This window comes from Cinclus cinclus, chromosome 7, assembly GCF_963662255.1.
Source record: "Cinclus cinclus chromosome 7, bCinCin1.1, whole genome shotgun sequence".
NCBI classification, from domain to species: Eukaryota; Metazoa; Chordata; class Aves; order Passeriformes; family Cinclidae; genus Cinclus; species Cinclus cinclus.
In genome coordinates, this window is record NC_085052.1 from 16,672,772 (window position 1) to 16,948,181 (window position 275,410).

A 275,410-nucleotide genomic window follows, 5' to 3' on the forward strand; every position below is an offset into this window, starting at 1 on the left:
GCATCTCCCCACCATACTAGCACAAATAAATAATTATAATATGTGGAGCAAGGAAAAGATCAATATTGTCCACAGTACAGTGGAGTCTGATCATGTTCTTTCCCCAGCAGTAGGCAAGGGTTCCAGGTACTTAACTGGCAGTAATTCCCTGCATTATGGGATCTGATGGTTAGCGAGAGAGAAGACAACAAAATGAATGAACCACCAGAGAGTCAATTTTCAAAAGCCTTCAAGCAGTGATCTGTACAATGGGGTAGCAATAAAGAAAAGTTGGCACTTCTGAAAGGGCTGAAGTTAGCTCATGTTAGAGGTGTTTTTGAAGAAGGATCTTCTGCTATTTTTCGTGCTTTGCTTCGGTTTTATTTACATATGAACTTGTGTATCATTTAAATTACTGCCTAGTGAGTAATACAGCAGATATAAAGGACAGCGTTTGGTGCCTACACACAGGACTTGGGAGAGCATTCAAGGGTAGAAAGTGCTCCTCAGAGGCAGGCTGGCTGGCTTGTTTCATGTCCATCATGCTAAACTGGGAATTTATATTCTTTATTAGCTTCCAACTTAAGTGTTTGAAGCCACAAAATGCACGAGAGAACTTGTCTCACGTCTTACAACTACTGATATGCTAAAGAAGTTAAACTCCAGTTTAAATATAAAAGTAAAAATTTAAAAATCAGCACAAAGCCTATACATGTAAATAATGGCATCGATCCAGTCTGTGTTGCTTAAATTCATCTCCTGCCACAAGCCTGCTGCAGATATGCACAAACCAGGTTTCCAGAACAAGAGAAACAAATGGGCTTTGTTAACAGCCCTGATTTCCAGGCATAGGGAGAAACCCCTGCAGTAGCAGGTAAGTGCCCATTGCACATGGTCACTACCCTTGCAGGAGAGCACAGGGACAAAGTGCACCTAATTCAGTGAGATGAAGCAGGCAGGGAGAAACACACAAGGGGTTACACTGGTACTGTTGCAGCTGTATGAGAAATTCATTTGTTCCACAGACAAATAGGCATTGGTCAATTTTTGAGCAGACAATCCTCACTCACCATAATCCTCCACTGATCGCTGCCAGTGGCAAGCCTCCCAAAAACATGGGGTTTCTTTTTCCAAAGAGGACAGCAGGAATAGTGCTATCCCCAGGTACATGGAGGTCCCTTCAGTGATGCAGTCACACACTATTGACAGAGGTACAAGTTCAGTTTCTTCCTGCATTTGGCTGGATTTTGTCCTACATCTTGCTTATCCTAGAAATGCCCTGAATGCAGGAATGAAGTGGGGTGTCCTGGCAAAGCATCCTTTCACTATCCATACTTTGCCTTTATGCTTGCTTGCCTTCTCCAAACATACACAATATAGTTTTATGAGAAATGTTTCTCCTGTACACAAGCCAAGGTCTGAAGAGAAAAAAAACAAATAAGCAATAAAATTACTGGAGCAGAGAATAAAAGCTCTGTGTCCTAGCTGGAGAGCAGGCTGCAAAGCTATTCTTTTCAGGTTCCATCTGATTGCCTATTTAATTTTTTTTTTGTACAAGATGGGACAGGTATAACAGGAAGGTAGGGCATCCTCCCAAGCAGTGATTTCAAGTCTTGTCAGGTAGTCACCTTTAGTACCAGATTATTATAAAACAGAGCAGCCCATTCCTCCAGCATAAAAAACGCAGATCTTTTCTTGCAGATGCAATGACATAAATAGTCCCACATGTTATGAAACGTGTGTTTCACACCAGCTCTGGACACATATGCAGATTGATTAAAATCTACTTTGAGTGACTGCCTTTGATTCAATTTTCTTCATCCACAACAGACCTAGGTGTGGTGATAGTACTGGAAAAATCAATTAATTTATTCCCATGTACTCACTGACAGGACCTAAACAGATTTCCCAGTTGGGTCTGCTGAGGTCTCACAGGAGAGCTGTGAGCCAAGGGCTCCAAATGCAGTGAATACAATTGTATGTGAAAGAACAGGCACAAGCCTGTGAGCTTAAAAGTTCTGTCCACATAGAGGCTACACTACACAAAGGCTCAAAGAAACAGCTTTCCCTCTACCAGACAAATCGCATCACACTGCTCTGGTTCACTAATCCTTTTACAAACCACATGCTTTCAGATGCAAACACAGTGAATGTTTTAGAGGAACTTTGCTAGAAGGATCCATAAACCAAATACTTCTAAATATTATGCAGATTGCAAAATTACTTGAATTTTGATTGACTAATCAGCTTCCTTAAAAAGAGCTCTCTATATACTATGATTACTGTCTTGATTGGAATTCAGCTTTGCCAACCTCCTCTATTTTAGCAAATCCATGCATTTATTTTCATTTACAAAGATTCTGGAGCTTTTTCTTCTGTTGTGATTGCTGTGATTTTTTTTTTCCTCCTTTAAACTCATTAAAAAAAAAAAAAAGAAAAAGAAAAAGTGTTGTCCAAGATTGGTAAAGCTTTTATGCAATTGTGTTTAAAATGAAACATGGTCATATTGAGACTGACAACTGCAACACATTCACAGTTTGGAAAGCATATGAAAGATGTTATTTAAGAAGAGTGAATTTTCACTCCATGCTTGCTTCTGCTTACAGCCTGATTCTGAAGCTCAGCTGAGGCTCTTTGGCTCAGTTCTTTTCAGATAGACAAGTGTGTTAATCTAGAAGAAGTGTTTTCAAATTACATTCTCTCCTTGAAAAGCAAAACAAAGGAGAAATTTCAGGGCTCCCCCCTTCCTTTTCCATGGGAAATACCAACAAACATGGGCAAATATATAAAAAAACATGGATCATTATCAAAAATAAGTATCTACTCAGATCAAATATCACTGTGTCACCTGTATAAAGACACATTTTAGATGCTTCATTTTCTGTACCACAGCCACACCACACTGTTGAGGTAGAAAGACCGCAGTTAGAAAATTACATTCTAGGAGACAATTCAAAAGGGGAAAATATACACATCTAAGGAAAAAGCAATTAAGTGAAAACCAGAAAAAAATAGAAAAATGGTCTATTCTCAGCAATTTGAAATATTATACATAACACTGAACAAATTAGTCACAGAACGAAAATGACATTTTTTTGTTTCAAAAGAGCTTTTAAAAACCATCTCAACCATCTGTTGTCATAATGTAATCACTTAAGCTGTGGAAAACCCTTCCAGAATAGCTTTGCTACATGGAAATTAAATTCTAGGTGGTATTTTAATTTCACAGAATATCTGATTCTAACAGGAATAAAGTCGACACTGAACTCATTTGTGGTTGGGTTTTTGTTTGTTTCCTTTGCTTTTAGTTTCACTATTAACACTTAAGTCTTTTTCCCTTCAGAAACTGAGGAAAGTTTTCATAACATTTGCACAACAGGTCTGCAAAACATCACGGCAATTTAAGTACAAAAAACCTTTTTGGATGTCACCAATAATGACATGGAATAAAGCAGCCAAGAAGGCAAACAGAACACTGATTGTGGAAGCATAACTTGTGTGAACAAAATGACAGACTTTTATTTATTAACACTTGTCTACTCTTGGAATCTTATCAGAATATTATCCCAGAAAAACAGCTTTGATTGAAACCAAAATGACTGCTCCAGAATAAATACCAAGAAGGTTTCTTCAGCACTGGAACTAGTTTAGCATAATAAAGGAGATACACTATTTAAATTTATTTTCTTTTTAATTCAGTGAATGCATTAGCACATCTCCCAGTGCATGATCACCATCTTACCACTGCCTAATTCTATCCTAAAATGCACTATGGTATGGACCCCACTGAGCACAGGGTCAAAGCACTGCAGCCAAGGAGGTAAGAACCTTCTGTACCATAAAAATTTATGGTATCATCTCCAGACAAACAAGGGATGGACCAAGCAAGCAAAGGTTCCACAGTGAATGAATCTGACCCTTGAAAAGGCAGGTGAGGAGTCAAGAGTAGAAGAAATTTGGGCTTCATCTGTCTAATCTGGAAATCCTGACTTGTTATCACAGAGTCAAATAAGGCACACTGAAATGGCCCTTGGGGAACGTCACCTGCATGAGGGTTCATTAGCACTGTCACAGCTTGTCTGCAGCTCAGGTGTCCAGACATGGATCTGGGATTCCACAATTGCTGGCAGAAACAGTAAGAGGAAGAAGGGAAAATTTCTTGAACAAATCTCAGAACATCCATGCTTAATTTAGAATTTCAAAATTATTTAAGCAGAAATATAAGCCTACTTAATAGATTTACAGAGCCAGCAGAGTTTCTCTCATGTCCTCACTGAGGTCTTGACCTACTTTTAATAGAAATATTAATGTTCCAGTCTAGTGGTAATGGGCAGGCAGGTTATTTCAGGCTTCAAGGCCAGGCTGAATTTGTCTGGGGCATTGGTGAAAGCCAGTTGGCAATCTCCCTTGTCTATTGTTGTGCTTCCCTTTGACAGAGGGGGATTTAGGGGGGAAAAAAAAAAGGCATATTCATTGTCTAATCAAGCATTTTGCCTTTGCTTCCCTCCTAAGCAGTGAATTAGAAAAAAATTGAGATCAATGCCACGGGAATAGACCACCACTATCACTCAGCAGTGTCCTGAGTCACTGAGGGCACTGCTGCCAAAAACAGAAAGAACACAGACAAAGTGCACATAAATGCTTGAGCATCTCTCCGATTTTGTGTGCCCATTTGTTTTGCTCACAAATGAGGCTGGTCGTGCTCTTGGAAAATTTTCTCCAGGTGGAACCTACACATTTTAGAGATACAGCCATGAAGAAGTGTGAAACAGTGTGTAGTCGGGGTAGAAAAACAGAAACACATTTCCCAGCAACAAAAGTAGAAATAATCTACAGTTAATGTCAGGCCAAAATTCAAAATGGAAAAGCAACAAGAGATTTTTGTAGTCTCAATGGAAATAATTGAACACTACCATAGAAAATACATTCTCAGAATAACAACAAAAACATGGGATAACTAAAAAGCTCATAAGAAAACATTTATCTGATAAAGCATAGCTATGAAAAGTAGTTTAAAAATTTACAAGAGACAAGTGAAAGTATTTTGGAAGAGTCTGTTGTATACTGATTAGAGGTAAAGGGCACAATTGGGGTTGGCACAGTAAAGATACACATTTTATCCCATTTTCCCCCCTCTCACATCCACTTAACTACATTGTCTCTGGACATCTCTTTATAGGTAAACTTCTATTCAAGTCCAACTACATTTCTGCTGCTTTTTACTGTTACATTTCATTTCTGTGCCAAGATTAGTAAGGCATTAACCACAAAGAGAACTCTATCGTGCGAGGCATCACAGACAGAACAGCAGGTAATGTTTAAGTGCTCCCAGTACAAACATATGGGAGGAATAGGATGGAAGAAAAACTCAGAGCAACAAATACAACGAAAAAGGACACATGCAAGACTGGAGTTTGCTGGGGGCTAGATATGGCTGAGAGAGCTATGATAGTCATGGGAAATGACTAGAACTGGGTGGAAATGGGGAGACAGGGAAACACAAAGTGAAGCCAAGGTGAAACGTTCAGATCCTGGCAATCCTTCAGCTCATAAACATATGGGCTGTAAAAGTGCAAATAGTGACTATAAAGCTTGATTGCATACAGAAGTTAAATCTCAGCTGATGCAGAGTTCACATTAATCTCACCTCACTCCATGTCTGTGTGAGCCCACCTCTGCCAGAGTCTGCTGATGTGTCTATTCACAGCATCTATGATTGCTTGGTTAATTTGTTCCAGCTAGGAATCTTTGATAAACAATTTAAACATCAATATAACAATTATTTTTGCAAGAGTTTTCACAGTTTTTTTCCCTTATAAGACCATTTTCTTATCTGATCTGCCTGCCTCTCACTGTTACAGCTGCAGAACTGTAAACAGATTATAGCCTGCAGTACTAAACAGAGACAAGGAATCATTTGCACCTAAACTCTGAAACCCCAAACACTGTTTTACTGTCTGTGCTGAGAAAAATACAAAATAAAATAAAGAATGAAAATTTAAAAACCTACACACACACACGAGCTAGAGAACAGAAATCATGATTAAAGTATTTTCTGTGCCAATTTTAAAGCTTGAATGAGAATGGTAAAAAATTCTTCCTGCAATCAACCTGCTATTCTACAGCTCCCTGTGGAGGGACTGGAATAATCCAACTAGTTTAACATCTGTGAGCAAGACCTGCTTGCCTGCATTAGCCTTTCCTCAGAAGTAACAGTGAGCAGACAAGTCAGGAAAAAGTCATCTAAGGACATGAGTTTTGCTCTGCCTACTTGGTACTTAAATTATTCTTTGTGTTTGGTGCTTCCTATTTCAATGGAATGCCATCTTCATAAAGTTACTGTCCACCTTTTCAAAAGGGGGAAGTTCTATAACTTACCAGGATTAACTGCTTTTCAAACACGTGCACAAAAATGAGTAAGAGGAAAACACCAGATCACTCTCATGCAGAGCACACTGAAGCTGGAATATAAATCAAGGAAGCAAAACAGAAGGCCAAGTAGCAAGTTACTTTTTGAACCAAAGAAATTATTTGAGAGACACCTGATTTGCAACAGCTAACTCTGAAGCTTGTTGCTCTGTTAATAAACTAGACTTGCCCAGGGTTACCTTATTAAGGTGCACAAATTCACCTGAAGCCTTTAGAGTTACTATTTTGCTGTTGGGTTGTTTCGTTTGATTGGCTTGGGTTTTATTGCTGCTGTTATTTTTACACATGCATTATTTATGTATCATTAAAATACCAAATATATATATCCATGTTGAAATCCTCTAAGACTAAAAACAGTCAATTTCTTCACAATCAAAAGCATGAACAAATGGTGTTCCAAATGCCTCAGCTTAATCTGACTTAATCAAAAAAAAATCACTTGGCAATAGCCCTTTGTAATAGAGTTTGAGGTTATCAATTAATTTCACAGTGAGACTCAGTAGAATAAGTACACTTGAACTAGAACAGGAAGAATAATTTTCCAGAGTTGTGTGGAATATTGCATGTCCGGGCCAGATATCCAGACAGATACCCAGGCATGACCAAGTGATTTTTGCTATTATACTCCCATCTCCTTGGAGACAATCCCAATAGAGCAGAAAATAACTTATTCCAACTTAATCTTATTTAGGCAACACAGGTTGAAGTTAACTACTGATTAATCCCCCAAGAATCTACCTTCCTTCTTCTCCATGAATTGATAATCCATCATCATTTATGATTTTTCACTCAAACAAATGAAAATCTTATTAGAAACCAGGGTGAAATACTTCATGTCAGATTTTTCCAGGATTGTACTACTGAAAGTATTGATTATGAAGTTAAAACATATTCTTATTTTTCAGTTTTGTAATTTTTTTGACTTCTTTTCTGATCATTTTATAAAAGTTTCAAGTCAGCCATTTTAAAGTTTGTCATGCTCTTGCCTTGCCACAGACCAATTACTTAGAAAGTGTTTAAAAGTTGATAATATTCTAAAATTATAATACATAATTATGATCAATTAAAGTCAAATTAATTGTTTTGTTCATTTTTTAAACATATTACTACTGATTATACCTATTTTTATTTGCTCTGGTGTTCAACCCAAAGCTTAGCTTAAAATCATGTCATCGTGATGAACACCTGCTATTACTTTTTTATATATTCATTTTGCAAATTGCAAAGCCTTATACAAATGGGCAGCTTTTGTCCTCAAACAGGGAAAAAGCAAAGGCCACATTCAGTCCCACAAAGTCTTTTCATTTACATCAGGAGGCACAGTTGTGGAGTGCTGTATTATTAAAAAGCCAGAGTGAAGCAAAATAAAAAACAAAACCACCACACTAAAACACCATACATTGACCAGAACAACCAAAAAAGTCTCCCAAAACTGACTGGAAAATGTCCACCCAGGATAAATACATAATTAATCTTCAAATTCAAAGATGGAAAATGCACCCCTGAATGGAAGTAAGATTTCTGTTCATCAGTGAATTAGGTCCCAGAAAAAAAAAAAAAGTCTATAGACTATAATCCCCCTTATTTTTCTTTTCTTCTCTAATTCTTTATATAGATTTGACTCATTTTCCCAACATGTTTCCAAAACACTTTCTCCTGCATTGTTGGAAGGGATACAATTTTGAAATCATTTGCTCAGCTCAGCTGTGCAAATCTATTGTATTTCATTGGTTATTTTCAGCAACAGAAATAATCTGTGTTTCTCTTCATAACTCTAGCTAAGAGGTTGGGAAATGTTTGGCAAAGAACACTTGTCAAGATGATGACAAGCATAGCATGATCTTTTTTCACGTCCCAACTCTTGAGCATTAAGCTTTCATCTGATATCACAGATAATGAAAATCCTAAGTGTATTTCCCATTCACCTCCAAAGGGAACAACTTCATTTACTAAAACATTCTGAGCATCAAGTTTAACTCTGAGGGTACATCCTGACAATTTCCAGATGACTGCAGTAATCTGACACTAGGAAATCTGAGGTGGCAAATGCGACACTGTATTTCTTCACAAACTGTTTAGAAAATTCAGAGTCAAAGACAAAAGACACCTATGTCAAAACTGCTATTAAAAGTAGGATAACATTGCAGTAGCTTTGAATATTATTTCAAGAAGGCAATAGGTTACAACTTTCTGTATTCATTATGCTGCCAACTTTTCCCTTACAGCATGGAGAGCCTGCTCTCCAATAGCCACGGGCTCCACTGTGGAAGAGGTAAGAAAAAACTCAGAGGTGACTTTGCTGCTGCCATCCACAGCAGTGCACCTTTGCATTTAGTGGCCCAGCAGACCTCAGAAAGCTGACATCTAACCTGCAGGCTATAAACTATAAACACTACCCCACACTGACAGCAGGCCCAGTTTTCTGTACCATGGGATACAGATGGCATCACACTCTATTCCTGAGTGACTGATGGAAGACAAAGCCTACAATTAAAAAGCCAGACCTAAATTAATCACAAAAAACCTCATGCCGTTACAAGACGGGTAGAAAGATACATTTTTTTCTTCGTTCTTAAAAGAGAAGTTCCTTGTAGGCAACCTACAACAGCAGTCATGCTCCATGAAAAAATATAGAGAAGATTGTGACTTCAGACACCTTTGATGTGTTGTTATATTGATCACAGAGAGTGAAGGCAGGAAGATTTAAGGCAAGGCTTAAACTTTCAGGTTTTAACACTTGCTCTGAGTAGATTCTCTCAGAATTGTTCTGTGTTTGAGTTCTTAATACAGCCAACCAAAATCAGGAGACTAGAGCAGAAATAATTTCACTGCCTCCTGAAAAGGTATATTTCCAAGCCTACTTTAAATACAAATACTGAAAAAGTGAAACTAGTAAGTTTGTCACATTATTCTGTATTTTCAGCTATAGTTTCCAAGGAAACAAAACTAACTGTCCAGGTAAATAATGTCTCAGCTACCAAAATACAACAAGGGAGAGTTAACAATGGCAAAATTAAAGCAGTTTGTTTCATAGAATCACAGAATATTCTGGGTGGGAGACAAGCCTCACCAAGAGACAGGGGAAGCAGAACAGGAAGAGAGAGGTGGAAGAACAGATGACTGAACCCAAAAATGAGCAAAACAAGAGGCAAAACAAGAAGACTGATCTCAAACAGCAATTTTGTGACCATTTCCACCTCCCAAGAGCTCCACAAATCTGCTGAAGGCAGGCAGGAGAATATTGGCAAACCCTCTATTTTAAGATGGATTACTGAAACATCCAATACTGCCTGTTGCATATGGAGATCCATTGGTTGAATATTTTCTTTTTCATGTTTAATTTTTCCATTCAGAATGTGCTTGTTTTACAATAGTCTCTGTAATTAGAAAACTTAACAAAAGCTGAGGCCTTATATATGTGTTATATGCTTGGAAAAAAGGCCCATTTTCCACACAACAGAGACATTACTTCCCTCAACTCAAGCAGCACAAAGAGGTACACCATTCCCTTTAATTTCTATGTAGAATCAGAGTTAGACTTCACCACTACCCCAAGAAGACTTCCCCCCCCTTATTATTAGTTTTCTGGCTCATACCTATTTACATTACAATTTTACCAGACTGAGAGCCAGCTGGCTCTGGACTTGTCTAAAGCAGAAAAAAACTCTGTAGTAGCTTCCTATTACCTCAGAGTGATTACTCACACAAGTTTTGGCCCTAGTACTTTACTAATTTTTGATAGTATTCTTGCTCCTAATTATTTTGCACTAATTTACCAGTTTTCATGGATGTGGTCTGTTTGTCCTTGAAGTGATAGAGCAGTATCAAAGAGTTAACTCTCACTGCCAGGATTTAAGATTTAAAATAATGAGATGTGTAGGAGGGAGCTGAAAAGAAAGGGAGTCTGGAACATCAATATGACAAATGCTTTAAAACATCTTTGTGCAACCGATACTTTAAAATTATTAAAAATAGGTAACACAACAACTTTTTGCATTGCTACATTTTATAGGTATATACAAAAATGGAAGTTTGTGATACGATTTTATGACTTATTTATTGAGTCACAGAGCCCCTCTAATAAGTACTTTAGAACAAGCTAAAAGAACAAAGTAAATGAGTATTCACATATGGTAATTATGCAAGTTGGCTCTTTGTGCTATTATCTCCTACACAAAGATGAAGCAGAGGTGGTGAAAATTTCTGTTAAGGTTAAGAATGGAAGACATTGACAAAGTGGCAAAATGTTGAAATTTCTGCATGCTGAGTATCACATCTTGGTGCCAACAATGTCACATCCCCAAGTCTCTTGACAGCACATGGGCAGCATGGGAGCAGCACGCCCCATTCAAGTGGGGCAATGTGGTGGATCAAATTACTCTGAAGTAAAAGATTTCAAAAGGATATTTTTAGGGTTTGTTGTTTGGTTCCCCCCCTCCCTGATCCTTTCTTTCTCAGAGAAGTTGAAAACAGCTCAGCAAGAAGTGTACAAACCTACCAACCTGCTGAAAATGGACACAAAGCCACAGGCTGAGTCAGATCCTTGTTTGCAGTGTTACTTTTTGCTCGTGGGTCTTGAAGAGTAAACAGCAATAATTTTATTGGCATGAAAAAGGGACAGGTCATTACAGGGCTAAAGGGGAAAAAAAGACAAGACACTAGTGCTTCATCTTGCAAGAGGGACAAACTGTGTCATTTGCTATCTAAACAGCATAAAATTTATGTAGAGTAGCAATAATTCATCATTTACAGTCTCCTGACTAGGGCTAACATCCCCACCCCTTGCCATGGCATTGGAGCAATGGATTTAAAGGTGAGTTTCAGACTGAAACACAGGACTGTGAGTAATGTTCAATACAGGAAAGATGGTATAAATTAAAAAAAAAAAGAACAGAATAGAAATTCCAGGGCAAAAGAAAATTGAACCATCATGTTATAAATAGATATTACTTGGCTGACAGAGCTGCTCTTACTCAACAGGGCTAAAATCCAGAGCTGTGACAGAAAATTTCTTAATTGGAGGGTTGACATGAGTCAAGCTAATACGTTACACAATTATACAGAGCATCCTTCTCAGGAAGAGGAGATGAATATCACTGCAGAGTCCCTTGGTTTGACATGTCCAGAGCCCAAAGGATTATAAGAAAACACTTTCTACTGGCAGGCAAAGCAGCACTTCCTCACACATGCAGGGATCCTAAGCTTAAGAATGACTGCGAATAGCAAAGCAGAATATTTTTGTGAGACAAGCATCCAAGGAAATGAGTTCTGGGCACTGATGGGTATCATGAGATCATCATTTTACCTAACTCCACAGCCTTAGCCCTTCAGCTTCTTCCCTTCTTGCCACCTCATCACTTTTTCCTCATATGCACAGGATCTTGAGCAGAAGTCCCTAAGGGTAGGAGGTAAAGCTATTCCTGGCATGAAACAAAAAGGAAGTATCTTATGTCATCACTTTAATAAGACCAAAACTCCACTTCGTTTAATAAAAATTAATAAAAAACTTATCAAGTAAGACCCAGTTGAAATTCTGTGGCGATTGGCCTTAATGCTAGAATAGTCATTACATAAACTACTCTTGTGCAAAATTGCCAGTTATTTTATCCATGACCCAGATTTTATTGGGAGCTTTCATTTTTCACTTCAGCAGTTTTTGTGATACACCCCAAATTATTGTTTTTTCATAACTAGTTGAATTATTATACATTGAGTACAAGATGGTTTCATTTTCTTTTATATTACATTTTATTAATGTATATGAAGACCAGCTGCGTTGCTCATACCAGATCCCTTAGGGAACATAACATTACCCAAGAGGAACAGGACACAAAGAACAACTGAAGTTTTGGCCTCTAGACCAGAAATATAATAAGCTGATAAAACTCAGTTTTCAGAGTGACATTTTAGGGGAAGAACAAATGTCCAGTGACAAAGTTTTCAGGGGCATTACAGAGCTGTCACACCCCAAAAACTGGCAGCTCAAGTCTCTCGGTAGAAAGGTGCTGCTGCAGCAGGAGTGGGGGAAGAGTCTCATGGGTGGAACACTTACAAGTTCTTCCACAGACTAATCCACATGTGCTGTCATCTCTGATGTTGAGAGGACCAGGAGATTATGGTGAGACAAGCAGGAGAAACAAAGCAATCCCCTGTTCCCCTCTGCATTGTTTCTCCTCATTTGGAAAGTTTCAGACTGGCTCCATTTTAGATCTTTACTACCTGGCCACCACCAGCTGCTGGGCATTCTAGCTCCCTGTACCTCACACAGCTAACAAACTTCATAGCTTTTTCTCCAGCTTGATGCAAACAGTGCTAGTGACTAAAAATGAGTTCTCTTACACAGTACTGACTTGCAGACTGAGAGTCAAGAAAGGGGTTACTGATATGGATCTGAGCAACTCCATCCCAAGGGGAAATGCAATCAATATAATTCCATTTCCTAAACTTAATTAGATTAATTTTGTGTTTAGTAAGAATATTTTAAAAGTGCACCTGCTTAATTCTCACTAACAATCTGCAGCAAAACCATACATATATTGTGATATTCAGAAAGTTAGAGTTCTGTGTCTTCTTCCACCCCACACCTTTTTTTTAGCCCATCAGTCGTTTTAGCACTCCTGTCATGCACATTTAGATGCATATGGGTATCCAGGTGAAGAGGAAAGGACATAGGCAGAGAGTTCAGGCTAAGTGCAACGTTAAAAAATTCCAAAACCAAGAGAAAACAAACACTAACTCTAGGAGTCAACTAGGAGTATAAATGAAAAGTAGCAACAGTAAGATGAAGTATCCTTTAGAATCAGAGCTGTGAGCACTGCAGTTACCTCAGCAACATCTGCTTCTTCTATTTAGCATTTCATCCATGTATAGGGATAGGAAAAAATGAGTTTTCAGAAATTAATGAGGTCCCTTTAATGAAAACCATAATATAAGCTTGACTACATGTCTATGAGTCAAGTGCTGTGTGTTAAGAGGCAAATGGCAGATTTTATACATGAAAATATGATTTTAAAACCTAAAAAATTATTTCATGCATTAAGACCAACAAAAAGTTTAAGGCACCTGAAATTAATGTCTGGGCCGAAATAGGCATCACAATTATTTCAATACAGTGAATAAAATTTGAATTATTTCTGTCTTGTATACCTAAATCCAGTTCATGAATGAGTTTTATTCATGTCAGCATTTTAGATTTCCCTGAAAACAAAGAAAACTCAAAACAAGAAATTAAATACCCATATCACAAAGGCTGTTAAGAGCATTGAGGAGCTTGTCAAATTGATGGGGACTATTCAGCTTAAAAATCCAATGGAGCTTGCAATGAAATATTTCAGAGTTAATGGAAGAATTAAATCAATCACCTCTTCTAACTTGTGCAATGGAGTACTCCAGGCAGAGAAATAATATGATTAAATTTGGTTCCTTCAACACTAATATTTACTACTGTTAAAATCCTTCAGCCTAAAAAGAAAATCCTCAAAGGCAAATTTGTATCCAGGAAGATAAATTGCTGTATTAATTGAAATTCACTACTTTGCTCTTGAAGCAAAATGAAAACAGCAGTTATCAGATTGGAGCAAAGAACAAAATGACATTTCTGAGACATTAATCTTTACAAGAGGTTAAATTACTTGTAAAAAATCTCAAGAAAAACAAAGGAATTAGTCAGACTATCCTTTTCTCAAGAAATGAGAGTGACTGAGCTAATTGGATCACGTAACATACTGAGGACATAGTTCTTCAGGAAGTTTGGTGAATTACTCAGTGAGGATCAGTAAGGACAGCTGACTTGTCGTGGACAAGCAAAGAAAACGAAAATCAGAAGGTTTTTGTCACCTGTTAATTTTGCCTTTTTTACTTGCAATCTGGTCTTAAGCAACAACCTGTGACCCTGAAGAGAATGTGAATTGGACAATGTATAGGTTTTTGGAGCCAGGTGAGAGAAAGGTTTGACTACATAAACTTCTAGAAAAATCTCCCTAATAACATGGAAAACAGAAGCAGATAGCTCCACTGATACTAAAAAATGAATAAAAACTTTTCTCATACCTATACTGGTCATATCAACCTATTTGAATGAGCATTGCACTTCAACTAAATCCCAGATAATAATTAAGGTTTAGACAAGGAAATTGGTTTAGAACATGCAAATTAAAGCCTATTAAAATCTTCACCTAATCACTATGAGCTGGTTTTATTTTGCCATTATGAAGAGATGACACACCTATCTCTAACTCTTTGAGAAACTACCTAGTTTGTTACTACCCAAATGCACATTGTAGCTTCAAAACTGGCTTGTAACCAGTTTCCAGGAGTCCCATACCAGTTTGCTGGACATTGAATGATTTTTCTTTTTGCCTTTTTTTGAGTGCTTGGGTAGCCTTTTCTCACCACGTCTGTTTTTTCACTTGAGACCTTTTGTTAAGAATTCTCCTCACTAAATGCTGTCCACCCCTAGCCACAGCAGTTAGCCCTGTATGAGAACAAACTGGTGGCTTTAACAGTGGACTAGAGAGCAGAGGTCAAGAGGAACAATTTTCCAAAGAGACCAAAATCCTGTGTACAAGGAAACCTGAGCCAGGTGGTGAAGGTGTCACAGCTGACAGCACAACCAGCCCTCCCAAGCACAGCTGTGTCTTAAGACAGATGCTTGGTGCCTTTCCTAACCTTCCTTGTTACTCTGCTTTGTCCCCCAGCCTTCAAAAGTTTTGTCATGCCAGCCTCCATGGGGATTTCCACAGAAAACTCAGTGCCCCAACTTGGAAAACTTGTTAACATTTCAGAGACATACATTTCATCTATGTGGGCCAAACACCAGCTCTCAAACTGCAACTGCATCTAAAATGCTTTGTGCTTACACAGAAAATTCTTTGGCCCTTGAGAATAAAGCAGGCAGTCCTCAGGACCAGCCAGGCATAGTTCACATTACAGTGCATTTTAGCCATTAAATAAGACTGTAATTGTCACAGCAGGGGAGAGATGGAGTCAGTCTATTCAGTTAGAGATGAAAAAGTGCATGAAAAAGGTGGGATGTTTATGTATCACATAAAACCCATATTCTGACCTTTGCGTTTTAAACTCACACAGAGCAACGATTTACTGGATGTGTTTTCTTTCTAGAAGTGTTTGAGATCTTACACTTTTCAGGCGAAATAAACTACTTTAAAAAGGTATCTAAACAGCTTTATTAACTAAAAATTAAGGGTGCCAAGTAAATTTTAGAACTGTTCCAGGATGGCAAGTTAAACAATGTGTGAGTAGAAAAACCACATTTCCCTCTCTGGACTCTGCTTTCTCTAAGCAACAGCTGACATTTCTACTGCCCACCTTCCCCCTCCCACAGAAATAAGCCTCTGTACAATAAACCTCAAAGACCTGTTGGTTCCCACAATGCTATCAACCCACTTTATAGTAATTATCTGTCATTACATCTGAAGTCCCACTGATCTTCATTTCAACCACTGGAGAAGATCCACAGGAGGCTCACCTCCACATCTCTGTAGCGAGGAGCTGCAACAGATGCTTAAGCAAAACCAACTGGGTCTACTATGCAAAGCACAGTATCACAAAAGCAGTAAGCTGAGACCCTAAACCACCTCATTTTATCCAAGTCTCACAGCACTTCCATACCACCCCAACTAATCTATCAGCACAGTTACACCCAGTGCAAACAGAATTACTTGAATGCATTCTCTTTGGCTACCACCACCTTCAGAGTGTAAGTTAAGTTGTGCAAATCCCTGTATACATTTGCATTTCCAGATGTTTGGTTCTTGCTGAAACCAGTATTGCGAATAAATTCAAGCTTTTACTAAACCATTACTGCATTTAATGACAGAATTGAAACGGATTTAAGCAAACAACAAGGCTTTTTGCACTGACACATAGATAGAAGCAAATTGTAGGCAAAACCACCCTTCTGTCAGATTGTGTTCTGTCCCTCCACAGGGAGGCAGGGATTTCTGGGAACATGTTGCTGGTCATGGCTGTACTTCATCTCTTTGTACCACTTAACATTGCAGACAAGTTTTGCTTTAACCACCTGCTGCAAGTACGGTCCACAGGAACCCCAAATGAAGCACAGCTAAAGAAGATTAGAAGCCAACCAGGAACACCTGATTTTGTATTGGCAGGGCTCATACTGACATAAACCAGAGCTACAGAAAGCAATTGTGTCATGGACCACAGCTGACTTACAGCTACAGCTGTCCTTCCTTCCCCACCCACCAAAAAGCTTTCATTCCAGCTCTTCACTGCTTGTTCTCTTGCAATTAGGCTCTTGATGAAGAATTGTGAGAGGAATCGTACTCCTCATGAAAACCAAGTATGTTTTGGTTAACAGCTTACTGTTTCAGACTGTCACATTCCAAGAAAGCTTGTGGTTTCCCCCAGCCTGGACTTCTTGCAGTGAGAGTGAAAAGAATTACAAAAAACAAGCAGGTTTGACAGAACTCTTAACAGAAAATCACACTAAAAGTTAGATGTAGAACCTCGAATCATTTAAGTGTCATGCAGTTGTTTCTAGCCTGCTTGTCTAGGAGAGAATTTGCTTCAGGTATGTTCCTACAGTTTGTTTTTTTGAGCCAGCCTTTTTACGAGTAAAGACATGAAGTAATTTTTCTGCTCAAACTCACCACAAGGTGGGTCAGAAGAACTCAGGGTTTCCACTTACAATTAAATGAGAAAACAAACACTTCTGTTTAATATTTAGTTACATTGAAATGTTTTATGCCTTAACAGCACCATAACATTTACCTACACATTTATTTAAAAATCTGCTAGCTAAAACACAGATTAAAAACAACATATTGCACTTATGAAAACCCAAAAATTAACACAACCTTAATAAAATTCTTAGTCAAGTATTTACTTCCCCAGCACTGAACAAACAGCCCAACACACCAGAAAAAGCACAATCTCTTTAACTGCTGCAGAAATAACTGTTCTTTAAAACATTTACTTTTGTTCTTATTCAAGCACACCACTCTTTGAAGCGAAATAAAGTCTTACAAAACACAGGCTAAATCAAGATCAGAGAACCTGAAAAATCTTCAGTATTTTTATCTCTTTCTGCACCACAGAAGATAAAGTCTACATCAGAAGTCTTCTTCAACAACCTCTCTGACAACAGCAGAAACACTTTGCAGACAATGAAAAGTATTAACTTCTTTAGATTTGATAAAAGATGGAAAGAAAAACACAAGCATCCAGCTCTTACCTACGAGGGAACTGAAGCTACAGGATTTTCCTCCACATCTCAAGCAGACAGAGCTCCAAACCTGTGCTCAGTAGTGCAAACCAGCACCTGCTCCTGAAAATCTTCCTTTTCTAACCTCCACTGCCAGGTTCTTCCCCACCACACCTCTCTTCTCTCCAGCCCCAGAAAAAGCCCCTCTACCTGCTGCTTTCAGCTGTCCTTAATACATCTCAGATCAGGCATGATCACCAAAGCCTGAACACCTCCTCAGGCAGCAAATTACCCCTGCAGAGACCCCTGTGAGCTCTCACACCTTGAATCAATTTACCTCACTAAATAATTCTGCTGAGAGTCAACAAGCAGCAGACCCTAGCTCTTCTACTTCCCCCTTGAAATTTGTGAAGTGAAGGGGACTTTTTCAACTTTACATGATTTTCTGTAGTCAAACATACAAACAGAAATACTCTAATTCACACTTAAATCTTTAAATATGCTGTACTTTAAGTAGGCATCATGTCCAGTCCTGGTCACTCTGCAGCTAATTTAAGCTGCTCTCTTCTGGGTGTTGATGAGGCTCCTTTTCAAACCGAGCTGCAAATTTCTCTAGTCCTTACGATTCCCACTCAGGGATTGCTGAGTAGGATTGTTTCTAAACATTTTCACGTCTTCTGTGGGCTTTTACCTCATCTTGTGGAGCGCTGAAACATCGTTCTGTGCTTCCCTGTGGTGACATTGCAGGTAACAGGAACACAGCTACTGGCAGCCTTTGCCATTTCCCTGCTTCAGGTTTGAGGGGATCCGAGGCCAGCAGGGTTCATAAGGAGATTGGCTGGTCCCTTCACAGTCCTAGATTTCTTTCAAATTGTATAGAAGAGGTCGGAGTATTTAAGTGAACACACTAAGCTGTTTTGTTTGTGGTTTTTTTTTTTTTTTTTTTTTTTGTTAAAACATCCTTTTTAGAAACGCCTGAGCGCATCAAGCTGTGAGTTTATCTGTTCCTGGAGATGTGCTAGAAACACTCAAACTTTCTAAGTCTAAAAAGTGATTCCTGTTTTCCCATTTGAGTTGCCTTGATCTCTGCACTCCTAAAGACAGGTCCCAAACTTGTCATTAAAATCACATGGTGGTGTCTGATCTGCAACCCTGCAAAAGCATTCAGAAACACCATATTTCAGAAGCATTTCTCCCTTCTGTTAACATGAATATCTAGCATTTCTGCTAGATGCTGAACTTTGCATTAGATTGCATTTAACACATATCTCAGCCTAATGGGCTTGGCTTAGCTCTGTGATTTACCTCTCAGCATAACTCCACAACAAGAAAAACTATAAAATATTTCATATACCGTTGTCATATTTTTTTAAATAGAACCCAAAGTTGCTTCAGCACTGGTCTTTACAGCTTCATTGGAAATCTTCTGGTTTATGACTTTTGTGGATCTGCCAGTCCATACACCACTCCTTCTAGGTTTTGCAATGCTATATATTTCTGGTTGGTTGGTTGGGTTTGTTGTTTTGGTTTAGTTTCTGTGAAATAACACACTGAAGTCCCTGGTTTCTTAGAAATTGCTTTGAGAAACATTACTGAATAGCATCTCTAGCTGTGTTTACAGTCCATAAGAGAAAGCTTCTTTATCAGAATGTTCTCTCATATAAAGCACATGGGTGTATTAGGACGTTGTAAAATCCATAAATGAGAGGCATCAATAAACTCCCTCACTGAAATATTCAGCAGCTTACTGCTGCTACCTCTTCAAGTGCCACTTTGGGCTGAAATTATACTGCAAGTCCTATAAGCACTTTAACAAGGGACTTTTTACCCAGCGATGATTTTGGCTTCATGACAAAGGAAAACCAACCAATGCACAAGGATAGAGTTTAATTTCTGTGCCTAACACACTAATCAGAAGTTACCCACCCTAGTCAGCAAGGATCACACAAGCGTGGTGAGATCAGGCTGCCTTGAGAGAGGCCAGACCTTGGCACAGTCTGAGCATGGGAACCCAGTGCTGGAGCCCTGGCTACGGCAGAGACACCATGCTGCTCCATAAATAAGCCAGGGCAGCTTCTCCTGGCACAACTACGTGCTCTGGCACCAAATCCTGGTGAAACAGATTTCGGGAGACTGTCTCTCAGCTGTGAACAGTAACTACCAGGCTGATCAGAGACTGAACTCAGGATTGGTGTTTCCTCTGCTTGAAGAATCTGCTAGGCAATCGTGTACCAGATGATGTCTGATATAAGGTGCCAAATGCTTCTGTAAATTGCCATATTTCCACATAGGTTTTAGTGATAAGGGATGTAATGCTAATTGGTTTACATTAGGGATACTCCCACAAAAGAGTTGATAATTCCTTGGTGTTCATGTCAGAGCAAGAAAGTGACTGACCTCTGTGCCCTCAGCCCTGCTCAAGATGATGGAAAGAAGACACGTCTTCCCCTCCCTGCCTGGAAAGGCATAAGCAGCAAGCAGGACAACAGCCATTTTGAGAATTTCCTCACTGACAGGCAAGACTTTCTGTGCCCTTCAGAGAAAGGTACACTGCAATAGGCTAAAGCCCTCAAGGAATCACTGTGGAAAATACAGAACAAAACCAACAGAATATGTCTTCTGTAAACCCATCAGCATTCAAGGGACTGTTTGAAGAGGAAGCAGCAAAACCAATTTCATACTATGGAAAAAAATCATGCACTACTTGTATCTTCAAACAGCCATTCATTTTCATAAAACGTGTCTACTGTTCCTTGCATTTTTGTTTAGTTTGAATTGTACTTTGCCTGTTTAAATTAAACATGAGGGGAATTTCACTTAATTCTCTGATCCCCATTTCCAAATTACCAAGACCCTATCAGATGTAAAGACAACACTGACAAGAAAAATACAGTTGAAAATAGGGCACCTTGGAGTAGATGAAATTTTTTCCTTTCCCTGCACATTTACACATATGTATTACAATGACAAGATATTTAGCCAGCTTTGGTAATCATCTTTGTCCAAGCACTCCATGAGACAGTATCCATAGTTCTGATGTTAAGTAGAATTCCACACTAGGAATATCACATCAACATTTACCTTCTCACTCCCACAGGGGCCTCCCATCTGTGGCATGTTTAAATCTAATTGTTTTCTCAAACCCCCCTCCAAAACCCCTACATCTATACCTGGAATTATTGGTATAAGGCGAACTCAGTTTCAGGATTCTCAAATTCAGTGGAAAATAATTAAATATCATAAAATGGGAGTCTAGATGTTAACAAAACATAAAACTGTCAGAAAGAAACTTTTCAATCTCTCTGTGGAAATTTTAACACATAGTTACAGCCCTTTTCTGACCATTTACAGCTGATTTTGAGGTCAGGCTGCTTTTCCCTACCCTCCGTAACTTAGAGGGGAATTCTCTTGAAGATCCAATTATAGCATATAGTGTAGTAGCTATAATTAAATGAGAGGGAACTTGATCTGTGCTCAAAAATATTGGGTTGTTTAAAGGATTTGTGAGTAATTGCTTTAACTGAGAATAGCTGTAAAATTATGCTAACAAATCAGACAGAGCAAAGATTTGGCTAGCATAATCAAATTTGGAGTTTAAAAGTCTTTTTCTTTCTCCAATGCACATGCACATGAATTTTATTTTGTTTGTTGGGTTTATTTCATACTAAAATATCCTGAAAAGTAAAAAGGAATTCCATAAAATCTGATTTTAGAGAAAATTTCAATAAATCTTACCCAGAAACTGCCTTAGATTAACTCCTTTGGAGATATAGACATTTTCCAAATATCATTTGTTGCACTTATTAATGGAAATCAGGAAACTGAACTCTGTGAAGGAGAAAGTTTAGCTGAGATTTGGGATGCTCCTAGATTTTTCAAAGATGGCCTGATGTGGGTTTTCTTACTAGGAGTTTTTAATTAAATAAAATACAAATACTGCCAAAGACAACAAATGATGCTAAACTACACCACATTTCTTATCTATTTTTTTACTCAAAGACAGATTTTGCCCTATTTTTTTAATAATTTTTCTAAGAGAAAAATATTTACCAAGGTAAACACCTCAGCACATATCAGATTATAAGGGAATGCATAAACTGTGTGAAGACAGAGATAAAGTAAGCTGCCAATCCCTTACCAGAGTAGTGCTTTGCATCAAAATTTTGTGTATCACTTAAAACCAGCTGTCAAAGGGGAGGTCAAACAGCCTGAGATGGAGGTAGTGCATATGAGCTTTTGTGGAGCAGTTTTGTGTGCAGAGTTAAGAGAAGTGACCAAGGTCCACATTATCCACATTAGGGGCAGTTGTGACCTGCAGGAGCACTGCTCCACGGGCACTGAGATATTTGCTTTTCAAGTCCTCAGCCTGAGTAAAGCAGCAACCATCACTGTCTGGGGAGAGGGGACAGTCTTTGGCTTAACCTCTGAGCAAGGCTACAGCAAAGCACTTCAAAAATTGCCCTTCCCATACCCCCAGCTAGCAACTGGAGCAAGCAAGGAGAAGCAAAGCTGTAACCAGGATAAAAAAGGGGTATTTATCCCATCCCCAAACACTGCAAGAAAGCAGCTCCTCAGCCCAGAGTTACCAGGCAGTGTCAGCAAGTTTCCTTGCTCTGTAGATACTGCATCTAAAGCAAAAATTGCATTTGAAGGAAAGGCTTTTGATTGCAGAATTTAGTGCAGTTTCTCTGTTTTTGCATTGCTGTGGTGAAGAAAGCACAAGAGAAAGCTCTTGACTTATGGCCAGTGTAAATCCATGAAGGGACCAATGATGGGCTGCACAGAAACTAATTTCTCTGGGAGCCTCAGAAGAGTTTGCTAAACACTAAGAGATTAGCAGTTCTCCCTTAGCCTAGAGACAAGAGCTTGCCTTCAGCACTGATATATTCTCAGGGACTATCAGCTGCTGGCTGCTTGCTGTGTTTTCACAGAACTGTTGAGATTATCTCCATAGGAAGGCTGAGAGGGACAGAAGCTTAAGCTGTATGAATTCTGAGATTTCATCATGCTGCAGGGACTGAGCAAACCACAGGTCCAAAAATTGAGTGAGACTTGTCCCCAAAACAGAGTTATAGAAGGCAGTACAAACACTGTACTCCCACAATAAACTGCCTGAAGCTATTCAGAGGCATCCTTTACCACAATTCTACAGTTCTCATTGTTTCATAGTTACATTCCTATCTTTATAGTGTTTCTATAAAACCTATCAATATATCAGTGTTTACCTGAGGATTGTAAGTGTACATGCTGTTGTGTACCTCCACCACCTCCAAAAGAGTATTACAGTTCCAAGTGCATCAGAAGCATATTAGCTCTTCAGAAATATTAATTTATTAACCATTTCTGCACTGAGAACTACTTGAACATCCTGTTAGGATTCTTTTCCATAGTTCCAACTCTTCCCCTAACACCTGAGGCACCGAGGGCACAATTAGCCATCTACCAGCAAGATATTAACAGGAAAAAGTTTTATTGCCTTTTTCATGTGACACAGGTACTGAAATTCTAGTGTGAGTCAATTCAGATATCTAGATAGAGACATATAGACAGAAAAATAAACCCAGGAATTTAAATCAAGCTAAACAAAAGGTGAAAGGGCAGGCATAATGGGACATTATGGGACAGCCTTATAATAGCTTTTCAGGGCAATATTCTTCCCACTGTGTTTGGTACACCATGCTAAGAAAAGTCTGGTAATTAGAGAGGCATGTTAGTTTTCACTGAAAACATGACTGGTACAGGGACATCCCCACATTCCTCCTCACCACCTCACCTCACCTCACCTCACCTCACCTCACCTCACCTCACCTCACCTCACCTCACCTCACCTTTTTTATCCTCTTTGCATCTCACACCATTTGCTCCCCCAACAGACTAGTGTTCTCTGTGAATCCCCAGCCTTAGTTCAAAAAGCACAGCACACATACCAGATACTAGAAGACTTGACATTCCATCCATCCATCCATCCATCCATCCATCCATCCATCCATCCATCCATCCATCCATCCATCCATCCCTGCACCCACTGTTGTGCCCCTGTGCTCTCAATTCACCTGTGGGCCTTGCACCACCTGAGCTTACTCCCTAAATCAGCAGAATCCCCCTCCTGCAGCAGTGCCCACAGCAGCCCATGAGATGAAACCTCTTGAATCTCAGGGACAATCCAGGATTTCTCTGGAGGAGCACACTGCAGCTGCTGAGACCCCCACAGTTAGCTCATTCTGTGTTCTGTGTTTGAAAGCAGAAACAAGAAGCTTGTAATGCTGCTCCATCACTTGTCCTCAGTTGTTCATTGAGGTGGAATATTGTGGATAAAGACTGACATTAGTAAGACAAATGACTGGAACTATAATTAATAGAATAACCTTTCTCTGTCCTAGAGGAGTCTGATGAGCGTGTTTCCTGACAATTGATCTTTTTTTCTGATGAAAAAATTTAACTTAAGTTTTATGTGCCAACACGGGAAAATTACAGGTGGAGCACATCTTGCAACAATTCTATTTTATTCTCTCTACAGAGCAAAATTATGCTTCAGTTTACACAAAGTAAAAAAATCCATCCCTTGATAGATAGAATTTTTATGATAATTTATGTATTTTATTTATTGTTATTTATCCCTGGAGAGCCTGAAGTCTCATAGTTAAAAGCAGATGAAAATTACTCTGTTAGCTTTTTCTTTACAAGCACATAAATCTCATTACATATAGCAAATATTTGTCTCTAGAGAAAACAGATTTAAACTTCCCCTGAGATTGTAAAAGCTCCACTAAAGGAAGAAGATACTCAGAGCCAAAATGACATCTAAGCCTACCCCAGTCCCCTGTGAAGTGGCCAGTTCTTCTCATACCCTCCAGATTTGGCCAGTGCCCCTGTTGTACCATGGGGCAAGACATTGTCCCAGAGCCTAAGATCCTGACCCTACTCACCCTTTCCAGCCCAGTGTGTCAGACACAGGATTACAGTGCTCTGGGAAGAAACTGCTGGCAGCCACCTCCAAATCACCCTCCAGCCAGAGTCAGTCAGCAGCTGGTGAGGAAGGGGGAGCTGGGGCAGGATGGTGACCAGGAGAACCCTCCCACACCTTGGGGATAACAAAAGGAGAGCACAGGGATGAGCAGACATCTAGAAAATATACATGATCTTGCGAGAAAGCCTGACCATCATAGAACACAGAAGATGATCTTTAAATGCATTGAAGTAGTTACAGAAGGGTTATATCCTGTGAGGACAGAACAAGGAATAATGAACTAATATGGCAGCAAAGAAATCCAGAGGGCAGGGAAATCTGAGAATGAAGACTTCTTGGACTAGATTTCCAGAAGGTTCTGGACTCCAGTTCTGAAGGGCTTTGATACCAAATCGGACAGACCCGATCCTTGAGAAACCCATCTGATCCAACTTCATTCCAGTCTCTTATTCCTGTAGCTTTTTTTTTTCTTTCTCTCTCTTTTCTCTTTTCTTTTCTTCTTTTCTTTTCTTTTCTTTTCTTTTCTTTTCTTTTCTTTTCTTTTCTTTTCTTTTCTTTTCTTTTCTTTTCTTTTCTTTTCTTTGTTTGCTTTGCTTTTCTTTTTCCTTTATTCAAGACCTTTTGACTCTACTCAATAATCTTTTCCCTAACTTTTCATGGAGGTAACCCACCCTATTTTCCCCTTAATTTTCTCTTGTAAAGTTTACTGAAACAGTTAAAAAAAAGTACGTGAAAGGCATTTGAAGTCAGCAAGATCAAAACAAATGTGAAATGTTTACACCTGGATGTTTTCTGAAGTTTGTGTCGTTTAAAAGGGAAAAACAAATCTCACAAAAATTTGCAATGTAGGGCATTTTCTGAGGATTGTTTCCCACAGAAGTTGACTGCAGCTACTGCTGAAATTAAAAATTAGCTTTGTCCTTTCCAGAGATGTGCTATTCTTTCGTGATTTTGTGCACCCCTCTACCAGAAACAACACCTGAGAGCCTGCAGACACTGCAAATCTCTACTACAGGAACATTACATCACTGCCTCTAGGAAGCCTTTTTGCTGATGTGGAACTTAGACAAACACCATCTCAGATTTACAGCTTCACATTCTTAGCTTTCCTAGCTTCATGGATAAATTCACAGCTTTCAGGGAATGTTTTTGACAGAATATAGATCAAACTGGGGAGAAATGGGAATTCAGATTTCTGCCATGCTGGCTTTTGTTCTCACCGGTTACTCACGGGGCTCTGTGAGGTTTGTCTTGTCCTAAAGGTGCTGACACAATAACTGTATGCAAGAACAGGTTGATGCTAAATTGTGGAGACAAACTTGCAGAGCTGCATTTTGTCAAAGATTTGTGGTGTTCACTAAGGGCAGAAGGCTAGAAATGTGGCAGTTTTACTTAATTTGTTTGGTTTTCATTCCTTCATTTTTGGAGTTCTACAAAGAAGCACTGCAGAGACTAAGAACCCATCAATGGAGAACTATTTAAAATATATGAGGTAGTCTTATCCTTCTGCTGGGTTGAGGCTCTGCTCTTCATAGCAGCTGCCAACAGCTTCTCCAGCTCCCTGTTTAAATAAAATCACTTTGTCAGCATTTGCCTGTCAATGAATCTCTGAAAAGACCAGCAAGTAATTCAGTACTTCAGGAACCTTTTTTTTTTTTTTGATCAGTGTCCATGAAACTGTAACTTTTTGTTATTTTGCCATACTTCAAGCCACACATTTTTAACTTTTCATTCAGAACTCACAGGCTGTGTCTCCTGAAGTACTTTCTTCTTAGTCCAGTGCCTCATGAAACCACAGGGACAAATTCTGCTTGCAGACAAATGTCCACAGAAGCCAACCCAATCACATAAATTTTACTGAAGGACAGATTTTGGCACATTCTGAGAAGTCAGTCAGGACAGCTGGAACAATATAGCAGCTAAAACAGACATTTTATTTACCACACAGGCAAATTGTTCCAATTTGATTTACAAATTAAATCAATTTCCAGGCTGGAATATGATTTCCTAACAAAAAGGGATGTATGTTCCCAACACAATGCTGTAGTCTCTGCTTTAGTCCTTAGTGTATATATATGTTAATGGCAGCAGTGGAAAGCAAATTTGTGAGGTATGAAAGAGTGATTCCATTATCTAAAGTTTTACAATTGCTACATTCTCATATCAGTATTCTCTGCCAACCCAGGGTGCTTGGCTGATATCCAAGTACCTAGGGTATCCAAGTACCCAGAGCAAGAGGCAACAGGCAGAAACTGATGCACAGGCTGCTCCACCTGAATAAGAAAAATAACTTTTTTACTGTGCAGGTGACCATGCCCTGGACCAGATTGCCCAGACAGGGTGTGCAGTTCCCCTCAGTGGAGATGTTCAAGAACTATCTGGATACAATCTTGTGCTGGATACTCTGGAATGACCCTGCTGGAGCAGGGAGGTTAGACACAATGGACACAAAGGACACTGTGGTCCTTTCCAACCTGATCCTTTCTGTGGCTCTGTCATAACTGGTGGTCTGCAAAATCTCAAAGAATGAATGTAGTGTTAGTGGGTTTTCCAACACTGCATCTATCATGACCTGTTCCCAACCATTTGCAGTTAGTTTTAGTATTCCCTGAGCCTTTAGTTAATACAAAAATCCTGACAGCAACCAAGAGAAAAATATGTCAAAAGAAAGAAAAAGTAAAAGGTAGTTTTGAAGTTCTCTGCCTACTCTTTTAATTCAATTCAGTGCTGTGCATGTGGTAATAAATTAATCAGCTTTCAGTCATTTATGTGTTGACATTAAAAAAACTTCTTCAGGGCTCATGGGATCTGGAACCCAGTTTTTGAATTAAACAATAAGATAATTTTGTTAACTAACAAAATCTTCAAAATCTCAAGCTTTAGATGTTTAAAAAAAGGGGGGGGGGGGGGGGGGAGAGGTGTTATTATGCTTTCACAATAAGATCTCTCTCAGTAAAGTTAAAAACAAAACCAAGATTGATATTTTGATTCTGCACGTAGGCTGGGAGAAAAGGAGTGAAGAGAAATAATGTTAGATCAAAAGGGAACTGAGAATATTCAGCCTATTCCAACCATAATAAAATGGACCCTCTAGTGCTGTTTTACTGTAGATGATATTTTATTGAACTATAAAACCAAAATACTGATAAAGAACATAAATCTTTATAAGAGAACAGATAAACAGTGGAATAACACTGCTTCTATTTCAAATGCTGCAACATATTAGAAAACAAGCAAGAGAGGGAAAGAAGAAAGGGCAGAAAGATGTCCACTGAGACTTGTTTGCTCTCAAGATGGCACAACTTCAGCACTTTACAGGCATCTACAAGAGCAGAAGAACCTCAGCATGGAGCGAGTCAGACTCTGCAGCGATTTCAGGTGCCAGCCAGGAAACATCAGCCCAGGATGGGATGTGTGCTGCTGAGACACCTGCACCTGAAACACAGGAGAGCCCCACCAGACAGAGGGCAGGCTCAGCTCAGCCTCATGCCATTCTTCACATCAGTCAGGCTCTGGGGTCCAGGGTGCTGCTGCCACTCTGAGCAGACAGCAGGAACTGCTTAGGGGCACAAGCTCAGCAGTGCTGCCATAGCCTGGGTGAATGGGCACTGGCCCCTCTGGTGCTCCAAAATCAGCCCTGTGATCTCATGAACCAAAGGTTCAGCTGGCAAAACTTCAGGTGCTGACCATGCTGTAGCTGTTCTAATTTACACTTTCCCAAGTAGCTATAATGGTAAGCAATGAGGAGGTGAGAAAGGTCATTTTACTCAGATTTTTGAAACTTTCTTTGTGACTAAAAATGAAACTTCAACATCTTTAGGGATTAAATATTATAAATTTGTTTGAATCAAGCAGGACATTTAATTCCTGTAAATCACAAATGATAAGTAAATACAGCTTGCATGAAGTATGCCTTGCATAGCTTTTACTGGAACACAGATTTCTACCTCCCACAAGACTGAAATGTTTAAGTTATGAAGAACTTTGTATTTTGGCAATATCAGTATAATAGATATTTCTTTCATCAGTTATGTTTATTGCATTAGTAAACAAGAGTTACTCCTTAAGGGAAATTCAACTCCAGGATTTTTCTTTCAAAAGCTGTCATGAGAATCAAAGAGACTGACTGTACTTGCTATTTAATTTTTTATTACTTATTTACATCACTAGACTCTGACTTTGTTTATGAAATTTAATCTGCAAGGAAGAGAAAACTTACTTTGTGTAAGACTGTCCAAGTGTTTTCCTGCTGGGAAATCAGTGTTCCAGCTTTGCCTAAGCAGTGTCTGGGTGTTTTTTCATAAACAAGAAGATTAACAGTCAAAATTAATGATGAGAACATCCATCTGATCATCTTGACATTATCAATAGCTGCTAGTGGAAATAAATACCCTGTGGTATGTCACACATGGACATTACAAGCTTAAAACGATCAAAGAAATTAAGCTCAAAGTATTATCTCCAGATTATTTTTTTTCCCAAAACAGTTGAAATTGTTGTTTGGAAAACAAAGATCATTCAGATTTATTATTTGGATAATATGTTTTAGCTGCATAAACCACTTGGAAATAAGGACATTCAGAACATCTTGCTCACAGAGTTTCCATGAACCCTTCACTTCCCTAATTTCAAAATATGCTTTTAACCATCTAAAGCAAGCAGCCCCAGACTGTTTCTTGGTGGCTGCAGCAAGAGCAGTGCTCTGGAACTGAATGGTGAGTGATTCACACTTCAGAACAGGATAACTTAAAAAAGTGACTAAAAGATAGAGTCTTTCTCCTGACCTCTCATCACGATTAAGGAAAGTGAAACATTTCCTGGGACATTCAACAGAGACAGCTGTGTTCTTTTCCAAAGAGGAGCATATCTTATTCAAGTGCCCACACGAGCATCACATTTAATGCTATCAGATCAGGGTTAGTGACATTCTTCCCCACCAAAAGAGGAATAAGCAACTTTTTCAAATACCTGTGTGCCCAGAAGTATCTCTGTAACACCACTTTCCTCAGGAATTCAGTCACTGCCTCTATTTCAAAACCCAGAAATGCTCAAAGTATAAGATTCCTTCAAAGTCACTTTTCAAAGGCTCCCCTATTACAGAAGCAGCATGCCTCTTCTGTAGAGAGTAAAGGCATGGACCTTTTTATCTCTTCTCAGAATATCTCTTCCTCATGAAGATCTTAAATCCCAGACACAAAGATAGAGATAAAACATGTCCAAATCATCATGGTGATAACACCAGAGGTTCCTGGGGGAGGAAGGGAGAATGTCAGCTTGTGCAGCAGCATCTCAACAATCACTGAAACATGCTTTCCCACAGATGATCATAAAAAGTTTCTTCCAATAAGGCATGACTTGGACTGTGATTGTAATATTTCTTTCAGAGAAGGAAGTTGTGACCTCATATGTGTTGAGAAAAGCCTGAGACTTCCAAACACTTCTTGCATTTAGATGCAAAATCACAGTTTCAATGAAATCATGGTCTAAATAATTCATCAAAACCTGAAAATTAGCATCATGTTAATTTGATGTATCTGGGAGTAAATGCAGGTAATTTTATTCCACTTATCATAGGGCAATAGAGAGCTCACAGACTTTGTAGAAATGACAAGCCAGACAGTTTATTTGTTCCTTAGCCAGCTACTTTGCAGTGCTCACAGCCTGGCTCTGGCTGAGAACACTGCAGCAGCCCAGAGGGCTGGAGAGAAAGGAGCCAGTACTGTTGTTTGCTAGGAACTTCTGCTAACAAAAGAGCAGTGCTGAAATTAATTTGTGTAGCAATTATGTCTCTTGCCCTCATCACCTCACAAAGAGTCAGCCTTGATGGAACTCACTGACTACATGGTGTCTCAAAAAATTGCCAATAACTTTGTATGATACCTTACTGTCATAGCAGTTAAATGTCAGAGGGTGTTACACTGATAAAACTGCTGTTAAACATTCAATTACTCTTTTAAGTGAAGGAACTTATCTTCCCTGCTGGTGGTGCATCATGAAAATGCACACAAATAAATCTGATAATCACCAAACACTGACCTTTTTAAAAAGTCAATTTGGTAGCAGCAGAGCAAAAGTAAATACACTACTGGGGGAAGGGGAATGTTATACAGTGGAAACAATTAGGTTGCTCTCATGACAAAAGCGCCATTACAAAAAACCCAAAAAACCAAAAAAAACCAAAAAACTCTTCTGTGATATATTCACATATAAATATTAGATATAGGTGAAACCCAATTAGCATGTCTTGTTCTAGACTGTTCACTACTATGCCCCTGCCTCCAATGTCACAGTCAATGACTTTCAGATTTCTGGAATGGGAAAATCAGCTTAAGTAATTCACAGAGTGCAGTTAATCAGAGTCAGTTTCAATGGCCTTGTGATCATTTCAAGCTACAGTGTTTGATTTTGCAATCTGGTCTTGAGTTATACTGCTGTCTACTAGAAGCATTTGTCCAGGTTTCATTAACACTGGGAGGAAAAAACAGCTTTTATCTGATTAGAGTCTTCTTTTCTAGGTACTTTTGCCTCCCACGTTACTATTTTTCCCCCCTTTTCACCTATCCTAAAACCCAAGTCAAAATACCTAATACAAGATAAATGTATCACCCACTTTTCACAGTGGAATGAAACTGATGCACTCTTAGAGTATTCAAACTTTTGAAACCTGTTCCTCACAGAGTTCAAACAGTGCTATATTGTAACTGTTATATGTGGAACAGGTTTAAAAAACCCCTTACGGCTAATTTCCAATGCGTCTACTTTTATAAATTTCTTGGTTTAGTACTTATCTAGTAGCTGCCTGTCTCTCCTGGAAACATGATTTCATGATCTCTCTTGAGATCAGTCCTAACTTCCACATCGGATTTTGCACGTCGAAGTGTCTGCTTAACACCAAACAATTAAATTAAATGAGATATTTAAATATAAATATATAACTTTTTTTTTTTTTTTTACCAATCCTTTTTCCTTAGAACACAAACCTCAATATCAAAAGCTTACAGGCAAGGAAAAAATAGTTTGCACAGCAATTGTGATTCTCTTTTCTTCAGGAAACAAAACCCTATTCCAGTGCCAACTGCTTTTAAGGCTCCTGTCAAACACTCCCAAGTAACTCACTCACGTCAGCTTACTTCCATGCTTCTATTCTTTAAGAAATTGAATCTGTAGGAGACTGCACAGGGACATGTCGCCAGCCAAGAGCCTTTCAACTGGCTCATCTGACTACAGTGTTAAAAGGTGTTGAAGGTCGCTGAAGGGAGGATTAGTATTTGGTGTTTTGCACAGAGCCAGTGCAACCATTTCTGGCATTGCTTTGAGGCACAACACACGGCAGAGCAGAAGCAGTTTAAGGGATATTGGCCAAACCCCCCTGGTGCCAGGATTCGGAGCCGATTGCTGCGTGCCTGGGTAGGCAGGAGGGGGAAAAACATCTGGAGGGCGAGCACTGGGACAAGAGGCTATAGTCCTGCAAGGCGCCGCTGCCCTGCAGCTGCTCTTGCGAAGGCCGGCTCGGCGGGATCGCAGGGGTAAGGTTAGCACCAAAGCAAGCAAACCCCGCAGTCCCTCCCGGCCGCCTCCCCGTGCCGCGGTGTCCCGGCGCCACCTCCCGGGGGCTGCGCCCTGCACAGAGCCGGGCCGCCTTCGGGTAAAGCACCTGGAGCCTTCCTCTCACAGCATCAATCTGCTTTCAACCACGTTCAAATAAATACCTGCATTATCGACGGAAAGCCGTCCTGTTACTGAAACATCATCCCAAAAATATTGTACTTTCTTTTCCATTTTAAGCCAAGAAAGTCACTGCCTCTTCATCAGCTCTCTGATCAAATGGTGCCACTGTTCCTCCTTGATTTAAAGGTGTGACCTCTATGAAGTAGCGTCCTCATATTTTCCTTCCAGAAGCCTTGAATTTGTCTGCAACTGGAAGGCCATAAGGACGATGAAACAAAAAAAAAAAAAAAAAAAGCATTCACCAAAAACGAGCTGAGGTTGAGGCAAGCAAGTTTTCAAAAATCTTTGAAGAATTTAAGGATATACAAGTATCAATGTGTACTCATTTCTTTCCACCCAAAGGTAGATAGGCTGCCTGAAAAAAAGCAATTTAAACCATTCTACACAGGCATAGCTCTTATTGCACAATGAGTAAGTTGTGAACACTTTCAGAGTGCTCCTAGTAAATAGAAAAGTTTCACACGCAAGGTTTTTGAACTTCTCAGTTTTAATGGAGTCAGATCAATTCTATACAACTATATACAGATTTTGAAGCATGACTAAATATCTGTTGCTTTCTAAAACCAGCTGGAATAATACAATGGGAACAGGTCCAAGCTAAGAAATATAAACACACTTTTGCAAGGTTATTTTGCTATTCTTGATCGCAGCCGTCGCTTGATGATTAGATGATCACTTTCTTTCTCTTTTGGTTCTACAAGGATCTGAAAAAGATGGATTAAAATACGGTTATTCAGCATTTCTTCAGAGACAAATGACATTCACCTTCTAGACCTGTGTGCCCAACAGAATAGATTTTTCCCACAATCTGTTTGCAGAGTTTTACCTGAGTCACTCTGGTGAAATTTTCCCATTCAGAGAGGGTGGTCAGTTGGTGGACCAGGCTGGCCAGGGAAGTGGTGGAAACACCACCCCTGGAAGCGTTCAAAAAATGTGTGAATGTGGCCCCTGGGGATATGGTTTTGTGGAGTTAACTCAGTGGTGCTGGGTTAACAGCTGGGCTCAATGGTCTTGGAGATTTTTCCAACCTTAATGATTCTATGATTCTATTTATTTTTTTTTGCCATTCTCCAGGCTAGAGAAACAACCTTAGCGCATCATAATAAGCAACAGATCCCATTAACATACAAAAATCCATTTTTGCTGTAACAAATACCAAAGTCCAAGGAAAAAATATTATCTGAATGCAGCTCTCACAGTCTCTAATGTTCATTTTCTGATACAAGAAGTATTCAGAAAGCAATTTAAGCTTAAATTTCTCTAGCTTTCTCTGACTTCCCCAGTATTCAGTCTTTCACCTTTTCTTTCACTTCCAAGCTTCTTAGCTCATTTTGGTCAGCACTTCTGCCATTTTCTTCTTCCTCCTATGGACAGCATTTTGGGGTCCGCTGCATCCATTCATACAATTTACAGGAAATTCAATAGGCTACTTTAGTCTGGGCAAATGCTTACCACAGCATATGGAAGAAAGGACGGAACAGAATGAAGAGATGTACTTCCAACAGAGCAGAAGAATGCTCAGCACTACAGTTATTGTCTAAACCATAAAACTGGATTTCTGAAATAATACATGAAACCCTGGTCTGCAAGACTCAGACTGGTTTAGACAAAGCCACAAAATTAAAACACATGCAGAAGCCTAATAGACTGTGCTTTGAAAAGCATCGATGTATTCACATGCGATTATGCCCAAATATCACCTGGGCATAAATGGGATTGAAAAATACCTTTGGTGCTCACCTGTAAAGTTAATTGTATGTGCAGACCTTTATTGCGTTTCAATCATGTCATTCCAAATCTGTGGATTCCTTCCTGACCTTTATTTCTATTTTCCCTTTATGCTACACTTAAATGAACTGCAACTACTGGAAAAACAAATTAAGACCTGACAGCTGTAGCAGAGATAAAGTACTCCTGGCACACACCACAACTAAGATATCTGTGAATCCAGATGTGAAGGTATGTCTATGATTGCTGTATCACCTATACAGTCAGTCAGCAAAGAAAGGTGAGAAAACAGGAAAAAAAAGTAAAACAGCAGAAAGAAAAGACCAAAAGGAATGGTTAGGTAGAATAAATATAAGAAGTTGGTATTTTCAAACCTCTTCTACAACTCAATTAGACCTACAGATTTGTCTTTTTCCTGTAATAGTTAATTTTAATTTAAGATTACAGAAGAACATTACAATGGGCAAAAAAGGAATCTTAATCACTTACTGAAGAACCAGGGATATCCAGAGGGCAAGAAATGTCAGTTGAATACAGCTTTCTCTTCGCTCGTTTTGGCCTGAGCTCATTTTCTTTGACACTTTCTGGTTCTGCAGACTTGGGAGAGCTTATTGTCTCAATAAGCTTTTTTGCTAGAAGACAAATTTTATTATAAATACATGTCATGGTTTTGCAAGCCTCAAAATTAATGAATAAAGTAGGTTTTATTAAAACAGTTCAAAAATTAAGCCCGCGTAAACCGAAGTTCAAACAGAAAAATTCAGAAGTGGTATTTGACAAGCAGTTTTCTGTAGCTGGAAGCAGTTCTCTGTAGCTTCAGGTGCAAAAGCTTAAAGGACACATTTAAATAGCACATTAAAAATCAATTAGGATTCAGATCTCATTGAGATCTCACTTAAAGACTATTAAGTTGAACAACAGGCTTAACTTTTGTGCTGACAGAAGCACAGTGTACAGTCAATTTTTTCTATATGTTTTTATAGTTTTATGAAACTAGCATTAGCTCTACAAAGAGAAGAGAATGCACACTAGAAAAAAAAAATAAGAAAAGTAAGAAATAAGTAATACTGTTATACAAAGAGTGAGACCATACAGGACATGGTAATAAAGGTTACAAGACAGAACTCATTTGCTCAAATTAAGGATGAAATTTTAAGTAGTCTGACTTTGGCTTCCATTGATAATAATAAATACTGTGCTCCTGGAACCAATATGACAAACATAGAAATTTTAACAAATTTCACACAGTTATTATCTTGACTGTATTATGTCAGATAACTTAAAATGTACTCCATAGCAGGACAAGCCTTCAAGTTGGTACAGTTTATTTTAACTTTCTACATTACAAAATTACCAAATTTGTTTTAAACAAATATTAGTGTCTTTTAGAATCAAATATTAGTGATTCCTTGTGCCCTCTGCTAATTTTTTTTTTAAGAGCGTAGTAACCCAGAGAACATTCTTACTCTGGGAAAGAATAAAAACATATCCTTCAATGGAAAGTCCAAGCAATTAATCTTCCCAAGGCTATACCTAAACTTAACAAAATCCATTAATTGCTCTGTATTCACTTCAATGAAGTCTTCCAAATATTTTCATGAGTCACTGACTTTCAGATTTCAAAGAGTTAATGTACATAAAAAAATTAACAAAGCTTCCACAGCAACAAGTGATTGCTTATAGAACAAGATAAGATTTGGAGTTTGGATTCAATCCTTGATTTTTTTAGAGCAGCACGGCAAGTTTCTAAAATTGCCTTTACATGTAAATAAGTACAGAGTAACTCCAACATTTTGAGCTTAAAAGTTATCATTGCTTTTATAATAAATATGCACACATTTCACAGTATCTTTCATTTCACCTGGTTTATATTTCACAGTAAACTTAAGTTTTACAATAATGTGTTCCACAACCAAGATAATATTTTCTTCTCTGCCATTCTACAATGGCCAGAGAACAGGGAATAAGCCTTATTTATACTGTACAAACCTTTAGAGTGAATAATAGTAGGAGAACTTTGGAAAAAATCACCAATTTTCTGTAGTGTCCCATCTTTCTTCTTAGCTGACTTTTTATTTAGAGTAGAATCTTGCCTTCTTAAGGGGTATTCTTTTCTAAGAGATTGTGCAGTAGCCATCTGTACAGAAATACAGAATCATTGTTTAAGCTGAAAATTTACTTAATCCTCAAGTTTCATTTCATTTTACTTCCATGTTATTTTCAAGATGACACATGGAGCTGAGCTACTGACACCTTTGTTCAATTTAGCAATGATATCACTACAGCAAGTAATGTTGACAACCTCATTTTATGCCTAGAAGAAAGAAAATCACTGAAGTTTCATAAAATACATTTGAGAGCATGAGTCATACAGGAAACAGAGGTCAGGGGTTTTTTTAAAAGGCAGATTCAAAATTGTACTTTACTAGACAAACTGATTATAATTATATTAATTATAAATAAAATAATATGATGGGGAAAATAAATCTCTTGCTCACTCTCTGAACCTGCCCAAATGACTACTATGGCCTAAAATAATCTTTTCACAATTGCTATATTTATAGATAAAGTTTAGTTTTACTTCAAAGGCATTGCCTATAACATCACACTTTATGAACACGCTCAAACAAGTCTTTTTAACTACTCAATATGCAACATCCTTCCTCTCTGAATCACTGCACACTGCAGCTGGGACACTACACATTCCTGGCAAATACAAACCATTTAGCTTACAGAGTTTTCTAGAAAGACTCCATAAATGTTGAAGAATCTCACTGAAAAACATTGATAAGATACTTCTGGCATAAGAATATTTGCTCTTTTCACAAGTCTACCTTTGCAGAAAAGGTTAAACTGACTTAAAAAATGGAACAAAATCAAACCATTTTTTTGTTGCTTGTAGAAGGTGAATCAGCCGTAGCAGATTTTGCATTTCTCTTGTTCTCACTCTTCACAAAATCCTAAAGAAAATTCGAAGAAATTATAATTTATATCAATGACCACCTAAACCAAAAGACATGATTTCATAGACCTGATCTGTAATCCCATAGATCAGAGCTGGAGACAGCAAGAAATGGCACTGTATGAGAGAGAGAAATGTAAAAGGTAAAGAGAAAGTGCAAATGAGGCACAAGGAGACAGAGTCTGGATCAGCTGAAGTCTATGACCTTATTCATTTCAGGCCAGAGATCCACCATTTGGGAGAGATGGGGTTTAAATAATACCCTACATATACCCCCGGGATCTCAGCAGAAAATAAGAAGTTAAGAGTTTTAATAAGTGACCAGAGTAATAAACTGAAAAGCTGCACAACAGATTTTATCAGTTGGTCAAGTTCACACCTCAGTCATCTCTACACTCTTCCTTTTCCTTCTTGACTTGAGCATTTTAACTGTAACTGGTGAGGTGCTGCCTTGGTGCTTCACCTCCATCTTATGGGGTTGCAGAGGTGTGAACTGGATTTCCATCTCTGGTTTTGGGAACCGACTCGTTTTTCCATCCTCTGTGGACACTTCAGTAGAGTCAAGGACAATTTCAGAATGGTCCTGCAAGTATATGGAAATTTTAAGAAAACAAGGTAAGTAGGTGCTCTATTTTCCAGCTGTTAGCTTTCAGAACATTTACAACAGAAGTGAAGAAATCAAGTACAGCAGAGTTTAAGCTTTATTATCTGAATTATCTTTATTATCCTTTCTGTTAAATTTTGAACTTTTTTGTATCTATGATGACAGAATTTTCCTTACTGAACTCAGCCTGATACTTTGTTTCCAAGTAATTTTTCCTGAAGGGCAGAGAGGCTCTTAGCCACTGTCTCCATCTTAACTCTGCTGCTCCTTAGGAACTAGGCAGTAATAGCAGCTTTTGTGAGAAAAGTAGAATACTTCTGCAGCTTATCTTTATCTCTTCCCCTTCTAGAGAATTCCTGTTGTTCATCCTTATGTTGGTTCACCCTGAAGGGTGAACCTCCTTCCTCTTAAAAAGGAAAATGATAAAAACTCAAGGAAAGCTAAAAGGTAGCTCTCCAACAGGCTCTGCTGGGATTCTGAGAGGGAACCCCAGCAGAACTGCATTCTCAGGAATGAAGCAGACTAATAAAGTTGCCCAGGAATAGTCAGTGTCATTAGCTAACAAACCTACACACGGGTCTCCTACAGTGGAAAGGAGCAAACCCCAGTCTGCCCTGTTATGGGTCACACATTTAAAGGGGTTTATATCTTTTCACCCAGAAGACTTATGTAATAATCAGCCACTTCATATGCATCACAAAGGGGTAAGTTTTCAAGAGCACATGGCTGAAGTCAGATATAATTATTTATATGATTATACTATACAGCTTTTATTTCTACTTTTATGCACACTTCAAATACTGTTTTGGTTTTGCTTTAAGTAGGAAGAAAGATACTGTTTTGTTCTTATGAACGCCCATATGGGCTGGTTAATCACAATCATCTCACTATACAGTAGGTGACATCATGAAAGTGGTTTGAGTCGAAATCCCCTTAACACTGACAAAATAAAACTGAGATGACACTACAAACATGTCTCCAAGATCTATAGAACCTGGACTAGTTAACTAGTTTTTGACTCAGATGTAAAGGTTCTATAATGCATAGAGAGGTAACATTCATTTAATTAAAGTACTTATTTTCTGAGAGTGTGAAAGAATGAATAAGAACTCAGAACTGAAGATACAGGTAAAGTACAAATACGTTTTGGGAGATTTCCGGAACTATATACAGAAATACATATTGAAAAAAACAACAGAATTATTAATATATCCTTAATACATAAACAAACATACATCTTTGTTCACAGACTGATCAATTTTATCTTGTCCTTCTTCGGGTAAAGGCACCTCTGCTAAAGACTGAGGATTTTCATGGTTAATCTGCTGTTTCGTTTCCTTTATCAAGTCATCCTTCTCTGGCAGCTGGTTTTTTAGATCTTCTATGTCACTTTCCTTACCCTAATAAACATAGCAAAAATTGTCACAAGTTTCAGGACAGTCAAAAGAAAGTAATATATATTACAAGCATCATTATGATTACTTGGTCATATCAGTTTTATAACTGCAGGCTAAATCAGTCAGGTGTCCCATACAAAGCCAATAATTTAATGCCTCTATGCACAGTGAAGAAAAGTCTTGTAAGAGTCTGAGAAAACTAATGCAAAATTTTTTATGTGACTATACCTATTTAGAATTCTAAGTTCACCTCCCATTTAAAGTTCTTGTTGCTGTGAAAAAGACAACAAATGGGAGAGTTGTTTCAGATATCCAGTCCAAATTCACAAGAGTGTTTACTTGAACTACTAAATATTTTCAAACTCCAATTACTGCTACAAATTCAGTTGCAAACAAATGTAAAGCTCTTCTTTTTAAATGAGCTGCAAATGGTTTCAGTATGATAGTGTTTAAGAACAAAATATAGAGCCAGAATGCAAAGAGCAACTGTAGTATTTTGCAGAATTAATGGGTAACAAAAAGCCCTCAAAAAAAAATAACACAGAAGAGAAAATTGACCTTTTCTGAAGCTGTTAATGCAGCCTGTTTCAGTCTTTCTATTTCTTCATCTTTTTGTAAGGTGCTAGAAGCCAAAGTCTTGAGCTGTACTTCCAAAGCTGCTACTAATTCATCTCTTTCTTCACGCCACTTTTGAAGACTGCTGTCTTTCTCTACCAGCTGTGCAGCAAGTCTTTCCTAAACATTAAAAAAGGCAGGTTAGAACAGAACACCACTTCTACACGGTATCTGAACTGTTTTGCTAGCTTTGTTTTTGTTAGTACTATTTTATAGCTTTAGTAAACTTAATAGCCTATGCAGATCTTATAAAGCTCACGTAGAACTAGTTTCAGTACAAATATGCAAAAGTAAGCCATGTTTCAAATAGAAAATCTGTATTTATACTCTTTGTGAAGAGAATTTTCTTTTTGAGAACTTCAGCTCCTGTTTACTTGCTTGAAGATTTTATTAATCACAATTCTCAGGCAAGAAAAGTCACAGATAAAAGTAGTTGTAACCTCCTAACATCCTCCTGTACTGATTGCAGGTCCACAAAGGCATTGCTAACTACTTCCAGATGCAAATGCAGATTTAGATTGCAGAGGTTCATATAATAATTTCATCTGATTAAAAAAATCACAACCTTGATGCAGTCCATTGAACAAGTAAGGTGCCTTAGTTAATAACTATCAGTCTCCCCAATGTTAGCACATATTGCCACAGCATTCTAACCAAGTATTTTCCAAAGTACGCTTTCTTAGCTTTTAAGGAGCAATTCATTTAAGTGTAGATTATTTATTGGTGTTTCACACACAATATGAAATTTGAAGACTTCACAGTGAAGTGGTAGTGATGGAACAGGAAGGAACAGGCATGTTAACTTCCATTATGTGCTAAGATTTTTTTGTTTTATGATCTTCCTATTTCTTCTTTTTCATATTGAGAACATCTCATCTAGGCTTTGTCATGTGAGAAAGTAAAGGAATAGTAAAGGCCAGCAACCCTCAAGTGCTCCCACTGTTCAACACTTGACATGATTTACTCTGTACTAGAGACACTACAGGACACTGCTGAGACAAAGCCACTTACAATTTCTGCTTGTTGTTTTACATGATGTTCTCTGTCCTCCACAAACTTTCTCATTTCTCTGTTGCGATGGTTCTCAGCTTCTTTTACTTGATTTATGAGTCCCATTTTTTCCTCAAGCCACTTTTTTCTATCATTTTGATACTTGACCTCATTTTCCTAATTTGATAAAACCAGAAATAAAACAGTAAGTAGAAAGGAAAAAAAAAAAAAACCCCTTAAAATTCAGAATACCATTGAATGAATTAATTTCAAAAACATAACAAACAGCAGTACAGTTTTACTCTAGCATACTCCCAGGTACAAGTATTATACTCATTTCTTCTTCTGTACTGCAAAAAATTTTCAATTTTCAGCATTTCTTCTTCAGACTTTCATGGGATACAGTCTTTTTTCCTCAAAGCATTCTGGGTCAATCACAGAGACATACTCCAAAAGTAATGGTAAACAGACACTTCTACTTCACAAATCCCCAAGATTTTATGCTGCCTTAAAGGACACGTTAGAAAATTAATCTCCACTTCAAGACTGAAAGGGAAACAACGTGGTACAGTTTGAATGGTAGGCAGAGACAGCATGTATCTAAGAATGTCACTTCAATCCACAGCAACTTTCTCTCCTGTTCTATCACAATCAAATCTCTTGTCAGACATTCTATCGCATAAGACAGGAAGTACCTGTAAAGTTGTTTAGAAAATAAGTCTACTTTCTAATCCAAGGACAGTTAGAGTAAAGTCCCCAGCCTTACAGGAAGGGCTTACAGGCCATGCAGCAAGCACAAGAACTTGAGGCAGAGTTTGATGTAGGAACTGACAGGAGAGATCCCTGGAACTGGTACCAGGAGTTGGATTAAGACTAAGTCCGGTAAAGTAAGAGGAAAGCAGCTACAGAAGCCCTGTGCACAGCAGTAGCATAACGTAGGGTAGGGTGCACTCCATTAGGGGGCATCAGTGATGCCCTATGAAAAAGATGCTTCAAAGGAGGTTTCCTTTATCAGGGTAATAACTTGCCATATCATGTCCTCGGCTCCTGAAGACAGTGACACAAAAAACCTTTAGACTCCTAAATGGGCTTTATGGCCTTAGATTTAAGTATTAATTATATCATTATGTTTTACCTTCAGTTCTTCTTGCAGCTTTATTAAGTCCTCATTTTCATTTATGGTTTTCTCCTCATTTTTACTGCACTGGTTGTTCAGCTCTCTATATTTCTGCTTCCATGCCTCTAGTTCTAGGCAGAACACAAAATGAGTTTACATAATGTATATTTTTAAACATGTATTTGAACATGTTCCCATCTTTCTACTAAAGTTGCTTGAATTTACCAGCTATGATCACAGACAACAGAAGCCTTTTAGGAAATTGCTATTTGTTATGTGAAACTAATGCCTAAATAGCAATTGATGAGTAAAATCAGAAATGTAAACCAGCTACCACAATATACACTCAAAATAATTTTCCTTCCCTGCTCCCTTTCCACGGAGATATTACCCAAAACTAATCTGTTGGTCTCTTCTAATTTGACTTCAAGCACTTGATCTTGTTCAGCCTGAGTCTGTTCTTGTTCTTCTAATGTCATCCGCATATCTTCAATTATTTTTTCCTTTGCACACAGATCTGAAAATTTGAAAATTAATTTACAGACGAGCCTCCTTCTAGTTCCCACCATTCTCTCCCAAAGTGCCTTCGTTACAAGTCATTTCTCCATTCCCTGAGATCAAAAACTCTGTTACAAGGAAATCGAGCATCTATACTGAACTATCCACATCCCAAATTCTTAAGTGATTCTATTCTCACCAATTCAACTTAGATGTGTGTTTTGGTACCAAATATCAGACTATGGCTTGTATGGCTACGAGAAACTAACTGCTGTTCAATCACTAAATGTTTCTTGAATCTGCAGAAACTCTGAGCTAGCACACACAGTAGTGTGCTAGTTCATCTTTTCACTAAAATAGACAACTAAAAGAAAACCAAGTAAATCCCAATATTGACTAAATGAACACTAATACTTCATTTACATTTTGTAATCTGAGACTGTTTCTTTCCTTAAAAATTTTTCTACTAACAATTCAATAAGAACTACTTTCTGACATTGATATTTTAATGTCCAGGCTGGAGTGTCTCAGCACTCTAAAACAGAAATATATGAGACTCTCCAAATTTGTTATTGACATGATCACTCATTACATTGTCATTGCACATACACACAAAAAAACTGGAACAACAATAGTTTTTTCTGACCATTTTGTGCTTTCTCGTACTGTTTGGAGATTTCTTCCAGCTTTTCTTTATTCAACTGCTCCTAAATATCACATTGAAAGCAAATTAAAGAAGTTAGAACATGCTGAAAGAAACATACAAATGCTAGAAATTAATAGCTTTTCATTTTAAATTTAATAAATAATAAGTACAGCATTTAAGACAAATAGTACCAATGAATAAGTTTTTCATATAGTATAAAATAGCACTCCAGCTCTTTAAAAAATAAAAATACATTACTACTAACATATCTAAGTGTCACTAGTCAGAAACTCTGCAGGTATTAAGTATTTATTTACTAGACCTATTGTCAAATTGTTTGAAATTAAGTCTGCATGAGAATTTCTTTAAACATGTTTCATCAAAACTAATTTCAGCTGGCTACTCTTATGTTTACCCCAGCTTCTCCAGTTGTAAGCTTTCTCCAGTTACTTGGAAAACTTGCCTCATTAGTAGATTAGTTAAAAATAATTTAGAGCAATTAAAATTTTATAAAACAAAATACCTTTTTAAGTTGCAGGATTGTGCGCTGTTTCAACTCTAATTCTTCACTACACTGCTTTTTGATTTTCTCAAGTTCATCAACTTGTTTCCTCAGGGACTTCTCCTGAGTTTGCATTGTACACACCTGCAACAAGACAGCAAGCAAAACTTATATTTAGTTATAAGTCTTTTAGAATCTCTGTAAGTTATCTAGATAACCAACTGCTTAAATTAGAGTTAATTTTTTGCAAGCATCTTTGTTACATTTCAGGGACTGGTAGTGCATAAGCAAAGATACTCTAAATGTATCACTCAAAACAGCCTTGTTGTGAATCTCTTTTAACATCCATAGATTAAGATTTGTGAAAACAGGTTTTAATAACAGAAGCCCAAACTTTCAGAAGAAACATTTTGCCTATGGTTACCAACCTCTTTTTGCACTTGCTGAATTTGTTTCTTGGCATCAGAAAATTTCTCTTTCAAATCTGTGTATTCTTCCTCTTTCCTCTGTAAATCTTTTTTCAAATTTTGTACAAGGGCAGAGCTTTCAGAAAGATCTTTACGTAGCCTTGGGTTAGAAATTTGGAGACATAAATAACATTAGTCTTACATATTAGCTCAGGCTCTTTGCTGGTTTTATTTGCAAACAGATTCTCAGCTCTATCAGATCAATTGCAAGCTTTATAATGTTGCACTTGGATTTCAATGTCTTACTATATGAGCATGAAGTAACAAACTGCTCAGATTCACATCTGAAAACCCAATTTTAAAAAAATATTATCTTTTTAAGCATAGTAGAACAATTTTTATCATTAGGTGACCTTACAAATTAGAAAACCCAAGGTTAAAATCAAGTAAGTTTGAAGTTGATAACTACATCCCAGTTCTTGTAAGTATCAAGATGAATAAAATAAAAGTGGAAAAAAACAGTAACATTGCAATAAATCCTGCCATCACAAGTTCTGCAAAGTAAAGGATAAGTTTGATGGGTTTGTTTTTAAGTGATCACATTTGTTTCAAAGAATTTCCAGTAAGACATCTTGGACTTTTAAACTAACTAAAGGAAGGTTTTTCAGGTCCTATAAATGACAGTACATCACAAGGCCTCACCAAAAAAAATCCTTTCAAAGCTTCACCAGCATAGGGTTGGGGATCATCAGACCTTCATGCTAAACTGTACTTTGGAATATGTGCAGTACCCACAGATATGGCACTAAAGAAACCATAGTCAGGAGAAGGGCCACATAGAATCTTAAAGCTATTTTTACGTAATTGCAATTTCCTTACTATATAGCAAATATAATCTCTCAGATGCACGTAATCTCCTATTCCTTATAGATTTAAAAAGGTGAGGGTGCTGAGCAAAGTTCTACCCTCTATGCCCATTATTCTTCATGTCTTATAGACTGCTCACCTAGAATAGCTGTTACCAAAACCATCTGTTTACATCCTGGGCTTTTCCCCCCTACCCTTCTTCCTTTCCTTTTACTATTCAGTCCTTTCCAAAGAAAACATGTCCTACTTTTATACCAGTTACAGGATATAATACTGCACTAGGCAGTATTATAGGCATTTCCTTCAGAAAAGGTCTGCAACAAAACTGTTAGAAATTCCCAAATAATTAATTTCATTGTATTCTCCTGTACAATAGTTCCACATGATTTAGATGCATATTTTTGAAAGAATATACAAACAGATGAGGAAAACATAGCCAGTAGAATATGCAAATATAAAATTCGAGTAGTGTATAAAAACTTCTCAGAGAAGCAGTCTGGTTAATCAACTTTATACACGTGCAAATGTGGTATGTCAAAATAAATGCTGATAAAAGGGAGTTTTAACTTAATTTTATTCTTAAAGGGTTAGGAGTAATCTCATTATTTACTTACAGTTCTATAGACTGTATTTGCTCATACTCATTTTTCTCCTTTTCCTGAAGAACATGTTTCATGGTCTCCAAACTGTTCATCAACTGCACAACTTCATCCTTCAAATTTGCTTCTCGGTCACTGAGTTCTTTTAGTTTTTTGTCTACACTGGTATATTTCTCTTGCAGGGCTACTGTGTTACTTTCTAGATTTAAAATAGTAGATTCTTTTTCTTTTAGTTCTTCTTCTAACCTTTTCATCCTGTCATCTTTAGTCCTAAAAGTCTCCAATAGGCATTCAAGATCTCTTATTTCTCCCTCATATCTGGTAACTTTCTCCTGAAACTGTGCAATTACTCTCTGATTTTCTGCAGCCTGTTTTTCAAAATCCTGGGTTTTCTTCTGGATTTGCTCTTGTAACTGATTTATAAGATCTTTTTCCTTTACAGACTGTTGATCTTGATTTGTAATCTCACCTAATTTTATTTTTAATTGATTACTGTAATTCTCACTATCATGAAGCCTCTTCTTTAAGTCTTCAACTTGTTGAAGTAGTTGTTGAATCCGATGACTTTTTTGTGAAGAAGCCTTAATCATAATTTTGCATTCTTCCCAAATGCTTTCAATAGTGCAGTGAAAGGAGCTTTCCTGTCTCAGATCTGCTGTAGAAGCAGTTTGGAACTGCATGGATAGAGGACTCATTTGAGCTGTCTCCAGTTCATCTTTGTGAGGGTCTAAGGAATCCTTTGCTTTAACTAAATCGATATCCACAGCATAAGATTCTGAGTGGCATTTGTACAATTCATCTACCTGAGACTGCATTGTTTTAATTTGTGACACTTTGTCAATTATATTTTGTTTAGCATCTGCTACTTCATTATTTAGCTGAATAATCTTTTCTTCTTGTTCCTTATTTATAGTTTTCTGTTTGTCCAATTCAGAAACAGTCTCCTGGTATTCAACTTGACGTTGTTGAAGTTCTTCACTTAAGACAGAAGCCTTTTCTTCAGAAGCAGAGAGTTTGAGATGCAAGCTTGTAATCTGCTGATTTAAGTCTTCTTTTTCATTTTTTTCTCTTTGGCATTGTTCTTCAAGTGCAGCTATCTGACCTTCCAAGGTTTCAGCTCTTTCCTTTAGTGCTAGTATCTCCATGTAGGTCTCAGAATTATTAGTTCTCTTCAGGTCAAGAGAGTAGTTTTCCCAACTCTCTCTCTTATCTCCTAAAAACAAAATGGAAACAACATCAAGAACAAGTAAATTCCCATAGAGCTCAGGTTAATTAAAATTAAAATCAACAAGTCACTAGCAACACCAAATTTTAATTGGCGTGTGGAAAATTAGCACCACCTAAAAGCCACACTCTCATAGCATTTTAGAGTCTTGAAATTGTTAGAACCCTCTGAGACATTTTATTTGCATTAAAATGCCTCTTGGGCCTCTAGGCATAACTTGCAAAAAAGGTGTTTAGAAGACTTAAAAAATTTTGCTACAGTTTTATTCCAACCTTCTATTCTGCCCTACTAGCAGAAAAAATCTAGCTGCTTTCACAAGTATTTGCCACACCTATGAGCTAGGTAACAGTCACAGTGATAACTGGTTTCTACTTCCCCTGATTCAACAACCCCTTTAAATTGAGCCAGCAATTACCCATCCTCCATTTATGGGGCAGTGATGTCATACATCTTTCTGAGAAGTTCTATGCACTCTCTTTAATCACCTTACTTTAAAAAACAAGGCTAAAAATCCAGCACAAGTTTTTGCTTTTTTTTTCTTTGTGTCTGGAATCTTCCTTCCTTCTGTATTCAATAGGTTTCTAAACTAGATAAAAAGCTAACTATTAATGCCCACACCCAGTATGTTGCACATAAAGTTCTCCAAGAAATATTTACATGTCATTCAAACCCAAAATTTCCATGTTTTGTTAACTTAAGACTGTTTTCCCAAAGTAATGAGCCATTTAAACTAAAATCACATATATTTCATCACCCTCAAAACTGACTCCAACTGTATTTCACACAGGTGTTTTAGAATCCAGTCGTGTCCTTTTAGTAACATGCATGCTGTATTTTACTATTAAATCAAGCCTGACTATCTCTAAGGATTAGATTATCACAACTATGTACTACAGGGAGATAACATGGATTCTTTTGACTGCTGCACCTACAGTAAGGTAGAGTTAGGCAGTCATCTCACTTTGGGACCATAAAGCACAGGTGTGCTGCAGGGAAACATCCTCTGAACAGATCCAACAAGTTGTACAGCCAATCTGAGTCACTAATAAAAGGTCATTCTGAAGCATTAAGCAATAGTGCCTTGATTTTTGAAAGTTGACAGTACACTTTGCTCCTGGCTTGTGCTTCTGCTAGCTCAACCACAACAGCAGGCTTAGCATAAGGCATATAATGTCAAATTTTTAAATCCTACAAGATGAAAAATTTTGGATGTGAAAGTGCAGCTGTATAGTCCTAAGAAAACAGATCAGACAAAATACTACATATTCCTCTCCCTGGACTGGAGTTTTACAAGACTCACTTGAAGTGAGAGGTGCTGAGGTGTCTTAACACAGGGCTTGTCAAGTCCCTAGTCTTGGCTTCAAATGACACTTGCATTTGTACAAACACCAGAAATGCCCTACTGCACAACAGCCATTTTCTATGGACCTTTCTTGACATTGAAGAATTGAGACAACACAACCCTGCCTAAGTCTTTCAGTATCCATATATAGAGCTGCTAGCTGATCTAACTATGCCTACAATCTGAGAATTATCTGCCTCTTCCATCTTCAAGGGCAGCAAGCATTAGAAGATCAATACTCTCTGCATGAAGTGCTTTGTTAATGGAATCACACAAAAGCCTGAGTTTGAAGGGACCCTCAAGGATCATTAAAAGCAGGGTTGCTCTCAAGCCTCTCACTCCCCCATCTGTACCTAAAAGCCAGGGTTACCCTGGCCCAGATGCAGAATCAGGCACTTATATTTTAAACTTCATAGGGTTGGTGAGTGCCCAGCTCTCTAAATTGTCTAGATTTCTGTGCAGGGCTTCTCAGCCTTCAAGGGAGTCAACAGCTATCATTGGCAAACTTGGTTTTGGGTCCTGCATCCAAATTGTTTAAGAAGATATTGAAGAAAACTGGGCCTATTATAGAACTCTGGGGACCCCCGCTAGTGTCTGGGCAGCAGCCTGATGTTACCCCATTTACCACAATGCACCATAAACTTAAAAGTTGATCTACTACAGTGAGCGCTCTCTTGTTCTTTCACTGCACAATGTAATGAATTATAGTCCAACATACAGTTTGTTCACTGTATCCTTATTTTTCTGTGAACCTGTGAATTTGATAATTCTCCTTTTACAGAAAGGAAAGGCCTCTCACCTTCCTTTTGCATATGGTTTCCATAGCTCTACGAAAAACCAAAGCCAAGCTGGGTCCTGAAGTCAAGTTAGAGGCAGACAGAGCTTACAAATACCATTTTGCACAAGTCCCATATAGTTCAGTTTCACTTATTAATAGATTTTATTCACCTGATAAACTCACATATAAAGCAAGAAAAGCAAAAAGACTGAAAATGCAAACATGAGAGCTGTACAAAAGACACCATTTGTGGACTTAAGCTTTCCACTTGAATGGAGTAAAATTAATTTTTCTTCTGCCAGCACTGTCATCTTGACCAGAGCTGGTGTGTTCACAGCATGCACACAGAATGAAATGTCAAGGTTCACAGCACATACTGTATGACTGAATAAGCAGTAAGTCATTGACACCTTTGTTGCTTGCTTTTCAAAAACTTAAAACAGAAGATGCTACTTTCTCAGAAGTCCAGCAGCAAAAAATTTAGCACAGCTGTTAAGAAATTGCCTAGAAACTACAGCTGGGTATGCAGGTACATACACAGAGAAGAAAAAGCATCAGAAAGGAAAAAGTCTAAAAAGTCTAAAAGCTAACTTTTATTTAAATCATTTAGGAGTAAACAATATAGGGCCCTCTGCAAAAGAGATTACATTTAGAGAACAACATTTAGGTTACTTTCTTTTACAGTTTAACATAGCAGATTTCCTCTTCAGAGCATAATGTTTATGCTTCCCAGCTTTTCTCTTCTGTTCTGGAATAGTAATCAAGCTTTTTTGGAAGACCCCCTGTTGAGTGATGGTAGAAAATGTACCTTTCTTTGTCGGTGGCTCTTCTTCTGCAGTAGGCTTATTTTCCAAGCAACGTTTTCTTCCCACTTCCAAGACCATTTCCTCACAATCCTTGAACTGGCTGCTTTCAATCACTTCCTTAGAGTTCTTTTCTGCTAATTGTCTCTTAATAGTAGTCACAGTGTTCTCCTGTGTTAAAATAGGATCAATTACTTTGAAGTTGTACAAATAGAGCACTTAAAAAGCTTAGTAGATTTTTCTATACAAATATTTTTACAAAACCTTATGGGTAAGGTGCGGAGTGGCTGTCAGAGGAAAAGTCAGTGACAGATCAGTTAGTTAAATCAAGAGCTCCAGCAACTTCAGATACTAGGAAACACAATTCCATTGTACAGGAGTCAGAGCAAGAGACCAGAGAACTACAAAATACAAGACTTTCATTAAAAGGACTTAGTTTACCATCTGAAAACAATTTCCAGCATCAAGAGAACTGATGAAATTCCCAATTTGTTAAAAGGGCACACAGTCTGTTCTATAAATTCATCATTTTCTGATCATGATTGGTAGAGTGGGAGCTTTAACAGCCTTCAGCAAAGCCATAAATCTTTTTTTTTGCCATAACACATCTGATGTAATTTGAAAGCCTAGTCAGTTCTGCCATATGTGCTTTAGATAGCTGACTAAGCAAGAAGTTGTTTACTTGTAAGATGACACAAGTGGCAAGTCACATGGTTGTCAAGGACCAATTATTCATCTATAAGTACTTCATTAAAAAACACAACAGAGTATAGAGTTGAGGTTTGGGGTCATGTTTAACATTTCATGCCACACAGTCTCATGGAACCACTGGCCAGTTAAAGCCTTGCTCTTGGAAGGAGCAGTAATAGCAAGTGACCACACTCCACTCACTCTTGGAGCATTTATAATATGGACAAGTTAAGCAGCTGTGAGGCAGAGAACACAAGACAAAGTTTGGCCAAAGCTTTGAGTTTACAGTGGAAGAGTAATGGACCAGAGTGCTAAGTTTCACTTAAAATGTTCTCAAAACTAGTTCAGGTTAGTGAACATCAGGCTCAAGAAAATCCCAAACCTCCAACCACATGTTTTGTTTTTTTTTTTTTACCTGCATCATTTAGCCAAGCTAGCTTCCAGCATTCAGCAGATATCATTAGACTATACAATCCAAAGTTTTATTAATCACATCAAAAGCAGAGATACTCATGTCATAACTTCTTAATTCAAACTTTGCTCAATAGATTCACATTAACACTCTTCCCTTGAAAATGTGTAAGCATGTTGGTGGTGGGTAGAATAGAGATTTTTTTCCCCTTGATTTATACAATTATTGCCTTTTTTACATGCTTAAATTCTAACTTCAACTAAAATTGACCTTTGAGCACAACAAAACTTTGTTTTCTTCCTCTTTTATTCACACAGTGATGCACATGCTCTATTCCCACTGTTTTAAGTCCTTACAGTTTGAAGTCTTTTTGCTTTTTTTGATGGCTCATCTAGAGTCCTCCAATAATAACTTCAGATCAGTACTTCTGAAAATTTCATTATTCACACAAACCCCTGCTAATATTTTGCTGTGGCTTTACTTTCAACACCACCTGACCTGCTATCATTTGAAGTAAATAGCAATTATTTAAAAAAAATTCCAATTTTCCAAAGTAAAGTCCATTATAAGCACATATTAAATTTTTTTTTTTGTATAAAGACAATTAAGATGTCTAAGACTTACGTAGCCTCTTATGGTTTCTTCTGAACGGGTTATCTGACCTTGTAGTCTCATAATAGTTTCATCTTTTTGCTTCACAAGGTCAATCAGTTCTTGAATCCTTTCATTTTGTATATTCATTTTCTTGAAATAGAAAAAAAAGTTCAATTTAACACTGAACTCTTCCATGCTTTTGAGAAGCAAGACCAAACTATGCTTGATATAAAAAAAAAGCTAGAAGCATAGTCTAATAACATTTCAAGTTATTGGAATTTTGTATTAAAACAAATAATTTTGCACAAGATTTTTGGGGAGGAAGTTACCTCTGTTGCTTCTTTAAGTTGCTCAGCAGACTCATCCAGTTTAATCCTCTGTGTTTCAAAACCTGTAACAGGAAAAAAAAGCCTACATCACATAATCAGCCACCACAATTTACTCAGTAATCCATGTCTTTGTGTCTTCTGGTACTTCAGTAGCTTTTGAATACATTTATTTTCAAGTTGAGTTCTACTAGGACATTTCAAAAGCTGTTTACATTTTCTGAACTGGACAATGGGGCCTTGCAAACCATTAAAAAGACAGATCCCATCACAAACCCTCTGCTGAGATCATTATGAAGTGCTGCTAGTTTTATCTCCAAAGTTCCACATGATGCCTGAAAACACTGCATCAGCAAAACATAAAAGTACAAAAGGGATTAAAATACAACAAGGAAATCATTAACTTTGATGTTTTATCCTACAATTCTTAGGTCTGCAATTGACAATTTTCATCTTAAAAATGAAATAAGCAAGGCCTGTAGAATTGTTTAACCTGCACATACACAAAACAAAGGATTACCACCACTATACACATAATTTGGTTATATAATACCACTCAATGAGACTATTATTCCTATTTTACAGTACACAGTCATTTCTTTGTGTCTTTCACATCACACTTAGACCCAGCTTACCTTTGGTTTTCTTCTCCAGCTCTTGCTTGGCCTCATCTAGTTCAGCAGTTATTTTTGCCAGCTTTTTTTCAAGACAACCTATAGTTTCCTGTGGGTCCTCCAAGGACACAATGTACTGGTGTGCAGCTTCTGCCTGATTTCTGATATCAGTGATGTCATTTTGCAGAGAATCAATAACACCCCCAAAATCAATGTAGGCACCTGACTCTGTGCTGTTTTCTTCATTCTGAAAGAATTTATACTCATTCAGAAATGGCAAAAAAAAAAAAAAATCACACAAAAGTTGTAATTTCTACAGAAAATATGGAATATTGTTAGGAATTCAAATATATAAGGATAATTATAATTCTGATTTCAAAACCATCTTGTGGGTTCATATGCACTAAGTGCCAGTTTCTGTCTGCCTTCAGACACCAGTTTCCAGTATCAAGATAGTGCTACTTAATTTTTATAACATTTAATAACCCACCATTACATTCCCTCTTATCTCCACAAAACCATCTCCTCCAAGTTTACCGTAAGAATTAGAGTATTTTAAACCAATGAGAATACTGAATGAACAGAGCAAACAAACTGTTTTAGAAGGAATACATCTGAAATTTTCATATAACAGAAGAAGTTTGTGAGGTCAGGTAAGTCTAAGTGGTAACTTAGACTAAGTTATACCTAAAAGACTAACTTGACATCTTGCCTCTGTTTTTTCAAAAGATAAGAGGTCTCAAACTCTCAAGAGACAGACTCAAGAGTCTAGGTATGGCTTTAACGGATGAATAATTTTCATTGCTTCAGTTGTACCTACTATTGCCCTAAGAGGGAGGTCTCTGTGACTACCACAGTCCATATGTGGGTCCTAAGAAGTCAGACTCAAAGATTTTAAATAGGCACTAAATACAATGGATTTTATAGCATTAAAAACTGCATATTTTCCCCCAGTTACTTTGTCAGACTCATTGACACTCTGTGTTGGAGAAATGCAAAAAACACCATAAATTCCTGAATTCTAAGGCTCAGCAACCTCATCTATTAAATAAGATAAATGTATCTTGCTGAGGGCAATTATTACATTGTGTGCAATTTCTTGAAACCACCCTCGGTATTTCTTGAGAAATACTATGACCATAACAGGTAGTAAAAGGGACATTTGGGGCAGACAGATAAAAATACCAGAAGTCCAGCTTGATCACTGCACGGCTGATCTTGTAATTTACTTTTTTCATCTGCATTGTTAGTATAACTATTTACAAGATCCTTGAAGATTTCCAGGCGTTTTTCAGAATTTTCTTCAAGATGTGCTCGTTCATGAGAAAGGCACTCTCTAGAGTAGAAAAAAAATCAAGCCAGATAAAAGTAAGCCATAAGAGAGGCTAAAGAGTTATTAGCACAGTTGTCCATAAACAAAGATTCTTTCTTCTTTTTTTTTGGCACAACAATACACTAAACAACGCTGCTACCCTAAACCAGAAGTATATTTCACACATTCCAGAAGAATAAGAAGGATACAAGTACACAGACTTGGATAGTACTTATCAAAAAACTTTTTCTAAGCTGCTTGAGACAGAGTATGTTTGGAGTATCACTAAAAAACAAAACAAAACAAAAAAAAAAAAAAAAAAAAAAAACAAAACCACCCAAGAATTTGCAAATGTTACTCCTTCTACAACTTACCAAAGCAGCTCTTCCCTTCTAAAGGGTTCTACAGGAAAAAAACACTGACTGCAAATTACACACACTCCTAACCCATCCCACAGAAAAATCAAAGCCTTTTCTGAAGAGCATTTTTCCTGATCTCATAATCAAAACAGAAACCAACATATTAACTGATGCAGTAGATCAGATCTAGCAGAAGACTGTGGTCAATTTGTGGTAAATTCCAACCAACAGAGATTTAAGAAATAAGCAAATTTGCTTTCACTTTTTTAACAAGTAATTTTAAAACCACTTAAAGCCAGCTTACTTGAAATCCATTTCCCGCTGAGCAAAATACTGCGTAAATTCTTGTATCACTTCTTCACGAATTTTTATTTCCAGCAGTAACCTGTTTTTCTTTTCAGTAATAAGTTTGTTCCTCAGCTCTTCTACCAGATTCACCAGCATCTAGAATTACAACTAGTATTATGCTTTTCATATAGAAATACTTCCCCAGAAGTGAGATTCTTTCCATTCCCCAAACACTACAACACTTTACAACTGGAAAAAGTTTTTCCAGGTCTTTTACTAGCTTACTCATAAACAGAAGGATTTATGAGTAGATTGCACTGCCTGTTTGGTACTAACACATCAATTTAGGTTTGCACAGAGTGGGTATTTCCAAAGAACACCAAGTTTATAATAAAAATTCCTAATGTTATGTTTAAAGGTAGGCTTAAGATCAACAGAATGTGGCCTTTTTTCCATATGTCCCTTTTCTGTTTATTAACGAAACCTCCATGAAATGGTTGCTAGTCTGTTGTTCTCTTATTCCTTGTCTTCCCCAGAAACGACTAAAATTGCTGTTTCTTAAAGAACAGCGTCCAGAGTTTTCTTGTGCGTAAAATAACAAAGGAAAAAATTTTGTGTTGCTAAAAAACAGGTAATATCTTCTGTGTACTGACTACAGGATACTAAAAGAGGAGAAAGCCAAATCTGCAATTCTTACTGCTCAGTTTGCACTTTGACAGAAATCAGTTTTCCCACAATAAGCATCAAGGCATAAGTAGTCCCACCTGTACTTGTGCACACTGGATTTATGCAGAATAAGGTGATGGGGGGGAAGGAAAAAAATAAAAACGGGGTGAGATGGAAGAAACCAGAAGAACACAGTGCTTGAAGGCTCTATGCTATACTAATTCCTCAAGGAGCCCTGGCACATACCATGTATTTTTCTTTTGCAATAACAACTTCATTTCCAGCATTTTCCTGCACTGCTTCTTCTCCTGACATACTGGGCTTACTGGGCTGTTCCTCCATATCATCATCATCATCATCTTCAAACACATCTTCCAAGGTTCTGTCCCACAGGATAGTAGCTCTTTTCCTTGAGATTGGCATTCTAGTGACATTAAGCAGTGATGATTCTCCTGCTGATTTCTGGCCAAATGACTGATCTTGGGGAAGAACAGACGTGTCCATAACTAAAACCTACCCAGAAAAATCAAGAACAAAAAGTTATTGGTATTTTTAAAAGCTCCACTGGCACTTTGAAGACCTGCTGCACTCTCCTATAGGTCTCCTGAGCAGAGCACTCTCCCAGCTCATCCATCTACCCTCTGTTTAGAGTCACTACTTGGACCAGTTTCTAGGTAGAGCACAGGGCTGTCACGTTATAGCCTAACTCTTCTTTGCATCCCAGGAACACCAAGTTTCACTAACTGATAACCTAGAAGAGGCAGCAACAGATTGCCCATTTCCTGTACTTTGAATTTCCAATTGCATACACAAACATCATACTACAAAATCTATTTCTTTAACACCTCTTCAACCATTACAGTCTGCTCCTTCTGGTATTGTACTTAACCTGCCCAAATCCCAAGAGCATGGACTTAACTATCAACAAAACTTTTCCATTGCTTTCATTAAAGCTACAGCACCAATTCTCCACACTTACATCTCCCAACTTTGCCAAAGTTACATCACTACTGACTCTGCTTCCACCTTCCCACCGAAACCTCAGTCAAAGTAAAGGTGACCTTTCATTCTCTTTGGTGCTCAATCTAGTTTATCAGTACTTCAGATGAGCAATATCCCAAGTTAAGATAGCAATAGTATATGGGACACCTAGAAGTGAGAGCATGTTGTATCTGCAGAAGAAATTTACCCACATCTCAGGAAAATTCTTGCAAATATAGTAAACTTCTTATTATGCTGGATGTTTCATAGGAATTACAAATTTTCAGTAGATGCTTCTATCCCAACAATCCCAAGGAAAAAAAAAATCCCAATAAAGCATTTTTAAATCTCCAAGAGATAAAGCTCAGTCTGGTGTGATTAGAAATATGATTGCAGTATGAGACAAAAAATCCAGTAACTAAATTCATATTCCTAAAAGTGAGAGAACCTGCTCTTTTTAAAGCAAATCAAAGTTACTGATCAACAAGATCACCACACTTACTTTTTGTGCAATGGCTGAGAACTTCAGCACATTGAGTGTTTCCTCATATGCTGATGCACATTTGCTGATGTTTACTATCATGTACACCTTCCCCTTTCCACTGAAAAATCCTTGAAGGAAATGAGTTAGCTTACTTTCCCGAAAGGGTATGTGCTGCTGCAACCTTTAAAAGACAAAAGAACAGATGATCAGAAGTTTAGTAAATTCCAGTCAGTGCCAGAAGTATCCAGCCTGCATACCTGAAAGTCTCACTTACTATGGCACTAGTAACAAAGGGGTTTTAAATAAATTTTAAATTTAAATTTATTCCAAAGCTTGTTTGATAAGCCAAGCTCAGAACAAGTAAGTAAAATCACTAACCTGTACGATAGCATGTTTAAAGATGTTATAATTTAAGTGATTTAATTAAAAAGCAAAACAGGGCAAGTTTAAAGACAATTTTGGTACATCAACAAGATTACAGTACAGGTACCAGAAATCTAAACCGTTTTCTACCAAAAACTTAAGTGTTGCTAATTATATATTTTAAACAATAGCTTTTAATCATTGTAGGCAATACCTAAAAACCACAACCAGCTGGCAATTCATAAAAGGACTTACTTTGACTGCTGACAATTCTTGAGTGCATTAATACACTTGCCTAGAGTCAGGAGAGAAGTATTTATATTTCCACTCTCTTTCAATCTGTCACCCTCATTGCGGGTCTTGGTATATCTTTCAGAACCAGCAAGATCACACAGTGACAATCTGAAAGCAAATAAGGAAATATCACTGTATTTACCTTAAAGATGCACAAATTATCCACTTTTAAAAATTAACACTTTTTCTCATCCTTCTCAAGTTTGCTTCCCTAATCAAATTTCCCACTATTTTCTGCTAAATATTTGCTTAACATGCTTCCTATTCCACCCCACCCACCACCTCTTCATCCTAATTCCTACTGGGGACTCACACAAGTTCAAGAGTAAAGAAGTCTGTCAGAACCTTGTGCTGAGCAGAGGTGACAAGACAGAACAGCGTTGACACCTGATAGCTTGAGGGAGAGGGCCAAGTACTGTATGAGGGTGGAAGTGGGGAGCCACCATACATGCAGGAGGCTCTGCCAGTGAGCACTGGGTGCAGTACCAACAAATCAACATGAAAGGTAATTGACAACTGCATCACAAGAGACTCTTCTGAACTTACTCATTGACTCTAGTCACTCTTGGTGTTCCTGAATCTTCAATTTTTAGTACTTTAACGGTGAATATGCTGTGACTAAAAGGAGAAATTGAAATCAGCAGATAAGTGATAAAATAGGTCAATACTTCCAAAATATTTTTAGTCTCCACAACATCTGTTCAAGATGTTGTTTGATCTGTCAATATATCTACTAATATACAATCAGATATAAACTTTGAAAGACATCTTTATGTAGCATGTATTTTGCCTTTTCCTCCGATATTTAGACGGAATAAAGTTAAGTGTGTTTGTATAGCATTTAATAAAATACTGTGAGCTTTAGTACATGTTCACCCTACTGAAGGATTGAATCCCTTTGGTTTAAACCATTGTGTCACACACTGTTAAAGGACACCAAAAGTGAAACCTAGAAATCTAGACCTTGTTAAAGACTCTTCCCTTCCTAAAAACCATAAGCCATGTTTAGTTTCTCCTTCCTCCCACCCAACATCCTATGCCCAATGCTATTCAAAATGTTTCTTACCTTCTGCTGGAGCAATTATTTAGTTTCGTGCTTGCAATACTCTGGTGTTTCAACCCCAGTTTTAGAAGTTTAAAAGCTTCTTTAGAGTCAGAAATCTGAACCCACTGCAGATCTTCAGGAAGAACAGATATGATAATTTTTAAGATAACATGACCAAAATAAGTATGGGGATAATGTATGCACAGCAAGGACACTACATTTACTTGAGGCATAGAAACATTTTACTATGCCTGCTTCAGACAGAAGTTATGTGATGACAAATCAGATCAAAATGTCTCGTCTCATAGGAAAGGAAGGGCAAGTACATCACATTTCATCATTCTATTAGCATATTAAGTATGTTCCATTCAAATTAAGTGAGCAACCTTAGCCTGAGCACAGACAAGTCAAAAGAAGTGAGGTCTAGTATGAGTAGAAAGCCCTGTAGTCATATTCAGCAAGGCAGAACTCTACCTTCTAAATTCTAAAATTAAGAACAGCTTCTTCAATTTATACTACAGTCAAGAGGGACAAAAGGAGGAAGTCATATGGATATCTTCCAGAGCCATCAACTCAACAGAAAAAAATTCAGAATAATTTTATCAACATGATGATCATATGTCTGAAGTCTGCTTTTCTACAGAGAATAGTGAAAAAATCCCAGAAACAAAAATCTAAAAAAACTGTGGAACCAATTATAAGTACAGTTAATAACTACAGGCCTTTTTTTCCTAAGAAAATGGAAAACAGCAAAACACTAAAAAAAATGTCAATTGTTTCCAATATTTCTCCCATTTCAAAGAAATATCAAGGCAGTGGAGTGCAGAGGCTTTTACCAGTTCCAGTCAAGAATAAAGATAAAAGAGTATTAAAAGCAGAGAACTTCTATGTACGTAGATTGTAATAATTTTGTTACTGAGTCTTCTAATCTAAACATCATTACAGGTAGACCAGCTTTTCAAATTACATTTGGCAACTTGCAATGTATTCCATTCACCTTTTACAAAAGAACATCCCTTGATGTCTTGAGCAAGGCGCAGTGTTTTTCTTTTCTTGTCATTTGATATAGGAATCAATAGATCATAAAAGCATTCATTGTAAATCTCGAAAAACGAAACCCAAACTGAAAACTTGATGTAATTTCTTGCAGCTGTGATAGATTGTTCTGAGTCTTTTGAGATATCTTCCAAATCTGCCAAGTATAAAATGTTACAAACCAATATAAACATAGTAAAGTGAATTTCATTTAAAAATTAAGTAAAAATTGATATAACAAACCTTCTAAACACTACAAATCTAAAATCCATTCAAAAATCCACTGAAGGTCCACCTAATTTCTTAAATAACTGGAAGTCACATGCTTAACTTATACATTTGCAAGACACACCTACTCTACTGCTTTCTTTTCCCCTTTTAATTTCTATCAACCACATAAAGCTTGGTTAGAATTATTCAAATCTCTTAAACATCTTTAGAAGACAAAACTAAACTGAGAAGACACTTCAATTTGACTTTTAAAAGTAAACCTAACATTTAGGTAGTTTTTAAAATGCTAGAATTAAGTTTATATAAATACACAGAAGTACTCAAAGCCTGTCAGGATACCACTAGGACCCACAGGATAACTGGTACTACTTTTTCTTTGCTACAATTTCAGCTCATTTAATGCCTGTTCAGATATTCTTCTAACCATTTTATCCTTGCATTTTTCTGCCCAGATTATTTGCTCACTTTCCAATAAACAGTCATATAAAACTGAAAAGTAGTAATTTTATCAGCATAGGCCAGAAGTCAATTATTGACCTTAAGAAAGCTTATTTGCTTGCTTTAACTACAAACTTTTATATAAAACATACCCTTAGAATCCATAGGTGCTTTGCTGCTAGTGTTAATCTGGTGGTCTACCTGCAAAAGCAAACAAACTTTAAAATACATTGTTGACAGTACCAGTTATTACTAACAGCTCTATTGTATTACTAGATGGGAGGGAATACAGCATGGCTGTAATATGCTGCAGGAAAGATCCTGGTTACACACCAGGTCTAGTTCAGTGCACCTGTACACTGCTATTGACAGTGCTGTTCTTACCTCAAACTCACCCCTGCCACTTCCCTGACATCAGAATGTAGCATTTCAGCTTGCTGACTTGGAAACAGTCCAGCCACAGAAAACTGGAGGGGTAGGAACTCCTCCCATAAACAGGGTGATTAAAGAGGAGGATTTCAGGACTCCAGTTGCAGTTTAAACATTAGTCTTAACCTGGTAAATCCAGGGAACTCTGAATTATTTTATTCTTGGTATTTTGCTAATATAGGATTTCATGTTTTCCCACCTTGCTTGGCTAACCCTTGGAAACAGAGGTAAATGTAGAACACTCATTCACTTAAAAACTGAAATTAGCAATTTATTGCTTCATGATACATGTTTATTTCAATTGTATAATTTATTTCAAAGTTCAGGTTTTAGTAAGAGAAAGCCAATTTTATTTTGCTATTAAAAAAAAAAGTAAACTAAATAACTACAGCTAGATCTTAGGACTCATGCATACACTTCCTTCCCAAGTTGTAGCTTTGGTTAGGTTTTTTCAGACACAGAGCTGGAAGTGCAAGTGTCTAACGAAATGAAATCCATCTACTAAAAAAAGTATGCTTAAGAGAACTAACATTAAATAAAAAACAGGTATGGTTTGGTTCAGGTTTTATTAGTGTTCTGTCAAGTGTATATTTCATAATAAATTTTTCAAATAAAAATTTTGGGTAATAGGTTTTACACATATAAAACACCCACACAAACCTCTGTTGCAGTAGATGCAAACTTTGTCAGCAAATTTGTAGGTTTAAGTGTTGTTCTTATAAACAGTGTCAGAAACCAGAAGGTGCATGCAAACACACATGAAAAGTTCTTCTGAAGTCTCTTCTAAAGGCTGACAGAGCTAGATTTAACTTACTCCTGTGCTTCTGAAGTGAAGTCAGAGACTTTGCTGCCACCTACCTTCCACACTGGAGCCCAGTTATAACCAATGGATTAAAATCAAGGCAACCAATACATACATTCCTTTTGCCTTTCAACACTAGCTATTACAACCTTGCACACCCCAAGGGAAAAGCTTAATTCTTTTTATTTAAAAGAAGTAGCTTTCTAGCTCCAAATCCTTATTTATGCTCGCAGTTTTATTATACATTATTCCACTCATTTCAGAACTAGAAGACACCAAGAAAAAGGTATGGTTATACAAAATACAAATTCCCCATAACTGTAATTGGACTAAAGAGCTTCAGAATTTCAGTCAGCTCCTAAAACTGGAGTGTATTTCTGGACTGCTCAACAGTGAATTGTAAGAAAAGTCTAGCAGAAACCCATCTTTAATTCAAATCTTTAAGTCCACTACCTCTATAGCTTTGCTGGTTCAAACAGAGTTTTACTTCTTTTAAGGATATTTATCAAACTGAAAGGGCAATGACCTCAAAACTATTAATTTCTTTCAAGTATCCTGAGAGACAGTATGCTCTTTAAAAGATCAGACCTACTAGTATCCTTACAGATTAAGAAGGGACCATTTACATTCAGTTCTTATTAAGCACCAGTAATCCCAGAGGATAAATTATAAGGTGCCCAAGCTATAGGGGAAAAAAACAAAACAAAACAAAAAAAACCCCAAAAAGCCAAAACTGCTTAGAGTTTACATGCCCATGAAGTATTGAGCCACAAGACAATCCCCAGGTACAGGGTTCATCAGCTCTATTAATCACTTTACTGCTAATCTGAATGCTTGGCTGCCAGCAAATAGACACAGCCATGGTTAAATAGAGCCAGTCTCTTCCCACTGCAAAGAACATGGAGCTATCTAAAGATGCATGTACACATCAGTACACAAAGAAGTGCTCCTCTACCTCTTTTATTAGACGAAGTAATGAATTTTTAATAGCAGTTTCTTCTTTCACTTGGTTTTCAGTCAGCTTTATATAATCTCTACACCGATAGGGTTTGAGATCCATTGCTGTGTACAGCTTTCCTTGAATACTTTTAAACAACATATCCATAGTCCTTGGCAGAATACCAACATCATCTTCTGTCCCTGAAAGAACATACAAAAGAAAAATCCAGTTATTACAAGGTATATGGATAAATGAGGACAGAAAGATAATATAAATTCCAAGGCACACATGAAGAGTTTGAAGACTACTTCTTGAAGACAACTCGAAGGAGTTGAGTTTGCTTTGTATTCTCAAGGTAACAGAAGTATCATTAGACAGCTTTGAAAAGTATTTGGCTTACAGGAATAGCTCATGCTTTACATAAATAATGGATATAACAAAAAAAAAAACCAAAAAAAAAAACCAAACAAACAAAACCAAAACAAACCTGCTGGAATATTTTACGTTAGCTTAGCCTTAAGGGAAAACAAGTAAAAAGCCTATGGCCAACAGACATTTGATGAAGTTTTGCAATTTTTCAACTGTATTTCATAAACTGCCTTCACTCTCTCAAGGAAGTAATCTTGAAATAGAACTCATAAATGATCTCTTAGCTGCAGTCCTGTAGTAATTCCACAGAACCTCCAAAACAGTTTCTAGAAGCCTTGCAAAGAGTCACTCCTCTCCCTGTCCCAGACCCTTTTCTCTGAATATATTACTTTTGTACCTAAAAGACAGAGTCAAATAAAAGCCTCAGTGCACACTTGATCTTTCTGGATATGAATGCAAGTTGAAAAAGCGTTCACTTACATTTGATCTCTAAACCAGAGAAAAGGGACATGTGGAAGAGGAACTACTGTCCTGTCTCAGGCTGATAATTTCTCTTGCTTTTGAGACAGATGGACACTTAATAGTAACAGCACTAACTGCATCACTTAAGTCAGAATTTACAAAAAATTTGGTTGGCACTCAGACCCCTAGTTAGTAGCCAAACACCACATTAAACTCAAGCACTCCCACATTACATTTATTTCTTCTCATCTCCTCATAATTTTAGTTTATTCCAAGTCCAGTTGTAATTCAACCTAACAGGAACAAAGGAGCAGACACTGGTGAACAAGGAAAAGTCCTAAAAACCTGCTTCATCCTTCACTTAGATCCTTTGCCATTGACTGAATATAGGCTCTCATGTAATGCTGAAGTACAGTAACAGAAGAGTAAATCATGGCGCTCAGTAGGCAATATTCTGCCCTGCCAATTTTAATCAAAGTCCTAAAAATATAATACCATGAAAAAGCTTCTAGTCTAAAAAGCATCAATCAAAAATTCTAAAAGCCCCAAGCAATATACTCCAACCTAGTCTGATGCCTGGAAAGGCTGACCTGGAACAGAGACTAGGCAGAGCAAAAGGAATAAAATAGGTATTTATTGAAAGGATACACCTTGGGCAGTGCAAGAGTCTGGCTGGGGCTACACCCAAATCAAATCCAAGATGGATCCTGGTCACGAGTTTTTACACTTTTATAAGTTTTGGCTCATCTACATTTTGGGGTCAGTTGTCCAATCACAGCCCCAGGCTATCAAGTCTCAGCCCCCTGGCTTGCCCCTTTCCCTCACCACTGTTTATGCTTTTTGGTACCAGTTGTTCTTGATTCTCCAGCTGGGAAGGGATTGTTTTGTCAAACTACCTTGTGAAGAGAACTCCCTAACACCTAACATGAGGTTTCAGAGTTACACACCAAGCAGCAGAGAATCTGAAAAACATAAAAGCTAAAACCCAAGGTATCAGTCAAGCACAGGAGACTACACATGAAGAATTGTTGTGCTTTTGTCATTTACCTTTATTCATGATGAGAGAAAGGAAAATCCCATTCTTGCCCCAGACAAATAATAACTGAAAGTACCAGCAATAGTCTTTAATTATAATCCAACTAACAGAAGATTGCTTAGAAAATAATGTCACTTCAATAAAGATTAGTTTCAAGTGACACACATCTCCTTGTCCTACTCTTTCTTTGTATAAAATAATTGATATTTTATCCAGATCAGCCATTTCATTATAGAAGAAGCTGTTTCAATGTGAATCAAATAGCTTCATGTGTTAAAATGCTTTGAAAATTGATTGAACAATGACATCTTCTGACCAGAAAGGATATAGAGCTTTAACAGAACAGAAAGTGCACAAGGAGACAAGGCTTCCTAGGATATTATTAAGCTTAGGAGCACAAGCTAAGATAAAAACACACGTACATAATCAAATACAATTTGAAACACTTATTCTCTGCCTATAATAATTGAACCACTCAAATATTATCTCTTACTTATGCATATAATCTCCATAATAATAATGAAACTCCAGAAAATGCTTCTCTGGTGTAGAGTGACTAGACTTTTCAAAATCTGTTATATATATTATGCAATTTTTCCAACTCTCCCTCATCCCTGGGGTACAAGATACTTGGAGAAAAATAGAAAGATCACACATACCTGGTTGAAATTATAGAACCTCACAAAGTAATATGACTCTGTGTTTAGGTTAACTCAGGTAGTGACTGTGTGTTGGCAGTTAAATTTGTTATGGAAGGAGACTTTTGAAGACTATTAGAGAAGCAAATGGATAGACTTTACTTTAAATGAAGCAAAAAGTTACAATGTTTCTGCTAGAAGTAATCCTTACTTTAAAAAAAGAAAAAAGAAGAAGAAAGCGCTTGCAAGAACTCATTTCTACTTTTACCTTGGAAAGTGTAAGTTTTCCCAGCATTTGTTACACCATACGTAAAAACAAGACGATTATATCCATCTAGGAAATCTTGCACTGGTTGCTTCATGGTACCTTCAAAGAATTCTTCTTGGGTTGTCTCAGGTCCAAACACCTGAGTATTACCAAGAAAAATGTATACTTTGAGTAATTATTAGAGATGTTTAAAGAATCTTTTAAATTCTGCTAATTTAAAGACTATAAAGTTAAAAAATACAGTTTGCTTGGTATTCAATAATGTAAGTTAAAACCACCTATACCAGAAATAGTTTTAAAACATTTAAAGACAAATCATTTACTTGTGAAAAAGTGAACTTCTGTAACATTGGTCCTGAAGTTTTTTCACTTAGTCGACTCAAAAAGTGTTGAGGGGGCTTCAGTACAATATTTGTTGAGTCTTCAAGTGAGACACAGTCCTATTAAAAGGAAACAAGCAATACAGGCATGAAGAGACTATAAAGTGCTCAGCTTACAGTAAAAAACAAAACCCCCCCACAAAACAATTGCAAAGTATTTTTAAACTGAATAAACATCACACCTGTGATCCATTTTCTCTTTCCAATGATGTAAATGGCCTGATGCGCAGGCAAACTTGTATGTGTCCTTTCGCCTCCAAACTGCTCCTCTTAAAAAATAAATTAAAACAGTTAGAAATTTGGTTATTTTCTTGATAATTAGCACATGAATACAGTTTTACTTCATCAGGCTGTTTTGAACAGACTTATATGATAACATGGTAAGCAAATCTTCAATAGATCAGCTTTTCCCAGTGGTCAGACCTCTGCAGAAGCTTGCTGTGGTAAGTTAATCTTGCAGCACATTTATGTAAACACTGCATTCAGGCCAACAAAAACACTATGAACTGGCAATCAGCTTCACTCACAGAAAACTGAAGTGCCCAATAGAGCATCAATGCAGTACCACTCAACTCAGTCTAAATCCTATGCATCTTTTTCAAACTAAAGAATAACAAAGAAGCTTCATTTTCTCTGTAAAATTCTGGCTGTTCTTATATATGAAAGGATTAAGCTTATGTTTTAAAAAATAAATATCCAAACAATAAAGTTGTCTTACCTGGCTTGTGTCAGAGCCTGAAGAAACCAAAGAAAACTCAGAGGAGAGGTCTGTTTTAATATCTTCCACACTTACTGGTCCTGCTCTTGGAGATGGCTCAATGCTCACAATATAGGATGGTCTGTAAAACTTCTCATTATCCAAAGTTGGTTCCATTCTGCAAGATCAAATAAAGCTATTTTGTGCTCTCTGATCATGTGACAGAGAGCTTCTGAAGTCCCTTAGCAGATGAGTCAATTTGAAACTGGTAATTGTAATTTCTTTATGGAGAAAGTTTTCCTCATCCTATTCGCAATTTACTTAGCAAGTTTCTGATGGCTGGAGAGGGGGTCTGCATCATGAATCAAGAACAGTCACTCTTCTTTAAACAGAGAGCAAATGTATACCAGGGTAAACCCTCATATATATACCACAAACTTGTTAAAAAACAGTCTAACAAGAAAGATAAAACTTTAAAAAAAATCTAATTCCACATCACTTCATGATCCCATTAGAGCTTCCATTTAGAATGTCATGGTTATCTCTGCACAACTTGACAAATACTTGGTGTTATAAAAATAACAGTGTAGCTTAATACAAGACACAATTCAGAGACATTCCAAAGACTAATAATTTTAAGCTATTAAAGGGGCACTAGTATACTAGAAAAGTTCATACCAGAGTACAAGTTAAAGCATTGCTTTTCAGTAATTTTACAACTCAGCAATTCATTCATTAATACACAATTTCCTTATTTCTGTATATTTCAAAAATTGAGCAGTGAAAATTTGCTACAGAAAATAAAAATAAAATGATTTAGTGTTGACAGTAGACAGGAAAATATCAAAATAACCATTAAAAAGGGAATTTTATTTTAAAATATTAATATATTTTTTCTGCATTTTACCCTTCTATTTATTTTTCCTGTGATAGTATGGATGTGATGTGGCAGGGTTTTTTTTCAGAAAAATTTAAAATAACCCACTGGGCAATTACTAATAGAATATAGCAGCAAGGGATTGAGCAATCAGACACCTACCACAAGATTTTCTACATTTTAAAGATTTGGACAGAACAATTCAAGGGTCTTGTAGTGTTACATTGCCACATCTACACTACAGCAAAGCATATAAGTTGTTTTACTGAACACTGATAGAGAGAATCTAGTGTTCATTAAAGTAATGGGCAGACTAGAACTGGTTCAAAACTCTTTTGCTTAGGAAGAGTGTTGATTTCCTGCCTATAATGCAGTCCCATTTTAATTTCCCCAGGATAAAACCAGACATGTGTCTGCATTTCAGTGTCAAAACACTTAAGAGTTCAGTCTTCATATCTAGGCTGCAAAAGCCAGACACAGTTTTAAGCAGTTAGACAAATGCCACCAGGCTGCAAATGAGATAAAGCTAGACATAAACTAAGCACCAATGTTTACTTTCAAATCTCTTTTTCGGCCTAGCATCTGTTTGAAAAACAGGAAAAATTTGGCCTGAAATATCATCACAGCTTGAACAAAGACTGACCTGTGAATAAACTATGGTTGGAAAGAAACATACATGTGCTACCACGATCTGAAGTCTTATTTATCAGCTACACAAAGTCACGCTGCAAAACTCTTATCAGTCCTTTACAGGAAACATATTTGTTAGATGACTGACATTTTATTTACTTCAAATCTAAGCTTAAAGTGTGATTTGTCAAGATTATGAAGCAAAAGAAGCTTAAGAAGCAAAGGACAAGCATTACGCTGTGTACACAAAGCCAGAACTATAAGTAGTTGCAGAGTCCAGCGGTCAGAACAGTGAGGTTCAAGCCCAACCTCCACGTCGAGTCACACAGCCCTGCAAGTACTGCAGGTATCCTGGCGTGAACAACTATACTGCCCGGCTGCAGGCACTAAAAGGTACTCGTGTCCTGGGATGCATTATTACAAGCCTGCTAACCGTGGCAATACAACTTAGAGCTGTGGACACCTTAAAAGAAGGGGATCCCCAGAGGCCCACGCAGCAAAGCACGGCCACAGCATCCACAACGCGTGGTGCTGCCAGGCAGCACAACAAAAGGTAGAAAGAGCTCCAAACCACACAGTAAGGCTGGCAGCTCACATAAAAGCTAAAGCACCAGGTCGAACACCTACCATAAAACAAAAAAACCCTCCAAAACAAACAAAAAACCCCACAAAATAAACCAACAAAAACAACAAAAAAACAACCACCCCCCCCAAAACAAAACAAAAAACTTCCCCCTCTGCAGCTATCGACCAGCTATCTATAGCTATTCACCTCCAGGCCTTACACTGTCTGCCTGTTCTTACGGGACACAGCCGCGAGCGGGAGTCACCGAGGCCCTGCAGGCCCCACCTAAAACTGCTCGAACCCCACAGTCCCTCCCGCGTAACCGGGATGGCAGCGGGGTGAGCGGCGTCCGCCAGAGACCACCCACACGGCTCCACGGCCCCACAAGCCCCGCTACACAACCACCGCAACCCCTCCGCCGGGCCGGCGAAGGCCCGGTGCCGCACACGCCCCGGCCCCGCTCGCTCACCCGCCCGACCCCGGCCGCTGCGGGGCTCGCGCTCCGCTCCGGTCGCGGCTTCTTTTCGAATCCGACCAATGGCAGCCCACGGCGCCGCGCGGCCTTCTGGGAGGACGGCGCTGCGCCTGCGCAGTGCTCGACGGGAAATGTAGTCCCGGGGAGGCGCGGCCGCCGCCCGAGGGCAAATCGGGCCAGGCGGCCTCGCCCCGCTGGGTCGGAGCGCCCGGGGCGGCTTGGAGGAGACGGTGGCTGTGCGGGGCCGTGGGGTCACCGCCACACGGGGCCGCCGGCGCTCGGACGGACCCGCGGCGACAGCAGGACCTCGGCTGCCGCGGGAAGGCGCCCTAGCCCCGCCGGGCCTGCCTTCACCGGCCTGCAGCGCCGGGACTTCGCCTCTCTCGGGTGCGGCAGGAGGACGAGTGTAAGTTCGAGCTTGTCGGAGCTCTGGGTGATGACAGGCCTTTTGCTGTGTGTTTATAAATAGGATAATCACTGTTTGCAGGTGGTGAGAGGGAAGAGGCCAGTGACCTGCTCGATGCCTTGTACCAGAACAGAGATCAGCTGAATTGGGAATCTCCCCTTTTAAGATCAGGATGTGCTTGTGCCTTACCCTAGGTGCCAGTCCTGACGAATGACAGCTGTGGAAGATACTTAATATGGTACCTTTGTTTAAAACCTTCCCCAGGCAGAAATTCTTGCTGTGTGCCCGGTTTGCATGATGGTAATTCAATTTCTTAATCAGCAATGAGAGAAATTATTTGGCTTTATTTTCAAAACAATGTCATAATGCAAATTAGATCATCATTTTCTGGAATGTCAGGGTATGGAAATGTGCAGGATTTGGTAATGAAAGTCACCATGAGTTTCTCTTTAGAATCAGAATTTTTTTCAACTGTAATAAGAAATGTCTGCCAGTTTTGAATTGAAGTGAAAGGACAAGTAACTTGAAAGTAGTCCAGTATTTGCCTAAACCAAATGTTTGTTTTTCATTTGAAGAAAAGACTGCAAGCAAAAGCGAGCAATTCTTTAAAGGAATAATTCTCCACAGATTTTGTATCAGCTGCTTTCATGAGGTTGTCTTTAGCATTAAATTCTGTCGTTCTTTAAACAGAGGCTGTGCCATATCAGTAAAGGAGGTATACTAAAAGATTTCACTTCTGTTGTAGGCCACTTTGTAAGAGTTGGTCTGTTTTAACAGCAGAAAATGATCCAATGTTGAATTTGAAATGGTTTGCTAGCAAAACTGAAAAGTTCTTGAAATCATGCTGTAAGACTGGCTAACCTTTTAAAAGTTACTTTGGTTTCTATCCTAAATTGAATACAAACTACTGAACTTACCTAATGCCAAATCACCTTTTTCATATCAGGAGAAGACTAAGAATGACTTTCAAAATAAGGGAAATAATTAGCTCCTGGGAGAAAACATGAAAGTTGTTGTCTTCTACTTGTTGCAATGGAAAACTGAGGATCTCTGAATATTTTACAGGGTATATTCCTAAAAACGTTAGTGTCTATGTCCTGTAGAAAATTATTCTTGCTAAGTAGGGGCATCATAAAGCTCCTTGTACAGGCAATATTTTGATTTTTGAATTTTAGACTTCTGAAACTGTTTTAATGATGAGGCACGTGGTGCTAAATTACACTAGCATCTCGAAGGACTCCCATCAGGATACTGAAAGGGCAAACTAAACGACAATCTGATGTGTTCCCAGCTTCACACAAACCACCATAAAGAAAACATTAGGTCAGCATGACCAATCCAGCCTGTTTTGGAGTAGGAGATGGTGAAACTCCATCTATGTAAATAAGCTTTTTGGCTTTCTACCAGAATATTCTTCTTAAAATGGTTTGTGCAAGGACACCAGTTGAGACAAAAAATATCTGCTGCTAAAACAGCATTCAGTAACTCATTCACCCCTGAAATTTGATTATGTTTCTTCTTAAATTCTTTATAACTTGTGTAGCACGTTTGGTACTCACTAAAGGAAAATATTTTTATTAAGGATTTGTTAGAACTGTTACCATTACCCTTAGAAACTTATGTTCCTTGTATCTGAGGCAGGATTCAAAAGTTGTGGATAGCCTGCTCATGACAGTGATGAGATGATGCCCTATGAGACAGCACATCTCAGCTTGCTTTCACATTGGTGTCAGAAGTAATTAGAGACACAGACAACATTCCCCAACATCCTTCAGCACATCTGAGTAGCAGCCAAGCCAGAACTGGCTTCAGTTACTTTGTACTCAACTCGCCTTCCCCAGGGAATTAACCAAGTACTTGAGTCTTCTCTCATCACTCTTGGTTCTGCTGTCTTCCCCATGCCTGACAGCACTGCCTTTCATCCTGGGTGCAGGCCAAGTCCTTCTGCAGGGGTCATTTGGAGCTGACTGGCAGGACCACTCCTGTTCCTTGTCACAGAGATGTCTTGGAGGAAAGTGCTGCATTGTGTAATGCTCTTGGTAGTCTGCCATGCCAGCCCTTTTCAATTCCTATCTTTCAGGGCAGTGTGTATCATTTATCTTGTTGCTTGCACAGTCTGGTGGATGCATTTCATACTTCCTTTAATTTGATCCTGTGCCCTCATTGCCCCACTCTCATCAGTTGCCTTCAGGCTTCTAATACACATACAGCTGATTATATGCACTCATAACTTCACAGGCTGTTTCACATTTTTTTCTTGAGCAATGTAAGTATCCCTTTATCATCTATTTTAAGTAATGAGATACTTCTTCATCCTCATGAGTGCTCCCTGGCTTGGAAGGCTTTGTCCTGGGGGACAGGTGGCTTTGGGGCAGGGAGATCTCTGGTGCTGGATGAAGAAGAGCAGTTGGCTGAGGCATCAGGCCCCCCTCTCTAGTGGAGGCAGGAGCTTGCTGTCCTCAGTCTGCTAATACTGCTGCTGTTCTATAGCTAATTTTGTTAACTGAGTAATTGTGTGATTTCAGGTGGGGTAAGAGGAAACCATCTGGAAAGAGCTCACAAATGGTTGGGAGGCTATTCCTTTGAGGTGCTCTAGGATTATAAAATACTGTTTGGAAAATGAATCATAGGCTCACTGCCAAAAAGGGGCCTTCAGGAGTGTATTCAAACATGAGAGAGCCAGCCAGGAGCCTGGACAGGAAGGAAGGGATCACTGATGGGCAGCTGGAGGCACCTGTAACAGCTGGTGCTGGACTTAGGCCTTAATGCTTGTATTCTGGCCGCTGCCATACTTGTACTTCTCACAGATGCAGTGAGGCCACCTGGTCCCATGCTGGTGTTTTATGTAAGGAAAATGTGCTACATGTGCTCAGCATACCATTTTTAAATCTTCAAAGCTTCATGTGAAAAATCTGTACGTGGCAAACAGAGTATTACTCCTGTGTTGTGTTAGATAGGAGGAGATTTGATATATATTTTCTGAAATGTATTTCTTTCACTTTGCATAATTCAAGACTTCATCTTTGGAAAGAGTGTAGTTGAGACAAAAAAAGCTATTGCTGTGTCTTCCTGTTTCTCCCCCCACCCTCTGGAATTCTTTCTGTCCCTCTGAATTATTGCATAATTCTCTGATGAACTAAAGAGATCATTTCAGCTGTAACCAACCTTTAAGTCTTGTAATTAAATCAAAACCTTTCAATTATTCTCTGTAATGCTTTAATACAAATAATCACTGCTTTGAAGGTCAGATCTTGAATTTTGAAATCAGAACCTTCTACCTCTCATAAATGGTAAGAGCTGTTTTCACATTGTGACACAGGTATTTGTCCTGTAAATGTACCATCTGTTTTGTCTGACTAATAGTCATATGGTTTCTATCCTAAACAGAACACAAACTACTGAACTTACCTATAGTGTAGTTAGTTTTTAGGGGTTTAAGATATGTGCATTCAATAGTAAAATTATTGTTAATATAATAATATGTAATAGAATAATAATAATTAATAAAGTATACAGTCAACAATTTTATTCTGCAAAATTCTGTTTATTTTTTATGAGAAAAGTTGTCTACTCTTACACTGTGTGCTGTGTGATGCGTAAGTGTGCATAGATGGCTTTTCCATAGCTAAATATAGTTTGTGGGCCATTTGTGTTGTGCCTCAGTAAATTAGCACCAGCCCAGCTAGACCAGTTGTGGGTCACAAAAACGAGGCGTTTTTGAGTTACTGGTAATCACATAATTGGAAATCTTGACAGAGAATCCATGAGCAGGAAGACTGATGGCTGGTATTGAATAGGTGGTTAATGTTCTTTCCTCCTAGTCAGCATTATACTGACACCTCAGGACATACTCTTAGAAATGGCTCTACTGGTGGAATAATAAATTGAGTAGTGTACTTAGAGTAAATCAGGGTGAGTTTTGGCACTGTTTTGCCATAGTCTGGCTCTTGCATCTTAGTTTTCATGTGGATTTCAAGTTCTTATAACCTTTTATCATAAAAATAGAGTTGTATTCTTGATACAGAAGATACATTCCAGAAACACTGGCTTCTTAAGGAGATTTTTTTCTATGTATGTTGCTTATGTTTCATGAAGGGTATTTGAACTGTGCATCCAACTTCTGTTTGGTTTCTTGAAGTGCCTCCTGGTTTTTTTTTTTGTTTGTTTCTTTTTAAAAAAATTATTTCTAAAGCTGTGCCTAAGTTCTGCAAAGATTTGCATCGTGTCGTTTTACTTTCCAGGTCTGAGCCCAGGTATGTTGCCACTTTTTTTTGTATACATGATGTTAGCTATTTTATTTGCAGACAGTGTGCTAGCTCCAGGTTAAGGGCTGGAGATGCATTCCAAATCTTATTAGTAAAACTTTATTTCTCCCCATGTGTTACTGATTCTTTTTCAATCATCTGCTGAGCTGCATAAATACCAACCAGGGTAACTATAATTTGAAGGTAAAATCTCAGGGTTGGCTTTTCCTAAAATGAAACATATGTTTGAGTTTTATTTCAATTGAGGTTTCAGAAATTTTATTTCACTTCCAGGCTGCTTGTGGAAATTCTTCATGGTGTAAGAAATTCAAGGTTTAATCCTTAGTATTACTTCTTGAAGAATACTGCTAGGGTTTGTTTGGGGCTTTTCTTATTTTTTTTTTTTTTGTAGTGCTGTGTAAAATGCAATCTCTAAATTGCTGTCTAATGGTCCCAGAACCTTCAGAACAGCCCAAGAAAATTCTACCAAAGACATTTTGTTAAAAGTTACATTCTCAATTGTTACTCTATCATCTTACTAAAAGCTTAACAAGATAAATAAATTGGAACGTGAATTCAGTACATATCTAGAGTAATGCAATTCTGAAATAGGGAAACTGGCCAAGATACCTCTAAATATATATCAGATATATATCTTTTAGGTGAAGAAGCTGAAATAATTCCAGTAAAGGGGTGTGTGTGTACAAACATCTAAGTTCTCTGTAGAAGCCAGAGGACTGGGCAGTTCTGTGTCTCAGAAATATAAGGTGCCTCAAAAAGAAGTGAATCAAGAGCAAGAAGTTTACTGTTCAAATAACATGGGCTAAATCCCAGGAGCAGGCTATGTTACAGTGTAGTATTACTCATCTTGCTGGCTCTGACACCCAAGACAGTTTCTTTTATTCTTGCCAAATGTCAACCATCTGTCTTGATCTCAGGAATTAGTGCCATTCCCTGACATGATGTACCTTTCCTTGGAATGTCATCCTGACTTTAGGCACTCAGGACTTTTGCTCTAACTCACGTGAAGATGTGATTGGAGTGGGAAAGTCACACCACTGACCTTCAGATGTTTTAACTTGGGCTTCCTGTACAGCCTGTGCTGAGAAACACTCAGAATAGATTCAGGCCTATGTTAAATTCTTGTTCTGGAAGTGCACTTAAACTACACGGTACAGGTAAAATGTGTAGTTGTAACCCAGATTACCCTTTGGAGGAGCCTTGCTTTCTTTGCTAGCATCTTAGCTTAGATATCAAAATTAATGTCTAGTTTAGGGTAATGTTGTTATCCTACAGCATGATAAAAGGACGAGGAATGAACACTGAGAAAACCAATTTCTTGACCAGTGACATACATTTAAAGGGCTGGAAAATAATGATTCTTGACGTTAGCAAATGGCCAGGGCTTACATTTTACTGTATTACCAGCTGGGCATTGGCCATCCTGGAGGAAAAACAGACAGGAGGCAGAGAGCTTAATACATGTTAGACATCTGCCCTGCATAGAGCAAAATCATAGTCCTGAATAGAAGGGCCTGCATTTGTTCCATGCAGTTGGATTACAATGCTCCTCACAGTCCTTGAAGAGAAACACAGTCTTCTTCACTCAAAGTGGACCAGCAGATGAAAGGCTATGAAAACTCAAGAAGTCTCAGTTACTTCTCAAACTAACTAACTAGCTAAAAAGCAAACTTTTTTCCAGCACATTCTTATGCCATTATTTTTAGCCAAATTGGCCAGTAGGTCAGAGTGGCCAAACAGATGCTGGGGCAGCAGAAGAGCAGGCAGAAGTGCTGCTGGGGCATCAGGGCAAGGCTGCTTCTGTTGTGTTAGGCAGTTTTGGATTGGCTACTCTTTGTGAAGTTGCATTTTTGGCAATTCTTCTGCAAGGACTCGAATATGCAGGTGCCTGCCTGGATTGCAGCCTTTGAGCATATCCAGACTTGCAGAGTTAGAGAGTGTTTCCAAAGGTAGTTTAACATTTTGTTCTCAGATTGATGCTGCCCTGCCTGGTGTTGTCACAACCTGCTGCAGCCAAGAATAAGCAGTATTTTGAAACAGGTCAGGCTTCCTTACTGAAACTTTGCTCACAGCTGAAATCTGAAGAAACTGAAAGGTTGAGTGCTACTAAGTACTGGCTGATCTGACCCTCAGTAGTCAGAATAAACCCTGTTTTGCAAAAATTGAGAGGTCAATAGTGAAGTTCCATTGTTGCCAATTCACTTTTGTGCGTCTGAATTTTCCTGTCTTGTTTAAGCAAATTATAGGATCTGACTGCAGTTTCAGTCAGGTGCTTTGTGTAGTATTGCCAAGTACTGTCATACTGCCTCACTTCACTGTATATGTGGATGCACTGAAGAACACACACACATTTAAAAAATCCTGTGAGATCCTTCTGAGTGAAAGGCATTATAAAAAAGGAGATAATTATTTCAACATTTGATTCAGATATTCTATATAAAGCACATTTTGGCATTACAAAAAGAACCAAAACATTTAACAGTTTGGGGGGAAGAAAGGAGTCCTTTTTATTTTTAAGGATAATATTAGTATAAAATTGAAAATGAGTCACATTCTAACTAATTTCTAACTTGGTGACTCATGCTCTTGGCAAACTAATTATCCAAGGCAAGTGACTCAGATGCTATAGTTTTATGATATTATGGTTACAACTAAACATGAGGCATGATTTTGGGTATAACAAATGTATCTGTACCCAAAATTATGCCACAGTGCTGGTTGAGGGTGTATTATGCATGCAGATTTCTTTAATCTGATGTGTTTTTGTCTTTTTGAGGTAGGTTGGTGTGGCTGGCTTCTGGGTGTCTAAAGCAGTCATGGCAGTCATCAAGAATCTCAGGGTGTATTTGGACAAGTAAAGTCTAATCTGGTGTGTATTTATTTCTGTCCAGGAACAGTGATTTGTTAAAGCCTCATGACAAGAGCATTTCTCTGATTAAAGTTTTCACTTCAGATTCTTAATAAATTGTTTGATGAGTATTATCAGTAGTATGGATCTGGAGATGATGGGAAGATTCATGCCATATTTACTTGGGATGAATACAGGGCCAGGCTGTTAGCTGTAATCCTCTTTCTTTTTTGTTTATTTTTCTTTCCATGCTGCTCCTTGGCTGCAGTCTGTAAAGTATTATCACAATGCAGGTCTGATCTGATGAAACCACAACTAATGCCAATGCCTGCTTATGATGGGAAGAGAACCCAGACTGTAAACTTGGGATTTCTGGCCCCTTAATAGGCAAGTCTGTTCTTCATCTTCCCCTGCCCTATAGGCTCCCTTTGTTTCTGTTCTTCCTCTGTATTATTAACTCATATTGAAGTTCAGTGTCACTATTTCCTGGGAGCCCAGTTTCCTTTGGGTGTACATACAGTCTAAAGAAGTTACATCTTACCTCCATGGTGGGAGTTCATTATGCAATAAAAATAGAAAACCGTTTAGTTTTAATAGTTCTGAATGATTTTCAGCTGAAGCAATGAAAATGAGTAAGTCAGGCATATTTTGGTGAAATGTTCATATTTCTCAACTATGATTTTTAAATTGAGAATTTAAGTTTATAGTAACATGAGAAATTATTCATAATTATTGCAGATACCTATACAGCCTTATTCTCAGAAAGTAGGCTATTCATTAGTATAGCTGAAATGATTCCTGTAGTGAAATAGGAGACTGTCTTAAGCAAGCTGCATTGAATAGTAGTTTGTATTCACTTTCTTTGGTTGTAAGTATAGCAGACAGCAGGTGAAATAATTAGTGACGCAGAGAATAACACAAATCATGTCAAACAAGGCCTTCAAACACGGTGTTTTGAGGTCAATTACCTGTGTGCCTGGAACTTTGATCACACTGGTAATGGCCAGATGACATAACTTGGGTGGATGTACATGCAAAGATAAAGAGGCAGCTTTTCACTGAATTTTCAAGCAAAACAAAAAATGTCAGTGAAGTGAAAATGTGTGTTTCTAATATGCTCAAGGAACTTCAACAAAGGAAGCTAATACTGATTAATTAATTTGCTGAAACTGCAAGCAAGGGGGTTTGTTTGATATTCAAACTTTAATGGATCCTGTTTCCAATAAGCAGCATGAAGAAGGAGTATTTCCAGGGCACTGCCATTCCAAATGGAAGACAGCATGTTCTCTGCCTGATGAAATGTAAGTTTGACTGCTAATCAGCCTGCCTAAAGCACTGGTAGATTAATAGCCAGTTTTCCTGAGAAAAGAGTTTCTGAGGAACTGAAGCTGTTTTCCTGTTTTATTAAAAAATAAAATTAAGGTATTCTTATTTTTTTTCAAGTGGAAGTCTTTCAGGTTTCCCTTTCAGCACTGACCCTGCCTAGGCAAATGAGGTAAAAATCTGAGAATGACTCTGGAAGTCTGCTGCTAAATTTTTCACTGGAGGGGCATGGACATATAAATTTCTGGTTTGGGTGAAACTAATCCAAATATAGCTTTCATTTTGGAAGTGAAACCTGTCTGCGAATCCTTTCTCAGCTTTCTTGCTACTTTTTGTTTTAGCATTACTGCTTTTTTTTCTCTAAATGGAAGGTGGGAAGAGCAGTTATTTACAGTTTGTAAAGGGTTTGAAGATCTGTGTGCACAGAGCACTTTGTAGGTGAAAATTATTTAAATTCAGAACTATGTTTTGTCTCCTTCCTTTTTTTCTCATGTCAGTCTATGCTATGACTGAAGTCAATCTGCTTATAATCAAATCTAAACTTGGTTGGTGATTAGGGATTGTGAATTTTGGAATTTTTGTTTTAGTCACAGTCTTTCTAGTTCACTGAAATTAGGGGTCCAGCCTGATTTCTCTCTGCAGGAAAGATAAGGGTTATTTTCTTAATGTTTTCACTAATTGTTTGTCTTTGCTGTTCCTATGAAAATAGTCATGATGAGTCCATCACTGGTGCTCTTTGCATTTGCTTCAAAATATGGGAATGAATCTGCTCTAAAAATGACTCTGTCTATGTATGTCTGTATATGTTCTGGAGGATCTAAGGTCTGAAAACTGTTAATGATGAGGAGGTCATAAATCAGACAGCTTTTTTTTTTTGTTTAGGATTTTAGGTCACACATATTGATTTCAGCTTGTATCAGATTGCAGTTGTGCCTGTGAATGAAGACTAATGTCATATTTGTGGGCATTATGTTATGTGCAGTCCATGACCACTGATGCCTCAAAACCATTGGATCAGTGTTTCTCTTACACCTTTATCTGTTGTGATATGTGTACCTTCCTTTCTGATCTGTGTGCTTGTTCTGCTTGTTCTCAATCTTTTTATTTTCCTTTTTTTTTTTCCCCCTTTGTGTGTGTGTGTGTGTGTGTGTTTTCGGTTTTTGTTTGGTTGGTTTTTGTTTGGTTGGTTTTGGTTTTTGGTTTGGTTCCCTCTTTCCTTCTAAGAGGAAATGTAATGAAGGTAAGACACATGTCTCCTCTGGTATATTAATTAAATTTTATAAATGAAAAAAAAAAAGCAAATCAGTTGGTGCTTATTACTTCTAGAGCAGTCAGGAAAAAAGGATGAGGGACAGATGTCTTTGCTGTATCAGTTCTGTTTTCAGTGGATATACAAAGGTTTTGTAAACTGAAAAAAAAAGTATCTTTTGTCTCCTATTTTACAGGAGATACACAATGCTTTTGTTTTCTCGGTCCATGTGTGAGACTGCTGGCACCAAAAGAAACTTCTTGTTTCTTGAAGCTACAAAAGTAGCTTCCTTAGCTGACATCTATGTCAAAATTAAGGATAGATACAATAAATTTGGTAAGCAGTGTTCATGAGATCAAGGAGTCTGATTTACCATTTTGGGTTGAAAAGAACAATAAATGTATATAATCAGAACTTTATATGTGACTGTCAGAGTGAGATCCTAGGGGGTTTCACCATATGTTACAAGATACAAAATCTTTTGTGCTCCATGGTACTTAGCATATGTTTCTTAGGCACTTCCATGTTAATAATTGATCCAAATAACTTGTTTTGATCACCCATATGGTGTCTTTGAGTCTTAAATTCTCATTTGACCAACTCTGTGTTTGTATTAGATATGTTTTATTACAAGAAAACAAATATTTTGGTGACACTAAGATCCCTGCAGTGAAATATAAATTGGTTCCTATGCAGGAGAGACTCTGAAAGTTGCTTTCATTGGTAGGGGCTGTCTTCACAGTGTATCTAATGAAGAAACAGAAATCTATAATTACAGTTCTGGCATTCTTTTTTAGTGAATACATAGTTTGTATTGACCTTGTGAAAACCTGAAACTTCTAAATTGGCCTCTTGAATATAATAAAATGCACAACACAGAACATATTTACTTTAAGGTAAAGTCACTAGTTCCAGAAAGATTCAGAAGATAAAACTCTGGCAAACCCACTCAATGCTAGCAGAAGATTGTTTACCTTCTTTGTTACCAGGTAGTTGGAGCATTTAAGGACAGATTTGTCATTTGTAGCATAGCTCCTTCTTCCACAAGACTCTCATTCTTTGCAAACATGTATTTAAAAGTTTTTTCTTAAATATTAGCATTTGTGTATTATTGTCTGTGGTTTCAACTTAAACCCATAAGAACCTACTAAATATTTTTTAGCCTAATCAGATCTTTGGTTTATCTATCTGAAAGCACATATTCTACTAAGTTTTTAGCTTCAGGTGAGTTGTGGTATTTGGACTTAAACCCTGTGCTGAAATGTTCATTCAGACATACGGTTCCTTGCTACTGGAGAAATACCAAAGGTGTGGTGTGTTTCCATGTTACACTAATTCCCATCTCTGAGCTAGTTAAAAAGAAGGAAAATTAAAGCTCTGTGTCCTTTCTAGGCTCTGATGGACACTATGTGTTGCCTCCTGATTTAGATGAGTAAGCCAGTTCTGTCTGGATTGGAGGTATGTGTGCAGCTAGAATAGTTTAAGGAGATGCCTTTTTTATCTCCTGCAAACACAGGCTTAGGAAGTCAGGTTCTGTGTTGTTACCTGATTCATTATCATTAATATCCATGGAAATTTCATGTCAGCATTTAAGGTCTGGGAGTACAGACCAACACAAGTTCAATTTTATAGCTGACTGTTGATAGGAGAACCAGTTCCTCCTCTTTAGATATGGCAGTGCTGAATAGAGGTAGTCTTTTCTACTTGGCAGCCATTCATTCTTTCAAAGTGCTTGTTTTGAAACTATCACTTGCCTCCTGAGTGCATTATGAAGGACCACATGAAAATGCTGAGTTGGAAAAAAAGTGCACATTCAGCTGAGTAAAACCAGTATGTATACATACATGAGGATAATTGTCTGTGGGGGAGCAGTCAGGAGCAAAGACCACTGTTTTCTCTGCTAAGTGCTCTGCCACTTGTTGCAAGAATTTATTCTTTTTTAAGATGATGAACATTATTTCTCAATCAGTGGGTTGTGAACTTGCATGTTTTTCAATCACATTTTGTATATTTAAGTTAGATAGTTAAAAGATAAGAAGCAGTACACTGAGCCAAATATTTGGGTAAAAGGTAGATTTTATGGGGCAAAGGAGAGTGCATTGGAAATTAGTTTTTTTATCTTTTTTAAATACCTAAGAGTTTGAATTACCTGTTTGTTTTCTTTTTTAAAAAGTTCTCTGCAGAATAGAAACTATGGGAAAAAAAGATTATTCGCCTCCAACAGATGCTTTAACTTCACTGTCTGGTACTCATAAGAAATAATCAAGGACCCTAAATGCTACTAATTTGGGGAGTTTTATTTGCAATGTCTGAACTAAGGCACTTCATTTTTTTTCCCTGTAGACAAAGAGCACCAACAGCTCTTTAACTGCCACGGTTCAGTTAAAGTTGGAGAGAGTAAGTGTTAACTAAGTTATAATTGTCTAGTTGGACATAGAAACAGAGGTATTGGCAGGGAAGGCTTTAGGGAGAAAAGGTTATCCCTGCTTTGTGACTGCTGCATGCTTTTTTTCAGTTGGGATGAAAGACAGCAACCACAATCCCTAATCTCATCTCAGAACTGCCAGAGGAGAGCTGTAGAAACCACTTGGACTGCTGCAAATTCTGGCCACAGGCATGGGCAAGATGGTAAGACCAGCCTACACCTATGTACCCTTCTGACTCTTACTCCCTAGTCTTGCATGTTGTTGTTAGATGTGTAAGTCAAGTCTGTTACACAGGCAGATAGTGATTAGACAAGGGGAAACAGAGGAGACGTTTACATTATATGTTGTTAGGAAGAAATTCTCTACTCAGAGGATAGTGGGACACTGGAGAAGGTTGTCCAGACAAACTGTGAGTGCCCCATTCCTGGGACTGTTCAAGGCCAGATGGAATGGGGCCCTGAACAATGTGATCTGGTGGGTGGTATCCCTCTGCATGGCAGGGGCTTGGAACTAAATGGTGTTTAGGGTCCCTTCCACCCCAAACAATTCTGTGTCCTAGTCCAGACAGCATTCCAGGTAGCATTCATGCTGCTTTGCCTGGCCACTGAGCTTGGCACTTGGGTCAGGAGATGTATCTATGCCCTATTTGTCATCAACAAAGAGAAAGAACATTCCTCCTCAGGGCTGTTCAGACTGCCGAAGCAACGTTCCTGCTTTGCCAGAGTGCCTTTCTCTATGTTTCTCTCCCTTGATGAAAGTGAGGGGGAGATGAGCGTCCCCTCTGTGCAAGGCTTTTCTTCATAACATCAACAGGTTTTCTTTAAGTGCCACAGAAGGCATAATTGAAAGAAGCCTGTACTAGTAGGTGGGTGAAAAGAGAAGGAACTGATGGTCTCAATATCATCTTTCTTGGCCTCAATCTGACAAAGATTTAGGCATATGTCTAAATTTATGCCATTCATTTCCTCTGTCATCTGCAATCAGTTTCCCCTCCCAGATGCTTTAGTGTTTAGGGGGGAGCAGAATTCTCATGTGAGCTAGCTGTTGTGATAGTAAGACTTGGCTTTCCTGAGTCACTCCAATAATCCCAGAGGTCTTTATGTACATTTTTCAATACTCTGACATTGCACTTTCCAGATAAGAATTTTGCTCAGTTTTAGAGCTGTTTTGTCCCATTTGATTTACACATCTATCACTTGTCATTATATAGTTATGTTTGACTGTTGGTCCTCTAGCCGTGCAATTTATGAGAAAAAGAACTTGAAAAAAACATGTGTCTACCAAAGGTCCTGCATGCACCAAAGCAGTATGGGGTTTTATTCCAGTTCTGAAGAGAAATTGAGAAGAAATACCAGACTCTTAGACTTGAAACTTTCTTTTTAATATGTACAATATGTGAATATACCTAAAACAAATCAACAGTATCTTTTTTTTTTTGTGAGGAATGTTCTAAATAGTTAATTTATTTTGCTTTACTCCATCTTCTTTATTTCAAAGAGGAAAAATTGAATAAGAACTAGTGTAACTGGCCTGCAGTATAGAAACAGGATAAACATAGAGGTAATTTGAATAGAAATATAAACAGGAATTGTTTACTGCCAGCAACTGCTTGAATACAAATCCTCAGGCAGCTATAGCAGAAGTCTCTTTCCTTACATTTTTTGCAATGTGTAAAACAGTCTGTGTAGTTTGAGAAGATACGTACATGTGTCTCATTACCACTTCTCTCCAAAATATGTCCAAACCTTTATAGCTGGTTGGCTTTGAATTAGAATAGCAGCACTGGTACTCTGTAAGGTTTTTTGTTGTTGTTTTTGGATAACATTTACATGTGGACTACACCTGTTTGATACTTACTTTAGCTTAGCTTTAGACTGTGGATATAGGAGTCCTATGGAATGAAGGAGGGAGGTACAACCCTCAGAGGTTCCTAAAACGTTTCAAGCCAGATTGTCTGATGATAATATACCTGAAAGGGTGGTGTACTTTGTTTGTTTGTTTGTTTTTTCCAGTTCCATTGTTTTTAAAACTGTAACATCTGGACCACAGCACAGTGGAGGGAGCAGAGCCCTCCTCAAGGCCTCCCTGGTGAGCTATTGCCTAGATAAGAATTGCTTACTCATGGTGACTGGGCTGAGAGACCCTTTTTCTACCTCAGGACCCCATTTCATCTCCTTGTAAGACTATTGGGTCATATTTCCTTGGTCCTAAATAATTGGCCCTTCTGTCAAGCCATGGCTTCCTTATAAAAACCCTCTGCTTCTGCCCAGTTCAGTGGAATGAAGCTGTCACTGGACCCCCTTCACAGAAGCTGCCAATAAAGGATTCTGTGGAATCACCACCCGGCTCTTCCCATCTCTTGTCTCCGAGTTGGCCGGGGTACCTTGCGAGCTGCGCTGAAATCACTAAGAGCTGAAATCACTTAAAAAAGCTGATTGCCTGAAGCCCAGGCCTTGCTTGCATTGGTACCCTGAGGCTGAGACTGCCTGAGACCTCTGGAAAAGCTGTTTCTTGTTAAACCTCGCTATCTAGGACATCTGTGGCAGTCGGGGTCAGACTGACCCCTGGTACCAGCTGCAGCACAACTCTTTTGATCCATGGCAAAGTATCCTAACTGCCAGAGAGTCAGGAGTTTGCTGAAAATGCCAGACTTGCCCTCTGTGTTTATAAACAAATAAAAAGAGGTCGGAGAAAGCTGAGAGTCCGAAGCACAGGCAGGTTTGGAATAATCCATGAAGTGTTTGCTGTGCAAATGTGTAATATGCAGTGAGTTGGTATAGCAGACTTGTTCAGTGATCTGAGATATTTGTGTCCTGGATTGTTCAGCATACAATGTGTTTGTAGTCCTTTTCCCACCAGATTGCTGGTTTACAGTGAGGTACATAGAAAATATTTTAAAATATAAACTAGAAGCTTCCACCTGCTTCAGCTGAAGAAGACAGAGATACTGAGTAAATGTTAATTTTGAAAGAGCTGAAATCATCCTTGACTTCATTTGTCAATATTGCACCTAGATTCTATTTAGATTGTTTTACAAGTTTAACTGAAAACTGAATTGGCAAACTGTTTAGAAAGCTAGGGTAAAAGGAAGAGGAAAAATTTACTTTAGTTGCACCAAGGTGTTAGAAACTTTGCTTGTAATACATGCCATTACTTCATTGACAGATTTTATATGTTCCAGTCCACTTTTATCTGTGTCATAATTGTGCAAAATTAACAGCAAAATTTAAGGGAAATACTTAATTAGAAATAAAGGATTGGAAGGAACTTCCGAAAGATACCTTCTTCTTGCTTCAAGTCTGGATCAGTTCTCTTTAAACCACAGATGTTTGGCTTCACCTAAAAACTGGGCAGAAATGAACAGTCAAGTTTTCTGGTTCTTAATAATAATGAAAATAATAATGAAAACCTTTATCTAGCTTCATACTAAGAAATGTCTGCCTCCAGTATAAAGTAAATTTCCCTCCCTGCAGTTGCCACTTATGAATTTTCTTATTTCTTAACAATTGTGATGATTTCCTTTGCTGCTACCTGTTCCAGAATGTATACCCCTTCAAATTTTTCATTTCATAGACTAAAACTAGATGTTTTCATTTCATTCTGTTCGTTATTCCAAAAGTTTTTTAGAAGCCTCAAATTGGACACAGTACATGAGTACAATATTCCAGGGAAGCAGTGGAAGGTCTCTTCTGCTACCAGAACGAAATTTCAGTGTGTAATTAAAGGTGCTCTTGCTTTTCTCTGAGTAAGGTAAAAAGTTGCCACCTTTCAGCTGAGCTGCACTAACTGCTCGTGTGTCTGCTCCCAGCAAATGCAGAGAAAAACAGGTTTGATCTCCTATTCCATCTCAGGCTGGCTGTATGTGCAGTCAGTTTGTGTGTCAGGGAGGAGAAGGGACAACTCTTACCAGCTGGGGACAGTAGCAGCATTGATTCCTCATGCCCTAAGGGGTTAGACTTGACAGTTTTGTAAAGTGTACCCAGCCAGCTGCCTTGGTCTGCCATCAAATGACATGAAGGTCTGTGCCATCCAGGCGGCAGCCTTCTGTTTTGTAGTTTAAACATAATCAGGTAAGCTAGGGACTTCTCAAGGAATTTCACAGTTTTGGAGCCCCCATGTAGCAGTAAATGTTTGTAGCCCGTCTTCCTTCTTGCCCTCTTCAGAGCAGTCACTTTCGGCTGGCACTTACAAATGCTTATGCATAAGAAAATTAACAAAACTAAGTATTTTAATAACCTTCAGAGTATTATTTGCAGGTTTTTAGGAAGAACATATTACTTTGTTCTCAAACACTCTTTCTTCATTTTCTCAACTTGGCGTGCTTGTTTTTCTGTTGCTTGCTCTCAGTTACCTAAACATCATGTTCTGGTCCCAGCCAAGAAGTGGAAGAATGCCACATAATCTCTCCTGAAGCTATTTCTTAATACAGTATCCCTTTCTGGAGGCAGTTATAATAGTTCTTTATTCTTTGTACCTGTTCTGCCACGGAGGCCCCATGTCCTGTACTAATCCTAGGCGTAAGAAGGAGCGTTTACGAGACCTGTTTTTACTTTAAGGACAACCATGCATACAGTGACTGGCAGTTTGTATAAAGAAATGACCTTCATGTGCAGAGCAAAATTCAATTCGTGTTTCTTGTCAAGTATACTCATGACACCACAGCATAGTTCACCCAGTTTTATTTTAATTCCACTTGATATTTGATATATTCCATTCAGAAAATGCGTTTTTACACTTGGATATCTCAGCGGTCAGAGAATAAATCACAGTCAGAGATTATCAGCGCTGCGCAGGGAACGCCAAGATACTAAAAAAAGCATGAGGTCAAACACATTCAAGGTCACACTAGTCCCGCTAAACTGGTGAGCGACACGTGACATCGTAGCAAAAACTTGAACGTTCCTACCGATGCTTAAGTAACTTTGTGTGAGGTACAAGGCATACCTAGGTGCGCACGCACCGACACCTCCGAGACGCAGATACCTGAGTCACAGGAGCGTGCGCCAGGGTACGCCGAAGCGAAAATGACCTCGCGGCCGGTACCGGGGGCAGCCTGCTCAGTGCGCAGCAGCGAGCGGGTCGCGGGAGCCAGGCCACCCCGCAGCGGTACCGGGGGCGGCGTGCGGCGGCCGCGCCCCGCCCCGCCCGCGCGCTCCCGGGGCCGCCGGCGGAGGCCCGCAGGTGGGGGGCGCGGCGCCGGGAGCGCGCACGCTGCCCGGGCGGGGAGGGGGTCGCCGCGTCCCCGGCGAGGGCGGCGGCCGCTCCTCTGCAGCGCGCTGCGGGCAGGACGCCTGCGCCGTGCGGGGGGGCGGGCGCCGCATCCCAGCGCTCGGAGCTGCGGGCGCCGGCATGAGCGGAGGCTTCGCCGCGCCCGGGCGGACCTGAGCCGGGAGACAAAGGGGAGAAGCTGCCGCCATGGGCGAGCGGCTCCGCGCCCAGCCCGCCGCCCCGGCGGGGCCGCCGCCGCCCGCCGCCGCCTCCTGCTCGCTGCTCGGCGGGCTGCTGCAGAACGGCTTCCACCCCTCGGGCCCGCCGCTCAGCAACGGCGGCTGCGGGGAGCCGCCGCACCCGCTGCTGCTGCGCCCGGAGCTGCCGCCGCTCAGCCACGGCTCCCCGGCCAAGAAATGCAGGCTGCGCCGGAGGATGGACTCGGGCCGGCGGCACAGGCCACGTAAGTGATGACCGCGTCGGCTCCGGGGAGCGGCGCCGGCCCGGCCCCCTCCGCACGGCGCTGCCGCAGCCCGGCCCGGTGTCGGGCGGCCGCGGGTCCCGCGCCCCCTCCCTCCCTGCGGAGAGCCGCCCGGCCGGGGCTGACGGCCGCCCGGCTCCGCGCCGCGGGCGTTCCGCCCCCCCGCCGCCGGACGGGCGGAGCGAGGGCCCCGTGCCGGCCAATGCGGCGGCGCCGCCCGGGCACGGCCCCGCTCCCGCGTGGGCCGGGCCCGCCCTGCGCCAATGGGGCGGCGGCGGGCGGGGAGCGGCGGCCCGGCACAAACCGGGCGGGCGGCGGGCGGCCGCTCCTTGCCGAGCCGCGCGTCGGGCGGTGCCCAGGGTGCTGCCCGTCTCGCCGCCTCCCCGCCGCACACATGAAGTTCATAGTGCCCAAGAAACACTGTGAGTAAAGCCGGGGCGCTTTGGAGCGTGGGAATGCTCCGCGGGCTTAGGGTGTGCTCTTTTCGCAAGCGTTGTTAGGATGGAGGAAAAAGCGAATCTGGGAACCCGGAGCAAGTTCTTCTGACTGGCGGGGAAAAAATATAAACAGCTTAAATTTGTAATACGCTTCTCATTTAGGAGGTGTTCGTGAACTGGCCGTCTTACTTCAGTTTTGGTTTTAAGGCTGAGACTCAAACGTCCTATTTGTTAATTCTGTATTTCCTTAATTCTCTACGGTTTATTGCTTAGTAGTCTTGCTTACAGTAGATATGGAGGTACTGAATAATTCCATGGTGAACTCTGCAAGTAAAACAGTCTAGAGGAAAAAGTATTCAATTTCTTTCCACTCTCACTTCGCTAAAAACACACTTCACATAAACCCTCAAAAGTTTGCTGCTTTGTTACAAGTTCTGCGTGTTCCAAAAGGGTAATAGGGATAGTCAGGATCAGACCTGCCTGCTGCCAAAACTTAAAGATGTTTCTACTCAGTAGGAAGTAGTGTGCATTCAGCTACTCTGGTTTTTTTTCTTTTTTTCACTTGTCTTGAAGTGATTATTTAAAAAACTTTCTGGTTAAACAGAACAAAATATTCAGAAACAGCCTTGAAGAAACAGCACCTTTCACAGGATTGTGTATTAGCTGGTGCCCTTTCTGGCTTTTTCAGTGCTTTTGATGAGCTTCTCATGCCACTTTCCCTTAGAATGTTCTCTGATTGATTAATCATGTAGTGCTTACAGTATCTGTTGGTAGTTAATTTAGTTCTCTATCAAATTTAACCTATCAATGACCAAGACATGCTCTGTCATGAACTGTTTTTGTGGTCTTTGTCCTGCTTCACATTTTCTTCATCAACAAAACCTGCAGTAAAAACTATTTTGAAGCAAAGAATAAAGCTTTTAGGGATTAATGTAATGAATAAGAAATTAGAATGAGAGCTTTGGAATTTCCATCCCATTTTGAGGGAAGAAAGAGCCCATCAGAGTAAAAAGCATAGGTGACTGTGTTGCTCAAGATGTGTGACAACTCTATCTCCAGGTGTGGAATTTTAGTGAAATGAAGCTTTAATGAAAACAGCAGCTGAAGGAAGTGCTTTGTAGAACTATTCTGTAGGCAGTTTATTTGCTGATTGAAATACATGAATGCTTGCTGGTATGCTTTTTAATATATATAGTTTATTTTGTACGAGAAAGAGTTTGAAATTTATTATTAGTCATACAGGAAATAATGGTAGCACTTTGTCACCATCTAAAAAATGTATTACATTATTACTCAAATTGTTCTGGTACTGCATGCCTTTCTACTGCATCCTCCTTTAGTGAATACTACACAGTACCATTTTTAGTGGTTTGTTTGGTGCTTATAATCCTGGCCTTTGCAGATATTTCTTCTTTTCTTAAGTACAGATTGCAAAATGAAGTGCAGTTGCCACATGGCATGTGAGACCAGTATTGATTGCAGAGTTTGCTTTGTGTGGTGGATAAGATAACGAGATAATTGGCATTTCCCAATATTTCAACAAAAGAAACCTATCTTTCTGTAGCAGTTATTCCTTTAAGCCCTTATTTTCTTGGTTGTTTTTACTTTCTGACAAAATGAGGTAGAATTTTATGTTCACAAGTCTTTTTCCCCTCTCAGAAGGGAAGATTCCCTGTGAAATCAGTGTGCTTTGCTGATAAGCCTGTGGTGAGAGACGTCTTGCCTAGTACAGCCTCTGTTGGGAATCCTGTTTTTGCTTTCTTTTCTCCTTAGTTTAACTAGATGGATTGTCAGGGTTATTAGGCTTGTGTCAGTTTTCTTTTTCTTCAGAAATCAGTTTGTGTTAATATAATTACATTTGTGTGGATGGTCACAACTGTTTAACAGAAAGCTCTCTGCTTTTGGGTTTGAATTTTTTGTGGGGCTGGTTGTAACTTTTGGGTTTTGTCTGTTTGTTTTTCTGGTGAGGAGGAAGACATTCAATAAACCCTTGCTACCGAAGATGAACTGGAAGACTTCACCTGACTTTTGTGCATGATTTAGCTCTAGCTTTTTAAGGTTTGAGGAATCTTTAATTACTAAGCAGATATAATTTATTTTTGAACTACATATTCTAGTTTCATTCTAATAAAAAATGCTTCAATTTTATTTCTTTTTGTAACTGTGTAAAACAGGGAGAAGTAATTGAAAAATATGTGTAAGCTATTATCCCTTTATCTTTTTAATAAAAATCAGCGTTCAGAAGCTGTAAGAATACTATGCTGTGTTATGTGTGTGTTGTTTTGATTTTTTTCCCCCCATTATTGTTTTTGGCTCTCTCACGTCTTCTGGACCCAAATAACATGGGAAGTTCCTAAATCATCAAAGTGTCAAGAAATGCAAATGAAATGTAAATGAAGTAGTAAGATTTCAACATGTGTGTTCAGAAAGAAAAGCAGCTGAAATGTAAGATATTTAATCTGAGATACTTACGACTAAAATATCAGAGTATTGATACCACCATTCAAATTATTGATGAAAAAATTGAAATACTGTGCCTGTCCTTGAGGAAATGCAGGTCTTGTAAAAGAGATGTGTAAGCTGAAACAGTTCTGGCAAAAGAAGAAACTGCTGCAAACTGGTCAGGAATAAATCCAGAGCTCAAGTAGAGAGAAGAATGTTTTAACCAGCAGGATTCAAGCACAAATCTTTCTGAATATTGAGGAGTAAAAAGGTTGGGCTAACCTTATGTGGTGATTGTTTAAATGTATGAAAAGGATTACTCTTGGTAATCTTTTTTAATGGGGGTAAATGAGAGGAGTTCCTTGTCATTCTTGCTTCCCCTGAGCTCTTGTCTGAGGAGAATGTTGTGATTTGATATTTACTTTCCACAAGCCCTCATTATATTGTATGTTAAGCATAATATTTTAAAAAATCCAAGGTACTGAAATCTGAATATAATAATGCCTTGTAGGAATAGCCTGATACTCCAGAGTTAATGCAGAAACTAGGTAAAATGTATCATGGAATTTCTCATGAGTGAACCTTTGCCCCAGATACACAGCTGTTGGTGTGCATCAGATTACCTACTTATGCAATGCTGTAGATACCTTCTGTTTGCATTGTCACATGTTTCTGCAGCTAAATTTTGGACTAGTACAGATTTTTATCTCGTGATACCAAACCACTAAGTAGTTGGCACAATTTATTATCATGAAGAGAATTTTTTTTAAGAGGATAAAGTCTTTGATTTATACTTTTAAGAACACATGATGCATCTTGATGCTTTCTGTATTGGTTCTGTGGGACCTAAAACCATGTTTTACAGTGTTATTTTTTTGCTTACTGTTATGTAGCAATGCAGTAGAGTAGTTCTGGTTTTGCCAGAGTTATAAATACAACTGATCCAATAGGTATGTTTCAGTAGGTACTGAAAAGAGAGAAATCAGCTCATGAGCCTTATCAGACAATTTTAATTAAGAAGTGCATTTTTTTTTATGTTGTGACAACATTTCTGCAACATATCTGTTGTCTTTACTGCTCATAGTAAATCACAGTTTTGACTAACTGTGATCAGCCTGAGATATGGATGGGATGGATTTTAGTTTCCCCTCCTTTTTTTCTTGGCTTTTCATAATTCAGGCACACTTATGGAAAACTTGTCTACACAAACCTCTTTTTCATACCCCCTCTTTGTAGTAATGGGCAGGCTCTGTTACTTTTGGTGGCCTCTGAATCATCTTTCTGTATTCACAGAGGCAGCAAACCCCAGGAGCATCTTCAGTCTGTGTCCACACTTCCATTAGTACCACATTCAGTGGCACCAGGAAAGTTGAAGTGGATAGGTGCCAGCTGAGACAAATTATATATAGATAGGGAAAAGAACTGATGGTGGGTCAGTGGTGCATTTTGATTTGGAACATACTGATAGTAACAAAAGATACAATGAATAAATAAATTTAAAAATAATCACTGGAATACAGAGGTGTTACTGAAGTGTTTCTACTCTCACTCCAGTTGTACAGATGTTATGTGAATTTCAGTGTGACTTGTTAGAAACTTTGAGACTTGTTTTTTTCTTAATTGGTCAACCAGTCAAGATGATTGTTGAATTATTGCAAGTAATTCCAACAGAGAGCTGGTGTTAGAAGTTGAGAAGAAAACTAAGCTGTTTTTCTGCATAACTGAAATATCTGGTTTTGTTGTCTGTTCTTGGGCTCTTTATTTCTGCTGAAAAAAACTGCTGTTCTAAAAGCAAAGTTCCTTTCTTTCTGCAGCAGTCCATTTGGCTCACAACAAAATGAAAGGAACTTAGATTCACAGAGAGAATAAACAAAAAAAAGTGCCTTGGTATTTCTGCTCACTTTATAAATGCAAGCATTATGTGTAGCTATCCCAAGAACTATGCAGAGTTGAAGAAACTTCAATGTAGTTGTTTTTACAGTACTTATTCTTTGTGAATGATTTGGTTATAACTCCTCAGAATGTTAAGATGCAAAATGAAAGGTCTTGGCAGTCATTTATGAATACCTCTCAGCTGTTAGTATTTAACACTTCTATAGCTGGGCTTGTGTTTGATAGGAGAATGGAACACTTCTTGCCTCTCTTAAAGATGAAATCTGCACTATGGCTTTAAAACAATGATTGTTGTAGGTAGTGTAGCAGGTTTTATGCCCTTAATGAAAAATAGTGGAATTGGCTTATACTTAGCTACAGGATGGTTCTGTGTTGCATAGTCCAGCCGTGCTGCTTTGAAAATTGAACTTCTTGCTTGCACAATTAAGATACATCTGAGGAGGAGACTTACTGTTCCAGTGGGACAGGTAATTAAAGTTCTCAGTAGCATTAATAAAGATTTTTGTAAATCACTAATGGGGTTGACATCCTGAGCTCCACTGCATTAGAATGTTGTGCAATGTGGACCAGACAGCTTTCACATAAATATTTTCTTTGTACTTTCACAAGTGTTTGAGTTGCAGGTTAGTCTATAACATATTTTTCTTCTTTAAAATAAACTCCCTTTTAAAAAAAACACTTGTTTTGAATTCTTTCCATTTCAGGGAACTCTCATATATCTGCATAGGATGGTGTATCTTCCCAAACCTCAAATTAGACTTAAGTTCACTCTCTTTGTGCAGCTTGTACAGCATGGGAGAATAGTTAGGCCTTATCAGCTACCTGATTGGAGTTTATGCATTATGCCTGCCTTGTCCGTGGGGAACTGGGAGGAGAAACCAATGATTCAATTACTTGGCATACAGCAATGGAGTGAAATAACTGTTTTAAATGTCTGACATATAAGGATTGCTTTGGACAGGGAGAGCATATTAAAAAGTGGGAAATTTACATTTCAAGTTATTCAGCCAGATGATGCTGAGACACTTGTGGTAAGAAAAATTACACTAAACCTCTTTCAGCCTGAAGCTGAGTAACTTACTAGTGATCTGTGATCACATGAGGAAGGACAGTGTGATAAGTACCTCCTATGCTTATTAAAGTGTTTGCCCCAAGTTGTTTATTTTTAGGTTCACTGTCAGAAAAATCTGCTGTGCATATGGTATTTATGGTTTCAAGTTTGTATCAACACTAAGTTGAGGTGCCCTAGCTGGTAGAATAATTTTTCTAGCAAGTTTACCTGTTTCTCCCTAAAAAGCAGGAAGGTGACTGTGTGACTGCTATTTTAGAAGTGTGTCTTAGATGTTAATCATGTACTTTTAATTTTTCTAAGAAACACTGCAGGCTCCCTCCATCTGCAGTGCCCATGTATAGATTTTGTATTCTCAATTCTTACTGCTTCATAAAGTTACCTGGCTTACTATTTAAAATGTATGTGTGTGTGTATATATATATATATATATTTATGTGCAGCAGGTAGACCTGCTTGATTCAGTTATTATCTTCTGCTGGGTGTTTTCCAGAGTAATTTTTGCTTACTATTAACAGAACAAAGATTTTGGAGGACCTAGGCCATATGTGGCAAGCTGGGAAACAAATAGTGGCATTTCTTATATAATTATGTGATAGACTAACACATATACCAGCCAAAGGAGTCTACATTCAAGGGACGGGTCTGTCAGTGGTAAATGCTGAACATCTGCCAGCTCACTTTTGGCTATTATACACAAGTGTTGCAGTCCAACAAAGCTGCTGGTTCTGGTGGGTTGGAGTCTGGAGGCCTCCTGCATAATGGGAGCTCTGTATTGCTGCTCTTCAGACACAGCCTTGTGACCATGGCAATTCTGACTGAGCTTGGAAAGGCAATTGTGAATGCTGAGCAGTGGGAATATGACTTGAGAAATCGTGTTCTCCTGTTTGTTTGGTTATTTCTTCCTCTTCCCCTTAATTCTTGCAGAATTGGAGCCAATGGGGTGAAACACAATTTCATTTCATTTCTCACCCACTGGTGCTGATTGGGTGAAATGCAGTAAATGTGCTGTGTCAAGAGGTGGTGACCAAAGAGTAAAGTGACTTCCAGGGAAAAAAGATGTTTTCGTTTTATTAAAACCTGCTTCTTCAGACAATAATTTTTGAGATAATCTTTATGAAGGCTTAACCTAGAGATGTGTTTAAATCACATGAATTGGACGTAAGTGACCCTCAGTTCTCAGGAGTAGGTGCTGCTACTGTGACTGCACTGAATTGTCATTCAGCAAATTATTTAAGTGATTTGTCTAGCCTGTATATGTATAGTCACTTTGTCTTTTTTCCTCCCTCAACCCCTTATTCTTAGCATTCCCATGGTTTGGAATGGATATCGGTGGAACGTTGGTTAAACTGGTCTACTTTGAACCTAAGGACATTACTGCAGAGGAGGAACAGGAGGAGGTAGAAAACCTGAAAAGCATTAGGAAATACTTGACCTCCAATACAGCCTATGGTAAAACTGGCATTCGCGACGTCCACCTGGAACTGAAAAACCTGACTATGTGTGGACGCAAAGGAAACCTGCACTTCATCCGCTTTCCCAGCTGTGCCATGCACAGGTTCATACAGATGGGTAGTGAAAAGAACTTCTCCAGTTTGCACACTACGCTCTGTGCCACGGGAGGTGGAGCTTACAAGTTTGAGGAAGACTTTAGAACGGTACGTGAGCAATTCATGTGGGTTCAGTGGGAAGTACTTTGGGAAAACACCATGAAAGCCTGTCTACTAAAACTTGCTGGGAAAATAATTTTTTTATTAGTCCATCCTAACTGATTAGGAGCAACAGAATCAATTCACATTTGTTAATTGGTGACATTGCTGAGAACATGGAGGAGGGAGGGAAGGGTATTCTACTTGCTGGGTATTCTGCTGAAGAATTGCAGTGCAGGATGTTTTTAGTAAATGGAGTTTAGTCTTTTAGAGTGGAGTTTTTTTAGAGTGCAGCTGTGATGATCTGATGCTTCATAATCAACTGAGGGTATGTTATGACAACCTAGAAGCCTGACACTATAGGTACTCGCAAACTGGTTATCTATGGGAAACCAGATGTGAAACCATACAGGCTGGAGATTTGATTCAGATTCCCTTCCCTTTGCATTAACATTCAAACAGTTAAGAGTCTGGAAGACCAAGCATGGGGGAGAAACAGTGTGTGGGAGCATAATAATACCAGCTAGCTTTTGATTTCCATTCTGTGAGCGTGCCATTTAAAGAAAGCAGTTCATGAGATGAGTAGGTCTCAGATCCCCAAGGATTTAAAAATAGCTGTTGCAGGGAACTCCAGAAGCTGTCAAGTTTTGCACTAGAGTACTCTTCAAAAATTGGTTATGGTGCAGAAGCATGGAAGAGCTGTTGTACAAACTGTGTTGAAGAGAAAAAGCATTCAGGAGGCAGTTGTCTGTTGTGTATCCATCTGTATTGGGACATATCTTCATTTGTTTTCTATGAAAAAGAGACTAATCTGATTGTCCCAGGATGGTGTCCCTAAGACTAATGTAAATGATTTACTTGACTGGTGGGTCTGGCACTTCTGTCCCTAACTTTTGACCTGATCTTGAGGCTGAGGGATGGCTGCTGGGTAGGGGAGGTTACAGCTGCTTTTCCGTCCCTGCTTCAGTCCAAAGAGCTCTCATACTGAATCACCAACTGCTATTGACTGCAGTCCTTAGCTCTATGTGCTTCATTTTTAACTCATCCATTCCTGCTGTACAAGAGGTTTTTATCTTCTCCATACCCATCTGTCATCAATATCTTCACATACCAGAGGACCAGGATTTTAAGGGAGAAAAAGAATGCTGTAAGAGCTCAACATGAATTCCAACTGTGAGGCTATTTTGCAGTCACTTTCAGTGAATATTAGACTGTTTCCATGTCTAAGGAAGGACTATCAAGTTTCTGAATTGGTGTAGTAGTCCACCACTAGTGCTAGATTTCTTGTCTTTTAGGCTGATTATTTTAAGTCCCTTACAAGTTAGAGTCTACTGATGATTAAATCCTCAAAAACTTGTTCGCCTCACATTGTATAAGGATGTTGGCACCACAGTAGGAGGTGAGTTTTAGTTCTAGTCAGTGTGGCCTCAGTTCAGGTGTTTTTAAGTATCTTTTCATGTGTCCTGGGAACGATTCAGGCCACGTTCATAAGTGACAATAGGAGGTCATTTCAGGACTTTCTCAGAGGCTGACTATCCCATTGGAATGGTCTCTCCAAATTCATTCTTCCTGCATCGTGTAATAACAGTCACAGTTGCTTAGTAAGGAAGTTCACATCCCTGGCCCCCACGACTGTAGAACTGAGCTGGAAGGTACCTGGTGGCTCTCACAGCTGAGCATTTCTCTGTAGCTTTGGCCCTACGGGCTGTAAACATGCAATCTACAGTGAGGGTTCACTCTGCATCTCAGCTGCAATATTGTCAATATAGAGGGGAAGTCATAGCTGGAGGAGTTGGGGCTGTTTGCCAGCTATTGGACACAAATATGAGGTCACATAGCAAATGTCTGGTGGACTTAGGCATGAAATTCCACTGCAGTGAAATCTCTGCAGTGTTCTTAACATCCTGTGTGCTACAACACTTGTAGGTAGTTTAAGACAAACCCTATAAAGACTGGCTAGGGAGATTTCTAGCATAAAGCAAACAGTGAAGTGCACTCTCACTAAAATGAGTGCTTTGGACACCTCTTACAGCTGTCCAGTTCCGTACCTTCCTTTAGAGGAAGTGTTTCTTGGCTCAAACTGTGATATCCATAGAGAATTACAGAAGCAGAATATTATCCATTACATGGAAGTTTGCTTGCTTAATCCCTCTCAAAGGACAGAGTGTTCTGGGTACTGGCACTTAAATTGTCACACTTCATTAGCCATTGTAACAGCAGCTGGCTATCAGTGAGTTCTGCTGTGTATAAGTTGACACTGGACAACAACTTCAGAACTGCTCTGTCAAAGCTCTGAAATACCTTTTTCAAGTATTTGACCATTAATGCACCTCTGGAAGTAGAGACTATGTGCCAAGTCTAAATCTTGCTATTGCAGGATTCACTATTGTAAAATGCCTTACATGGAGGAGACTTTAAATCTTCCTGTTTGTTACTTAGAAGCAGTGTGGAAAAACTAAGGTATGTTTGTGAATGTTGTTATTTTCATTAAAAATCTGGCTAAATGCTAGTAACTCATTTGATACAGCTAACATGCTTTTGTTCTGGCCCTTTATTTTCCTGTGTATATGCTTTTAAGTTACTTGTCTTAGTATTTCTCAATGTGACTGTGAGATTGCATAGATTTAGGACAAAAGATCCAATATATTGCAAAACAATATTCAAATCCCAAGGAAGGAAGCCTTCTAAGATTATAGAAGCTTTTTCTCCTTAAAATAGAGGGGCAGATACTCTGTTGTTACTTGCCTCTGTTCCTTTGTCTGGTTCTGAATCCCTAAATATGTCAAACAGGTTTGATCTAGACATCTCTGTTACTTTTCTGTATTTAAAAATAACACGAAATAATGAGACATACTCCGTTTACCTTAAGACTGGGGTTTTTTTCCTATTAAAAGGCAACTAAATTTACAAAGCTACCTAAGTTTAGCTATTTCACCTCCCTCATATGGTCTGCAGTGTTGGAGAGGTGGATACTTGAAGAAATCTCCATGGTCTGCTTGCTGACTGCTGGCAGTATGTTGGATCTTTTGTCTTTCAGTAGCTTGGCAGATCATGTGACTCATTCTGAAGATCTGAGTGCTTCCCTTAGAAGCAGGAAAATTGACTCTATTCATTAAACTAGGCCACAAAAATAATTTTACCAACCATATCCTTATACTTAATGTTCATTGAAGAGAGCATCAGTAAGTAATTCACCAAGAGGACTGTTTCCAGCCTTGGGGTTTTTTCCTTGCATTTTTGTTCTTCTTTTACCTCCTCTGAATTACTCTGAATGGTCTTCATGGCTGGCTGTCTTTATTTTCAGGTAACAGTGGTGTTAAGGCATGGATGAATCTGCAGCCTAATTCTGATAATCCTTCTTCCTTTCTCCAACTACATACTGTCACTTCACATATTCTGTAAATGCTCAAGTAGCCACTTCTGTAAAAATAAGCAGTACTTAGACTTCCTTGCTTGTGAGATGGATCTGTCTGTGCTCTGTGACTCCTTCATGATAGCACAAGCACATTACTTGCACAGAAGTTTGCTGTTAATGTAATGAGGAATATTTTTTTAGACTGCCACTCAGTTTTGTAAAGCAACTCAATGTAAAGGATGGGCAGGATAAAGGGAGGAAGGACTACTCAGACTTTTGATTAAAACTTGTTATATTATAAAATTTCTGTTGATTGCAGTGGCTGAAAGATGGGATCTCTGTATTCCTTTTCTAAACAGACACCTACAGAACCTGACTTGTCTTAATAGAAATTTTACTGCTGTCTTCAGTGGGAGCAGCTTCTGTGGTAACAGCCCCCAATCACTTAATCAAAAACATTTGGGACAGGGAAAGAAGGAAGTCTCTTACCAACACAGACTCAAACTCGGGCCTTGAGCTTCCCATTAAGAAAAATGCTTTAAAAGTGAGCTTGGCTGTTGGATAGTGATTTTCTTGTGCCAGTTATTAGCTAATTCTAAGACTTTGTGGTATGAGCTGAATGTCTGCAGATGACTTATAGACTGTGTTTATCTTAAATAAACTCACTGTCCTGTCTTGTAGGATGAGTAAGCTCTGTAACTCTTTCACAAGTTAGTGTGAGACACTCAAAAATCTTCTTGCTGAGGAGGCTGGAGGCAGCTGTTCAGGCTGTAGGGGCTGGGCTGGAGTTGGAAGTGGCATCCAGAGAATGGGTAAAGTAACCTCTTCAGAAGGAATGGGGACAAACAATGTTTGCCAAGAGCAAGGAGAGATCCTCGTGGCTCGCTGTGCAAGAGGGAAGCGCTCTGCACAGGATTCCTGATGAGTGCTTTTTTTGCCCTAAGCTGATACAGAGTGAATCTTCTGCCTCAGTGAATGTTGGACTTGCAGTTTATGTCCATTAGACTTTGTCTTGTTTGGATGCAAGTGGCTATTTTCAGCTCCATAAAGTAGCAGAGTTGAGGGTTGAAGTGAAGATAATCAAAATATAAAGAAAGCAAAGTCCTTTTGGAAGTGGAGGAGATGGAAGGAAAAGCTAGATTGTAAGCTATTCTAAGAAATAAAAACTGAAGTGATGCCCAGCAGACATAAGAGGCAGAGTAATATAATAAATGAGGCTGAGGTAATTGATAATTAAAAGCTTGCAAGATATTATGTTCCTAACAGTTTTTGACAGGAAAAAATAGTATTTCTCATTGAAATAAGTGAAAAATGGACTTGCAACTGCATCTAGGTTCAGACTTTCCTGTGTCTACCAGAATACAGTAAAAGTGGGTGAAATGTTTCATGAGCTGGAGCTTCACTGAAAATGTCTGCACACCAATGGTGATACAATAGACTTCAACCCCAGTGCATGTATGTCATGGCTGCCCTCAGCTCACTTCTAGAGGACTGGGCTGTTTCATGTTTACCTTGCTGAAGTGGATGTATTTACTCACTCATAACAGGAAACAAATGGGATCCAAATCTTTGACGTATGTGCTTCCATACTTGAAAACAGAAACAAACTGGTACGATGCTTTTTCTTTTTATCCTGCTTGGTACTTGAATACAGATAATTGTTTTTTATGTTACGCATATTATGTAAATAAAAACAACATGCCAAACAACAAAGAAATCCAAATCTAAATTTTAGCAGGCAGCACAATTTTCCAGCACTTCTTGCAAGAGTACAAGTGATCATCTTTCATTGTTCTTGGAACAACATCTGTACACAGTAATAACAGACTTTGACTCCTTGAAATCAGCTGTGTTTTCAGGATTTTGAGGCTAAGATCATAGAGGGAAATGTTGGCTACTTTATCTTGGTGAGTTGCACCTGCTTGCAAGCATGGTTGATGTTATAAGTCACTCCTTATGATGGTCCTTGAGAGTTTCTCGAGGTCTAAAATGTTTGTTCCCTTCCCCAATATTTAAAAAGCAGCCTTTTTTAAAAAAGGAATAGCTACAGTCTGGCTATAATGCAGAAAAATTATTCTTTAAAAAAGTGTACATGTGGTTTCCCTGTAATCATAATAAATTTTCCCTCCAGGATCCTGTATACTACTCTGTTCTGCAGTTGTTCTTCTCATAGCACAACTTTCTGACATAACCCTAGAGAGGCACTGTGCTGAATGTAGTTACTGGAGTGCAGAGTAGGGTAAGTTGACCATTTTTGCTGTCTGCCTTCACGTTAGGAATTGTAAAGGGCTGGAAAATATCTGTAAATGCATTTTGTAAACCTTGTAGGAAAAACATCCAATTAAGATGTGCTGCTAGACACAGCTTCCATTTCTGTTATGCCTGTTTGCACATGAACTTGGGTTCCTCTAAGGAGAAGAGGTTTGAACAGCTGAAAGTTGAGGGTGAGAAGAGTGTGGTAGGTCAGGTGATGGCAGCAGGAAGAAATGTTTGCCTGCTTGTAAATTAGTTACAAAGTTACAGGCACATCTTTTCTGCAATGCAGCTTTGGTGCTTTGAGACACTGTGAGCAAAATCACAACTATATATGCAGGGAAGGGGACTGAATTGTGACCGTGGCTCTATTGTGGCTTCTTGTACAGGATTGGGTTACTACATTTCTTGAATCTTTGCCCTAATTTCTGTTTAGAAATAGGAACAGTGATGGCTCAGTAAGCTCCTTGGAGCCTTGGGTGTCTGGTGGCTGCTGAGCTTTTGTTTCTCTGAAGGAAGGTGGATTGACATAGAATACTGATGCCTGTCTTGATTATTCCAAAAATCAAAACCAGACTGCTGCAATGACACAGGAAAACAGTTTTTCAGTCTGCTATGAATATCATACATGAAAGAAAGCAGTAATAGGACTTTTCTGCTTACAGTGTATCAACTATTAAATATAGCATATAAATATCTATAAATATAAATATATCTATATATAAAAGTTATAAATATAAATATAAATATATATATAAAAAGATATAAATATAAATATATCTATAAATATCTATATAAATATCTATATATAAATATAGAGCTATAAAAAGTAGAACAAATTTTAGTGTCTTTTACACATGGAGGACTGGACCTAATAAAACCTCTATGTGTAGTGCTTAAGAAAGAACCTGATTAGTTTCTTGTGTTCTGTTCTTTCAGAATTGGTGAGATGACTGGATAGTTTGTAGAATCAAAGGGTTTGTCTGTGGTTTTGTACTGATGTCAGAAGTGTTCTACTCTGATTTGCATTACTTGTTTGTGTTTGCAAGGTCTCTGGCTAGTGCTTACCTGTTTGTAAAAGTGCAGCCTGGATCAGACAAAAGCAGCTTGTGGCTGGTTATTTGGCTTACATTAGAATGGAGGTTTGGACAGTAGGGGCCATAAACCTGCTAGTGACTCGTTTTTGTACAGCAGCTCCTGGTTCACAGCACATTTGTGCAGCTGTGTTAAATGGTATTTGGTCATGCTGCATCCAGTTTATACACAGAGGTGAGGAAACTGATGCTGTACAGCACATAACCTAGGGAAAGATCATAGGTAGTACAGAATATTTCCTTGTGCCATCCAGGTATGTGCAATGTTTGTTGAACTAAATAAATCCTGTAAGGAGTGATGACTTAGTGGACTCCACGCAATGTTCATTGTTATGAAGAGTGCATGAAGAGTTTATTATTTTGATACCTTGCATCATACATTGTCATGTGTATATCTTGGACCTTTTCCTCTTGGTCTAATAGTTAGAAATCAAATCCAAGATGTTTTCAAAGTAGCCTTAAGAATTTTGTAACATTTCTTGAAAAACTTTTTCTCATAAATTATGGTTATTCTTTATATTTGCTAGCAAAATGGTTCAAGTCTTTTATGCTTTATTTCTCTAATTTTAATGTGTGTAGCAATGTGGTAACAGCAAAAAAAAAAAAATAGGGGATTGCAGAAATTGCAGGAGGAAATACAGAAACAAGAGGAAATTATTTCCATCTCTCTCATTTGTCCTATGAATAACTGGATCTATATTGAGGTCTTTGAGACTGCTGGTTTGGGATCTTTTTGGCTTGATTTTTTTCCCCTGTTTACAGGATTTGAGGAGTGGCAAGTAAGAAAAAAAAAAAAAGGCCAGACCCAAAGAGTGGAATGGCTTTCACTTGTGGCAAGTTAGAGCTGTGTACAAGTAGAGCAAAGACTTAACAGGGGAGATTTAAATAGCTTAAAAGAATGTAACCTATTGACCATGCCTGTTCCACAGAAATATCCTCCCTCTTTATAGTGACTTAATATAGCTTCCAGAATTAAAAATAGGACATAGTTAGCCATGTAAATCTTCTCCATTAACCATTATAAAATCATCCTGCAGTATGCAAATGCTGGAGAACCAGCTGTGTACTGTATAACTCCATTATATTCTGTTGGGTTTTCTTTCTGCTAGAAAGTAGAGTTGGGCATGACCCGCTTTGCATGTGTGAGGATGAAAATGACCTCAGGATTTGGATAGGCAACTTTACATTTGCCCTCTCCTCAACCTAGAAATGAAAAGGAAACTTTCTGCAGTTGGTCAGTGTATTCTAATTTGAGAAAGGGATGTTATTTCTAATTCTAGTGAATAGGATGCTATGGCAAGTGTACATGTATGTTGAAGTACAGACATGGTGACCTACGAGATCTCAGGGAATGTCTTTTATCAGATTTTGTTACTGGTTGTCTGCCTTCTCTTTAAGTTATATTCTGCTGGGGGCATGGGCCTGACAATCTTTTTGTTTGGATTTTTTATATGGTTTTTCACTGAACATAGGGGTTATGCCTCTGTTTTTCATGAGGTATTTTAAAGTGCTCATTGTAATTTAAAAAAAATAAGCAGAATAACTAGTGACATGTGTGACAAAATAATCCACTGTATATTTAATGCATATTAACATAACATCTTAATGCATCTATTGAAAATTTCATGAAATTGCTGGGAAATGTAGTTGGATGATGAAATACTTTGCATCCTGAGGAATGCTGCTGTGTAGGCATGTGTCCGATACTGCCCAAAAGCTGCAGAACACAGCTCCCCTTGGGGGGAGAATGAGGGGAGAAACACTTACTGTGTCACTGTTAAGGAGGATAAATACTTCCTGCTTGCAGAGCCCAGAATGTGTCCAAGGCAAAGGAACTAGATGGCATTACTGTGCAGCACATCCTTGTTTTGGGAGGTACCTGTTGTCAGGCAGACAGTGAATTTTTATTTCAGACTTCATGCTTGGATCTTTGTACTGCTTAAATAGCATACCATGTTACTATTAAAGTGATCAGAGTGCTTCAGAGGAGCCTTTTGTCCTTCTCAGTGTTGTATTATACTAGGAAATGTGTGTTTCTTAATTTCTTGTTATTCTTTTACAGATGGCTGATCTACAGCTCTATAAACTGGATGAATTGGACTGTTTGATCCAGGGCCTCCTTTATGTTGATTCTGTTGGTTTCAATGGCCAACCAGAGTGCTATTATTTTGAAAATCCTACAGATCCTGAACAGTGCCAGAAAAAGCCTTACTGCCTTGATAATCCATATCCTATGCTGCTGGTTAACATAGGCTCAGGGGTCAGCATTCTAGCTGTGTATTCTAAGGACAATTATAAAAGAGTTACAGGATCCAGGTAAATTTACTTTTGTTTCTTTCAACTGTTTTCTTTTCTCCTTCACAATTGAGCAGGTAGAATTAAAGAGTGTGATCAATAGCTACAGCTCCAAATTGTGCATGTATTCTCATTTCTTTTAAAAGCCTAGCTGTAGCAAGGCTGAAAATACCCTAGGATACCTTCAGAGAGGGGATCTGTGTCAGAGAAATCACTGATGTGTTCAATTTTAGACCTGCCTTAGTCTCTTGTTGGTGTTCTTACCTATTTCCCATCTCTTGCTGTGGATTTCCAAAATAGAACTGTCCCAGCAAATGAACCTTGTCTCCCCTGCTTTCTGTTTTTTGGTGCATGGTACGTATTGAAATTTCTCCTGTATACTGCACATGACGTGCAGTATATATATCTAAATATATTGAATTATCATATTGAATTATTATATACCTTCTAGTTCCTTACCTAGGGCATACCTTTGCCACAGCGGTAGCCGTGAGCCATTTCTCTATGTGCAGTACAGGTGGACACAAGTTCAGTGGGAGGCATTGGATTTCTTGCAGTTCTGGGTCTTTTTCAGGCACAGAGATTTTGGCATCTTTGTTAGACGTGCTTCTAATCCTTTCCACTATGGAAGGAAAAACATGACTGCAGTTTGATGTTGACTTGTTACAGATGGTGAAATCAATACTGTCTTGTGGCTGGCGTGCAGAGCTTTCTACTCTTCAGATACTGAGTGTATTACAGTGCTATAAGATGTGTTCTGAAAAACCCAATAATCCAAGAGCACAGACTAAATAGTGTTCCTATCTGACCTCCTGTGCTTTTTCATGAAGTGCACGTGTAGTGTCTCACTGATCACCTTGTTTTTAGTGACTCCAGTCACTGTGACTGCAGTCACTGCAAATATGCTAACTTTGTCAGTGGCCAAGAAAGAATGAGGAAGGGTGTAGAGATTAGTAAGTTAAAGTTTGTATCTGTAAGGCTGAAAAGTCCGAAGTAGAACTTTAATGAGTTAGCAACATGTTATGCACAGTTAAATACTCCCTGCTAAATTTATGTAGTCAGTAAATATTGTACTTGAGCCTTTACAAAATATTCAAGTTGAGTGTTCCTTGCTCAGAGTTCTTGTAGGGAAAGAACATTAGGGGCTGATGCTGGGCTTGCTTTGAAAAGGAGCCAACCAGACTGCTTCCTGCGTCTGGCTAGGGGGACAAGATCTGCCTTGGCTGCCAGCCCTTATAGATTTACCTTTGTTCACTGTTCATTCTTTCCTCACTCATTTGAGTGCTCTGCTGGCTAATTATTCTTTGGCAGAAAACTCGTTAGGGTGCTACAGGTAGCGAAGTGGTATCCTTGGTGTTGGATCAGACCTTCTTAGCTAACCCTTTAGTATAATTTCTATTTAAGGATTAAGGACTCAAGTCTAGTTGAGTTAAAACCACACTGGATGACACTTGTGTTAAACATGAACTCAGTGTAGAGTGTGTGCTCACTCCTGTGATGGAGGAGTTATGAGATACAGTTGGCATCTGTGCACACCGTGTTGTAAATGGCAGTCTGAAGGGTTATGGTAAAAGCTGTTTCAAGCTGCTGGTCTGAAGGGACTGTGCTTTTCTAGCCTTGGAGGAGGAACATTCCTGGGCCTGTGCTGTTTGCTCACTGGCTGCGAGACGTTTGAAGAAGCGCTGGAAATGGCCGCGAAAGGAGACAGCACCAATGTGGATAAGCTGGTGAGAGATATTTATGGAGGAGACTATGAGCGGTTTGGCCTTCAGGGATCTGCTGTAGCATCAAGGTACGTGTTCATTGAGCTGTTGGTAAGCAGTCCCTTGGGAAACTTCCTGTGCGTGCTCAACTGAGTGCATAATCCCTGGACTATGCACTGTGTCTATGTGGAAATGTCACTCGATGTATCAAGGGGTTTGTCCTTAGATCTCTCACCTACTTCTTGCCTTTTTTTTTTTTAAACTGGTGTAAGTAATGCCTGATGCAGTTTGCTTCCATTTAAATTACAGTTGTTTTGAAAGTATCCTCATTCATAGTTTTGCCTTTCTAATGAGATCCCTTTTCACATTTCAAATCCATCACAAATTAATGGTTATGAAATCCAAGCAAGGCTTGCTAAATGATATAATTTTAAGGGCTTTTATCACTCTTGAATATCTCATGATAAAAGACACGATCTTCCTCACACAGCTTTGGTCATATGATGAGTAAAGAAAAGAGAGATTCCATCAGTAAAGAGGACTTGGCCAGAGCTACCTTGGTCACCATCACCAACAACATAGGTTCTATTGCTCGCATGTGTGCATTGAATGAGGTAAGTTATTTTCCATGAGCTTAAAACCTTTAGAAAAAACATAGTGAGATTATCAGGGTGCAAAAATGCAAATTGCTAGCATAGTAGGTATGTCACTGGCCTTGGTAAATATGCATATATTTAATGTCATGTCATAGCTCCTGTGGCTTGTTATGGGTATACTTGGATGCAAAGTGTAAGGCTGTTCAAGCTTCAAAGCTAGGGAAGAGGGGAGAAAAATTGTGAAAATCTCTTTGAGGCATTGAGCTTCAGCCTGGAGTGTTCAGTTGTTCTCAAACTGTAATACATAAATATTAACATGTTTGTAATACTAATAATTACTCTGTTACTTTGTAGTTATTTGCAGGTTTTGCTATAGCATGACAATTTATTTTAATACTCTTTTGCTTGGATTGTTTCCGTAGTGGGATTGGTTCAAGGTGTGTCTCGTGTTAGGCGTTCGCATAGGTGCAAGTTCCATTGTGCTGTGTAAGAAAGAAGAAAAATGCAGTTCATTTTCCTCCCTCAAACTCCTTTCCGATGCTTATTGCATTCTTTCCATTGTGCTTGATAAATAGGAATGGATTGTTTCATCCATACACTACAACTTCCACCAGTTAAAAAAAGGCACAAAAAACCACACCACAAACCTAAACATTTATGTCTTTTCTTTTATCTGCAGATTGCATCTTTTACAATTACATTTTAACTAATGCCTTTTATCTGCTCTGAGCAGGTAATGAATTTATATATTTTTTAATACATAGGTGTTTTAGCTGCATAGCATTCTGTTGATAGAAAAAGTTGCTGCTGCCTTTGTTTTTAATCAGCAACACACACAGAGAGCCAGAAAAATTGAACAAAGCAAACCCAAGAAACTCAGAAAACTGCCATCTATCACTTTATTTGGGCCCATCTAGCTTATGGTTTTATCAGAAATAGTAAATAATTAATCAGTGCTTTTGGTGGGTGTGGGTTTTGTTTTGATTTTTTGATCAACCTTTGCCACATCTCTCTTTTGGTCTTTCCAAGACAAAAGGTCCTAATACTTAGTCTCCTTACCTAAAAAAAGAGAAGACACTCTTTTATGCACTGCTTTATTTTGTCTTTTTAATCTTTTTATGGTTGTAATTTTAATATTGAATTATCAGATTTTCATATGGTATTCAGAATGTGGTTGCTCAATGTATTTATGTGGTGGCATATTGATAAATTTTGTGCTGAGGGCTCCTTTACTAACAGTTCATAATATTTCATTTTTGTGAGCATGGAACTCATTTCTGAAAAATCAACAGTCCCTCCATGGTATCATCTTAAAGTGGCTAATTTGGAGCCTGTCATTGTGTCTGCATAATCAAGTGTCTCTCTTTCCCCCTTTCAGTTGTGTCATTTCACTTGTTAAATTTGAACTTCATCTTCCATTTTTTTCCTCAGTCATGGGATATAAGTCTCTTCAGCACTGCTATGCTGTTCATCTTTTATTCTCTTTTGATTTGGTATGCCATTATTATGTTTGTTGCTCATATTTCTCTCTAGAGGACTTATAAAACATACTGATCAACACAAGTTGTAGTGTATACCCTTATCAAATGCCACTGATAACCTTCCTTCATTGTGAAAAGTGGCTACAGAGATTATTTTTTTTATTCCTTGGCAGTTTGACTCTTTCGGTCAGGATGATTCTCTTTCAATGTTCTCTTTGCTTTCAGCTTCTTTACAGTGTTGCCTTGTGGCATGGAGTTCAAGCAGCATTGTACAGGGCTATCAAAGCATAGAGAGTTGCAGCAGGGAACCACATACGTGCCTTCAGAGGAGGAGATAGGCTGCTAAGGAGACTAATGCTTCTGAGTCATTGTGAAAAAGTTCCTAACATCTTTGTTCTGGGAGCAGGCCTCTTAAAAACTGATGTGGTCCATAGAATTTTGTGGAGAAATGTGAATTGATGTGTTAAATATTCTTCATTTCAAGTGTCAAAGCAGGATTTTTCCAACACTTGAAGTAAATTGTTCTATAGTTTTAGAGAATGAAAACTTAATTTAGTCACTTTACATACTATTAAAAAGAAAAACATTCAGTATCATTTCAAGGAAGCTAATCTTCAGATAGCTTGCTCTTGGGGGAAAAAAAACCTAATTCTATCATTCTGCTAAAATAATCTAGACACCTAAATTGCTTTTGGAAGACATGGCTCTGACTTACAGCAAGCTTGATGAATCAAATCCTCAAATAAGAGCTAAATAAGCAGTTGAATATGATATTCTTTTGCGGAGCTTGTATGTATTAGATTAAGGTTATGGTAACATTCACTTTTAGGTTGACAGAATCAATTTATGCCCTGAAGCATGACTTTTGATAAGCTTTTCCCAATGATTGCAGCTTTAATATTGTGTTGGAAATGACTTGCATATGTGCAGGAAAAAATGAGGCTGGGGAATAAATGAAATATTCTGTCTGCAGAACTTCAAAGCACATTTGCTTGCACAAAGTTGGCAGTGGGGTAGAAAAATTCCATAGTCTGGAGCCATTTGGCCACAGACCCTTTGAAATGGCCTGTCCCAAGCACAGCAGAACTGCATAAAGGAAACTGATCTCCTCCTGGTTTATACTTTTCTTACTCACAGAACATCTAAGTTTGTATCTGAACAAGCTGCCTTGCAAAAGTATGTGCAGGGCTTTTTATTGTTATTGTTAGAGATTTCCCTATTCAATTATTTTGGCAAAGATGTGAATATACAATATTAAAGCTATACTATAACTTTCTGCTGCAGGATAGTAGAAAATTTTACCAAGACCCCACACAGTGAAAGAATGCATATCTTTTTCAGGATGCTGAAATTTGATTAGCCTAAATAAGCATGTCCCTACCATCTCTTCAGTGGTTTAAGATTTCAGCTTTGAAAGTTTCAGCAGTGGACAATTTACAAGTAAATTGACAGGTTTCCCTTAAGAGTAGCATTTCGATTTCTGAAAAACGCCAAACTTGGTTTTAGTTCAGTTCAGAAAATCTACGGAATTTTATATTATTAATGCAATTTTAAACCTTGTCAAGTCAAGGAATGTTTGAAACAAAATTGAAATCTGCATGTTGATATACGTTCTTACTCCAGTAAATATGACTATTATAGAACTAGTACTTTTAGATTCAAAATTTGCAGTAATTTCTATAGTCTTGTGTTAGGTTTTGCTTCTGGTAGCAGTAGCTTTGTTTTTATATACAGAAAAAATCTTATGCATGTGAAATTGAAATATAGATTCTAATCAATTTTATACTGTGGCATTACAGGAAATCAGTTAGTTGGATATTTGTCCCTCCTTTGTCTGAAGTTACTTCAGAGACAAAACTGCCTCGTCCAAGGACGCAGGGTGCTCTTAGCCATGTTCCATAGCAGCATTTTGAAATTTAAGAAGTTCTTATTTTCATTCATAAATTCCTGAGTACGAATGCATGCTGATGTGACTGCAGAGTCTAAGGAGCTGGATGACTGAAGCTATCAGTAAAGTTTGCTGTGTTTGGTTTGAGGGCAGTCGGGCATGCCCCTCACTCAGCAGAGGCTGGGTGGATGAGTTCAGTGTCTGGGGATCAGCTCTCTCCAGCACTGACTGTTCCAGTGAGGATGTTCCTCGGGTGTGTCACAGGCACAGTCCTGGACATGGCACTACTGTGGCTGTGGCACAGGAATTGCTGCAGAGCCAAGTGTTGGCCTTTATAGAGCTGGATCACTGTAGAGGGGTAGCCCTTGCTGATTCTGGCCCCTGTGCAGCCTTTCTGGCAAACTTCTGCAGAAGACTCCTAAAAATAAATTCCTAGGGCTCTTCAGGACTCCTGACAAAGCTTTTATCTCCAGGGTATGGCCTCCTACTGAATCTTCTAGACCAATTCTAATGTCTGGTGAACGTAATCTGGTACACTAATGCAAGTGCAATTTTATGCACAACAGGCAGAACTGGGCTTAGTAAGATAGTTATGGGTATTGTTTAAGCACCACACAGAACCACTGCTTCCTGTGGTAATGTACATACAAGTAAGGATGGTCTGTGGCCTTCTCACTGTCAGCTTAGTACTGACAGTTAAAAAAAAAATCTTCATTTCCTGATTGAAAACTGAGTTCAAATGAGCTTTGAAACAAAGGAATGCCAGACATATCAAGTATTATGTCAGCCCCATTTCACTTGTTTTTTGAAAATGGAGTCACAGTCCTGATAATAGATAATGAAAGATGCTCCTTCCCATCTCTGATGTAATTCTTCATAGACAGCCTTCAGAGGTTCTCCATCTGGATTTAATAATCATAGTGAGATCTGGAAAGTTGCTTCATTTAACATGAAGGGGGGAAGATGTCTTCAGTGCAGCCATATAGAATTAAAAAAACCAAACACCACCACAAAAATGCTCATAATCTGAGTAATGTTGGGAAGGTTGTGATATTTATTCAATATTTTAAGCAAATAGTGATCTTCTATGATAATAGCCTGTCACTTTCTTTGGAATAAAACTCTGCACCTCCCTGCTCTTCCAGTGTCTCTTACTTAGTGGTCAGCAACTGCAATATTTTTTGACTTTTCAGTTTGAAGTATTTAAATGTAACCTAAAATTCCCATTTTACTTTGTAATAGAGGCAGAGATACGTGTTAAATGAGGAAAATAATTTATCTGAACATAATTTTTCTGGTATGTTTTTTGAAATTCAATTTTACAGAACATTGACAAGGTGGTGTTCGTTGGCAACTTTCTCAGAATTAATATGATTTCTATGAAGGTGCTGGCATATGCTATGGATTATTGGTCCAAGGGACAGCTAAAAGCTCTGTTTTTGGAACATGAGGTAAGGAAATAGGTGTTGAACTTCTACTTTTAAGTACAAAATTATTGTATTTCTTTATTTGTGAACTTGAGGAGGGAGAAATGTCATTGGTTTGAATTGAATGCACAAGCTAAATTCTGCATAAATGCTGTTCAGTTTACAAATTCATTTGAAAATGCTTCTTGTTAACTCCTTGGTTTTATCACTAATCTTGTGGTATGTGTTGTTAAACATTGCCCATTTCTCCTATTTGCTTTCTGACCCTGACAGCAAGAATGTTCATTTGCATGGGCTGGTATAGGAAAATTTCAAGTACAATTCATTTTTGTAAACATCATTTTGAGGTGACTGCCAGATCCACAGGTCCATAACAGAAGCTGCCCTGCCTCAGTACAGCATCAGTATTAAGGCTTTGTAATTATTTTTTTTTTATAATTTTGGAGAACTATGCAAGACTTCTTCCAGTATCAGACCCTTTCTTCTAGCTAAGGATATTTGGTGGGGCTGGCATTCTTTTAGTTGCCGTAACAGAATTGATAACTTTGTGTAATGTCTTATTTCATTGGCTTTGATTTTCTTTTGCCTTTGTTCAAAGGGTTATTTTGGAGCTGTTGGGGCTCTTCTAGAAATGCTTAAAATGACAGATGATCAGTGATGAAGCTGTCTGAGGAGATTTCTACTGCAGATGCTGCTGGGTAAGAGTGAAAGCCACTATAAGGATGGAAATGAAGCCATTATGGTAGTTCTACCTGCTGGATTTGTAAATAATTTAAAATCCTTTTAGCTGATCTTTGGTTTCTGGGTTTTGACCTTCTACTTCAGAATTCATACTGGGAATTATGAGATTTTTTTTTTTTTTCTGTACACTGTATTTTTTAGGGGAAAAATGTGCAAAGTGTCCAAACATAGATTCTATGGATTTATTTTAAAAAAATGGATACTGTTTAATGTAGGACCTGTGATATGAGGCATCTGCTTTTCTTCTGGGGTTTACTGATTAGTGTGGTAATTTTAACTTCATTTAGTAATCACTCTAGGAGATTTTTTTTATCTTATTTTCATGACGTTTCATGATTTGTTCTTGGTTTCAAATGAAACTGCAAAGCTGATGCATTGTACTGTGAAAACTAATAATTGATTTTTTTGGCTTTCCTTTCCTCATTAGATGAGACACTTTAACATCTCTCTGACCCCCCCCCCCCAAAAAAAAAAATTGCAAACCATTCTATGGCTAAATGCATTTCTTCAAAGGACTGTGAGGAAGCTTGGTAATGGCAGGAGGTTTAAGATGGTAATTTTTCAGTAGTTATGAATTGCAACAGGAAAAGACTGCCCACTGGTTTTGCAGGGCTGATGCTTCTCTATAATAAAAATTTTAAAAAAGATGTGAACTAAAATTTTAATTAATACTAAAATGAAAATCTGTTTCTGATTAAGGCCTCTGATCAACGTGAGGAGTTCTGTAGTAAAGATGTTATTCACTCTGGGTATTAGATGACAAATGGAGATTGTCTTCAGTTTTTTTCTGTAGTTTGCAAGTTTGAACTTGTTCTTAATTGAAAATAACTGATAACATTATTAAAAGTCCAATTACTAAAATTAGAAAAAAAAATAACCAAAGTATTTTCTGCTTTTCAACTAGTGTTAACTTTCCCTCCAGGACACTAAAATTGGAGTATTTATTCCAATACCATATTTTCTACCTTTTCTGATTTGTGGACCTATCTAGATGTTTTTCCCTAAGTTGAATTGAGATCCCTTTGAAATCCATGTACTTAGGTTGCTGTGGAGGATGTATAAACTTGCTTTCCTCAGACACTTTGAGGGCTCACAAATGAGAGACTGAAAAACAGTTTGTAAATTATTTTGTCTTGCAAGACTGTATGTGATGTCACATAATGTAAATGACTCATCAGAGGGACAGTATAAAATTCAGTATATTTTTGGAAGGGAGTATATTCCACTTTTTTAAGTCATTAACTTACGTATCTCCCAAATGTTGAAAGATGATAATATTAACTGAAGTGTTAACTTATCTGATGGAAATAAAGACCACTACTGTTTTGACAGTTTTAATGTATCTGTGGAATTCATTTCATTAAAGCAATGATGTGCCATACATGACTGCATAATTCTGTGATAATAGTTTGATTCTTGACATGTTTTTACTCTTCATAACAAAGCTTTAATCTTTGAAGCCTTTTGCCTGCATGATGTTGACTTTAAAGGACTGTAAACAAAAATATGAGATGTAGTGTGTTGAAGTTGATATCTTCTGTAATATTGAGCTTGAGATAAGTTCAGATGGTTCTGCTCAGTGCCTCTATTTTTTTAATAAAGAAAAGAAAACGTTGATTAAGGTTATGGGCTAAGTTTTGCCTGCAAATAAAGATTCACTTGTACACCATTTTTGTTTTTTTTTTAAGGAAAACTTCACAATGTTAAGAGGTAGCTGTGCTTCTTATGATAAACAGTAGAGGGAAGCACAACATCAGTCATATAACTGCTTGTTTCAGATAAAGATCCCATCTTTTTCTCAGTTGTCTGTTTTTGAAGGGAATTTGACACGGGAATGTCTGTCACTTAGGTGTTCTTGCATTCTTCACATTTGGACTTGTAAAGGAAGACTATAAGGCTAAGTAAACAAATATAAAAAGAGCTGCTCTTCTTTTAAGATGAAAATCCTCTACTACTCCAAAAAAAGGCAGCAAAAAAAGCCCCCCAAAAACCAAAAAACTCACACACATTCAAAAAAACCCCTAGCAAGCTGTTCAGAGAAATATATAAGGACTTTTAAGAGGCACAAATTGAGGCTGTGTGGTTAAAAATGAAAAGCACAATTGTGCTGAAGTTGGCTAAGATTCTAAGGACTGTCAGGTAAGTTGATGACAGTTCTAAGAGAAACACAAAATAAAACTTCACCTTAAAAATGCTGGTTTGATATTTAAAATAAGAAGAAAATGTACTCCGAATTCTATACTGCATAAATGAGTATGCCAGGTTGGGAAAAATATTAGCAGACTTTAACTAGGATAGAGAGTTGTGGAAAGTCACAAAGTAGGAAAAGCTAGAGGAAAATGACATTGTATGTTCAATTCTTCCTTTCCTGGGGGAGAAAAGACTAATTTCTTTGTTGCCTTGACTACTTTTCCCTGTTTCCCTATCAGTGCCATCATATGAATTTGCTAGTACTGCAACTTGCCTCTTTACCTTCAAACTTTGCCTGCCTTCACTAATCCCAACTCTTGGTTTCCTCCTCCATGACCCCCTTCTGCTATTAAGGTAATAGATTAATGACACTGTGGTTGATTTCTGGTACTGTTCCTGGTTTTGCCATAGAAGAGTACTTGGGGGCATTTGTAAGAGCATTGGTGTGGTCTGGAATTTTTCTGATTGTGTTTGGTGTCCACTTGCTGTCTACAGTCATCTGTTGGAAGGGGTTCCCCAAGGTGCCCCACTTCATCAGTCATCCAGAGGTGTCTGAAAACATTCTTGCTCAACTACACAGATAAACCTCTCCTATAACTGGTATAAACTGGAAGTTCGTGCAAGCAAAGATCAACTCCAGCACTATCCAAGACTATTACTGAGAACCTAGAAATATCCACATTCTTGGATCTTTTTGGTTTTGGAAATGGTGAAGTTGAAGGGAGATCTCCTAAGGGAGATCAGTGAGTCTGCACATTTAGTATGTGTTGAAAATACTTGTTTTGGTATAAATTAAATAGACCTCTTACCAGGCCAAGTTTTGTTAATCTAGCTTCTCTTTCTGAAACATGGTAAGGTAATTAGTCAGGTAAGTTGGAGCAGAATGAGTCAGACTCATCACTCTCAATTGTCATGACCTGTGCTTCTTTTGCACTTGAACACTTGTTCTTTAATCACATACTACTCTCTTCATTCTCTGCCCATCCACCACCAAGACAATTTTTAATGGTTTTGACAAAAAGTCTAATTACATCTTCTACAAAGAAGGGTCTGTGTTCTAAAGTCAGATTCTTTGGATTAAGTTACTGGGGGAAAATCCCAAGTACTGGATGAAGAGTGAGAGACAACTAAGAATATTTACTTTATTAGATTTGATAGAGGAGGTTAGCATGGGGTGCAAGGGGGCAGTGCAAGAATCTGACTTCTGGGACAAGTATAGGGTGCTTGCAGTTCATTCCAACCTCAGCAAAGTAAAGCTGTCCTGGTGTTTTGCTGTTATCAGCACTTCTGTTCCTATTAGACTTGTCACAAGACACTTGCAAGTGATTTTTGGCAGGACACAGCGGAACTTTAGAGATGGGAGAACCATATGGGGTTGAACTGATGACAAAATAAACATACATGATTGTTTCCAGTTGGATGAGGAGTTCTACTGGGTTCTGTTCTTAAAGTGCAAGGTGTCTTTGAATTTGGAATTAAATGAAACATAGGCAATGAAAGACCAGTCTATTTTGTGTCTTGGTACCTTGAGTGAAGGGTAAACAGCATGAAATGGCATCATGTTTTACTTAAAACAATGTGTCATCCCTGCTCTTAAGTGGTTTTGCTTATTTTAAATTATTTTGCTTATTTTCTGATGATCAGGGCGCTTCCACCTTTAGAAGTGTCTTTCCAAGTTGACAGTGTGGTAGCATTTCAGGTTTTTGAGTGGGTGACCCATTCATTTCTTAAAAGTTTGTGTTAATCTGGGCATTTAATACAAAGCAGAAGTTGCCCTTTAGCAAATGCTGAGGTACCAAAGCAGCCTTGGCAGTGCATGTTCAGAGTAGACTTTACCCCTGTTACCAAGATTTCCATTTATGTCCATCCATGAAAGTGTGGTCTCAGCTAACCATGTCACCACTTTCTCATATATGTTGGGATTTTTTTTTTCCCAAATGACATGCTTATTTGGGTTTAAAATCTGTTGAGATGAACTTTTCCTTGTGAGGGAACACGTTTTCTGTTGCATCCTTGAAAGCATGAAGGAACAATGCTTAGTCTTATCATGGGCAGACATTGGTTTGATAATGCATTTTGTCAAAACAGACATTGGTGCTTCAAGCAACAAGATGGTGTGGCCACCAGTGTGCCGTGACTTGTTCAGGGGATTTTTTTTTTTGCATTAATATGTTAACAAATTGCACAAAAATGAAACAGCTGGTCTCAGCTTGTAGGAGTTCCTGATGCAGATACTAGGTTGGGTGAAAGTGGAAATACCTGTGTTTCAGTAAGGATGAAGAAATAAATATCTTAAGCCCATAGCAGACATGCAGACCAAAATGCTCTTTCCTACAAGCCTTCAGAACAGCTGCCTCAGCTAGAAGATTGCAATCAGAATATTCTCATGTAAGGCAGTAAATCATTACCAATGCAATGTAATACTGAGTTGGGATACTGGTATTATCTGTGTCTGCCCCCTCTATTCTCCCTCTGGAATTGCCCCACTGACGTCCTGATTGTCAGCAGGAGGCAATGGAGGCAGCACAGCCAAGGTGCTCTGAACATCTGCTTTGTGGAATGCACTAGCGTAATGTGGGCAAGGCAACTGAAGCCGTGAGAGGCTTCTCATCTGTAAAAACTGCATAGGCTTCACCTGGAGATAAAAACTTACTGATATTGATTTGAACAGTTAGAACACTCCCTTGTTTTGAAAATTGTTTTTATTCTTATTTTTAAAAATAACTGTAAGATAGTGCATGCTAGTTTAAAAATCCCTGAACAAATGAATGTCGCATTTTCACAGGTGGCTAGCTAAATGAATCACAAAATGCTGAGTGTATTTTAAAAAAAATTAGTTCCTTTTAGTACAATTGTTTTTTGAGCAACCTCACCCCTACTACTATTTGAATAAGTAAACAAAAACATGCTGTTCCTCTGTCCTAAGTGTGGAGCATGCTGTTACCCAGCTAGCTTTCAGCATATTGCACTTGGCTACAAAAGGCTGTGCACAAAGAAATCCAGAAGTATTTACAAGACAAACCAAAAACACTCCCAAATTTCCCAGTGTTTGTTACTTCTGTTTAGCTTAGAAAATAAGTTTTCTCTTCTCTTCAAATACAGGTTTATAGACTTCTCTGCAGCAGATTTGCCTGTGCAGTGTAGCAGCCCCCAAGCATCACTGGTTTGCCTCTTAGAAGGGAGGAAAGCAGTGCAAGGGAAGCTAAAGCTGCTTCCTGATGATGGCTACAGGCTGACCTGTAGCAAACGCACTTCACACCTGCTCTTCTGCAGCTAGGGCAAAAAACATTCAGTAACTGAATTTCTCTACACTCCTTATTCTCATTGCATAAGAAATTGTATTCCCCCCCCGAAAAAAAAATATGCAGAAAAGGCACCAAACCCTGCAGACTAGTTCACCTTTTATTCATTGGGCAAATCATAGAAGTCAGCTTAGTTTTAGTCAAGAAGACTTCTTTTTTCAATTTCTGATATTTTTTTCCTCAGTTTGGAAGTTTTTTTTTTTAAGGTGCCACGCAACAGAACTTTGTTCCAGCTCTCCTACCTGAAAGGCCATTTTAAAAGTGGCTTTGTGAGGTTTTTGTGAACATCTGGTTCATAGTATTATGGGAATTTGCTTAACTTTTCATTTTATGTACATTACTATAAAGTTCTGAGACACCAACTCTGGCATTATAAGCCCCTTTATCAGGCTAGGAGCAAAAGAGCTGTTACTGATAGTGCTCTGTGGAGTCCACTGACTATGGGTGTAACACACTGGAAGCTTGCCCTGTGTATGGAGATTGTTAGGCAGTTAAAATATCTTAATTGACAAAAGTGTAAGAACTGGCTTCTCCTTTTCTGGCCTATTGCCCCTAAGGACCCACTGGAGGAGAGAAGGTAATTTAGAGTCGGTTCCCTTTCAGTCCCTGACCATTCCACTTCCCGTGCTGTCCTAGAAAGCAGTGGTGTATGACTGGCAACTCGGTAAAGGAGAATCTGGGACACATGCACCAATAAACAAGGCAGAACAGCAGAGAACTTTCTAAAAGCACAAACAAGAAAACACTGTAGTAAAATATTATTCAGGCTTGAATTAGAAATCTGTCGATGAAGTTTCTGTCACCAGTTAGCAGCACTGGCTGTAGAAGGATGAGATGGTTTGAAGTGCTGCTGCCCTGTGGGGGAGAGGGAACAGAGCCCTGGCAGTGCCAGGATGGCAGCAGCCTTGCAGCCATGTGGCTGATGCCAAAACGTAAGGCCATGAATAATCAATGTCATAATATTAACCAAAATATTGTACTACTCAGAGTAGATAGTTCCTTTTAGCTAGCTCTGGTTTAGGCCTCCGTCTATTCATGCATAACTCACAGAGAAAAGAGCAAATGAATGGGGGGAAAAAGTGTACCAAACACAGAATGAAAAAAAAATTATCTGTACGATTCTGTGTTGTATAAGTGCCCCTGGAACTAATCTGATAAGTCTCCAAATAAAACAGAAATCTTTGATGCGTGTAACTTTCTGTGTGGAATGACAGTAGTTTCTGTGTTTGTTAACTCTGTAAATGTTTGCTGTAGATACTATGAATGGGAATATTTTATTTAAAGTGGTGTATTAAAGTGTAAACCAAAGAAACTTCTTCTCCAGCCAGTGAACACAACAAATACAACAATTAGGTAGTAAAAACTGAATTGAAAGTAGTCCTTGGAGTTAAGCTGTGCATTTTACAGGTGAGCTGGAGCAAGAACCTATCCAGAGGCAGGTTATACCCCAGGCTGGGTAAGAACTCTCTGAAAGCCCCAGCAGCAGCAAATACCAGCCAGAGTTTTGTCTGAGGTACTGCAAATTCTTGCCAAATGACTTGTTTTCTGTGTTGTGGAGGTGTGAAGAACTGGTGGTGGTTTACCATCTTCTTTTACTTGGTTTTGTGTGCTGATTTGGCAAATAGGATAAAGACAACCTGCACTGCCTTCAGGCCTTAATCTCCAATTCACTCTTCTTTAGCTTGTGCATCTCCCTGAGAGCTGCCACAGGCAAGGGTGCTCATGATGAGCAGGATAAGCTGCCAACACCATTTCTTTTGCAGAGCACAGCAAGCCATACTTTCATCCAGAACAAAAACAATGCCATGAAAAGTTGTAGAATGATGGAAGTGGTTAGGTATCCTCAGCAACATTAGAGCCTATATTTGGTGTCAGATTCCTGTATGGATTGAAGTAGCCCAATCTTCTGGTCCACAGTTAGGTAAATGTGGAAGAAAAACTGGAAAGCTAAAAGGCTTGCTTCCAAGTACAACTAATTCAAATTTATTATTCCCGAGCTGTGAAAAATTCCGATGTCTAATTAAGTTTTTCTTCTGATGGGAAATTTCAAAATGTCTACATTTCATTTCACTTTCTCCACCAAAATAAAGCCTGCTAGCAAGCAAACCTAGCAGACTGCCAAAAGCAAGTAATTTGAAATATAAGGGTTTTTAAAAGCTTCTGCATTTCTACAGCCAAATTTTGTTAACTAATGTTTCCATAAGAAATTTGTAGTGATGAATTTGTGCTTTCCAGTGAAAAATTATTGCACTTGCTATCTGGAATGCAGAGCTTTGTAAAATACGTGCATTATAAGTGTGTCCAGAAATCTTAGTGTGTGCTTGGACCAAGGACTTCTGTGACATGTGGATAAAGAGGAGCAAGGCAGAAGATTAGAAATCTGGAAGTTTGTAATCAGTAAAAGGCGATGAATCATCCTCTTGCTCAACTAATAGTAATTATTGATCTGCCTATATTTATTTTATATCAAGAAAGAGAGGATACCTCTGCTAAAATTTCCCAGTATTCTGAAGATAATACACTCCCTAGGTAGCAAGACATATTCTTATTTAGTTTTGAGTCTCATTAGAAACTGTCTGGTTTCAAATACATCTTTTGGTCGGATGCTGAAAGATGATCTTATGTTCCAAGAATTGCTAGTGTCCATGAAAAAGTGAGGAGGCCATTACATACCCTGGGTTTTTCTGTCCCAGGCTACATATATTACTTACACAGCCATATATTTTTAGAGATTCATCACAGTCTTTTGATTCCCTGCTAAAATCTTACGAGTCAATAAGAATTGAAGCTTGTCTTCACCTCCAGAGAGGAGCCTCAGCTCTCAAGTGGTGGGTACTTTACCTTCTTGCCTTGGGATTGGCAAAATTTGGACTACAGACACGAGAGAGGGGGCTGAAGGAACCAAAGAGAGTTACAGTTTCTCCAGTCTTCAGCTTAATTTTTTAGAGATGCCAGGGAAGGTGGCTTCCTTTGGCTATAGAATGCCAAAAGTTGTAGATCCAAATGTTAGTGACCACACCTGGAAATGTAACTGAGCATGGCTTTGCAGCATGTCCCTGTGCAGTTGGCTGGCTTCAAGTGCAGGGCTGGCTGGCTCCCAGGGAAATGGGAGAGGAGGGCAGTGGAAGGAGGGTGGTGAGATTTTCAGTTTCCAACAGGTATTTGGATAAATGTCCACATTAAGAACATTGCTTGTGTAGGAAGACCATTCATCTACTGCACCATGGCACCTAACCATTCTCTAAGCTGCAAAAACCTTTATTTTAGCTATTGAACTCTATAGTATTATACTTTCTGTTTATTTTTGGGGTTTGCAAAGTGTGAAAGAGTGTAAAGGAATTGCTCTTGTTTGCACAGGAATCAAACCAAAACAAGCCTTTGCCCAGTTGTTTTCCTTGCCTGATCAGGCACTCCGGGTGAGGGCATGTGCTCCTTTCCTGTCTTGATTGCAGCTCTAGAGAAAGCAACGTTCATAGTCCTGCGACTTTGGAAGGACTAAAGCCTTTATTCATGACTTCCCTTGTGCTGCTTGGCCATTTATGTGGTATCAGCAGTTGAAACCTTCATGAGAAAAAACAGTGACAAATGGAAGCCTGTCATGAACGTGTAAACACATGTGTAACCCAAAGCTCAGTATTTCTGTAAGTTTTAGAGTTTTGATCCAAGAACCAAATGAAGTCATGCATTTGGTGATATCCAGCTTCTGATACTTCAGTGCTTAAAATGAATTTGTATAAAAATTAAATAGCAGCAGAGTGTTTTAAAGTTGTTGTTGTTGTTGTTGTTGTAGTGCCAAAGGCAGGTCAGCAGTGTGAGTGGTATATTACTGCCTCTCTGAGTTTCCTTTGGCATGTACAATGCACATTGTGCTGTAGTGCTTTGACAATATCCTTTCCACACCACAGAGAAGCATTACCTGTTGTTGAGCCAGATGTCCAAATGTCAGTAACCAATATAGATAACCACTGTCATTCCCACTGCTGATGGGGAGTTGTCATAGAGATGCTGCCAACCAGACTTACAGAGGAAGTTCACTGCAATGTTGAGATCCCCAGTCTCTTGACCAGCAGCTTAATGCCCAGACCATCTTGTTCAGAGTTTTATCTCGCAGTGTTAAGCACTTCGAATAAAGTCTGCTGCAATTATGTTACCAGTGTGTTTTGGCAAATGAAATCTTCCAGCATGAAGCAACATGGAAGATTAAAACTATTTCTAGAATATTGAAGAACCATAAGAAAAAAGCAAAAACAAACAAACAAAAAAAAATCCAGGGGAGGGGGGGAACTCATCAAGAAAGTAAGAGCTGGACTTTTTTTGTTCAAGGATAAGTTTTTGTCACCCACATGCATGGTGGGGAAAACCTAGCCCCTTTTCTCTTGAGGTCCTGTGGGCCACATATCACAGGAGGGGGTGTATTTGTGTTAGGGATGATGTGCAAAGGTGGTGTGCAGCTTCATGCCACAGTGTGGAGAAGAAGGAGAAAGATCAGTCTCTCCTAGCTCTCTTGTGCTGCTGTCTGGCACAGAGTAGCCCTAGAGTCAACTACAAAAGGAAGCCTTTTCCAATTAATAATCTACCTGAAGCTGCCATGCTTACCCAAATCATGTATGCTTGAACTTACCCTGAAGACCAGCGGAGCAAACACCTCCCTGCCACCCTCCAAGGGCTCTGCTTGCACACTCCTGGGAGCTTTGCACTTGCTCTTCATAGCAGCACTGAAAGGCAACAAGGTCCTGGGGAAAGACAAGGACCAAGCAGCTCTTGTCTGGCAACAGGAAGGGTAAGAAAAGATCCCATTTTATCTCTGTTCTCAGGGAAAGTGTCACAGGATGTTTAATGTCCTTTCTCAGCAAAGACCTGCTGCTTTCCAGATCTTGCCCAAAAACACATGCAGTATTCAGCAGGCCGCTTAGTTTATCTTTCTTGGATAAACAGAAGGGTGCTGGAATTTGAAACTTGTTCCAAGAGTCTAGGGTCCAAATCTGCATGAGTCCTTCCCCTGGTCTGGGTTTTTGAACTGAGTTTGAAAATTGAAAAACTACCAAACAGCAGCATGATTCCTAATGAGCAGGAAGGGCTGGTGTGTGTGACAGAGAACCATCCTTATGCACAAGTTCTGGTGTTATCTCCACTCTTGAATGTTGCCTGACATCGGAACAGTTTAAAATATCTTATGAAAAGCCTGAGCACGCTGATCCATAAATCCCAGTACTGACTTTGCCTCGATAGGAAGAAAACAACAACAAAAAAATCCCTCTTAATGCAACGAAAGCTCCCGCAGCAGTGCTGAGACGCGCTTTTCGGTGTCGGTGAAGGCGCCACGAAGGAGGCACTCCGGCCACAGCGTGACGGAGCGGGGCGAGGGGCAGCGCCGGCCGAGCCCGGCGAGCCCCGCTGCGGGCAGGGGCAACCAGTGGGCCAGGTGGGCGAGCGGGGCGGCCGGGCGAGCTCGGGCGGGGAGGGGGCCGAGCCAAACCGAGCCGCTTCCCTGCCTCGTGTGCTGGGGGCCGCGGTTTGGGCTGCGCTGGTGGGGCGGGGGTACCGAGCCCGAGGAGCCCCCGCCCCCGGGGCAGCGACCGGCACCGGGACCGGGACCGGGACCGCAGGTACGGGCTGGAGTCCGCGGGTGGGGGGTGCAGGGCTGCGGGCCCGGGAGAGGAGCGGACGGAGCGAGGGTGGCCCCGGGAGAGGAGCGGACGGACCGAGGGTGGCCCCGGGAGCGGAGCGGACGGAGCGAGGGTGGCCCCGGGAGCGGAGCGGACGGACCGAGGGTGGCCCCGGGAGAGGAGCGGCTCCAGCGCCCCGGCGGGGCGGCTGCAGCCGAGTCGATTGCGTGCCCTGCTTTGTGTCGTGAAGCCTTAGAACTGCGGAAACATCGAAAAAAAAAAAAAAAACAATGAAAAGGAATGTAAACGCCAGTATTTAATGAAGTGATTGTATGTACGTGCACATGTATACATATATATATATACACATATATAAGCTGTTGGTTACGTAAGATGCTAGTCGGGTAAACAGCGTTTAAGCATAAACAGCGTTTTAAGTTACTAGATGGTACGAGGAAACTCAGGTATCTTTTATTTCTGTTGCATAAGCGGGACAAATGTACCTGTTCAGAGGCAGGTGTGAGAGGCAGTGCTGCACCTTTGTCTCCGTCCCCGTGAGTGCGGACCCGCGGCTGCCACCGGGATGCCCGTGCACGGCTCTGTGTGTGTGTTTGTATTTCTATGTGTTTGTGTGTGTTTGTGTTTATATGTGTTTGTGTTTATATGTGTTTGTGTGCGAGAGGCTCCCCAAGGGCTCCGAAACCCGAGGCACAAGGCTGCTCAATGACGGGCTGCAGAGCTGGCTGTGCCCTTCCGCAGGGACAGTTAGCTGTGGAAATAGCTGATCACAGCCATCCGTATCCCGAACAGCCTTGATATTTCTTCTGGGGTATTACCATAGTGTATTTCCAGGAGAATTCTTAGTCCTTTGTAGGACAAGCAGGTGTGCAGTAATAGACTTGGGCGAAGTGGTACGTGTCTTGTAGGAAATTGTGTGTTCACAGGCTAAATTCAGGGAGTCAATCCAATGAAATAAAGAAGCCAAAAGATACCGTGAGTATTACCCTTCTTTTAAACTTTCTGATAATCTGCCACTCGTTTATCAACGGTTCTGTTTAATAGCTCTACAGGTAAGTTGTTAATTAGGTATTTGGAATGAACTTGGGTTTGTGTGATGTAGCATTCTGACTGAATTGATTTCATTAAGTTGACAAGCTGGTTGGGACAGCTGAGTCTGTTTGTTGTAAGTCCACTCCTACAGTGGCAATGAGGAAATGTTTCCGTTTGCACTGGGAGTTTGGAGGATAACATGAAACTTAATGAAGTGAAACAGGACTGCATTTTCCTCAGAGTGATTCTATTATGTCTCATTTAGGGCCATGTTAGTGCTCACCTCAAATCATTAGCTGTTACTGTGTTTTGTATTTGTATTTTTTTTTTTTTAGTACTACATAGCTCATGATGTGTTCTTGTTTTATATTTTTTTTTCGGTTGCATTGTATTTAATGTTTACTTCTCCATTTTTTGCAGCAGCATAACAGAAGCTGTATGTTAGTAGAAGGTTTTTCTGGGCTTCCCTATGGGGTTTCCACATTCATGCTTTAAAATTCAGTCATTAACTTTTGTCTTCACCTGAAGGTGGAAAGTGATGATGAAAAACAATATAGCACAGTGTGTAATTTGATTTTACAAAGCTTTATCAGAATTGATTCAGCTGATATGTAAACAGGGGAAACCTCAGAAACTTTCTTTTCACCCCAGCTTGCCCTTTCAGTTCAGGTTGAAGCTGTGCAGGGTTTACCTGACAGCTTCCTTGCTGCAGCATAGGCTCTGCACTGGTTGGATTTGCTGAGCTGGTTCTTGTCTGCAGCTGTGAGGAAGGGGACGAGGACACCCCCAGGGATCCCTTCCAGATCCATATTCCCAGGCCAAGGCCCAGCAGACTGGGCACAGGAGGGGAAGATTTTTCAGATGTTTTGGTGCAAACACAATTGCTTCCTGAGGGAGAGATTTGGCATGTGTTTCCTGAGAGAGCCGTGCTTGCGTAAGCAGCCCCCTGCCACCCTCTGAGCTGGACTAGCACAGCCATTTGTGGGGCTCATGGGGAGCTGCATCGGGGGGCTGCACTGCCTTCAAAAGCACCTTTTCTTCTTTTACATTCCTAACTTCTTACCTTGATCTGACTGTGTGGCTGCTGTGTCAGGGCTGAGAAGGTGGCCTGAAAAGAGGAGCACGAGGCAGGGAGCAGGAGGTAAGGGCTGTTTCTACTGCTGCTGAAAGGGGTAATTGCTTATCGAACTGTGATCAGAGGGGGATGATGACATGTGGCTCTGGCAGTTGCCTGGAAAAGGTAGCTGAATGCTCAGATATCTTAATGCAGTTGTGTGCACGTGCAGTTAGCTAGCTGTATACATGGAGATATGATTCTCTCTTGTAACTGAGTTTTCACCTATTGATTTTACTTTCATGATGTATATTCATGTGTACAACTTAAGGATGCATTCCCTCTACTATTCTCTCTTGGAGTATATTCTATCTTTTCTGGAAAATAGACCTAGTCATCATAAGAGTATGAGTTTTAGTAATCAAATTATATTTAGCTGGAATAGGTGAATGCCTAAAATTCTGAAAGGTAAGATTAAACCGCCTCTAAGAGGGTGTCTCTAATCCTAGAGAGCATAATTTTTATATGCACGCACTTTACTCTGTTTTATATTTACATAAAATGTTAAATATACTTTTGAATTTAGTGTAGACCTAATGTTAAATTATGAATGACAGAAACAATTAGATAAATAGCACTGTTTTAATTGATATGATGAAACTAAGAAGGCAGTTTACTGTAAAATTTCCATCATCTGCTACCATTCATTTATTTTAGTCTGGAAAGCACTGATGCTTTTGTGCATTGTTTTAGGATTTGTTTTCAGTCCTACTTTAGACACACTCTTTCTCTGTCGTGATCCTAATGTAAACAATAAGCAAACACAATACATTGTCCATTTTGTAGGAATGGATATTTAGAAGATGATGGTACACGTTTTTGTGTATAGAACTTGAAGGAGAAATTTCATGCTATTAGTGTCTTTAGTCAACAGAGAAAAATCACTTTTTTTCCTTTCAGCCTGAAACAAGAAACTTCATGGCATTGAAGAAAAATATCTTACCTTTACTGTCCCATTGTGAATTATCTTTGGATTATCTTTGTAGAGTCTCACATAGTTTTAAAAAAAGCAGATTCAAAGAAATAAAAATCTTCATTTGATCCATTTTTTCCTGAGAGGATTTTCTTTACAGCAGCCTTATGAGCTATATAGTTGCCTGTGTTAATTGGCACACACTGATGTGACTGTGAGCAGTAGAACTGCAAGCTACATCTTGCCTGCATGAGGTGGGCTCCCAGACTGGGATGGAGACATTTGGAAAGGTACAATTTTTAAAAAACAAAACTGTAGATGACTGAGCTAAATACTCTGTTTTTCTTCACTGGAAATGAATGTGCTTCCTATGGAGCTTATTGAACCAATAGCTTTGTTTTCCATCCTGGAAGCATTCTGCTCGTGCTGTGAAGTGGGAGAGCTGTTGCCAGTGGGGCAGTGAATCAGCTGCTCTGGGTGAAGACACCCAGGTGGGGATTCTTTTCCTGGATTGGCTCCTTGTCTCCCTGCAGCTTGTAGGATGCTGGATATAACTGTGTGCAGGGAAAGCTGTGATCTGAGTATAAAATCTATGGTGCTCAGCTCCCTCATCCTCCTGTTTTTGGAAGAAGCATTTCTCAGCACTGGAGGGTGGGTACTGTTCAGATGACACCTGTCTGGCATGGTCACAGACACTGAGCCCGCAGGACTCAGGTATAGCCTGGAAGCTCTTCTCTTTCCTTACACTGTGACATCAAAACCCATCACTTTTGTCTCTGCAGCATTTTATGCTGTGCAGGCCCCCAAGACAGCAGATAATCTCTTCAGCAGCAAGATGAGCTATTCATTGGTAAGATTAGCCAGCAATTTGTGGCAGATTTCTTCCTCCAGTACCTGCAGCAGCTGGGAATTTTAGAACTGGCTTGAGGGCATGCAACAATATAATTTAGTTAGTGAGCTGGGATGAATTTAGTCTTCACTAGTAAAGCTCTACTGGTTACTTTGCATACAGCACAAATGCTACTGAATAGTTTCTCAGCTGCAGTTTAGTGTTGGACAAATACAAGTTGTATCCACAAACCAGGATATTCTTTCTGCTTTTACTTGACTTAAAAAAAAAAAAAAGAAAGGAACAGCATTTTTTTTTCTTCTTTGGTTTATGTGTCATATTTATTAGTTTTGCTTGTTTTGTTTGATGAGAAAGCAGTAAATGAAGAATCTTTAGTGTTCAGTTTTAGACAGCATTACCAGTTTGTACTAAAAACTGTTGATCTTTTTCCTTTTTTGGTGTTTTATTGTATCATGATTGGGCTTTGGTGTGAATGCTGTCTCAGAGCATATGCTAATAAGAGAAGAATGAACAAACTGTATTTTTTTAGTGTGTGCTGTATGTCTGGTCTATGTAAGGGCTGTACACCCACACTTATATGCACCAGGAATCAGGCTTACATTTTGCATCAACTCGTGAGTTGGGTAATGCTATTTAAGTGGATAGGTTTAAAAACTAATGTAAAAACAAGACATGGGAAATAATCTGGGCTCCTTTTAGTATTAAACATTATTTTCTTTAACTGTTCTCATTGTCACTAGCATCTATTCAGTTTCTGGGGAATACTGTCCTTGAATGCTTTTTGAATGGTAAACACATTAGTTGCAACCAGAGGGTTGTCGTAATTGTCCAGAAAGAATGATCATGGGAAGCCCTAGACCATATGTGGCTGTTTATTTATAATGTACATATTTGTTCTTTTAGCCTACTGGCAGGTGAATTATGGAGGACTTATTTGCCATCCTTTTCTATCCAGCTCTCCAAGTTTCTTGTGCAATCTGTGAGTGACTGGGATGCCATCAAAATTATTGCTGTATCTTGCCAAGAGATGTGACCAAACTTCAGGGAATCCTCAACTTTTCTCACAAACTTTTTTACAAACAATTGTACTTGCCTACACACACCATTTATACTCCATTTTTTTCTGGGGTAATAATGTACCTAATGATTGAAAGCTTCTCTCAAATCCATTTGAAGCATTAGATGAGTGTGCACATGAAAATATGGTAGAAGAAATTTCAGTTCTCAATTGCTATGTCAGAAGCAAAGCTCCTGATAGAAAACAAATAGATGAAGAAAACATTCTCTTTGGATATTCAGAAAATGAAAGCTATTGTAGAAGGTCCTCGAGGCAGGTTTTGAGTATCAAAACAGAGAAGATATTTTAGCTAGCAACCACGAAATTCCTGCATCCCCCTTTCTTGAATAGGACCTGGAAGTATTTTTGGAGCTGGGAATTCAGTTCCTTATCTTCAGTCCTCAGCCCTCAGCAGGACAATGCTGACATTATTCTCTCCCTTTGTTTAAGATGGAAAGTCTCCTGTCTTTTTCTTTTTCTTTTTCTTTTTCTTTTTCTTTTTCTTTTTCTTTTTCTTTTTCTTTTTCTTTTTCTTTTTCTTTTTCTTTTTCTTTTTCTCTCAAAGTTTCCTTCCTTCCTGCTATTTCTGGATTGCTCTAAATGTTGATGTAATGATTCACATTTCCCAGATGTGGAATGAAAATGTGGGAAGTGGGATCTTTCCCCTGCCTCTAGGGGTTTCTTGGAGTCTGTGGTGCTGTTTCCTAACTAACATATCTCCTGATTTCAAATGGTTTACCTGCTGGCCACAGTGTTTTGGGGGATGTTTCTAATAAGTCATGTCTTAGAGTGTTCATTATAAACACATCTTAAACTAGGTTGGCTTTGAGAGCTTCTTGGAGACCTCACAAAAGTCCATAATTTAGTCTGTAGACTAAATAGTCAAATGCCTCCTCTGTTCTGTTGTAAGCCTTATCTCATCAAGCTGTCATGTTTGACAATATCAAGGTCCTTTGGCAGAGAGTTGCCTCCTCTGTTCAGGCAACCTGCTGGTGGGTGCACAGCTGAGAAGGGGGCAGTGCAGGGCTGTGCTGCTTCTCTGTGGTCACTGTCCCAGCTCCTCTCTGCTCTTCTTTGGCTGATACTGTAGTGGAGCATGGATTCCATGTCTGTGTTACTCCTTTGCATTCCCGAAGGTACCAGAGTATTTGTGTTCATTCCTCTCCTCCAAAAGCCCCTGTAGTCAGCCCTTCAAGCTCGTCACCTTTATTTCCCATAAAAGTCATTAAGAGAATAAGGAAAGGAAGGCCCGAAGTGAGGAGAGTCAAACCCAAAATGGTTCCACACTGAAGGCACGTGCCAGCTTCATCTTTCTGCCACTGAAGTGCTGGATCCAGTCTCTCAGCTATTGAGCTTCAAATTTCCTGGGCCAGTGGCATTACACTCAGCCTTGCCTATACCAGTGTGCCTCAGTGTCAGTGTTCAATAAATACCCTCAGCTGGTTTTAAAATGAGTTACTGCAGTGAACCTGATGGGAAAAAGGATTTCCCTTTTCATCATCTGGGCTGACTGGTCTGAGTTGGCCCTTGAAGAATTGCTTTGATGTGCAATTGCTATTTGGATATGTTGATGTTGTTACATTGCTCATAGACAACCATTTTTCAGTTTTTTAAAGAAACTAACATTTCTGGTAGTTTGCTTGTTTGTTTGTTTTTAAACATTGCAGCCTTCCAGATGCAATCCTGTCAGTTTGGATAACAAATCACTGTCTATCTGTGTTGATCACAACCACATCCTTGCTGCCACATGTTCCTGGAGACTTCTCTCCCTGCTGACTATCTCTTGGCAACCATGCTTTCATGCAAACATCTCCTTAAATTACACTTCTTCCATAAAAGCTTGAAAGATACACTATCTGACCTGCTTCATCTAACAGGCCAACACTACTTGTTTTTTCTGAAGACCATTTGGGAAGCTTCTCTGTAAAGTGCCCTCTGCCTGTTGACTCCCTTTTGCCCTCTTTCTAAACTTTTACAATACTTTTTCTTTCTTTCTTTCTTTACTCCGAATAGTCCTTGGGACAGCTATAGTGTGATAACAGCAGCAGAAATCCAAAGTGCATTTTTAAAGGGACTGAAAATAGTTCTCCTTGGACAGAGAGAATATTGGAGTGGAAATCAGCAAGAAAATGGAAACGAGCAAGAAAAGCTAGCTGAGAGGAGCAGCACTTTCCCTCTTGAAAGGACTGAGTTAATACAAAGATCAGGTAGTTTCTCCATTTGACCAATATCAATTCTGTGCTCCAATAGCAGCTGGATTTTTTTTTTGTATGAAAGCTGTTTTCAGTGTTAAGTATAGAATTACCTACTTTTTTGTTTCCTCATATAAATCAGTTCAGACTATTTCTCTGTACATCTGGTGTTTTGCATTGAAAGTGGCCCAAATATTTAATTTGAGAAATGCAGCTGCCATAAAATACAATTTGATGACAGCAGAAAAATTAGTATTGGATAAACAATGTATTGAATTTGGCATCACAGCTGATCACAAAGGACCCTTTGCGTTTCGCTCAGCAAAAATATGCAGTTTCTGTCATTATGTATTGAAGGGTCTGGCTTCCACCCTAAATACATGAGAATCTGAGCAGTCAAAACAGGATGCAGTTGGAGAACAATTAAATTGGTCAAATTTAATTTTCATTTTTGCAGGTTGGCACGTGGCTGTGGTGCAAATTGGCAAGACAAAAACACTTTGTTAGCAGAGACATTCCTGTGAATCCCAGCCAGTGCCAGCTTCCTGCAGAAGCAAACTCTGTTATTTCTGTAGCCTGTTTAGCTCTGTGGGGCACAGCACAGATCCAGAGCTTTGAACAGTTTCCCTTCTGGTTAGCTTAGGGTTCCAGATGTAGTGTAGGCAGGCCAGAAGAGCAAAGCAGTGCAAGTGAGAATGGGAAGTCTAGGATGAGCTATGACTCATTCCCTGCCTGGTCCACCATCCTCTGCTCTGCATGAAGCCAGTGTTTCATCTCTTGTTTGTGGCCAGAGTTCTTTCTATCAGTGCCCATTTAATTTGGCCTGATGGAGTAGCAAGTTGGAAAGAATAAATGGAATTATCCCACACAGCTGGTCTATTTTTAATGAAGTAATGGAGTGGAGAGTAGTCTCTGAGGGGATGCAACCCATGTGATGTAATTTTTCATTTGGCTTATGGTACAAGCTACATAAAATGAGCTCACACATGATAGATGGTAAAATGACACTTGTTAGTTTGCAAGCTTTGTTTGTTTGCCAGAAAGCATGGGTTAACAAAGTATTTCAGATGACAGGCCTTACATGGGCATCTTGAGCATATCAGCAGGGGTACTTTCAGAGAACTTCAGTAGTCAGTACTGAAGCACTGACAGGTGTCAGCTTGGGTGACAGTTGGGAAAACTTGGTGCACAAAGCAGTACCTAGAAAATAAAATATCCCTTCGTTTTATTGCTTCTAGAGAATACAGCAAGCATGTAAATGCTTTTTGTCGGTGTATCAGTGCCTCCTGACAGGAAAGGTCTATGTGGTTGGCACCAATACACCAAATAAAATCCACGTGGAAAAAAAAAAACAGGGGATGTGAAGGTGGTGAGAGACAGGACAGTGTGTGAAGCCAGTGGAGTGTGTTTTAGGGTGGCAGTGGAGGTAGAAAAGGAAATCTGCTGACACTTGTGGACTCATTAAAAGTTTCTTGGGGTTCTATTTTTACTTCAAGTGAACTTAGAACTTCATAGCAATTTAAAATTTATTAAATGCAACCTGCCCTAATGTTAAATGCCCACTCAAGAAGAAAAATTTTCTAACGATGAAAGATTTGCAGAGTGCAACAGAGCTTTTTTGGGGTAGGTTCATAGATAGGTGTTGCTGCCAACATATTTCCAGTTTTTTTCAGGGTACCAAGATACACCAGTGATACTCAATTGGAAATGGAAACTTAACTCAATGAGAGATCTTGTCACTAAAAACAAAGATAATAATTTAATTTGACCTTAGTTTTTGTTTATAAGTTTTAGAGTGAGATCAAGATTATCCTTGTGTTACTATGGAGTAAATGAATTTATGAGTGAACCAATAATTCCTTTTAACAAGTCTTCTTTGGGATGCTCCAAGTTACTCTTTCAGGTAATTCAGAAGCAATTTAAATAATACTGTCTTGAGAGTTATAGTTTATTCCCTATAGGGGGTGAACTTCCATTGTAAATACAAGATGTTCTTCAAAAAAACACTATGACCTGTTCATTTTTACAGAAAAAATTTAACATCACAGCAAAAAGATTTTAAGGAATATCATCCTCTGTGTATCAATATATGAACATTGGTTCTAGAAATTATATTTTGCTTTCTGATAATTCTTGAGTTATTTTTGCTCCTTTTTTCATCCATGTATTAAGGTGTTTAAAGTGAAACTGATCCCACTAAAAGGATTATTTATAATGAGATCTAGGTAAGAGACAATTACAAGGTTGGTTTTAATAGCAGGATAAGAGGATAACTGCTGGGCCATCCTTTTAAATCTTGTTCTTGTGTTTGCAAGCTGACATGTGGTGAGACTTTGACCAGATGATATTCATTTGACTGTGCAGTCTAAACAGGTAGCAAATGCATTTCTTCACCATGGCTCCTTGACCAGTAATGTGAATAATGAAGCTGAGAGTGAAAAGCCAGGACTACTTTTGGTTTTTTTAAACTTTCTTATAACTTGCATTTAATGCATCCTGGAGCATGGTATCAGGTTGAAAGCCTATGCTTAGTTCTGCAATCTATTTGTGATTTTTTTAGTCAGGGTTTTGTTTTTATAAACTTTCCAATTCAGTGGTTCCAGAAGCTATGATAAATGGCCAGCAAGTTGGCCTGTAGGATCAGATGAAAAGGCAGAGGCTGCATAGTTTGATTCTGAAGTGTTTTCATTTGAGCGTTTGCCCATAGAAGCCTTTGGGCATTTTATGGGAGATTTGGCAGGCTGTGCTGTTTCTGGAGCTGCAAGTATTCAGCTGCTGTAATTAGGACTGGGTTTATTAGGAAGAAGAAACAAAATTTTTACCAATGTTTTTATAACCAGTTCTTACATAAATTTCTAGGTTTTCTTAGATAGCATCAGCCTCTTTCTTTCTTTCCCTTTTCAAGCACTTTAAAATGTCACCTTTTATGGGCTCTCTTATCATTGCTGTCAAACATTTAACAAGATGACTCCCTAACGTCTTGTCTTGCTCCTCCAGATGGGCTCTTCCTCCTTCTTTTATAGCTATCTGGCTTTACAGTGTAGATGTTGAAGAGAAAACACAAATGTGATACAATCTGAAGAAAGTGGTTTCCTGATTTTCTACATACGGTCTCATTTACTGCTAGAGTACCTCAAACTTCTCTTCTGTAAAATTTCTGCCCTCACTACTTACAGCTTTTTTCCTGCCAGAGACACCCTTGGGTCTCTTGGAGCAAAACTTTTGGACTCATGCTTTTTATGAGTTAAGATAATCCCGTGCTTCTTGTGGTCAGATATTTTTTCAAATATTCTTTCCAATCACATCTCCATCACAGTCTTGTTTTAACACTTACTGTAATGTTCTGCTGGCTGACGGTTCTGTGTTTCTGTGGAGCTGAGAGGATGCAAGCTAAGGATATGTATGGGAACATCAGAGAATATGAAAATGGGGACTAACTTCTAAAGAAATTAAAAAAGAAATCTGGACAGCAGTGGTAAAACATACTTAAGGTATAACAGGGTGATTTTTTTGTGTGTATTTCACTTACCGAAGCAAAAACATTTTCTGAAGAGAAATGTTCTTTGACAAAAAATTGAGAAACTGTATTTCTGGGCTGCAATGCTGACTAGCAGGGGTACACCCTTAAGTATCATGGAAAGTTCCTGATGATCTTTTCTGAAAATGATGTAATCAAGCAGCTGTACCAGTATTCACTCGGCAAAGGGAACCTGGGGCACTTCTCTCAAAGCTTTAAAGTTTTCCTAGAAACTAAAATAAGGTATTAAGCAAGGATCTAGTTGAAACATGGATGGCTCTGTGAGGCTGAGTGAAGACTGAGCATGAAGAATGTGCTGATCTGCCCAAGACACTTTGGTTGTTTGTTAACTTCCAGCATGTGATTTCACCAGAACAGTTCCTTGTGAGTAGATGCATATTTTCCCTGTGTGCATGCTGTCAAATGCATTCTTCCTGGTCAGAGATGTATTTTGTATGGCATGCTAAAAGTTTTTCCTCTTGACTTCTGTTTCCTTGTCTTTTCTTTTAATATTTAATGTTTCCTTCCCAACTTAGTAGCTTCCCTTTTGTTACTTTCTGAAAGGTTTGTGCAGTGACACGTGAGGCTACTTGTGCAGAGATGTGTTCGTTGGAATGTACATACAGATCTATTACAATATATTATATTTTGCTTTTTTAGTAAGGTAAATGTGATTAGTGGAGTGACTTCTCAGAAGTACCTAACACTGTAAAACCACATTCATCAGCAGCTGCTTTCAGAAGTCTGTTTCAGGAAGTGACAGACATCCTGGTTTTCTGTCTTGAACAGTGATCTGTACGGTGTTTAGAGATTTTTCTACCATTCCTGCCAGGGATTATTTTAATGCACAATTGCAATATACAATGATTATATAAAAACATCAGTAAAGGAAAAATAATTTGTGGTTCTGACATGATACCAGAGCTATCTGACTTTTTTTACAGAGTTTATAATTTCAGCTGGAAACCTCCCAAGACAAATAATAGTCATGGTGACAGTTTGCTATCATATGGTGCATATTGTCCATTAGAAGAGCATGCATAGCATCGAGTATCCTAATAGCTTTGTTTCAGAACATAAGCCTGTGTGAACAAAAGGAAATACCCTGCCTTGCCTTTCCATGCCTGATTAGCTTTGGCAAATATTGCTCGTTGAGGATGATGATAAATTGACACTAGCAGCAGCCCTAAACCATCAGATGAATAGTGACAGCCTTCTGGATAGCTTGCTCTGTAGGTACAGAATTTGTTTTCTAAAACAGTCATCTCCTTTCCTTTTAGGTAGCACTTGTGTAAAAATCTTGAAATCTTGACTGTGAAAGTATTTTTCTGTGTGAATTGTAAAAACCCCAACAATGCCACTTGGGCTCTGAACTCTTCAAGAACATGGGATAAAATATGTCTTTGTTTAAGTGCATCTTACTAAAACCCAGCCAGGCACATCAAGGACATTATAAACCAAATCAGTTTTTGCACAGCTTGAACAAGGTTTTTCCGTAAACAGAAAGGCTGAAAAGGTGATAACTGTAAAAGAGCTCCAAGTACAGGTACAAGTTCTCTAAGCATATCACTGAGACTTCTAGGTGAGGACATACAAGTGTCCCCTGGCTTTGCCTCCTGCTTTCCTGGATCTCCTCTGCCAAGCAGGAGCTTGGACTGGGTGTCACCTCTCCCAGGACACTGCAGAAGGGCCGTCAATGCTTCCCCAGGTTGGGACTCCCCTCTGAGGACATTTGCTGGAGCTGCTGTTCATCAGCACTCATTTCTTAGAGACACAAAAGCTGGCAGAGACAACACACAGAAGCTGGCAGCATCCAGAGCTTTTGGGTGGCCTTTGGCACTTGCAGGTACATTCAGGGAGACGTGTCTCCATGTTGTCAGCCTCTCAGTTTTACCCAGGCACAGCTGCACTGTTGGTGCCTGAGCACTCCTGGCATGCCTGAGAACACTAATTTTCTCTGGAGGGATCAGAACAACATTTGCTTGTTATATGATTCACCAGGCCATCCCCAGTAACCTAAGAGAGGTTAGTTTTTGAATCCTTAGCACCAAAGTAGAATCTGGGGTGCAGAATCAGTGAAGAAAGGGGTGAGTAGTGATTTCCACAGACTAACTACATAATGGTCTGAAAAAGAAGTGCTATTTTCACATGTTCCATTGCAGCTCTGCAGTGGCATTCTTTCTCAGGCCAAGGTTGTCCTGAAGATGGAAAAATTAATATACCAGATGTGGGAAAAGTGTCACTTGAAGACTACTTTGATTAAAAACTTTTTCAGAATTTCCAGTCAATTATGGTCACATGTTAACATCTCTTTAAGGATATAAGAGGACACTAATGAGTGTCTGATCTAGAGAAGTGCATAGATCCTTGAACAGACAGAAATGACTCAGAAGAATTATTATACTATCACATATTTAAGCTTAACAGTAAACAAGAAGTGTTTGAAGAAATGTTTAATCATCATTAATGATACATTATGAAACTCAAAATTAACAGATAAATATAAAGTAATTATAGGTAAATAAAAAACACTCTTCCAAAAACCTTCCAAAAGCCATTGTCTACCCACCACCTGTTTCTACATTAGGAAAATGTAGGAATATTAAAAAATTAAGAGGTATTAGAAAAATGGCAAACATCAGAGATTTCTGGCATATCTGTATGTTGACATCATAAGATAGAACATGCATGGCCGCAGCCTTGTTAAGGGTGCGCTCACTGACAATCTCAGCTCAGATTTCAGTAACAACCATGTACTCAAGGAAAATTGTCTGGCTCTCTGTTCTTTTCATCCCACTGAGAAACAGAATGGTGAGAACCATGGCAGGTTAAAAACCCTTTAGAGTGTAAATCAAAAATGCATATTTTCAAGTGGAGTTAAGTTAAAGTCAAGATTTCTATGCAAAGGTGCTTTCCTACAAAATATTCCTCAGTGTTTTTTACCCTCTGTGCTTAAACTACATTATTTAAGGACTAACCTAGCCAGAAGCTACATAAAGGAGTCAAGTGGGTTCCATTACCATTTGCTTAACCTTTTTGTGTAGAACCCTTTTCTGTAGACCCCCTCTGTCAGGCTGTTGGTTTCTGTAAGCCCCACACAATGGTTTTAAGAGACAAGGAATTTTCACATACTGTTACTCCTTACTGAGAGTAACTACTCCAGCTGTACCATTGAATTTAGCAATTTCTGGCAACTTTGAGAACTTAAGGACCAGTGTGGCAAAGTGATTGCTGTGGGAGGCAAGCATGGCCCTTCCTTTCCCAGTGACTGCTTGGTATAGGAGCAGCTGATGAGTATTGTGCTGCTCTACAGCCCTTCCTTTTGCCATCTGTATCAAGTATTTTTACTTTTGGGTAAAAACTCTTGCCCTTCTTTTGTGCCACCCCACTCACCTATGCCCCTCTCTGGCACCTCCATTCTCTACCAGCTGCTTAGCATCCCTTTGCTTTCCAGACTGCTGTTCAATTGTCTCCAGCAGCCACCTCCCTCATGTGCATTAGCTGGAGCAAACAATGAGCATTTGCTGTTCAGCACAGTGATAGAGTTAATAAGCTGGGCTGTTACACATTTCATCTTCTCTATCTGGATACATTTTGGATGGAGGGCAAGTTTTATCAGATGTTTGTATGATGCCCAGCCCTGTGACACTGCTCTCTGATTGGAAGACCCAAAGTACTACTGCAACACAAATAGATTATTAATGTTGCTTTTATCTGGTATCATGGATAAATCCCTCCTTAAATGTATAAAAGTGGTTACACATTTTCAAAATAAAGCATCCAGATTTATTCAGGAATGTTATGGTTAAAAAACTGGAAAAATATGAGACACTCATTACAATCTGTCTTAATGTGCTTCTCCTCTTAGTGTTATGGCAAAAATTAAAAGTTAGGTTGGATTTAGGTTTTGTTTTAGGATTTTTTTAAGATTTTTTTATTTACTTTGATTCTGGCACAATGAGCCTAAATGAACTTTCAGGTAAGAAGTTCTTTTTTCAAACATTTGTAACGGTGTTGGAGAGATATTGATTTTATGAAGGTCTGGGAGGCTGAATGTGTACCCTGCTTGTAAATACGTGCATAATCTGCAAGATTACTTGCTCACACAGGGAATATTTCCATGGATTCATCAGCCATTCTTTTCAGAAAAACATCAACTCTGTTTTTGTCTAGAGATTGGGCAGATGCATATTTAAACAGGAAAAAAAGCTGACAATATAGAGAGACAGCCTTAAGATGCTCAATGAAGTATTTTTATTTAGGAACATAGGGTTACAAAGAACCTCCTGGGCTGTTTTTAAACAAGTCAAAGTCATAATCATATAATTCTTGATAAATAGACTGCTGAAATCAAAACAAGCTGTTCTTTTTGAGTTAAATGGCTAACTCAGGGTGCAGAATGGGACAGCTGTTGACTTGAGAAAATAGATTAGATTAGAAATAGTGTTTGCATCCCAAGAGTTGTGCAAAATTAAAGTCTTTATTTTCCATGTATTTAAGAACAATTTAGGACTTAGCTGCCTGCCAGAATGGTGGCTGTAGTGCCTACTGTGGTATGCAATTTCTATTGTGGATATATGGGGAATCAAAAGAGGCCAAAAAAGTGTCTTGTTTTTTTTCCTAAAAGGAAAAAAAACTAAAAAAAGAGTACCTCCTTTTCTCCTAACTAGACAAGTCAATGGAGGGTTTGCAGCTGTCTGCATCTTTTGTGCTCATATCAAATACCCTGTCCCATTTAAATGTGCTCTATTATATAAGTTAAGGTAGCTAGCAAAGGACTCTGGTCAGTGGTCAGATGTGATTGTCCTTGATCCTTCAAGACACGCAAAAAAAAATGAACTCTTTCAAAACCTGTAAAATATATAATCTTATGCTACACTGTCCCATAGAGCATACATATTATTGTTAGCTAGCTTTTACCTTCTCTCTTCCTCTTCTCTCTTTGATACTCATACTATGCCCTTTTTGTTTTTTCTTTTATTCATAGTTCTTTATTTTATTTTATTTTTGACTTCATTAAAGATGCAGCAGTCAAAGAGAATAGAAAGAGAGTATTAAAACAAGAGGTCAACATGAATGTAGCAAGTGCCTAGAAATAATATTTGGTGTAATCTGAAGAACAAGAAAGATAGATCTGTCCTAGAGCTATGTGAATAGGGTAAATACAAGAAGATATTAAACTGCCCTAGAGCTAGATGCATAGGTTAAATGTAGTAAATATATGTGATTCTCTTACCTTTCACGCATTAATGAATGTTCTCCAGCTGTGCTTAAACTGCTTTGTACTTGTTCTTCATAAAATTCATCTGCACGAATGTTCTTAAAGTGACTTTGAAAGCTGTGTGTGTTGATGTTCATCAGAAAAGTACAGTTTAAATTCACTGGTGTGAATGAACCTGTTCTGGAAGCGTGTCCTGGCATTCTGGGCACAGAGACTGTCACAAGTTTCTCAGGCCTCTGCCACTCCATCTTCATGGTAAAGGCAGCAAATGGAACATACAGTTTAATTATTTGGATGTATTTCACACTGGTGCAAAAAAAAAAAATTATGTAAGTCTCATTTTTCCAGCTAACATGATCTAACATGTACATCTCTGCATTATGGAATGGACAAAAATGAATGTTGGATTCTGTGCTTATTTATGCTGGTAATACACTTTTGGGCCAACTCTGTTGGGATAAACTGCACAGAATCCTTCCATGCAGTTCTCAAAGAAATTGCAAAGGCATCTAAACACACAGAGCCATTTTGATTTTGTGTAATCAGGATAGGGTGAAAATAAGAAAGTAGTGGAGCAGTGGAGATCCCACTGTGGTCTGGGATCTGTGTGTTCCTGCTGTGGGGCAGCTGTGATACAAACCTCACCTTACGCTTGTTCCTCTGGCTGAAGCTGTATCCCTCTGCAAATGGAGCATTTTCAAAAAGCACTCAAACTGTCGGGCACTGGAGATGGTATTTCTGTAACAACATTTCTGCCAGTGTTGTTACACCAGCACTGTAAATGGAGCAAGCAAACAAGGTAGGAAAAATGCTGGCCCTGTGTGACTGTACCTGCTGTTCCTCTGTCCTTTGTCATACATGTGCTTTGCATCTTCACACTGCTGTGATATCATTATTGAACGAATTTATTTAAAGAAAGAAACCTTTAGGGTGGCAGGAGAGGTGGGCAGAGGGAACAGCAAGCACTTTCCTGGCCGTGAGCTGTTTAAAAGGTCAGTGGTTCCTGTCACTGTGCTGGCTGGTTGCTAAGCTGCCGTGGATTTTTGTGCTCCTTTTCCTGGCAGAAGGGACCTTGTGATGAGGTGCAAGGTTATGGCTGTGCCTTTTTAGCAACCTCACTCCTTTCTGCTTGCTGAGTGACTGAGTGGGGGAGATGCTCTCAGGAGCAGTTGTTTTCTTTCTAGGATTCTCAAAAACAGCTGCTGAGGTAACTGCTAGGTAGGTTATTTATCCTGACAAAATTAAACCTAATGTTTTAATTGGAGGAAAAGAGTCACTGTTTAGTGAGCTGCCAGGGCACATTGAGTAACTAAGGCTTTCTAAGAGATCAGCAGAATTTGTACCATCCTCACCCCACTTGTATCTTCTTTGAACTCACCGCAAAGCACATTCACTTAGTGTTTGGGTGAAAATTATATAGCAAAGTATAGAACTGTTTTGTGAGAGTATATTTTAACCCTGCTTTTCTTCAGCCGTCTTAAGCAGCAGAAACTTTCATGTATATCTGAGATACATTATAGTATCTCAGGCTATAAGGCTATCTAAGGCTGCCAGGCCTTAGAGTGGAGCAAATATGCAGAAAAGAGTCTTATCCTTTGCCAGAAAGTTTAAGAAAAAGATGCAACATGGGAGCAAACTGGCATTTGGGAAGGGGAAGGACATGATTGTTCAGATAAAATATGCTTTCTTGCTGCTTGACTTCATTTGCAGAGTCCTCAATCTGTACTATCCACCATACAGATAATTAGAAAACAGCATCAGGGTGTAAGCAAATGAAGTTTCCTAAGCTCCAAATGAAATTGTCAGTTAACATAAGTGTTTTTAGATATGTGCAACAACAAGAAAGGTAATTATTTAACTTGCCTATTAGTTCAGTGGCTGTGAAAGGCACAGCACTCCTTGAAGCCAGTGGGGAGTCAAGGAGATGAGGTTTGCACTAATCTGCTATAGGGAATCTGGATGGCCTTTTCCTGTTGGCCAGGCATTTTTTATAATATGGTTGTTTTCAGTTGCTTGCAACCTCATTAAATGTTTCCTGACAGGGTTGTGGGAAAATAACAGCAAGTAACCGTGTAACCAAATAACTAATCTATGTTTACTTAGCCTGACATGTCATCGAATTCTTCCCAAGTACGTTAATGTACAGCTAAAAATGTGAACTAGGGTCTCAACCCTGATCTGAAACTTGCCTGGGAAGTTGGGCCAGAGATCTAGGCTGAGGCCATGCCACCCAGCTGCTACTGTTTGTGCATTAAAATTAGTTAGGGCTCTGTGTGTGGAGATTGTTGACTCCTCTGAAAATTTTTGTCTATATTTCTGCTTATTGAAGGGTTAGTTATCCATCTTGGTAATCTTGGAAGTTCCCCCTCTACCCTAAATAATCAGAATATTAAAAAAACAAAAAAAAAAACAAAAAACAAAAAACAAAAAAAAAAACCAACCAAAAAAAAAAAAAAACACAAAAAAAACCCACCACCCACAAACAAAAAACCCCCTTCTTTCCTGTGGAAGGGGCAATGAAATATACTGCTCAAACCCAAAATCAAAAGCAAAGACTCTCCTTGCCAAGCCTGCAGAAGTGCTGCAGTGTTATGTCTCAGTTGCTCAGGATCTCTCTGTGATGGATCATGTACTTATGCAAGTTCCACCTAACTATATTACTTGTGGAAACTCTTGAGCTAAATAGCTTGAACTTTATGAGTGTCCTGTTAATTCATGGATTCTTATGGGCTATTCAGTCATCCAGGCATTTGAACATAACTTACTGAACTTGCAATAATGCAATAAATCTACCCTGAGGCCCTTAGTGTTAGATGCAAAATGTGGTGGCACATAGTACAAAGCACTGGCACTAGCTCTGCTTGTTCAAATGAATTTGGCAGGATAACGTGATGGTAGAGCTTTTTTATTTTTTGTGGCTAGGTTAGATGCAGACCCTCACAAAAGTATTTAATTTTGTTTTCCATCTAAGTAGACGGGGATGTGGTGGTGGTTTAAATGAAATTGTACTGCTTGATGATCTGGTCATTCACTGATCTAACATGAAGAATCATGAATCATGCAGCTGTTGCCTTAGCCATCTGACAAGTTGTTGGTCCAGCGTTTGTACATATTTCACAAGGCAGTTGTTGCCCAAAACTATACTTTCATTGAAGCTACAATTGACCTTATCAGTTAAAAATCAAGAATCAGTCATTAGTTCACGCCCACTTACTCAAAATGTAACATAGACCCTGCAAAACTGTTACCTGGATGGAATCTATACATGAGAGATATAGTCAGCTCACAAATTAGTAGCATGTGCTGGAAGGCAAATACACAAGGTATGTGCCAAGTGATGAGTCCATGGGTGTGTGTCCTGTACCTGGTATCCTTTAACTTTTGTCTGCAGGGATTTCCAGCCTTGCTCAGATTTTGTGAATAATGCCATACTTGCCTACAAACATGCTTTCTTGTTTTCCTGCATTAGCTAATCATGCCCCAATTTATTTATATTTGTGTCAGAAGTTTGAGTATAGTGGAGAGGCTTGTGAAGAGGCCAGTGATGTGCTGCTGGTCATGTAGGCACCTGCAGAAACTTCTCAGAGAGCTCTGTGAATTGCACTGACATTTTTTGCTGTGTGTTAAAAAGTTGTGTCAGAAGAGGCAAACTGTTCTGGTCTCCATTCTGGAGCTTTCACTGATTTTTATGTGTGTAAGTTCTAGTAATTGAATTTCCTTGAAGATGACATTTAAAACCTTCAACTCTTCTGCGTTTGCTTTGTGGGATTTTTCTAATCAGCCTAGAAATTAATTTGCAAAAGCTGCATCTAGCTGGGACCTTTTAAATTCACCTCTACCCATGAGATACCAGTTTTTTGCTTGTTTTTTTGGTCTAGTAACCCTGGCCATGAATTCTTGTTTGATCTTTGTGAGCAACTGTGGCCATTGATAGGTAATCCAAACTGTAGCCATGTCACGTGTCCCATTTGAGATGTGGCTTATTCTTCATACAAAGAGGGAATGGTTTCCTTAACCAGGCAGAGCAGAGTACTATGTTTCTCTCCAAAGAGCCACAGACATGAGAAGCAAATCAGGTCATTAGAGTTTTTATAATACCTGAGCTCTCTTGTAGTTCATTAGTGTGGGTTATATTGTAATAGTACTTTGTGGTGCAGTGAAAATAACTATTGTGCTAGACTCTATAAAAACACAGAGAATAACCTTGAAAAGGCCTTATAATACAATTTACCTTGTGATGAAACAGATGTTTGTGACAATGGAAGAGATGGTAATAAAATAGCTTTAGTACATGTCTAATGCTTGTAGTGGGAATTCCTTTGGGCTCTGAATTATTAGAAAGATTTTTACAAATATTTAATTATAAATAAATATTAGCAAAGTCTATTATATGAAGAGAGAAAATAGGACAGTAGTTTTTATTTCAAAATATGATACAACAGTTTTGGACTAAAGTAAATTGTGTTATACACACTGATTAGTTCAGGAGGAAAAATACATGGTACCTGAGGAATACAAGGAAAGACCTGGAACTGATATTTAATGTTAGCTGTTTAGCTTGCATAACTGGATGGCAGTATAATATAGTTTTGGCATCTTTTGTGGATATTTTATTCACGGATATTTTTCAAGGATATTGTTTCAAACATGGCCAGCATGAGTCACTGTTCAAAAATGTTGACAAGCACACATTTTGTTGCAAGGTTATGAATGGTGTTCACTTCCCATGGCAGTTTAGATGCCTCGTATGAAAGCACAGCCTCTGGCTTTTACACTTTGGCTCTGCTGGATGTGAAGGAAGCTTTTAGCAGCTTCTCACAGAAGCCACCCCTGTAGGTCTCCCACTACCAAAACCCTGGCCATCCAAACCCAATACACCTCTATCTTTGAAATCTGCACCAGGGATTTTGTGTTTCTAACATTTATGGAGTTGTGCTAGGACAAAGGGCTTGATCATACCCTGTATGATCAGCTGCAATTCTTTGGCTTTGAAATCAAATCAGGTTAGGATTACTTTATCCTTTTTGAGCCAGAACACTACCAAATATTTTCTTTTCAAAAAAGAGTCTGTTGTTCCTCTTGTACAGTGTTGTTACAGAATATTATTTACAGTCTAGTAGGAATTCAACTAAGCCTTCAACATTCTTGTTTTTTGTTTGTCATACCTGTTTTCTCCTATTTTGCTCACCTTTGAGTTTGGCAGTGTGTATGTGTTTTCTTAAAATAATTCCGATTTTGGTTTTAAGCTGCAACTCTGGGTATCTCAAGGAGGTAACTGATGAACGCTTCTCAAAATTTCAGATGTGGTGGTGTTTAGGGCTGGTTCTAGAGTGTCTTGTTTTGGGTCAGGGAGCTCTGGGCTTTGCTTTGCAGACTCAAGCCTTGAGCATCACCTGTCTAAGCAGATTTAAGGATCAATGATACACACTGTTAGCCAGGTAGCTGCTTTCTTGAGCTGCCATTTTAAGGGGCTCTGTAGCCCTCTGACCTGCCCTAATGGTAACCCTTCCTGGGAAGCCTGTGGTTCTTGTCGGTGGGAATCTTGCACATTAGCATCTGTTGTAGCAAGGTAATATAGAAGCTATTTGAGCTTTCTCTTCAAGCAAAACTAAAAGACATCCCAGATTTCTGCTTATATCTTATTAATCTTTGATCCATCCAGAGGCTAAGGGCTTGCTGGTGACAGCAGAAACATGGACTGAAATCCAGCACTTCGTGCTCCTGCACTGAGAAAATTGGGGCACTTCAGATCCCTCAGTTGAGCTCTGCCATTCAGTCACTGATGCAGAAAGGACTAAGGGCTGTGGGTCCCATCAGAAAAGTACATGACTTAGTTACTCACCCAGGGCCCAGTGGGTGTCATTTGGCACATTTGGGAGTGTCCTGGAGCACCCAGTGTGCATTTAGAGACCATTTTATGGCCTGGATGTAGGCACAGTTTTGATTTAAGTGGTTAGGAGAGGGAACAGGCTAGCTCTAACCTTCTGTGAACTGTCCATGCTCACAAAATTAAGTTGCTGTGTCCTGCTGATTACAGCTTTCATCTGGGGTTTAACCTGTGAGAATGAGGAGGTCATTTTATCATCAGATCTGCTCTGGTTGTGGAGTAAATATCCCCTTCCTGTACAAAGGTGGAAATTACGTTCTCCCAAACAAAACTTTTGCACTAAATTGTGTACAAGGAAGAATAGCTGGTTTGAGCAGAGATTGCAGTTGAAAATGCAGTTCAGGCCAGGGACTGGCATGAGTGGAGGAGCCTGCTGGGGTGATGGAGTGACTGGCAGCAGTAAAGTGACTTACACGTGTACGCAGTGACACGTAGCAGGGAAGAGGGCATTGTGTGCTAGGAAGCAAGTGCTGGGCAAACTACCTAAATTACCATTAAAAACATGATACCAGATACTGGCTCCAATTCTGATGGCCCTCTTGGCTCCAACAAATTTTCATAAACTGCATGTGAAAGAGACCACTCCCTTTTCTGCAGTGGGTAGAGCTGAGGCAGGCTGCTGTGCCCAGGCATTCACGTTCCAGCGTGTGCAGTGTGTCCTGACTCCCGCTGTGCCCGTTTCTCTCCGTTTCTCTCCCCAGATGGCCGCAGACCCATGTGCCGATCAGCCCCGGCCCGCGGCGGCCCTGAGGGCCGGAGCCAGGCGCCGCCGCTGAGGCCAGGAACGGGAGCCATCGCCATCGCCATCGCCATGGCCTCGGCCTCGTCCCGCCGGGCCCGGCGCGCCGGCCCTCCCGATGGCGGCTGGGGATGGATGATCGTCGCTGGCTGCTTCCTTGTCACCATCTGCACCAGGGCCGTCACAAGGTAAAGGCACTGCTGCTTGTCTTCGTGCTCTCTTTGTGGCATTGGCTGCTTTTTTTTTCTCCCGCCTTAGGAGGAGGGTTTGGGATCTCCCCCGATGTGGCGCAGCTGGCAGGTTTATTCTGGTTAGGTACAGACTCTCTCCTGCTACATTTTCCAAGGCTTTCTGAAACCCCCAAGGCTGCGGGGACAACCGAGGAATTGTGAGTCCTCTGGCTTCAGTCTCACCTCCTCTGACAGCTGCTCTAGCTTTCAGCACCCGCTCCTTGATTCCTTACAGAGCCAAGGCCTGGGGCAGGTAGCGCTATTTCAGGCTGTGGTGGTTTGGCTGGGGAGGGAGGAATTGCATAGGGTCTCTTTGGGGTCACCGTGTCCCTCTGAACCCACAGCCCTGCTGATTTTTGCCAGTCCCGGTGAATTTGTGTGACCCCTGAGTCAATGTGAAAAGCATGTGAATGCTTTTCAAACCCCCTTCTCCTGCTGCGAGCATTTCGGGTACTGTCCTGCCTGAGAAGGTCCAAGCCCTAGAGAAGAGACCCCTCTGTACACCCTTCTGGTATCCAAAATATGCAGAAAATATTTTCTCGAAAATAGAACAGGACCAGACTGCTGCCTTGCATAAACATAATGCAATCTGGAATGAGATTGCTTTCACACTGATGTTGACTGGAGATAGAAGAGCCTGGTGTGTGTGAACATGGACAATTTAGCTATATTAAGCAGAGAGATAAGCACCTTGGTAAGTGAGGAAAACTGAAAGAATGTCTTGTTGGACAGTCAGTATAATGTAAGTACAGTGTTTCCAAGATAAAGTTCTTATTTCTTTTAAAATAAAGCTCAAAGGTTTAGGGGTATTAAGTCTTTAGGGATCTAGGGTCTTGGAGTCAACAGCATAGAATGGGACAGAAACACTTATACAGTGTTAGTTAATGCATACAAATGTACCAATTCCATAATAACAGCAGAGAATTCGTAGTGGATTTAATTCCTTGATCATGTGTGCAATGTGTTACATCCAGGAAATCATCTAATGGCTGGCAAACATTAGATTGTATAGAATGGTGAAGTATGTGCAATAAAAATAGCTGATGAAAGTGGTCATTCACTGATTCAGGAAAAAAGAGGGGGAAAAAATATCTCTTGTTGATCCAGGAAAGAGAATGAAATTATGCAGCCTTTTAATCTGTTCCACTGCAGGGACATGTTAAACAGTAACAAGTAACACTAGTTTAGTTGAGCCAAGTGACCTCTCCGGGAAGCGTTTTATTAAACTGCCGGAAGTTCTACAGGTTCCTGCAGTGTTTTGATTCTCTGTTTGAGGGAGTTACTTTGCACTTGTCCATCCATGAGCACACAGCTTTGGGCGGTGTTTGCCCTGTAGGTTTTATATTGACATTACCCTCACAGTTTGTGCAGGTGTGGAATAGTGAGCAACAAGGTCAGTGAAGAACTGTGAAGCCAGGGCTTTGTGTGCCAGGGAAGCAACATCATCATATGGACTATAAGTTTCTGGTGAAAATTACCATTTCAATTTCCTTTTAGTTCAAAACACTATGAGTTAAAAAACTCTAACAGCAGATACCCCAGCAAGAAATGTGTGACATTATAATGTTCCTGACCACAGTTTTGATTTTCCTGGGAGTGGGAGAGGGCCTTCAAGTGAGTAATTCTTATACCTGAAGAGTGAGACCAGCATTTTCTGTGAGGCAAATATTCCATGTTTAACAGATTGGTATACATGTTTTCTGTCCTAGGTGCATCTCTATCTTTTTTGTGGAGTTCCAGGCATACTTTGGGCAGGATTATGCCAGAACTGCTTGGATCCATTCCATTGTCGACTGTGCTACAATGCTTTGTGGTGTGTATTACCCTTTTAAGAGTAATATGGCTGATTTTGTATCAGCTCCATCTGGTTTTAGCATGCTCACAAGGTGGTGGAGTCAGCTGGGAAAGAGTGCAACTGTGGGATCTCTGGGGTATGGTATATCCAAGCTGCTTCTCCCAACACAGTTGTGCAAGGGAGGGTCTTCATACTAAAGAAAAGAAGCAGAACTTTGTTTTGTGAAATGATCTAATTTTTCAGAAATGTACTTCTGTTGAGCTCTATTGGGACACTTCATGTTTGAGAGCTATTAACTGAGTAATTGTTTCTTTTGCCCTTTGATTGGAGCCATATTTGAGATGTAGCACAGGATGTACGTCTTGCCTCCAGATCAAGTCACAACCATCCTCCTTTTATCAAAAGTGTGTGTTTACAAATAGTCTTCTCTCTCAAAAGAAAATATGATATTATTAAAAATCATGTGCATCAATGCAGCAGTTGTACTGAATTTCTCATGGTTTTGCTTTAAAGCTGTACAGTTTGGTGAATATCCATGCTGTAGTCCTGTAGAAGATGTTAATCCATAAAAATGCTAGAAAGGCAGAGAGACACAGCTAGAATGAGATGCAACAACTCACCTGTGAAAGCCAGGTTTTATCTTGGGGAAAAGAGAGAAGTAAGGGTAACCTTGCCCTGACAATGCAGGTAGTAGAGGGGAAGAGGGCTGATGATGACACCCCATGGTAAAAGCAGGGTGATCAGGGAGACATCAGTATTGGAGAAGCGCAGGAGAAGGGTAGCAGTCTTGGAGATTGTCCAGAAGATGTGAGACTTCTCCACTTGAGTCTAAGCCAGAGCCCAGAAGGCTGGGGAGTTCTGAGGAAGTCACACCTGAAGTTACTGAGGGTTGAAGTGCAAATTCCAGGTGGGGAAAAGTCTGTGTGTTGTTAGTATGGAGTAGTGAACAGTGTGAGCTGTTGCTGTGACCAGTTTTGACCCCTTGACACTGCAGATTAGCTGTGTTCCATAATGACTTTGATCTACAGAGATGGCTGCTGAGGAAACTACTGTAAATTTCAGCTTTATCCCAACTTTCAGGAAAATTAGTTTTAGAAGTTTTTTTCTTTTTATTTGGTGTTCATGCCATTGCTACAGGGGTATGTTGGAAGAGTACTCTGTAGCTGCAATTACCATTTTCTCCTGCTTCCTCCTGCTTCCTTTTTGTTTATAACTGTTGCACTGCGCTGTGTGTGAGGACCTGCATTAACTACTACTTATTTGTTTTTTTGAAGCCCCCCTTGGGAGTTTAATCAGTAATCATGTATCCTGCCAAGTCGGCATCATGCTAGGTGGGCTGCTTGCATCTTCTGGCCTAATTCTGAGCTCATTCGCCACCAGTCTGGAACATCTCTACTTATCATTAGGAGTCCTCACAGGTAGGATGCATTCAGACCCTTTGTTGCTTCCAGAACACAAGACAAGAATGCTAAAAATGATGGGTGATCTCTTTTCCATGTCATATTGACACTGCAGTGGTCAAATAGAGATACTCAGACCTGCTCCCATCATTGTAAAAGAGAGGCTGCCCCAGCAAGAGCTTCAGAACTAATCTCATATCACACAAGTGCAGCACCTTGCAAAAGCAACTCTTACCTTCTATTAGAAAGAGGACTGTCAATAAAGTTCTGAAATAATGGAAGGTCAGGAAGGATTGCTGTTGCAGCTGATATACATGAAAATGTTTCCCTGTTTTTTTCTGGGATTTGGGAGGAGTTTGTTATAGTAGAAGTTCTAGACTGATATATTTGCATATTTGGAAAAAAGTTTAAATCAAAATGTAAATGTAATAAGAGGTAGAGGAGTTCTTGGTGAATACCAGGCACCTCAGCTGTATGCCTTACTTTTGTCTGCATTACAGTCCAGTTGCAAAGCAAAAAAAATTTGCTGGTCTTGCTGTAGCAACTCTTCCACTTGCGCTCAGGTATGATGAAAACAAATCTTTGCTCTGTCCTATCTGCCTGTGTTTGTTGTGCACAGAGGAACTTGAGAGGGGCCTGTGGTCACACTGACATTCCTTCCTCATTAATACTGACCTGGTAGCCACGGTGATATAAGACCTTGTACTTGGTCCCCTGGAGTTTAGTAACGAGTTGGTGGAATTACTGCAGTTCACATGCTGCCAACAGCTTATTTGTTTTTTTTTAAAAAAATCCTTATTTTAGCACATGTTGCTCCTGTATTATGATGTTAATCTTTGACAAATGTGTTCATAACAAATAAAAAGGCTTCTTGTAACTCGAGGGACTGTGCTACATACCATGTTAATGTCTCTGAGGCTTCCTTAGTGGGAGCTGCTGTGAATATCGAGGTGGAAAGGCAGTTACAATTTGTACATGGAGTAGTAAAGAGCCAAGTTCACTACAAGCAGTGAACTTTTAGTCTGTGTGGACTGATTAGCAGAGAAGTGAACTGTTGGTAAAGGCTAGATGTGGTGCCCCCAACCCAGAGAGCAGATTGGGACCATAACAAGTGAATGTCTAAATCCATAAAAACAGCAGGACTTGAAACCAGAGAGTGAAGCAGAGGTGAGATTAGGGAGTGTCAATAAGTAGCAGAGTTCCTTCTAAGAGGTATGAAAATGTTTTCAGCCCTAAACTTTCCACTTTTCACAGGACATTTGTTGGCTTTTTTGAGACCGATTTCTTCCTGCCAACTCACTAAAAAATAAATGGTGTGTATGCCTAATAGAGTATGATTTTCATAGCTCTCAAGTGATGATATCTAGCTCAGGGCTGCTCCTCTGGCTCTGCTGCCTGTAGAGGTCCAACGCCAGCTATGTGCCCTGCTTCTCCCCTCACCTCCTGAGGGGTGCCAGACTGGGCACCTGCCACTCAGAGTCCCTCTAATCCTCTTATTCCATCCTGGCAGGTTTAGTGCCTGCTAAACAGTGCGGCCTTTGAGGAGGATGTGGCAAGCCGGTTATGGCACTGGGGACTCTTTTATCCTCTATCAGCAAGTTCTGCCAAAAGCACTGGGGACTGTTTTACCCTCAATGCAGGACATGCTCCAAAGCCCTAGTCAGAAACTCATTTCTATTACTAATTCAGAAACACATATTTTAGTGTTAGGGCAACCACTTGATGATTAAAACCTGCTCTCTGATTCTGCAGCAGAGACCACAATCTTTTTCTCCATCCAAGAGATGAATCTTGTTTGTTTACTCAATTGGATCTGGCTTTGTGAGGCTTTCCTTCTCTCTTTACTTGTAGGCAGGGATTTAAAACGGTCAGGACTCCAAGCAGCTGTTGCAAGGAATTTGTTTAGCAGACCAAGAGAGGGTTTTTTTTGTAGAGTATTAGTAACAGAGATAGGCTCTTTATACTGTGTTTCAGAGACCTGGAAATTAATATTCAGGGTTGCAGCAGACCAAAACATAAAGTGGTGCCTCATCAGGGGAGTGTGTCCAGTGCCAACATTAGTGCAGACCCTGGAGCAAGACCTCATCTTGAATGCAAGAGAAGCTGGTACACCAGTTCTCTCATATTTAGTGATCATCCTTGCTCTTGTTATTAAGTGAACCCCATCACTTCTATCTGAGTTTTGTTGTTGTAAATTAATTGTCATCATTTAGGTTTGTCAAGTCAGTGACCCTGCCAGTGGAAGAAGGTTTCTAGTTTACATCTTAGTTTGTCATCGCAGTCAGACTGGGCTGCATGACACAGAATCAGAAAAAGCTTTCTATTAATTTGAAAATATATTATGTGGTTTGATTTAATATGTTCCATATGTCATGCTTAGTATTAAGCCATCTGCACTTTGCTTTCTCTTCTAGGACTTGGGTTTGCACTTTGTTATTCTCCAGCCATTGCGATGGTGGGCAAATACTTCAACAAAAGGAAAGCACTGGCGTATGGAATAGCCATGTCAGGAAGTGGAATTGGTACCTTCATCCTGGCCCCTGTGGTCCAGCTCTTAATTGAGCAGTTTTCCTGGCAAGGAGCTTTGCTCATCCTGGGAGGTTTTGTTTTAAACCTCTGTGTCTGTGGTGCCTTGATGCGGCCTATTTCTCTTAAGGAGGATTGTAAAACTGCTCCTGAGATTCTTGAACAGAATTATGTCCCTGAAACAGAGAAACAAGACTTAAAGCGACTGTCCATCTGTTCACCTTTAATCAAATTATGGCCTCATGAATGTTTATGCTACTGCTCGTGGAAGGAATATGACTTTTTGCTGATGCCAGGCTTTATGGTGCTGGCAGTGTCAATTTTATTTATGGCATATGGCTGCAGCCCTCTTTTTGTCTACCTAGTGCCTTATGCTTTGAGTGTTGGAGTGAGTCATCACCAGGCTGCCTTCCTCATGTCCATACTTGGTGTCATAGACATCATTGGTAATATCACCTTTGGATGGCTCACAGACAGAAGGTAAGGGCTGCTGGCTGATCAAGTGCAAGCTTTAGCTGGTGGGAGGCTGGATGTAAACAAGGTATAATACACATAAAATTTAACATTATGGATTCTTTCTGTCACATGTGTAGCTTAAAAAAAAACCCCAAACCCAACAACACAGTCTAACTTTCAAAAATGCTTGCTACGTAATCTTTTTGTCTCTCCTGAGTTTGTTCAATTCTGCTGGTATAGTATCATTTTTTTTCCTGAAAAAATGATGTGTTTGTATGTTTGATAGTGGAAATGTAACCCCTTGCTTGAGGTATGTTGACTGTGATTCTCTGTATCTATTTCCTAGGGGATTTCACCCTGCTTCCTCTGCCTTTCCATCTCTTTTGTGCTGCTGGGGAGGCACAGAAGTTATGGAAGAGGGTCCAGGTTCTGGACCAGTATTGTTAAGCACATGCTAGGAAGGACTGACTGAAAATTGTTTTACATTTTCCAGTATATAAGAACTCACCATGCTTTGTGAACTCATCTCAGACCAAACATCAGTGTACAGCAGCTGTAACATCAGTAGATACTGGCCAAGTTAACCAGGATTTTGATTCTAAAGGAATCATCCTTTGCACTTATTTAGTTTGTGGGGAAAATCAATTATTGTTTTTGTGGAGCGGGAAGGAGGGGAATTGCCATCTCACTTAGCTCACACTCACTCCCATTTGAGGGCTGACTGGAAAGGTGACAGCTAAGAGAGGTATACTGCAATATTTTATGCATAATACTTGGAGCACCTTGCAGTGCTGGGGTGTAAAGCCCAATGAAATACTGCTTTGAACATTGAAACTTCAGGGGACTGAAAAATCCTGGCAGCAGCATTCCATCACTAGGAGCATCCTGAAGAACACTGCAGGCAGCATGAGCTGCTGCTGGCCATATGTTTCTGCAGCTGTAGGTGGGCAGCTTTCCCTACCTGGGCTCATCTGCTGCGTGATTTAATCTTGAAGATTGTGTAAGGAAATGGACTTAAATCTGAGCTATATAAGAGGGAGAGCACTGCATGCCAGGGCATAGAAACTGAGATGCTGGTTTCAGTGATAATACTTTTCTTTTCCATTTTGAAATTTGCAGGTGTCTGAAGAAGCATCGGTACTTTTGCTACCTCTTTGCTGTGGGAATGGATGGCCTCTGTTGTCTTTTCCTGCCAGTCCTCCAAAGCTTCCCTTTGCTTGTGCCTTTCTCATTTACCTTTGGCTACTTTGACGGAGCCTATGTAACGCTGATCCCTGTCATGACAGCAGATGTAGTGGGAACTTCTTTGTTATCATCAGCACTGGGTGTGGTGTATTTTCTTCATGCCATACCATATCTAGTGAGCCCACCTGTGGCAGGTCAGTTTTGCCAATTAACTTTCCTATAACCTTATCAGTACCTCAGATTTACCTATTGGTGTGATGTAAAAGGGGAGGAAGGACAGAAAATGCAGAGTGAATGCGCAGGTAACCTCTGGATCGAGCAATAACACACCTGGACATTCATAAGTCTTTAGATCTCCCGTCCTGGTCTCAGTGGGATGATTTCTACATACAGAGTGAGATGAAATTTAAAAAACAGACCAGTGTGAAATGGACTTCTAAGAGCTGTTAAATCACCACTTCATGTAGTTTAGAAACTCTCCAAGTAGAAGATGTATAATATTTCACTGGGAAATGACATGATTTTGTTAAATATAAATCTCTCTAAAGAGAGTTTAATTCCAAGATTTATTTTTTTTTTTTGAGCGGTAGACTTGTTCTTTCAGTCTCTACATTGCTTTGAGCAGGGGGGTGAGTCAGCTTCACTCTTGTTTGGTCGTAAGCTCATCCTTGTAATATCTAACCATTATTTTTCCCATTCATACCATTAGAGTGAAGTAAGGATCAGAGCTGTATCATTATTCTGTAGAAAGCACTTGATACAGTTCTTAAAATTTTGGAAGGTCTGAAATATTTTTCAAACTACCAAGTATATGTATCTTGCATATTTTGTGTGATGTTTACATCAATTCCCAATTAATCACTGTTCCCGAAGCTTTTAATTAAATTTTCAATAGCAAAAATTATTGCAAAATAGAATTGTTTTAAGTAAAGCATGAGCCTGTGCATAGCTTAATAAATGTTTCTGCATGAAGATCTTAGAGCTCTCTAAGCCTTCTAAAACCTGCCAGTTAAATCTGTGCAATTGGAAGATGTTTATTTAGTAGTGTGGTGATGACTGCTCTGCCTTTTCTTATGGATTTCACCTCCAAAAAAAAGGCCATAAAGATATTATTTGCCTGCTGAGAATCAATCCCTCTCTGCCTCAGGATGTAAAAGTATAGTGATGGTGATTTAAACCTATACTGTTTGATTGTATCTATATGTGATAACTCCAGAAGTTTATCCTGTGACTCCTGGGTCACGGGATTTGTAAATTATCCACCAGAATACTGGTGGACCTCTAAATTTATTTTTTTTCCCCCTACAGGTTGGCTTGTGGACACAACTGGCAGCTATACTGCATCATTTCTCCTGTGTGGATTTTCTATGATATTTAGTTCAGCGCTATTGTGCTTTGCAAGACTAGCAAAGAAAATCAAAAGAACACATTTGCAGTCTCTCATTGGTAACACGGCCTTGAAACAGCACATCTGGACAAATGGAGCGATAGCTTATTCTGTCACAGCAGAATTAGACCAAAGGGATGTTGAATTTTTGGCTGTGGATACAAATAGCTTCAGCAACAGGTGACAAGTGCTGTTGAGATTCAGTATGGCACAGCCTGAGACAGACATGGCTCTGTGGTGTTACACCATTGAAGATACTTCTCCTGTGAAACCAGACATCTCTCAATTAGATTTTTCTGTTTCATTTTAGTTGCCTTAAATCTACATACAGCAACAGTAATACCAAGTTAATGCAGTAATAGAAGAAAGCTAGACTGAAAATAGAGTTTGTAGATACAAGTGTTCACAGATTTATTTGGAATGCAATGTTGACTCCACAGGTATCAGTCACCAAAACTGAACAATTATATTTACATTTTAAAATATTATTAATAACAGAAGCTTTTTATTTTGTGGTCTAGTATGTTTCAATGGACTAATAACACACACCATGAAAAATCTCTATATTTATCAGTTTCATTTGCATGAGACTCTTTGCAAATGAGTGTTTCAAATGCCAAAGTCCTCTGTTTTGCTTTTGTTTTGTTTTGTTTTTTCTTTTTAAGGAAATCTGGAGGAAACTGATGTATGCTGAAAGTATCTCTGGAGCAGCTTTAATTTTTACAATGTGCCTGAACTTTGTACATACATTGCAATTTAATTTCAAATATGGTTTTAGACCTTCTTTCCCAAGCACTCTATAACAAATTTTACTCTTTTTATTTTATTGTCTGATACCTTTAAAATTTGAATTTCTAAACACTGACATTCTGGGAATAATCTTTCAGCTGATCCTTGTCTTGGAGGGTAGAAAATGTGCTGTGGTGCGGATGCCTGGAAAGGCTCTGCTATCTGCAGAGGAGTAAATTTGTGCCATGGGACCAGGCGTGCTGATAGACTAATGTGCTTTAACTGAATTAGTTGGAAGAAGCCCAAAGGCAGCTCAAGAGACCAGAGAGGCTCCTTTGTTTTCAAAGATAGAGCCTCTTCCTCTTGTAAAATCAGCACCTGTAAGAGAACTTTAGAGTCCATGCAACCAGATTGCTGAAACTACCCACCCCACAGGCTGATAGTGGAGAGGATGTTGGCAAAATTGTTTCTGTGTATTGCAGTGCCAGGTCTGTCTCTTTTCAGACCCAGAAGCTGCATCTTCAGGTGGTGCCAGTTGCTGATTTGGACCATCTGAAGAGCTATCAGGTCACTTTTCCTTGATGGCCAGAACACAAGAGCTGTGACTTGGTGACAGTTTCCTGCTACTTGTGTGAGGAATATACTCCAGTTGGCTGCTTCACAGGAGCTAGGGAGTGAATGTAGCTCATGGAGTAACTTACTGATGTGATGGTCTAATAAATACTGGGATTTTCTGCATTTCCTGAGTGAAAACATTGTCAGCACTGGAATACTTCACGTTCTGCAATACAAATAGTTTCAGTGTTTTGATGCTGTGTCAAGCTATATTCTATTCATTAACAAATTGATCAGAGTCCAAATAATTTTCATTTACACTTAAAACTAGTAGTTTTGTTGTGTGTTCAATGGCTGCTCATTTTGTGTGTCCTTTTCCACTCTGTGCCTTGGAAGTGAAAACAACAGACTGATGTTCAACAGTCTGATTTAGACCAAGAGTACAGGAGTATAATGCATTTATACACACACACATATATATATGAATAGCATATGTATCAGGTAGTTTTATTGTCCAACTGTATTTCAAATATAACATATTAAAATTGTTTGTGTTTAAATGAAGTGTTTCTTGCTGTCCTGCTTCAGGAACGTAGTCAGAGCCAGTGGCATGATCTATGTGCAATGCACAGATCATGGAATAATTGAGAGCAGTGCAAAATCTTTTTAAAGCCGATGACATAACTTTTCTTCAGCTCAGCAGGAAAATTGAGCCTTGGACCCCAGTTTAGTTGTTAACATATATTCATAAAAAAAGACAAAAATAATCCATGGGTGTTTCTTAATTAATTAGGAAAAAATTGGGAAAAATGGTTTTATTAATTAGTACTGATAAAGATAATGTTTTAGATCTCAATACAATATTTTAATATTTAAAAAAGTAGAGAATAGTGTGGTCAACAAAAATGTAATTTATTTTGAACAAGTTATAAATTACCACTGTAAATATATTTGCAAAAGTTTAATTATTTTGTTTACATCACATCACAACATGTCACCTGTTGTTCACGTCAGAGCTGCATATTGTAGAAGCCTGTGGGAATAATGCTATATGCATTTTTATCATAGTAAATTATACTGTGTAATACATTATTAGCATTTTTTTATTATTTCAAGATTTTTTTCATAAGCTTTTCCCTTTATGTATTTTAAGCAGTAGTACTTCTTTTAAATATTTTATTTAGCAGCAAACATTAAACTGCTTTTATCCACAGACCTTTCGTAGAAAATGCTGAAATTCTCTCAGGGCTTTCCAGCACTCTGACTTAAGTCAATGGAGAAAAGTTTATATACTGTTATAAAGACTTCTGTGCCTAAAACACACTGGGAAATAGCAGCCCTGTCATGAATGCCCCCACTAGAAAATGGAAGGAAGGAAGCATAGCAGGAAGTGACCTGAAAGTGAAAGAAATTCACAACACAGGCTGGTGAAACTTCATGCCAAACTTCTAGCTCCTGCTCCACACAACCCAGGCTGAACAGGTCCCCTTCATCCTGCCATGTGAAATATTTCAGACAATGCATTATAGAAATCTCTGGCTTACAATAGTTTTAAAGAATGATTTATGGTATTGGCCGTATTTTTTAGAGATTATAATATTCAGGCTGTCCTCCATGGAGGACATTTCCTGGCATGGCTTAGTACAGGAATAAGCCAAGATACCCAAGCTAGCTATGAACAGTTTGCCAGATGAACACTGCATGTTTGTGGACCTAGGGGTCTTTTCCACCCTTAATGATCCTGTAATTCTGTTCCCACCAGCCCTGATGGACACAAGCATTGATGGATATGAGCTTGGCTGGAGCACTGCACTGCTGAGCCTGTCTGGCTTCCCAGGACAGCGTGGTGGGACTTGACTTGGGGTAACATCTGTCCGACACAGATTCTACCTCAGATGGATCCTACCTGGGATTATGCTCTGTTCTGTGCAGAGGCTAGAAATTCAATGAAAGTAAGTGAAACTGCTTACAGCTGCTGAAGTTATCCCATGTGTCTCTATTCCATGAGGTTTGAAATGGGGAAATAATAATTATTTTGAAATTATTTATATTCTAGTGATAATTTGGAACATTTAATAAATTGTACCTTGGAAAGTTGTGTGAAAACAACATTGGAGAAGTCTATTACCTTCTGCTGAAAAATGACTCTTTTTTCAGAAAAAGCATTCCTGAAACATTCCTGTTAGCTTGGATAATAATTAATCTCTTGAAAGACAAAGGCTGTGTTACTATATGGTGAATGTATTTTATATTGCCACAACAATGCCTCGTTTTCTTTCTAAAATGTTAAAAGTTTATGTGGGAAGGAAGAGCTTGTTTATCTTAAACGGTAACACTATCTCATGGTCTGCATAGCAAAGTCCTTTGTGGGGTTTGCCTCAATAAATAATACCTACTTCTTAGTGATTATTCTGGTATATTTCAGTAAAATTTTCTATATGCTTTAGAAGGTGCTTTTGAGTCTTAAACTGATACTTCCTGAAGGGAAGTATTTTTTACCCTACATTGCTAACCTCAGCTTCAGTGATGTATTCATACTTGGGTGTGAATTGCCTCTATGCTGTTCAAGATTTGCCCAATAGATCTGGACTCTCTAAAATGCGTGTTTCATTTTGTCTACCTGTGAAAGCTCAAGTTCAACCTGCTCCCTATGTCGGCATGCCAGGCAATGCAGCAGCACCACCCTGTGGGTGGTTCCAGCAGCTTTCAGGAGTGGTCTATCAGAACTGTTCCCATTCCTTTCTGTTCTCTCTCCTCATTGCTCCTTCCCTAGGTAGGGTTGCCTTCGTGTGTAAGAGAGAAGATGGCAGGTGGCTGAGAAACAAGAGTGGATTTTGCTCCAGCTCTTTCTTAGCAAAAAGGTGTTTGTAATTATGCACACTTGATTGCTTTTACTTGTGTTATGAACGATTTTCTGAAGGAGAGCTGAGAAGGAAGAGCTTTATTGATATTCTGTGGTCTGGCATTGGTGTTTTGCACTCCTTCATGGCTTTTTCTCCTGTCTGTACAGAGGTGCTGTTGCAGGTGCAGGAATGCTCCAGGATGGCTAGAACCTAAAGAGCACATTCTTTCGGATGGGCTCTGTCACCAGTTTGCTTCATGCTTCACTAGTGGCTAGGGCTCAGAAGTATTTTGGAAGTACAGCACTGGTTTTTCCCTGAGTACTTATGGTCTATCAAACGAAGGTACACTACTGGGGAGTTAGGCCACGATGTTGCAAAGAATACTGAATTTTAGTTGGATGTTTGAAGGCAATCACCTAGTCAACCCATTCTGTCATTTCAGCCCTTTCTTCCATTCATGCAGACCCAGTGGGCATGCACTCCTTTTTCCACGTGCCCCTTGTGTTCCCCTGCCCTGCTCTGTGGTGCTCACCCAACTCTGCTCTGGCTCTTCCCGAGCCCTGCATCAGAGCCCGCCTGCCCCTGCTGGGCCTGGCACAGGCCGTGCAAAGGACCCGGGCCCGCGTTAGATTCTGAGAGGCTGGAAGGGAAGAGAACTTTAGTCTCTACATGTGTATTTCACAAAGACAGGTAAACTTTCTCACTGGTGTAACAATGTGTCAATATTAAAAATCAGAGGCTGATTGATCTTTGTCAAGTTCACAGGAGGCTGCCCAGGTCTTGGCAGGGAAAAATTTCAGGAAATCTTTACAAACCACCACAGCAGGTCATTTCTTGTGTGTGATTGCTGCCCTGGCTTGCTTCACGAGCATGGCCACAGCCATCTCTTTGATGTTTCAAAGATTGCCTTTCCTTCCTCTCCAGGTATTTGTTGCTGTGGGTCCTGATAGGGTGTTTTGGGTAGTTGGTTTCTTTTCTCTTTGGGTCTGCTCAGTTAACTCTGGACTGCGGGAGATGAAGAATGCTGACAAGGACAAAGGTAAAACACAAGGAGGCTCCTTCTCCTGTGACCACAGTCCCACTTTATTGCGGAATAACTTCCAAGGGAAAAGAGAGAGCAAACAGAAGGTGGCGGGAGGTTTTGAACCCCGGGGAAGGGGAGGAGAGGAACAGAACCATAACCCATGGGATACAACTGATGGGAAGGGGCAAGGAGAGGACTCAGCCAGCACTACAAACAGGGGAATACAGAACAAACCATTCAGTGCAATATAACAACCATGAACCATGTAATACAAAGCAAGCTACTTAGAGCAATACAACATTGGGTAAACTAGACAGCTGCTGTTTTGTGCACAGTCTAATTCTTCAGCACAATGCATCTGGAGCCAGCTTTGCTGAGAGCTCAGGGAGAATAAATGGAGCACTCTCCTCAGCCCTTTGTATCCTATGGTAACTCTATCCTTCTTACGTTTTTTGAATGTCTATTTCTCTTTAATTAATCAACTAACATGGAGGCTGGTCATCAGAGAGGTACTCAGAAGCAATAGTTGATGGATTCAACAGATTTAATAGTTCTCAACAATAGTACACATCTCATAAGCTTTCTAGTGGACTAGATAAACAGTGATTTTTGTGAGTTTTAGCTTGAGATGGAAAGTTGTAACTCAGCTAATGCATTCAGATATTCTTCATTGTTGGGATCCAAAGCAATGGCTTTCTTATAGCATTCAATTGCTTGTTGTTTCTTACCATTTAGCTTATGAACAATCCCAAGTGTACCAAAATCTGTGGCATGTCCTAAACCGCTCCTAATTTTCTGTCTCAACAATTTCTCCACAGCTTCACCGCACATTTTTCTTGCATAGGAGTCTTCTTCCATTTTCAGACCTTCTATGTAATACTTAATGGCTTTCGATTCTGACTTCATATGAAAATGCTGAAAATTGCCATAATTGAAGTAGATGTCTTGTTTGTTATCACAGTCTGTATCATTTCTCTGAAGCACTTTCTGAAATATCTCTTCTGCTTCTTCATACCTCTTACCTAGTGCATACATGTTTGCTAGGTCGCAATAAGCACTAAAAAATACTGGCTTTTTTTCTATCACTGTTTTAAAATGAAAAATGGCAGGCTCGATGAGATTCTCCACTTCCTCTTGAGGTGTGTATCTTGATTTCATCAATTTAAGTACCTTGAATTTATAGCAGAGTCCTAGTTGATGGTGTACAATGACAGAATTTGGTGTCATTGCTAGGGCTTTCTCCAAAATCTTTACTGCCTTGCCTACATTTCCTTTCTTTCTGTAAAAGATAGCAGCATATCGCAGGAAGACAGGAAAGTCAGGGGTTTTCTGCAGTCCTTCTTCAATGTACCTCTCCCCTTCATCACTTTGTTTTAGTCGCTGAAGTTCTAATGCAAGTAATGCCAGAAGGGTAGTATTATTTGGATTGAGTTCCACTGCCCGCTTCAGGGCCTCAAGGCATGGCCACGTCTCTTCATCATATCTCTCAGGGAAACTTCCCAAGCGAAACATTGCTATTGCATAGCCAGCATTAAAATCTGGGTTATCAGGCTCACTCTTCAGAGCATTTTCAAAGCAATTCTTTGCCCTCTCAAAGTAATGCCTCCCAAAACGTAATAATGCCCATCCTTGCTCAGCACAGACCTCTGGAAGCTGAATCTTCCCATGAGCAGTACTTGGAAGATTTTTGCAGCTGTTTTCCACTTTGCTTACATAAGTTTGAGCTTCTTCATATCTCTTCATGTGGTAATAGATCCAAGCATAGTTCCCCCAGGTAACAAGACTTCTCCTGGCAATTTCGCCTGGATGACGTTTTTGAATAGCTTCTTCAGCTTTTTGCAGATTTCTCAGGGCTTCTTCATTTGAATTCTTTAGGTAACATACATAGGAGAGTATATTATAATCTGTAATGTTGTGTTCTTTGACAAACTTGATATGATCAAGTATTGTGTCCTCTAGGGCAACAAGACCTACATCCTTCTTCAGCAAAGTCCATGTAAAATGACATTCTAACTGCAGCAGGGAAGTCTTCAAGGAATCATTGGAAATGGTACTAGAAGAAATCAAAGAAAAAATTGTTTATACCCCATTTGCTTTTTGCTATTCTTGTTTTTAAACCAGGCATGTACTTTAAAGGCAGGCAGTACCTCACTTGACACCCTTAGTCCACACTATTTCAAACAAGCCAAAGCTGTAGGGAGGCCTAGGTCTAAAGTGCTGAATAGTGATTTTAGCAATCCTTGCCAGTGTATGAGGGCACCTTTTACATAGGAACAGATGTTGGATATCAAAGTGGAGGGCTGGTCTCTGTAGTAAAGCTGGTAAACCCTTGGGCCTCAGGAAAATATTTCCTGTGCTAGGAACAATTGCTGAAGCCTAGCCAAAAGATGTAGTCATGTAAGATTCCCTTAAACTATGCAGAATGTGAATTAGTTCATTACCTAAACCTTTGTAAATGTTACGGTTTGTATTATAGATTTAATTTTGAATGTGCCACATTTTTAAATCTTTGTATGTTAGATCACAGCACCATTCTTATGTAATGGTTCTGCTGATTATATGGTTAAAGTATCCAGGAACTGGGTCCCAGAACTCATCAGCCTCTCCTTTTGCTGGCACTTGGATGTACAGTCCACGAACACGCAGCCCTATTCCACTTGCTGGTACAAACTACACGCTCACTCACTAACCCTGCAGTTTCTCAGATGCTGGCTCTGGACATCCAGTGGCTGGTTAGGAAGCTTCTCTCTCTCCCCAGGTGCCTCAGCCATGTACACGCACACTCACACACCCTTATTAACCAGACCCTGGTGACATACAACTAGTCCTTAATGCCCCCTTATCCCTGTTGTGGTTTAAGCCCAGTGGGCAGCTAAGCATGATGTTGCAGCTCACTCATCTCCCCCGTCCCCCACTGGTGGAATGGGGAGGAGAATCACAAGTAAAAATTTTAGGTTAAGATCTAAATTTAGTAATTTTAATAACTGAAACAAGATAAAATATAATAACTGTTAATATTAATAATTATGATAAAAAGAAAAAATAAAACTCAAGGGAAAACAAGTGGTGCACAGTACAGCTGCTCACTACCTGCTGCCCGATGCCAGACTCTGTCCCTGCACCCCAGTCAGCCCCCTTCCAGGTAACGCCCCCACTTTATGTACTGGGCATGATGTTCCCTGGTGTGGTATATGCCTTTGGCTAGGTCAGATCACCTGTCCCAGCTGTGCTATCTACAGCTTTTTTGGCACCTCCTCACTGGCAGAGCATGACACACACAAAAAAAAGTCCTTGACTAGGATAAACACAACTACAATCAAAATGTGAGTGTATTATCTACAAAGTTGGCATAATGAACCTGACACACTGTATCAGCTACTGAGAAGAAATTAACTCTATAGCAGATGAAATCAGTACATTCCCTCTCCGGCTTTCAACAGCTTTTTCTTCCCAAATGGGGCCTGGGAACCACCAGGCAGTGTGTTTCTTGGATTTCCCCTGCTCTCATTGCCTACCTGCATCCCTATGTGGGAGCACAGACTGGCCTTTGTCACACAATCAAGGGAACACTTCTACAACACAGAGATAACATTTTAGTCCACACTGTGCTTTCCCATAATTAAAGAATCAATGACACACAATTCTATTACCGAGACCCCTCAGTCAAATCTTCCTTTCTTTGAAAGACTTCCTTGCTGTCCCTCCTGTAACACCTAGCAGGTCTAACAGCCTGTGGGGCACAGCATGTGCTGCTGCTCAACTGCAAAACCAAGCCTGTTGGGTAAAAGAAGGGCTGAGTGGAAAAATTGCAAAATTATGAGCAGACAAATCAAGGAGGAATGTGACAAACACAGGTTTGAGAGACAGATTACACCTCTTTGGCTGGGCACCAGTTGCACTTGATGCAGCCTGAATTTCATCCTCACTTTGCATGCACAAAATTTTTCTTACTTTCCGTTCTACGCACTGAAACTGAGCCTCATTGGAGAAGCAATAACATGACAACATTCAAGAGCATCCTCATTGTATTTTGATTCTTCTCTAAATATTATGTAAAATATTTTCTGTTGTTTAGATGCAAGCTCCTCACTGCTTACATTTATGTAGATAAAAGAAGCATTATTTTCCATGGCATAGAGAAAAAAGTGTCTTTCAGAGACTGGATTGCTTTCTTACCTCATGGTTTTTCTTCTTTGCTCACTTGTCTTCAGGCAGCCTCAATGCCAAAGGAGTGCTGCACACTGTTGTTACACCCCCATTTTATTTTGTCCAGCCCTCATGTGGTCTCTGATGAAATTGCTGGGAAGTAGAAAGTGAAACTTAGCTTTTTCTTGGGTTTGCCGAAGCAGAATAGTCAGTCTGCAGCTGAAGAATAGAAACTGGTAAGACACTAAGCTGCTCTTTTTCAGCCTGGCTCTGTGCCAAGTATTACTTCCTGTTCTGTAGAATGTGGCAGCAGCTTCTAACGCTCCCAGCATTTAGTATGTTCACAGGCAGAGACATCCATGATAAGGAGAATATTTCAGGCTAGTGTGGCCTGACCTGGTTATCATACATAGGCTAGGGAAGGATCATTTGTCCCTTGAGCCTCTGCTGATGCATCTTTGCACAATTCTGTGCCATGCTGTTTTATTGGTGGTGTGTCACCCACATAACACACACACACAAACAAACCCTTATCTCCCCTCTCTGTACACCTTCATCGTGTCCCTCCACATCATGAGGTCTCTGCTGCTGTACCAGGCCTGTGTTTTTCTGCACTATGCCATTGTCCAAGAGTACAGAATATCCCATCTACAGGAAATGTTTGTTGCTGCTCTCTACATAAACAAACCCACGACTATCCTTTCACACATCAAATTAGAGAGAGGCAGTCATTTCGAGAAACTGCTTTCACAGTTTGGCAAGCAAAAGAAAGCTGCAGGCAGGTAAGGATAAGGGCAAACTGAGCAGACCTGGCAAGCCTCGATCCCGAGGCCATGCAAACCCAGTGCATGACAAGGGCAATGCCTGCTACAGCCTACACACATGGCAGCAGAGATGGGAATGGCCTGGGGACTGGAGCATCTATGAACAACTCATTGGTGCTTATTTAAAAAAAATGATTAAAGAAGTGCAGACCTGGCTCTGTAGAATTGACTTTGGGGGGGTAACAAAGAGAATCAAACACAGATTGTAACATAAAAAAACAGCACTACATATAGTAAATTCAGATGTAATCTGAAGCTGCAGATCAGGGGAGAAAAAGAATGGTATAAAAGGGTGTTAACGCGCTTTAAAAAATGACTCAAACTGAATCTGGTGAAAGGAAGAAGAAACCACAACCACCGGCATGACAGCAAAGATGTTATTAGCTGGTTCTTTCCCTTTATTTTTGTCTTCCCTTCTTTTCCCTCTTTTCCCTCTTCCACCCTTTCCCTCCTTTAAAAAAACCTAACACACCACTCTTATATATTAGAACTTCTGGCTTCTACAAGAATTTGGAGAGCCTTAGCAACACACAGACACACACACACACCCATCCACCCCCACCCCTCGTGTCTCATTTAAGAGTCTGTTTGTGTGTTTGTGTGTGTGGAGAGATTGGTGGAGCTGATGTTTCAGAGCTCAAGGTAAAGGTTAGTACAGGTACTGCGCTGAGTATCAGTCAAGCTTCTAGCAACCAGGTATTTAATAAAGGATGAAAAGAGGCAGTGGACTGAGAAGGAAAAGTATCTACACAAATGTATGTATTCTTTAGAAAATAGAGGTTACAGGTAGTTACAGAAAAAGAAGTGTTTGAAAGGTTATTGCAGTGCCAAACCCAAATGTGGACACTAATGATTTACTATGCTACTAAGTATCTATGGATTTCTTGTGTGTCCTTCTGTCCCAGCATCTGTTTTCCTTGGTACGCATGGGAAAATGCTGGCAGCTTCCTTCTGAAGTGCAGAATTTTGTCCTAGTTTCCTTATTTTTTACTAATTTACTTGCATCTTTATGCTATGGTTTGACATGAATGCCTATTAAATAAAGGAAATGCAGGAAAGAGCTTAAATTAGAATAAGTAAGCCAACAGTTATGCAATGTCTTTCTGCACCCATCTCTGTAACTTGCTAGACAGTGTATAGGAAAATACATGAAATCTTTCTACAGCTCTGCTGCTTTCACTTCAGAGCAAGCTGTAGCTGGGCTGACTGCTCTCAGAGAGAGCTGCACTGCACAGCAGCACCTGCAGAAGCTTCTTGGAAAACATGTCCAGAAATGGGCTGGAAACAACAAATGCATTCATCTTTAATAAAACACCTTTGTTTACTTGAGCGATCTGTACATACAGAATAATAGGAAATGTCTTCAAACATATCTACACATTTTATGAGAGAAAATTAATATCTGAACATTTCCTTTGAGCTGAAATGGATACATGCTGACAAAGAATTCCCCCGGGGAAGCATTAGGTCAGCCAAACATTTGCCTGAAATGCAGTTTTCCTTTTCTAAAATAATTTGAATGAACCATAGCACAGTAAATTACAGGCTCCCTTTACATATCCTATTTTATACTGGTTTCCATTTAGCCTAGGTTAACATATAATTACTATGTTTGACAGCAGCAATTGTGGCATGATTTGGGTTTTTCCTTAGCAGGGAAGAGTGACCTGTAATTAATTTGACAAAAAACTGAAGTGAACCACTGAGCAATAATTCTCCCAGCCAAGTTCTTCAAAATCAAACAGTTTTAAGAAACGGCATCCAGGAATGCAAAGGGTCATATAACGTCTCTGTATCTAGTGACATATACACATATGAAAACATGCTATGAAAACATCAATGATTTTTCAATTAAAATCTTAATGCTTTCTAAATAAACAGAAACCATTATGTTCTTGACACCCTCTTGCACCAGCACTGCGTTTTTAGTATCAGTTTTCTATATTATTCTATGGGTATTATTATTGGCCTGGACAGAGTAACACGAATATTTATTTTAAAGGACTGAATTTGGTCCAAGCTTTTGCACGCCCGGCCACACATCCCTTGACCACAGACACGTTTCTCGGTGAAATTATAGCTGTGCAATGCAGTGCCTGAAAATCAATTGCTACCGAGCATGAAGATGAAACATGTTCGCAGGAAGCGGCGAAGGTAACCGGGCATGCAACTTAAGCCCATTCGTATAAAGTTTGGTACGTCAGGCAGTGCTCGGAGGAGGTGAGGGATGGGTGACGCGCGTGTGTAAGAGCCGCAGTGACTGCTGTGGGCGCGGCAGGGCCCTTGGGAAGCGCGGGCGGTGCCCGGCCGCAGGTGTGCGGCACGGCAGGCTCGCCGGGGATGCTCGCTGCGGCCACGGGGAGCGCGGGGCGGGCGGGGCGGCACGGCCGCGCTCCTCGCTGCGGCTGCTGCCGCCGTCTGCACGGAGCTCGCTGCGGAACACAACGCGCATCCTCGCAGGGCGGCACCGCGAGGGCTCCGGAGGCGGAGGAAGACGCGGAAAGACGAGGAGAGAAGGAAAGCAAATTCACGGGCGCCGTTGTGGAGGCTGCGAGGCTTCTGGAAATGGAGCCCGGCCGGCGGGAGGGGGGGGGGGGGGGAAATTCACGCAGCATTGCTGCGGAAACGCTGAATCACGGCGGTCCGGGCGGCCCGAGGCCGGCGCTGAGCGGGGCCGGCCCCGCCGATAGGGCCGAGCCGTGTGGGCTGAGCCCGCCCCCGCCGCTCCCTCCGCGCTGCGGCCCCGCCCGGCCCGGCCCGGCCCGGCCCGGCCCAGCCCAGCCCGGCCGCTGCCCCCGCCCTTGTCACCCGAGGGTGTCACAAAAGCCTCCGCCGGGCTCGCTCGTAGCCGCCGTGGTGCCGGGTTATGCTTCCCCGCGTCGTCCCGGCTCTTTCTCGCTGGCCGAGGATGCGGGGCCTGGTGATCGCCGCTTTCCTGCTGCACAGCGTCGCGGGCTCGGGCGCGTTCTCCGCAGGGAGGAGGAACGTGGACCCCGAAACGAACATGAACATCGTGAGTGGCGCGGCCGCGGGGAGGAGTGCCCGAGCCTTGTGTGCGGCTCGGCCGCGGGCTGGAGCGGGGCGAGGAGCGGCGCAGGGGGAGGCTGGGCGAGCTGGGCAGCGCGGCCAGAGCCCGGCGGCAGCGGCCACCTGCCAGCGGCCAGCCCGCTGCTGCGGCCGCTCGCACCCCGCGCTGCTCTGCTCCTCCTTCCAGGTCCTCCTCGGTCCGCTGTTGCCTGTATTTGATCTTTCTCTCGCATTTTTTTTTTTCTGACCCAGACCCCGTGGATTTTTGCTAGCTGTTTTTTTTGCGACAGTCTTTCGGAACCGCTAGAAATGTGGACGTTCGTGAAACACGATGAAGTTCCGAGCACCGTGCTCCTGTGTTCTTGCCCGCCACTGCCCTTCTCCCCATTTGGGATTCACTGTCTTAACTTTGTTCTCCTTCTGCTGCAGTAACTAACTCCTGAAATATTTCCTGTTGGAAGCCGTATTAGTTGCTCTTTCCTCTGCCCTGTCTAAACTGCCAATTTTTCACACGGGTGAGAAGATGTTTCAAGATAGAAAGGCTTAAGGTGTATAAGAACAGAAGTGCTTGGATCACGTAAATACAGTTTAAAGGTTTGAAAATAGTAATTTAGTCTAAGGCTAATAGCATTGGAATAGCACTTAGCCGTAAAATCATTTTGGAATGTTAATGTCACTGTGAATGATTAAAGATATGTTTAGAAGAAATAGCATGCTTAATTAAATGTTCCTTTTCCTTACCCGGTAGTCTAAGACAAGAACTCTGACCATATCTTGCATTTCTTAGATTTTCTCAAGGCATGGTTGGTGTCATAAAACCAATGACATAGCAAGTTCAGTGTCCTAGCGGATTTGCATCAAAATAAGATAACAAAGCCCAAGACATAAGAAATGTGAGATTAAACCTATTAATGAAATAATGACATTAATCAGGTGTGGGGACTTTTATTATTATTCTCCTCTTTGCTTTGACAGCAAAGTCACTTAAAAGCTCTGCACTGAGCATAAAGTTTGAGGAGAAAGGTAAGAAATGGCACATCCCTCTTTCCTTCTATATGCTGCAGTGGTGCTAGTGCCTTTCTTCTGTTCTTACTTATTTGTTCCTTGTTTTCTTGAAAGTAGAATTTCAATTTTTGTCTTACAAATCTGGCTGTTGGTGTTTTGCCTTATTACCATAATCTCCTTTTCAACACTTCATTTTCTTTCTTGCTGTAGGCACCAGGTGGCTGGGATAGTCTTGGCGTCCTTGCAGATTGCTAGGATTCAGTTTGGCTACTTCCCGAGTCTGTGCTGGGATGTCTTATTAAGAAAATCTGCCTGATAGGCAGATGGCACATTACTACCACACCCTTTAATTCCACATTCCAGTCTTTAGGAGAAACCCAGGGTATTTTGCATGTGTTCCTGAGAAGCCTGGCAGTCTGGTTCTAAGATGGTTTATTTTTTCTCTTCAGAGTGAAATTATTACCTTCAGAGGATACCCTAGTGAGGAATATGAAGTGACAACAGAAGATGGATATATTCTTTCCATTAACAGAATACCTTATGGAAGAAAAGGCCATGAAGGAAGTGAAGGTAAGTTTTATGTCTGTTTGGAAAAGAATTAATGAAAAATCTGTCTTTGATTTATAAATCTTTTGTTCCTGTAGTGATCCAGAAGAAGATTAATGACTACCGTGGTTTAAAACCATGGAGGAAATGCAGGGGGAGTACTGATGAGGAGGTGGGAGACAAAGAGAATAGTGGTAATGTGAGCTCAAACTTACAATGGAGCAATATGGGCACAGGTTTTTGTGAGGACTGAATGATAGAATGCTATAAAAATGAGACAGATGTGGAAGAAGAGACACATACCTTTTGACTTGCTATCCTTGTACACCGTGTATGGAATGAACAGTGTCTGTGCAGTGGCTGAATTTATCAGTCTTGCCACCATCCCTTGTAAATTTTCTAGAGACATTCATGTAACAGCAGCACAATTGCATAGAAGTTATATATTCTAAGGTTTGCCTCAGGATACTTAGGACTGAAAAAAAATCGTAGGATTACTATAGCCTTGGGTGTGAACGAGACCTGTGGAAAAACCCTCTCCCCTGTCAAAGGCCAAGCAATAACCTTCCTGAGCTTATCTGCTGGTTTTGTATGAGCTGGGATGTTTGCACTGTCTGTTTTCTTTCACAAGGAGTGTGTAAAGATAAGTGCATGGACGAGCCCTGTCAAAACTGGCAGGTGTCTTTGTATTTAATTTCAGAGAAATACACGGGAAAAAGGCTGCCTTTGTACCTGCTGATTTTGTTGAGTCCTTCATTGATGACATAAGCAAACAGAAGTTTCCTGACTTCTGGGAATTCTCCACATACCCCTTACCACACCCTCGACCCCAAGTTCATGTTTTACAGAGTGCTTTAATTTGAAAAAACAAGGATTACTGACCACATCTGTGGAAGTATGAGCTCCTGGGAGAATGAAGATTTCAAAGTTCATGTTGATCTTAAGTTTTTATAGGCTTGGTATCTTTTCTCAGAAAGATACCAAAGATGTGTTACTGCTGACTTAGCATATATGCACCGTATTTTTCTTTTGCAATACCTGCATAATGGGAATAGGATTCCTTGGAATTATGTATCGCATGATGTTTTGGAGCAAAGCCCATAGTTATTAAGGGGAAAAAAGGGAATTGTACAGAGAACCTAGAAGCAAAACATCAAGCATTTTTTTTTTTTTGTTTTCCTAGTAAAAAGCCCTAAAACATCTGCATAGCGTGGGTAAGAAGGGCGTGGAAGTAAATTTGTCCTCAGCTTGTTTGGTCTGTAGTGAAGAGAACAACATGTTCTATGCAGAAAGGGTAGTTTAAGGACCCACCTTTTTTTATTCACCTCCAGGGCTTTTAGGATCACAGATGATAGATAGTCATTATTATTATCTAAGTCAGTTTGTCATATGATTATGCAATTCACGTGGAGATCTGGTGACTGCTTGGTAAAGTGAAAAAGGAACTGGCAGAAATTGGAGGTTCATATAAGAACACAATTAAAGCATTAAGGCATTTAAAGTTTCCCCCTTCCAATATTATGAAATAAGCAATAGCAGCTTGAGGAGAGCCTGTTCTTCAAAAATTCAGAAGTTGGTTGATTTGAGTTGATTAAAAGGGAAGAAGGTATCAATAAGTGGAACATTACTGAAAACAAATTCCATGTGAGGCTTGACAATCCTGTTTATAAAACAATAAAGTATTAGTTAGTTATTAGTATTAGACAATAAATTACTAAATTACTAGAGTAAACAGTTATGTTGAACTGTACTGTCTCCAGTGCCAGTTGGGCACTGCTGGACACTTGCTCTGCTTTCCTGGACAGTATACCACGTTGTTTTTTTTGTTTTTTTTGTTTTTTTTTTTAACAAAATGGGAAAAGCAGGCACTCAAAAGGTTCATTGCCATAAGTATAAAGATTTCCAGAAGAGGGAAGTATTGTTAGTTTGGAATTTGAAACTTGCAGCTAGCATTTATAGACATGACCTGTGATGGATGATGTAGGTGACTGAAAGCTGTGATTTATCTGTTTCTGCTGAATTATCCAAGTCTAAATTGTTAATGGAGGAAGTACTGTATGAGTCTGTATCATAGCAGAGTGATGTGTCACTGGAGCAAGTAAATTCCTGAGTAATCTCTGGCATTGAGCTAGTTATCATGTTGCCTGTTTTCAGAGCAGAAGTAAAAGCCAAAACACCTGTGCTACTGTGAAAACCAGAGGCAGGTCTGTGTAGTGTCTGAAGGCCTTGTTTCTCCTAGGGAATTAGATGGTAATTGATTTTCTTTGTGTATAGGCAGAAACTTTCAATTTTTAAATCTGTATGCCACATAAAAGTGCCATTTCCCTTTTCAGTACAGAGAAGTCAAGACAGTCTTCTACCTGGGTCTTAACTGTTGTTCTTATAAGTACTTAAATTAAGGGGAGAAAGTTCTTTGAAACACAGATTGCTTTCTTGGCTACTGAACTGCTCTTCAGGTTCTGTCCAGCTTTGGTGATGGAAGGGTGTTGCACAGAGGTAATATCAGTATTACTTGCAGAGATTTCCACAGCTCAGCACAATAGTTTGGCATTGCTTAGACTGGAAAACAAAGGCATCAGTGGCACATATGTGGGAATGCCTTCCCCAGGTTTGGGGGCAGCCCGAGTTCGTGAGTATTAAAACTGTCACTGTGCTTGGGCCACTTTTCTGAGTCTGTGAGCTTGAAACAGCTGTAGGACTACCTGTATTTTCCTTGTAGCTCCTGCTTTTCTCATGTTTATTTCTAGCACATTTGGCTGTTTTGAGCTTCAAGTTATGAAACTGAGGAATTGCAAGTTTAAAATTCTTAATGATAAAAAGTAGCTTTTGGTGAAAAAGCATGCGATTTCATGGCACTATGACCATTATACAAGTTGCAATTCTAAGTAGATGAAGTCAAGTAGATTAAATACTCAAGTGCAACTCTACAACAGACTTTCAATAGCTCACTTGAATTATTCTTAGGTATGCAATGCCAAATGAACAGGAATCCATCATTAACGCTTTATTTTTCAGGTCCAAGGCCTGCTGTGTTTCTGCAGCATGGCTTGCTTGCAGATGCCAGCAACTGGATCACAAACTTGGATTACAACAGCCTTGGCTTCATGCTGGCAGATGCTGGTTATGATGTATGGCTGGGGAACAGCAGAGGAAACACCTGGTCCAGGAAACACATACACTTCACAGTGAAGCAGGAAGAATTCTGGGTTTTCAGGTATCCTTGTTTTGCTATCCAGTCACACTGTGAACTGGCAGAATATTTTTTTCTGGTAAAAAATAAACAGTATTTTTTACAGTAAACAGGGACAGTAAAGAGGAGTTTTGAGGGTGGTATATGAGTGTGCTGAAACTCAAGTGGTCAGTAGAAAACAGAAAACTCAGTCATCAGAATTCTGTTTAATCCAAAAGAAGCTTTTCTTTATGTCCATACAACTGATCTGTGCAGGAAAGCTCTGTGCAGCTCTTCTTCACTGATTTCTTACACAACTGACTTTCTGTCTTTGCTTTGTAGCTTTGATGAAATGGCTAAGTATGACATTCCAGCCTCAGTGGATTTTATTTTGCAGAAAACTGGCCAGGAACAAGTATTTTACATTGGCCATTCACAGGGCACCACAATGGGTATGTGGAAAGATGCATTTATAAGAATATATTGTTTGTAATGGTGTTGAGTTCCACATATGTGGTTTAGTCATTAAAAACTAGGGCTCTTGAAAACTACTGCTTTTGTTTTTTAGTGGTTTTCTGGAATATTTGCCAGCATTAAAATGAAAAAAACCTTAATCTTTGTGTGCACATTTAAAAGTGGAAAGCTGTTGGAATGATAAATTGAAGTCACAGGTAGCTGGCTGTACAGCTTCTATTTAAAAATTCAATGAATTATACATAATAAAGTTAGAGTCACCAGACACAGAGAACCAAGATACCCATTTCCAGAATATTTTGCTGCATATAAGGCCTGGCTCATGTGCTTTAGACTCTCTAGTAGAAGGAGCTAGGCATGTTGGGTTAGTAAGCATTAAATGGGTTTCTGGAAGAAAGCAATTCTTCTGAATTACTGTGTTTAATTCAGGCTTTATAGTAACTAGGTTAATTTACATTATTTAACCTAATCCTAGATACTGCAGTCAAACTATTAATCTAAAAATACTTTTGCACACTTTCTCATAGATTTTTGTAAAATTTCTGCCAGGCAAAATTGTTATCTAACTTGTGCCAGTGAGGTTTGTTAATTGTTCTTATATTATTTACAGCTTTTGCTGCTTTTTCAACTTTGCCACAGCTGGCTAAGAAAATCAAAATGTTCTTTGCCTTGGCACCAGTAGCTACAGTCAAGTTTGCCACTAGTCCTCTGGTAAAATTTGGATTGTTTCCTGACATGCTGCTCAAGGTTTGTATTTGTTTTGTATTTGTAAATGTTTCAAGCCAAATGAGGTATGTCCCTTTCTATCTGAAAATAGCAGAGCAAAGAATGTTTATAGCTGTGGATCAGTGAGTGACATAAGACAGGCATTCTGGGTCAGTTTTACCATAATGACGCTACTGAAGTCGGGAGTGTCTTCTGTATCTTTATTACTGTCTAATGAGATCATTTGCAGCAGTTTAAATTAGTATTTTACAATTGCAGCTTAAGAGATGGAATAAAATTGTTTTTCCATTTATATGTTTCTGGAATTTAAGCTAGGGAAATCATATGATTAACTAGTCATCGTGTTTTAGAAGAGTTGTCTTTATACAGAATACAGTTCATTAATTGTCATGAACTTTAACAGGTTTGTTTCACAATCAGCCATTTAGTATTGGAAGAGGATCCTCCAGAGGGTGATTAAGAGCAACAGCTGTATTTCGATGTTGTGAATCATCCTCTGGAGGAGTTTACCTCTTCCCCATTAACATCAAGGGGAGTGAGGCAGGCTGCAGTAGATGCCTGAATTCAGACATTGTGAACACCCTGCTGTGTCACTTTGAACCATCACTTTTCTTTCGACCGGCTATGGAGATTCCCACACAAAGCTGTTTGTTCTGTGACATAAACCCCCTTCTGATCTAGCTTGTACTGATTTAAAGTCTGTCTGTAGTACTACTTCTTGCTCTAAAGGCAGTTAACATAAAAGCAACACTAATCATTGTCATGTCCTATTCCTTGCATAATGAACTTTGTCTAATGAGACTAGCAGCTGATCATCTGCCTTGTGTAGATGTTCTTGTTCTGCTGAAGAACTTGATTATCATTGTGACTTGCAAAAAATTGGAGTGCAGGGAGAACCTGACAGTGACAAACCCGTTGGTCAGTCATATCTTTAAAGAACTGTGTCACTTTTAAGGAAGTTTTCAGTGGGACATTTTAAGATCCTTGAACATTTTAAAAATACCCATCAAGGGGAAGTGGTCACCACATCTCATGCAACTTGTTTTTCTGTCATGGTTTGAAGAGAGGAAATTGCAAGTACAAATCCATTTAAAATCAGCAGGCAGAGCTTAATATACTTCAGCCTTAAACAATCTGATGATAAAAAGCTGTACAGTATAACTGTAAATTTTTGAATTTAAAATTTATTTGAACTTGAGGTTAGGTTTGAAAATCTTGCGAGATTTTCCCAGTTCCCATGTGTTCTTTGTGGGGTTAATGTCCTGCACTGTTTGTAGCATAAGCACAAACCATGACAACGCTGATAAGGAGATCAATGATTTTCATATGACACACCTATCACCACTGCAAATGCAAATAATTACCACAAGAGCACTGTGGTATAAAAACTGAAAATATGTCATTCTGTGCAATTACATGTTTGTCCTGTGTGTTTGTTATTTTGTAGGACATGTTTGGGAAGAAACAATTCCTCCCTCAGAATTCCTTGCTGAAGTGGCTTGCTACCCATGTTTGCACCCACAGAATACTGGATGACCTTTGTGGCAACCTATTCTTTCTACTTTGCGGTTTTAATGAGAGAAACTTGAATATGGTGTGTTCTAGTGACTTTCTTTAATAGCCAAGTTATTGTGAACTCTGTATTGACTGAATATATAAAAAGTGCTTAAGGGATACCATTGTTAGGTTTAAAATTCAGCTTGAGAGCTCTGTTGTTCAATGCAATTAATCCCCCAAATATTTTAACTTGCCTCATCTGTACGTATGGCTCCCGTTAATTTTTGTTTCTAAGAGTTCTGAGTGGAATGGAATAGTTTGTTAGTTGTTCAGGAAGCAGAAATGGGTGGCACTGATGCACTATGAGGAAGAGTAAACCATGTTCATGATCTTGTTGCAGAGCCGAGTGGATGTGTATTCAACACACTGCCCTGCAGGAACGTCTGTGCAAAACATGATTCACTGGAGCCAGGTAGGGTTCCCAGAATCTAAAGTGCCCATGACTCTAGTTTGTTTGTAGAATATTGATGTGTCTGATATTTAAACGAAATAACATGCCAAAATGTATGTGCAGCCTATCCCAAGTGAAATTTGGAACTACCAAAAGTTAGAGTGGTGGCTGCTCACTGCAGCTGCTTTCATAATAAACATGGTGGTTCACCCCTCTTCCCTATTTCTTTGAAAATATTGTAACTGGAAGTAACTCAATCAACAAAAAATACAGCAGAATAACTTAGCTCAGAGATGCTGTAACGAGTATTTGTTTCCCTTTCAGCACACCCCGTTTTGGTTACAAGTTGTGTTTTTAGCCAGTGAAAAGCAGCAGATTTTCTGTTCTGTTCTGTTTGGCTTCATTTTATATTTTATATAAAATGTTGATGTTCATAATTTTTGATGTCCATCTCAATGCACCATTTCATGCCTGTGATGCTGTTGTGCCTGAAGCCTGGTCAGCAGGCTAATAAATGAGACATTTGCCATGGAATCAGTGGTCAATGCTACTTGTGATCTTGTAGCTGGATTTGGTCACCTGATCATAGGCAATCAGTGTTCTACTGTACACAGCTGTTCAAGGGTTGGCTCAGAAACAAACTTGTGAAGATATTTTTTTTTCCCACATCACTATTATATAAACTTCTGTTTCTGAAAAAATAGTAGATGGTAAATTATGCAGAGTAGGCTTGCTAAGAAAGCTCCCTGCTTTATCCGTACCCATTTAGACATGAAGGTAAATATTTCAGAAGTAAACATGGAGCTGCTACATCCTGGCTTTGGATACACTAAGCTGTTTTCCTTAATCTTTTCTATGGTTGCTATGAGAGAGTCTGAAATCTTAAGGGGCAAAGTGTAATGGTATTGAATGTTAATGTTTCCCATTCCTGTGACACTGGGCAAAGCAGTGACACTTGTCCTTGTTAATATTTGGCATTGTACTGTTTCTTGTGTAGGTTGCCACTGCCAGTTCTCCAGAAGGCTACACTTTTTAATTCTTGTGATAGTAATGTTGGAGTTATGTGTATTTTTTTTTATTTCTAGGCTGTGAGGACTGGGGAACTCAAAGCTTATGACTGGGGAAGCAAAGCTGCAAATATGGCTCACTATAACCAGGTAGACAATTTTTTTTTTACATCTATAATTCTAGAGTGTCAGAAAATAGTCCTTGGACACTTCTCTGCATGCTAAAGAGCTGTTAGTGTTATCCAATAACCAGACTGGAGATCTGCTTTTTTCCAAAACAACAAAAAAAATAAACCAGCTGGGACTGTATAGATCAGAGGTAATCCTAGGTCAGTGTGGAGCTCATATTTGGATATGAAGCTGTGGTGGCACACACTTTCTTGAGGGAAAGTCCTGCCAGCCTAGATAATGAGATCCCCCTGCACTTCTCATCATAAAGCACAGGATCTCAGTTCATGTGTATTGTTTATCTTTAGTCTGTTTAGTCTCATGCATTTTTGTTTCTGAATTGCTGTGTACAATGCCAAAAATATTTTGCCCTTTGTCTCTTAGTGACTTCAAAATACTGCAGTATCATATTTTCAGAGTAGCAGTCACTTTTGGCTTTAGATTAGTGTTGAAATAGCTTCTATGGGATGCATTTTCTGAGATCCTGCTACCCAGATGTCTTTGTAAACTCCTCAAACCACTTCTTTTCTGCTTCACATGCTATAATATTGTGGGGCTCTTGCAGTTATATTTTTGGTTGATCCAGGACTCTAGCTGCCCAAGACAGAGAAAATGAGTATCTGACACATTCTTGGAGTTGCTAATATGTTACACTAGCATTCTAAAGCTTTGATTTCACTTTCCCTCTCCTTAGTCTACTCCCCCTTTCTACAAAATAAAAGAGATGACTGTACCAACTGCGGTGTGGACTGGTGGACAGGACTGGCTGGCAGACCCAAAGGATGTTGCTATGCTGCTCACTCAGATCACCAGTTTGGTTTACCACAAAAACATTCCAGAGTGGGAACATTTGGATTTCATCTGGGGTCTTGATGCACCTTACCGCATGTATAATGAAATAATTAACATGATTAGGAAGTTATCTCTAAACTGATATGGTATTTCAGAGTATTGGTTCACCAGGAATTTGTCAGTGTTTGGAAAATACACTTTTCTAGCAATAATGCTACATTGCTTAGGATGATGCATTTTTAAAATGCCAGCAATGACTACTGAATTGGATTTATATTTGGTTGCTTTTTCTCAGTATTATTTCTCTCTCTTCACAGTATTTTGCTGATTTTGCACACAGCAGCATGGTACTCAAAACACAGCAGTAGGACTTAGCACAAAAGAAGTATGTCATGTGCACATAAATTTAGTCATCTGTCTGAAAGACAGATAAGTTAGTCCATTGAGCACCTCAGGTGCTTGACACTTATAACAAGTATTTCACTGTGCATAAAACACAGCCATTTCTCAGTATGTGGCCAATTCTAAGTACCTTTGAGAAGTACTTCTTGTACTGCAGTGAACTACTTGGTGCTGGCACTTTACAAAGCACTTAGTGACTTTTTGCTGTGGTATTATTTTAGCCATCGCAGAAAATCAGATTGCTTCCTTTTTCAGTATTGCCCAGAAGAAGTGTGGTGAAGCCAGAGAAACCACTGTCAGTTAACATCTGCGATTTTGGGACTGATTCATTGCTGCATTTTCTTGCTTTAATGGTGTCCCTGAAGCCTTTAGTGTTTCATGTACCAGCTGTGGATAGAGGTCACTATTCGCCCTGGCAGATTCCTGGAACAAGAGTAATGTTCAAACAAAACCACTTTCAGTTAACTTTGTCAATAGTTTGTGGCTTTCGAGGAGAATGATGTAACATACTTGTGTTTTGCACTGACCCCTAACTAGAAAACATGCTCCCCTGGTCTGCTGCTGGTGACAGAAGAGCCCAAGCATTAATTCTACAGCTTGAGCAACTTAATTTCTGTGGACTTTTCTCTTAATTGTGTGCTGTACTGAAGATCTGTTTACTTAACTGCTTATAGGATGTTCTCCACCACTGTGTTCAGGAACTGAGTAACTGCCTGGAGAAGCCTGACAGTATTACAGCAGCTCAATTTGCCTCAGTTTCTACTTCAAACTGGGGCTAAGACCCCATTTAATGGGGAAGAGGATTCACATCTGCCTTAGGGGTCTGACTTTGGAGCTCTTTCCGTGCAGAGGACATTAGTTTCTCTGAGATGCGTAAAAGTTCTGTGCCAAATGAGCCATCTCCAGAGTCAGTTACCTCAGTCCAGATGATAATTTCTGTGCCATAGCTGGATTCAACCCAGATTTCTTCAGTAATCCCAACAGGATAAAGAGCCTTTCTACATGTCATAGGAAATAATGCATTTTAAATTGAAGCAAATTTATTTTATAAAAAAAAATTAAAAGCAATAAAAAAATTCACAGAAATAGACATGCGTTGTAAATTAGGACTTGTTTCTTTTTTTTGTTTGTTTGTTATGTTTTTTGGGTTTTTTTTGTTTTGTTTTGTTTCCTAATTCAGACTCAGGGAATTCTCAGGTGTCATTTAGGGACAAAGTGGTTCAATGGTTCATGAGACTTTGGTTGTGATTCCTACCAGGACCTTAAGGTCTGCTTTACATTTGTATCTGCCAGATGTGCTTTAATTTGCTGTGCTGAAAGGAAGCTTCTGTAGGAATCTAAGGTGGCTAATTTAACAGTTGTGAGGGTATGCAGTATGGCAAGAGCCATGTGTATCATGTTTATTAAGCTTGAGCTGTTTCAATAAACATGAGACCTGCTTGGAGTTTGGAGTGGTGTGGTTTTTCACTTCCTCTTTCATGAATGCATGGGAATCTTTGGGACACAATTTAGAAAGCCAGGTCTGTTAATCCATAGAACAAATACATAAGAAAAGCATAATAGCAAAGTAAACTTCCATATTACTTTTTCCCTGAAAGAAGCTTTTTCCAAGCTTAAAAGGCCATTCTTGTTTAGGTGGACTGCTCTGAGACTTTTAAGTAAGGTGCTAACTGTAAATAATTACTCACAAGTTGGAGTAATTTTCTAAGCCTTCAGGTGAGGCTTCTTTTAAACCACTGACGTGGTGGAAAGCTTCTTGTATCATATTCTTAAACCTTGGGTAATTGGATTGCTTAACAGCCTGTCTGGTAATCTCATACATGGCATTTAATCACTTAGTAAGGCAGGGAGCTAATCTTTGCCACAGTGCACCTGAACCAGCTTTTAACCTTTGTCACCCTCAATAATATACCTTTCTGTAAATTTTGAATACTGTAGTTGTGCAGTTGAGGTACAGTGTATTAAATCCTAAGTGTTGTCACCTTTGTCAGATGATGAACGCTCTGTGTACCTGGAAATAAAGCCAGAATACTAGAAAAAAGCCACAAAAGCCATTATGGAGCTTCTCTGCTTCACTGGAGTAAGGATAGTCATGGAAAGTGTGAGCTGCTTTTGTTCTCCCTCAAGTAAAATTGCAGGCCTTGTGTGTGAGAAACTTGGAGAGGTGTAAGTGCAAATTGTGCAAAATAAGACACCCTGAACATAGAGATGAGTGAGAAGCTTGGTCTATTTAGAATCACCTGTGATGAATTAACAGTTCAGTGATGAATAGTGCATTTTTCTAAGCAGATCTTAAATACTGTTCTACAGATCTCTGTGTTACAGGTATGTCTGTATGTATGTGCTGTTGAAGGTTGGCTGAACATCAGCTTTGGACAGTATAAAAGTGCACTGGCTTAACAGAGGGCCTGGGACACTTTCTGCTGGCTTGGTCTCAGCATTTAATGACTGCTAGAAAGGTGAACAAAGTAGTCCCTGTTCAACTGATGGATCATCAAACCCACAGACCTGTGTGCAGCTGAAGAGAATGCACGGTCCTGGGCGTTGTCTGAGAGATGAACCACAATCAGACATGTGAGGGATAACACTGACATAAATAGGTGGTTTTGTCCTCATGTTGTGCTTGAAACTTGACAAGGATTTTTTTTTAGTCATCTGCAAGTATAGTGTTCATTGCATACAGAAGGCCCAAGGATGGTGGAGTGTGTTTGGTAGTGGAGTGTACTGAATGATGTACTAGCTCCACGCAGAGCATCCTCACACTGCTTAGTGATTCCATGGCTAGTGATAACACTGATAAAAGTTTATACACCAACTCAAGCAGTACACAAGTGCCTCAGCATAGGAAGTGGTGGTAAAACAGACTTCCTACTCTACTTGGGCCCTGTAAGAGAAACAGTTTTGTCAGCTTGGGAAACAAAATTTTTCTATAAATTATTTATAGTGAATGTGCCATACAAAAAAACCCCAAACAAACACCCTCCATTTGAAACAGAAGTACCTTAATATAATAAAAAGTTACAGATGGGTTTCTTCTGTAAGGTGTGAGAGAGAAGCCTTGATAGCTGGACAGGTTTTTGGATATCTAATAAAATAGCTCTTGGAAGATTTTCTGGTAATGAAAGCATTTATGATGTCTTCTCCCTTCGTTGTCTTATACAATACAAACTCATGCTGCAGCACTGCCCATCAGAAAGTTGCCTTTCTTCCTGACGACATATTTTCATAAAATTTGTGTGAACAAAATAATTGAAATCATCAATGAAATAAAAAATTGTGAAAGTTGGATGGACACTAGCTGCACCTAATTGCCTAATTCTTATTTTCTGAGTGGAAGTGTCTGCATTGTCTGCATTATGACTCTTCCAGAAATTATGTAAGTTGCTGAGAATGCAAATCAATTTCTCCTTCCTGAGTTATTAATTCTGAATGAAAGAAATTTAGGGTATTTTCCTGATGGTCATTATTTTGAAAACTGATCCCGTTAAGGTAAAGCTTGACAATTAGCAATTTACTTCACTGGCAGTTTCCCATCATCACCCATTGTTCAAAACTAATTAAAGTGACGTTTGATTATGCTTTTTACTGGCTGGGGAGGTTTTCAGTGAAACTTGGTTGGGGAGGTGGAGATGAACAATTTGATAAAGCAAATGTCTTGGTTCTGTTAAGAAAAGTAATTTGTGTTTAGGCTAAAGTTTTTAATCAGAACTGAAGAGAAATGTGTATTCTTCATCCTGAAATTCTCAGCATCCCTGTAGGCTCAGGGTTCAAGCTGTTTAACAGGGATGCGAGGAGGAGAGTTTCATCTCGCTTATTTGTATCCAGACCCTGCATTTGAATATGCAGATTAAGTAAACAGAAGGGGACTGTAGGTTAGAATCGTAGAATCATTTAGGGTTGGAAAAGACCTCTAAGATGGGGTCCAAACGCCCTCCTTCCTTCCAAACCCATTTCCCCTATAAAGCCTGTGACAGACCCGTGCCTACCACCTTTCCGTGCAGCTACAGAACAGCGCAGTTTGTTATCGCTGGGGTTTTGAGCCGAGGAGCGTTTCCCGGCGCCGTTATCTTCCAGCCGGCGGCAGCGCCGCGGGTGAGCGCTGGGCGGCGCTGCCGTTCAAGGGGAGACGGCGGCTGCTGGGAGGGACCGGGAGGGACCGGGCAGGGACCGGGGAGGGACCGGGTGGGGTTCGGGAGGGACCGGGAGGCTCTGGGAGGGATCTGGAGGAACCGGGCGGGACTCGGGAGGGACTGGGAGGGATCTGGAGGAGCAGGGCGGGACTCGGGAGGGACTGGGAGGGACCGGGCGGGGCTCGGGAGGGATCTGGAGGAACCGGGCGGGACTGGGAGGGACCGGGAGGGATCTGGAGGAACCGGGTGGGGCTCGGGAGGGACCGGGAGGGACCGGGAGGGATCTGGAGGAACCGGGAGGGACAGGGAGGAACCGGGTGGGGCTCGGGAGGGACTGGGAGGAACCGGGCGGGGCTCGGGAGGGGCGGTCCCGCACCGGTCAGCGGGCAGGTGAGTCCGGCCATGAGCAGCGTGTGGTGCCAGCACGGTAACAGCTTCCTTTAAAACGAGAGAAGGCTCTACTGCTGCTCCCGGTGCCGATCCCGCTTCCCTGGTGCTGGTCCTGAGCAGGTCTCCAGCTCTCTTCACCAGCACGCTTTTCCCGGTAGAAGGCTGGGCTTGTTCTGGGTTGTTGACCTCTGGTACAACAATAATACTTCCATACAGAGGGGAAGAAGAGGAAGATGGAAAAAGAGTTTTTCCCTCTGATGCTGCATTAGTTTCGGTGTGTTGATCCCTCCCGGTAACTTTCCCACATTTTCCTCCTACCCACTGGAGTATTGTGCTGTTTATGTTACAGCTTGTACCTAACAGTGCAGCCTGGGGTAGGTGCTTGCGTCTTGTGCTCATGTGGAATCTATTTAAGACCCTTTGTGGGGCCTCATTCCAAACTATGTGCCCTTCAACCTAAACTCTGTAGCAGGAGTGAGTTTTTGAGAGAGCCATTTAGATTCTTGCAACACATGGGAAAGTTCGGCAGCACTGTAAGTTGAGTGAAGAAAGCTGGGGTCGTGTTGCTGAGTTAGGTACAGAAAGGGTTTGTGTGTACTTTGCCTTTGTGCGTGTGTGTGTCGTGCCTTGTGCTGACAAAGAAACCGAAGCTAGCAGAGCGGAGATACTTGGTGAACGCTGCTCGGTCGCTAAGCCAGACGGCTTGGACTGGGATTCTGGAGGGTGGAGGTCTCTGCTGGGTGAGGATGAGCCGTCCCGAGGCGGTTCCCGGGGGAAGCCGGGCGGTCCCGGAGCGCCAGCCCCCCAGGTAAGCACTGCTCCCTTGCGCCTTCTCGGGCTTTATGCTGCAGGGTGTCCTAGAAATAGCACTGCAGAATTCCGTTCGTTTTCCTTAAAATCAATATTTCTAATAAAATGCCTAATCTTTAAAATTCAGCTCTTCGGCAGCAATGGCTCGAAAGCTTTTTGAGACTTCATATATATGTAAGGATTAGTCAGAGGAGTGTCTTTAAGACAGCTGAACATTTTATGTTGATCTCCCTTTAGTGAGATTTGGAATACATTATAGGATAAATTGATTCCCTGCATAATTCTAATAAAAAAAGAGTGACTTAATTTCTTAATTTCTCCCATCTGAGAGACTTAATTTCTGATTGATTGCATAAATGAACAGAAATCACATGAGTATTCTTGGACCCAGGTGGTGATCGTGTTATAAATGCCTTATTGTGAAATAGAGGTTAGGATAAAATGCAGTCAGAAGATTGAAAGGAAGCTCTTGGATATAGATCCTCGTCTGTTAGATTAGGGTCTTGCACCAGGTTTTATTTTACAAGCGTTAATGCTGTAAATAAATTAATTCAACAGATCAATCTCATAACAGCAAGGAATCTGAATTACAAAGTATATATGGAACAGGTAGAAACTTGTCTCCAACAAGAACCTACTGATTGCCTGAATAATAGCACAGATAATGTTACCATTTAAGCAAAATTATTGAAGCCTAAGGAGACAATAGAATCTATTGAAAAGAAAACAGCTGAAACTGAAAGCAAACTTAAGTGTTACAAATTTATGCATATTCAGAAAAGGTCACTGCCAGTTAATCATTCTTAGTTTTTCAGAAGCAAGGAAATACAGTCTCATATTTGTCCCATCAGATTTATTTTCTGACTAGCCACCAAGTAAAATCATCTGAACAAGCTAATAAAGTCATCCAGGAAGTTGACCTCATTTCCAATATTAAAATAAATGCTTTACTGACAAAAGACGTGAGTTCATAGGAAACTTATGGCGAGCTTTGTTTCCCTAAATGTTCAAAGCTTTATTTTTCTTTTTCTAAAAGCACAAAAGAAGTGATGTCTTAGTGGTTAAATCAAACCTTCCATCATTTACCTCTAAATGTTTTTAGCAAATTAGGAATGTTGGAGTCAAGCCTGCTGGCTTTTGCCTGTGGTCAGAGGAAGATCCTTTAAAGGACATAGGTCTAACTGGTGCATCTTTTAAGTGCATATGTTAGTTTGATACATGGGTGAAGAAGGATTTTCATATCAACTTGCTAGTAGAGCTGTTGAGATACAGAAGTGTATATTGTAATAATGTGATAATACTTGTCACTAAGCATGTCTGGAAGCTCAGTGAGATTTTACCTTGTATTCTGCTCTTCAGCTGGAGGATCTTATGTTCTTCAAAAGTGATTGGCTCAATTTTGCATCAGTCAGGTCAGGTGAATTTTTCCATGTCAAGTAGATGCAGGTACATGAAGGAGAACATGACCTCAAATATCATGTTTGATGGAGATAAGTCAGAGCCACCACATTGAGACTAGAAAGCCTTAGTTAAAACCTTGAGACCATTTGATAACCAAGGCATCACTAGGAAATATGTGTTTGCACACAGCCATTACCCACCAGATTTCCACAAGTTAGACATGTTGAACTAGCAGTTGCATTTAAAAAAAAAGTTAATTTCTACTGCTTTATCTATAAAGGCAAAAGGATAAAAAAGGATATCACAATTCCAAATTAATAGGAAATAGCAACTTTTCAAGTGTCTGTACTAAGTGGAGTGCAAGATGTTCCAACTCTTTTTCTGAGTTCCAGCATTAGAGTTCTGCACTTCTGCTTGATTTTCCTACTGTGCAAGTCTCTTGTAGAGCTCTGCTGATAACCTTGGCAGCTAATTCTGTTCTGAGATTGTAATGCATTATATCACCTTCTGTGTGACAGGAAAGGGAACTTCCCCTTTAACGATACACATTGCTATGTAGGAATTTCTGGGGGTGGAGCAACTGCTTGTGCAGGCTGCATAAAAGTGTGCAGGATTTCCAGCTGCCTCAGACTGCAATCAGCATGAACTGCAGCCTGCCACACCGAGTGCTGCTCAGCTCTCCGATGGAGGGGCAGAGGGATAGGCTGTGCCTGCAGTCTCTTTGGGACTTTGTCACTGCAAAGGAGCCACTGATCAAGTCACCGTTTTTTCCAGTGCTGTTTTCTTTTACAGCATACATGGCTTTCTGTCTTCCATATGTTGTGCTGGACTTTTTAAGCATTAGACTGCCAGACTTGAGAAAATACAAAATCCAGCCACAGAACTATCCAAGTCTTCGAATGATGGTTCCTTGCATTATTCAAAGTGTGTATCACCATGTTGTTTTGATCTTCCCGGTGACATTTCTGCACTGGTACTGGAGACCCATGAATCTACCAGTGATAGCTCCAGAGCTGCCTGAAGTCCTACTGCAAGTAGCAGTTTGTCTGCTGCTCTTTGATTTTGAGTACTTCCTGTGGCATTTGCTTCATCACAAGGTGCCTTGGCTCTACAAGACCTTCCACAAGGTGCATCACAAGCACGTGTCGACGTTCGCCCTTACTACGCAGTATTCCAGCGTATGGGAGCTGCTCTCACTGGGATTTTTTGCTGCTATAAACCCGCTGCTCCTCGGATGCCATCCTTTGACAGAAATGATTTTCTTCCTTGTAAACATTGGTTTGTCAGTGGAAGATCATTCTGGATATGACCTGCCATGGTCAACTCACCGACTTGTGCCTTTTGGATTGTACGGAGGAGCGCCACATCATGATCTCCACCATCTGAAATTCAAATCAAACTACGCTCCTTACTTCACACACTGGGACAAACTCTTTGGGACATTCACAGAGTCACATTCTAATTAAGAATATTTACCTGTGTGTGTGGTGATGGACTCTTATTTTTTATAGACTTAACCAGGACATTATTTTTCTAAAGATGTACAGAAGATTGTATATTTGAAGCTGCCTATAAAGCAATATCTATTTATAACAAATCCTTTTAATATATGTGAATTTGTGTGTGTATTTAGATCTGCCTGTGTTAAGGGACTGCAAATGGGAAAGTGAATAAATGTTGCTTAAATTTGAGTCAAGGGTTTAAGGGAAGCATTAAGAGACATCCTCTCTCCTTTCCTTCTTTCCAGCTTTCATAAAGCATGTTACTTTATAATGTTTATGTATGATGTTTTATACATACGCCAGAACATTATCTTACTCTTGTAGGATGATTTATGATGTAAACAGAAAAGGTACACATCATGGATTTTGTGGAGTTTAATCTGCCAGAGAAAATTATTGTGCAATGATTTTGCAAAATATTGTTGCCAAGTCATGGCAGTTGGCTGTTAAATGATTTTGATATTTATATTTTTTACCTTGATGTACTGTCTTTTTACTAGAGAATAAATATGTTAATTCTTTTAAAAGCATATTGTGTTTAATTTTATTAATTTCTCTGTTCATATTAGGAACAGGTATGGTTCCTTGTGCATAGGTGTAATTTATTTGAATTATGAAATCATATAATTGTTTAGGTTGGAAAAGACCTCTAAGATAAAGTCCAACCATTACCCTAACACTGCCAAGTCCACCACTAAACCCTGCTCTGTGTGCCACATTTACACATCTTTTAAATACCTCCAGGGATGGTGAGTCAGCCACTTCCCTGGGCAGCCTGTTCCTGTGCTTGACAACCCTCAGTGAAGAACATTTTCTTCGTATCCAATCTAAACCTCCCCTGCCACAACTTGAGGCCATTTCCTCTTGTCTTTTCCTTTGTTACCTGAGAAAAAAGACTGACATCCCTTTTAATTTCAGAATTTAGTAACTTTATTATTAAAATATAATATTATTTCAAAAGTGACTAATTTTCTTTTTGTCCAGTCATATGTTATGTTAAAATAGTTTTCAATTTTGTAGAAGTATGATATTGAAGAATGCAGTTTAAAAAGTCATAGTGAAATTTTATTATATTTTTGAGAAGCTCCTATAGTTTTTACTAAGCTGCTCCTTAAACGGGAGCATTGGTCCTTCCCAATTGTATCAATTAATTGTTACTTGCATGCAAAATCCTGTCAAGGAATATAAACAGAGTTTCTAAAAGTAGGTGATTCTTTCAAGTAGATTTTGGGGGAATAGAATCAAACCTTTCAGGATCCTAAGACATAGAACAAAATGGCTATGCATTGCTAGAAGAGCAGTTACATACAGAAGATCAAAATGTGTATCAGAGAAGTCACACTGGAAAAATTTGGGATGAAGAGAGAAGCAAGTATTTGATGTCTCATTCAGCAGAGATCCTCACAGATGTCTAATGTCCACTACAGAACATTTTAATGCTTGTAATCATCTATCCTATATTACTAATAAACTTCCCAGGATAATGATGGAAACAGAGAAAGTGCAAATAATGTAGAAAGTGTGGAAAGAACACTTAAACATCATCATCCAAAAATGTTGGACGATGTCCTTTGTCCTTATGTGATGTCTAGAGGGTTGTGTGACTTTACAGAGGCTGTTTGTCCAGTAGAAGAGAGAGAGCCCTTAGTATTTCCAGCAATGTGAATTTATAAAGGGAACAGCACTTTGAGACACTGCATCTTTTTGGTAACAGGAAATAATTTTCATAAACATCTTCATAACCAACACGAAATTCTGCAGTCTTAGTACTTAAATACTCTTCCTGCTTTCTGGATATCACAGAAGAGCAACTCTTCTTTTCCCTGTTAAGAACATGATCCATACTGAGAGCAAAAACTAAGGCTTAAAATAATACTGGAATCTGCCATTCATCTATTAAACTGAGAGAAAGAATCCCCAGGCCTTCTGATTCTGATTGTAATCTTAGGTATTGTGCTCTAGAAAGAGAGGAAAGTACTCTTTCTTTTCTGCTGAATGCAGGAGGCAAAAAACATTTTCTGATTTATTTGAGCTGTTTTGCCATTTTTGAGATGTCCTGAAGTTATCCTATCTGTTCTACAAATCCCACTTAATTCAGCTTGGCAAATTCTGAGCCTCTGGCAAAGATAATCTTTGGTTTCAATGACTTATACCTTACACTGTATTTTGTAACTGTACACTATAACAGTTTGTTTCATGAACTATTGGCTCTCTGAGTAAGCAAGGGTAAGGCTAACTGGTACTTGCATATGTTGCTGTAGGAAGCCTATGAGCAAAACCCACAAGAAAGGTTGCAACAAAACTCACGGGGATTATTCTGCTTTTTGTATGGAGCTTAAGAGTTGACATAGTACTTTACTACTGGAGAGAGTTCTAGTCAGCTGCAGGCAAAACTGTGCTGCTGTTGTCAAGTCAAGTGAGGTGATTGTGTGATTTGGCATTGACAGTGTAGCCTGACAGCTACTGAGGATGATCAATCTTGCCATGGAAGGAGGCAGTGTGCTGCACAATGATCCTGCCTAGCCCTCACCTCCTCAACATTTGCATCACTTCGGACACACACCAAGAATGTGTTTCCTCAAATATGGAATTCCCCCCAGGTTATATCTGTACCTAATCTGTAGCCAATCAAACCTGGAACCTCGGTTTAAAGGTTCATTATTGCAGGAACTTGGAACACTGAAAAAAAAAATGAAATTTGACTATTACGTATATCTGGAATTGTTTTTTTGAATCCCATACTAAAAATATCTGTATTTCATCCTGATTACATAATCCTAGCACACCTTTTCCTTATTTCTCTAATGCTTTTGAAGGTAATGTAGGTTCTAAACTCTGAGGGATTGAGTCCATTTTCATGTTGTGTGTACTTCGAAGTGCTTTCTGAAGCAGTTTACTTTAGTCTAAGTTTAGTTGTGCATGTGAGAAAAATTCAGGAGCAGAAGACTTAACTTCAGTCCTTTGCAATTCAATGAAAACATACTGAAGATTAAGCAAATAAGGGTTGTTTTTTTTTCCTGTTTTCATTGAAAACTCAGCATATACTGTGCCACTGAGCATGAGAGGACAGTAAGTTCTGTGTATTGTGAGATTTTAAAACAGGATTTTATAGATGTTACTTCCTATATTCACATTTCTCCATGATCGTTACCAGAAGTCTTTACCAAACTAAAGGAAAGGCATGACACTCACTTGAAAAGGTTTATGTAAGAAAACCAAACCAAACTTTCTCTCTTCTGTTCCAAAATTCTCCTAGCTTCCTTCCTCTTTATAACGTGACGTGATGTTCCACACAGACTTCCTATCTAATCTGCTGAAATCTAAGTTGTGGTCATTTGTGAATAGAGGATGTTTGCAGAGACCTTTGAAGCTATACAGTGAATATTTTTGGTGCTGCTATTGTTCACTTTATAACTTCCAAATTTAATAAAGCTCTAAGAAATAAGACTGTTTGCATTTCTCTATCATAATTCTTAGGCACACATTAAATATTGAACTCTTTGTCTGCTCTTGTGAATTGTAGGAATTCCCAAATTCTCACCAGCAATTTAGTCCTATACTTCTCCTGAAATTTAGTCTGAGTCTTCCACATGATACCCAGTTTAGCAATTTTGAGATAAGAGCATAACACTGCAAAGGGACAGTTTTCTACTTAGTGGGTGTGTTTTCAGTACTGCTGTAAAGTGTGCTCCTCCTGTGCTTTGGAGTGAGCATATGATGCTTAGAGCCATGCTGAGTGAATATTCAGTGCTGGAAAAAGCTTGGACCTCCCTCATGTTGATCAAGTGCAAGCACTTTAGGGGGAAAACCTACACAATTCCAGTCTATAACTGTGATTTCTTACGATTTTTTTAAATGATTTATTATTATGAAAAATAATCTGTATAAATAATGGATTTAGTGACTTGGTTAATCTAGTGTGTTACCTGGATTAAATGAAAAACTAGCATCTCTTTGGGTAGTGCTATCGCTAAATTTGTTTTGAAGCAATTTGTGATGACAGAACATTTAATTGTCATCAGTTGCCTCTCAATATCATTGGAAGGAATGGATCACTCTGATGTGGCTTTATCTCAGCAGTCACTTCAGTTTCACTTGTTCTTGCTTTCGTGCACAGGTATTAAGCTTCCACTATTACCTGTCCAAATCCATGCAACCCTTTTTGAACTAGTGATGGATCTGTATCTGAAGAAACCATCTGTCTTGGACTCTGAAAATACAAACACCCACTGGATTTTCTCATGGATTTCCTAAGGGGAGCGACCGACTGGAGTGTGAACCAACCATCACATTTCCATGTAAACCACGTCAAAGCCCTGGCTTTGCATGCTCAAATATTGACTGTGGTGCTGCATTGCTCAGTACAATCCAACCTGAAAGGTCTTTGTAGCATGGTCTGGAGCTGTGTTTGCAGCATGGTTTTCTTGTAAAAGCAACTGCCAAACAATTGTTTTTCAAAACTTAAATGTGTTTCCAATTTAGGGAAATTTGTTTACTGAAAAAAAGTCCCTTACTCTCCCCAAACTAACCAGCATAAACATTCCAGGTTTTAAAGGGAACAGAACCAGTGCAGGGGGGCCCTTTAGCTGTGGAAAATGATGCTGAGTTTTTAATCCTTCTTTTCAAACTGTTTTCTTCTCAAAGAGAAGATTTTAAAAGCTGACTAATCACCTTGTTGGTGATTCCACCAGTGTGGAATGATTGCTGGGATCAAGGCTATAGGTGTGCACAGGGAAAGAAGAGAAAGTAGGATGGGAAAGCACTTTTATTTCTGTCCCTTGGTGCAGTGTGCAGTGCTGTCAGGTACAGATGGAGTGTTGCACTGATATATCCTTCCCTCCAGAGCACAGATGGCTTCAGCCCTCAGGTTCTTACTGCTGGAATGGTTCAGACTCCACATCCACACACAACCTTTCCTTATTGTTATCTCTTTCTTTCTGGAAATTCCCACAGCAGTGAAACACAGTGACCTGCAAGAGGGAACTCCACCTTTGGTCAGCATAAATGCAATTATGTTTTTGTGTCACCAAGCATGACACTAAGTTAAAAAGATCTACAGGCACATGGACTGGACTGCCTCTTCCATGCTCAGATTTGAGATAGCAGGTTTTACTTGTGGAAAATAAAAAAGCCAGCAATCCCAAGGGGATGTTTAAAAGGCCAGGCAGGCAGAAACATGACTACTTTGATTTCAGTCTGTTGAGAGAGACTTCAATACTACAGCTAGGTGATTTAAAGGGATGGGAAAGGGTGGGCTAGCTGCACTTCCAGGGAGAATTTAGACGGCACATATTTTTATTTGTCCTTAGAACTAAGCAGCAAACAATTCAGGGCATTAGGTAGTCCAAAATCTAGGATGAGCTACAGAAAAACTTTTTAAGGTGAGCAAGATGCACCATCTTTATCAAAAGAATATGAAAAAGCACTGCTAGAAGTTTCCTTGGTGTCTGTTTACAGACCTTTTCAGCCATTCACAACAGCTGTGAAAAATTACACCCCTAAGAAACAACACACATGGGTAATTTCACAGCCCCTTTAAGGGATTGCTTTACAAAACTTCCGGAACTAGTCTAAATAGCTGAGCCAGTGGAATTTGTCGAGCTCTCTAGATGAATGAACTTGGGAAATGGAATAATTTAAAACTGCACAAACAGCTCTCCTGACACTTGCAACTTAGAAAACCTTTAAGATCAGAAGTGTCCTTCTCAGCTGAGCTTATGGAAAAAGCCAATGCCCACCAGCTGCCTTCCCCTCTGTTTTCATCCTAACAATCTCCACTGGTGTTCTCCTTTCCTGGTAATGCCAAAGTACATCTGAGCAGCTGCTGACAACCTCCCCTCTAAGGAAACTGGCTGAGTCCTGCCAGCTGCTTTGCCAGGTTTGCCATGTTATATCCCTTGGGCAGTCAGATACCATAATACATTGCATGCACAAATCCTACTGCAAATGGAGGCTTATCCCCCACAACCTGTCTTCAAAACCATGTCTGAGAGGCCAAGCCCTTGGTCTCACCCTTTTCCTCTTCTATTCGGCTCCAGACAGAGTGCTCCATTTCAGGTGTTTACTCACAAAGGCTTTCCCCCTGGGGGTGGGAGAGCTTCTGTTACCTCCCCACCTGCCTGTTGAGAGCCTATTTGAGCCCAGCTCATCTCAGCTCAGAGGAGTAGGATGGGTGATTTTTGTGTCCTCTAGTTCAGGGCATTCTTAGTTTGGCTCCCTGTGCTTCCTGAATGACTTGAAATCATGGTGGACTTTGGTGAGGTGGTGGGGAAGCTCAAGCCCTCCTGGATGGTGTAAGCCAAGGTGTTTTGGTGGGGAAGCTGGGCAGATATGGTGGTGTGAGAGGAGGGTTGGGTCAGCAGGGTCATGCTGATGTGGAGCTGCAGGATGGAGCGTTTGAAGGTGTCAGGTTTTCTTTTCAGCAGCAATTCTGATGTGGTCAGGTGTAACCCAAAGTTAGAGCCTCAGGAAAGTTAATAATGGCTTATTATTTTTGGTACTATTGTGGTGTGGAAAGCAAAAGATTGTGTAATCACTTGTTCTGTGGGTTTGATTGTTTCCAGTGTCCTTTCTCTGTTCCCATAGCCATGGCTCATCATTGATTCAGCTTGTTCTGCTATTTCTTGTGACTCACCTGTGGAGAAATGCTTTTCCAGTTTATGATATGTCCGCTTTGTATTATGTAGCACACCTGTTTCCTAAACCAGAAAGCTGAAGCAAAATCACTAGCTCAGACATTACAACTGGCTAGTCTACATAGCAACACTCTTTTGGAAGTACCACGACTGAGAGTTTACTATTTTATTTGTTTTCTTGCAAATCGTGATGCTATGCTTGTAACTAAGCCCCCCTTCCACCCTGTTAAACCTGGGCTCTATGCCTACTGCTCTGCATCCTTGTCTTTCTGGAGATTAATTGCGTAGTTCAGCCAATATGTTGTATGCTTGGTTTTTTTTCTTTCTTTCCTTCTTCCTTTCTTTCCCTTTTTGTGACTCAGATTTGTATCTTGAGTAATTGAACCATTTTTCAGAAGAAGGAATTTAATTTCCCTCTGCACTTGGCACAGCTTGCAGAAGAGCACTGTTAAACTCTGAAAGCTATGGACAGATAACAAAAGAGCAGAGCATGTAAAATGTGGAAAGGCACATGCACTCAGCCATAGCAGCACAACAAGCTGATTCTCTGTTTTATTTCCTTTGTCTATTGAACTTCAGCTTACTGCTTCGCTGCTTTTCTTTTAGACCTCTTAATCATAGGGTAGTGGGATAAATTAGTGCTTATGTACTAGCATCATTCCTGTTTCTAGAAGTTAGACATCCTGCTAGATCCTAATATTTGCAGTTAGCACTCATTCAATTATTATTATTTATTTATAATATTATTTTGAAACCATGACAAAAACCTAGGTGCCAGGAGCTTCATAAATAGAGGAAAAATCCTGTCTCCCGAGAGGCTAAAGTCATAGTGTGGGCCTTCTGCATTCAGAAGTTTCTTAGTCCTGGTAGCTAGAGTGAAGGTTTAAACCAAGACCGAAGAAATCTATAATGCATATTTTGTGGAATCTGTATTTACTTCTTTGTGAGAAGAATTTAATCAAAACTTTCTCATTGCAGACATCTAAGTCTGACTTGGCTGTAACTGGTCCTTTCAGATACCTGAAAAGCTGATGTGTGTCTGTTATCTACAGAGCACTAGTATTTAAACAAAATAAGTAGTGGTGCTTTTAAATTTTTGTTTATTATTTCCTGCTGCTGTTATTACAAATCTTAATTACTTAATATAGGTTTAGCACCTACTAAGCTTCTAACTGGCTGTGGCAAGGAGTGGGATTTACAAGTTTGTTTTGCTTCTGGCAGTGTTAATGAAATCCACTGCTGTAAGAGATTTCTAATACTTATGCTGTTACAGCTGTATACTTCAGGTACTTCTGCCTTTTAAGGTAAAATTCCCGACAGCAGCATAAGAAAAACAGCAGGATTCAAGTTTGGACTTAAGTCACACAAAGGTAGCTGGTGTTGTCCAGCTACTTCTGACAGTGGCTCTCAGGGTACAACATTCTGCTTGGGTGGGAATTCCAGGATGAGATTATTGGAAGTGGATGTGTGGCACTTCTGGTGATTGTCCAGATAGTGCATGAGAGTGCACACACATCTCCGTTTTTTTTTCTCTATGCAAACATATACATGTATATATGTGAAGCACCCATTTCTTTTTTTCTTTTGCTATTTATACATATGTATATTAAAAAACCTATGACATGTAAAGTATGGTGTGATGTGGTGTAAGAAAGCTGGAGGTGACACCAAACCAGAGTCATGGCTGGTAGGTAGACACAGACATCTGCAGAAAGGACCGTGAAGGAGCAGACGTGGGGAGATAGGGGCATGCATGCTCAGTCTCAGGAGAAACCTCGGGGTTCTCCCCCCGGGTAAAGACTGCTGCCAGAGAATACGACAGCCGAGACTTGTGTGGTAGTGACAGTGTCACTGGGAGGAAACAAGTTACGCAACTGCAGCTTATGTCAGAGTCCTCCAGTAATCTGTGGATTTGTTACACAACTCAGCACAATTGGACAGAGCAGGAGAGATCCCAAGATATTAAGTGCTCCTATGTTTTGTGGAAATCACTAGCTGGGCAGAGGCAGAGGTATTTGCACCACTTTAACCACCCGTTTAGGGGAAGAAGTGACCCTGGCTCGCTCTGTGTGAAAGCAGTGTGCCAGCCCTGCGCAAGCATTCATTCATCCCGTACTGTCTGCTCCCCAGCTTAAGGACAAGCAAGATACAGGAGAGATGTTCTGGGGGGTCTGTGTGTGGGGTGAGCTCTGGGGACATGGGAAAGGAATGAGGATTTTGTGGGACAGTGTAGTAAGCCTGGCAGTAGCTGGAGATACAGCTGCATCGAGGAGGACCTGGCAGAGGTTGTGTGGTTTTTGTGGTTGTAGTGTTTAACTCACTAAGTCAATAGTGCACAGGAAACAAGAATTTAGAGCTCAAAAGCAGTGTCTTTGATTTGAACCATGCCCCTTATTTTTCACTGAAAAGAGTGATAAAATCAAGAGTCACTCCGTGATCCCACCTGAGCAGCTCTGCAGAAAAGAACTCATGATGGGCTCACCAGTGTCACGCTCCTTCACAGGAAGGTGAACTCCAGGGCCATGACTCCTACTTGTGAAAAAAAAGGGAGAGCAGCTCCTGGTCAGTGCTGTGGGGCAGGCAGTGGTACCAGACTGATCACAGGGAAAATCAAGTGGTTGGAAGCATGGGATGAATCCTAGGAGGTACGTGGCTTCAGAGCCTACATTATTTTACTACTGATGATTGCAGACAATGAAGCTTTCCCACAGAATGTCAGAAGTTCTAAGTGAAGGCACAGAAATAATGTGATGTAATTGGATGGATGTATAACTTTCTGTGTTTTTAATAATCTCTTACCAAAAAATTGTTTCTGATATTATTATTTTATATCTTTCTCCTAGCATAATCAATTCTTCTTGAATTTTGCTAGTTTAGATGGGTTTAAGACACAAGATTGCATGATATTAATGTAAGCAAATATAAATTTTGGGAGTAGAAAAGTTAATTATCAAATTAAGTAACGTTTTGTGAGAAGAAATGTAATCCACATTAACTGGCTATGAAGTCAATGTTAAGTATTTCCTTAGGAATTGCAAGTTACTTTTATTTGTCTTTAAAAATTACCAGTCCTCACCTTATCCAGCTCAGCACTCCCAGTTCTGCATCCCCACCTGCAGAAAACCTCCTTGCACAGGGTGGTTCCAATGCTTTCCCCATGCTCCCTTTACCCTTCTCCTGCTTCTACATCTCTTAGTACTTTCTCAGAGGGGGAACAAATTCTGTAGCATATCTGGAAATGAAAACTCCAGCTGCTTTTCTTTCTTCTTCCTTTTTTTTTTTTTTTTTTTAAATACAGTTTCTCTTTGGCATTTTGGTATCATCTTGACCAAGTGACAGCTGGCTATGATTCCAGAAGTCTCTTTTGGAGTTTGGTTGGAACAAGCTGCCCTGACTTAGTTTGAGCAATACCCTGAAAGCATTCTGCACTGCCTGCAGGTATTGCATTGATCTGAGTCATGTCATCCTGGCTGATATGAGTGGTTTTGCACCTGGAGGAGAAGGTTTTGTGGTTTCCCTCTCCTCATTTTGAGTAGGCCCTAATCCTTTCCGCCAGGTAGAAGCTTGGTTTTGGCTTGCAGCATGTCAAGATGAAGTTTATACCTCCACTTTAAGAAAAAGGAAGTGCTGATGAAGACTTCAGCAATGTTTCCCATGAGCCAAAATTAACAACTGAATCTAGGAGGGTGGGGGAAAAAAAAGCTTACTCAAAAATACAAGGATCTGAAATGTTCTCTGGGGTTTTCTCAACTTTGTAATGCAGAAGGGGAATAACAGTCTTTAAGGACAGAGAGAGCAGAATTTTTCTTGTGACAAGGTGGGAGTTTCCTGTACACGTGAAATCCTGGGTCAGACCTCAAGCAGCATTAAAAAGGTAGTAGAATAAAATCTTTGGCAACAACTTCTGCAGAAACTGGCCGAGGTTAACAATCTCTGTCTTTGCAGCAAGGAAAATTGCTCTCTGTTGAACACTGATATTTTAGTACTTATAGTTCCCTTTCTCTTGGATGTTCTTCCTCCCCAGCCTACTTTTTTCCTGATGCCATGCCACTCTGCAATGCTAATTTTACCCCCAAAAGCTTTCTGGTTCTTGATCAGCTTTACTCTCAGGGCTCCTTTTGAGATGAAAATTGAGAGGAGTCAGAAGTGGTGCTAGTTCACAACTCTTCTAATCACACCCTGAGGAAAAAAGACAATGTCTGTCAAAGCCTTTTATCTCTCATGATTTTGGGAATCATGTTGTTAGTCACTGTCAGCCTTTTATTTTAAAAAAAAAGGCTTACTCATGATTTTATATTTTTTACACTTTTTGGGTATAACATTTTGGAACTTTATTTTTAATTTCTGGAAATAGGGGTAATTGAAATGTTTTCTTGGAGATAGGCATAACTGTAGCCAGTTCCAAACTTTATTGTGCCTGTTGGGGGACTAGGCTTCATTTGATTGAACATGTTAATGATTGGTTCCCCAGGAAGCAATGAGCAACACAGATGCTAAATCTTAGCCATAGATCTGTGCAGAACATGTTCAACTGGTATTGCCTTCATCTGTTTTACTTTATAGGATGCAGCCTGGCCAAGGTGGAAAAGGAAGGATTCAGCTTTGAGGAGAGTTGAGCAATGCTAATGATGTAATGAAGAGCTGTAATGAAGAATGTGTGACTTGTGTAGGAAAACTAATTGGTGCAGACAAAAGATTGAGAAGAAAGAAACTCACAAGTGTTTCACCTAATGATGGACCTGCTTTCTGACTAGACAGTGAAGCTGCAAATTTATCATAAAATGTGCTGAGCATCCACTGTGACCCCTTTCTCTAAGGGTTACAGAAATAGAGAACCTGTCTCCTTGTTCCTGGTCAGGTGAGCTGAGGACTAAGCAATTAAAACTGCTCAATACTGGGATCTATCAACTTAGTGACATGCAAATAATCTGCAAGGAATTAGATAACTACATTTCCCTAATACAAGAATTTACATTAAATTGCATTTATCTAAAGCTCATTCTGAAGTGAAAACAGAAAGGGAAAACAGAAGCTTGTTGAGATTTCATTGGGATGCAAAGCTCTGGCACTTTATTTCAAAAGTACTCATGAAAATGTCTTTTTGGGTTTTGTTTTGATTTTTCTCTTCCCCTGCCTCTATAAAGGTTATTATCTTATTCCATCCTGTGAAGTTTTTCTTACCATCTCCATATTGCTCCCAATGATGAGTTCCAGAGACTCATACTATTTTAAATCTTTATATTAATCCAAAATTCTAAGTTTAATTTGAAAACAGAATTAAAAGCATTTGATTTTGAAAAATGGAAATGAATCATATGCAATGGTTGCCTTAAAAATTTTATCTTTCACTCAAGCAGGAATAATATAAATTTTCAGATAGTTTTTAATAGTCAAAACATGCATCGTTTCAGCAAAAATTTGGTTTTGTTCTGAAGAAAATTGCTTAGCTTCTATGTGATCATTGAATGTGTGACATCGTCTCTAGAGGATATGTTCTTGTATTTCAACTAAAAAAAGTATTTTCCTTTCTTTCTTTACATTTCTTTGCTCTGGCTTACCTTTTGGTATTGTATAATGACTAGGAATGCACACAAAACTCTGTTTTTTGCATACTATTATGCATACTTAATATAAACCTCATAAGCTCTTCCTAGTTGCTCTACTGACAGTGTCTATTACGATTTACCGGATATTTTAATAATTTAATTTATTTGAAAGGATGATTTGTGTCAGGAGGGAACGAAGAATGCAGTGGACTTTGAAGGTGCTGTGCAAATTCTGTACACTGAATTTACATAAAGCAGATGCTGACAATAATGACATTTCTGCTACTGGGCTCCCATTCTACTTGAGATGTATTTTGGCTTTGGGGATTATCTGGAAGCAAAGCCTGTAAATGCAGCTTCTGTTTTCTAGCAGTGTGAGCAAAACCCTGCATCTCAACTCCTGAAAGCAGTTGGTAGTTCTGCAGCTTGCAGCTGAATCATCCCTGTGTGTTTATTTTACAGACTCTGAGGTTTTTCACCCTAGTTGCTGTGGGTTATTTCATACCCCAGAATTATTTTGCCACATACAAAGCAATTTAATTCCTACTTGCTTAAATGGCTTAAATCCTGTTTTGATTGCATGTCTTCTAACTTGACAGGAGTCATAACCATAGGTGCTAGATCCTATAGAAAATATCACATGTAAATCAGAATTGGGCTAATTTTTAGCTCTTTACTGAAGCGGTCACTAAAGCTTGTATGAGTTTGGTCTACAAAGCTCTTTTGTTGAATTCTGTTCTTTGCTGAAGGCCAGTGTAATCCCTAATTGTGTATCCCACAAACAAGAACGAGACTGAGCAAAGAATCCCTCAGTAAAACACTGGGCAGGGCATTAAAGAGATGTAGGGTTTCAGCCTGCTGGAAATGGGCTGAAGTGGAGGGTGGCCTGTATTTCAAAGGACTGAAAAGTCATGAAGAGTTCAGCAGACTGGGACACTGCTTTCTGCAAAAAGCATAGTCAGAAACAGAGCTGGGATTCCTAATGGTGCTCTGAAACTTTAAATGATGTTTTGAATGCGAGACTGATGGAAGACAGTGTGTTCTCTCATCATTGTCTTGTCTTTTCTTTGCAAACAAAAATACCCTAGCCCAAAAATAAAAGGAAAAAAAAATAAGAAGAAAAGCAAGCTTCTGTGAAGGCAGATTGAGTAGCTATAGATATTACTGTTTTCCTTAAAGAGGAAAAAGACAAAATCCTGGTGGATTTTTTCAGTTGGGAAACCAGCTGAACCATGGGGAATGTGGAACTGAAGGAAATCATGAACAGGGAGTAGAACTGAGCACAGTGCAGAGGAAAAGAGGCTGGAATAGCAGGGCTGTCAGATGTGATTTATGAGGGAGGAAGATGTTTTAAGGTGAGCTGCTGGATGCCCAGAGGCTGGGCAGGAGGCTTGTAAGAGTTGATTAGAATCTCTTACTGCTAAATTGCCCAAGACCAATTTGTCTTTATGACATGGATGCCCACAAGGAGGAAAACGAAAGTATATTGCAACAGCGAGTCATTTTTGAGTGCTTATAGAAGCATTTTCTCACTTAGGGATTAGAGATGCATTCCCTACCAACTCATCTTAGTTAGCAACATTTCTCTTGTATATTAAAAACTTAATGTAGGATACTGAAGTTATTAAATAAAATAGTGTAGGATACTAAAGTTGTTAAATAAAATATATCAGCACCATCATCTTATTTGTCCTCTCTGTTATAAACGCTAAGCTCCTTGCCATCATAAGACTCGGAATTATTGCTTCCTGAAAAAAAAATTTGATCATTTTCTATCTTCATTTTATAAGAAATATGGCTTTTTTATGGCTCTGCACTGATGTATTGCTTCATAAATCATTGTAGGACAGCAGTAGATCTCTGATTGGACCTGACACCAGGCCCAGGTGTGCCAGCATCTTCCCAAAAGAAGCAATGGAAGGTTTAGAAAAGGATAGAATCCTGTAAGATTTCCATTGTACTCTGTTTTTGACATGAACTTAGAAATAATGACAAGGAAAAACAACATATTACTGATAGTAAGTATGAGATGACTCATTTCCCAAACATTGGTAGACACTGGCTAATAACAAACCTAGCAGCAGGACCAGGAAATTAACTGGCTTTGTTGGTCAACTGGCTTAAAACATTCCTGCTGATATTCAAACAGTGATATGAAATATAAATAGACTCTTCTGTGGAAAAAGGATAAATTCTACTGCTTCCACTCCCTACTCAGGTTATTTCCATCCTCATCCAACGTCCAGCTCTCAACCCACTGTCTTTACAGGTTGACTTTTAATACTTTATGTTTTAACAATTAGAACAGCCTCTCAGTATGTATCCGTGAAAGTGGATTGGGATAACTGTCTTCTTTATGGGCTTCTGAAAATCTAGGTCAGAGTGTATTCAAATTCTGACTGATGTAATCACTTCTGGTGGCAGAAAGTCTAACAGAGAAAAGCTATTTGTACTTGAATGTCAACTCAAATGCTTCCCATACTGAGGGTTTTGATCTTGCTCCTTCATGAGCATCACAGATAATGAAGAAGCCTGTGACACAATGTCTTCATTGTACAAATGACTCTTGGCATTTTATCTTTTTATTCTTACACACAGATGAAGAGGCTGCTTGGCTTTCCAGCAGAGAGTGAACTGCATCTTGCTGAAGGTGCAGAGAAGGCAAAAGGGTGGAGGAACAAATGTGTGTGTATGGTGGACGTCCCTTTGATTATGGCACTGTGAACATTTATGTGGTGTGTTTGGCCTGGTTAATGACACCTTCTCTTTCAGTAACTACAAATATTTGACTTCAGCTCAAACAAAACCCATCAGCTCTCTGAGTGTGGCACAGAGGCAAGAGTTCCCTGAGGTCTGTAAGTTCTATTTGAAACTGGCCCTGCTATGAGCAGAGGGCTGGACTAGGTGATCTCTACAATTTCCTGCCAGTCCTCAGAATTACATGGTTTTCTCTGTTTCCATAGGGGCCTGAGGCAGCCAGGGTAAGGATGCTTGTGCCAAGCACTGCTGCTCCCTGAGGGAGACAGGTGGCTTTTGAATTGTCTCCACTTCTCTGCTGCCCCCCGGTATTTTTCACCCTTACCTGTGTCCAGCCATCCCAATTGGAAGAGGAGCAATGAACCCCAGCATGGCCCTTTCCCAGGTGCAGAGGCTTTTTTGTTACTTTCTGCTAGCAGGGAGATGAACTTCTTTTAACCTTGACTCAGTTCTTCATGGGGTTACAGGGGTGGCAGGGGGTGCTCCCCGTTCCATCGCTGGGTGATGCGGTGGCACCGCGCTTCCTTCTCTCTGCCAGTTCCCTGCTCTCAGAGTCCTCTGTCAGGTCTCTGACCCCTTGAGCTTGCTTCAGTCTGTCAGCAGAGTGTGGGTAGGACAGTGAGCACAGTTGTCTCAACAGGAAAGTGCTTCCTGGGAAGCTGTGAATCACTTTTGGGGCTGTTGTCATGATTTCCCTTCTTCACCACAAGCACTGGGGATGTAGCCACCCACTCTGCCGGGAAGGGACCCTCTTAGCAGCTGGGGTGCATCAGTGCAGGAGTCTGCTACAAGTCCCCAGCCGCCCAAGGAGCTTTGTCACAGCTTTGTCTGCTCCTGTGAGATGGGTGGGAGTGGAGCTGAGTGTTGGGAACCCCAGGAGCATCCTCTTCAGGGACACCAGGCTGGAAGGAGAGCAGCTGTGAAGTCTGTGCTGTGCTGGGGAGGGATTCAGCATTCACAGACTGCATCAAGCAGCCTGTCTACTGGATGTGCTGTTAGTGTTTGTTTATTGTCAGTGTGTCCAGGAGCTGTGATGATGGATGAAGATCTCTGCTGTGGCTGGTACTATGTAAACATGTACAAACTACAAACATCATTCCTTCCCCTTCTCACACCCCCTCCTATACAGTCTATGCACTGGCTGTAAAGCATGGGGCAACAGGAAGGTCCAAACAGTGGGAAGAAGGTAGGGAAGCAGATTCTTAACTGTGTACCATGGAAAAGGGATTTTGTGCCCTTGGAGAAGGACAACAAAATGCTTTTTGCTCCTGTTTAATGGGTACTCCTTGCAAGCATGCGTTTTTGCAAGAGGTGTCTTCCTGAGAAGAACGGTGGTGATGAACAGACTGAATGGTGCTGGGAGCTAATCCTTCTGTCTAGATGGATAGATAGGCAGAAATCAGGAAGGTCTTGAAAGGGATTTGTGTGGGGGCCAACAAGGAAAGGATGTGATGGAGAAAAGATGAGAGAGTTGATCTTTTCAGCTGCTTTCTAGGTGTACTGGAGCAAGACAAGACTCTGCTTGATAGCTCCTATTAAAAGGATGTTGCAATACTTGACATGATGAGAACATGGATAGGATTTTTGGCCGGTTCTTTGGGGCAGGAAATGTCACAGAAACAACTGCTGTGATTTATTTGTGGGCTGAACCTGAGCACTCAAGGAGAAGCCAGTCTCAAAATCTCTTCCCTTGGTTTTGGGTAGACAAAAGGCTTAGCTTCAAGTGAGGAGACAGGAAGACAAAAGGAATTAAAAGTTTTGTTGAAGATGCAAATATAGTAATATTCTTTTTGTTTGCTTGGGAACACTTTGCAACAGACATCTGAACTTCACTATTCCTTTCATGATAGTTCCTTCACTGTCTGAGCCTAAATCAGCCATCGGGTGAGCTACTTACGGAAGGATTATGCTTTTTGTTGTCAAAAGCAGACATCCAAAAATTAACACTGTACTTCTAGTTAGCTTTACTGATGCTGCCAGTTCGTAGTGTAGAAGAAAAACATTTCTGTAACATCTAATGATATATGACTGTTGATCTGGAATGTTTGCATGGGATTAGTTGGGGAAGCTAGCTCTGGAAAGCACAGGGTTTGATTCAGATTTAAAGTTAAGCATGTCTGGATTGGACAGACATGTGGTTGGATTGGAGCTCTTATTTGACTGGAGTGTTTATAACTCCTTGTTAAATAGTCATGGTGACTATTGTGTCCATAGTGCCCATGGTCTGCACTACATTGCACTGGCACATTAGCATGGCACATTCCTAGGTGATTTTATTGGGAGCTTGCCTTTCAAGTAGTTTCCCTCTTCCATTGTATGTTACTCCCTTTTCGGTTTTATGTATGTTAGATTTCAGGTTGCCAAAAAACCTCTGTTATCTAAGTTGTTGTAAAATTACCAGAACAGATAACAACACTTAGAGGTAGAGGATAGAAACTGGTTATCAGGGTGTGCCTTGCACATAGAGGAAAAGGAATAAGGGATGAAAGGAATGGATACCAAAAGACAGATATGTTGTAAATGGGCTTTTTTTAACCACAGACCATGAATAAAATATTGATTTGTAAGAATATCAAAAGTGTCAAGAACTTGATATGTAGGTGAATCGAGCAGGCTAATTTTTGTAACAAGTGCTTCATGTTTTTCCACTGAGGATAAAAGCAGAGGGAAGAGCTAAACTGATCACAGAGTATGAGAAGAGAGTTTAGAGAAAACACTGGAAATCATATGATGAAGAGACTGAGTTCTGGACTACATTGGAACATCTGCTTTCCAGTAATGAACAAAACCAAGATTAAATGTACTTCTGTGAATTCCCAAAATTCTGAAAAAAGACGTGTGGTGTTTGCTTGAATGCTGATTTTTCCAGTTGTAAGTCTAAAGCAGGTGAGTTTTTAATGTTTAGTTTTATCACATTTTGTTTTTCTGAGGTTGATCTGAACAAATATGATGAGTGAAAGCGATTAGAGTGTTAAGATGCACTGTAGGCTATTATTGTTTATCAGATACCAGTCAAGGCTAAGATGAATGAGTGCTGAATGGCTGTCTCATTGTCTTAACAGGGCTCTGTTTCCCTTTAGCAAAGGTTTGTCACCATCAGACACACAGAGGATAATAGCTTCTCACAGGCAAACATACTCTTACAGGAAACTGTTCTGCAGGAAGCTTGGAGGGAAATCTCTTGAGTTAAGCAGACTGTCTGCATCTCCTGTATTGGGATACCCAGCGTCATCTTTGCCACATACAGCCCAAGGGAAAACATCAGTCCTTGATTTTTATCTAGAGGCAATTGCTGTGATTTTATAAAACATTTTAATTGTTTTTCAAGTCAAGAACCTAAGTGTTTTATTTTTAAGAAGATTTATTTTGGTCGAAGCATAGAAGTAGGTCTTGTAACCCTGGAAGTTTTTTCACTTTCATATTGGATTTGTAGGTGTGACTGTTTGTTTGCCAGATGCATTAGACACTTCTAGAGCTTTGACAGATGGAAATGGAAATGTAACCAGAGGCCTGTACAGCCGGGATGCGTACACTACAGTTTGTAAATTTTCCCGTATGAGAAAATCCCTTGTAAGCCCAGGAGAAAGTCTGGCAGTTGAAGTATGTGGTGTTGTCAGAGACCCATAACTCATGAGGCAGCAGCACGTGTGAGTTGTAGAGGTGTGAAGCCAAAAACATCTGCTCAGTCACAGGTGAGCTGAAACTTTTATTTCCCCTTATCTGGTACACAGATGCCAGGCAGGCAACTAATCCCTGATGTTCCTGCCAGAGGAGATGCAGCCATGTGTGGATGGCGTGTGGCTGAGTCCAGTGACAATTCAAGGAAGGACAATGACAGGAGGCAGTGAGATAAGGCAGTGTATTTGCTCCTTTCCTGCACTGGAGACTGGAGCTCATCAGAGCCATGACGTGAGCACACTTCAGCAGTCCCATGGGTCACTCCCTCTGCCATTTCCAAGTGGTTGGTAAGGAAGGAGGGACAGTTCCTCTCCCAGTGACTGGGATATCTGGCTTCCTTTAACCTTCTGAGTTTAAATTTAATTTCACAGTTGAAAATTTTGTACTGATCAAAATTAAAGCAGAGTATATATTTCTGCTTAGTCATGATAAAGTTTAAATGCAAAACACTTAAAAATAGATGAATTCTGATCCAATCAGATATTTGAGTTCATTTCTCATGCAGAATAATACACAGAAACACAAGAAGCAACTCACAGTGATAAAGGTTAACATTGAAGTACAAAAAACCTGAAGTATATCTTTAGACATGTTTAATACTGATACCTGAACACTTCATGCAAACCAGATTGTAGGTAAAGCCATTTGTTACAGAGCTTGGTAAATATGCCAATAGAGAATCTAACCTTTATCAACTCAGCAACCACAGGGAACAATGGAACTTGGCATTACCTGTTTTTATTATAAGCTAAATGGGAGAAATTACTGAGTCAAACTAGCAGAGTAATTTTTTTTCAGTTTGACTTCAAAGAGAGCTTGACTGTAGAGAGAGTGCTCTGTCTGGTTGGTTTCCTCTGGTGACAGTGCAGCCTCTCTACTGTGAAAGGAGAAAATACCTTCTGTAGGAAAATATGAGCATCAACCCATGAAACCTGATGTGCGAACTTTGGCAGGTATAGCTCATAAAACTACATCTAAATAGTTTCTTCTTTCTTGGTTATCCCCTGACTAGAGTATTTTCTGACTGTGTTGCTTTTATGTTAGATTTCCTGCTAGGGTTTTCAGTGCACAAGCTGTAGGAGCTCTTTTTTTTCTTAAGAAAAAAATTCCCAGTAGTTCATTTGTGTGAAAAATTTTCTGGCCAGCACTTGAAGATACAGTATGCAGTACAAAACATCAAGAAATAGCTATTTCAGGAGCAGAATTTCACAACCTGGTGTCCCTCTCTGTATAAGCACAACTCTACATGGTTTCTGTTTGCCCTTTGGCATCAGAGTGCCTTGGGAAGCACAGTGTGGGAAATGAGCTGCCTTGGACACAAAAGTGTTACTTGCTTCCTTGTCCTGCATTGTGGAAGGTATGCCCTGTAATGAAGCTTAATTTTCTCTTTATTGTAGTGTTACCTTTTAGTGTTAATAGGTTCTGGGTTTATGGTTTAATAGGTTACTCTAGTGTTAACAGGTTCTGGGAGGGAAGCTCAGAATTGCATTTGCTATGAGGACAGTATTTGGTGTGAGATCTATGACCACTTCCAGTGTGTGGGATTTAATGCTCCAGTCTCAGGCAAGAAGCCAAAAAGGCCTTAGTTCCAATGTACACAATGTAGGCAGCTCTCGGAGAGCTCCTGGTACTTCAGGGAACCTGAGTTCTCAAGATCAGTGAGATCTTGAGTGATCTTCAGCACACGGGCTAGAACATACCTGCAAAGGGCCGGAGCTTTAATCCTGATTTACATATACTTTAATTCTGATGTAAGCTTTTAAATTTTCTTCTTGCTCTGCATTTTTTAAGAACTTGTCTAAAGATAAAGTCTCCACTTAAGAGAGACAGGAGTGTATCTTGGAACAGTGACCAGTACTTGGTATATCTCAATACCTTTCTGCTCTTAGGCCACTGGACTCTGGGCAACCTGTGCCATTGTTTCATTACCCTCACTATAAAAAAATTTGTTTTTATATCTAGCCTAAAGCTACCCTCTTTTAGTTTAAAACCATTACCCTTTGTCCCATCACTACGTGCCCCTGTGAAAAGTCCCTCTCCAGGTCTCTGGAAGCCCTTTTAGGTACTGGAAGGTGTTCTAAGGTCCCCTCAGAACCTTCTCTTCTCCAGAGTGAACAGCCTGAACTTTCTCAGCCTTTCTTCATAGCAAAGGTGCTCCAACCCTCTGAGCACCTTTGTGACCCTGCTCTGGATTTGTCCCAGAGATCCACATCTTTCTTATGTTGGCAGCCCATGGCTGCACCCCGTTCTCAGGGTGTGGGCTCGTGAGAGCAGAGCAGAGGGGCAGAATCTCCTCTCTCAACCTGCTGGTGCTGCTGCTTTTGATGCAGCCCAGGACATGCTGAACCTCTGGGCTGTGAGAGCACCTTGCCAGCCCATGTCCAGCCTCTCATCCACCAATTAATTACCACCATGAAATTGAGTCTGAGAAGAGCACCTTGGGAAATGGAAGGGAAGCTTGAGGGGTGGAATTCTTGAAGAATTCCTGCAGGAAATGTTGCTTATTGATCTCATTGCTGCAACCCTGGTCTGTATCCTGGGGTTTAAAATCTTTTATCTTGTAAGAGGACACCACAGGCCAAGTGTTGCTCACCCAAGCAAATGTGACTGGAATAATTGTACCGGTTCCCAGTCTCAAAGGGGTTCTACCAATTCCAGAGACTTCTCTTGTTTTTCAGTCTTGGTTACGTATAGCATGAAAAAATGTAACTGAAGCTGCTTTTTTTACCCTTTCTATTGTTTTTCCTATTTTGACCTGATGTATATCAGATGATTCTGACTTTTGGAAACACATGTATTTAAAAAAGAAATACACATTTTTATTTCCAGAATACAAATAGTTCAGTTTAGTAATCCTTTTTTTTTTTTTTTCTTCTAGATCAAACATTCATTTCTAAAATCTACATGGAATAAAAAGCAACATTCACTTGCTAGTTGCTGTAATGTTTAGCTAGAACTAATGTATGGAACAGTAATTCATTCTAGTCTACAATTCTAGGTTTATTTCAGCTATGCCTTTTCCAATTTATGGTGTTGTTTCTCTTAAATACCATGTTAATATTGAAGATGTATCATAGCGCTCCTTAGTACAAGAATTTTTACAAGTGTATCTGTCATCCACACTCATTTCCTGTCTTAAAATAATTGTTCCAGAAAATTTTCTCCTGCTATGTTATGCAAGATGTTAATTGTCATCCTTATCTTAGAGTTTTCTCAGGGTTTTGTAAAAAAGAAAAATAATGCAGAAACAATCCTTTCAGGCTAAAGGTATAAACATTTCCAGAACAGATTAGTAAGAATGCAGTTGTGGAAACCACAGTGTCTCACATGTAAAGTCACAGCTGAAAAATGTAAACCAAACAAGTGCTGTTCCCTAAAGGCTGTTTCCATTTAAGAGAAAATGCTCCTCACTCTTATATCAGATTTCAGATGTGTATAAAAGGGAGGATAGTGCACTTGGCAACTGAATTAATTCTCCTGAATGCTCCTTGTTTTGGGGAACATCACCCATTCCAGTACAAAATTACTTCTGTTTCATACGGATTTATTGTTCCTTCAGTTTAGTTATCAATGATCACTTACTTGAAGAACTGTGAAACTGCTTTTACCATACTCTCTCAGAATAGCTCCTAGAGAAATGGGGTCACATCCTGATTCTTCCTTCTGCATCATGTTCAACGTCTTGACAATGGAATTCTGAGAAATCTAAATAGAAAAAATCACCCAGTTTGTCTCAGTGCAGAGAATAACTATTACTTGGTTCAAGCTAAATGATTAGAGCAATATCTTGTGAATGATTTCTTCAGCTTAGTTATTTTCCAGCTCACAAGTCTTCTGATTCACATTTTGTTTGTTATTATTATTACTGCCAGTAATATTGCAATGCCAGAAAAATGTAGTTACAGAAAAGGGTTCTGTTCTGTCCATAGAACAGAGTAAAAAGTTTCTGTTTCACAAAGGTTGCAGTTTGAGAGTAAAACAACACAAGTGTCTGGAGGATCCATCTGCAGACACAATAGGACAGCAGCGATCACAAAGAGGGATGGGGGTCATTGTATCCAAATTGCATTCAATAGTCAGTAAGTATCACAAAGGAGAAAAGTTTTTAAGCAGGTAATTGAAGAAGAGTTGTAGTTTTCATGTTGCAAGTATTAGTGGAAAGATTCTCCAGATTTGAAGTGCAAAGTGGATATAAGCACAAGGGCAGAAGTTTAAAATGTAAGTGTAATGTCTAGGCAGCAAGCACTGCAGGCAGTAGAAGTTCTGATCTGACCTTGATTTTGTATGAGAAATTGTGAACATAAATGGATTTTTTTATGAAAAATCTTGAAGGGGAAAAACAGTAGTCTCTACCTGATGTGCTACAGCAAAGGAGAGATGCAAAGAGGGCTAAGATCTTCTAACACATGAAAGTAACTAATTTTGAAATAGTATGTAGATTTTGTATGAAAAGGTCAAGAACATCCTTCTTAGGAGAAAGACATGACAGTGATGAGAGGACTACCTGAAGAGCAAGCCTTAGACATGTAAGAAAACAACATCTCTTGCTAATGGTGTACAAAAAGAATTGATAAGACTTAGGCGTAATCTCAGTCTGAGGGCTCGAGGGAATTGTGAGTTCTTTTTAGATTTTGCTGGGTTTTAGGAGTAATCTTAACCTCCCCAGGAAGATCCTTGGCATACAGAAGTTTTGTTAGGACAAAAGTACCTGGTTCAGGGGTAGATCTGTAAACTGTCAGATGAGACATGGGAGCTAAGCCTGTAAATCTTTTGATTTACTGGATTTAATGTATAAATTGAGAAGTAGAGAGGATTGTGTATTTAGGGTCTTGGAAAACAGCTGACATTGAAAAAGGATAAGCACCAAGTATTGGTTTAGAGGAGAACTAAAATCCAAACCTGCTTTCACTATAGGGTTCAGGAAGGATGGAGGTGATGGATTGCTGCATGAACAACTAATTTTAGCAAGGAAGAAAGGAAGGAAGCCAAGCAGACTACACAGCAATTTACCCATTATAAAAACAAATAACAGCATTTGTAGGAAGTGTATAATGTTTTACTAAACCAGCCAAAGTTGCTGGAGAATAACACACCTATAGCCTGGTTTTATTCAGCAATATTGGATTGCCTAATAGAAAATAATACTTGAAATAATGTTTGGAGTTCTTTAACTCTTACAGAATGTTCAAAACCAAAATATGCAATGTAAGGTTGATAATAAAATAGAGGGTTTGTTCCGCAAGAATAAAAAAAACATTGCTTCAAAGTAACAGTTTAATATCAAAATAATATAAAAACCTAGAACCCACTATTTCACTTAGTTTTTTTAAATAGCTTTGGGACTCTTAACAGCTGTTTTTGACCTCCAAAAAAGATTCTTGCTGATTGTCTTCTTTGCTTGACACTACTTTTGCTTTTGGTGAAATTGGTAATTGATTTCAGTTGTTGAAAAAACATTTTTTGGGGGGCTTAATTTTTAGGACTGGAACTAGAGGTAACTCAAAGTGTTAGTATTACAAAACTTAAGAAGTAAAGACATATTTGCAACATTTCCAGATGAGGCATAGTATGGATTTCATCATTAACTTTATTTTTGAAATTAATTTTATTTAGAATATTTGTGTATCATTTATAATATTTATTTATATAGTATAAAATAATTGTGGTGATTATATTAATATAAATTCATTCTATTTTATTAACATTATATATTAATATTGTACTTTTTAATAGTAATGTTTCAATTTATTTGAATTCAATAGTTCACTTACTGAGGTTTTACTTACTAGTTGCTAGACTTGGTGAGAGTAGAAAATTGAAGAGCATGTTTTGCATGTAACTCCAGAAAACCATAAGGAGAGATCTAAAATATTGTTGTGCTGACCTATCTATGACAGGTAAAGGAACAAAAAATAGCAAAAACTTATGTTGAAGAAATATGCTCAGAAATTGAGTGTTTTGGGTTTTGATCATTAATGACTTGACAGGAAGTTCTCCTAACATGTATGTTCCTTCATTCAATCATTTTCTTTCAAGTGCCGCACAAAAGCTTAGCTCAGGAAATATAATGGGGAAAATGTAATCAGCAGAGTGGACCTTAATGAGGAAGTGAAATTATTGCCATACAACTTCTGAATAGCATTTCTTTCTTTCTCCTTTTTTTTCCCCATGAACATGACACCATTCTGACATCATTTAACTAAAGTTATTATTGACACAGTAGCGGGAGGGTATGAGGTAACCCTTTTCCTGTCCTATTTCTTATCCCTCAAAATGCACCCCCAAAAGCTGGGTCTGCTGCTGTTCCTTGTGTGACCCTCGAAGACCCTGCCCGGTTCCTGCAGCTGCAGCTTGCCCCCTCAAACCTCACATGGCAGAAGGCTTTGGGCTTGTACCACAGTGGGAAAAAGGCTTGCTCTAAATGCAGTGGCCAGCTGGGATACCTGTGTTAGAGCCAGGGGTGGTCTCTGGTTTGGGATTGGTGTTTGAGGCTGGACATGGAGAGGAAGGTTTGCTCCTGGGAACTGCAGAAACAGAGCTGACTGACTGCTTCAGAAAATGTTTTCTCTAGGTCTGGTAGTGATTAAAGTGCTCAATCTCTGGTTATGAAGATGAGTATAATAGTGTTTTGGTTAGAGGTGGTTGAAGAAATGATCCAAAGAGGATGTTTTTCTGCTGAATTTTGTCAGGTAGAGTGGGATGCTAAGCACCTGGGAACAAATACCTTTCTTGGAGAATGTTGAAGTATCTGCTCTGTTGATATAAAACTGTGCTCAAGGACAGCACTTGAGAAAGTAGGGCTGGGACAGCAAAGCTTGTTATTGATTGCTATTGTAATGCCTGTGAAGATAAAAAGGAATACTGTGCTCTCCGAGTGCAAATGTCTCTCACTGCTTTCTTAAATGTCAATTCCAGTCAAAAAGCTCAAGGTAACTTTAGTATCGTGTGGTGCGCAAGTCACCTGCAGAATGAAGTCTAGAAAGGACATTGCTCTTTCAGCATGATATGTTTATGGTAATGGAGCAAGAGAGCTTCTGTGGCCAGTGAAGACTGTGCTGAGTTACTTACTTGCTGTTTGGAACTGCAGGGGCTGTAGTGACTGCAGGGACAGAAACGAGAGCCCGTGTTGCCTGCTGCATTTCAGTCGCTTGGACATGGCTGCACCAGGCGTAAGTGTAGGATTTGGGAGCATCTGTTGCCCTGATGGATTTGGTTGGGATGATAGCTGATCATTCCTTTTTAGCTGAGTGCACCTAATGTGACTCTGTTTTGAGCTCTCAAAGGCCTTAGATCTCAGAAAGCTTCTGGAGGGCACAGGTAACCTCCAAGAGAACTATGAGTGATGTCTAAATGGAGATCCAATCTGCTTCATGAGCATCAACCCCACAGCCTTAGTTAACTCAGGAGTACTGAGCTGCCTCAGCTTGTGTAGCTGGACAGAATTTTCTTGATGTCCATAACTCCATAACTCACTTATTCTGTGGATTTCAAGGTTCAGGGTGGTTTTTTTTTGTTGTTGTTGCTGTGTTTGGTTTTTTTTTTTTTTGCTTGTTTGTTTTGTTTTTTTTCTTTTAACCAAAGAACATTTTAAGCTTTATCTTCTCACTATGGTGCTTGTTTCCTGTCAGCCCTGACATTTCTTGGCCATCAAAATTTCACTAACACAAAAAGCCTTTGCATATTTGTGGGATACGGAAGTGGGAACATATTTTCTCATGTACAAGGATCTGTGAAAATGGGAGGCTGATCCACTGAGTGTCTGCCTGTGTGGGAGGGAGGGAGGGAAAGAAGACATTGGCAATGTGTGGAAGCTGATGTAACTCCTACTGAGTAAGGAAGTTTTTCAAGTTGTGCAACTCATCAGAGATGATGAGATTTATCATTGTAATCTCCATAGCCAAGACTCTTGGAGGAACATCTAGTTGGGTAGTTTCACTTCCACGTCAGAAGAATAGCATTTCTGATGCTGAAGAGGAGCTCCAAGGGATATTTTTCTCATTTTGAGGATTTTCAGGAATAATTTGCAGTAATTCGATTTAAAGCGAGAACCAGCCTGGCTAGATATAATGCAGGAGAATCTATGTCTAATTTCAAATCCATTATTGCCATTTATATTTTGGAAAATAAGTCCAGGGGATTCATTATATATGGGAGGGTATGAGTAGGGTTACAAACATATTTGCAAAATAGGATTTTTCCATTTAATAAAATGAAGCACAAATTCATTTCTGCACAGGGCAGAGAAGAGCGTCCTTCTATTGATGAATCTGTTTCTGTGGAGAGCTTGCATCAAGCTTTGCTGTCATTAACAGGGAATAGGCTCAGCAAAATATCTTTCTGCCTTCCAGAAAGTACTTATTTCCAATATAAAACTGACTTAAAAATAAATCTGACATAGCAATATTATGCCATATTTTTGTTAAAAGATTTGATGCTTTCAGTTTTCAGAAAGAACAAGCATTTTGCTTGAAACTGCAATTTTGGTCCTACCAAGAGAATGCTTTAAAAAACAGTTTTATTATTCTGATTATACCCTCTCTTTGTGAGGCTTAGCTATAATTATGGGAAATCAGGGAATTTTTCTGCTGTGGAAACATAATAATAACTTCTGATAGTATTTTTAGATCAGTTTTGAAAATGTAGCTTTGAAACTTACTTTCAAATCTCACATTAATCAGATCTTTATATGCTGGGAAACTCCTGGCTGACAGAGACAGACATAATCTTAGTGGTGTAGATCAATTTGCATGTTCCTATGCTGAGAAAGTTGGAGGTTTTCAGATTTATTTTTTTAGTGGTAGCAAAAAGAGATTCAGCAGAATAGGAAAAAGAAGAGGAAGACTGGGAGCAGCAAAGCAGAGTTTGGGATGAAATAAAAGGAAATAAGGAGGCTCTGCTTTCATCAGTCACAGGCTCCCCCCTGCAGCTGCCTGGTGCCACCAGCCCTGCAAGCAGCAGTGACCACACCTGAGTTCTCCTGCTCTCTGCACCTCTCTTAATGGCTCTCTTAGATGACTGACATTCTTGGCCAGCACCAACCTGAATGAAATGTATGGATTGTGACATATAGGAGGTCAGGTTGGCTCATGATCTCAGTGGACCTAATGAGAACAAGCATGTCAAGTGATCAGGGATGAAAATGGTTGAATGTTGGTCTCAAATCCTGGATCCCTTCCCCTACAGAGAAAAGCACAGGATGAAATGAATATGAATCATCTTCCTACTGTGAGATTCAGAAGTATAAACATTATGACCTTTTGTTTGTCTAAGGACAAAAAGAAACAAGCAGAGGTTTTTAGCTTTGGAAGAAATGGGATAGTTAACTCCAACTTTATTTCAGACTTGAGATATGGACTGCTGACAAATTTCTGATAAAGCTGACCTTGCACATTACTTGTCATATTGAAACTAACTGAGATTCAAAGAAACCCAGACTATAAATCTCTTTCTGTAGAGATAGTTTTAATCCCCTATTTAACATAGTGTCTTTGAATAACACGGGCCTCTCTCCTGAGCAGAAATGGAGTTGTCACAAAAGTTTATTCAGGTAGTAGAGCTGGAAAAAAACACACCAAAAGTTGAAGAAGGTGTCAAAATTTTCATTGACTTTATAGGGAGCTTGTTTTTCAGCTTTACCTCAACACAGCAACTATTTCAGAGAAATTAATTTTGTATGTCAAGTGTTGGGTCTTGTTTTAGGTTGGGTTTGTGCTTTTTTAAGCACTGGGGAGAACAGTCAGGCCAGAGCTTCTGGGCTGCTTTGTGGATTATTCAAGCACTTAGTCTTTCTGGTTCACCTCTTGATCTCTCCATTGGTCATTCCATTCTGGAAGCCAGCTGGGAGGAAGACAGAGTGGACAGACACTGGTTTGGGCTGTTTTAAACTCATTCCAACATGGGCAATGGAAACTACAGCAATTAGCCTCAATTAGTCAGCAGACAATTAGCAACTAGGCAGCAATCTCACTAGTTTCTGTTGGTACTCTTCTCTGCACACAGAAAAAAACACTTTAGTGCTAGCCAGGCATGGGTTAAGTTCCCCAGCATCACTTGTCCCTAAAAATATGGAGAAGCACATCTGGAGGTGAGTGCCAGTTGTGCCTTGCCTTCTTGGTGGGTGTGATGCATGTTGCCTTTCAGCTGACTCTCTCCTCATTTGGATGTAGCAGTAATGGACAAGGAGGCTTTGGGACCTCACTCTGGCCTTTGACTTCAGTGAAACCTGCAGTGAAATCTGGGTGAGTTGAGAGATGAGAGTTTCCTCTACCAGAGGGGAAAAAAACATGAGTTAAATGTCATGGTAGAGCTTTCTGTTTTCATGAACATGTTAAAGTAACCCCAATGAGCTTGATTTTGAGAATAGTAGGCATGGGCTAAAGAGACAGGACACTACTACTGATTTACTATGACTACATTTGGCACCTTGTCATACAGTTTGGTTCCTGCATTTTTAATGTTTTTATTCTTGGCTCTGAGAGAAGTGGAACAGATAGTCCCAACAGCCTACTGCCCCAAAAGTTTTCTATTTTTGGAGCTATTCAGAGGGTTATTCAAATTGCATCTTGATGAAATACAGGGTGAAAAAGTTTTGTTAATATATTCTTTGCAATAAAAGGCAAGTTGTAGTGAGGATAGCAAGCTTTCATCCCTCTTATTTCTGGAGCAGCAACTTACTTAAAAATAATCAACTCTGTAGAGAAAGTTTATTAGCAGACCCCCCCCCCCCCCAACAGTAAACTATTGCTAGTTTTGCAATTTTTCTAGTGATGAATGTGTAACTACTATTGCTCTCTCTGTTTTATAAGCAATTTCTTCCTGAAGACATTGTATTCATGTGCTTAATACAAGTTAAATATTATTCATGTGTATTACTTCATATAGAATGTCCCCTCTCCTTAAACCAAGTTAACTCCTGGACAAAAGGTCTCTGCAGACTGCATCACTGGCTGTCAGAATAGGCGAAAGAAAGTCTTGAAGAAAACTAAAAGTGTAAGTACTGACAGCAAATGTTTATTCTTAAGTTTAAATCATGTTCCCTTTTTTCCTACTTAGCAAAACCTTAAGTATCCCATTTAAGGGCCTCTCAGTAGCAGATGACACAGCTGATGTCTTTATTTGACCTCCTGGTGATATTCTAGATATACTCACAAAGGCATGCTTTGTCAGATGTCTACTGCCTCTACTTGCCTAAATGCAAGACCTATAGTTTTGGATTTAGGCTCATGGTCTCAGGTGTGGTTTAGTAACATTGTTCTTTTTGTTTTCCTCCTGACAAATCCTGATGCAGAGTGCCACTTTTTATCAGAAATGTGCTGTGCCAGTCTATTCTGTTGTCTGATTAAGAAACTTGTGCAGAATCCTGTATTCATTTTCCTGTGGTCCCTGCATGGCTCATTTTCTTTGCTGGTTCCCTGGTGCTAGTGTCATTGCAAGAGCAATGTGTGTATTCAAGACTATGTGATTTTTATCTATTCAATATGTGATTTCTAAGTTAGAAAAGATATATTATTTTAATGGTTTTGGGCAAGCCAATAACAGCAATTCATTTCAGTGAGCACTGTTGTGTAAACACGGGAAAAGCTAAACTTTACTGCATTTTCTATTTCCTATAAAGACAATATTTGCTGAAAAAAATTGGACATCTTTATTTAAATTATAAAGTATATGGATTGCAAATCAACATAATATTTTTCATCAAGAAACAATTACCCGTGTTGTGAGTAAACATTTTGACTAAGTACTGTAGAAGTTCCTATTTCTATGATGCTTTCCCAAAAGCACAGCAAGTACTTGAGAAAGTTGTAGCCAAGTCCCTATATGAACTCCAACTGTGCATTTCAAAGCAGCTTTCTCAGAAATGTTGCTCTTCTATTATACCCTTGGATCACGCATATTTTCCAACTTGTTAGAACAGTTGCTTCATTTCTGAATTTTCTCCTGCTCACCTGAATGTATGCCTCTCCTCTGCATGCCCTAGAGATGACTGGTTTCAAGTCTGAAGTGATCTTTCAAGTGGTTATGCTTCCTCTCAGGCCAGTTACAGGGTAAAGACAAAAAAGTAAGAAAGGAGACCCAGGGAAATATTTTAAGAAAATAATTGCTCTCTGCATTGGTATAATCTTGTGGGGGCATCTGAAAATTGTCAGTCATTCCCTACAGTGTGCTGAAAATCCATGGTGTCTTTTATTGAGCACGTTGAGGGGAAGAATAAGGGTTTTTTCTTATAGTGATGCTCAGTGATATGAGCAGAAAAGTGGAATGTGTGCTGTCCTGGTGTGCCAATCAATTCCACTGACAGCAGCAGGTATCTCATGGTGCTGTGTCAGCAAGGATAATGAAAACATTAGAGTTCTTTTGTGAGAAACAGCAAAACAAGTGGGATCTAATCCCAGAAAGTACTTGCAGAGTGATCAGCCTAGCACAAACATTTGGAGCAGCTCTAAGTGAAGGCCAAATTCAGTTTAATTTAGGAAGCAAATTCTATGATGTCAGAGATATTTGTATGTATTTGCTTTATTTGTAGACTTGAAAGATTCAGCCTGCTCCCAGCTGCTTCTTCTATCACATATCAAATGTTACCAAGCCTGAGCTGAGACAATGCAATTTGGGAAGTACTGAGATTTAGAAAATGAGATTAATTTGGTTTCAATTTTCACTGTACAAAACCCAACATCTTTTGATTTTAAGGTTAACTAATTCTGATAATGAAAAATTTCCTTACAGAATATTTATCTCTGACAGATTCTTCGCATCACTCACTTAGTGTAATACATGTGTTTATTTTCTTCACCAAATATAAATAATCTGGTACTTCTTGCGAAAATTAGCTTTTAATTAAGGGTTTTGTGTACTTATGGGAAGATGGGCTTAAAAAATTTTGTTTCCCAGAAACAAACAAGGTAAAACCCTTGATCAACCCAGATGTTTCCTCTAGGGACATGCCCTTCTCTTTGGGAGTCCAGTGAGTCATTAAGTTATCCCTTTCAGTTTTCATGCCTTTGTTAAAACACCAAAAGTTTCTTTTCTTAGTGAGAGCTGAATAAGTGGAATACACAGATGACAGTGTTTTTTTGTCATCCGGATAAAAGTTTATTCTTATAAGGTTATTAATGAGATGTTTCCTCATGTTAGGTATTAGCAATCTAACATTTCCTTAGTTGGAGTTTTTACTATCAGTGCATTTGACACCTGCTTTCAGAAGCTCAAATCACTTCTCAGGTCTAACATTAAGCCTTTAGATCTTCCTCTATTCCTCTTCTCTCAGCTTCTGCGGCTAAAAATGTGTACAATCCTTACATGTTTTGTCCCAGAAATTAAGCACGCTGAGTCTGCTTTAACTCCTCTTCTACCCTTTCCTTCAGAACATTTTCCCAGAGAAACAGGATTTCTTTGTTCCTTAGGTGGTCCCTGGGGGTGTCTTCCTTCCAATGAGAAGGTTCAAAAGGTCAAAGACTTTCTGCCCAGGTCTGTATTCTACCTGAGCTGGCCAGGTCCAGAGCTGGCAAATACTTTGGGTCATCTTGAGACTGAGTCTTTGTTTCCATTTTACCTCTCTAGGTAGAGGTAGTTCACGCTGAGCCCATTCTTTACGTTGCAAAACATGTATTTGTGTGGCAAGGAAAGCTGATGCATTTCTAGGGAGTTTGTAGGAATGATCTGGAGCTCTCTTCTGTCAGTCACATAACACTATTTTAATAGTAGATGAGGTAAATGGGGGCAAAACAAGACCACCTGACATAATAACAGGATATCTTTTGGGGAAAATTGAATTGTCCTACAGCTTGCCTCAAGTTAAGGGTAGTGCTACGGATGGGAAAGAAGTGGTGTTGTGTCAGCCAGGAGGCACTGGCTAAGAGTTAGAACTCCCTTCAAGGGTTCCAGTGTGCATCCAGCTAACTGGGCTCCTGGGAACAGTGAGAGCAAGAAGCAGACAGGGTTGGATGGAGGCAAGATCAGCCAGTTGATTGTACTCATTAGGGGAAGATGAGCCATGGTATGCTTAGCTGGATGCATCATTGTATATCACAGATTTTGGTTTCAGTAATGGCAGGAAGGTTCAGTGGTGAGAACAAATCAGTTTTTTGATATAAGGAGTAAAATTAGCATGACTGCAAGTGGGAATCGGACAAGCTGAAGCAGGCTCTAATTCTCTTTTTCTCCCAAAAGATAATCCCAGCAGATTATTTACTTTGTGATAGGTCATGTTTTATTTTCAGGGTCATTGTTTTTCAACATGGGCAGTGGTAACAGAATCAAACAGGTAAGAAATATATTAAGAATAGGATTGTTCCTCAGAAGAGCCAACATTAAAATTGTAATTTTGAAAAGTTAATATTTCTTTTGTAATTTTCTTCCATTTTTTAGTTTAATTTTATTTGAAGGGTTTCTTTTTTGCTATGAATCTGTATTGCATAAAATGTTGGCTGAAAATACTGTTGAGGTTAGATAAGTATGTGTCAATTCATTATTGTTTTTCCCCCATTAAACATGTACAAAAAAGCTGTAAGTTTTCAGGAGAATAAATTGTTTAAATAAATTAAATCCAAGAGCTCTAAACCTTATGCCAACCTGTGTGCCCTAACACGTAGGAGAGATTGTGGGAACATTCCTCTCTATTTATAAGGGATTCCCATTTCTTGGAGCTGAATAGATGGAGGGGCATTTTGGTAAAGAGAATCATTATCTACTCACGCTTCCCTCCAGCAGTGCCATGACAGAACAACCTGCAGTTGACTTGTTCCTACTAGATAATGTCAGGTGGTTGAAACTGGAGTAAGCCTGAGGACTTTCACTCAGTGAAATATAATAGTTTTGCACTCCTACATGTTCTGTGTCAGCATTCAGAGGCACTCATACTTTCCATTCCACCACTGAGGTGTTCTAGATCTTACCCCTGCCCCAAGGGCAATTTGCATAGCTCCATGCAGAGTAGTAATTTCACAGACCAATTCCCCTTTCTTATGATGAAAAACTGTAAATCCTCTCAAATAGCTTGCTGATGCCAAATCCCACTTCCTTGTTCTCTATTAGCCCCCAGAAGGTTTCTTTCTACATTAAGTAGTACCATGAATACGGGTGTAAGCTGTAGTTCTGATAGGTTTTAGAAGGTTTTAGTAGGTGATTCTGTAAGCACAAAGATATTATGGGAGGAAAAATAAGTTCTTCATGTTAGTTGGTTGCTACTTCACCATTTCAGTTCATGTAATACATGCTGGCATTCTTTAGGATTGCCTATTTAACCAGAATAAAAAGGTTTATGGTACAGAGCACTGGCTAGCATCATTGCCTTTGGCCACATCTAATGTGAGAGAAACGAAGATGGAGCACAGGCAGTATGTGTGCTAAAGCAAACCAATGTGGGAATTTGCAGCAGCACTCCCCAAGAAAGGCTTTCACAGTGGATAACTTCTGTAAAATTAGTATGAGCTACAGATTCTCAGAACTTGACTGGACAATGCCCTGAGCAACTCGACCTGAATTCAAAGCTGGCTGTGCCCTGAGCAGGGGGGGTGGAGTAGGGCTCTTCCAACTTTACTGATTCTATCAATATGTTCACTGATATTCTAACTGACTAGCTTCAATGATTTCATGGGATCCAATGTATGAAAATATTCTTTTGTCATAACAGTAAGAAACTGCTGAAGTGTCTGACATTCCGGAAGATCCCATGTTACTGCAGTGAAGTGTTAAAGTGGCAATTTTAATTCTGTAATAATTTTTTCCTGTTATCTCCTTGCATACTGCTGACTTCAGCATCTTCATCTGCAAAATTCTGCTGAGCTGAGCTGAATGTACACTTGTGTCTATTGCTCAGATGCTCTTGTATTTTCTCTGAATCAGTGAGAATTAGGAAAGAAGAACTGAAGGCTAAGACTCACCATCTTAATTTAAATTCACATCACCATAAAAAGGAAAGGATTTCTAAACAGACCAGTCTATTCCCCTTCTTAGGTTCCCATTAACTGACCTTGTGAGAATGTAGGAGGAAGTAGGTTTCAGACATTTGTGATTTTACTAAGGCTTTTGATGCTGTTCAGATAAGAAAATCAAGGAAATGTGATGTAGATAAATCTAGTACAGGATGAATAAAGTGGAAGAATCAGGTGCTTCATGAGTGTGTCTGGTATTTTCAGTAAATTGAAGGACCATAGATTTCAAAATCATCTTGACAAATTGAATAAATATTCTGATAAAAATAGGATGTGTTTTTAAAACAAATCAAGCGTCTGTCACAGATTTTTGTGGGGAACCTGGGTTTAAGCAGCAGGAAAAAAAACAGATTGAGTGGGTAAAAGTATGAAAAGGCATCAACAGTGCTGCTTTTCTGCAAACAACAAATCCTGCGTCATGTAAACAAAGCTTAGGTTGCAGGGAACATCAGGGTTTTCCACTTGACATTAGCAAAATATTAGTTGCTTTTATGGCCTTTGTAGGATGCAGACAGATTAGAGAGAGTTCAGACAGTAGCAATAAGGAGCCTTTTAGAATACATGATCTATGAGGAAAGATGGAAAAAATTGGCACTTAAGTTCCTTAGCCAAAAAAGAAGACTAAAGAGAAACATAGTGGTGTTCAGCTGGTTAAAGAGCTGCTTCAAAGGTAAAAGCAGTAGTTCTTTTTTCTTTATGCCTCCTATAGGTAGGATAGAAATAGCGATTTTCAGCTGCAGTAAAGGAAGCTTTGGTCAGTCGATAAATGTAATGTGTTAGGGAGGCATATGAGCATTAAGGATCATGAAAGTCTAGGAGATGATTGTCTCGTGAGTTTTCAGCCATCATCATCAGAAAGAGCAGTTCAGAGACATCCATTAAGATCCATGTGGCTTGGTGATTGTGCCCTAAAACAGGGAGTGCTAGTTAACAGGTAGGTATTAACAGAGTTCTCCTGTTGCTCAATTCTGTACAGTCCTTGGAAAAACCCAGATGCATGTGGCTGGTGGAGGCAAATCTGTGGTACAAATCTGTCAAATGCTGTGTGGGGCATCTTTCTGCCCTGTCAGCAGCTCACTGTTCACTTCAAGCACTGTGAACCTGTGCTTGAACTCCCACTGCCCACTGTGTTCACGTGTTCACCTTTCCTCCTCTGGGCACTTTCAGTTCAGTTCCTGGTGACCTGCTCATTCTGTGCCTCTGTGTAAAAGGAAAGCACGTAAAAACTATAAATACAATTGTTAGTAAACCTAAATTATTTAGGAATGTTGCTATTTCAGGTAAGGACAGCTCAAGTGGGTTGGAAGATGGCCCAACCATGTTACATGACTGCTAATGTGATCTCAGTAAACAGATTTGATACAGCTTGGAAAGGCTGAAGCAATGGTCTCTGGTGAATTTAAGTTAATTTCTCTGCTGGCTGCATTTTGCAGGTTTCTGGTGCTGTGCCTCTGCACTTATAATCTCCTATTCATCTGGAAATTAACTGCTACCTAATGATAGCTGTCAACTACCATAGCTGTCTCCCTTCTGTTACAAAACATGCTTTTGCTTTTAAATATGAACAATAGACAACAAATCCTGAAACCTTGGGAAATTCCCTGTGCTTTTGTGACTGTTTCTGAAACCTCAGTTATTACCAATGTAGTAAAGAAATGGGAATTTTTCAGCAGCTTTATTTTAAGTGACCTTTCTTGGTTTTCCTCAAAACTTTTCCAGTTCTCAGTTGTGCCAAATGTAGTGTTTGACCTTCCTTGTATTCCAGTACTGTAAACAGTCCCTGATCAAAGCTGGAAATGTCTTCAGATTTCTTTTTAAAAAATTATTAGTGTTTTTACACTTTGATGCAAATAAGGACTGTGTGGTTGACCAGCTACTATCATAGTTGCTATCTGACATGAAGCTTTTACATTTTTATTGAGGCTAAATTTCAACAGTTTGTATCTGCAAACCACACACAAAACCAAATTCTACTTTAGCAAGAATATATCCATGGAATGTGCATAAATCTCTGCAAACCTGAATGACATATTGTTAAGTAAGGAGAGCAAGAGTCTGGTCAGAAATGACATCCAAAATTCTGTATCTTTGCATGCAGGTTTACATGGGATACATGATCCCTTACCAGCTGTGCAACACTGCAAAGGGCAGCTTTGGTTTTGGTAGAAACCATAAAAAGCAAAATTTCTGAGCCAGTTCCCCATGAAAGTCACTGCACAAAATCTTCAATGTCAATCTTTCTGTAAGATTAGGAGGATAAAACTGAGAATAAAGACAGTGGATTTAGTCCCATAACAGACAAATAAAAAGGGTAAGTTTATATTAGGAATCAAGATTTATTTTGTTTGTAATGCTAAAACTATTCTGATGACACAATCTTTCAGGTGTTCTCCTGCCCTTTTATGTCAGCCTCAAATATCAACAGAGAGTGGTGACCTTTGAATCTGTAACAAACATGTTGCTTTTTAAAAGAAAAATTTCCCAGATATGGTTTACTGAAAAGTAGATTTGCAGTAGCTTCTTAAAATAGAAGATGAAATTTTTCTGAAGGTCTCTCATAGCAGAACATGCTCTGTCATTTCTGACTCATGAGGGCAAGAGACTGAGAGATGATTCCCCACACTTGACTTGGTTGTGAGGAGTCAAGAGCCAGACTGATGTGGGGAGGGAAAAGATGCAGGAGTGGCATGAAGAGTGTAAGGCTGCAGTTGGTGGGAAGAAGAGAAAACTTTATTTTTTCCTTCCCACTTCTTTAACCTTCTCTGTCTCTGAAAGGTGTCTCAGTACACCCTGAGAGAGCCTGTGTGTTTTCCAACAGTCTGTGAAAACTATGGTGTGGAGCTTATGTCAAGGAACACAGCTGCAGAAGTGTAATACAGCTTACTTTAAAGATTGTCATCCCAAACTAACCATCATCCTGAACTGGTTGGCTTTATCTGGTCTCAGTCAAGACCAATATGCTTTAAACCCATTTGAAAAACAAATAATCTGGGTATTAGGACAAGAATTTTCTGCTTCCCTTAGAAAATTTTTGTAAAAGCTTCCAATTTCTGTCTATCTTGGCTGTGATGAACAAATGGTATTTTATGTTTGGTCTTTGTTATTGGTTTAAAGTGACTCTGAATTTAAGGTTTTATCCAATAGGGAGGCTTTTCTCATCCCTCTGTTTAGCACACTGATGAGCTGGGACATGGCCTTGTCTCAACTATCCCCTTTCCCCAGTGCAGTCACCAGCTTTTAAGCAGAGAACTCTGCAAGCCTTGTGGAAAAGGGCTGGGATACCCTGGAAGCTCCTCAGTGTGCAGCTCAGCGCTGGTATCCCTGCTTGAACAGCAAGGATTGGAAACCCCTTCCTGCTGCCCACATGCAGATGAGCCAGACTGATAAAATCAAAACTTTTAAGTTCTTGAGTTAATAATCATATTCCTTTTAACTTGGAATGTGCCACATGGTTCTATCTTTCTCGACTTTGATAAGACTAGTCAGTTACAAATTTTACACTCTTTTCTCTCACTGCCTTTCTTTCTTGCTCTCCCCTGTCATTTTTTTTTCCCCCATTATTCTCCTACTTTTGGTAAAATAGTAACTTTGTTTTTTTCTTAACAAGCTTAGCTGAGTCACACAGAGGAGTTTAAGCACTAATACTTTCATTGAAATCACTTAAATGTTTAGCAGCTAAATTGTAACAGCTTTGTTGTTCACCTCTATGAAATTGGCACTTGGATTCCAAAGTGGTATATATTTTCACTAACTCTTTCCCCTACCTAGATCCTCTCATTGCCCCAAAGTGATGAAAAATGTAAAAGATTAATTTTGAGTCAACCAGTACAGGTCACCAAACTCTGCATGGCAAACAGGCCTCTGGCAGAGGATGGATAAAAATGCTGTGGCAATGCTTTGGTGACAACCCAAGGAGATGTACTCACCCATTAATTGCTTCAAAACCCTGGGTTTGGTCTGACTGCTTTGTTGTGTTGTATCAGAGAATTGAGGCAACGCAAATACCTTTCCAAAACTGGCTGAGGTAGAAGAACAAGCCCTTCTACTTGACTGAGAGGGCATCAAACAGGAGCATTCTCTGTTTGAGGCTCCATGGCTTTGAAGGGCAGAAGATTTACAGTAGGTCAGTGCCTGTTCTGATGCCTGTGATAATATTCCTGGCAAACCCAGACATTCTGTTTTGGAACTCCTGCCTGTTAATGCAGGTTTAACCAGCATAAAATACCCCCAATCTGATCTCATCTGCAACTCAGCTCCTGGAGGGATAAACAGAACACTCACTGAGTGGATGATTGTCTTGCCAGATTGAGAAAGGGTAGCTGGAAGATGTGATAGGATCTGCACACAATGTGGAAGCCCAGAAATCAGTGAGATGTCCTCTTGGGAGTACTTAAAATGTGGGCATGGCAGATCTTTCTGGTGAAAAGTTTTGAGACAGTTAAAGCTATGGTTCTAGTTGAGTCTGGCTCTGGTAAGTAAACTCATAAGAAAATTATGATTTTGTGCTGGCATGAGCTAGCAACGTGGTGCATCACAGATTTTCTGATGTCTGTTCCCTTGTGGGGATTTTGGAGCAGTTTGGTGGTTCAGTGTTCTGTTTCTTGGATCATTTACTGTCTGGGGAAGTAGTTTTTTCTAAGCAATGTCAGAGCTAGCCTTTACTTGGATCTTATAACTGTGAAAGTAGTGTTCTCCTTTAGCATCCTACCAAGAATTAGCAAGTAATGCTGCAGCAACCCTTGCAACATGGGTTTTAGCTCGGCTAAGCTTATTCAGCCTCTGTACAGTGAAAAATGCATTGTTGACTTTGAGCTTCCTTCAGTGTTTGTCAGTGATTTTATCCAGTACTGTCACTCTGCAATCTCTATCTTGCATGCTGTCTGAGTCTTGCTGATGATCAGACACAAGGTACATTTTGCAGCTCTTGACCCCCCAGATCATGGGCCCTGTTATGCTGCAGTGTGTGCTGGAGGGGTTGGGTGCATGGAGCAGAGATAAGTACAGGTCTTGGAGAGGTGACTGCTCCAGGGACGGGCTTATCACTGCAGTGCATCAGCCTTCAGCGTGGTCTCACCTGTACTGCTCCCATGTGATGCTTTTGTGCAAGACCCCAGGGCACTCGTGTGGTTCTGATTCATGACAGTCACATCATGGTCCAAGAAAGTGGCCTCCAGTCAATCCTCTGTGTTTGGGATCTGTGGCTATAGATAAGCCACTAGTGTTCATCCAGCTTTGTCTGAGGATGTCAGTACTCCTGAAATGAGAAAATAAAACCTGACATTTTCTTCCCATTTGCTCTTTGTTCTATGAATTTTTTCAAAGTGGTGCAGCTCTCTGCTTGGGCCATCTGTGAGGTGGTAGGCACTTAGTGAACAGTCCAGAGCAGTGCTGATCCTGTATGGAGTATGTCTGGGAGAAATGCTGCTTTTCTGGAGCGTTCATGGCTTCCCCCTGTACCTCTCTGTAGAAGCACTGTGATCCTTGTACTGGACCTCTTGTGTGAGCAGGCTGGACTGATATGGTGGGAACTAAGGAGTAGGAGAGTCAGATGTAATGGAGAAAGGAGGCTCCACAAGTAAGTTTTGCAGTCTTGTTTAGTACAGCACCCGTTCATCACAGGACTTAGCAAGACAAGAGCAGAAGGGTCCAGGTCATGTGAACAGGGAAAAGTGTCCCTAGAGGCTAATGAGGAAACCAGCTGTCCTGGCATACACTGCATCCTTGCCCCAAACTGCTCTCAGTAGCCATTGCTGGGGCTGTGCCTGTCTTGTGCCTGCTCCTCTTAGCAAGAACTGTAGTTGTGATCCTGCTGGCAGTGTCAGCTCCAGAAGCATGCAGCTGGAGGAATATGTGCAGCATGGAGGAAGGCTGCTGAGAAGGCACAGTGAGAGGTGTGTCTCTGGGACCCGTTCCAGACCTCGGGCAGAAATGACATTTTTGACCAGTGAGAGTTGTGAAGTCGGGCTGGGAATTGTCACAGAGGATGTGGCACTGCTCCACAAGTGCAGAAGGCACAAAAGGCAGAGTCTCAGGCCAGAGCAGGGTATGGAGATGGGAGCAGCAGCACGTTGTGTGAGTTGTTTTCAGCTATACAGCTAGAAAGCAATGAGAAGCTTAAATAGGTGGGAAGGACAAGCTCTTTACTAGCCAGGTACAAGCTTACAATGTCCTTCAATTATCTCCTAGAATTACTGGGGAGCTGAGGATATTCTGATTCCCAAGAGTCCTGTTTTTATGAGGGGTTTCTTCTCCCTTCTCCCCCATAAGTCCTTTCTGCTTCTCTTAGGTAGACAAATTATTCCTGAGTGCAGGAAAGCACCATCTGCCCAGTTCTTGGGACATACAGTCCTGCTCAGGACATGGATTAACTCCCAGGAGTATTGCAAGACACCTTTCCCTCTGTGCTGCTGTCTCTGGCTGTCCTGCAAGGCAGCCCCATGCTGGCTGTGCTCTCTGCCAGCCCCTTTGGAGCACACACAGAGCCACCTGTGTGACATGGCATCTCCCTGAGGCTCTCAGCCACCACGAGGTGTCCTGACAGTGCTCACAGGCCACTCGGATCCCCTGGGCTCCCATGCAGAGATTGTGTTGTGGATGAGATCCAGCAGAAGGATAAGATATGGAGCTGTCACAGTGTGCCAGATGCAAAACAAGGGGGTGGAGAGGGACTGAGGCAAGTGACTCATAAAGTCACAGCTGAAGACAAAATCTGAGGGCAAGATCAGCTTGTGATGACTAGAAACTGGTTGAAAACTTGAAATTAAAACCATCAGGCATAAATGTGTGTTTAAAGAAGAGCAGAAGGCACCAGGGAGAAAGAATGGGTTGATGTAAATACATGCAGGGTAGCCCCATGTCACCCTGGCAGCACGTGTGAACGTAAATCCTGCGGCGCTGCTGCAAACAGGCAGAACTTGTTGGAGATGCTGGGATGTTTCTAGAAAGGATCAACAGCTTGTTTGATCTGCCTGTGGCATGCTCAGTCTGGCAACAGAAGACCACAGCTGGGTTTTGCATATGGCCCAGCCAGCATCTGAGACTGGAGATTTACAGCAGGAAGTCCTAAATGTCAGTATCAGCAAAGATGTTCTTGCTCCAGCTCCTGACCCCAGGCACCTGTAGCATGTTGCTGCTCTTTCAGAAGCACTGGTACAAATGTTTGCCCAGCTTTCCTGTGAGCTGCCTCAGGAAGTGGTCTGCCCTGAGAAAATAATGCTGGGGAAAAAAGAGAAATGGTCATTTCTGGTTTATTTTATAAAGTCAGATCTCTTCCTTGATTCTATGGTCTGGCATGGTGGGGAAGGTTGGTGTGCCAGAATTAAATAGCTAACATGCACTGCTTTAAGGCAGCATTGCTACATAATTTTTGTGTAACAAAACCATAATCAAAATATGAATTTTCTTACAGATGCCAGAATGGCTGTGATGTGAGGGTGGATAACCACATTGCTCTTCTGTTTCTACAGAAACCATATTCTACATCATTATATTCATATTTCTCCTTCACATAGAATGCCTTATAGGCACAAAAGAACTGATTTTATATTTGATATGTTATTGAATGGTAGAGCAGAAAATGCAGAGGACGATAGAAGTCTAAGTTTTCTATAGAGTGTAATTCAAAATTTCTCTAATCGTGCATTAGTTTCTCCATAAATCTTTCTCTAATGTTGTTGTGTTTAAAATAGATAGCTCTTGAATAATCTTTGCTTGCGTAACACACTTGTACTGCCTTGAAAATTAAATAATCTCCATTATGTTCAGGTTTGAGAAAGTTCTGTGTTTATGGAAGCTGCTTCATAAGTAAACACTTACAGAAGCAGCTTTAGTTTTTGCCAACTACTTTTGTTATATTTTAGTAATCTTTGTCTAAACAGATTTACGTTAGTGACTAATACTGTTGTGAGCTATCTGCTCATTTCCTTTTCCCAAGAGTGTCCTACCCAGCCTCTGGCTGCCTTCAAGCAAACCTGATGGTGGCATACCAGTCACAAGGGCAGCAAGTTTCTGCAGGTGTGAAAACACAGTGCAGTTAGGAGCCAATTTGGACTTCCTGTACTGATGGCATATCCTCTTTGCCCAGATGAATACCCGAAGGACTGAATGTTCCTGCAGCCATGACTGACGGAGCGCTGCACAAGCACAGAGTTAATGCTGCCCTGGTCTTGTGGAGTCATGGCTTGTGCCTGGATTCCTCAGTGTCTAATCTAGGTGGCATCCCCACTCTACCCCTTTCTTCGCTACAAAGTCTGCATCCTCCTTATCTGGTTTTCTGCAAGCTGGAAAACACCTTTTCTGTGGCTGGTATCCTGTTCTCAGATTTGTTTGAGATTGGGCAGAGCTTGTAAAGCCCTTGGGAAAAGGAAGCAGCAGCATGAAAGGCTGGCTTCCACACACAGTTAGAGAGGTCACAGGGAATTTTGGGTTGAACGTGGCTGTCTGACTGCCCTGTGATGGCAGGAGGGGAGGCAGAGTGCAGCAGAGGGGACGGTGCTGGAGGATTCCCTAGTCCGTGCCCAGCCTGCAGAGCACAGCTTTCCTTGCCCAAGGCAGACAGGGGCTTTTGTGAGCTGCCTGCCTGTGGCAGTGACTCAGCCGTCCATGCCACGAACCCCCAGAGCAGGTCACTGCTGTGGGCTGCAGGAGCAGCCATACGAACAGCACAGGCTGTTCTGTCATTCTGCTTTGGGGAGGGCTCCCAGACTGCAGAGCCCTCACCTGCGGGACAGCAGGAGCCCTTAAACCTTTGCTGCTGTAAAGAAGAGGAAAGCTGTTGTTGGAAGAGTCTGCTGACTTTTCCATCTATATCTTTCCAGAAATAAAGAATATAAAGAATTAACAAATTCATGGAATTTGTTAATCCCCAGAAGCCCTTGCCTTGGGAATACGGCCTCGAGATCAATTCCTTCAGGATCAGTGTAAGCACAGCCATTCTGAATGTGTGTTCTTTCTTAATTACTGATGTTTTCCTTTGAGATTAAAGAGAATGTTGCTAGTATCTGGCTGGATTTAATTTGGGTAGAGTGGAAAAAGCCAAACTACATCCTTTTATATAACTCTAGCCTAGCCTTTGAGACAACTCTGAATCCTCTGGACTCTATTGAAGTGTCTTAATAACTGGTTCCTATCCTTTGTGTTGCTTAACTTGCATGAGATTAGTAAAAATGAAGCACTTATTAGAAGTTTTCTGATGGCAGTAATTGAAAAGGCAATGTGATATGTAGGAATGGTTTCTTGTTCCACAAATCTTTTGAGGGACATAGTAGTATCTGTTCACTTCTCTGCCATACAATCTATAGTTCCTTGTCTTGTAAGTGTCCATTTATATCCACAACAGATCCATGGAGAGCTCCAAGGACCAGGAACAGCACCTACCAAGACGACAGGCAGTTTCTCTTTGGATCAGCTGAATAGAAATTGAGAAGTTTCGATTTTTGGTATCAGAGCAATAACAAGTGCCTAATGAATTTTCTGTTGGCAAATCAGCAGTTTTATCATTCTTATGTGACATTACTGATGTTGTTGCCAGCTAAGTTAGATGGCATTAAGGGAATATTTGAAGAAAAATGCTTGCGGCTTTTTTTATAATTTGGATGCTATGTCCACAGCAACTTGCTGAGGCAGAATTTTGAAATTAAAAGTATGCAAGTTTAAGGATCTTGCCAAGTATGGGCACCCTGTTACCTGCAGGAGCATTTCCAGCCTCTTAACTGGTGCTGGCTGCACATCAGCTTCAGGAAGGTCTAAAGGTGAAGTTCTGGGCTGTGTCTCTTGGGGCTGCAGTACAAAAATTCAGCCTCAGTGAACTGTGAGCTGGCACTTCTCCTGGGAGCTGGAGGAGACTTGTCTGTAACTCGGTAAAATTAGGTGTTTATGTAAGTGGTGACTGATTTATGGTTCAGAAGTAAACCTGGGCATTTAAGTCTCCTGTGCAAATGGACTTCTCTGCCCTACGGCTATGCTTCAAGCACGCAGCACCAAGAGAATCCTCAATGATGCCAAACTGGAAATTTCTTTTTCTTTTTGATGAGGGAAGATAAAAATTATTTTCTACAAGCTTTTGAATTTTTTTTTTAAATTAGTAAAATTTAATGCATCCTACTGAATGATTAGTCATTAAAAAGGTTTCATTTTTAATTACAGTTAGTCAAGGTGCTACTACTGCTTCTACTTCCAGGGAACCTACTGGGGCTGCTCCCACTGAGTTCAATATATGCAAGATCAGACTCGCCGGGCTGGGTGTTGCAGAGTGCACAGCACTTTTGTTTCTGATGAGACTTCCTGATCAGGTGATTTTATCTGAGATAAAAACTGTAATTTCCAGTTATGTTTCCATTTGAATCTATTAATTTGCTGTGGCAAAGTTTCTGAGTAACCTCAGCTGACTGATTGACCCCCTGACTTTTGACCAAATGTTCAAATAGTTTTCCTATTAGCAATAGCCAGACATAGAGTTTTGGATGGGACTAACTCTGTAACAAGGATTATGTTTTGGCTTTTTATTGTTTGCATGGTTTAATATTTCCCCTCTCAGAGACTGGTTTTAATTCTCTTGAGAGCTCTCTTATGAGAAAAAAAGTAGCACAGAAGATGAATTGCTGCATTAATCAACAAAACATTTTGGCTATAATATGCTATCAGAAATTCACCTTGAGTCTCTAAGGTAGGAAAACATCTTTAAGTTGTGAAAGTCCAAGCTCCAGTAACTGTTTGTTGCAACTTTTATAGCAATCACTGGGTTTGATCAATGTTGAGAGCTGTTGTTGAGAACTAGAATGTTCTCAGCAGTGTCTGGAGGAAAAAAATATATTTAAATTCTGATGATTTAGATAAGTGCCACCACACAGGTTTAAGCAATGTGAGCACCAAGTTTTCTTATGCATCAGCGTGGATGTGTTTAATTCAGCCGTTCTCCCACTTACCCAGCTAAGAATTTAGATTCTTCTGAATCTTGAAAACTTTGAATTGGTTTTGGGCTTACTAATGCTCTTAATTGCTGGAAAAATCTTAGTGATTTCACTGAGAGCTTAAACCACACAAGAGAATAAAGTATGCAAGCAATTGCTTCGGTAGTTTCCAAATTTGATGGGGTTTTTCCTACATAGTTTTGTTCTTCTGTGTGTACAGGTGTAGGTCCCTCCCCTACCTCATTGGCAGCCACAGTCCCTCTGGGTCTGTGAGGTGAGAAACTGCTTTGAGGCACAGAGCTTCTGCCAACGACCTTGGGGAGGTGCTGGTACCTCCGTTTCTGGTGGGAGGACAATGCCAGCCCAGAGGGCAAGGAAAGCCACAGGGACTCAGAAATGGCATCAGTTCTGTTGGCAGCTGCTTCTCTGAGCCACGACTATCTGGGTGTGGCAGTGCCAGGCTGGTGCCAGTGCCCTCATGCCATGCCAGGGCCTCTGGTGGCATCTCCAGGTGCACAGTGTCCTGGGGCAGGGACTTGGCACACACTGTAGGAAACTGAAATGAGAAATCTTGCTTGGCATGTGGTGGGAGGAAGTAAAGCAAATGTTCCCTGATTTTGAATGTCCTTATGCAAGGTCAGTTAAAAAAACCCCGAACAAAAAAAAAACAACCGAACAAAAAAACTGAAACAACCCAAAACAAAACAAAAAAACCAAACCAAAACAAAAAACCAACAAAAACACCACCCCCCCAAAAAAAAACCAAAGCCCCCAACCAACCAAAAAAAAAAAAAAAAACCAACTTTCTATAACATTGAGATGACTGTATTTGCACCTGACTTTAAGAGAGCCCAGACTAGGGAGGGAGGGGTTGCAGCATATGCACTGTTTTTATAGTGGCCAGAAAAGGATTTGCCCACCACTACTAAACTTTTGCTTAGGATGAGAAGTTAGAGTGGAGAAAACAAACAAGCAGAGTAAGGAAACGACAAGTAAGCAGCCAGACAAAACCAAACCACTTCCATGTAAACACTGCAGGAAAGTTCAGAGGAAGAGGCAGATCACGAGATTTTCATACACTGATTCCATGTGAGACATGTTCTTCCTTTTTGGTCATATCAAGTGGAATATCTGGGGGCGGATGAGCCTTTACCACCAGCACTGTGGAACAGAGACAATTATAAAACCCTGTTCCAGGAGGGGAAGTGAGATGAAATGTGGTGGAATGGAAAGATGGAGGACTTAGCTAGCTCTGGTTAGACTGACCAGATGTTGGGTTTTTTAAGGGACAGAGGCAGGAGATTGTTCTTGCACCTTTTAAGGAAGAGGAAGATGAGGTGGGTCAGATGAGCAGATAGGGGAGCTTGGGCTGAGATCCGTGTCTTCTCCATCACGAAATAATGATGAAAGCAGAATAAACACGTCTGGTGCTGCTGCTTAATGGGTGAGCACTCTGTGTCTTGTTGGCAAAATGAGAACACAGAACATGTCAGAGCTGTTAATCAGAATGGCAGAGAGCTCTACATACTCTGGAATTTTCTGTCAGGGGGTATTGCTGATTCCCCTTCCTGCAGGGGCATATCACTTTCTATGGCACCTCTGTTAGCTACTGACACAGAAACATGACACAATCAGGCAGCTTTTGCTATTCACGTAACTCATTTTCTCCCCATCTCTGATCCCAACATTCTTTCTCTGTCCATGTTTCAGCTGATGCTATAAACTTCAGCTGCTTCACACATATCCTGGATATGTCCTTATTTCTTCTCACTGGTGTCAGCCTTGTTGCTCCTACTTAGTAAAGCAGTCTTAAGAGGTCTGCATTAAGAAGTCAGGAAACAAAACCATTCTGACACTGTGGAAACAGCCTATTTTTCTCCCCCAGCAAACTCACTCTGGACAACAGTAAGGAGAATAAACTCTTCTTGTGGAGTTTTTTTTGGCAGATGCATTGTGGTGCATGTCATGGTGAATTTGCCAGGCACAGAGGGTGGCTGCCTCTCCCTGAGAGAAGGGAGCAAAGAGACACCCTAGGTTTGCCACAGTGGAAAAGCAAGTATCTGGAAATTCTTCACAAAGGTGCTTGAAATGTAGACTATTTCCCTTGGTAAGGGTGGATGCCATGATAGGAGTCATGGAAGCAATGTGTCCTGAAAGGCAGGATTTCTGATCCCTTCTGCTATTTAGGACAGAAGAGCTGTGGGTTTGGAAAAAAAAAACAATCACTTCTATTAAGCCCACAGGTTTTCTCTCACTGTCTAGAGCATACCTGAGACAGAGGAGAGAAAATGAAGAATGTCAAGGAAAGATTGATAACATTCCTCTTTTTCCAGGGTCAGTCTTGCACGTGGAAAGTTTCTGTGCAGAACAGGGTCCTTGGCAAGAATGCAACTCTGCCAGGTGAGAAGTAGATGTCCTCAAGGCCAGGCAAAGCATCCAATATTTTCCTGCCTGCTTGCTCCAGGAATATATTAGCAAGTTATTGGAACAAAGCTGGGAACTGTTTCTTTGCCTGTCATCCTGGAGTGCACGTGGTGGTTTCCAAGCTAGAAAAGAGTGGGCAAATATCAGACAGGAAGGGCTGAGGAGCTCAAGTGCCCAGGTACAAGCTATTTCTCTTGCCAGAACAATTCTTTGGCTCAGTTCTTGTGTGCTCTCAGGTTACACCTGAGGAAGAAGATGGCTGGCAGTAGCTTGCACGAATTATTCTGGCAGTGCCCCCCTGTTCCTTGCTGGTGTCCTCCCCAGGCATGCACACACTTCACTCAGGGGGTGTGCCATGCCTGAACAGTAGCTCCACTGCTTCCAAGGAGCTCCACACTGACAGTCTGTGCATTGCACACCCAATTTGTGTGTGTGCAACAAAACCATTTTTTTTTTTTTGCAATAGCAGCAGATCCACTCTTCTTGTGGAAGTAGGCTGACCAAAAGGAATTGAGATATTCTGGTGTATTTCTGTCCTCAACACTGGACGTGCTAGAGGCCATGACAGAAATTAAAATGCAGCCCAAGAAAAGAGATAGCTTTAAGAGTTTTAAGGATAGGTAGGTGAGTGACAGAGGGGAAGAAATGTATATGGTCATTTATGCAGTTTGGCTATTATTTTTTGACACCTTCATTTAACAGTGAAGGAGAAAATCCAAATTTTTGCAGATGGAGCCTATGTGAAGCCACTGTTTGTCACACAAAAGTTTTATCTTGCACTTGAAGTGGTATGGCTGCAGCTGTTGAAACAATCTGAATATTGACATTTATCCACTTAATAAAAGCAAAAGCTGAGTACACCCTTCCATTTAAATTTATGTCCTGGAATTATTTTGGAGCAACAACTCATTAAGTATCAAACTTGTACATATTATAGTTCCTCTTCCTTTCTTTTTGCATATTAGGTAAAAGGAGTTTCTTTTACTGTGATGTATCATAATGCAACACATCATAGGCCTTGGTTTGGGCTTTTTCCTATGGGTCTCAAAACCCAACTCTTCTTCAGTTCTCTATTTTGATTCTTTCCACACATGGATGGAACTGAAAGTTTCTGCAGCCATTGCACAATGTGAAAGCCTTCCAGACCAGACATCTGGAAGGTCAGGTCTGAGTCCTGTGGTAAGGAGACATCATCCTGTTGCAATTCCAGTATGACTTACACTGTAGAAGTTAAAAAATAATTCAATTGAAATGAATTAGTCAAGTCAGCCATCTAAAAATAAGGAAAATTCAATCCATTAGTTTTCAAGGGATTTTTCTAATAGGCCTAGGCTTGATTAGTGCCAGTAGTCAACAATGAAGCTCTTGCTTTGTATCTACATAATCAAAATTAGTTGTGTTTAGGTGTGTTACTGACAGCAATGGCATGGGAAACACCATATACTGACATTGGTCAGGCCAAGGCAGAAAAATGTCCAGCAAATATACAGGCAGCCATAAGAGCTGTTGTTTAGTGCTTTGTTAGCACCCCTTATCTTCTTCCTTTTATTTACAGCTACTTTTTTAATATAAACAATTTACCTCTTTACCCATGGTTTTCTTCCCATGCAGTCTCCATATTACCATGTCTGTCTTCTTCTCAGCTTGATTTCTTTTGCAAGGTCCTTTTCTGCTTCATCTTAAGTTCCTGTGTGCATCCCATATGCAATCAGCTGTGATTGCTGGTTGGGTTCCTACCATGTATTTACAGTTTTTCCTATTCATTTGGGCTGTCTCCCTACAGTCTATTCTATATCTGCCTGGTGAAAATGCAGTTTTGAATACCCACAGAGAAATCTGCTGTCTGTCTGCCTGGCTGTCAGCAGTGCTGCTAATCCCTGGGGGAGGCAGGAAGGCATGAGGTTGGTGCTGTGGTACCAGGGGAGGTGATGGCATCCGTGATGAACCACTGTCTTTGCTGCTTTCACTCTGGCTGTACCAGCAGATTTTTGTTACCTGACATATCTAAATGTAACAGATGCTCAGATGGAAGAAGAAAAGAGATTTTTAGTAAAAAGTGAATTTTGAAATCTGTTGCTTATATTCTGAACATCTGTACCATTGCAGCCACTAAAAAGATTGCATGCAAAGGACAAAATATGACATATCTATATGTCTGCAATTACAGTGCATTTGCAAGTAGTGCTCTATTTTAAAATGGATATTCAAATCCTGCTACAAATGTAGAGCTTTGGCAGGTTAGTGGGAGTGCAGAGAGACTGATGAGATGAACTTCTGTCAGATGCCACCATATCTCAAACTGCAACAAACCTGAGAGGCCTCAAAATTATTTTTTGGATATTGGTTGTGTTTAGTCCTTGGCTGGTTTGCTGAGCAGGGCTGTGTTTTGGTTTATGGTAAACTTTGTGACTGGTGTCCCAGATCCTGGAGCTGTTTCAGCTGAGTGACCGCTGGCAGCCCTCTAGCACTGTGTTCTTCCAAACATTTGTCTGTCACTGTCACACATGCTGTTTACTTTATTTGCATTCAAATGGGCCTTCTGTTAAACGTTTTCCATATTTCTTTTTCTTTTCCTTCTCACTTCATCAGAATGCAGCAAGTCTGACAGCTTGTGCAGGGAAAGGTGCCAAAGGAGCTAGTGCACAGCTTGGGTCACAGGGCTTCCCTCCAAGCTGGTAAGTCATGGAACATCTCTAGGGATGTAGACCCAAAGGGATGATTAGATGTCTCTGCCTAAGCTTGAGCTCCAGAAATTATCTGGAATCCGAAGTTATACTGGTAATAAACTGGTTCACCATTGTCATCTGACAAGGGGTCTTCTTCAGGGTAGTGATGGATACAGTGAACAAAATAATTACATCTGTAGGATCTTAGTTGTGTGATATATACACTAAAGATGCTGACAACCCCTGGCATGAAAGGAATCCACCAGTAATGAATAGCATGCAGGACACATGGATATGTGAGATTTAAGGAACATGATACTTCTTTTCTCAGTATTCTTCAGTTTTTCATCTAGATTATTGCATGTGTTGTCATAACCCATTATATATTTATGTATGAAGTTATGCCTTTGAATTAGGGCGAGAAGTATATATGTGCCTTACTTGGTGTAATGCATTTAGTATTACTGATATTCAAATATCTAATTTAATTTCAGATCTTATTTTAGCAATAAGGTATTTTAAAAAGAGTTTTCTCTGGCACGGAGGAGTGTTCTCAACAAAGTTCTTATCTACACACATCCTAAATCCTTCTCTGAATGAGTACCTGAATTTGTGTATTTAGGGAAGATGTTGTTTCCTAGGAGGTTGACCATTTCCTACTGATACTCAAGAGAAAACTTAGTTTTTTAATCAAAAGATATTTGTATTTATTCCATTTGTTCTTCTGTCTCAGTCACTGTTATTTTCCACAACTCCAGTGGCTGTGCTGCTGCTGCAGATGAGTGGTGGAGCACAGTGTGTTGTCTGCCTGTGGGGACAGCAGCCCAGGTAGGGCACACCAGGAGTCATATCTTAAAAGTCAGCACCTTCTTTGGCTGCCTGCAGTGTCCCAGCAGTGGGGAAGGAGTTGTTAATTATAATGACTCAGAAAGAGCTGCAGTCATAAAGGGCATGAGAGCTATGTTGAAATTAAATTTTAAAGACTAATTCCAGGAAAGAGCTAATTTTTGACTGGTCACAATTCCTGGTTCTGGTCTGGCAGTATCTTGTAACTGAATAGTGAAAAGATGGGTAAAGCAGCAAAGCTGTGACAGCAAAGGGCATGGGGTTTAAGGTCTCTGGTTAGAATAAAATGTTCAAGTATTTTTCTTGTAATTTTTTATCTGATAGCTCTTAACATTTCCAGTGATTTAATGATTCCATAGAAAGTTAAGAAATGTATTTAAGACCTGATACAGTAACAGAAAAACATCCATTTAAAGAAACAAACTGCATATTTGTGGCCTTCTTACAACAAGGACGAGGCAGAAACAAGAGACCCTTGGCATGACAGCAGAATAAAGGAAACAGATACACAGAGCTCTTTTAGATTATATTTCTAAACTACGTGAATACAGACTTCATCCTGATGAAAGCAACATTTTCCCTGGAAATTAAATCCAAAGCACAGTAATACCCAATATTTTTGTGCAGAGCCCAACTCCATGGGACTTCTCCCAGAGGATGTGTGAAAAAAGAGCCAGACTAAGCCAAGGTCTGGTTGTGACAGCAAACTTGGTCCTGTGTAAAATACCTTCACACTTGCAAAGTGTGCCTGGTTATGAGCCAAGGAAATTAATTTCAGATGTTATATTTTTGCCAAGTATTTGTGGCACTAAAACACTAACTGCATAATTTCTGCTTCTTTGGCTGGAGTAGCAATGAATGCAGGAGATTTAGCAGAATTAGACTGAAATAATTGAGCATAAGATTTTCAAATAGGATCCTAAATTAGACATTGCATATCCCTAAGCATACCTTCTGCCATGTGAAGGAAAGTCAGAAGTCCCTACTTGTTGAATTGTGGATTGCAATGTGCACAGGAATGTGTACATCTAAAAGTGCACTCCTACTTTGGAGACTAATCAGCAAGTTTCAGAGACAGGCAAACATAGGGAAATTCAAGGGTAACTGAATAAACTGGCTTAATTTTGCTAATGTCATCATGCAAAAGAGGAGGAAAACAATGTTCTTTTCATTTTTGTGTGTTTGCTGTTGTGATACAAGACATACTCCTCAAAGAAATGCTGGACAAACTGGTGCTGTGTAACCTAAAGATGCCAGGAAAAGAAAATAGGAGAGAAAAAAAACACAACAATGACGTTGAAATATGCAAAAGGCTGCTTGCTGTTAAAAGGGTGGGAACCATCTATCTCTTCTCTGTGTTGTAGTAAGTACACCAGGGCTGGAAATACACTAAGAGTTCATTTTAATATTAAGACATAGTTTTGAAGAGTAGAGGTAGTGAAATATCAATGCAGGGAGTTTTGGATTCTCCATCTCTGAGATAGGACAAAAGCATTTAGTAAACCCTTCCTCAGGGCAAAGGACTGGCAGGGCAAAGGGCTGGCATAAATGACCTTCAGTCTCAGCAAATACCAATAGCTTTTGGAGCCAAAAGACTTTTGTTCATCTATTTTAAGGTGGCTGGAATTTCCAGCCCTTTCTTATCTAAATAGGAACTCTCTCTGGAGTCCATTGTTCAACAGGAAAAATTCCTGGGTTTCACCTTAGCTGGAAGACCTAATTTCCTGTTTGATATTTTAAACAGAACTGTGTTCTCAAAGAAGAAAGTCCTATACACCTTATTAGGAAAAAGAACAACACAAAAGAAAAATTCCAATGTACAGTGTAGTGTGACCAAGTAAGTAACTTTACAGTGTGACACTGTTTTCACAGCATGGCTTTTATTCATGCTAAATCCTGCAATCTAACCCAAATTGCTCCACAGAAAAACTTAGGTACCTAATGTCTCAGTAGATGCCAGTGTCAACAAGTGAGTTCTCAGTGCTGAACCCCTGAGCATTTGTTGGGTTTACAAATGACAATTCCTTGGCTGCCTTTCCTGTGGCATGTGGCCCACCTGATAGCTAATGTGGCTAACCTAATCATTTAGGGTACCCTGGAACAGAGAGAATTCATCTCAAGCTTACTCGGCAGTGAATATTTCAGTACAGAGCAGAACAGGCCCAACGAGAGTGATGAGGAAAGAGATGTTCTCAAATAGCCCAGACTTATGCTCTGGAAGGTGGGGCACTGCAATTTTCTGCTCCAGAGCAGAGAAGGTTATTCCAGCCAAGTGCTGCTACAGGTCGTGTCAGCGTTGACATCTCCAGCACCAATTATACAGATGTTAGAGTGGAAGGAGGGGGAAGAACTTGCATGTCTGTGTTTTTGATACTGCGTCAAGACACCAAAAAGGTAGGCATCGTTGCATTTTAAGTATTGCCTTTATTTCCAAGAGCGCTATTCTAGTAGTTCTTAGATTTTAAAAGTCTGCTTTGCTTTTTGACTTTATCATGGATGGTCCTGTGGACTTATCTGTACTAAGGTTTTCTGTAAGTCTGCCTACATTTTTAAGTAGTGAGTGTAAGCTGACAACTGATTAGATACTCAGGTGGAATGCTGCCTAGAAAAGAAAAATTCTGCTTGCTTTCTAGTGATTATTGTTAGTCTCTTCAATCCTAAGAGCTAACTTGAAACCAAGTAGAGCAGGACGGCACTTGGACTACTTACATCTTCTAACACTTGCTTTGCTAAAATTTTCTGCAGCTGGTTGCTGTCCAAACAGAATGTATTGATTTAATTTGAATTAGTTACACTTGGAAGAATCATTTCCTGCATTTCAGGGAGATAATCTATACACAACTATCTTTCTTTGAAATGCATCCACAGCTGAGAGAAAAAAGTAGGAAAACAGTATTTCTTTTTGAGAAATGTTTTTGGATATTCTGTTGGTGGTTGGTTTATAGCTGGATGAGTTAGGGGATGAAAGCAGCAGTTCCTGGAAGATCTGTGCATTTCTATTGCGATTGAATAGGAATGTCTTTGGATGAGGGAGGATGAAGCTGGTCTCTGAAAGACTGTTGACTTATGCAGAACAGATCTTTTATCTCGTGTCCAGCCCCCATATTCCAGCTCGTTGGTTTACCCATCTGTTCTCACTTACAAATGAAAAGAGGCCTTAAAAAGTTGCATTGACAGCAGGTTAAAAGCCTTACAGCTGTAAAGGCAAGCAAGAATAAGAGTACCCCAGGAGTTTTCCGGGCACCTTGCTGTTCCCTACAGTGTATATTCCCTGGGTCACCTGGTAAATTGTAACTAGCACTTGCTAATGTAATTGTTCATCAGAATGCTTGTCCTGGGCTCCCAAAAGGCTGCCTGTGAGTACCTGTCCATGTAACTTATTGTTATGATTTGGGTAGCATTGGGTAACGTTGCTCACTGCTTTCCTTATAGTGTCTTTATGGGCTGCTCTCTACTCTATGGGTTCCTTGTACCAATGTGTCTCATGTCAGAGAGGGGCTTTTGAGTGCTGCAGGGAGGTCTGAATAAAGCTCCTACAAGGAAGTGCTTTCTCAGGAAAGGCATCTCAGTAAAGGAGCTGTGTACCTTGCACAGCTTCTTGCTGATTTGCTGTTTCCCAAAGATACATAGGTAGACCTAACAAAAAAAACACAAGACATGTAGTACTTTGCAACCTCCGTCTGATTTCTCCTGGTACAGGATTATATATTTTCAAGAACTCATAGTTGTTCCAGTTTTTCTGATGGAAGCAACATGGAAGCAAGATTTTGTAAGATTAAAAAAAAAAATCTTGGCAACATCTTCATGAGGTGGTTATTCCCAACATTTCTGTAGCTAGAACAGAAGTCAAGACTGCATTTAATGTATGGTTATTTAAAATGATAGGCTAACTTTTGAGCCTGGAAAAGAAAGAAGAAAAGACCATTTACAACAGCATGTTGCAGTAATTAAGGGTATTATTCATAAGCCAGTTCCTCCAAAAAGCCTCTAAACTGTTACCACCCACTCCTTCTCCTCCCTCAGCTTCACCAGTTGCTTTTTCACTTGATTATGGTGATACAGAGAGTACCCTTCAGAAGGTCAAACTTCAGGACAGCCATCCTGTCTTCCCAAGGCTTTCACAGGCATTGCTAGCACCTACCTTTGTATTCTGGCAGTTGTGTAAGTTAGAATGAAAGTCAATGCCTAATTAATTTATTAGTGATTTAATTTATTAGTGGATATTTATTAAGGTGATGCACATTCATGTTGGCACGGGTACTGCAGCACGTACTTCAGTCACAGTGCCAATTGCACATTTCAGAGAGCTCAGTTTGCTGCCTGGATGTGTTGTTATGACACCGTTTTTCCATGTGGTATTAAATTTAAAACCGAGAGCTCTGCCGTGCTGCAGCGGAGTTCCTTGAGCCGTCTGATCCCAGGGCTGCCTGAAGGGAGTCAGGCTGTGCCCATCCTCAGACCTGCGGAGTGTCACAAAAGCTGTCACGCTGAGTTTTAATGACATCCTAGGTGTCGTTTAAATCTCGTGGAACACGATTAGGGGGATCCCGTGCACAAACAGAGCTGGCACTGGCTCAGCACGATGACAGGCTCGGCCCTGCCAGAGAGAGGGAAGCTTCGTGCCCTCGTCCAGCCCGCCTGCGGCTCGCTTGGTGTGCGAGCTCCCTTCCCCGCGGGACTCCCTCATCCCCGAGATGCTGCCGGCCGGAGGGCCGGGAAGGAGCCGGGAGGCAGCGGGGGAGGCAGCGCTCGCAGGAGCCCTGTTCCTGCTAAGGCAGCCCGGACACAGACAGGGACAGCGGGGACATAGACAGGGACAGCCCGGACACAAGGACAGCCAGGACACAAGGACAGCCGGGACACACAGACAGGGACAGCGGGGACACACACAGGGACAGCCCGGACACAAAGACAACCTGGACACAAGGACAGCCAGGACACAGACAGGGACAGCCGGGACACAGACAGGGACAGCCGGGACACAGACAGGGACAACCTGGACACAAGGACAGCCAGGACAAAGTCAGGGACAGCCCGGACTCAGACAGGGATAGCCCGGACACAGACAGGGACAGCCGGGACACGGGCTGCGCTGCCACCTGCCCGCGGGGACACGCAAGGACAGCCAGCAGTGTCTGTGCTCTCCGCGCACGGCCGCGCAGCCTTTGCCTGCCACCCCCAGCTGCCCAGCGTGTTTGTTTCATCATGTTTAAAAGAACTGAAGTCTGAAGAGATGTGATTGGGACGTTTAAAAACATTGAGTTTTGTGTTCTCTATTCATTGTTGGATAAATGAGGGAACACTGGTATGAAGTTAGTTGCCCCTCCACTCCCTCGAAGTAGAGGTATAGGTGTTATCCTCGTATCTTAGAGACAGACCTTGAACCTCAAGACCCTTTGAGACAGCCCAGATCAAGGCCATCCTTCCCACGAGCTGCAGTGACAGCCGTGGTCCCCACCCAGCAGAACCAGGTGCCAGAGCACAGCGAGCCCCAAACAGGGACAGAGAGAGTCTGCAAGGGGCCCCACTGTGCTGCACAGCAGTTTGAGGAGTATCATAAAACACCCCCTGCAGCTTCAGCTATCCCAGAGATAAGTCTGGAGAGGGATCTTCGTGTAGTTTTAAGGAAGGACTAGGAAAAGACCAAGAAACACAAATCTTCAGATATTAATAATCTGGAGAATATCACTGACTATAAAATAAATATCACTGAGTATAGGATAAATATGCAGGAAGTTAAATTGGGTACTTCTGTTTAATCAGTTTCTTATTCATGTCCCAAAGACACACATACGGGTGCATCTAACCTGTCCCACAGACAGCCAGTCATATGGGCATCACTGTGGGAAGATGTAAGGAGGTAGGGTCAGTGATCTGTGTTCTGCATGCCCCTGGGGTGTGGGATGCTCAGTGCTGTCTCTGCAAGGTCTCTGCCTTTGATTTTCTGCTGTCATTGCTTTTCATCCCTTACTCCTGTCCTGTATTTGTTCAGGACCTATTTTTCCAACATCCCTTTGTCACAGACATTTTTTGCTGATTCCCCACTAGGTTGAAAATAAATTGCACTTTATCACAGCTGCGGGGATATTGGGGGATTGAGACACCACTGTGTAAAGTGATGATTTCTAGCAGTCTGAAAGCTTTAAAAATCTTGCTTTCAGTTTGGAAGGGAATTTCAACTAAAACCACTGAAAAGCTCTTCAGAAAACACTGACTGTATGTTCTTTTGTGATTGTTCCCACATCCCCCATAATTCTCAACCACAGCTCTGTGCTAGAGGCTAGATATACATGGTGGGTATTTTTGCTCTTGCTAGCAGTGGGATAACAGGAATGCAAGCTTCCCTTTGGTGTCCAGAATCAAAGTATTGACAAACAGCAAGAGAGGGGTGTGAGTTTTGAGGTTGTATCTTCCTTCAAGATAAGAAAACTGCCTACCTCCAAGTACTCAAGTACTCTTTTCCCAGTACTCTTTTATTCTTCTCAAGATTTTGTTGGTATTGCTTTCCTTTTCTCCCCTTCATGCAGGAAATAAGCCTGAGCTCTCTCACACTTTAATATGCTTGTCATGCTATCTGTACAGAAACATTTCAGACTCTTTGTACTGAGCACTTCATTTCTCAGCCACATCTTTTCAAGAACTGGCAGCCTGCAGAATAACTTTGAAAATAACTTATTTCATATTGCAGCAGTCCTGCATACTGGAGCTGTCTTTAACCATTCATGCATTCTTCTGATACCACAATGTAATAGTGAATTTGTTTCTGTCCTCTTCAGGTGTTTGGTTAGTTTGCAGAGCAGCTATAAGTGCACCAGGTTTTGCAGTATGGATGAGCAGCTGGTGTGGGTGTGCACAGCAAAACAGCCCTTGGAATTTCTGGACAAACACCTCACATATGGTCACTTTGAATTTGCAGGGAACTTAAGTAAGATCATCCCTCTTGCCTTTTATTTCTATGTTCCTGTTACTCTATTGTAGTTATTTTAAACTAACTACTAATAATTGGTTGGGGTGTACTATTTGCATAACAAATGGGATTGTCTCACAAAGTTTTGGCCTTCTGAAGAGAAAACTTTTCCTTTGTAATATGCTTTTTAAAAGATGACAAGTCATTCCCTGGGGATGTTTTTCTGTTTCAGTTTTCACTTGCTTTTCTGATGCTGTATTGCCATAAAACAGGAGTTTCAGCTTCAGTTTCTTTTTTCTTACACAGCCCTAGTTTAAAAATTGTGTCAGAAGCAGGAGGCAATGGAAATCTGGATGTGCTACTGTAGGTCAGCAGAACTAAATCATTTCAGTCCATGGTCCAGGTACTCTAAGCTTGGTACAGCTCTACTCTGCACTGCTGACTGCAATGTAGACCCATACAGAATCTTTGGAAAACTAACTGCACAGTATAAGCAACCCTCCTACTTGATCCAGTTAAGAACAAAAAATTATGATTTATGCTAACCACCAGAGCTAATGGCAGTCTGAGTTGACCCTTGCAGATCTCTCCTAAAGAGATGTGACTCATTCCTCAGGGACTTTTTGTTAAACCATCCTTTTTATACTGAGGTTAGGTAATTCCAGTGTGATGAAAGAAAAAAATCTTCATTTCACTGTCAGAAATTTGTGAGGTTTGATGGCTCCATTTTAAGATCAGTGTAGCTCAGATTGGTCAATTCCCTGCTCCACTGAAACCCTGGGATGTGGACTACCTTCATTTCTGCTGGTCAGATGCTTCTCTCAGAGAGACAAAGCCAGAACCAAGGGAAGAAAAAGTTGAAGTTAAGCATCTGCCCACACAGCTTTAAATTACATTCATGTCTTCCTGGATGGGACATGGTATAGGGAGCAGCCTATCTACCAGGGTTTGTGAGAGCATGGAGCTCTCCTTCCTTCCTGTCCTGGCTGTGCTTCTACACAACGGCATCCTATAAAAGATGTCACAGCAAACAGCACTGCTGTGCTGCTTTTCTGAAAGGCAGATATTTTACTCCCTCATATATGTGGACCCTGGCCAAAACAGGACAAGGAGCAACAGATTGTGACAGCATGTCAGAGCTGTGCACAGATAGCTCACACACAGGCCATTTGTACAATGGCACGTGTTAATCAGTCCGTGGGTGCACAATTTGGCCCATGGCTATTAAACCATCTGATGGCAGCAGCCTGAAGATTTTCCTGCAAAAAGCAGTGCGGGCATTTTGGCAATATAGTAGTGGATTAGACACTTAGAAAATGCAGCTAGATTAGAGGCTCCAAAGTGGGGTGGAAGGTTTTTGAGTGCTTAGCATGGATAGTGCTTAGGAGCTGTACAACATAAACTGGGCACGGGCAAAACATGCTCTGTAAACAGGTCAAGTCTATGAAACATGTAACAAGCTCAAAGCTACATCTTGCCTCTCCTGTCAGGCTCCTGCTTGATGCCATACACAGATTTTAGCTGTTTCCAAAGGCCACGTACTGCCTTCCCATGTACCTCACTTCCAGCCATGTGGCATTTTGGAGGAACTCCACATGGCTGTGGGCACCCAGCAATGGCAGGGGTTGACTGGAACCCTGTGGCCAGTCCTACCTTGCCCTTTCCAGGTCCTGTGGTCAGTGGCAGCCATGGGACCCTACCCCACACACCCACACACTGGCAGGCAGGCAGGAGCAAGCCCAGGTAGGTCTCTTCCAGTTTTGGCTGAGTCCTCATACTGGCTAGAGGTTTACTCTAGGGAGCTGATGACAGAGCCAAAGAAATTAATCTTTCTTACTGTGCAACTTGGGAAAATCAAACCTTTCCAGCAAAGTCTCCCCTTCTGTTGAAAGACTTTGTGAGATTTGCACAAATGGGTGTGTGGGAGGGAAAGGCCTCACAGCAAAGCTGCCAGCACTGTACTGGTCCTTTGAATTTAGGAGCCGAGTCTTCTGCAGTTTGTGATGGAAGAAAGGTAAGGCGTTTTTTCATGAGAATGATCTCCTTTATTCTGATTTGCTAACCTGAGTAAAAGCAAACCTAAATGTGACATCTATATACTGCATGATAAGAAAGACAGAAGTCATATATTATGCATTTTTCAAAGAAAAAAAATGCTTTAGTTGTATCAGTTTCTGCATTAAAAAAGCATCGTACACTCTGAAGGATGCCTTGCAGAAATGATGATTCTGTTGTGCTGCTAACCCTTCAACTCCTATTTCTTTGAAGGGCTCTAACATTAGAAGAGGCTTACAAACATTGCTGAGAACAACAGAGATAATAATCTTTACCTAGAACTGGGACCTTTTGGTATAGAAAACCTGCACACATAAACACACATAAGTGTTTTTATAAAAAACAGAAATTGTACTTGCAGCAGAGTAAAACCTACTCAGCAACACCTATATTGCAAATTCATCAGGTATAAGGCAGGTAACTTTTTTTTCAAGTACTCTTCCTGATACACATTTGAGACTCATAGCATCAGAGTTTTCCCTTCAAAAAAGGGAACATTCTGCATTTTTAATGTAAGCAAAACCTTACACTGATTAAATAATGCAGGACTATGCATTTAAACCATGCCTTTTCTTCAAATAACAATAATTTTTTCCTCTTGTAATGAATCCTATTCATTGCAAGTTGGAATCTTATACTGCACCTTGTAGTAAACAAGTCATAAAACTTCTTCCAGTCCTTAACAAACAAAAAAGCCTAAAACTTTTTTTTAAAGGAAGGATATTGGTGCAAAATTTGTAAATATTATTTTTGCATATATTAACTTACTTGAGTTCAACCAGAACTGCCAATGAAAATGCCATTTTGAAACTTTGTTATTTATATTAGAAAAATACTCATTCAGAAATAATTTTCAAATTACTCTGTGCTAGGTCTCTTCCAAACTACCAGTATAGGCTTTACTTAGATCAGCATTATCATTGTAAGAGTTTCTGTCCTCTTGAGTGCAAATTTTGCTTTGCTCAGTGGCAGGATTATAAGACTTTCCCCATTCCTGAGAGCTGGAAAGAGCTGCCTTCAGTTCTTCCTCAATTTTATCAGCTACAGCACACATTTTTAACTCTCTCAGGCTGCGTATTAGGGTTCCACAGGCTCCCTTCATCCCATGACTCTGGTACCAGACTCGGAACAGCCTGATCTTCTGTTCAGATGTATCACCAGGACAATCCTGGATGCTTTGGTCTATGGCAGGTTCTGATACACGGTGGTGACGAACAAACCTCTTGACTTCTGCGAGTGTCATCTCTGCCACAATACTAGGAACGTGGCTGCTCAGGTCAGCATCTAGGAATGTGAAAGGAAATGAATGCATCTGGCACTTGTATCTTACTGGGTTTTATCACCTGCACTCAGATTTTATACTTCTCCTATCCAAACCAGATGAAGTTTCAGGTATTTGTGACTTGGTATGGTTTATGTGTGATTTTTTACAATACATGGCAGATCTGTTTTTACATGTTCCTGCCAAATTCTGTGTATTTCAAAGCTTTAGCCTTGCATCAATATTGTTTTCTATCACCTAAAACAGAGTATCAAGTCCCTCTGTAACCTATTCTGTCCTCCTCTGTAACTGAGGTGTGCTCACTTCTCACATTTTTCTCTAAGTAGTGTTGGGAGAGGTCCTGAAACAGGACAGGTCTCCGGCTGTGATACAGTCTTGGAGCTTGCATTTTTTCCTATTGTGTATCACTCCTGTGGATTTTCCCCTGAACATAATGTGGGTTTGTGAATCTTCAATCTCACTGTTGGACTCCTCCCTTATCATAATTATCCATGGTTATAGAAACACAGTTTGCTGTTCCCTAGTGTCTGTACCACATGCAGAACTGAAATTCACTCGTAGACAGTGAGTAATTGCTCCCTATACAACAGAAATCCCTCCTGAGGCAAGACTTCCCTGGTGCCACTAAGTGCTTTGATTAGCATTATATAAACTGCCACTTCTTTAGTAAGTGCTCACTTTTGTGCTGGAATGAGAGGTCTGGACAGTGGAAAAGTCTACACAAGAATACTCTTTTTTTCTTTTTTTTTTTTAGTTTAGGGCTTATGTGTCTGTATCTGTTTTTTCTTTCTACTGAATTTTGAGAAATTACTTGTCTCTTACCTGCATCTATGAGAAGTACATTCTCCTAAAAAAAACACAAAAACAAAAGAACAAAACAAACAAGCAAGAGAGAATTAAGTAGAAACAAATGGATATATAAGAGTATAAATGCATTTCATTATACTTGTTTAATTTTCTTTTAGTTTTATCCATGATTCCCGTTTTATGAGTGAGAGAATCAGACCAGACAGACTCTTTTGACTTGGGTAAGTTTGGGGAATCAACTCATTATTGCTATTGCCTAAAATCATGCACGGGGACAGGACTATCCTGGGGTGGTGGAGGCCTGAAGATTTATGAAGTTTTGATCGTGGTCATGTGACTTGGGAAGCATTCCAACAATCCTGAAGAAGTAATACAGGGCTTCTCTTACTTCTCCCAAAAGAGTCCTGGTGGTGAAATTTACTTCATTCATGTCATAGAGGAGAGGCACACAAATGTTTGGGGAGACCCAGTGAAATTTAAATGGAAATAAGTTCTTTGCATAAAGCTGTTTTTTATGATCAAAGCATAAATACTTACATAAGGCTCGGGATTGTAACCTCTGTTACTTGGGTGCCCACTGATTGTAAGACATTTCCCTTTTCTCTTGCCTGAAACAAAAAAAGCATTTTTAAAATCCAGGGAAGGATATGTCTCCTTTGGACTTGAAGAATATAAAATTGTATTTGAATAAGCATCTGAATATCTCATTCAGGGTATCATAGGAGTAAGTAGGGAATCACTTACACCACCATATTACTCCAGCTATTGCTAGTAGTGCTACCGGAGCTATCGCAACGACCCACCACAGCTTTCCTAGATCTGTTGGAACATTGGAAAATTTGCATGAAAGTTAACTCAAGAAATGCAATACAGCAGCACACCAAATTTTAAACAAGACTGTGTCAGATTTTAAAAGCCATCCTATTTCTTCCTAATGACAAAAGCCAAATATGTTAAAGATATACCTATTGTGAGTTGCCCCTAAAAAGGAGTAACAGCTCCCACACCTGCACAGTGATCGAGGGAAAATCATGCTCTGCAGGTCAGTACAGGGCCCAGTAGGACTAATGCCCTGAGCTGTCAGGAATCACTAGGGCCAGTGTGTAGAACAGGACAATTGCAATTGCCTCTCAAAATACAGCACATGATGGATCTTGCTACATTTCAAAATGGTACCTTTTGTTCCGCATACAGTGTCTGAAGATAAAGAACACGGCTTTTCAATCACACCACTTTCACATCTACAGAAAATATGAACACAAATTATTAGGGGATTTTTCTCTGTTAAGATGTCAAGAAAGCAAATCAAAATTTTCTAAGATGTTTTATCTGCAAAATATTTCATATTTTGCTTATAAATATGCTGGTTTCATATTCCAAACCCCTATTTGTGGGGTTTGGAAATTAATAGGTATGAAAATGGCATGGAAATTTGTGGCAGTGGGAAAACATACGTAATTATTTTTCAATGTAACACTAGATTACACAAAGACAACAGGAAAGCTCAGATACAGTTTTTATTATTATATTACATTTCTTGAAAAGCATATACAGACTCAGTGGATATATAAGTTTTTCTGCATGCCTTTGGAAAACCTTCATGGCTGCAAGTTGAGTTGACTGAAAACAGTCACCTCAGGTGCAAAGGACAATTAGTATGCTTTCCCTGAGGTTATAGTTTACTTTAGCCTCTGTCTTAAAACCAGCTAAAAATGTGATTACATATTAACAATTTCATATGTAGTGATGAAGGCATAAACTTACGTGGTACACTGGTTGCAACTGTCACATTTTACAGAACTGCAATAATAGTTCTTTGCACAGGTACATTTTGTGTTCTCTTCTGGGGTACAGTTCTTTACAACCTCCAAACCTAAAAACAGATTTCATAAAGTGTATTACTTTGAAAAAGCAGGTTTCTGCCCACGAAGTCTTGTCCTCAGACTTGCTGCTAGCTCCACCTCTGCTGGTACTGGCGAGGCTGTGTGTAATACACACACAGAGCTTTTCTAAGGAGCACTGGGAATATGGAGCAGTCAGAGAGACCTCTGCTGGAGGAGAGTCAGAAAACTCATCACACAATACAGCTCTCACCAGAAGAGGACCCATTCAGCACAGCCAAACCCCAACTCCTTTTTCCCCTTCAGAAGTGTAAAGCCAGAATGAAACTCAGAAGATCACACAGCCAATCCCCCCACTTGATAATGGAGGTGGGTTCTTTGCACTCTCTGACAGACAACAAGTTTTCCCCTTTCTTGAATGCCTCCAATGATGAGGTCTCTCTTTTTTGGCTAACATACTATTCTTCTTAAGAATCAAAACAAATTATTAATTTTCTCCTATCAGTTTATTATGATGATGCTATCTCTGTCTATGAAAAAAAAACTTCTGCATTAAAAATTACTGTATCTACCTGCTATGAAAGGTAGTTACATATCTACTAACTATTTTCATAGGTATATTAAAAACAAAACAAATTTTTGAGTTACTACATTCAGTACCCTGCTGTAATTTGAAACTGCTTTATGTTTCAAAATTTGATTAATCTCTACTGTGAAACCAGTGCTGAAGTAAGTCACAGAAACGGGCAACATGAATGATCACAAGAATGGTTCACGTGGAACTTCAGTGATAATTTTCCCCTTGCCTGTTGTCAGTCTACTGACTTCTCTTCAACTACATTACTGTCTGTGGAATATTGTGACTAGCCATCCCATTACCCTTTTCCTCCCTTCAGTTTAAATAATTGTTACACCATATAAAATACTGAATTGTTTTGCTCTTACCAATTTCATCACCCATGCAAAAATGTTTATTATAGTAGCAAATGAGAAGAAAGTTTTCTAACCATATTGAGGTCCTAAAGGAAGGGGAGAGCACTAGAGATTGATATTCCAACAGGCAATCTCAGTACAACCATATTGGAGCTGAGAACTGTCTCTCCATTCACTAATTTGATTTTGGGTATGAGGAATGAAGAACTATCATTCCCTAAATCCAAGTAGAGCAGATCTACAGGATACCTGGTGGAACTGGTAGGAGATAAGTTTCATGGATTAAAAAAAAAAAATAATCTGTGATGGGTATTTATGCAACAGGTAGTGAATTTCTGCTGTCACCCAGCAGGTTCATGAACAAAAAAGGCTCATAAAAAGACCCTGAAATGACTAGGTAGGGACAGGTCTTCTAATGTCCTTTCCCTCAGCTGTGGGTGATGACAGACTGCAGGGCACAGACCACAGAAAGTAGACAGGTTTGTTTGTGTTATCTCTAAGCAGCACCTCTTGCCTCCATTGAATGCAGAATGCTGGGGTAGGTGGGCCACAGCTCTGCCCCAGGAGAGCTTGCCTTGTAGATTTACACATGTATCCCACACAGCATGGTGAGTGTTTAAAAAGACAACAATCAGTTTTAAATAATATTATCAATTACGTGAAAGACTACAAAAGAAACCACCATTACTTATACCCCAGTTTTAAACAGGGGGTGAAGAAGAGGGAGGACTTGCCTGCCTTGACTCTAACCAGTTTGTACAGTGTCTGATTTGCAACGACCTGGGCTAAGCAAAGGCAGATAGAAGGAGAAATAATGGACTAACTATATTGCTTCCTACTTTGTGCTTGATGAAAAGGAACTGGAGGATAAACTTATTACTTTCTCACAAATTCATTCATGTTCTACCACTAAAAGTTCTGAATCTACATGCTAGCCACGATAAAGGTATTGTGGAGACTTTTCAGTGGAATCCCGTATGAAAGAAGAGTCCTTGCTACTGTTGCTATTTCTATAGACATACCAAATGTGCTGTCACACAATTTGCATCTCCAACACTTGTCCAGCTCATTGGGATGATCTATGAATTCCTTTCCTTTCTCACATGGAACACAATGTCTGATAATATCTGTTGGGCAGGTGACACTTTTAACAAAACCTGCAGACAGAAAACCAACAATTTTGAGAGAAGCCACCAGTTCTCATCAGAATTTCATTTTTAATCCCTAGTACTATTTGATTACAAATATGGAATGTATATTCTTCGTGCATGTACAGATGCACTTCAGGAATGTAGTATAAATAACATTTGATTATCCCCACTCTTCCTCCAATTTATTACTGAAGGAGAACACGCCAAACAAAACTGTACACGAAAAATTGGAAAATCCATGAATGTATGGAATCTTATAGGCAAAAGCATGTGTTTTCACTTTTTCAAATATGTGTTTGTTATTTCTTGGCTCTTTTGTAACAATCATTCTATGAGAGAACTGCTCTCTGTAGTGAGAAGTTATTGGTGCACTGAGCTCAGGAAATATCTTTGAACTGGCTTATGTCCTGTAACAAAAAAACATAGAGCTGCAATGAAGCACTGCATCCAGGAAAGCACCTCATGCCACTTCACTACCCCAGCACAAAGCAGTTGTGCATGCTGTGGTGTCCCCTGTTAATGACTCCTCAACACAGTCTTACAATCATACTCACCACTTCTGCATTTCTTGCAACACTGAGTATCTAACTGGTATTCATCCTTGCTGCAGACAGCATCCCTCCTGGAAATGATCCTCCTATTGTATGTTACTAGAGCTTCAGTATAATTTTTGCATTGTGTTTCAATAATTGAGACAGCCACCTAGGAGAGAACAGAAAATGAGAAAAAAAACCTGTTTAGAACTGACTGTAGGTGTGTTTTAGTACTACCAGAATCACATTAATAGTGTTACTCTATAACTAAATGTATTGATGTTTACTCCCTTATTAAAACTGTTCATTAATTTAGATTTAATGGACAATGAAGGCCCATATTAAAGCCATGAACTCTACCACTACAGGCACTCTCCTTTCAAATTAATTTAAAATAGATCCATTTCTTTGAATTTTTTGCACTGTCAAGTTAAATTGCGTAGTTCTTGGGTTCTTTTGTTTGTTTGTTTTTATTTCTGTCATTAGGCAGTAGAAATTTACAAGTGGTCCCTGCCCTGCCTCTTTTAATGATAATAATAAAGCACTGTGGCCCAGAGGCCAAACAATGCTTTTTTATTAATATTTTGGAAGAAGGAAGAAGAATTATAAGGATAAATCTGGTATAGTTTGGCTTCTCAGCAACATTTTCTGGGGAATTCTATATGTACTCTGCATGCACTAAATATGAGGTGTCTATATAGTGGAGCTATGGATGCTGACCATAATTTCAGTTAGATGCAGAAAACTCTTTATGTTAAATAACTGAAAATTCATTCTGGATATCGAACTGGGGTCTCAAGGGAAGGAAATGTTATCTGTAGCTAGCTAACTGATGTAACCAATTGCCTTCTACAGGTAGACACTTCTTTTGATCCTCTAGCCTATTCACAAGTAAGTAGGTGGAAAGAATTTTATTTCCTTAGCATCTCCCTGTTTAAAATGTATATAATATTAGTTACTGGAATGTAATTAAGGCCTTTCTTTGCAGCTGGAGGTGAAGCTCTAGCAGCTGAAAAAACATAATTAGCACTGGAGGAACTCTGGGTATGGATGCTCAGCCCATCACTCCCCCTGTTTGCTCCTCTCTCTTCCTTTGCTGCCTAAATTTTCAGGGTGCTCTCCTCTGAATCCCAGTGTAATGATGTTAGAAAATTAAAGTCTCCACAGAAACTTTCAAATGGATGTGTCAGATTAATGTGATTTGGGTTTTTTTTGCCTAGAAGAACTCTCACTAAACACTGGATTAGAAAGTCCAATTAAAAAATAATTACTAAAATATAGTCAGGGATGTATGACCAGTCTGGTTTGGCTTTTCCTAAAGCAGTATGAAGAAAATGTCCAGAGAATCATGCAGAAAGTAAGATATAATCAAAGAAGGAAACATATTTCTAAATTACTAATACCAGTAAAGCTTAGCTGATTTTACCAAATTCCTGTAACCATAGTGTGTGGAGAGACATGTGTTCCCTTACATGAACAAAACTCTCTGACTCTTGCTTATGCTTTTATACAAATGAGCTATGCTGGTTTGAGGGGCTACAGAAACACAACATTTTTAGGTGGATGCCCTCTGCTCCTGCTCACGGAGATGAACTTCCTGGTACACTTACAAGAAGTGGGGGTCACTTCTCAGAATTTGACACTTAAGCAGCACCAAACACATTGGTTCTGCTTGCAGGGATGTCTTACAACATCTTCCTGTAGAAGGAATAATGATAAAACTGTGAAGACTTTTTTCAAAGCAGTGTCCTAATTTTTTCAAACTTTTTTTACCCTCCTGGATTTGCACCCTCTTAAAAGCAATCCATTTGCTATTTACAAATTTTGCTGTGTCTTACAGGGAAGGAAAAACAACAAAACAGAAAAGAGTCAATAGTCATTTAGCTTCCTTAGCACACCTTAGTTGCTTTTTCTGTTGTCACTGAGCAGTAATCATTACTATTGAAAAGGAAGCAGTTTAGGGGCTTTTATACAGGCAGGGATGATAGGTGCTTTTTTCTGACGCATGCACTCAAGCAGTGGTTGTGTGTTTTCAGCCTAGAATGACTCACAAAGGCTCTCTCTTAACCTAAAAAAAAAATTTGTTTTTGTATCTAAACTGAAGACTCGGATTGCTCTAAACAGTCAATGGGAATAAGATCAATCAGTTGGAGACATCTACACTCAGAAGAACCCATAAAAATTATCATATGAGCCCAAAGTTTCTGGTTTTTCTGCATTTACATTGCCCAGAAAATGAAAGACTTTTCTACCTGCTCTCTCTCTCTCCTTCATTCCAACAGTCTCCTCCAAGATGCTTTCACTAACAGGTATTTGCTAAGGACACTTTTATGAAACCTGTTTTCATCTGCTTTTCCAGGGCACAGTGACCAGAACTTTAATTTCTTTTAATAGTCATGTCATTTTGGGATTCTCAGTCTTGTAGTTCTTCCTCTATCAAAGCATTCTTCATAACATGTCAATCTATTTCAACAGGAAAGATTCTGCTTATAAGTATGTAATCTCATCTTTGGAAGTGTGTGAACATGTAATTTGCATACAGGACTTTTTAAAACTTTACCATGTTAACCCCGAGAAAAAAAAGTCTGTTTTCTCCTGTTATCTTTATAATACATTTTAGTTTTAGCAAGCTACTTCTCCCATTTCTAATCTATAAATGCTGATGAATATGACTGATGGCCACAGAACGTGGCCTTTTTTTTTTCCACTCCACATTTGTTACATGGACCAAGGTGTGTGAGCTCATCAGGGGCTTTCTAAGTGTTAAAATAGGAGGAAGGGGATTTTCCTTGCTTTTTTTTATTTTTTTTTCCTTGCAGAAATTGGGTTGCTAGAAGTAGCTCCATTTTAATACACTTTTCTCTGTAATTAATCTCCCTTGGTAACTTTGGTAACTTTGTATTAATTCTGTCAGGATGGTGTTTTCAAAGAGTAATTTCACACAAAGAGTAATATTTAAAGGATTCTCTAATCCAATTCTTTCACTATGACAAGAAATTTCTGCTTCCAAAACCTCCAGTATCATTTTTCTTCCAACTCGTTTTTTTTTTCCTCCCACCAAGGCTGAATCTCATAGTTAGCACCAAAATAACCCCTAAAAACAGTATTTCACATTCTGAAATCTTTTATAAGAAGAACTAAAAGAATCCAGTTCCATTTCTTAAAGCCCAACAATGGGAGTTGGTATTTCCCCATAACTAAGAGCACCCTGAGCTTCTTAAATTCCGAGGGAAATGTGTGTTTAGTGCCCGTGAAAACAAACAGCCCCAGACTGTCCAGCACCTTAAAACACTCACTGTCCAAATTCCATCCATGGCCCTTTCAAATCTCAGCTGACTCACATGCAAATTGCAACAACATACTGGGGCTGGGAGTTGTATGATCGGTTATTTTGTTGGATTTTTGTTTTTTAGAAGTATGGTACTACTGAGCACCTAGCAAATACTCCACTGCTGGGAGAGCTGGGAGTGATATTAACAGCTGTCACTGTTACTAACTGTTAGCGATACTAACGCTGTCACCTCACTTTATTGAGACTAAGCACGAATTAGAGCTTGACAAACGAAATCTAGCAACTCTCACCCTTTTCCTTTTGTAACACAAAATGGTTTTCTTATGACTTTCTCTTTTGTTCAGTGAGCTATTGCAAAGATAATAGTGGTTACTGAGGAAACATGCACAGACATGTTTCCAGAACTGGGGCCCTTATACTTATCACTTGAGTCTTGGGTCATCCCATCATTTTATGGCTGTTTATGCATGTACACATAAATGTGTACACTAGTTCCCCAATATATGAGGAGGAAAGGCCAATCCAGTAATGTAGGAACCTTTCTTTTCAAAGGTACATCTTCTGAACTTCCAACTGCCTGCTCTGTAGTCGTATCATAATCACAAAATATTTACCTAATAGCTCACTCTCTGGCCTGTTCCTTTAGAGTGCTGTCCTGAGGTGATTTTATGATGGTCCTCGATTCCTCTATCACCTGCTGTGTGCCCAGAAGAGGTTTAAGATGAGCCTGGGGACCCCAGTTCATCTCTCTCCGGTGTGCTTTGGGCTGCAGCTCGGGTTGTTAGCTCGTTGCCTTCATTTGATTTGTATTCTTGCCTGCTTAGGCAAGAAGCTTTTTTTTTTTTAATCTTCCCCCACTTTTTCCCCTGTTCTTCAGCAGAGATAATTCAGTTGTTTCTTTAAGTTTTTTGGGGTTTTTTTCCAGTTGAACTGTTTCGGCTTGCAGTCCAGTGAGCCTACGGGGACGGTGGGAAAGACCCAGGCCAGCAAAAGAAAGGACACTAAAACCCACCAGTTTCACCTGTTGTGAGGAGCAGACCAACACCAGAAGCTCAACAGGTTCCTATTCTTTTTGCCTGAACTGCCACATGGATTTTTTCCTTCCCTTCCCTGAGACGAAGGGAGCAGCCACCATCCTCGCTGGGTGGGGGGCACGGGGTATAAAATTCAGTTCTTTTTTTCTTTCCCGTGCCTTGTGGGTATCTTGCTTTGTTAATAAACAAGAGTTTTTCACTCTCACCTCCTAGTATTAATTTCACTCATTGGCAAAATGGGATTATTGGAGCCCTTCTCTTTAGAAGAAATGTTCAGCCCAGAGCATTTTTTCCTAAAACTGGTCTCTAAAGTAAGACAAGTATGTCTCTCAGTAGTTTTGTAGTATGTATGCAGTGTAGTTTGTATGTATGTATATATTTGTATGTAGTTCTGTATCTTTTTCTACATGGAGAACTCAGATGTTTCCTAACTTCATAGGCCATTGCTATTTTTGCCTGACCATCCCTAAATCTTTTACTTGAGTGCAGCTTGGAGTTCCTTGCAAAATTGAGGTCTCATTCAACAAACTGTTTTCATGTTCTGGTTTAACCAAATAATATGCCAAACTCTGATCAGGTTTGCTGTTTTATAAGTAGTGAAACAAGATGCTAATTAAAACAAATTAAAAAAAATAAATTGTGTAGGAATGCTACAGTCTTTCTAAGATATACTGAAATTTGGAAACGATTGAAAACTAAGAACAGAAATTATATACTCTCTGGAGCAGTATTATAAAAGAAAGTATTTTTAATTTTAATGTATGTTCCGAATACTTCCAACATACTGAGCTACACTGATGTTTCTGTCACTAGTTGGTTGCTCCTGTAGTACACACTTCTGTCAGCAGATGAAAATCCTTATTTGTATTTAATTATGCTTTGATGATTTGTGTGGGGACATGGATAGAGCCCTCCAAAATACTTTAAATAATTTATTAGCTTTTATGCAGTTCATCAGTTAATCACAATTTGAGTGGTTTATACATTATATACATTGATTTTAGTCTGACAAACTGTGTTTGTTAGCAATACAACCCCATTGTGAAGAGACTTCGAAGGTCAGCTCCAGTGAGTTGTGACTGAAAGGGATGAATGGGGGCTGGGGGAACAATGTGTTCTGCACCCAGGCTGTGCTGTGCTGTGCTGTGCTGTGCTCTGTGCTGTGCTGTGCTGTGCAGTGCTGTGCTCTGTGCTGTGCTGTGCTCTGTGCTGTGCTGTGTTCTGTGCTGTGCTCTGTGCTGTGCTCTGTGCTGTGCTGTGCTCTGTGCTGTGCAGTGCTGTGTTCTGTGCTGTGCTGTGCTCTGTGCTGTGCTCTGTGCTGTGCTGTGTTCTGTGCTGTGCTGTGCAGTGCTGTGTTCTGTGCTGTGCTCTGTGCTGTGCTCTGTGCTGTGCTCTGTGCTGTGCTGTGTTCTGTGCTGTGCTGTGCTCTGTGCTGTGTTCTGTGCAGTGCTGTGCTCTGTGCTGTGCTGTGCAGTGCTGTGTTCTGTGCTGTGCTCTGTGCTGTGCTCTGTGCTCTGTGCTGTGCTGTGCTGTGCTGTGCTCTGTGCTCTGTGCTGTGCTGTGCTCTGTGCTGTGCTCTGTGCTGTGCTCTGTGCTGTGCTGTGCTGTGCTCTGTGCTGTGCTCTGTGCTGTGCTCTGTGCTGTGCTGTGCTGTGCAGTGCTGTGCTCTGTGCTGTGCTGTGCTCTGTGCTGTGCTCTGTGCTGTGCTCTGTGCTGTGCTCTGTGCTGTGCCTGGGGGGCACGGCTGTCTCGGGGCAGCTCTGCCAGAGAGCAGGCTGAGCCAAGCCTTCCACAGCTCCCCGGATCTCCTGCCCTAGAGCTTCCTGCCCTGCAGCTCTTAGCGTAATGCACCTGTACCACCTCTGAGATCCCTGCGCAGGCCGCTGACACACTTCCCCGCTTTTCCTACGGACGGCAGAATGGATGTTTGTGAAGGTGACTTCACTAAGGAGAGTGGGACACGAGAGCGAAGCTCCCAGAAGCTGCATGGACTGACTCACTGTGTGCACAGGGCATGGTTCAGGCAAGGGAAGGCCCTGCCTTACCGCTTCCAGTAAACGCTGCGCATGGACGCCAGGCTTGGACTATTCCTCCAGCTTCTCCTGGCTCACTGTCACAGTGGTTCGAACTCCTTTCCCGCAGGTATTTGCTGCTTTGTTGCTTTCCCAGCTCGCTGTTATGGATCGCTGAGGTGCAGGGCAGGTCGGCTCCCACCGAACCCGGTTTTATCCCGGGCAGGTCCCGCAGTCCCAGCGCACCGGGGACTCCTCACGTCCCTCCCGCTATCCGGCCGCTTTGGGTGTCTGCGGACCGAGGCCAGTGCCAGCTGTCCCCGGGTGCCCCCACCTACAGCTCGCGATCCGACAGCTACCTGCATCCATCCCCCTTTTCTTCCGTCCGCTCTTACACAACACGCATTTCACTTAGCACCCGCCAGAAGTGCCTGAACTTGAAGGCCAGTTTTTCCCACTTAAAACATCGCCTAACGAATTGACCGAGAAGTCGGTAACAAGTGTGCCACGCCCGGCGGTGCCGCTCTCGTTCCCCTCCCCTGCCGGCCCCGCCGCCCGCCCGCTGCCCCGCTCGGGCGGACACTTACGAGGAGCAGGGGCAGGAGCGCCCGGGCCACGCCGCCGCCGTCCCGCACCTTCCGCATGCCGCCGCTGCCCAGCGCTGCCCGGCACCTTCCGGCGAGACGACCGGAGCTGCCCTCGCCCTGTCCCGGCCCGCCCCCGGCACGGCACGGCACGGCACGGCACGGCTCGGCAGGGCACGGCACGGCTCGGCAGGGCAGGGCGGGGCGGGGCCGGCCGTGGAGCAGGGACGTCCCCGTGCTCCGTGCCCCGCGGTGACAGCGAGCGAGGGCGCGGAGCTCCCGCTCGGCTGTGTCCCGGGAGCCGCGGGTGCTTGGTCGGGGACACCCGCTCGGCAGCTCGTGGATGCCAGGCACGGCCCCGGGGTCACCGAGCCTTAGTGCTGGGAATGAGGCGCTCGGTTCCTGTGCTGCAGGTGCTGGGCGGAGCAATCGCGACCCCACCGAGGGCAGAAACTCTGCTTTTGTAGCACTGCCAAGGATAGGCTTGGGGCGGGCAGTCCCGTATGGGTAGAATGGAGCAGGCGCTCAGAACAGGGTAAACTCCCTGCAGCAGGCAGTACTGCCCTTCGCTGTCCTATTGAAAGGGTTGCTGAAACCTGTGACTTCTATTTTCTAGCTGTTTTGAGTCACTTCTTATGTTTTTCCTGCAAGCTTTCAGTGGTTTGCAGTGCTGGTAGCCTGGCCTGCTTTGTAGAGTTGGAAATGACGTGATGGCGTTAGTTACCGATATATGTTTTGATTTTTTTCAGGTTTTGACATGATTCTGTTGCCTTGAAAGGACCATGGCTGCAATCGAGCTGGCATTTTCATTTTAAACACCATTTTTCAGTGGTTTATGACTCAGATTTTCAAAAATCCTTCAGCTTTTTTTTTCTGGTATGGTTCTTAGCTGCAATACATAACATCAACAAGAAATAGCTACTGTTTTAAATACTTCAGGCTTTTCAACCACTTCCGGATAAACCCAAGGGTGCTGCTGACACATTTTCAAAGGTGCTGCTTTTGGAGTACCCTCAAACAATCATCTTTTTGCCTTCCCAGTGGCAATATGGAACACGACAAACAAGAGGCATCTTTCTTGGGTGCAGTGCCTGGGTTACACGTCTCTAGCTCCTACTGGGCAAACCCAAATCAGCATGTCTGCGAGGCTGCTAATTTTAGCGGAAATTTGCGTGCGGGTAGGGGTGGAGTAGGGGCTGCCAGCGATGTTGTCCGGATCTGGATCATTGCTGCAGCAGAAAGGTTGCTAGAATTGTTTCCAAATCCATCACTCCAGGGGATTCTGTTTTGTCCTAAAATCAAAACCTTACGTGGCTGGGCCCTCGGCACAGGGTTCAGTGACACCGGGCTGTGCCTCTTGCACTGTTTATCCGAATATAAAGAAGGTATTCCGCTGTCGCTCGAGTCTATTAGGTGCATGTGGTTTGCAGTCCTCCCTGCCCCCCGGGTGTGATGACTGCGTGCATGTGGCTGCTCTGCGGAGGAGTGTTTTTGTCTTGGGTAGGAAGCTTTGAGAGACATTTGAGAAGCCTCCAGATTAATGTCAAAACAACAGTGTCTGCATGTGACTTGAAGTCATACCTTATGTAGGTAGTAACTGTAGTTGTGTGGGGTTTTTGTATATGTAATGAAGAAAGAGAAATGTGTTTGGAGCACTTTTTGTTGTTTGACTATTGTGAGTTGCTACCAGTGAGGACTACAAGGCCAGTGTTTTCACCTTTGCTCTGTTCCTTATGTTGAAGCAGCTTCTTTTTGGGTTGTAAAAGTGGCAGTGTTGTCTCTTTTCTTTACTCACCCTTCATCTAAAGCTTGATTCAGGCGTCAGCAGCGGCCTGCTAAGCAGTACAGACTCTGCAGTATGTTTCTGCCAGCAGATGGCCTTGTGCCTCGCCTAAAGTGGGAGCAGGGATCAGACTGGAGTGGGATGCAACTCGAGGAACAGTTAACAACACATCCTTTTCAGCTCCTTTGCTACTCCACCTTTAAAAATGTACGGTTCTGGAATTAAAGTGAAATTTTTAATTTCTTTTTTTTTTACTGTGATGATTTGACTTGTATGTGTGTATTTAATTTTTTTTTCCCCTTGTAATTGTTGTCCTGTATCTACACATGTACACTGGTCATGGGAAATTCTGTTCTGTGCAAAACCACCCAAGGAATAATTTTGGGTACACATAATCACAGTACTCCGGCATTTAGTGTTCTGAGTTGGAATCATTGTTCACACCTTAACTGGCATCAAACTTTTTCTTCCCTCTCCAGAAAGGTGCTTGCACCTAAAGAAGCTGACTCTGTTGGTGTATCACAACATTATGGATTGCTAAGTTTTTGAGAATGTTATCTTAGCTAGTCTCTCCAGGTGAAGAAAAATTTGTCAAGGTGCAATAAAACATAATTGAGGGCCCAGAGCCCTGTACATTGTATGGGTCTCGCCTCAGGGCATTGAATCCATATTTATATTCCAGAAGGAAAATAATGGGGGAGGAACAATAAGATCTGACTTGCTTTCTACTGCATTTTTCTCTGTTAAATTTTTTTACAATATTTGATTTAGATTTGTTTTGGCATATTGGTAATCTTTAGCAGTTCTTTTGTACTAAGACTGGGCAATTAGATTAATCATGTAATATAACTTTAACCAAAGTAGTTCCATCAAACTTAAATTCTCCTTTTACCTAATATACACATTAGAAGATCACTGTTGGTTTGTTTTTTGGTTTGTTTGTTTCAGTTCCTGTCTTTTGTTTTCTTTTGCTTTCCTGTTTTGCCTCTCCCCTTCCTCATGTATGTTCAAGATCAACCAACCTCCTTTTGACTTTTTGTTCCAGTACTGGAGTGAGTGATCCATCATTCATGCAGCTCGATTGCATCTCCTTCATCTTTGATTGAAACCTCTTCAGTGATGTGATTCATGTCAGCTAACACTACTGGGAGGTGATCAGAGTGGCATCAGTCTTTAAATAATCAGCTCTTACTCCGTACAGTTTTATGATGGTTGTATTGTTTTCCAGATGGCTGTATTGTTTTCTGTGAAACGTTAGAACACACCGACCTTGCTCCACCCTTTGCATTACGGTCTGGTAGACCAGAGGAGTTCTGTAACCACTGTAACTATTGGCTGTTTGTTGCAGTCTGGTATAGACAGATTCTGACAACTGGAGGTTGTCCTTTTCCCTTTTTTCATAAACCACTGTGTACTACTTACAGTCACCCGGGTGGGTTTGTGGTGTAGTGAAAGGTTCTTTGTCAGATGATGTGGTAGCTTTGTTGGCCCTAACACCCTGTTCTGCATGTGGAGAAGCTGATATGACAGCACAGAAGAGGGAAAGTAGGGTGTGACCAGAGAGGTTTATAAAGATCCTCTGGGGTTTTTTCATAAGGGTGCTGCCTGGTGTTGCATCAAATCACAGATCAGGGTGTTCTGGCATGCAGTGTATTTCTTTTAGAAGTAACAGTGATCTGATATACCAGCCTGTGGGGCCATAGATGCTACTGTTTATCTGAAAAAAACCCCACACTAGCAAGAAAACAGAATGGAAACAAAAATACAGCTCAGAACAAAAGAGTGGAAAGGTAGCAAGTCATTTGTCTATAGCAGTGACTCCTCCTTCACCTCTAGAGAAGGTGATGAAGGAGGGCTGGGCACAGACCCTGCCATTCTAAAAGGAAATTGAAACAGACGTGTGTCCTTTTTCTCATAATTCAACTTCCTGACACAACTCTGGATCCATGCTTTTGTTCAACAGACCCAGTTTGATGACGTCAATGCATTCTTCATAGCAGGGAGAAAAAAACAAAACATTTTTCAAACAAACTGAGCATTTCCTTAGACTGGAAAAGCAAATTGGCTGGATGCCTGGTGGCTCCTACAGCCAATCACTATAACCTTACCATAAATGTAGATGTGTTTCTGTCTTAGGGTTGATTATTGACTTTATTTTAGACATGGAACCATCCTGTCCCAGTCCTCTGTGTGTGCACTGTGCGAGGGAGTGCTGAGATTCTAAATGCTGCATTATTTACCAAATACTTTGCACATTACATGGGCTGACATAAAATTTGACTTTGTGACTTGATAGATTGTAAATGCATCTGTTTTAATTGTTTTGCAGAGCTCTGTATACATCCAGATCTTGCAGCAGGCAGCTTTGCTTCAGAGGCTGGCTGGTGATATTTTTTATTTTTTTTTTCCAAGCAAATTGGTCTTTGTTGTTTTTTGAAGATGCTATTACTAAGACTATGCTTTACACTTTCAAAGCTTGGTGTACAGCAAATGCTAACTGTCAAATATGTAACAGATCAACTGTAAATCTTTTGAGATAATGTGCTAGGGATGTTCTTCAGAGGTAAGTGAGAAAGTGCTCAAATCTTTTCCCTTCAGGTACTGCCTGGACAGAGCACTGCTGATTTAATTTGAGGTTTTCTTGCATTTCTGAGATAAATCCAAGGCCAAATCCTTGTGCTAAGGATGAAAGAGGAAAGATCTGTAGAGAAATGTCTGGAGTTAAAAGGTAAATGTGAATAAAAGGAGATCTTTAGTTCTGCTTTTGACCTTTAATCTGAAGATCGCCTTAACAGGTGCACCAGATGGCTTCATTTCCCATGTTGTAAGTGATGTTCAAAGAACCACCCTTCAAGGAAGCTTTCATTATAATTTTAAAGAAGAAAAAAATTATTAAACATGGTAGTGAGGAGGAGAAGCTAAAGGAAACTGTTTTGCTTTGCTCTGTCATGCTTCTCTTTCTGGGGTATCATCTGACAAGTGAGACTAGCAGGCTTAGATAAAAGCAGTGCCGTGTGGCTGAGACTCTAAACGCTCTTCTTTTGGTTTCTTTTCATATCACTTAGCCTTTGAAATTCTTTGGGGGTGGGGAAGACACAACAGTGATGTGAAAAGTCTTATCCCTCCCACTAATATCTCAGATGCAGTTTGGCATCCACCATGACATCAAAGGTTCCTCAGAGCCAGAACAGGATGCAGTGATCTTACTCTGAATGTTTGTCTCCTGGGCATGTCTGTGTGCTTGGAAGCAGGACTCCTGCTTCAGGTAAATGCTGGTAGAGGGGGGCTGTTGTGATAGGAACAAAGTTTGGAGGTCAGGGAGTTATCACTGTTCCCTACCTTCGTCTACTCCCCCACTTCTACCACACATTTGCACAAACAGAAGAGAGGCCTGGGTAGATGCTGAAGCTATAGGAGTGAGTCATATCTTCTCTGTTCAGATGCACAGCCCACAGCATAGTAAGGTTTTATGAGCTGTAGCAAATGAATTGAGTATGTAGTACACACTGATTTATATTTCTGTCAAAATGCTGTGGATTGTTTTCTGTTTGTAGTTCTCATCAGCAATTAAATTATGTGCTTAGATAGCTGTGAATCTCTAAGGGTGGTCAGAACAAGAAGGAATGCAGTGATGTTAGCTGTCTGAAGCAGTCTGTTAAATTCCCAGATAAGACATCAGTGTTATTTTTCAGCTGAATTATTTCTCAAATACTTCTTGGAAGTCAGTATTTTGAAAGAGACATCCTTTCCACGCTGCACAGCGGCCTCTCCTGCTGTCAGCCAGCTCAGATGCAGGAATGGGAGACTGGATGAGGGACTGCAGAGGGATGGACAGCAGAACATGTGTTTCTGGTCCCCTGGGATGGGCAGCAGTCTGGTGGTAATGCAGGTCCTGGCTCTTAAAGCCACAGGTTTCCCATACTTTTCCCTCAGTTTGGGGATGCCAAGAAACCTCCCTGCCTGGAGGTAGCCAGCTGAGAGGAGAGCAGTTCCTGATGAGAAATGAAGAGGAACTCACATGCCTTTGCTGCAAGTGTAGGGAAATGAAACCCTCTGGAAGTAGAGGTTTTGGACTGAATTCTTATCTTTCATTTATTCACTTCAGAGAGCCATGATTTTTTATTATTTTCTTTTTTTTTTTGAGAGCAATTATAATTTTGATACTGCCTTGATTGAAGCAAAGATTTCACTACCTATGCATAAAGCATATGTAAAGATATGTTATGCTAATATCTGGGGATTTCCCTCTCTCTGGGAGGCAGGGCTGGCCACCAGCCCCTTCTCCATCAGCTCCCTGAAGGGGCACCATGGTCTACCCTGCACTGGGCACGTGGCAGAGCCTGGAGTGTCACAGCTTGGGGCAGTGAAAGGCTGTTGGTATATGGAGCTTATTCCTTGGCCTCACAGCTACTGCCCCACTATTCCTGAGTGACCTGGTACAAACCCCACATTTTCTTTTCAGAAGGCTCACCTGAAAAACAGGATCTCACAAAAACAAGTTACAATAGGATACCTGTAAGTTATTAAAAAGAAGGTGATAGGGATAGTTTAGCCCTCATGAAAACAGTAGCTTGTATTGTATGCAGAGTAAAAGAACACATATGTTAGCCCTTTTCCCCAAGCGTGGTTGTCCCCTGTTCCTTCCAGCCCCTTTTCCTGAGAAGTCCTGGCAATTTGCAGTGTGAGTGGTGTTCAGTTTCTAATGCAATAAAATGCTGTAGCAACACTGTTTTATTTAAATGTGTTTGTGCTGAAGATCTGATAATTGCATCATTTTCTCCTTGTATTAAACAATGTGTTCATGCTGTGTAGAGTAATCATGCAGAGTAATCAGTGTGCAGGGAAATGATTTATTTTATATTGAAGAGGTCTGAGCATTTGACCTTGTAAATGAATTCCCAGAGACAGCTAAATGCACTGCAGTAAGTAACAGGCTCTAATTAGGAAGCTGGAAGCATTGTACATAGTTCTGCTATCCTGATGTGGAAACTATCCAAGCATTTTCAGGATCCTTGTACAGCAGTGTTTTGCAGCAGTGAAAGGAGTTACTATGCCTTCAACAAGTTGCTAGCAAGGAACTGAAAGAAAGGGAAACTCAGGAAGTACTTGCAGGACTGACAACGTGGTAGAAACTATAATTCTGAGACCTTGTCTTTTTTGGTGATGTTACTGGCTTGCAAGAATAATAAAAATGGATCAAAAAAGCAGTCGTTTTGCAGAAATCTCCCACTGGCAGGTTAGACCTAAATCCTCACAGTTTTCATCCCCCTTGAGACCAGTTGTACAATAATTGGTCCTGAAGTTGACTGGAATGAAGAAAAGCTTCAGAGAAATCTGAGTTTTTCCATGTTTCAGAAGGATGGTTATGTTTGTTTCAGAATTACGTATCTAAGTCTTCCTTACGGTCATAAAAGAAAAGGAACAAAATTTGTTTCTTCAGTCTGAAAGGGAATTTGAGCAAGCAGTTAAATCGGGGCATGTAAAATACATTTAGTAGAAGAGTTAAAAGAAAACCCTAAGTTTGATTGGAAAATGCTTTTACACTTTCAGAAAAACCAACCAAACAAAAATAGCACATTATCTGTACTTTTCCATAGTTCTTACGGCTGCCTGTGAGAAAGAGGAAGAAGAAACAACCTTATGTAACTAAGATGCTTCTGCCAAGCAAGGACCAAAAGCCTGGCTGTGTCAGTTTTCTTGTGAGGCTTTAGTATCATTTGGGGAGCAGTTTATAATGAATATGCTAGAGCCTGAGGCACAGCTGTGCGCTAAATGACCAACCATCATCAGCTGTCTGTCTCCTGGGGCACCACACTCTAACAGGAGGGTCTTCCAGGGCCAAGCAGCAGCCGGGATGAGTGCAGGGAGGAGTGAGAGAGCAGCCTGACAGTGCACATGGGGAACAGGAGAGCACCAGTGAAGTCCTGTCCTTTCTGCAAGCTGCAGCGCCCTGTTCCTGGGTGTGTTTTCATCAGCCAAAATGACATTCAGCAAAAGTGCCGTGGGGGGATGGGGTAGGAATCCTTCTGCACAGGTCACACATGTAAAGAGCCTTCTCAAAGCTTCATATTATAAACAGGATTCTGCTGGGGAGGACTCTGTTTTATCTTAGATCCGTAATGTAGGTTGTAGCAAGTTATAAAAATACATACAGGCTCACACGTATTTTATCTGTGACCTTTTTCTGTAACTTATGTTGTTGTTCAGATCACTGATAAAGGCATTAAGGTGTAGCCAGTGGTGGGTCCCACAGAATTCCACCCCCTCAGCAGTGATTTCCCTGCACTGTTGTGCTGTAAGGCTTCAGAGGCAGTTCTTATGCTACTCTGCATATGTTGGATCTGCAGGGTTTTTTTTAATGTTTTACAGTGCAAAGGGCTTTTACAACTATGTTTATTATATTCCTAAAAATATTTACAAGAAGTAATTTTTATACAGGGTTAGTCAAAGTGTTTATGACATTATCTCCTTTTATTTTTTATTATTTGAATTCTGTATTGGCAGGAGTGATAGGTTGACTTAGAGTGTTGTGTTAATCTGGCATGTTTGTAATTAGCTACTTCTTGTCATTACGTGCTTGAAATTTTTGTTAAACTCCCTTTCTTCCTGGGGAAAACCTGTCAAGCATTTTTAAGGGCTAATGAAAGTAAGTGTTGATTTTTCTGGAGGCACTTTGGCCTATTTGTAACACCTGTGTGGATGCAGGCTGTTCATGCCTGCTGCAATGTCTATGCCCAACTTTATTGATGGCTCTTTTAGCATCCTCTTGCAGTGGAGTTGAAATCAAAAAAACTCCAAACAGTTTTTGTAAACTTTCGAGTTGACTTCTGACTTCTTTTTTTCTGATACAGAAAATGCACATGTATAAAATCTGTTTGCATTTTCCACACTATTTTTTTACCTTTGTGTGTAACAGCATACACTTTCCTATAATGCCAATCCAAAAGTAGGTTTCCCTTTTTTAAAGTGTGCATTCACTTTAGTTCACAAAGCTGGTAGATTTCCCCTTGTATATTTTGTACATTCTCTGGTTTATTGCCACCTGGCGCTCATTCCTTCATTGTTATTCAGTGGTTCCTGTGTAGGTTTAAAAAAACAAAAAGGGTCATCTGTGCTCTCAGCTGTTTGTAGGTTGTGCTGAGTGACTCATACAGAAGACAAGGAAGTTGCAGCGTGGCCACATCTCCTTGTCCTGACCAGCAGTGACTTTTAACCTCTGAGTGCTCTTAAACCCAGTGCCAAGAGGAAGGAATGGAGATCTTTGGGAGAGGCAGGTACTGGCTTGGTGGCATTTGTGGTGAGAGTGACTCCACAGTTTGCTGTCATCTAGAGCCAAAAAGTGAAACTCTGGCACTACAGCAAATTGTTACATTTGCTAGTGAAAGAAATTACCTTGTAGAGGACCTTTTCCTCATGGTTTGATATTGGCTCATGCAGGAGCTGAGCTGTGATATAACCAAGCATTCAGAGCCCAGGGGTTTAATCTGTAAGTGTGAAACTTGCTTCCAGAAACTCCCATGAGTTTTTCTCATGGGAGCCATCTGATTTCTTACAAAGTGCAAGCTCCCCTTGAAATCTTGCTCTTGGTGAGATAATAACAGGACAACCACCTGCAAAAATGAGGTGAGGGAACTTGTCTCCTTGTTGCTGTTCTGGAGCTGGGAAGTTCTGTGGAGGAAGGACCCCTGTGCTCTGCCTGTCCCACACACAGGCTGTGTCAGTCTGACTTCCCTAGAAGTACAGGACTTGTTTTTCACAGGGATGTGGTGGGAATAGGTCATTTAGATTTTGTCAAGTTTGGATAGCTTGTTGCTGCAGAAGTTCTAATTCTGTTGGGGAATCTGGCTTTTGAGAGAGGTTCCAATGTAACATTATTGTGAGGCCTTATCTGCGGTGTCGTTTTGGGCAGAAATGTCAGTATGAGCAGTGCCCAAGCTACTGAGGTGCTGCTGATAATTTGCACCCAGTGGGTCAGAGCTCTGCCCTGGCCAGAGGCCCGAGGGATTATCCAGCATCTCTGATGGATTTGCAGCTCTTGGTATAGACAGTGTTCCTTTAACTATCTTTCTGATGTATTTGTTATTTTCCTTGTAACATTAGGCATGTCTACACCAGTTGGACTGTGAGCTAAAAAAAAAATTTAAAAAAAAATTGCGAAGGGCATTCAAAACTATGTATTTAAACAAGGCAAATTTATGGAAGAAAAATAGAAATATATCTGTGTCTATTGTGCATGAGGATATAGGTACATACACCTGTCTCCAGAAATCCTTCTGCTGTACATAAGGAAGGAGAAAGGATATAGGAAGAATATTACCACTGTAGGTGTCCCATTTCTTTCCAAGAATCTGCTATCAGGAAGTCTCTGAGCTGTATGGATATCAGCCTGCCCCAGCAGGACTTGTCCTTATATGCTGTTTATTTATCTAAGAAGGATAATGGGGGAGACATTATCTCCTTTTTACTTTGAACATGTTCCTTTGATTTCAAATGAGGGATAATTTTACCACATTACCATAGAGGAAGATACCTTGTTAAGAAGGTGAAGGAAGGTTGTGAATTAATATTCTTCATCAGTCTACTTAAGAGGCCCAGATGGCAAACACTGTCTCATCTAGCTCTTGAAGAGCAGAGGCAAAACTGTTTTCCAAACTTCCTAGGTTGCAAACTGCCGTATTTGCAAACGATTAGAACAATTTTGTCTTAGCTGTTAGAGAGAGACCAGTGCAGGGGCCTGACAATCACAGAAAAAGTTAATCTAAGGGTCTGACAATTTGTGGTTAATCTGACACTTTACAGATGCTTAATGTGTGACAGCTGCAATGAATCAGGTTATTAGAGTGGCTTTCTTCTCCCTAAAGCTTATTTATTCCTGTCTTTCTCAGAATAGGGGGTGGGATGTGTAAAGTCTATCAATGAGATAGAGGAGAGGGCCTGAAGCCAGACAAACCAAAACATTTAGAGATTCTGCTAATGTTACGAAGATGAAAGGAATCCCCAAATAAAAAGGAGCAGAGACATATTTAGCAGAGTCTCATTCCTAAACAGCCAATTGGATGGAGGCAGGAAGGTCTCCACGCACATCTCAGAAGTTGTTTTCCCTTATAAAGTAAAGCAAAGGGATTACTTTATTCACAGTCTTCTGTAGACTGGGATAAGCCTGCAGCTTCTGTCTTTCTTTACCAAAAAAGTATGGCATCTACTCACTGGTGCTGGGCCTCTGCTCTGGCACCCTTCAGACCAGCTTGAGCCCATTTCCTGGGCATGGGTGGCTCTACAGTCCCTGCTGCTGTGGAGTCCCAGGCACACTTTGTGTCCATATGGTAATCCACACAAGTTACTGAAAAGAAAGAACTTAAGGAAGGTGTACCTAAATTTCCACTGATATGTTGAGAGGTGCTTGAAGTCAATAGGAGAGTTCCCAATGTGCAGTGGAGTATATAATTGCTAGTATCTCTATTTAGAGATTGCTTCTCTTCAGTATTTTTTCCCCCAAAATTAGTTTTTCCTCTTCTTTTACTTTCTGTGATTGTACTCCACACATACTCCTGTGGTGCAGACTGCAAAAGGACTTAGCATGGAAAACCGAAGAAGTTCTCAGGGGCAGTTAAGTAAAAACCACAGTTTTTTGCTATGAATGCAAAGAAAGAACAAGAACCTTGGGGTGTAGACACATCAGGCAAATTGTGTGGTGTAGTTTCTGTACAAATGAGCAGGATAAGGACTGAAAGACAGGCAGCAAGAGCTGATGTTGGAAGTGGCCTTCAGAGGGAAAGCTAAACTACTTTCAGGAATGGTGTTTTGTTCTTTTCCTTGAAAAACAAACAAACAAACCAACAAAACCCTCAAAGCCACACACCATATATATGCATATATTTCAGATGAGCTTTTATTTGTCCATAGCTACAGAGGAAGGTTCGGAGGTTTGATCCCCAGCATCTAGGCCTGATTCTCAGACTTCTTCTATGCAGTTCTCTTTAGGTTCTCATTCATGTCTGGTGCTGAGTTTATTTTCCCCTCTCCCCCTGTCCCTCTGGCAATGATCTATGTTACTGAAAAGAAAGGTGTAAGCTACTAATGCAACTTTTTTCACATGAGCTTTTATGTATAGAAATATTTGTGCGATCATAACTTCAGCATGGAGTCACTAAAAAGAAAAGAAATTCTTTTATTCTATAATGTCCCTGGAGCTGGACTGACCTAATTTCCTTGTATAGTTCACCTGTTTGCCTTCCTTCCTTCCTGCCCTGGCAGTTTCCATAATGTCCCACTGCAGAGATGAGCTGCCTGCTGAGCCCTGCTCTTCATTGTGCTCTGGAGCTGTGGCAGGACAGCACCTCTACATTTTCCCTGCACTGTTGCTGTGTATCCATCCCCTGCTGCTCCATCAGCCTCTGGGCTTACTTCTTCCTTCAAGTCTGCCTCTGCCTGTCTCTAACAAATGTCCTTCATATGGCAGCTCTTTCCAAAAAACTGGTGTTCACTCTCTATCACCATATCAACAACTACCTGCTCTGAGTGAGACTCTCTATCAGCTGTATTTTTCCATGAGCACCCTGAAATCTTTGGTGCCCATGGCAGGGAAGGCAATGTGTGACCCCCACACAAATAACAATTACTCAAAGCAGCCAAGGGGCTGCTGCTGCCACCATTGCCACCAGCAGCAATTGTGGTATGCACCAGGGTAAGGTTACAGGAGTCATGAGGAAGCTTAACAGAGGTCCAGTCTCTGGTATCTGTATGGCCACTGTCTCCTTGATGTTCACAAAGGCCTCTTATAGAAAACTGTTGTCTATGTTTCTAGCTATGCCAAGGAGCAATGTTGATGATGTACCAGCTCTTCTGAAGGGTTGTTTACTTGGCTCTGCCAGCTCATGTGTGCTGTGTCCACCATAGTGCAATTGCCACCAAGAGTTTTTGGGAGTGTGAACTTCTGTTCAGTAAGACAGAAAGTTTGGATTCTTTTGAATCTTTGTCCCAGTCTAGGTATTTTCAAGATATTTCAAGGATGATGTTTCTTCTGATCTAGAAGGTAATTGATGCTTGTATCAAAAATCAGACATGTATCTGATTTTGTATCAAAAATTTGTATCAAAATCAGACATGATACTGCATTGAAGGGTTCTGCTGTGTGAAATTCCCCTTCCCCTTGAGCAAGGTTTCCTGATCTTGTACCGTATGTTCTATATGAGGTATGCAAGTTTTCTCAGCTATGTTATTGAGTGTTGTTTGAAAACAAAGAATTTGGTTTTGGCTGTCCTTTGCACGTCAGTTGGAGATATGCAAAAAGGGCCTGTTCAGATCCTCAGTTTTGGCTTGCTTACTTTGGTGGGTATTTTCTTTTTCTTTTATTCCCCCCTTTTTCTTCTTCCTTTTTTTCTTTTTCCTTAAATATATCTGTCTTTTTCCCTGATGATGGAAGTGAAATAATAAGTAGCTTTTTCATGGATCATGTTCCAACACTTGTTAGCATCTGTTTCTGACTCTCCAAGACAGTTACATTCCTTGAAAGTTCCTTTCCTTAAAAGTTAAATTCCTTTTGGTGTTCAATCCATAATTCTGCCTATTTGCTATCTCTGCTAGTGGGTTATTCCTTAGATTTTCACATCAGGAAAACTTTTACTCTGGTTTTCTGGGAGGTTTTCTTGCATGAAAGCTACTCAGGCAGCAAGCACTCCATAAACAAATGCACAGTGCCTCTCCCTGTAACAAGACATGCAAAGCAAGGATCTCACTGGGATTATCACATCTCTCTTGGCTTGTGTGCTTGGAGAACTTTTGAATTTGTGAGGTTTAATATTGGAGTTAAGAGATGCTGTTTCTCATCTGTACAAACTTAATGACAAAACATTGTTGGCTGTGGAAGGGCTGCTTCACTAGAATTAATATGTCCAGAGAACAGCTGGCTACAGCCGTAGAAATCCAGGCCTGTGCTGAAAATAACTTGTACAGTGAGAACTGTTCCTTTATTTGCTAAAAACATGTTCAGTGAAAAAGATAGCTGGGGTTATAAAATTCAGCACCTTAATTATGAACAATTTTGGATGTGAGCTTATGACAGTCCAGACTTGTGGCCATCAGTGGAGCAGCTCTAGGGCAAATTTGACCTGCAGGTCCTGGAGTTGGAAAATAAGCTTTCAGAGAAACAGAATGGATCCTAACCCATCACAGACCAGAGAAGACCATAACAGTCTTTTAACTGAACATTTTCACAACCTTCAAAGGCTTCTCTGTGAGTCTTGTACAACAGCTGGTACTTTTACTACCCCTAAGCCTGTGGGCAATAGTTATTATACAAGCAAAATGCTAAGTTTTTTAAGAAACTTTGTGGAAAAATTGAGCAGCTGTTTAGCTGGCCAAAAATGTATTCATTTATTCATTGTTTTTATGAAAATCTTCAATGACAGCAAGGTGTTTGTTTAAAAAGACCTTCCCTGTTATAAATGATTGCTCTTCCAATTTCTCATTCTGCTTCTTGGATGTTACTGTGAATTCCTGGACCTCTCTTGTTTGAACACATGATCCTCCTGCCAGAGCATGTCTATTGTGGGCACACTCTCTCTGTATTTTAGCAACTCTCCTGAAGTTTTCAAGTGTTTATCTTACACAGCTGAAAGTCTCCTCCTGTTTCATGAGCTCTACACTGGAATGCAGTGGAAGAGACCCAGGGCCTGTGGCCACCCGGATTAGAGTTTTTTTGTATTAAGGTCCCTATATGGTTTTGTTAGAGACTTCAGCTCTGTCTCTGTCTGTCTCTGCTCCTTGTTTGGGAGGCTAGTGGGAGGAGAAGAGCTGAAGGGGCTATATAACCTCTGAGATTTCAGATACAGAGTGTACCACCCTAGAGCAGCCATCCCCAGCCAAGCGCTGTCAGGGTAAGTGGCACGGAACCACTGGCATGATTTACAGGTTGCTGGAGGATTTCAATTAAATAATGTCAGGTGGAAGCTATTCAGGAGGATGTACTGCTGTGCTGTAATTTGCTTAAGAAACTTACTAGAACTGAGTTGATAAAATACTTGTAGTATTATACTGAGTTGTCTTTATTTTATATTCTGAAAGGGAAAGAAAAGTTCTACCCTAATAATTTTGCTACCAGCAGTTCAGCAACTGTATAAAGAAATGTTTTGCATAATGCCACTGCTGGAATTGCAGATATACTCTGGTTTAAATGAACCCATGTGACATTGGGGGGCTAGTTTGAGACAGAGTTCCTGATGGGGTATGTAGCATTGTTTCTTAGCAGATTTGCTTCAGTGCTTTCAAATGAGTGTGAAGTGATAGAGTGTTTCATGGAATGTGACTGCAAGAGGAGCTGGAAGTACACAAATCAACAGTGTCTAATAGGATAAAATGAGGATGCTCATGTATTCATCCTTGTCTCTCTACATATGAAACTACTGTTCTGTAAAATGCCAAACTGTCATTGGCAAACAGGCTACACGCAGTCTTTTCTGTGGAGCTGGAGTTCTCTTTATAATTTATTGTGGAGATTGGTGAGGTGATTTGTTATATTTACATGTAAAACAGGGAGAAGAAAGAGGCTAAAGACTATACTGTTTACTTGGGAGAAAAATTTCCTTTCTTCCACAGTACTCAGTGACATTTGCTGCTCTAAGATCTTGCTACTGCCTGCCATGGCAGTCCTGAGCTGTAACTCATTGGTTGGTAGCAGAGCCCTCTGTCTGATTTTTTCAATTTTTTGTGCCTTATTACTAAATATGGTTTTCATTTAGAGTTCACTAAGCTGAGAAATGTAGCCTTTCCTGCCCCCTTCTTCCCCTCCCCCAAGTGATTTTTGGCATTGCATGAGCAGCATTGGTTTGAGCAACCCCTCTGACCTCAAAGGCTGTTCCAAAAACAGACGGCTGAAAAGCATATTTCCTAATTAGGAAATGGTTGGTCTAAACCAGTCTGTTCATTCATGTTAGATAACAGTTGTACTCCATTCAGTAAATATTTTAATATAAAAAGCCTGTTTCCCCAGGAGTTTAATAAATGAAAAAATTGCAACTTACTTTCCTTCAACAGTAATAATGATAAAATATCTGGAATACAAAGTTAGGATTTCCCTATCCTTGTTTTGTGCTGGGAGTCTGCCCACTCAGCCTGCAGGAGCAGAGCTGCAGCCATGTCTCGTGGCTGCCTGGCTGGAGAGAGACACAGGATCTCCAATGAAGCATTTGGGAGAGCTGTCTGTGCTTGTTCCATCCATTGTAGAGGCTGAACAGATTGTGGCCTCCCTTGCTCATTGGCCATGGCTCTTGCTGACCCCAATCTCATTTCTGCCTGCACTTCCAGTATTCCTGCAGCAGAAGGTTTTGGAGACTGTGTGTGGAGCCAGCTGGTCCATGGATGACAGCTGTCTCCCTTAGCTGTTAACACACTGCAATTTGTTGAACTCTGCATGGAAGCCCAGGCTTGGAGTGGGCCAAGTGTTTCCCTACCACACTATAAATTGTGAGCAAATAGTTCTTCTTGAGTCCTGGTATTCAGTGCTTGTTTCTGTAATTGACTTTAATACAAAGCCTTCAAAGCATTTTTATTATCCATATTATCTTCCTGTTGCCAGAGGAAGAAAACAGTTTCTTTTTACTGAGCCAAGGAGCCAACATAAATTGTTCTGTCACTCTACAAATGTAGTTTATTAGCTGCTTTGAAATTATGATAGAGCAGATGTTATGGCCTGTTTTTAAAACACATACTGTCTCTGGCTTAATTTTAAAGGTGGGTTTATTTTTCTGAATGATTAGGCGAGAACTGGAAAAGACTTCCTTCTTTTTCCCCCTCCACTTTCTTATTTGGAAAATATCTACCTTTTTAAAAGGTTAAATGTAAACTTTATTTGCCATCTTCGCCAGTGGATTAATATCTGCATCAGCAAATCACCCTTGGTACATGCACAGCATTTAATGTAGTCAAGTTTTTGGGAAGCCCAAGATTAGAAGAGGAAATTGAAGCGCTCTTACCTTT

At 40.1% G+C, this 275,410-nt stretch overlaps 7 protein-coding genes across 15 annotated transcripts; 4 read left to right on the forward strand and 3 right to left on the reverse strand.

Moving 5' to 3' along the window:
- Positions 1 to 32,169: 32,169 nt before the first annotated feature.
- Positions 32,170 to 65,701, reverse strand: KIF20B (kinesin family member 20B). Its single transcript, XM_062496083.1, has 32 exons — positions 65,546 to 65,701; positions 65,010 to 65,096; positions 64,771 to 64,887; positions 64,448 to 64,586; positions 61,690 to 61,874; positions 59,656 to 59,704; positions 58,797 to 58,991; positions 57,821 to 57,932; positions 57,301 to 57,372; positions 56,716 to 56,862; positions 56,116 to 56,278; positions 54,879 to 55,145; positions 53,983 to 54,122; positions 53,193 to 53,343; positions 52,029 to 52,254; positions 51,397 to 51,458; positions 51,098 to 51,217; positions 49,377 to 49,542; positions 45,239 to 46,436; positions 43,779 to 43,917; positions 43,372 to 43,494; positions 42,849 to 42,909; positions 42,096 to 42,221; positions 41,723 to 41,835; positions 40,609 to 40,764; positions 39,541 to 39,717; positions 38,821 to 38,985; positions 37,361 to 37,564; positions 36,902 to 36,979; positions 36,009 to 36,156; positions 34,509 to 34,651; positions 32,170 to 32,995 (listed from the first exon to the last, which is right to left on the reverse strand). Exons 1-32 carry the CDS (start codon positions 65,699 to 65,701, stop codon positions 32,918 to 32,920), a joined length of 5,463 nt encoding a protein of 1,820 aa, XP_062352067.1. The 3' UTR covers positions 32,170 to 32,917.
- Positions 65,702 to 67,737: 2,036 nt separating this feature from the next.
- Positions 67,738 to 112,109, forward strand: PANK1 (pantothenate kinase 1). Of its 8 annotated transcripts, XM_062496105.1 has the most exons (9): positions 67,738 to 68,477; positions 76,821 to 76,891; positions 80,678 to 80,790; positions 93,424 to 93,776; positions 102,532 to 102,785; positions 104,380 to 104,556; positions 104,958 to 105,081; positions 109,758 to 109,883; positions 110,458 to 112,109. In XM_062496105.1, the coding sequence occupies exons 4-9, from the start codon at positions 93,441 to 93,443 to the stop codon at positions 110,515 to 110,517; spliced, it is 1,077 nt and encodes a 358-aa protein (XP_062352089.1). In that variant the 5' UTR covers positions 67,738 to 68,477; positions 76,821 to 76,891; positions 80,678 to 80,790; positions 93,424 to 93,440; the 3' UTR covers positions 110,518 to 112,109. The 8 variants fall into 8 exon arrangements, with proteins under 8 accessions (XP_062352089.1, XP_062352093.1, XP_062352096.1 ...); XM_062496109.1 differs by lacking the exon at positions 76,821 to 76,891 and having other exon boundaries at positions 68,232 to 68,477; XM_062496110.1 differs by lacking the exons at positions 67,738 to 68,477; positions 76,821 to 76,891 and adding an exon at positions 79,605 to 79,620.
- A 32,201-nt stretch (positions 112,110 to 144,310) lies between these two features.
- Positions 144,311 to 153,401, forward strand: SLC16A12 (solute carrier family 16 member 12). Its single transcript, XM_062496888.1, has 6 exons — positions 144,311 to 144,426; positions 146,178 to 146,281; positions 147,538 to 147,681; positions 150,078 to 150,669; positions 151,765 to 152,024; positions 153,139 to 153,401. Exons 1-6 carry the CDS (start codon positions 144,311 to 144,313, stop codon positions 153,399 to 153,401), a joined length of 1,479 nt encoding a protein of 492 aa, XP_062352872.1.
- A 5,585-nt stretch (positions 153,402 to 158,986) lies between these two features.
- IFIT5 (interferon induced protein with tetratricopeptide repeats 5) lies at positions 158,987 to 165,472 on the reverse strand. The gene is given in 5 exon segments (XM_062496889.1): positions 158,987 to 160,421; positions 162,545 to 162,579; positions 162,581 to 162,624; positions 162,627 to 162,667; positions 165,453 to 165,472. Coding segments are annotated over 5 exon segments (1,575 nt in total).
- A 774-nt stretch (positions 165,473 to 166,246) lies between these two features.
- LIPA (lipase A, lysosomal acid type) lies at positions 166,247 to 178,046 on the forward strand. Of its 2 annotated transcripts, XM_062496944.1 has the most exons (9): positions 166,247 to 166,351; positions 167,820 to 167,940; positions 170,932 to 171,130; positions 171,428 to 171,537; positions 172,170 to 172,306; positions 173,733 to 173,879; positions 174,183 to 174,254; positions 175,319 to 175,390; positions 176,103 to 178,046. In XM_062496944.1, exons 1-9 carry the CDS (start codon positions 166,247 to 166,249, stop codon positions 176,340 to 176,342), a joined length of 1,203 nt encoding a protein of 400 aa, XP_062352928.1. In that variant the 3' UTR covers positions 176,343 to 178,046. The 2 variants fall into 2 exon arrangements, with proteins under 2 accessions (XP_062352928.1, XP_062352930.1); XM_062496946.1 differs by lacking the exon at positions 173,733 to 173,879 and having other exon boundaries at positions 166,328 to 166,351.
- Positions 178,047 to 183,974: 5,928 nt separating this feature from the next.
- On the forward strand, positions 183,975 to 184,799 carry CH25H (cholesterol 25-hydroxylase). The gene has a single exon (XM_062496061.1). It carries the CDS (start codon positions 183,975 to 183,977, stop codon positions 184,797 to 184,799), a length of 825 nt encoding a protein of 274 aa, XP_062352045.1.
- A 61,254-nt stretch (positions 184,800 to 246,053) lies between these two features.
- Positions 246,054 to 258,717, reverse strand: FAS (Fas cell surface death receptor). The gene is made up of 9 exons (XM_062496618.1): positions 258,658 to 258,717; positions 251,754 to 251,901; positions 251,071 to 251,205; positions 249,039 to 249,147; positions 248,451 to 248,515; positions 248,019 to 248,093; positions 247,812 to 247,882; positions 247,290 to 247,314; positions 246,054 to 246,469 (listed from the first exon to the last, which is right to left on the reverse strand). Exons 1-9 carry the CDS (start codon positions 258,712 to 258,714, stop codon positions 246,054 to 246,056), a joined length of 1,101 nt encoding a protein of 366 aa, XP_062352602.1. The 5' UTR covers positions 258,715 to 258,717.
- Positions 258,718 to 275,410: the final 16,693 nt, after the last annotated feature.

What these genes read in the sequence shown, in the direction of transcription:
- KIF20B (XM_062496083.1), bottom strand. Translation starts at nt 65,701, where the DNA reads ATGGAACCAACTTTGGATAATGAGAAGTTTTACAGACCATCCTATATT. An exon ending in GAAAACTTACACTTTCCAAG is followed by an intron (nt 61,875 to 64,447) that starts GTAAAAGTAGAA and finishes ATGTTCTTTCAG; the next exon opens with GGACAGAAGATGATGTTGGT. An exon ending in CAGCGGGAAATGGATTTCAA is followed by an intron (nt 53,344 to 53,982) that starts GTAAGCTGGCTT and finishes TTTCTACTCTAG; the next exon opens with AGAGTGCCTTTCTCATGAAC.
- PANK1 (XM_062496106.1), top strand. Translation starts at nt 86,004, where the DNA reads ATGGGCGAGCGGCTCCGCGCCCAGCCCGCCGCCCCGGCGGGGCCGCCG. An exon ending in GGGCCGGCGGCACAGGCCAC is followed by an intron (nt 86,260 to 93,423) that starts GTAAGTGATGAC and finishes CCTTATTCTTAG; the next exon opens with CATTCCCATGGTTTGGAATG. An exon ending in GCATGTGTGCATTGAATGAG is followed by an intron (nt 105,082 to 109,757) that starts GTAAGTTATTTT and finishes TCAATTTTACAG; the next exon opens with AACATTGACAAGGTGGTGTT.
- SLC16A12 (XM_062496888.1), top strand. Translation starts at nt 144,311, where the DNA reads ATGGCCTCGGCCTCGTCCCGCCGGGCCCGGCGCGCCGGCCCTCCCGAT. An exon ending in ATCATTAGGAGTCCTCACAG is followed by an intron (nt 147,682 to 150,077) that starts GTAGGATGCATT and finishes TTTCTCTTCTAG; the next exon opens with GACTTGGGTTTGCACTTTGT. An exon ending in GGATGGCTCACAGACAGAAG is followed by an intron (nt 150,670 to 151,764) that starts GTAAGGGCTGCT and finishes TGAAATTTGCAG; the next exon opens with GTGTCTGAAGAAGCATCGGT.
- LIPA (XM_062496944.1), top strand. Translation starts at nt 166,247, where the DNA reads ATGCGGGGCCTGGTGATCGCCGCTTTCCTGCTGCACAGCGTCGCGGGC. An exon ending in TTCACAGGGCACCACAATGG is followed by an intron (nt 171,538 to 172,169) that starts GTATGTGGAAAG and finishes TATTATTTACAG; the next exon opens with CTTTTGCTGCTTTTTCAACT. An exon ending in TTCCTGACATGCTGCTCAAG is followed by an intron (nt 172,307 to 173,732) that starts GTTTGTATTTGT and finishes GTTATTTTGTAG; the next exon opens with GACATGTTTGGGAAGAAACA.
- CH25H (XM_062496061.1), top strand. Translation starts at nt 183,975, where the DNA reads ATGAACTGCAGCCTGCCACACCGAGTGCTGCTCAGCTCTCCGATGGAG.
- FAS (XM_062496618.1), bottom strand. Translation starts at nt 258,714, where the DNA reads ATGCGGAAGGTGCGGGACGGCGGCGGCGTGGCCCGGGCGCTCCTGCCC. An exon ending in TTGCAAGAAATGCAGAAGTG is followed by an intron (nt 251,206 to 251,753) that starts GTGAGTATGATT and finishes TTCTGTCTGCAG; the next exon opens with GTTTTGTTAAAAGTGTCACC. An exon ending in AGCTGGAGTAATATGGTGGT is followed by an intron (nt 247,883 to 248,018) that starts GTAAGTGATTCC and finishes TTTTTGTTTCAG; the next exon opens with GCAAGAGAAAAGGGAAATGT.